At 36.2% G+C, this 288,358-nt stretch overlaps 1 protein-coding gene and 1 non-coding gene across 3 annotated transcripts; both read right to left on the minus strand.

The window, feature by feature from the left end:
- Positions 1 to 96,534: 96,534 nt before the first annotated feature.
- HNF4G (hepatocyte nuclear factor 4 gamma) lies at positions 96,535 to 226,303 on the minus strand. 2 transcript variants are annotated; one of them, XM_045454841.1, is made up of 11 exons: positions 225,986 to 226,303; positions 177,210 to 177,429; positions 122,972 to 123,143; positions 117,103 to 117,197; positions 113,896 to 114,002; positions 112,184 to 112,339; positions 108,804 to 108,891; positions 104,035 to 104,187; positions 103,670 to 103,906; positions 102,497 to 102,619; positions 96,535 to 98,317 (listed from the first exon to the last, which is right to left on the minus strand). In XM_045454841.1, exons 3-11 carry the CDS (start codon positions 123,115 to 123,117, stop codon positions 98,196 to 98,198), a joined length of 1,227 nt encoding a protein of 408 aa, XP_045310797.1. In that variant the 5' UTR covers positions 123,118 to 123,143; positions 177,210 to 177,429; positions 225,986 to 226,303; the 3' UTR covers positions 96,535 to 98,195. The 2 variants fall into 2 exon arrangements, with proteins under 2 accessions (XP_045310797.1, XP_045310796.1); XM_045454840.1 differs by lacking the exons at positions 177,210 to 177,429; positions 225,986 to 226,303 and adding an exon at positions 126,053 to 126,237.
- A 25,465-nt stretch (positions 226,304 to 251,768) lies between these two features.
- On the minus strand, positions 251,769 to 251,908 carry LOC123587140. Its single transcript, XR_006707186.1, has one exon. It is a non-coding gene; the product is annotated as a U4 spliceosomal RNA (small nuclear RNA).
- Positions 251,909 to 288,358: the final 36,450 nt, after the last annotated feature.

Raw genomic sequence — 288,358 nt, forward strand, 5'->3', positions numbered from 1 at the left:
CTGCATGTGAACTAGTGCCCCTGCCAATAGCCATATAAGTGATCTTGGAGGCAGATTCTCTAGTTCTAGTCAAGTATCCAGAAGTTGCAGCCTTGGTTGACAGGTCCACTGTAGTCCCATGAGATACCATGAACTAGAACTGCCAGCTAAACTGAACCCAAATTCTCAACCCTCAGAAACTGTCCAAGATTAAAAAAAAAAAAAAGTTCAGATTTTCTAGCAAATCCACAAAATGAGTCCTTGTTTTGCAAATGTAAACCAGCGATCACAAAGAAACAAGAACAAAAATGAAAACCAAAAAAAAGACAAAGAAAGAGGAGAGGGGGGAGAGAAAAATAGAGGAGCTGCAATTCTAAGGATTTCTCTCTTTTGGTGAACATGTAGGTGATCATGTAGAACATAGAGACCTGTTTATTTTCTAAATATCCCAACTGCATGCAGAGGCAAACCATTATTTATCTTGAAAGTGTATGGATGTGTTTTTATCAGATCCTTAGACACCAAAAAAGTTCTAGAACACTTGTCCTCTTTACATTGGAGGAAGGAATGGATCAGGTTAGATAAAACTGAACCTAGATAGCACTACTAATGTCTTAGAAGTGGCATTAGTTTTAACTATTTTAACTAATTTAAAACAAAACATGCAGAATAACTGATTTTGGATTCTTATGTGCTATTGAGGCAACTAGACATAACCACACATGTAATTTAAAAACCAGGGTTTCCTTTGAAATGTTTAGGTATTATATATGCGGGATATTGTCTATTGTTCCTTGACCTCCATTCCCTTTCCTTTTTACGTATTTTCCAATGCCACAGGGGCAAAGGAGCCAAAAGCTACATAGCCCAGATTCCCTTACCACTAGGGTTCCACCATATAGGTGCACAGGCACATATTTGTAAAACACAAATGAGACAAAAGGTATTGTATTAGTTTTTATTGTTGTATAACAAATTACCAAAAAATTGAGCAGCATAAAACAACATAAATTTATTATCTCACAGTTTCCATGGGTACTGATTAGGATATAGATTAGCTGAGTCCTCTCACAGTGTTGAAGTGGGATATAATCAGGGTGTCAAAGGGAGATACCCTCTTATCTGAAGCTCACTGTACATTGGCCAAATTTAGTTCCTTGAGGTTTTAATACTGAAGCCCTTGCTTCCGTGCCAGCTATCAACTAAGGGCTGTTGTTAGCTCCTAGAGGCTTTCTGCTATGCCACGCTCTCCACAACAATTTACAACATGGCTGTTTATACCTTCAAGTACAACAACAGGGCAGCACTTCTGTGAATCCCTCTGACATTTTTTAAGAGCTCACCTGATTAGGTTAGGCCCACCCAGGATAATCTTCCTTTGATTAACTAACTCAAAGTTAACTCACTGGGGGTCTTAATTACATCTGTAAATCTATTTGGCCATATAACATAACATAATCAGAAGATATTCTATCATATTTAAAAGTCTCACTCACACTCAAGAGGTGGGGATTACAAGGATTATACAACATGGGGCTGGAATCTTGGGAACCATCTTAGAATTCTGTCTACTATAGCCAACTTCTTGTTTTTTTCTTCTGGCAAGGACAGTCATGGTGACATGAATGTTTAGAGAAAGTTGTGGTAGTCCATCTCAGTATTCCTGTGTCTAGCCACCAGTTTTGTGAATGTTAAAAGGCATTTTATCAGCAATAGTAATAGCAGCAGGAAAAATGCTCTAACTTCTGGAATTTAGTGGATGTGTTAAACTCTTTTTTTTTAAGTTTACTTATTTATTTTGAGAGAGAGAGAGAGAGAGAGAGAGAGAGCATGAGTGGGGGAAGGGCAGAGAGAGAAGGAGAGAAAATCCCAAGCAGGTTCCGCACTGTCAGCACAGAGCCTGATGTGGGACTCAGATCCCACAAACTTTGAGATCATGACCTGAGCCAAAGTCAAGAGTTGGATGCTTAACCAACTGAGCCACCCAGGTGCCTGGGATGTGTTACACTCTTAAACACATGTAGCTGCACTCTGACTGCCATTATACCACTCCATCCAGAGATCTTGTAAGACATGAATGTCAATATTAAATCTTTACTTAAAATACTGTAATGTTTCTGAATTCTGCCCCAGAATTCAGTGGTAATATATTATTAACACTGCCAACTTTCCTGGAAAGAAGCTGGTCATGGAGAAGAAAGTAATAAGGAAAAAAGGAAGCTTTAGACTAGGGGAGGAGGAAAGAATAGCCCTTCCTTTGTCAGGCTTGGAGATGATTAAAAGCATTCCTGGTGCTTGAAGGAAGCTGGAATTTATTGAATAGAAGCAGATTAGAAATAGGAATGGTAAGGATGAATGACCATGAGCCTAAATCTGTGGGTTACGAGAACAGCCAGGACTAGAAGATGGTTACTTAAAATTGCAATTCGTTTTCCTGGCCCTCACATTCTCAGAAAAAAAAACCTTGCTACATGTTATACTCTGGTTTCAGACAAATGGTAGAAAATTCAAACAATTATTTGAGAACATTTTTTAAAAGAAAGTAGTGAGAAAAAAGCAATATTTCCTGTAAGGCCAGAGCAGTGGTAATACAGCAGCCTAAGCCCTGCCACAGGTCCATGACTGCAGAGGTCTGATCAACAGCAGGGAAAAAAGAGGCCACTGTCCCCAGGAGACTCAGAACCTCAGCAAGAGGCATGCTGAGATACAGGCTGATGGAGGTTACACACAGTATTCTCTCTGGATAAATCAGAGACCCTAATAAATTAGAAATCAAGACAAAGAGGACTGAGGAAATACCACCACAATTTATTGAAATTTAGTCACATTTGGGGGACACTATGTGAACTCTGAAAAACGTTGACTCCTTTGAGTTGGACTCAAAACATAGTATTGTTGATCATTTTGTTTTTATCTGACATAACTCAGAAAACAAATTTATCTAATATGTTGTGATCCATTTGGTATTTAACTATATCATGTTACCTCCATTGACCCTGTGGAGCTATAACTGCAAAATATAAAGTCAAATATTGTGGGGAGAATCCTAGTACCCATTATAGCCTGCCTATATACTCATCATGAGTGTGGGCATAGCCAATTACATGAGGGAGTATCATTCTTATGATTATGTTGCATTATACTGGAAAAGGGATTTTGGCAGGGGCAATGAAGGTGTATAATTGGTTGATATAATCAATTGGGAGTCTGTCTTTAGTGGGCCTTATTTAATGAGATTAGCTCTTAAAATCCAGGCTAAAAGGTGGAGGCAAGAGAAATCAGAGAGATTTGAAGCATGATAAGGATTTAACTTGAGGGAAATTCTCTACTGCTGGCCTTGAAGATGGAGAGTACTCTGGAAATGAAAGCAAGTGGCCTCAGGGGGCCAAAAGAAGTACGTAGCTAATGAGCCACAAGGGACTGGATACCTCAGTCCTAAAACCACAGGAATTCACTTGTGCCAATATTGTGAATAAGTCTGGCAGGGAACCCAGAACCTCAGACAAAACCGTAGCCCTAGCAAACATCTCAGTTGGCAGTTTTGTGACAACCTGAGCAAAGAACGCAGCTATGCCATTCCTGGACTTCTGACCGATAGTACTGTGAGATAGTAAAGGATTTTTTGCTGTAAACCACTAAATTTTTGGCAATTTGTTACATAGCAATAGAAAACAAATACAATTAGTGTTATTAGTTAATTAAATGGCATTATTTAAATTTTTTTAAATGTTTATTCATTTATTTTTTAGAGAGAGAGTGAAAGAGAGAACGGGGGAGGGACAGAGAAAGAGGGAGAGAGAGAATCCCAAGTGGTCTCCTCGTACCAGCATAGAGCCCAGTGCGGAGCTCTATTCCACTACTGTGAGATCATCATGTAAGCTGAAATCAAGAGTCGGATGTTCAACCAATTGAACCAGCCAGATTCCCCAACGAAATTGCATTCTTAAAAAGCAGCCATTTGGGGCGCCTGGGTGGCGCAGTCGGTTAAGCGTCCGACTTCAGCCAGGTCACGATCTCGCGGTCCGTGAGTTCGAGCCCCGTGTCGGGCTCTGGGCTGATGGCTCAGAGCCTGGAGCCTGTTTCCGATTCTGTGTCTCCCTCTCTCTCTGCCCCTCCCCCGTTCATGCTCTGTCTCTCTCTGTCCCAAAAATAAAAAAATAAACGTTGAAAAAAAAAATTAAAAAAAAAAAAAAAAAAGCAGCCATTGATGGTGGTGTGGGAGACATATTGAGCTGCATCTGGGAGCCCCATTTCAACAGAGAATAAAGTAACTGTATGACGTTAAAAAATAAGTGTTCTTTGTGCTGAGGAAAATGCCGACTACCTAATGAGACTGAGAGTTTGGGAAAAGAAACAAAACATAGTTGGAGTGCCGGGGGTGGCTCAGTGGGTTGGGCAGCCGACTTTGGCTCAGGTCATGACCTCGAGGTCCATGAGTTTGAGCCCCTCGTAGGGCTCTGTGCTGACAGTTCAGAGCCTGGAGCCTGCTTCAAATTCTGTGTCCCCTCTCTTTCTGCCCTTCCCCACTCATGCTCTGTCTCACTCTATCTCTCAAAAATAAATGTTAAAAAGAAATTAAAAAAAAAGAAAAAGAAAAGAAAAAGAAACAAAGCAGAACTTGCATTAGCACTGGATTGCCACAACTCCCCAAAGAAGGAAGAGAAGTATATACCTCTAACAAGAGAAATATACTAAAATTTTCTGCAGCATCTACCTGCAAATCTATACACTCTAAAATAAAGTCAGCCAGTAATGCACACCCAGACAAATGCACAGTTCTCAGAATCAGCACCTACATTGTGACAGTGACCTTTTAGGAAATAAACTGCATCACTACAAGGACCCATGGCTGTTAAGTATATTCAACTCTCAAGGGTATCAATGACACACAGATATCTCTAGATGACTGAGGAAAATATGTTTCACAAAAGATAAGTATTGAATAAACATCCAAAATACATGATGTCACAGAAAACTGATTATTCAGAAAACAGATGAATTTGAGTCCATGTCTCAGAGAAATTCAAGATACTTTATAAAATAATAATGGTGAGCTGTTTTCTCAAATGGTTAAGTAAAAGACAAGACAGTCTTTGAAAATTAAAGTTGTTAACTTGTAAACTTTTAAGAAACCAAGTATATGGGCTTAATGAGAAAAACAATGCCAAAAAACAAAATCAATAAATTATAAATTAAGGAAATATTCAGAATATAGAAAAAATAAAAGGAAATACTTGTAGAAAGTATTCGGGGGTGGGAGGAAGAGTGTGAACTCCAGGAGGTCTACCATTCTAAGAGTTTCAGAATTTAAGAGCCTTAAAAATAGGGAAAAAGAATCAATATGACAGAAAAAAGAAAAATTCTTAAACCAAAAAAAAAAAAAAAAAAAATCCTAAAGTGTATAAAGAAATAAATGTTCCAAATACAAATAGAAGTTGACATTTATTAACTGTAGTTGAAGACTTTATTAGCCCAATTCTTTCAGATAGGAGTATATTTGGAGGACAAAGTAAATATTTTAATTAACAAAATATTAGGAGAAAATGCTTACACAATCTGAGGAAGTACAAAAGGCCTTCTTAAGTAACACCTAAAAGACAGAAACCAACACAAAGAATATTAATGAATTTTATTTTATGACATTTTAAATGCCCATACACTGAACAATACAACTAAAAGTTTATGAAAAATAAATGTATTGTTTATTGGAAAAATTATTACTCTCCAGAATTTGCAATGAATTTCTATCAATGAGGAAAGACAACAATAAGACATAGAAAATTTGGGCACTTGGGTGGCTCAGTCAGTTAAGTGTCTGACTTTAGCTCAGGTCATGATCTCACAGTTCATGAGTTTGAGCCCCACTTCGGGCTCTGTGCTGACAGCTCAGAGCCTGGAGCCTGCTTTACATTCTGTGTTTCCCTCTCTCTCTCTCTGCCTCACCCTGCTCATGCTCTGTCTCTCTTTCTCTTTCTCTCTCTCTCTCTCTCTCAAAAATAAATAAACATTAAAAATAGATAAATAAGACATAGAAAATTTATTGAAAAGCCTGTAATGACCAATAAATATTTTATTTTTTTTAATTTATTTATATTGAGAGAGAGAGAGAGCATGAGCAGGGGAGGGGCAGAGAGAGAGAGAGACGGAGACAGAGCGAATCCCAAGCAGGCTCCATGCTCTCAGCGCAGAGCCCAATGCAGGGCTCCATCTCAGGAAACTAACTGTGAGGTCATGACCTACGCCAAAACCAAGAGTTGGATGCTTAACTCACTGGGCCGCCAGGCACCATAATGGTCAATAAATATTTTAAAAGCCTGTAAATCACTTCATTAAGTAGCAAGTTCATTATTAAAGTAATAAATTTTTGGGTTTTTTTCCCATTAGATTAGGAAGAACTAAAAATATACATATATTTATAATACCCAGCGTTAACATGAGTGTGAGGAAACATATTTTCATATGTAGTTGACAGACACTAAACTGATAGAGCTTCTTGGAAGGCTATTGGCCCACATGTACAGATCAACCTATAGATAGTCCTCTGTTTAACATTTATTGAGCACCTACATACTAGTTATTGAACACGTGTAGGCACTGAGAATATAGCAGAATAAAACATGAAAGGTGTCTGTCTTCATGGAGCTTATATTCTTACACACACCACACTGTATTTTGAAAACTTTGTATTTTCCTGATGCCTCCACATCCCCACAACCAAGTTGTGTGAGCACCCCACCCAGGTGACTTGGTGCACCAGTGTGATAAGGCTGGCCCCTGTCAAGTCTTCCTTCTTGCCCCCACCCCTGACAATGACCTGGTGACGTTTAAACACACCAGTGAAATCCCCTCATGCCTTTTCTGTGTACTCTACCCTGACTCTTACAAAGACACTTGCCCGTGGATCTGCGATCTCTCAGCTCCCCACCTGCTTGGTTAAGCCCACTTCCTGGAGCACCTCCTACCTGGCCTCCTGAACAGCAGGCTGTGCCTCTCTATTCTAGGACTTGTGAGTATAATGAATCTCTTTCACTTTGGTACTTCTCCGTGGTGTTATTTCATGTTCACGCCAGACTGATCATCAAAAAATAACATTTAAAAAAAATTTTTAATGGTCATTTACTTTGAGAGAGAGACAGACAGAGTGTGAGCGGGGGAGAGGCAGAGAGGGAAGGAGACATGGAATGTGAAGCAGGCTCCAGGCTCTGAGCTGTCAGCACAGAGCCCAACACAGGGCTCCAACCCATGAACCGATGAACCCATGAACCCACAAATCGCAAGATAATGACCTGAGCTGAAGTCTGATGTTCAACCGAAATAACATTCTTATGTAATATAGTAATATAATTCCTTACAATTCCTATGCTTCAGTAGAGTAATCAAAAGTATTTATAAAGAAGAATCTATAAGGATGTCCACTACAGATTTGTTTATAATAATGCAAAACTGGAATTCAATAGAGTCCATCAGTATAAGGAATAGCTAATCTAATTATGATTTGTCTATATTGCAGATAATAAGCTCCTGTCAGAAAGAATGAGGCAGAGCTATGAATATTGGCAGGGAAAGATCTCCAAATGATGACGAAAAAGGCAATTTGCAGAATAATAAATGTAAATGACTGCATGTACTTTTCCACAGATATTCTTTTGCATTTCTCTTTCAATCTCTATCTTCCTGTCCCTATATATTTGCTTTCTTACATTTGTATATTCTACATCCATAGGAAAAGTATATATTAAGTAACCAATACGTTAATAATGGTTACTTTGGAGGCAATGAATGAAATCTGAGATGATGAAAAAGAACTTAATAGTTTTATTATATAAATTTTGTTTAAATTTTAAAAGAAAAATGTCTACCAATTACCCTGCAAATAAAAGCAAATTACCAAGGCATACATTCTCCCTACCTACCACAGCAGCATTCAATGGAGAAAACTGCCAAGACCAGATGAGTAGCCAGCAAGCAGGTCCCCAGTTCCCACTTATTCTTATGCAGCACATAGAGCTCCATTAAGGTTGCTCATCAGACTCCAGGTGAGGTGCCTTAATAACTTGGGCTATGTGACTTTTTAGTTGCAGGAACAGGCAAACCTCAGCCCTCACCTGGTCACTCAGGGGATACAATAGAAATATGATCTGGTAGAATCCTCATCCCAGGTCTAGCCTGAAAGCTAATTGATTGCAATTTGGGCCAGTAGTCACTGGCCCTTCCATGATCTAATTAAGGGTTGGGGTCCACGACTTGCTGTTGCAGCTAATTGTCTAGCAAGCTGGTGGCAGAATTCACCATATCCGCATTCTTGCTTACGGAAGCAACGGCTCCTTCCACGGCATAATTAAGAGGCAGGGGTCCAAATCTTGAGGTTAGTTAAGTTTGGTTGCCTTAAGCACTGAGATGTGACCTATTTCTATGGAGTTTTGTAGGAGGTCATATTCTTTTTTGAAAGCTAATCTGCATAAAATTAATCTTGGACAATTGCATTACTTTTTACATATATCACTTGAGTAATTAATCTATTATGAAAATGTGATTTAGAGGTGAGACCATAATAATTACCTATTGAATTTAGAGACAGTAAGGCCAATAATGAGTTATTAATATATTATGAAAATGTGATTTAGAGGCAAGATAGTACTAATTACCTATTGAATTTAGAGATAGTAAGGCCAATGGTGATTTGGAAGAAGGTGGTGGTATAACAGATAAAAGACTGATGTCAAAGGAAGAAAAAAATGGATAAGGAATGTACAAAACTATTTGCAAAATATGACTTTGAAGGAGGGGTAGAAGCAGACAATTAACTGCAAGGTGTTTGAGTGGATAAGAACAGATCCAGAAAGACAGTTTAAATTGTGTGTAATGAGGGTGTGGGAGAGGCCGCAGGCCACATGAGTGGGAGTAAAATGGGAAGGGACCAGAGTCATGCAAGGGAGAGAATGATGGATGAATCGTGACAGTCCACGGACACGAGTGTAGCTGGAAGAACTGTCTCTGGTAGGAGAATGAGTCCTTTCTCCACTGTAGCAGGAGGGAAGGGAGAAAGAATGGTGCAGAGACCTGAATTGTAGATTTTTATGATGAGAAGTTGAGGGAGGTCCTACCGGACAGCTTCCATTTCATCGGAAAAGTTGAAAGAAATGCTTTTTTTTTAATTCTGAAAATCAAAGGAAGAACACAGACTTTGAAAACAGAAGATATTTGAAACAGTTGTTGTGGAGAAAAGAAAACTGAATGAATGAGGATGAAGAGTTGGGTTCTCCCAGCAGAGTTCCTCATGAAAACAAGTGGCAACAATTTACACTATTGGGTTAGTTCCCCAATGGTGTTAGATAGGCTGCATGCAGATGTGGAAAAGGCAGGTATTTGGAATGATTTAAAATTGGGAATTTATGAGTTTAGCATGAGGGGAAAACCATGAGCAAATGCTATCCATAGGGTTCAGTACATACAAAACATTCAATAAATTTTATCTGGTAAGGCAATCAATGGATTAAAGCTTTCCAAAATGATCTAAAAACCAGTGTGGTTGGAGTACAAGCTAGAAAGTTAGAAAAGAGGCTCTCTGGAGTTTAATTTCAGGATTAGAGTTGTTTCAAGTGAGAGCAAAGTAGAGTTTAGTCATCAGATAGGTAGCAAAAGTAGTGTAGGACAGAAAGTTATCGAAGGTGAGGTGGATACTCAGTACTCTTAGAATTTAACCATGGCACATATAGGTACAGGAGGTCCAGCTTTTGGATGTGACTATTTCCTATTGTCGTAGGTCTTGGGAATTGGTGACAGAAGATAGCAATTGACAGGAAAATGAAGAGATTGTTATAGTCTTGGTATTCTGGGATTACTTATTTGTTTGGGGGCATCAGATGTGAGGGGCAGGGTTTCATCTTGCATGCTCATGGTTTTTATTCTGATGATCTCTACTTAAATTTGGTTTCCTTCTCAGGAACATTTGATCCTTCTCAGAACATTTGCTCAAAAAGTGCCGTGCCATTTTGAATTCTCTCGCGCCAGAATATCACCTCCATTTCATTACTCAGTTATAGCTTACTGTGGGCAAGAAGTAGTTTTGTCCATGAAGAGATACATATAGCCAGTTCTGCCCTCAAAGAACTTTCAGCCTAGCTAGACACCTTATATCACATTCTTACAAGTAGCATGACTTTATTAGTGTCAAAAAATAATGTTAATAATCCATTTCTTCTGAATTCTCAAGGCATTCGATGTGTACTTCCCTTACTAAATTCATGTGTGGTGTCATAGTTTTATTTCAAGGGGGTCTACTTCTCAACTTCTCTATTGTAGAATAAGGTAATTATAGATGTGACCATACGTTTTCATATTTATCTATTTAAATTTAATGAAGTGCTAGATGAAGGTATGGCTTTATGAGGTATCAGTCTATGTTTGACAAAGAAGGGCCATACGGGGAAAAAATGTTTTAAATTTAAAAGAGTTTTTGAGACACAATGGGCTAGATTATTCTGCCAAAAATTTATAGCTGAGTAGACAGAACAAAATTCAGTGTGCCTTTGAGGTCTATAAGACTCTTGTCTCTAAGGACACAGTCTAGGCAAACCATAAAGTTTTGATGGACATCTTTAAAGACGGGAAGTAATTGCATGGATTGACAGCATTTGTTCTGGACTTGGAGATAACAACAGTAAAAATAGACAAAAAAATAGAGCTTCTTCATTGCTCTACAAAATTCTGGAGGAAAAGCAAGTAGCAATGACAAAATTTATTTTTTAGTGTCACATTTATTGTAATTTTAATGGAACCCAAGAACTGACTTGCTTAAAAGGTAAACTCTGACTACATCATCTAATCTTGACAACACTAAAGCCATTTGTTTCCATTCAGGCTGAGAAAAAGTCAAATTGTTTGTCTACAAAATAAACAAGTGCCAACCAATTCCATGACCATCATTCATTCCCGTTTGTTGTGATCGGTCCATTCGTGTGTTCAGCACACTCATCTCAGCAGGCTCAGACTCCCAAATCTATATTTAATTTAAGCATTGCACCATCACACAGAAATCCTTCAACAACCTCATTGCCATTTAAAGGGAAAAGGAAAAAGCTACTCTTTACCAGAAGCACTTTATTGATCAAAATAAATGATAATATTTCCAAATATATAATTTTTAATTATCTTTGACAAAAAAATCTAATCCCTTTTCTTTCATTCTTCATCTTAACAGAATTAGGAAAAGTTTGCCTTTTGATTAGTCTTCATGAAGAAAATACAAGAAAAATTATTGCACAAGATGTGAGAATGAATCATAGACTTAGTTAAATATTTGAATTTATATTTTAAACCTGAATCAAAAAGTCTTCCCATTTTTCAAGTGGTCCTTTTACCTATTGTTTATTTCTCTTTTTTTTTTAATGTTTATTTATTTTGAAAGAGAGAGAGGACATGGGTAGAAGAGGGGCAGAGAAAGAGGGAAACAGAGGATCCAAAAGTGGGCTCTGTGCTGACAGCAGAGAGCCTGGTGTGAAGCTCGAATTCATGAACCATGAGATCATGACCTGAGCTGAAATCAAGAGTCTTATGCTTAACTGACTGAGCCACACAGGCGCCCCATTGTCTATTGCTGAGTTTTATTTCCTGGCAGAAAAGACAATATAATTCAGATATTTGGAAAGATTTTAAACGAAGATCTACTAACGGAGGTATAACTGGGTTTAAGAGAACAAAGAACTGTGAAAGCCAGTCTAGTGGGAGCAGAGTTATTGAAGCCCAGTGGAAATTGGAGACACAGAGGAGCTGCTCGAGAGATACTATAGCCTTAGAGTCACAGAAGGACATGGTGACTGCCAGTAACTGCAGCCCAGAGCAGGAGGGAGCAGATAAAAAATACACTGGGGGCACCTGGGTGGCTCAGTCATTTAAGCATCCAACTCTTGATTTCGGCTCAGGTCATGATCTTGTGGTTTGTGAGTTCAAGCCCCACATCGGGCTCCACACTGACAGTGCAGAGCCTGCTTGAAATTCTCTCTCTCTCCTCCCCCCCCCCCCCCGCCCCTCCCTTGCTTGCTCACTCTCTTTCTCTCTCTCAAACTAAATAAATAAGCTTTAAAAAAATACACTGCTCCCCATCACCTCTCCTATTCATTTCCTCCTGGCACTTCATATTAGCTAAAAAAAAATAAAATAAAATAATTTAAAAAAACGAACTCAATAAGTAAGGGAGACTGGGTGAATGAAAAGAAGTGTCATAACCCAGGGAACAAAGTCAGAAAGGATGAAGATGGCATCTAGGGATTCCTAGAGGACAGACAGAGAATGACCAGGACAATATCACCCCACAATGAGTGGGAGTTTTGATGTATCATGAAGCAGATGATAGCTGTTCAAATGCTGATTCTGTCACCTAGTAGTTTTATAGATTTGTGGAATCCACTTCCCTCCTCTGACCCCCAGTTTTCTTTCATAAGGATATCTGCAAAACGATTGAATTGTTGAACAAAGAATTTTTAATTTCGCTTACTGTTAGATTTTAGAGGTGGATGAATAGTATAAATAAGGAAACTAAACACTCTACATCTGGGGTTAAAAACTAAGACAATAAAACTAACTAAAATGGTCTGGAGATTAAATTAGTTGAAATAAGCACAACTTTGTCAGAGAACAGGGGACAAGACACTATAAATTTTTATGAACACACTACTGCAGCATCCCAGGAAAGGGGGGAAAATAAGCCTATGGAGCATAAACAAAAACTGGGCAATTGTGTAATAAGTTATATAATAGAGAGTTGAAAGTGTTTTGGGGACACACTTCAAGCATGTGGAATTATGATAAGCCCTAAATTGCATTGAAAAGGTAAAAGAAGTTTAGGTCTTAATCTCCATTCAAGAAGTTCATAGTCTAGTTGGGGAAAAAAAAAAAAAAAACATTAGAAGTAAATAACAATAAGTTTATTATTTGTAATTTGAGATAGTAATAGAAAGATTATCAAAAGTAATAGAAAGACTATACAAAATAATCTCTTCAATGAATTAGAGTAACTGTTAGGACAGTTTATATGAGCACAGCTGGTAGGTAAGCAGGGAAGAGAACATTCTAGCACATGTAGTATTACAAGTGCAAGTGATGGGCAGAGGTACCACCATAAGTAGAGTTCTTGCTAAGAAGAATAATTTGTTTACAAAAGAGGTTGAGGCGAGGCTGGACAGAATATGTGGGAAGGAATGCACAATCAAATTATTCAGGACTATAGGGGCACCTGGGTGACTGAGTTGGTTGGGTGTCCAACTTCGGCTCAGTTCACGGTCTCACAGTTGGTGAGTCTGAGCCCCGCGTCAGGCTCTGTGCTGACAGCTCAGAGCCTGGAGCCTGTTTCGGATTCTGTGTCTCCCTCTTTCTCTGCCCCTCCTCTGCTAGTGCTCTGTCTCTCTCTGTCTCTCAAAACTAGATAAAAATATTTTTTTTTAATATTCAGGACTATAACAACAAAGCAAGTCATCTTGCTTTTGTCTGGTAGAAAATTAGGACCTATGGAATTTTTGGAAGTGGATATAATTTGCTCATTTATTTAGTGATGATAAAAAAAAAGATGGAGTCGAGAGAAGAAAACTTAACAGGGAGACAAATTGAGAGACCACTGCAGTTGGTTCAGAATCAACAAGAGTAGCAGTGGGAAGAGAAACCTGAGCTATTTTAAAGGAAAATAAACACTAATTTAATGCACCCACTAGGAAAGAAGAGGAAAAAGGAGTTAAAGATGATTCTAAGGCTTTTGAGTTGGAAAGATCATGATAGTGCTCTTCAGATGCCAGCTTTGGAGTGGCATTTTAGAAGTAAACAGAAATTCAGTCTTAAATAAAGATTGGTATTCAGAGATAGGTGTGCATGAAATTTAGAAATGTAGGCTCAGAGTTTAAGAAAGAAGTAGTGTGTAAAGGTAAATGATGTGGACAGACACCAGAGACATGCTATTTGAAACAAGCTGACAAGTTGGGAACCAAGGAAGTATAGAGATGAATAAGGTAGTTTACAGTCAATGCAGGGCAAACCTAAATATGTCTTTTTTTTTTTTAATTTTTTTTCAACGTTTATTTATTTTGGGGACAGAGAGAGACAGTGCATGAACGGGGGAGGGTCAGAGAGAGGGAGACACAGAATCGGAAACAGGCTCCAGGCTCTGAGCCATCAGCCCAGAGCCCGACGCGGGGCTCGAACTCACGGACCGCGAGATCGTGACCTGGCTGAAGTCGGACGCTTAACCGACTGCGCCACCCAGGCGCCCCCAAACCTAAATATGTCTTATTTGAATATCAGAAAGCAATGCTCCAAACAAACTTGTACAAAGTTTATCATGGAAGTCTGATAAGATCTCTACTAGATCTTTACTGATAGAAGTCTGATAAGATCTCTACTGATCTCTATTAGAACACAAACTCTACCTGAGAAGATAACAGATGATGACTATAGCATCTATAATTTTGCAATGTTAGAGTAATGTGCATTCTAGCCATGGAATTTGGAGCTCCTAATGAAAACATGATTATTTACCAAATTTAAGCAAACAATATAAGGCTTCCCATGTGAGGCAGATGAACTAATATTATAACCATAGTTGTTAAATATACAATTGAAATAAATGTATTTATTTCCAAAGCAAAGCTATATTTTTATAAATATAACATGGATAGCAATGGCACTATTATCCCTTGATATGTTAAGTCGAACCATGTGAAAATATGAAGACCCCAACTAGTCAAACATTGCCAATTTTGTATTTTTGCCTATAATTTATATTCATATATTTAATGGATTTCTAAATTTTAAATTTTAAGTTAAAAATATTATTACAAGCCAAGTAAAAATTTCCCAGTTTTACTTTCTTTGCTGTACCAGTATTCTTTTTTTTAACTGTGTTTAAACCTAAAAAAATCCCCATAAATAAATTATATTTGATTTGTAAGCATATGAAAAGAATCATGACTATTCTAATATAGATCAAAAAATGAAGATTTAATAATTATTTTTAAACTTAGACGAAATACACAATTTAACACATAGTAAAAATAAAGAGATACAACTTTGTTCACTTAATATTGTGTCCACACTGATCCTGTTAACAAGATAATTACCAGACTCTATTATATTTTGTATTCTGTAGACGGACACAAAGGAGTTTATGTAAATATATTTAATTACTAAACAAAGGATACAAAAATTACTTCTAAAATATCGATCTATTTTTAAAGTAGATTGGACAGTTCAGCATCAGCACATTGTGAATCTCAGTACAAACTGGATTTTCTTCTTTCAGGGCAGACGTTATCATAATGTACTTGCTAAATGCATGCATTTGATATAAGAAAATTATGGTAATGTGACATTCCTACTACATGATGGAATATTCTTTTAGATAGTGAAACATATTAATAACACACATGATAGAGTTCTTTTTGGGTCTTGACATTTAGAACCAAATTTTTCAAAGATTGTCCTTATTATGTATGTATACAGTAAGTATAAACCACACCACCCATAAAAACAAACGCCTGTTAGCCTTTGCTTCAATAGTTCTGCACAAGTCAACAGGTGATCACAATTTTTCAGTTCCATTGAAAACAAAGTCTTTAAAGAAAACTAAATGAAAACATTTCTTGAGAAATTATTTGCACTGACACGACCTTTTGAGATAAGCCTGCGATAAAAGTTATTTGGGATAAATAGAAAGGTAAAGGGTTACTCAAAACACAATGCAATGCTTTCTCCTGCTACAAATGTGCAACATAACATTTACTAGGAATCTGTGTGTATGTGTGTGTGTGTGTCTATAGTCACGAATATTTTTTTGCCTTTATATGCACACTTAGCTATTATATATATGCAAGTACGTATATTTGCATATATATATATATATACATATATATATATATATGTATACCTTGTGAGTAAAGTTAAATAGTATACTAAGTAAAAGTTCCTGTGTTACCAGTCTGATCTCTTTGAGGTTGTTATGAATTCTATGAATTCATTCCCCACAAATAAGCCTGTCTGCACATACATGCAGTGTTTGGCACATCATTTCAGGACCAATACACCCCTGGACTCTAATTACAGAAAACTGCAGTTTCTGCCTTCAACCCTATGACTTAGCAACCTTGTTACCTTTGTAGATATGTCTTAGTTGGCATTGTTACTCTTTAAAATAAAACATATGGGATGCCAGGGTGGCTCAGTTGGTTAAGCGTCTGACTTCAATTCAGGTCATGATCTTCCGGTTCCTGAGATGGACCCTGGCAACCGGCTCTGTGCTGACAGCACATGTTTCTCTCTCTCTCCCTCTCTGTCCCTCCCCCACTCATGCACTGTCACGCACTCTCCCTGTATCCCTCGAAAATAAGCAATTTTTTAATTTAAAAAATTACAAAATTTTCAAAATAAATAAAAAATAAAGTGTAAAATTGCCTCATGCAAATAATTTTTATGTATGCATTAATATTTATTACAGATTGCCAAAAGACAACTATAGTACAATAACACAGAAGCCCGATTTGGCCATCAGACTGCCTGGGTATACAGATCTCACCTCTCCCAGTATTGGATTCATTGGTAGGTCATTTGACTTTTCCGGGCTTCAGTTACCTTATCTTCCAACCATGAATAAAAACAATTACAAAATATCTTAAGCATGTTAAAGTACCCACAAAACACTCGAAAGCGGGCCTCGCACTTGAAAACATCAGTCACGGGGAGCTATTAGTATTCTCAAAGTCTATCTCTTAAAGTATTGATATAAATGCTGCTCTGTGCCTTCTTTGGCCATCTTCTGAACTGTCCTGTTTCATCTTTTATTGCATACCCTTCCTCTAATTAATAGGTTAATAAAATTCCCACTTGTAGTGGTGGAGAAGAAATGGGGTGGGTTTGTTTGCTTGATTTGCTCTGCTTTGCCAAGTATCATCCCTCCACGAAATGGACTGCATGAACTGAGTACAATCATGACAGTAATTGGCTTATTCAACTACAAAATGTGGCAAGGTGAATTAGAAGCATGTGTACTATTACAGATTATTTCGCCTATCCAAAAAAGTATATTTTATAATAAAAAAAGGTAACACTCTCAGTTGTAAAACTGTGACACTCAAGTTTTCTTTCATCTGCTTCTAGAATGTAACAAATCATCAGAAATTTTAATAATGCCTGATGCCAACATTTGATGAAAGCTTGAAATTGGCTATTGGCTTTTGATAATTGGCTTAGTAATACAAGAAATTAGATAAATGCTACATTTAATCTGGTTGGAGATTCCACATGATTAATCAGCACAATACAGAGCACGACGATTCTGAAGCCAAACAATTTGGCTTAAATACTATACATCTCAGAGCATAGTACAAAAATCAATCTATAAACTGCTTTCCATTTTCATTGAAGAATAATTTTGGTAACACAGTGGTTTAATAGCTCAGCACCACGAATATTTGCCCAGAGAGTGTTATAAAAAGGGAACTAGGGGCGCCTGAGTGGCTCAGTTGGTTGGGCATCCGACTTTGCCTCCGGTCATGATCTCGCGGTCTGTGGGTTCCACCCCACGTCGGGCTCTGCGCTGGCAGCTCGGAGCCTGGAGCCTGTTTCAGATTCTGAGTCTCCCTCTCTCTCTGCCCCTCCTCTGCTCATGCTCTCTCTCTCTCTCTCTCTCTGTCAAAAATAAATAAACATTAAAAAAAAAATTTAAAGGGGCACCTGGGTGGCTCAGTCAGTTGAGCGCCCGACTTCGGCTCAGGTCACGATCTCACAGTTCGTGAGTTCGAGCCCCACGTCAGGCTCTGTGCTGACAGCTCAGAGCCTGGAGCCTGCTTCGGATTCTGCGTCTCCCTCTCTCTCTGCCCCTTCCCTGCTCATTCTCTGTCTCTCAAAAATGAATAAACATTAAAAAAAAATTTTTTTTTAATTTTAAAGGGAACGAGACTGGAAAATCAGGGCACCACAACCCTAGATAAAGATATCTAGGCAATGTTTTTATTTTCCTAAATCTCAGTTTAGTGCCTTGTACTATAAAATGATATAATTTGACTAGATTTGGATAGCAAATAGGGTATAACATCTATCTTAACCAATTAATGATAACTCTCTGGAGTCCTGTGCTAAGACTCATTTTTAGACTCTATTTTTATTTGGCCATAGAGAGAAGGAGGCCATGGATGAGGTAGTGGTCGCCCACATGTCCTATTTTTACTACTGAAGAATTGTATAAATAAGATCCTTTGTAGCTCTAAAAAAAATGCATGAATTCCTTATGGTTACATTAAAATTGTTTGTAATAATACTTTCTGGGCCATCTGTTTTTGAAAATAAATTTTAACTATGGCATTCAACTGGAATGTATTTGACCTGATGGAGAAATTAGTACAATTCTGTGTGTAAACAGAAATCTTTCTTTTTACACAAAAATCCAAATTATCCAATAGACTTGTTTTATATCACATGAAAAATGTTTCATGCTTGGAAAATTGTTTGCTCCACACAATTGGTATCTGATTCATCCTAAATAGCAGAGCATAAATTAATGTGGATTTTGGACAGACTATAAATGCTGCTGGTCCAGTAGCTTCTTGAGTTACTTAACTTTGTGTTCCTCCCTAGGGACAGACGCATAAATGATGTACAGTAAATATGGACAAAATCATACTGTTCAACTGTATCCAATCAGTATAGCATTCAGTTCAAACATTTATTGAGTATTCACTTTTTCTAGTATCAAGCAGTGTTAGGTGTTCCTATAAGAGGTTTGTTTTTTTTGTTTTGTTTTGTTTGTTGTTTTTTCTCTTCTTCTTCCAGGTCGTGATCTTGCAGTTGGTGAGTCTGAGCCCTGCATTGGACTCTCCACTGACAGTGCGGAGCTTGCTTGGGATTCTCTCTCTCTCTCTCTCTCTCTCTCTCTCTCTCTCTGCCCTCCCCCATTTGTGCTGTCTCTGTCTCTTAAAATAATATATTTTTAAGTTTGTTTTCTTCAATCCGTTATTCATTCCTTAAGGTCTTCTTTATTATCAAAAACTTGTTTATGAAATTTCTTGCCATGGTTATGATCTATAGTTTCTGGCCTCCTGGACTCCAGTTAGACTGGCATCCTATTATCTGTGCAGGGCACAGCTTGAATTCCTCAGGAAGTAGGCTTGGAGATAAAGGTTCCTGTGCAAGAGGGTTATCCCTGAACGCCAAAGGGATCAGCCCCTGTGCAAGGGGAGGTGATCAAGCAGCACTGGGCAAAGGCCTGACCTGTGAAACACTCTCCGCAGAGGTCTCACCCAGTTCTGTGGAAAGTTCTGGAGTTGGGTTGAACGTCAATAGTTGCCCCAAACTGAAACTAAGAGTACCCACCCCTCCTTGGTTTTCATTAGGCAGGAGTCTCCTCAGAAAAGGAATGTGACCTTGGGCCTCAAGCTCCTGTTCAGCACAAGGAATCTACTTGGGGCAGGCAGCTGAAGCCTGTCTCCCCCAGCATTTGCAGCAGAGCAGGAAGTAAGTCCTTCCTTTCTGGAGGGGGTTTGCATCATGCGTCAGTGTTTGTCACAGTGCTCTGGTTCTCTCTTACGACAGTAGAATTGTCTAAGCACAAGAAAGCATAGTCACGAAGACCATCAAACCATTTGGCCATCGTTTCTGAGAATTCTGGGAGGACTATCAACCGTCAGTTGGCGTAACAATCAATTTGCAAGGCTTGGTGCGGACTGTGGCTTGCACTGGGCTGCATCGCCAAGGTGCGGGGAGCACGGGGGTTAAATTCAGCCTTTGTCCAACTTAGCAAGACTTGTGACAGACTGTCTGCCCAGAGGAAGGAATGGTCTTTTGGCAATCTGTGTGCCATAGGGTCAACATATCCAGCTTTCACAGAAGTGCTGTGTGTTGTAGTTAGGGCTCAGTCTTTATTGCTATTCTCACTTGCATAAAAACACTGTGGGGGTGCCTGTGTGGCTCAGTCGGTTGAGCGTCTGACTTTGGTTCAGGTCATGATCTGGCAGTCTGTGAGTTCGAGCCCCATGTCGGGCTCTGTGCTGACAGCTGGGAGCCTGAAGCCTGCTTTGAATTCTGTGTTTCCCTCTCTCTTTGCCCCTCCCCCACTCGTGCTTGCTCTCTTTCTCTCTCTCTGTCAAAAAATAAATTAAAACATTTTTAAAAATTAAAATAAATAAACACAGTGAACACATATATAGTCTTATTCCTTTTCTTTTCCCTTTCAGATGTTAACAGTGACTATGTTGGCAGTGGTAAAAGAATTACACTTCTGCACTATCAGCCTAATTGGTTGCACATTGTCAAGAATCACTATTTAAGAGGCACCTGGGTGGCTCAGTTGATGAAGTGTCCCACTTTGGCCTCAGCTCATGATCTCGCGGTTCGTGGGTTCCAGCCCTGAGTCGGGCTCTGTGCTGACAGCTCAGAACCTGGAGCCTGATTCAGATTCTGTCTCCCTCTCTCTCTGCCCTCCCCCACGTGCACACTCTCTCTCTCTTTGTCAAAGATAAATAAACATTAAAAAAAATTAATAAAAAATTTTTAGAAAAAAATCACTATTTAACATGCATATACATCACATGACACCTATCTTATTTACACCATTTCACAAAACAAGGCTAGAAGAAACGTGGCAATAGAAAATTAATTTTATTAATCAACTTAAGCATTCTGAATTACTGTTTGGTAATGAGAACACCTGAAAATGTCCGGTACTAATTCCCACAGGAGTAGGAATTCATAAAATACCATTTTTTGGGAAAAATATTAAGGGGTTTCTTTTTATTTGTATTAAAATGTCAACATTTTCATGAATCTGCTTTTCTGTTTGAATTACTGCTGGGTGTAAAAATAAAAATAATAATTAAGGAATAACGATAACAAAATAATTCCCAGAATTTTTAAAGTTTACATCTGTGTTCTCATTTGTTTACATATATGAAATTATATACAGAGACAACCCATTTCCACTGTTCTTCAACTCAAATCAAAGAGTATTTAGGTAACAGTGCCACCTATTGCTATAAAGTTAAAGTAACCCTATTTGTTTTCATGCCCTTAGTATTTGATGCTACAATCCTTATTTTTTCTGCTTCTGTCTGTTATCGTAAGTTTTCATTTTCATTTTAAAGTAATGGATGATATCAAGTAATTCAAATATATTAATGCTTTCAGGAAAAGTACATTTTAAAAAGAGAGGTTTACTTGAAGGTTTAAATAGACCACGGGTCAATAATCAGTATAAAAATAAAATAATTTAGGCTTGATTTTTTTTCTATCTTTGAAAACCAGCATCCAAAAAATGTATGGCAGAAATTTGTATGTTTAATTATTTTATATCAGTATCAAGCATAAATATTAGGTCTTTGATTTCATCTGTGACAAAATATACTAAAATATATTTAAAATAGATCACTGGAAAAAGAAAATACAATTTCTTTTGTTGTGATAAAAATTGTGAAATTCTTTTCAAAAAATTGTTCATAGCACTAATTTGGATTTATGTAAAAATATGTAAATTGTAATCATTTGCACATTCTATTTCATTGTTTCTATTTTGTAATAAGAATTCAAAATTTACTACACATACACATTCATACAATTAATATCAGTTGCCTATTTTCAAAAACATGCATATGAATATCTTTTTAATGTAACTAAATTTTTAATATGTTTAAAAATAAAATGTTTATTTGCTAGTTCCTTTAGCTATATTGTGATGCTTTCTGTTTCTTCATTATTGTATGTTAAAAGCAACTGCATAGGGCTGCATAAATTTTAAGACTGTCCAAGAATGTAAAAGGAAGTTCTTGAATTTTCCAGCAGCAAAGTCATCAATGAAGTTAAATTTTTTAGAAAGCAGAATTTTCTCTTTATCTCCCCAAATGGATTGTGGTCTAAAGTGGTATTTATAGAGTCTGGAATTTAAAGATACTTTAGATGAGCAAAAGAACAGATGATTTTTAAGACATGCTTCTTGGTCCTTAGGGAAGATATCATAAATCATGTATTTCTAAAACCTAATTATATAGATTATATGGTTTTCAAAATTACAATTACTGTAGTTTGTATATAATCTTTGTAACTTAGATGTAAAAATTATTCCAATCTTTCAATTATATCTTTTAATTTTTATATTGAATTACATTGAACTGTTTTGTTCATTGTATATGTTTATATGACAAATGGTAATATTCTTGGATCATCTCAAATTGTGCCATTTAAATTCAAAATAAACTTTATGAATGCCATGGACAGTCTGAGTCTGATGAAATATTGAATTAGTTTAGTATCACTGACTGTTTGTATAGCTGTGTATATGTTTAGAAGACATTCGAGTTTAGAGAAAATATGGCCAGTTACATATTTAGGAGAGTAGGAAATATCTTTTTTTCTAGATTCTAAATAATTTGTGCTGTGTCTCAAAATGTAATAAAGCGTCTTATAGACCAGGAATTTTGTTCACAAAAGCTAGCATAGTTCTTGGTACATAGTAGGTGTTAAACACCTATCTATCCAAGGTTAAAAGAATGAGTACAATTACTGTGTGGCCTTGGAAGGATCAAAAGCATTTTTTTTTTCTCAATTTCATCTCCTCTGTGTATAACTGCTCTTCTTATTTGATGTAATTAATTATTTTAAACACAGTTCCTTTCAAGTATAGATTGTTTTCAGAAATATGTTAACCTTACAAGACAACATATATTTTGAGGTCAAAAAAAATTGTGGGAGAGATCTATTTTTTCAAATATCTTTTATACAATATAAAAAAAAACTTTAAAAATTGTTCATTAATGTCTTCAGAAATCTTTTAAAATTCTTTATCTTTGAAATAATTACTTATTATATTTCAACTGGAAAAATAAAGACAACATATAATAGAAAAGTTAGATGAGGGGAACAGTGGAAATATACCAACCAATTATTTTGAAATATCCTAACCGTCTCTGTATAAAGCAGGGCACGAGACACTGCTTATAGAAAACATCTATTATTGTCCATAAAAGTAAAGAACGCTGATAATATACATCAAAACCAAAAAGAACATGCTTGCTTGAGAAAAATAAATATACATCAATGTATATAGACAGAACGTGATAATTCTTGGAGTCTAAATGGTTTGGCCTATTTTGTGCTGTCGGAATTAAAACAAGTATTTTGTATAAAGATCTTCAAGGTGTTGAATTTAAATCTGGGGGTCATGTTTCTTTATATAAGAGTATCATTAAAGTATAATTCAATCTGGAATAAGAATGAGGAGGGGTAGGTAATTAGGTCTAATGTTTAATTACTTGCCTTAGCTTCCCCACATAATTTTCTAAGAATGCAAACGAGGAATGTGAAGATAAGATGGCTATACCCCAATAGCGAACATCATCATTGCTTTTATGCCTCAGCTTGACTAGATCATTGCTTTAAATGAGCATCACAAAACCGATGGAGCTGTAGTCTCCGCATTCCCCTCTCCTCGTAATCATTTTCAATTTATTTTTTTCTTGCATGTCATCATTTTAATGTAAATCTTTCTTTTTCTTTTCAATAAAATGAAATGATTAAGTAATTCTGCCTTTTGCATGATTAAAGATGATGGATAAGCTTGGGTGGATAAATATTAAGGCTCCTAACAGAATCTGTGCACCTCACATGTCAGAACCCTTCTAGCTTCCTCACTGTTAATGACAGGAAAAATTAGCATGTCTGTGGATAGCCTAAGAAGAACCAGAGATAAGGAAACTGTATCATCTTTTCTTAGTAAAATTTAAATCACTTTCTTCCCTTTTTTTTTCCTGTAATTAAGCCCCAGCATAAAGAGTAGAATTAAATTACATATACGTCCTAAGCACAATGCAGGTTCATATAAAACTAAAAAAACTACAAAGTCAGTAGTTTTAATAATTATTTAGTAAGTAAACAGTATTAAAAAAAATACCAGATAGAGAGGAAATATTAATGCAAGGATATTTAGAGAATCATTAATGACATAAAAGCCAGATTGCTATAAAAGCACTACTTTAGTCATTTTGTCATAATGATTTAAGGAGTAACCACAAATAAAATTGGTGATAATTACCACTTTATTTTTCATAACTCCTTTATCTTTCATCTTTTCATAGTTTACTCAAACACGTGTCAGAAAGAAGCTGTTACAAGAGAGCACATATATTGTCATTGCTTCTAGATGTAAGAACTGAAATGATGCTAAAAATTAGTTTGGGGGAGGGGCCTCAAGATTCAGATTATTTTTTAATTTAATGCTAAAAATCAAGCTTATTGTTTAATTTTTACATTTTTAAGAGCTCATCCATATTTTCCTCAATCAGTCTTAGTTTTGCAAAATGAAAACCACTGTTTTCTAAGCAGAGGCCTGTGACAACAGTAAAACACCCCCTTCATTAGCTTTGCCAACCGGGACCACACAACAACATTTCCTGCCCTAAGTTTTGTAGACATCTGTATCATGGTAGCCGTGTGTTCCTTTTTTGACAGAAGAAATTACTATTCTCTGATTTTTTTTTTAGTGCGTTCTGGATGGCAAAATTTGGGGGCACAAAATGCTAATTTCTAGCCTAACACCATGACAGCAATCACAGCCATCACAAGGATGGAATAAAGAGAGCAATCTAACATCCAGGGGTATGAGTTTCTCATCAGTGGCTGGCAGACTGCCGTGAAGGCTTACAGTAATCCCATTGGACAGCCCTGGTTGATGAAGCCTGGGAACAGGCAGCCACAATGTAGGGAGTTCACAATTGCAAGCATTTGTCCATAATTTAAAGCTATACGAGAAGTGGAGAGTATTCATCTGAACAACAAGCTGTAATTTTACTGGAGTAACATTTACACAGTTTTTAACCCATTAACTTCTTCTTTCCTTATGCACACTGACTTCCTTGTTTTAGAAAATACCTCTGTAAAAGGCAACATGCAAACACCTAACACAAGCTTATCTGTTAAGCTGTGAAAACCTGCCATAAGAATAAAAGCTTTTTGTTTGGAAACAGCATCAGCGAATGACATTTCTAAATCTCAAACTTGGCAGTTTTTTGATAGTTTCCTCTTATGCGGTGCTTTTAGTACTTGAAATTCATTTTTACCATATCACAAGCCTATCTAGGCTGGTATTTAGCTTTTTTCCCCCATTTTCATGTGTTCTGGGTCTGACCAGGTATTACTTCAGCCTGTGATGTTACCAAATGTAATAATTCAAATAACTCTAATTTTACCATTCCCAAGGAACTGTGTGTGTGTGTGTGTGTATGTGTGTGTGCACGTGCATGTGTATGGGGGAGGGTTTCCCCGGCTACCTTATGGAAATATATAAACCTTCTCAATTTACACTTCATTTGCTTCTCTTACTACCTTAGAAATTGGTCATCATTTCAAGAAAAAAACAATGTGGGAGTGTTTTATATATCAAAAAAACAGAATGATAGTTATTAAAAGTACAAAGCACGTCTTAAAAAATTTTTTTAATCTCTATTTATTCTTGAGAGAGAGAGAGAGAGAGAGAGAGAGCAGGAGAGGAACAGAGAGGGAGACAGAATCCAAAGCAGACTGCAGTCTCTGAGCTGTCTGCACAGAGCCTGACACGGGGCTCAAACCCATCAATAGGGAGTTCATGACCTGAGCTGAAGTCGGATGCTTAACTGACTGAGTCACCTAGGCACCCCAAAAGCACTTCTCCTTTTAAGAACACCAATGGTTAGATTATCTAACAGGTCATTTTAAATAGAAGGGTTTGCCATCATCTAAAGCTCAGAATTGGAGAGTTAGTGCTGCTTTCTGCCCTTTATATAAAATCTACTTTTTTTTTGTCCCTTCTTCCCTTCATACATTGCCACAGTGCATGTGAATGCATACATGTTACCACCAGACCACATCTTTCTTGTTATCCTAGCCAAGAACCAACCAACAAACAAACAAACAAATTAAAGGCATTTATATATCATGATATTATCTTGAATATCCACCCTCACCCAGTGTTTGAAGAAAATCTATTCATATGACTACTTCCTTCCACCATTGGTCCTAACCCCCATCTTACTCTTTCCATTTAAAATCACAGGGAAGTCCAATGATAACTATTAATAGAATCTTTTACACTTTGGTTTTCTGGTCTCAATTACTTTCTTTCTCAAAAATTCATTGCCTATTAATCCAATCGTTGTAAGGACAGCAGAGCTCCCATTTGAAAATCAGATCATCATCTACTGTATTGAAGTAGTAATAAATAGGAAGAAAGAACATCAGCAAATTGTTTAAAAATTAAATATATTATTTGGGCAAAGATCACATTCTCTGCCATCTATTGTTGCAATAGACAAGCTCAAAAAGACACAAGGTACACTGGCATTAAACCACAGCATGCCTGGCATGTATAGATCTCTCCCTTACTCTGGAGCCAGCTTGCTCTTTTTATGAAGCTGTCACAGATACATTGTGGTTATTACACCAAAATGTCTGTGATATACGAAGACACAGTTTTCTTATTCATATCTGGTCTAGAATTCTCAAGAATAGCCAAGTATTAATGCCAGATGGCTCCAAATGTGGCCTTTCTAATTACTCAGCTATTCTCAAATTACTCTTTGGGATTCAGGCTCAAGACTATATTTCTTCAAAATCTGCTTATTAAAGATCATCAATAAATAGTTGTACATTATCAAGTTAAATTCAGATTCCTTATCCTTGCACTCAAGGCCCCAACCTCTCTTTCTACAATTTAAATTTTTTTTATTGTAAAATAAAACCCAGATCTGGAAAACCACACATGCAAAAATAGTATTGCTTGGTGAAATATTATAAGGCAAACACTCTTGTGATCCCACTCAGATCAAAATAGAACATTCTCTGCCACCCCAGAAACACCTCTACATGCTTCAGCCCAATGGGAGCCCACTCTCTTTACATTTGTTTATAGTTTCATCACCTAAGTGTGTGTGCAGCCCTAGTCACTATGATACAGTCTTGCCAAAATTTTAACTTGATATCTCTCAAGTTTAAAAACGAATCTTTACATTCCCCTACTCTACCCTTCTTTTCTATACAATTTTTCAAGTGGAGAGCATGTGACCAATGGTATCTTTTCTTAAAACATATATATTTTTAAAGTTTATTTATTTATTTTGAGAGAGAGTGAGAGAGAATGCAAGCAAACGAGAGGCAGAGAGAGGCAGGCTCTGCACTGTCAGCGTGGAGCCCGATGGGGGGCTCAAACCCACAACAGTGAGATCATGACCTGAGTTGAAATTACGAGTTGGAGGCTTCAGGAAACAAAAATAATATAAAAACAGGGAGGGGGACAAAACAGAAGAGACTCATAAATATGGAGAACAAACTGAAGGTTACTGGAGGGGTTCTGGGAGGGGGGATGGGTAAATGGGTAAGGGCATTAAGGAATCTACCCCTGAAATCATTGTTTCACTAAATGCTAACTAATTTGGATGTAAATTTAAAAAAAATTTAAAAAAATTAAAAAAAAAAAGGAGGCTGGAGATAGCTTTGACTTCCAAAGATGGACCAAAGGTGAATATTGAAAATTACAAATCAGTGGCCTTAACAATGACCATAGGCAAAAATCCTCAAATGAGATACAAAAAGGTGTCTTGTAGGGCACCTCGGTGGCTCAGTCAGTTAAGCATCCAACTTTGGCTCAGGTTGTGATCTCTCGGTTCATGAGTTGGAACCCCGCCTTGAGCTCTGTGCTGACAGCTCAAAGCCTGGAGCCTGCTTTGGATTCTGTCTGCCTCTCTCTGCCCCTCCCATGCTCATGCTCTGTGTGTGTCTCTCTCTCTCAAAAATAAATAAACATTAAAAAAAAAAAAGAGTTGGAGGCTTAACCAACTGAGCCACCCAGGTGTCCTCATGACTGTTAATATCTTAAAGAACCTACAAACACGTGACCTGAGTTTTTGAGTCTAGATGTTCTGATTGAGTTCTCATGGTGCAATGTCACATTTTCTTCTGTCCTTCAGATTTCCTGAAAACTGGCCACTGTGTGCAAAGACTCTGTTGGTCTCAGGATTGATTCTTTTGATGCTGTACTCTTTCATCAAGAGACACAAAATGTCTTTCCTTTTTGTGATGTTTGCAACTGAAATACAAAATACTTAGACCCATTAATTCATTAAGGATTGCAAACCAGTGATATTCTAATTTATTATTTTGTATTCGCTAATTAGGTGGAATAATTTCAAAAGGAGGCTCTACAAGACAGAATTAATCTACACCTGGCCTTGGAAAGCTGTCTTTTTATTTCCAGGCATGCCTAGATGTCTGGCTTTGACTCTTGACCAAAATAACTGCATTGGAATTTATGATGTTTTGTTTAAAACCCCAAACTCCTCTGGTGATCCCTCCCCAACCCTAAGGCCAGTTTATTTACTGAGAGTTTTCTACTGGCATAACTTGTTAGATAACCTGAGTGGTTATGTAACCAGAGGCATATGAAAGACCTCTTGGAAGCTTCTGCCTTGAGCTCTTTTGAGGCCAAAATTCATTGCTCAGATCTTGGTGGTTAAATCAAAACATGAAATGTATCTGTCTATGAATAAGAACCATGGAGAGCTTGCACCTGAATGTCTCTTGGATCTCCAATGCCTACCTACATTCTCTTTCTTCTGATGTATCACCCTCTTTGACTTTAGATAATACCCTTAAATGAGAACATTCTGCTCAGTCTTATGACTCCTTTCAATATCCAAAGCTAAGAAATATTTTCAAAGACAACTCCCCTCACCCACTAACTTTTTGTCCAATGGTTTTAATTCATATGGAAAGGTAGGATAATGTTGATTTCTTTCCTCTGATTTAACAAGTTTTCAAGGTAATGAATTGGTTCCCTATTATCTTCGCAGGTAAGCAATTAAGTTTTGTTTTGTTTTGTTTTGTTTTGTTTTGTTTTGAAGTGAGCTTCACACACAGCTCAGAGTCCAACCCCAGGCTTAAACTCATCACCTTGAGATCAAGACCTGAGCTGAGATCAAGAGTCCAACACTTGGGGCGCCTGGGTGGCGCAGTCGGTAAAGCGTCCGACTTCAGCCAGGTCACGATCTCGCGGTCCGGGAGTTCGAGCCCCGCGTCAGGCTCTGGGCTGATGGCTCAGAGCCTGGAGCCTGTTTCCGATTCTGTGTCTCCCTCTCTCTCTGCCCCTCCCCCGTTCATGCTCTGTCTCTCTCTGTCCCAAAAATAAATAAACGTTGAAAAAAAAAAAAAATTAAAAAAAAAAAAAAAAAAAAAGAGTCCAACACTTAACAGACTGAGCCACCCAAGCACCCTCCAATTAAGTTTTTTGGTATATTTTTTAAACTTGTTTGTTTAAACATATTTAACAATCTTAGATCAATTTCAATGTTTACCCTTTTATTTTTTTATTTATATTTTTCCTGAGCTTTTAACTACCTTCATTTTATTGAGAATGCAGTCAACAGTAAATTTTGAATACCGATTTCAGTTATTTTCAACTATTCACATGGACACTGGAAACATCTATTCAGAGCTACACTTTACAAACACAAATCCCTGTGATGCCAAGACACTTCTCATGGAATGTAATGAAATTATGATGGCAAATGGAGGTAAGATGCTTCAGTCTCTCCAACTGCAGTCATGAGTTTATCTCAACACATCATGCTTTGCATTCCTCCCAAATTCTTCTGGTTCTGGTTGTGGACACAATTGAAAAGGCTGCCGCCTTCACTGGCCTACGCTTCCCAATACAGCCTGTCATCCTGAAAGCATGGCCTTACATCTGGAGAGCAAGAGTGTCACCAAGGCTAGCTAGGGTGGGTTTGGGGATAGTACTGAGGCCAGGAAGTGAGGGCCACATCATCAGTGCAGGGCCCCCAGCTCTCAGAACCACCCTCAGAGCTCTGCAGCACCTGCAGCTTAGATACGTCCCTAGAGCTCCTGATTCAATCATCCAGGGTGTCAGTGGTCTCCCTTCTACAAGTTCAAATTCTCCCATCTGTCCCAGTAATCTTTGATAACTGTCATGCTTCCTGGTATATCAAGAAACTCTAGAGTTATCTTCTACCCTTCCCCTCTGTCCCAGTGTGGTATCATCCATTATTCCAACAGCACAATCTATATCCTGATGATGCTCATTACTACTGGGCCAGTCATTGTCTATCAGCCTTTTCAGTGAACAGAACTAATAAATAAATATTTTAAAATACTTTAAGAGTTTATACTTATATTCTGAATTCAAAGTGAGTCCTATAGGGCGCTTAATCTCTTCTATGTATATCTTCTTCAGATTGGATACACAATGAACTCTAATGGATATTTGAGGAGGTTTATTTTAAACGTCGGTAAATTACAAATGTTTGGAATATAGAGAAATCACAAAGATTAGGACAATAACCCAGAGCTTGTCACAGGTGAGCTGTTACCAAAACCTTATGTACAAATGAATGGGAATGAGAGTATTGTCTCTGGAACTTAGAAGGATAGACAATTATGTAGAGTCAAGTTATCTTGTTAGCAAACATGACCATGGTCATTGGACTCAGCCAGTTCAAGAAAAACTTACAGGGAGGATGCCAAGATTATTACTCAGATCACTCTCTTCCCTCCTCCTGATTCATGTTATACATATTGTTTCATAATCTGTTTTTTTATACTTTCTCTGTTTGTCAATAACTATTCAACAAAGGCAGTATTTCAATTGATGAAAGGTATTCTGTTACATGCATATGCCACAAAATAATGTATTCAACTAGTAAATATTTAATCTCTTCTTCTGTTAACTTTCTGCTATTATAAAAAAGTTTTTACGGAAATTGATGTGATTGTTTGCATAAGCTTGTATCTGTATCTTGGGTAAATTTGTAGAAATGCAATTGATATTCCAAACAGTATACACATTTTAAGCATTTGGGAGATATTTTGTGAAATTGTTGTCTAGAAATATAGTGCCATCTTGCACTTCCTCTAACAATATTTTTTTTTCACACTCCTCATTAAACATGTGGGCTCTAATGTAAGATTTCCTGGCATCAAAACCTGACTCCACCACTTATTAGCTGTATGAGGCAAGTTACTTAACCAGTCGCAGCCTCATTGTTCTATAAATAGAGATGGTAGTTATCTTCTTAGAGGTTTGTTAGAAAGAGTAAACAAGACGTTGAATGATTAAAACAGTGCCTGTCATATAGAAAGCAGTCAATAAATGTCAGTAGGCATTCTAACTCTAAAAGTACATCTTTGCCAATTTGATAAGCACAAAAGTTACTTATTATTATTTTAACCTGAATTTCTCTAATAATCAACTTGAATATTTTTTTCTTTTCTTATAGATGATTTATGTTTATTCTTTATGAATTATTTACTTATACTTTTTACACATTATTTTTATTTTGGTGGCATTTATTTTAAACATTAAGAAAGGGATCTATATATTAGAGATAGTTTGGATGTTATATATGTTTCAAATTATTCTCAGGTTGTCACTTGGGTTTCAATTCTACATTATAGGTAATTGATTCTATAACTTTAAAAAAATAATTTCTGACTATTGTCATGCTTAGAAAGGCCTCTACAGCCCTCAAATTGCATAAAGCAGCTTTATTCCACCAAGAAACAGACTCTTATCTATAGGGAACAAACTGATAGGGGAGGTGGGTGGGGGGATGGGTAAACAGGTGCTGGAGATTCAGGAGGGCACTTGATGTGACAAGCATGTCACATCATTATTGTTCTCTATACCTATGTTGTTGTTCTCTATACCTATCTTTTAATGCATTTGCAAATTATTTAGGCATAATTTGTGAAATAGAGAATCGAAACATCATTTATCCAAATGACTAACACTTACACTAATAATTTTTTGTGTACAACATATGATCTTATCCCTGATTGGAACCGTATCTTTATTTTATGTGAAATTGTTCTTATAAACACAGGTATAACTCAGGACTTTATATTATTGCACTCCTATGCCTATACTTTCTTATACATGTGAGTACATGATAATGTAAATATTCCTTTATAGCTTTTATTTTTAATAATTCAATTGAATATTTTGTAAAACAGTCTATTTTATTTTTTTATGTTTTTTTAAATGTTTATTCATTTTTGAGAGAGAGAGGAAGAGAGAGAGACAGAGCATGAGTGGGGAAGGGGCAGAGAGAGAGAGGGAGACACAGAATCTGAAGCAGGCTTCAGGCTCTGAGGTGTCAGCATGGACCCCAATGCGGGGCTCTAACTCACAAATGATGAGATCATGACTTGAGCTGAAGTTAGATGTTTAACTGATTGAGCTACCCAGGCATCCTTTTTTTTCAATTTTCAATGCCCCCTACCAAAATTTGTCCACATGGATATATACTGGCATTATATTAAGGATCACCATCTTTCTTCCCATTTTAAAAGGCAATTTTGTCAAATGTAGTCTGCAGGTTATATCCATTCCCATTACATTTTAACATTTCTCAACATGTTAAAGAAACATGTTCTAATCTGGAACCAACATGGATTTGTCTTCTGTAATTTCTTCTCTGCATCTCCCTGAATTTGATTCGCTACTAGGCAATGTAACATTTATTCAATGAATTTACAACTTCCCTTTGTATCAAGAAAACCTATTCCGTTGGTATGTAGGTAAGAGCCATTCTCCACACCAAACGAATGGGTAGCATACCCTGTATCATTTTTATCCTAGAATCTAAGAAGCAATTGACATATCACTGAGAGTACATGTAGCAATGAAACATTTGTCTCCACTAAGAAATTGAAGGAGTAAAGTTTATATCACAAGGTGGTATTATAAGCTGTGATAGGAAAACAGTGATGAGATTATTATTTTTTATACACTAATTGAGCATTCATGAATTGTCTCAATGTCAGAAACAGATAGATATAGCTATATATGAAATTCTTTATAGTATCCTTACCAGCACCAAAGCTTCATAGCAGCATGTAATATGTGCCTGAGATGTGCTAAGAAGTCGACATGCATCACCTTATTTAAACTCTGCCTGTGAGGTTTAAACTTCCATTGTACAAATGCTGCAGCTGACACTTAGGAGTTTATAAACTTACCCAAGTACACAAAGCTTAAATTTGGTACATCCAAGACCAGAAGTCAGAGTTGCTCACTCTTACACACTACCAAAAGGGCAGGAAAAAAAAAAAAAAAAAAAAAAGGAGCTGTTTTATGGGTTCCATTGTTTTGGATGCCAATAGACAGAGATTCTTCTTCCCAAATCCAGAGTCCCCTGAGGCACCTTATGTTCTCACTGGGGGGGACTGGGTCCCAATTCTCTCCCAGCCATCCAGCTTTCCTTTTGCAGCACCTGGCCCAGGTTCAATCTCTCTCTCTTTCCTTTTCCCTGAATTCCCATTTTTCATTCATGTAACTTTTTGAGAGAATAAGTGATTCATCTAATTGAACTTCATATACAGGACAAAGCAAGACAAGTTGAATGTGTTCATTTTTCACTTTGGGGAAAAAAATAAGCTTTTAGTCAAATCAACTTAAGAAACAGCTTGAATTGCAAGATAATACTGCTCCTGTAAGTAATTGCTTATGTGCTTGTCCTATTCATAGTGGAAGAGCTATGATTTATGAACATTTTTATTTAAAGTATAATCTTGGATTTATTCCAAATAATTGTCATCTTTGAAATGTTGTCAACCTGGCTAGCCACGGGGATGCCAGAATTAAAGTATGTATCAGCTCACCACATGGTCCGCCCATTGGGCTCAAGTACATTTTTATCCGCCTCTCTTTTATCGCATATTTCCTTACTTCACATTTATATTTAATCCATTGACTTCTGTGATTTCTTTTATACTAGAGAGCATGTAAAACACAGAAGAAAATGAGTAGACATATTCACTTAGCAGGAGCTTTCTCCCTGGATTTTCTCTCTCTCTCTTTCTGGCTGAAACTCCATTAGGAAAAAGTGCCCCTGGTATTAATCTAAGATGATTAGCTGTGAAGTGGAACACAAAAGCGAGCCTGGGGTGGAGCCATCTGAGGGTGGGAAGATACTTTAGAGCCAAAGGATCAAGAAGGACATGAGTTTAAGAAGCAAACTTTCAAATAATAGTAGGCACAGGAAATAATGTTAGCTACAGCTGCAAACCAAATGGGAAAATGCATCCACCAGTGTAGAGATGCTGGCCTTGCATAAACTGTTCACAGAGCCCTGAGAGCAATGTGGGCGTATTTCAGTTACATTGTTTTTCCCTCTTTCCCTCTCTCTTTATTTCTTAAAATTTCAAGCACTTGACCTTTTTTCCTACATTCCTTCCGCATCTTTCTCCTGTAACTTGCCTAATTTGCCGCTGATGTGTTAGAGGCAGCACTGCTTACCATGCATATCATACACTCTCCCAAATTGTACATCACATACTCCCTTTGCAATTACATTGGGCCATGAAACTAGTTCCAGCCAATACTAACTTATCAGAAGTGACCTGTTTCACTTGTAGGCCAAGCAGTTAAGAGCTAGTGCTCCATGTTCTGGGGGAGAGGGTAACATGCAGGGAACCCTGGGTCACCTGATGAAGCAGTACCTCCACTGACTGGCATCAGACCTCCCATGAAAAATTATTAAAAGTTAGTTGTATGTTAAACTATCGAGATTCTGAGGACAATTTGTTCCTGCAGCATAATCTAGTTTATACATTAAGCTTTATTTTATTTTATTTTATTTTATTTTATTTTATTTTATTTTATTTTATTTGTGTGGGTGGATACTGTTATTTATTTACTCAACAAACACATACAGGGATGAGCAAGAAATCACAGCTGTCACAGAGCTATCACTCTAGTGGAGCTAAAATGCAATGCAGTATAATAAGGCAGACTGTATGTTTCCAAAGATGACCACAGAGATATTTCTTAATTTTTTCTTAATATTTATTTATTTATTTTAATTTTTTATTTGGGTTTAGTTGACACACAACATTAAGCTACATTTTAAACTAATGTGTACATTGGTATTTATTTTCAGCACGCGAATGAGAGAGAATACACAAGCCATATTTTAAGACACTAGGATTTTACTTCTGACCATTCTGTATTCCTTCAGACAATATGTATAGAGTTTCTACAGTATTTTAATCATTGTTTCAGATATGCCCTGGGAATAGTAAATAAGACAAATCCCTGTTCTCAGAAAAAGGGGTAAGATAAAAATAAGATAATTTAGCTAAGTAATTCAAAAATGAACAAGTGTTGTTAAAGGCAATATTAATATAATGTGAGAGAGCTGGCTAGGAGACTATTCAATTGAATAGTTATGGAAGGCCTCTTTTTTTTAGAAATAAAGGAGTTAGCCCAAACATTTCAGATTGAGTTCCTTGGGTATAAATGATCTTAACGCATTAAGAAAGAAATCCAAGGTGATTACAGTATTAAAACACAGTGAACATGAAGAGAGTAGTACTACCTAAGGCAAGAGTCCTTGCAATTATTTGTTAAATTCTGTGGGAAAGTACTGGAGAAATTTAAGTAGGAAAACATACTAATCGTGTTCACATTTCTATAAGTTGATTCTGGGCATGGTGCAGAAAATGGACATATTTTTAAGGCAGAACTGGTCAGACTCACTAATAAATTAGATGTGCAAGGTGAAGAAATAAAGAAATCAATAATAGCTCCAGATCCATGGCGATGCTATTTGCTAAGATGAAGGAAGCTGGGAGAAGTACTTGCTTCCAGATGGGATTTATGATGCCAATTACACATCCAAGTGGAGTTGTTTAATAGGAAATCAGATGTAAAATACAGAGCACGATGGAAAAGTTAGAGTAAGATAAAATTTGGAAATATTCTTTGCAAAGTTAACTTAACTGGATTTGGTTAAGATCACTTAGGGAGAAAGCTTCAACAGAGAAGAAAAGTCACCTGAGTATAGAATCCTGGAATATTCTAGTATTTGGTAATTCAGAGTCTTAATTCCTCAATCGCTTACTCCCCCACAAAGCAGACTCCTCAAAGTTGCTAAAAGCTTTGCCTTGAGGGGATCCAAAGGTGCGATTTTAGTGAAAATTTCAGGTATGGTAGTAAGCTATTGGGAGAAATAAAATCCGTAGGAGAGCACTCTTGAAAAATCTATAAATCACGCTGTTTAGGTGGTAGCTTACTCTGTCTGCAGCTCAGACTTAGTTATGAAATAGTCACCTAACTCAGAAAATCCTCATCGTATGGCTCTACATAGGGAAAGTAAGGGCAAACTACTTCCTTTCATACACATTGGGAATACAATCATAAACTTGAAATAAATTATCGCCCTGCCACAAATCTTGATTGGGTTTCCATGAATAGCCCACTAGTGAAATATTCACTTGGCTAGTCAAGGAAGTGATAAGGGGGCCACAGAAATGAGTAATTGTTCCAAGAATGATCTAACTTAGTTTGTTATATGGTTTGGAGACATCACTCAAATTTGTTTTGAAGCAAGTGCTTTGAAATGACCACCAGCAGAAGTTCCATTTGCCATCTTTGTGGCCTATTTTCCGAGGCAAACCACAACCATTGCTTACCAGGTAGCTCAGGTATAGTTTTTATTGGTAACAAAGGAGATATCAGGGACAGAGGCAAAAGATGTCTCAATGAAATAATGGTGTTCAGCTCTTGAAAAACCACTGGTGAATTCCAGAATGCCAGCCTTAGGTCTTTCTGTAGCACTGTAAACACTGTATCCTGACAAACTAGAGAAAGGTGTTAAATAAAATGCTTGTATCACAGTCTTCATTAGCAATCTCATGAAGGATCTTAATAAGAAAGAATTGTTTGGGAAGGAAAAAAATTGCTTGCTCAATTTATTTTGGTAATTTCTTGCATATAACTATTCCATTTCTTATAAATATACTTAGCAAAAGTAGACTAACAGAATGGGTATGGATCGGTTTAATTCATCATGAGTGATCTTAGTGCCACAGATTAAGTGTCGTTTACACTGGATTGCTGTATAATATGTAGTTGCTGTTATCAATTTGAGAAGGAATAAAAACAAAGGGAAAATAGGGAAAGTGAAAAAATATAAGGGGCGCCTGGGTGGCTCAGTCAGTTAGGCGTCTGACTTTGGCTCGGGTCATGGTCTTGCAGTTCATGGGTTCGAGCCCAGTGTCGGGCTCTGTGCTGACGGCTCAGAGCCTGGAGCCTGCTTTGGATTCTGTGTCTCCCTCTCTCCCTGCCATTTGTTCACTCACACTCTGACCCTTTCTCAAAAATAAATAAACATTAAAAAAAATTTTTTTTAAAGAAAAAATATAAAGGGAGAAATGAATCCTCACCTTGGAGGAAACCTTGGCTCCAGGCATCCAGCAGTCCTCAGATTCATATGAAACTTTGGACCCTGCTACTCACTGTCCCATCTCTGAAGCTTCTCCCATCCCAACACATGCCTAATTTACTTAATTAACTTTCCATGAGATCTACCCTTCCCTGGGGGTCTCCATTGACTTTTGCATTTCCAGCATGAATTAAGCCAGTTAAGAACTGGGTGACTTTGAGTGTACCAAAGTTTATATCCATTGCCAATGGAACTTCTGAGAAGCCAAGAGAATGCCTGGTTTCAGCCTGATGAATATGGTATATCCAGTCATCTGGTCTTGCATTTATATTCACATATTTTTTTAAGTGAGCTCTAGGCCCAACGTGGGGCTTGAATTCACAACCCTGAGATCAAGAGTCACATGCTCTACCAACTGAGCCAGCCAGGCACCCCTAGAATTTTGTTTAATTTTGCCTGAACTTTCAAATATCAAGCACCCTCAGAGAATCATCCAATGAATTTATTAATTTATTAAAAATTTATTGAGCACTTAGGCTATCCCAGAGATCCCCTTATGATATGTTGGATATAAAGCAGTGAACAAGATAGACGTGTTCTATGCCTGCAGACAAGATGTGGTCTTGCATGGAAGCAGGCATTTTATAAAAAATTTCAATGAAATTTGATGACTGTTATGTACACAATGATTCTGGAGCTCATTGTAACTACCATCAAGAGCATCAAACAAATCATGTCCTGTTTTAACCTGCAAAAGACAGGTAGGAAAACGAATCCCAGACCCTCTCTTGAATTCTGATTCACACTGGCATAAATTCCTGACTCTCAAATAAATTAGAACAATTAAATTCTTTGTCCTCAAAGCAATCTACTGAGGCATTCTCCTGACATAACACTCGCACTTTGTTTCCCATCCATGTAAATCCTGAATACATAATGTCAGACACAGTAGAAATATCATAGAATATGGACTGCCCATTAAATCAGAGACAGCAATGCAATCTCAAGTCAAAGGCTAATCTACACTTTGTCAAGAAAGATTCTTGAGTCACATTTGAGACCAGAAGAAAAAGGACCAATAAAAGTATGAGTGATGTGAACATAAGAAGAATAACTCTATTTGCCAGCCCTGTGCTAGATGGAGCACATCCTTTTGGACTAGACTGAGAACACCTCCATAAAAGAATTTCTTGAGGGCTAGACAGGGTCCTACTCATTTTTGCACTTATTTAGGGGTTTAATCATTGTAAATGAGAGGGCAATTCTAGATAGCCTCCCACCACTGGGAATTATCACTAGGAAAATTCTTTGTAATTTAATTCTATCCCACATTTTTTTGTTTAATGGAAGAAGGTTTGCTGGGAATTTTCCTGGAATATGACCTATGGCTCCATACCTCATTACCAGGTGATGGAACTGCATCTTTCTAACTCATATGATGTCTCTCACATTCATATGTTGATGCTATGATTTTCTAAATTCATAGTCCACCCAGAAAAGATGCAAGTGCCAAATGCAGAAAAAGGAAGCTGTATCAATTTGGCAAGGTATGACATAGATGCAATAAAAGGGGAAATCTTTTCTTCTACTTTTTTTTTTTTTACTGTATTTATCCAATAATTCAAGTACTTATGGGATAAAAAAATTCATAGAGAGAAAAAAGAAAAATTATGCATTTGTACTCTAATAAACCATGTGCAACCTCTTATAAAACCTCCAAGTTCTGATAGTTTTCTCTCCATTAAAAACATTTTGTTGGTATGAATGTATAATAATTGAATTTTTAACCTGCACAAAATCACAAATTACTGAGATGTTGGTTCTAATAAGATTTTCTTTGTTTCTTAAGGAAAAAGCGTTTTCACAGTTTTCTTTTTACCAGCACATTTCTTGGGTCTTTCTCCCCCAGTGCACTGTTTGTTCTGAGCAACTTGTCATTTCGCATGCTTATTTGGCACTTCCCTAAGTGCTTATAAAAAGCCTTTCAAATAATCATTCAGCCAGATTAAAATTTTAGAAGAGAATGCAATCAGTAGTTTTGGTGGGGATAGGGTGGGCAACATTAAAAGAAAATTGTTAATGTTGTCTATACCATTTACATCGATTCATGGTGAAAAATGTTTCTTAGTTTATTGCCTCCATCTGAACAGCAAGTCTACGTAGAAAATCTGATCAAAGCACACTCTTTAATAATGCATCATGTCTCGCTATTGACATTCTTAAGTTGTGTTGACTTTTACAACACTGGTAATGGTAGGAGAAGCCTAACATTAATAAGTAGACTGATATTTAAAATATATATGCTCCACCTGAGTATTTGGAAAGTCATTTGAATGCTGTCTTAGGTCAAATATATTGTCAGGAAAAAAATCTCTCCCAATGGCTGATGGAATAAACGTAGATAAATGTAGACTAGTGTTTGTCTCTATGCATTTTCTTCTCATCTAGTAGGAACACACTGCTGTGTTGCACTTTAGCTATTGGGTACCCAGTGGATTGGTCATGAAGCGGCTGATTTGTGAGTGGTGAGTTTTCTGATTTCAACACTAGCAAAGGTGTTCCAAGAGTGTTGTCTCCTCAGTCGGTATTCTAATAACCTTTCAGCACTGAATTGAGATAAAGCAATGGACGCTACTAATAGAATTTGCTGCAGGGAGGCCCGTGGTGAATTGCTGACTTCACCATGAACTCTAGTGGTACAGGACACTAAACCAAAGCTCTAGTGAAGGAAAAAAAAAGTGAATAGAACATAAAGAGGACATACAATTTTTAAAGATTATGCTGAATATTCAGAGAGTGTATAAAACATTATGTGATCTAACACATAACAATTTTGTTCATTACACCTGGTGTCCTCTCAGGTTAAAATGCCACTATGGCAACGCACATAAACCGCTATAACAATGCACATGTTTTTATGCTGCTTTGCGGTACTTAAGATGGTATTATACATTATAATAAACAAAATACAGGAATGTCACAGTTGGCTAAATTCCTATCAATTAGGAACTTAATTTTTACACACATTTAATACTTATCTCATTTCAGACTTTGCTATACTGAGAAATTTTCTTTTAAAGAAAAATGGTTTATACAGTTCACTTCCTGCCATAATCAAGGTCTTTCTAACCTGATATCTGAAGGTTATGCTTCAGTGAATAATTCAGTAGGTTAGTGAAACTCTGGCAGCAAAGAAAGTGCTAATCTTAGATGGAAGCTGTGAGGGATATTAAGAAACAATTGCAAAAAGTGACATATTTAATAGAGAAAGATTACGCTGTGCTACATCTATTTAATTTGAATTGATAAATTTTGCCAGTATTTTATGAGATGCAGACTAGAAATTATATGAAACTTCAGAGTGTCACTTCAGTCTAGGAGAGAGAATAAAGACCTTAAAAAAGGTTTTATTGTGATTTGGAAGACTTCTGTACCACTGAAGAGAATTTTGAAGAAACTGAAAATGAATTCCCTGTCGGACTTCATTAATTTGAATTAAAAAATAAAGGAATATAGAAGGTGATTTACCAAAAGATACACAAGGTATGGAACTAAAAAGAAATCGTGTCATGTGAGTCCTTGAAATCAGGGAATTCCTTCTGGACTGTGACTGAATGGGACTGGCTTCCTTCTCCATTTTTCAAGGGAAATTTAGTTGATCTGCCTGAGACAAGTCTGAAATTATGAATAATTGCAAGTGTGAAAATGATAGTGGGCAGTTTGTGGCCTTAATCACTAAATAGATCCGCGTATGAACCCATCTCTGACATTTATAATTATCTTTTGGCAATGTGTTCACTTGACACAATTTTTTGAAAAGGAAGCATAAATTCTTCTAATGCTTAATCTAGAAGTACTTAATTTAGGAAATTTAGAATGGAAAATTTATTAACAAATTAATTTGAACAGTATTTATGTGTGGGGGAAGATATCTAGTATAAAAGAGCTCAGGATCTCTACTCGGAATATATTCCATGAAAAGTAGGGGAATAATCTTGGGATTATAATCAAATAATCTTGGGAGAAAGACATACTCTATCTTCTTCTTGGCTAGCCACAATATAATTTAACATGTTAAAAAATCTGAAATGTCCTGCAGGAAAACAAATAAATTTTTTTAAAATATATATTAACGGGGCGCCTGGGTGGCGCAGTCGGTTGAGCGTCCGACTTCAGCCAGGTCACGATCTCGTGGTCCGGGAGTTCGAGCCCCGCGTCGGGCTCTGGGCTGATGGCTCAGAGCCTGGAGCCTGTTTCCGATTCTGTGTCTCCCTCTCTGTCTCTGCCCCTCCCCCGTTCATGCTCTGTCTCTCTCTGTCCCAAAAATAAATAAACGTTGAAAAAAAAATTAAAAAAAAAAAAAAATATATATATATATTAACAAAGTCACATTGCTTAAACTTAACATTTCCCTAATTTATTTGACTTCCGTTCTCCATCCTGTTCTATAAAATACCTATGAACATTCTGCAAAAATATATTTTTGTAAATAACTCCTTATATTGTTGAAATTCTCCAAAATCCAGATGTTTAATTCACAACCGTCAGTGTGATGGTATTTGGAGGTGAGACCTTTAGAGACTAATTGGGTTTTAAACGAGATCTTGAGAATGGACCCCCTCATGATGGAATTAGTGCCTTTATGAGAAGAGGAAGAGACACCAGACCTCCCTCTCTCCTTGCACATGGACCCAGGAAAGACCAGGTGAGGGCACAGCAGGAAGGTGGCCATCTGCAAGCCAGGAAGAAGGCTCTCACCGCTACCCCGTTCTGCTGGTAGCCTGATCTTGAACCTCCAGGCTCCAGGACCATGAGGAAATATATGTCTCTCGTTTAGGCCACCCAGACTATGGCATGTTGTCATAACATCCAAAACAGACAAAGACAATTGCTTTATGATTTCTCATTTTATATCCTGTTTTACACTTATCATATCCTTGGACCACCAAAGTTTCTTCTCTCCTTAACCTACACAGGGACATACATCTCAATTTTTTATAAGGTAGGGACTTTTAATTTTTTTTTTTAACATTTATTTATTTTTGAGAGACAGAGCATGAGCAGCGGAGGGGCAGAGAGAGAGAGAAGGAGACACAGAATCTGAAGCAGGCTGCAGGCTCTGAGCAAGCTGTCAGCACAGAGCCTGATGCAGGGCTCGAACCCACAAACTATGAGATCATGACCCAAGCTGAAGTCGGATGCTCAACCAACTGAGCCACCCAGGTGCCCCAAGGTAGAGACTTTTAAAAGTGCAAAGGACAATGGTCTTGACATTTGTCTTCATATGCAGGTTTTGCTGCTATGGATCATTGAACCATTTCCATACTCAACCTTAGCCTTCTCACCTAAAATTGAGTACGGTAATTCTGCAGTGCTAAAGTGATGTGAAGATTATGCAAGTCACCTTGTATACAAATTTAGAACTGCTTCTGTAGTCAGGAGACGATTAGTGTGTGACAGGACATTTACATAAAATCTAAATATCAGACCAACCAACTCAACTGTTACTAGTATGCATGTGTGTGCTGTGTTAATACCCCAGCAACTTTGTGGCACTGCGATATATAGTAGCCTTAGGAAAGTCTGCTGGTTTTCTGATCCCTTTTCTTCCTAGCCTTCTGGCATTTGGAGGGAGGTAACCTTGCCTATTTAGTTACTGTGAAGGACGCTCACATCCTGCAGACTTTACTCTGTCAGGATACTCCCGCCAGCTCCTGGTTGTTAGCCTGCTGTCTGTGGGCTAAATATGCCCAAGTGGCCCACATGAAACAGGCTGGACATACTGGTGAAATCAATATTTAACACCCCCTGTTATTCTTTAAGTAATGACTCTTAAGAGGTGGGTATAAATCCCCCAGCTCGCTTGCCATTGGGTGGGATAATTCTGAGGTAAGTGCATTTCTGAGTTTCCTTGGGAGAATAAACTTGCTTCTTTATTTTCCTTCTAGTGTTTACTTCACACTCCAAATAAGCTATTGGCGCTTGCAGCTTTGTCTCAAAGTCTGCTTCCAGTAATACCCCGCCGAAAACCACTGCACCTCTGTAGAGTGAGTAGGAGGAAGCTCTGTTAGTTGTGATGTACCCACACATAAACAGCTTCCTCAGGGATGCTAATGTTTTGATCAACCTACTCTGAAGTCTGAGCTTGTGACTGCAATTGTTATGAGTTCCAGTTGACTTCATTGTCTTTTCCTATAAGTTCGAACACTTATCTTCTGGGACCAATATGAAAACTACCAAAATCAAAAATGAACTAGCTGAGAACTGAATGTACTCTATATGCAATAGAAGCACTAAGTGTAATGTAATTGACCCTGAGGAGTCTGAAATCATCTCATACCCCTGAATTCCACACTGGGAGAGTCCAAAGTCCTTCATGTATTTCCTGAAATTCCTAGGGGAAAAAATGTAACTTTCCATAATCACCTGTGTCTCCGGGACCATACTTCTATGCCAGCCTCTTTAATTCTTATTCACACAAATTAGCACTCAGTGTGGTGACTTCACTGAGACTTTACTGAAGAGGTGGGAAGGGAGAAATAGTTTATACTGTAACATGAAAGAGAGCCATTTCTCTCCCATAGAGCACTGCACAACCCATTGTCAATACATTACCTGGTGACTCTATTCTCTGTGCTATAAAAAAATTTTTTTGAGAGACAGAGAGGGCACAATGAGTGAGAGACAGAGAGACAGAGGGAGAGAGAGGTAGGGAGTAAAATATTTTTTACACTGTAACAGATTTTACCCTGGCTTTAGCTAAAGCCATCCCTGAAGCATACTGTCTCTCATGCCCCAATCTCTCTTCCTTTCTCCTCTCTTTATATCCCCTCTTTGAGAACCAAATTATTTGGTGCCTAGACCTTCAGAGTTTCACTACCTTCCCTAAAGTCACTACAAGATACTTTCCTCTCTAAGAATTCTGGTGCTACTTCTTTACATCTATATTGTTTACTTTACATATATAAAGTTTATATTTACTAAATTAGCAACAGTCAAAATAATGGGTTTTTGTAATTATCTCTTCTCACTATGCCAAAGTTAATAACTATGGCTAAATTAGTGTTCAACACAACTTTAGAAGATAAACAGGTAAATATTATTTATTAGTTATACATTCACTGTATCTGTATTAGAAGCAACATAACTAAAATATCAAACTTAAGGTTTCAAATAAATCCTTGTGTAGGAAGAAACTACTTTTAAAAATTCTAATTCAAATTAAAATTGATCTAAAAATATTATAAAGAAGTCAGTAATACTTGTGACATGGCAAACTTACATAACAAGAATTACAAAGGTAGCGTTTGACTGAATGAATGAAATTTTTGAAATATTTCCCTGAGGTAATGGTGATATATTTAACAAGCAATGGCTGGGGCAATGTTCGTCATAATTCGGGTTCTAATTTATTTATTTTGAAGTTTTATATATTAAAAGAAATATTTGTTAGCCCCAATTTTCCTGTCAAATTTATTTTACCAGAGCTGATACACTAACTTCAATTAGTTACGACTCTGCACTTCAACCAACTGTTCAAAGTTTAATACTTACCTTATTAGTGAAAGTTACATTGCCTTAGTTATTTTTCTTACTTAATATGTCATACACACCCATGCATAGATACACAGACACAAGATGACAGATGGATAGCTAGAGAGATGTAGGGCAGGGAAGAGAGAGAGAGAGATACTTTCAACTCTTTTAATGCATTTTCTACCTTCAAAATGTCATCTTCTACCCTTTTCTAGAGTCAGCTTCTGTAGTTTACTGTGGATCTGAAATAAAGAGAATAAATGCCAGGCTAAGTATGACCCCAAAAATGTTTTCTTTTTATTTATTCCATAGTTCTTTAATCAAGATTCTTTTTTTTTATTTTTTTTTTTTTAATGTTTATTTATTTTTGAGACAGAGAGAGACAGAGCATGAGCAGGGAAGGGGCAGAGAGAGAGGGAGACACAGAATGTGAAGCAGGCTCCAGGCTCTGAGCTGTCAGCACAGAGCTCGACACAGGGCTCAAACTCACGAACTCTGAGATCATGACCTGAGCTGAAGTCGGACGCTTAACTGACTGAGCCACCCAGGCGCCCCAAGATTCTTATTCCCTAGTCCCCAAACATCAGAAACCATGACTAAAAATGACCTTCTTGTTGCTCTACTAATCTTTCATTATTTAACACTTTTTGGATATTTATTCAGTTATGTTTAGATTGGTTCAAAAATTTGGAACAGGAGAGGGTGGAGGTCACAGCAACCTCCAGAATGCCTCTCAACAATACCATTCACCCACCAAATAACGCATGCAACATTATGCTAAGATCCACATAAATGAAAACCAAATGGATTTTGTTTTACAACAAAAACAAATTTTATTTTTTACTTGCCCATCTTCAGAGTGAATGCCGTAAAGTACCCACATTTATATTAAACGTTAAAATGTTTATCTGATGTGAACCAAATAATCCACAGCCTAATTTCAGACTCTGCCATCAGTGCAACTTATTTTGGAGACTAAAATAATTAGGCAAAATCTTCTCCATCTATATTTTGTCTTCTACCTGTCTTTGAATAAGATGTTATACTTTCTTCCAAAGTAGTGTCAGTATATTGACTTAATTTTATCCTCACAACAAGTGGGAGGTTAGGGAACTGCCCCGGATTTATCAATTAAGTAATAGATGAGAAAAGCACGTGCCCTTAAGAATGGCAAACAAGTTTATTTAAGTTTCCATCCCAGTCCTTCCCATTTAAGTCCCCCATCACCTGGTTGGCCATGAACAAAATGTTCTATGAGGAAGTAGCAGCTAGGGAAGCAGTCATTCAACTGTAGACCTCAACCACTCAACCATTTTCCTAAAGCAAGTGTGCTTTCACCTTTGCACCAGGTAAAACGCTCAGTCACACATCTCCCCAATCACTGCCGTTGATAGAAAAACAAACCAGAGAACAACCCATCAGCTTGTGTCCAAAACATGTGATTCAGTGGCTCTGTTTAGACACGACACAGAAAGAACATTTGTCTTGTAAGATACCAGCCATTCTACTTCTGCCCTAAATCCTATAATTTTCACTTACCTTCTATTTCATTTCCTCTCCATCCATCCATCTCCTCACTTCTGCCTTCGAGCGCACCCAGGACATTTACTATTAAAGAAAAAAAGTTCAACACTGGTGCTTCCAATTCGTATGTATTTTATTTTTTCTCCAATTGGGTTTTCAAAAACTTAACTTTCCACCAACTGTCTCCAGATAAACCTTAAATGATACATATTATAAATACTTGAATATATATAACATTTGAAGTACATTAAATAGCACTCAGTGGAAAATACTTCTTTCTGCCAACAACTGCCCAGCCTCCTTTCCCAGAGGCAATCACTTTTATCAGGGTACACTTCCAGAGGTAGTCTAAATGTGTTTAACCATAGATGTTTATATCCTGATTTTTTTATACAATCAATTACATACAATGAGCAACATTCCATGAGTTGTTTTTTTTTTCACCTGACACAAATTTTCTTGAAGGCTGCAGCATTATCCATACATATGAAAAGATCTAGACTTGTTTTTGATGTTTCTTTTATCTGTTTGTTTATTTGCTTTAATAGCTGCTCAGTCATTGGATAGGAGTACTATAATTTATTACCTGTTGATGAGTGCTTAGGTGTCTTAAAATTTTCAGTAATACTGCAAAGGCTATATAGTCTATAGATGTCATTGCTCAAGGGAGCAAGTATATATGCAGGATAAATTTCGAGGCATAAAATTGCTTATTTAAAAACAAAACAACCTCTTTTTAATCTTTTCTTCAAACGTATTGTTTTTTTTTAATTTTTTAATTTTTTTAAGTTTATTTATTTATTTTGAGAGAGAGACAGTGTGAGGGAGGGACAGAGAGCAAGGGAGTAAGAATCTCAAGCAGGCTCCACATTGTCAGCACAGAACCCAATGTGGGACTTGAACCCACGAACCATGAGATCATGACCTGAGCCAAAGTTAAGAGTCAGATGCATAACTGACTGAGCCACCCAGGCGCCCCTCTCACAATGTATTATCGAATTATTCTCTGCTTTAGTCAAAATAAACAACTCACTAATCTTCACTACCCTCTGGTTTGCCTGACTTTCTACTGACATTCATTTTGTGCCCTTTTCTTTAATTGCCCTGACCTCTATTTGCACAAACTCAGGTTATCTTCTTTTTAGTTAACCAGAACTCTCCTCCTTCGTGAACCATTCGCCAATTCTTCGTTCCTTGAGAACACACCCTTGTTTCTTAAAACCTCCAAAACTCTTGCTTAAAATGAGCTCTTATGACACTTACTGGTCTCAATTTTATAAAATAGTTATTTGTATTAATATTACAGTTCCCACCTGCTTTCTTAGAGAGAAGCCCATACTTTGTTTGTTTGTTTGTTTGTTCCTTAGCTGCACTTAGCACAGACCTGTATATTTGGTAGACTCAATAAATGTTTGTAGAATGAATATCCATATTACTAAATAAATGAATGAAAATGAATGAATGAGTAAATGAAAGAAATCTAAGTTTTTCAGAGAATCACATTTAATTCAGTCTGAGAAGGCTAAGTGCATCCTTCTAGACTTTTCAGTTTGTATTCACTTGATAATGTTTATCTTCAAAGCCTCTGTTAAATGAATGAAGTCTTAGGGTACTCCACGTACCAAAACCTGAGACATAAATTTTGATTTCTTCAAGGTAGTATTATCCATCTACATTTGACATGTAAATAAAGTTGTCATTAGGAAAATGTTATTCTACTATGGTCATCTGCAGGGACTCTAGATATAAATTCCTAGGTAGTATTTGTAAACAAATGCATTGTTCCTGAAGAAATGTCTCTTTGGTTCATCACCGCTTGAGGAAGTTTTACCTTCTTTGCATCCCCTCTACTGGGATTTGGGGGAAAAAACCTGGGGCTCCATATAAAGCAAACTACAGGGCTTCTGATTAGGTCTGTGAGAATCATACAATTGAGAAAACCGTGATTATAAGGCACTGCTAACCTCATTTGCCATCCCCACTGTACAAATAACAGAATGTGGGATCTTAAGAGATAAAGCTCTGTGCTTCCTCACAGGCAGCGCATGGAAACCATTTTCTTGTTTCCAACTCAAAGGATCAGGTCAATTGTGCAATATTATAAGTATTAGGAGGGTTTCAAAAAAGCTTTAGACATTCTCAAATTTTGTAGGAAAAAAACTATTTAAAATGCAGTTTATAGGATATTGCAGTATAGAAAAAAGGCCAAAGAATTATAAGTCACAACAAAGGAGACTTGTCCTGATTCTACTTCTCTCTCACGTTGTCCAGGTCCTTCTCCTCTCTGTCCTCCATCTTCTCAATGAATAAATAATGATTTAGACTAGAAAATGTGAAGGTCCATTTAAGTCCTAATGATCTATTTAGGAGTGGGAGCTCCACAGATAGAAAACCTGCCTCCCAGACACAGTTCCACTATTTCGTGTTAAGTGAGTCTTGGCAAGTTATTTAAGTCTGTGAGCTTCTGTTGCCTTATTTTTTTTTTATTTGGAGCTAATGATGCCTACTTTACACAGTTATTTTGGGTTCAAATAAAACAAAATGAAAAATAGTTTTAAATCTACCTATTCAAATTGTAGCTATTATAGAAGTATTCTTATTGCTTTCTCTTTTTTTAAGTGTTTGTTTATTTATTTATTTTGAGAGAGTGTATGCAAGTGGGGTAGGGGCAGAGAAAGAGAGAGAGAGAATCCCAAGCAGGCCCCGTGCTGTCAGCACAGAGCCTGACGTGGGGCTCAGTCTCACAAACTGTGAAATCATGACCTGAGCCCAAATCAAGAGTCAGGTGCTTAACCGACTGAGCCACCGAGGGCCTCTGTTATTTTTTTCTTAATTTTGAATAGAGACCATTCTCATTGTTAGCACACTGTTGTTTTTTAGGTAGCATGTGTGGTGAATAAGCATGATGGGTCTTTTCAATGATGATTGTTTTCCATACCCTCAGCTCTATTTCATGTATAAGGCTTAAAACTTTGGAAAAGTCACATTGTCTTTTATCTACAAGCTTTCAATACTTCCGGGAAACAAACAACAACAACAACAAAAAAAACAAAACAGAGAAAGGAATAAATGATAATATAAAAGTGCCAAATGCCATGCAAGAAAATTTGAAAATAAGTCAACTAATGCCAAGAAATGCTAAAACATTTCCAGATTCCATAGTCGCTGCCATCATCATCACCATCATCATCACCATTGTCATCATCATCAGTAACATTTTACATTTGAGTTCCAGACCCTTTTCTAAGAATTTTGCATGCATTAACTCAATATTAAATTGAGTTAATATTTTAATATTAAAATCAGGTATGTATCATTTTAATTTTAAAGGTGAAATTATGAGGAGTAGTTTATTTGGTCAAAGTCACATTAGTAGTAATGTTGTTGTCATGTTAGTAATGTTGTCAGGTTAGTAATGTTGTTGAGTAATGTTTTCATTTCAGTTCACATAGTCCAGTTCATAATCTGAGACAATGAATGTAAACTAGCTCTTGATTCTCTGAATAACAAAACCATAACTCAATAGTAAGAATTACTCCAGATTCACAGAAATTCAGTATTGAAACTTTCTTGTTACTCCTATGTTTTCAAATATTACATGAAAGAATAAAGAGAGAGAGAGAGAGAGAGAGTGTGTGTGTGTGCATTTGCATGTGTGTATTGTGTGTGTGTGTGTGTGTGTGTGTGTGTGTGTGTGTGTGATGGGAGGTCAGCATGGAGCAGAAAAAACATTGGGAAAAATGACTTGAACTTCATGATGATTTTTGTCCCTTTAAGATATGTTAAAACACTATTCTTTTGAATTTATCATTTCTGAGGAAGATGAATACTGATATTAGTTGCAGTTTGGGGGCCATTGTCAATAACAATGGTGGTTTCTGTACCAAAACAGTATTAGTACATAATATTAGTGCATAAAAGATATTTCTAAGCATCAAAAATATAAATAGTATGCATTATCCAGTTATTTTCTTTGTTTTTTTCTTTGATTATTTGCATGTCTTAAAAAGACTGCCAATAAATATGGGGTGGGGGGTGGGAATGGTGAAGAAATGCTCAGTATTAAGCCCATGTGCCTACTCTCAAACAGTAATAGTATGTTATTACTTATTACTTTTTATTTCTTTATACAAGTGTGAAGATTGACACCATTTGTCTTTTTGATGATTTATTTTATTTGGTTATATGATGTAACATTTTCACAATCAGTAACATTTGTCTCTATTCCAATTAAGAATTAAATGAAAAGCCTAAACCCATCAAACATTATTATTGCCCTAATGCTACCAACTGGAAGCAATTTGAAATTTTGAGAAACTAACTTGCCTTAAATGCTTTAGGCTTAAAAAGCTTTTAGGATCTAAGGGCAATTATATCATTGATTTTAACAACATGGATTGGTCAAAGACTCAAATTGGTAAAGGTTGTGTTTCACTGAGCATGATTTATTTACTTTCCATATCACAAAATTCTATTTTATTTTTAAAAATGACAGGCTGCTTGACATATGGCTGGCTAAAGTTACTGTGAGCATGGTAACCTAGAATTAAAGGACCATCCACACAGATAACCACAGAGAATGAGAGAAAACTATTTCTTCAAACCTCAAAGGCACTGAGTTCATTTACATATGATCAAATGTACTAAATGAGCTTAAACAATTTACCAAAAGCAAAGTAATCATGTTTCCTTTGCTCTTGTGTGTTTGCTCTTACAAGACTTTGGTAGAGGTGCTGTCATTCACAAATGAACCTTTGTGTGCGTATGTCACAAAAGATAAGAAGTGCTATTGTCAGAGAGATCCTTGAACTTTAGGATTTTGTTTCCTAGGAAGAGAGTAAGAGATCCTGTCTTCCAAGGGTTAGTTACTGTGCTTGGTAACTCAGAGCTTCACATTAAACTAGCTCTGGAAATCTTGCCATCCCTAGATTTAAGGCAGTTATAAGTCTTTTGTTTTAAATCTAGCTTGTTCTTAAGTAAGGAAGAGCACCCTTCTGCCTTCTGCCTGAAGAGTTTAAAGTCCCAGTTTCCCGGAAAGCACTTGAACACGATTCACAGGAAACATTCTGTTCTCTAGCAAAATAAGAAAGAAGGAGGAAATAAAATGCTTAGAGATCTAATAGGCAATTAGCAAATAGTCAAACAAGCATCCACATGAAAGAGAGCAACAAAAGGAGTCCTCTTAAAAGTGGATACTTCTTTTATTTCTTCCTTTTTAAAATAAAATTCTTAACTATGTATGTTTATTGGGTATGCATATATGACATAAATTGCATTGTATAAAATTCTAATATAAATTTAGGTATATGTATATGTCTGTATACATATAACTATTTATATACAGCTAGATGGATATGGGTATCCAAATGGTAGATGTAGAGATAAAGAAAGAGAGAGAGAGGAAAGAGAAGAAAGAAGAAAGCAGAGAGAAGAAAAAAAGTAGAGAAAATAGACAGATCTTTATGACTTAGGGATCTTGCAGGATCTGATAACCACTTAATTTGCTTCGATATCCTTTGCTTCCTAGTAGTCATAGAGCTAAGTGGAGCATTCTTACCTGATTCAGAAAAAAGGAAAATCTCCTACCTCTTGTCTAACCCCTCCAATTAAATCCCTACCAACAACCTATGCTTAGTCTCACAGCATCTGTAATAATGCTAGAGATTACATTTAACTCTACTCTGGAATTGAGAATATTCATCCAATTGTATTTTCTCATAGATAAAGGAAATTACAAAAATTAAGTCAATTCAATCAGTTGTCTATATTTTAGAATCTATAATAAAACACAAAAACCAAAAAAAAAAAAAAGAAAGAAAGAAATGTGGACTGATAATAAAAATAATATTCAGGAAAAATACAGACTGACATTAGAGTATTATGAAACAGCAACCAATTAAGGGGTGCATGTTCAATTGGGAAGATGAACATTTTTTCATAGAGCATCATAAATGCTCAAGTTGTCCTAAACCTAAAAAAATATATAATTTTATCTCCACCTAGTGGATACTGACGGTAAAGCAGGTATAACGAGTAAAAGCTAAGAAATTCCCACCGTATAATAGCAAAGCAGGTTTGCCATAAAAATCTTGGACATGAACCCCAAATTGGCTTATGATGTCCTGAGAAATTCTAAGGAATGCTAGTATACTAGTGTGTTTTATTTTTTTAAATCTAGGACCATATTATTTTCTCTCTAGATGTTAGAAAATGGTCCCTGCTTATGGGCAAGGTGTCTTCGCTGAACATGAAACCAACTTTATGTTTGTACATTTGAAGTGTGTATTGTAGCTGGTCTTATATAGGAAAACATGAACTCTAAATGGAATTGGGATTGTTTTGTTTGATTTGGTGGATACTTGAGTGGGTATTGCCTCAAATTTTTTGCCTAAAGAAAACAGGGAAGTTGATGATAACATTGAAAGCTGAAGGTAATTCCAGGTGAAATAAAAAATAAAAGATAAAAAGAGAACCTTAGATCATATTAAGGATCTTCTTATTTGCCATTATTTTGATGCTAATAAAGGCAAAGCTGAACACTCAGCCATACTTATTTAGTACCAAAGATTTAAGTGGGGTTATTTGATGTAACTTAATTTCTTAAGAAAAAGAAGGAGGAGGAGGAGGGAAAAACTAGTATTTTTTAACCAACAAAAGAATTTTTACTCTAAGAGCAAAGGAAAAATTTTATTTTGGCTTTCTCCTTTAAGTGTTCAAGGGAATGTTATAAATATTTAAAAGCTGTGATTTACGGCTATAAGATCTAGAAGTACTGGACTGAGGTAATCTGCACCATGTAATACATTTAGCACAATAATGTTCATCACAAAGATAGATATCTGGGGTATGTGTTGGGGGGAGAGGGTAAAATGCACTTCCTGGAAAGCCAAAGAATAGATAGCATTAAAATACCATGATTTCCAAACACAAAAAATGCATACCTAAAATAAATCACTGCTAGAAAATCAAGTTCATTGGTAGTTTTTTAAAAATTGTTGGACCCAAACTAAGGAAGTCTTAAAAAATCAATCAAAAATTTTGTTTGAAAAATATGAAGAAAGAAAAAAGAAAAGAAGGAATTCTTTAGCATTGAACAGTGAAAAATATGGGAACCTATAGCTTCTTGATGGTAGATAAGGATGAAGACTAATAATTGATAGACTAGATATCTACACATGTAGAAAGGTATATTAATACTAGAAAATTTATTCAATAATAATAAGTTATACCATTAAAAGCTGTAATTACAAGTGAAAAGTAAAATAAAATAGCAGCAGAAAAATAAATAAAATTCCAGAATATTCCATCAACTGATAGGTTGAGATTTATCTTGTTTGTGCTTTGTTTATTTCTTTGTGTTTCTCTTTGGTTTTGTTTTTAACTTCCCAAACCTCTTATATATGATTTATTCCATTCTTTCCATTTAGAAATTTTGTGACAAATTAGTTGTTATTTTACAGATCAGGTTGTCTAAACTACACTTCCAATTGATAGTTTCAAATATAATTTAAATAAAATTTCCTGTCCAATTTTGTTTTCCCTTTGATTGAAAGCTAATTTATAGCCCTACAACACACCATCCTGTTTTTTTTGTTTTTTTGTTTGTTTGTTTGTTTTTTATTTCTCACAATCCTTTCCTGGCTTTGTATTTGGAAAAAGTTTTGGATGATGTTTTCATAATGGTAGCACATTTCATTTTCTGTTACTTAATTTTACTATTTTCAAAATTGGTATTAAAAACAATTTTCTAATTTAATGACAAATTTTTTTAAAGCTTGAAAATGTTACTGAAGGTTCCTATTTTAAATTAAAACATTGTAATTGGCAAATTATCCAAAGATCAGAAAACTGAATTATGTGTATGTCTTTTGTATAATTTTTCAGGCCTATGTCATGGTAGGAGAGAAAACAAATCGAGTCACATAGTTGCTTCCAATATGTAGTAAGAGCAATGAAACTTTTTTCTGTATATCCCTGCAAATGTTTTTGAAATGTTTCCTAGGCCTTCTCATTTCTTGTGAAACTAAATATAGATACTATGCCTGCTGTTGTCCTTCTGCTAAAGATTTAAATTTAAGAAATAATAAATGCCTGTCTAGACAACCCTAAAATTGTTTTAGTTACTGATGTATGGATGACTGATAAATGTCATCTTTTCTGCCTGCAGTGCATTTTGAATCTACTCTACTGACATTTGTCTATAGCTGACCTGTGTCTGCATTTTAGATTTACATGAAACATTTAGGTTTTACAACTATAAACTTTCAATTTCATTATTCCTACTCTACATCCAATACAATAAAACAATTAGATCCTCTGCCATGTTTCTTCTTCCTCACATGGATATTTTTAATTAAACCAGCAGGGAAGATTGTAATCAAACGAAACGCAATGGAATTTACTTCATCCCTTACCTAGTGAAACAATTATTAAATTCCCTAGCTTCATATTTCTCATACCGATAAAATTAAATCTGCAGCTCTGCTAGGAAGGGCAGGGGAAAAAAAAAAAGGCAGTTCCAAGTAATCAAAGCCTATAGGTCTTCAGTACAATAATGCAAAATATATAACTCTGTTGTCTGGGAAATTGTTAGCTTACTCCTGTAGATATCGTTATCAGTTTTCCTCATTTTCACTTTATTGGGAAGTGTTCCTATATTTTACACATAATAACGGAACAGTAGCCCTTAGAAATGCGGTTATAAGACCTAATTAGGTTATTTCTGAACAATGTTTTTATAGAATAATGGCTTACCTTGAGATGACCCATGATTCTACTGAAAGAAATAGCTTTCTTTGCTTATGCAATAGTATAAACAAAAAATTATCAAGAACATGAATGTGAAGAAGAGTTTTTCTGGCTGTATGTTTTTGAGTCTTTTTTAGACATCTCATTAGTCTGATACACTGTGACATGTGACATTCCTACTTCTCACCCTTTACACTGTTTAAAATGCTTGGACAAGTTTAAAAAAATTTTATAAGAAACAATCATCCTTACCTTCTAAGCATATAGAGTAAACAATTTACATAATTCCTAGCCAATAAAGAAACAAAGACTGAACAGCTATGGAAGTGATAACGTCAGTGATATGAGCAATGATTCCTGACAGCCTTCCAACTGATTTAGGTTTGCATCAGACATTTAACTGGCAATGGCCAGTGAAGATGTTCTTCCTATGCACATGTTTCGTTTACAGCACATATCTCGAATGTATCAGTATTTGTCTCTATCACTTGACTGTGAGACTAAGAACAGAAAACATAACATTTATCACCATCAAATACTTCACTCATGGTAAGCACTCAATGAACGTTAAATGAATTAACGAACTAATTAATATTAAAAGAATGAATAAGGACTGTGATAGTTGAAATGTTGATATTGTAACCGAATCCAAACTCCATCCCCTTTCACATTAAAATATCAAAAATACTTGTTAACTTTCTGCAGGATCCTATAAAGGAACCTGAAAGTCATAAATGATATTAAGCAGCTGATGAATGCCCGAAGACCCTGAAAACAAAAGCAGGAAAACCTTCTAAGTGGCTAGTATATTTGGATGAAATGAGAAGAAGAAAAAATAACAATGAAGATGGGCATAATTTTACAATATTTTGATTATGAATTGAAGCTTTAAACTATGTTAATGAAGGAACTTAATGAAAATTATGCTGCAATCCTAACTTCATGACTCTCCTTTATGATTTATTTTGTGTGGATTCAAAAACGAATCCATTTTCTGTGAGGAATGCAGACTCTAATTTATGAAATGATTTATATGGGCAGATGCAGACAATGTTGGCTGAAACTGGTATTTGGTCAGGCATCCAGGAAATGGAGTTTTATCTGTGGTAAATGTGACTAGAGTCAATGCAAATTTTTCAGACAATATAATTAGTAAGATGATAATGATTTTTGAAAGCAATTTACAAAGATAAATTATGCTATCTTGTACTGTTTGGGATATGGATATAGGAAATCAAGAATAGAGTACAAAAAAAAAAGCAAAAGGAAATCTTCACAAGAAAAAAAAAAAGGAATATTCCCCAAAGGGGAAATGATAAACGAAATAAAACAAAATGTAGGTGAATCCATTATTATTCTCCTCAAAGGGATTATAACCGTCTTTATTAATTTCCTTAGTTATTATTTTTCATCAATTTCTTACTTAAGCTCTACTAGTTAACATAAATGGAAAGTGGGGAGGGGGGAAAGAGATTCCTTGCAAACTGAATAGCTAATTCATAAATGAGAAGATAGATTCAATAAATCTACCCCGAATGCACTACAGAGAGATGAAAACAAAAAATTTGAACACGACTTTGAAATATCAAGGCCAGAATGTAAAGATACTAGAAATATCTAACGGATGTTGTAAGTTTAACTTTTGATATGGTGGAGTAAGTTTTCAGTGAACCCACCTTCCAACACCTATTTATTGTTATAAATTCTGGGCAGAATACCATAAAACAACTACCTTCTGGGTTTAAAGAGTGAAGAGAAGCAAGCCTGTCTTGCATGAGACCAGAGGATTGGAAATAGAATCTCTCAAGGGATGGTTTCTGACCTTGTGGCTTCGGCCTGACGGCAGGATGAGATTGCAGCATGGCACAGCTCCTAGAGAAAATCTGCCATCTTTCCGGCCTCTGGAAAAGGAAGACAGGACAACCAGAGAAGCCAGAAGGCAAGGGAAGAATTTGCACAAAAGAGATCCAGAAAAAGGAAACCCAGTTCCATCAATAAAATCGATGCCAGTTCTGAACACTGGACCCAGCCTGTAAGAAGTCTATAAACCTCTTAGCTAATGAAGACTCTCAAAGTGAGCTGCCCACAGCAGTTGGAACAGAATTTGCTGGAGTCGAACCACATTAGATGACAGAACAAAAGAGTCATATTTTTTGGAGGAAGCTAACAGAATCCAAAGACTCCACAACCTAATATTCAAAATGCATATAATACCATTGCAAATTGCTCAGTACACAAAGAACTCAGGAACTATGGTTTATTCCAAAGACAGAAGATCATCAACAGCAGCAACTGTGAGACGGTACAGATGCTGGTATGAGATAAGGGTTTTAAAGCAGCTAATATAACTCTGCTCAATGAGATGAAGGCAAATATTTTTGTCATTGAAGACAAGATAGTAAACTTTCAGCCACAAATAGGGAGTATAAAAACAAGAATTGTAGATTGAACTGCGCCCCCTCCCCCACCCCTGCCAAAAGCATGTCGGAGTCCTAACCACTGGTACCTGTGAATGTGACCTCATTTGGAAATAGGACTTTTGAAGATGTAATCAGTTAAGATGCAGTCATAAGGGATTGATGTGGGCTTTAAATCCAATCAGTAGCGTCTTAATAAGAAAAGACTCAAACGCAGAAGAGACTGAGGGGAGAATGCCACAGGAAGATGCACACAGAGATTCAAGTGAGGCTACCACAAGGAAGGGAACACTAAGAACTGCCAGCAATCACTGACGGAACGTGGACCTGCTAACATCTTGACTTCAGACTTCAGAGCTGGGAGAGAGTAAACTTCTATTGTTTGAAATCACCCAGTTTGTGGTAATTGATGTGCAGCTGCCTGAGGAAACAGAAACAATCATCAAATGGAAATTTTAAAACTGTCATATATATATTATATATATATATAATATATATATAATTTTACATATACATAATTTTACAATTCACTACATGGGCATAATAGCAGAATAGGGATGACAGAGCAAATAGTAACTTTGCAACAAAGTGATGGAAGGTATCCAACCAGAAGAATATATGGGGATGTGCAAGAGAAGTGAAACTTGTAGAAATGAACGTTGAAAGGCATAAGACAATGTAGACCAAGTGAGTAAATTTCACTCTGCCAACGTATATGACTTTGAAAGAAATTGCAAGAATTATCAATTTAAGAGGAAATGTGAGAATTTACTTATAAGTTTATAAACTTTTTTTATTGGGACGAAGAAACCAATGGTCAAAAGATTTTATTTTATATTGGTTTATATGGAAATGAAGGTATGGGAAAGGTACTTAACAAAAGATGTTGGGGATGACCCATTCTGAATGACAGTGAGGTCTCCGTTATAGGTGTCCCGATGGATGACTGAAGTAGTTGAGAGAATATAAGGATTCTGGAATATGGGGAAAAGCATTAATAACAGAGGCATTAACATAGATATTAAAATCACAGAGGTTATTGAGAGGGCTTTGATTGGAGGAAATAAAACAAGCCTTGTTCTATAATTTCAGAATAAACTCATTTAAATAATATTTATTGAGCTCCTACTTGGTCACTGAACAGTCACTGTGTTCAATAAAGCAAAAGTAAGTAGCTGGTCTGTTTTTCAAAAAGCTCATAATAAAGTAGTAAATTGGGAGAGTGTCCCAGGGATTAAGAGTATGTGGTTCTGAGGGAATGTGTTAAACAGAGGGCAAAAATGTTAACAAAGTTGAGTTGCTGAGATGTGGTGCAGCCAAAGTTCCAAAAATGAGAGTGTGAAGTAAAGGGTGCTCCTACTTCAAGAGGGTCCTGAAGAAACAAAGGCTACAGTATCGAAGGGAAGTGGTAGAGAACTACAATTCACAAGAAGAGATAAAAAGATGCCAGAAATAATTATGTAATTTCAGAGGAGTCAGAAGAATTGGCAGCAGTATGTTAAAGAATCCATAGGGTAGAAGGGAGAATGGTCGTGAGCAATTGGTTAAAGGTTGACTTTGCAAAGGATAAGACTGAGCTGAATAGAATTAAGAGAAGTAGGGAATAGATTTTTAAATTAATAAGTCAGTTCCCCAATGGGGTATAAATGTGGATAAATGGATGAAAGGAATTTCATGGCACAAAAACAGACACATAGACCAATGGAATAGAATAGAAACCCCAGAACTAGACCCACAAACGTATGGCCAACTCATCTTTGACAAAGCAGGAGAGAACATCCAATGGAAAAAAGACAGTCTCTTTAACAAATGGTGCTGGGAGAACTGGACAGCAACACGCAGAAGGTTGAAACTAGACCACTTTCTCACACCACTCACAAAAATAAACTCAAAATGGATAAAGGACCTGAATGTGAGACAGGAAACCATCAAAACCTTAGAGGAGAAAGCAGGAAAAGACCTCTCTGACCTCAGCTGTAGCAATCTCTTACTCGACACATCCCCAAAGGCAAGGGAATTAAAAGCAAAAGTGAATTACTGGGACCTTATGAAGATAAAAAGCTTCTGCACAGCAAAGGAAAACAACCAACAAAACTAAAAGGCAACCAACGGAATGGGAAAAGATATTTGCAAATGACATATCGGACAAAGGGCTAGTATTCAAAATCTATAAAGAGCTCACCAAACTCCACACCCGAAAAACAAATAACCCAGTGAAGAAATGGGCAGAAAACATGAATAGACACTTCTCTAAAGAAGACATCCGGATGGCCAACAGGCACATGAAAAAATGCTCAACATCGCTCCTCATCAGGGAAATACAAATCAAAACCACACTCAGATATCACCTCACGCCAGTCAGAGTGGCCAAAATGAACAAATCAGGAGACTCTAGATGCTGGCGAGGATGTGGAGAAACAGGAACCCTCTTGCACTGTTGGTGGGAATGCAAATTGGTGCAGCCACTCTGGAAAGCAGTGTGGATGTTCCTCAGAAAATTAAAAATAGACCTACCCTATGACCCAGCAATAGCACTGCTAGGAATCTATCCAAGGGATCCAGGAGTACTGATGCATAGGGGCACTTGTACCCCAATGTTTATAGCAGCACTCTCAACAATAGCCAAATTATGGAAAGAGCCTAAATGTCCATCAACTGATGAATGGATAAAGAAATTGTGGTTTATATACACAATGGAATACTACGTGGCAATGAGAAAAAATGAAATATGGCCCTTTGTAGCAACATGGATGGAACCGGAGAGTGTGATGCTAAGTGAAATAAGCCATACAGAGAAAGACAGATACCATATGGTTTCACTCTTATGTGGATCCTGAGAAACTTAACAGAAACCCATGGGGGAGGGGAAGAAAAAAAAAAAAAAAAGAGGTTAGAGTGGGAGAGAGCCAAAGCATAAGAGACTGTTAAAAACTGAGAACAAACTGAGGGTTGATGGGGGGTGGGAGGGAGGGGAGGGTGGGTGATGGGTATTGAGGAGGGCACCTTTTGGGATGAGCACTGGGTGTTGTATGGAAACCAATTTGACAATAAATTTCATATATTAAAAAAAAAAAAAAAAGGAATTTCACTGTAGGTGAATGTGCACGTGACTGTGTACATGTACATGCTTGCGGGCGTAAGTGTGCATGTGCATGCAGTGCAAGTATGGATAGTGAGAAAAAGTGAGGTTAAGAAATATAAAGGCGGGGCACCTGGGTGGCTCAGACGGTTGGGCATCCGACTTCGGCTCAGGTCATGATATCACGGTTCCTGAGTTCGGGCCCTGCGTTGGGCTCTGTGCTAACAGCTCAGAGCCTGGGGCCTGCTTCCACTTCTCTGTCTCCCTCTCTCTCTGCCCCTCCCCACATGCACTCTGTCTCTCTCTGCCTCTCAAAAATAAAGAAAACTAATAAAAAAAAATTGTAAAAAATAAAAAAGAAATATAAAGGCTGGAAAGTTAGTGTAGGAAGTATACTTTTTTTCTAAAACTTGCTTTAATTTAATGAAATCTGGTTGGAGTTGAATAGAAAAGAACAAGATATTTTCCCAAAGATTACTAACAATGGTGTAATGTTGGTATATGAGTGCAGATAGTCTTAAAAGTACTTCAATTTTAAGATTTTATTTTCAACAATCAGCTGATTATACCCACCTAGTTATTTAAAGTCAATGCTTTTTATTTGTGACAGTGCCCTGGACTAACATCATAACTAACATAACAATACCTCATTGTTTTTTATAAACACAATATCTGACTTAAATAAACTTTGTCTCTGCGTTCAGCAAGTACAAATTTACAAGTATAATTTGGCAGGTCCAAATTTACATGCCATTGAGACTTGAAAGCAGGTGTGCATGGAGCAGAACGTAGAAGGAAAGAATAAAAAGAATGTTCTAATTTAGCAAGCAATCACTGTCAGCACCATTTTTTTTTTCTGTAACAAGAAGAACAAAAGTACGTCATTATATTTAAGCATAACACAACTGTTAACAGCTCTTATTGTTGTTGTCGGTTTTAAGTCGAGGACTAGTTCATCCAAAATCAAAAAGATACCATTTGTTACCATTCTGCAGAGGGTGCTGTTTACCTGGCTTCCCAGGTGGCACCAGTCACTGGAATGGGGACAGTCATTTGATCTATTCAGTCTTAATATCTAAACTGGTTCCTCATATAAACAGAAACTTTAAAAAAAAAAATTTAATAATGCATAGTCATCTAAAAACTGAAAAACATATTGAAAGAAATTAATTAAAACATCATTTCAAGGAGCACCTGGGTGGCTCAGTCAGTTAAGCGATTGATTCTTGGTTTCAGCTCAGGTTATGATCTCACGGTTCGTGAGTTCAAGCCCCACGTAGGGCCCTGCATTGGCAGTGCAGAACCTGCTTAGGATTCTCTCTCTACCTCTCTTTCTGCCTCTCCCCCACTTGCTTTCTCTCTCTCTCAAAAATAAATAAAGGGGTTTTTTTTTTATTTAAGATAAAAAAAACCATTATTTCAGAATGAGCAGTACTACAATACCTTCTCATATTTTGGAACATTTAACAGTTTCTACCTTACCACATATAATTTGCTGCCCAATTATTTTTCATTTTATATTATATTGAAAAACATTTAACTATGTTTCTAACTTGTTTTAAATAATTGCTTCAAATATATAAATATCCCATTACCATCTCTGGAAGGTATTTTTCCTTTTTCTTTTTTTTCAAAACACGTCCTTAATGAAAAGTTCATCGAAACACAAAATGCTCTCAAAATATAAGTCAATTTGAGCATAAATATAGAAAGCAATTTTGATACACACAACACACATACAGATATATATGAATTGTGGAATTGATCCGGTATTCTGGTGTTATCTGCTAAGTCTTTCCCACAAAAATTGATAAAACCATCAGTCGGTTATGTCCCTGGAGAATGTCTCTGTTCTGATTCATTCTAGATCCTCAAATTCTGTTATTCTGGCTTTCAGTCACCTAACTAACTGATTTCTGTCTGTCTCCTCTGTAGCCATAGCAGTAAGATAAATTTGCAAAGGATTCTTTTCGAAGTTTATAAATGTTCAAGAGTAATTTCGATAATAAAACATTTGTTATAAACAGGATTTCCCAATGTCTGGCCCTGTCTGTTTCTACTTCCTACTGTAGGTGTCTCAGATGTGCCACATGACCAGAGTGCATGTGGCAGGTGACCAGCCTTCCTCTCGGTGCTGATGTGGTGACAGAATTCCCTCGTCCTCCATGCCACTTGGTAGTTTGGAAACAGCTTCTATTACTGGTGCTGTTTAAAAACCTTTTTTTCCAAATGTGGAAATTCCGTAGTTATATTTTGCCTAGCACCTCCAACATTCCACCTTATGGCTATGATTCTATAAAATAGTCCAAATATTACTTAGGGGGTTGTTTTGTAGGTATTTATCCCAGTGAATATGCAAATTCAACTCATCTTCTTTACAGTGCATAGCACAAGTATAAGTACAGTTTTCTCCCCCACAACCATCCAGAAAGAACGAGAGGCAGTTGCATATGAACTGAGCACTTAGTCTCCTTTGCAGATATTTAGTTCACTATGAAAAGATGACAAACTTTTTTATCGATTTGGCCTGCAGAGGAAAAGTTATTGCTTATTTAGAGGATACTTATCCAGTACTAAAGGACAAAAGTGATAAAAAGATATACAGAGTGAAAGAGAAATATGTATGAACTTTTCTTTCTGATTTCTTTTTGTTGGTTTGAGTTTCAATATTTGCTTGGTTTTATTATTTTTTTTTTAATTTTTAATGTTTATTTTTGAGAAAGAGAGACAGAGAGCACAAGCAGGGGAGAGGCAGAGAGAGACGGAGACACAGAATCCGAAGCACATTCCAGGCTCCGAGCTGTCAGCACAGAGCCCAATGCGGGGCTGGAAACTCATGAGCCAGGAGATCATGACCTGAGCGAAGTTCTATGTTCAACCAACTGAGCTACGTAGGCGTCCCTGCTTAGTTTTATTATAATGTCGGTGATTACTTAAAACAGTGGGATATTCTTTCATTGCTTCTCCTGATTCTGCAGTGATCAGGGCTAGTCAAAGACATAGGGGCACCCTAAGAAGGCTAATAACCTGATACTCCTTCAGATAAATATTGTCAGATGACTGTTTACCATTTTTTAAATAAGGAAGATGCTGGGATCTATAGGAAGGAGAATGGAAAAAGAACTGCTTATGGCAATACCATAATGCCTTGAAGAATTCATCTCCAAACTCCAAGCCAAATTTGCATTTTCCACTTAGCAGAAGACTGGAAATTCCTGAGAGAAGAATTTAGTTTGACAGCTGGGGACGGGGAGCCAAAGTTCACCCTAAGTATTCCATCTTCCACTATGTACATAACTTCCCATGAAGAGAGTTCAAGGAAGTACAATTTTCTTCATCCTCTTATGTTTCTGGTGGAGTTTGCATGGCTAGAGAACATTGAGCAATTTCCATACTGTCCTGACCCTTAAACCAGTTCTTGTAATTTCAGCATCAATCCTAGTTGTCTGAGTTTTTTGACAGATATTAGTTCTACATCTTATAAGCATTATAGATATAATGACTTTTTAAAAATTTTCTTTCCTTACTCAATATACAAATGGGCATTAAAAAACATTAGAGACATATGAATAGTGCCAATCATATGCCAAAGAGTTAAGCTTATATTCACCAAAGAGTTCTGTCTCCTTCTCTCTCCCTCTCTTCTGTCTCCTTCTCCCTTTCTCTCTCTCCCTCTCTTCTCTGTCTCCTTCTCCCTTTCTCTCTCTCCCTCTCTTCTCTGTCTCCTTCTCCCTTTCTCTCTCTCTCTGTCTCTTCTACTCTCTCTTTCTCTATCTCTATCTCATTTTTCTTTCAGCAATTCTCTTTTTTTTTTTTTCCTTACACAAAGCCCCATGTCGGAACTTCTTTCCCTAGTCTCATGTCACACATTAATCCTTTTAGTAAGATTTGTCCCTGTCTTACCTACTCTCTTGAAACTTACCTTTTGGTGCCACCTTCTTTCGGAATAATAGTTATGGATCTGATGAATTATGACATAATGGGATGCAGGTAAGTTCCTTAATAATTTGTTTGTATTATTGAATTAATTGATATAAATTTTCGACCAGGTCCACAATGAGCTGTTGTTTGTTTTTTTTCCTAATGGGTAGACCATTTCAAATCCCTTAAGTACATCAGGTTGAATACAAATACTTCTTCAGGTAATTATTTATCTAGAAACTGAGATCAAACACCTGTCAAACATCTCTGTATAAAGCTGGGTAGACTATGATTAAGAGTCACTTATGAATACCATTTACAGACTTTGTGCTCCGGGGAGGTCAGGAAGGCTCTCTAAGCTCAATATCCTCAGAAGGGATATCACAGAAGGGTTTGAGAGAAAAATTAAAAAAAAAAAAAAAAAGTACATGAAGTATTAAGTATAGCACTGAGAAATAAAAGACTTGTAATAAATATTCTCTACGATTGTTACTTGTCTCAAGTCATCATGAAAATAATCAGGATCTTGTTTTAATGGCTTAATTTAATATATTCTGTATTCAAATGTTACAGAATGCAGAAATAGCAGAGTTTAAAATGACATAATCTTTAAAGTATTTTCAGTCCCTAGGGAATAATGATTCTATGATTCATACAACTATGAATTACTTTTTTGAATAAGTGTCCAGTCAAATACAACCCTAAATATAATATTACTAATGTATTTTCTTAGTTATCCTTTTTTTCTTTGTAGATGTCTAACAGCAAACTGATGAAACTCAAAAGCAATGAGATTCTAGTGTCAATTTCCTTAGTTTTCCTTGAGTATCCAATAAAATAAATGTGGGGGTACCTGTTTATTGATGTTGAGAAAGTGAAACTAAAATCACCATTGAAACAAATGGAGGCTGATGATTCCCCCATCACTTTAGATGACATCATTGTTAAAGATTATTTCTTTGGGGATGTGTTTGCTGTCGAGTCCTATTGACATCAGTGAGGATGCCTTCATTATCCGGTTGCCCTGACTGGATGTTCATGCAGTGAAACTTAGAAAATGTTTCTGCCAGTACACGGCAACAATTTGATGATTTTAATGTTCTTGCTCTTTCAGAACTCAGATTTCTTTTTTTTTCTAAATGGCCAAAGGCAGTAATGCCAGACAGGCTGTCCGATTATTTGGTTTAAAAATCAAACTAAACTCCTAAGTCCAGTTATCATCTTTTTGACAGATTTTGAAACAGAGCACCAGAGCTACACTACAAACTGTCAAAAAAAAAGTTGTGTTTCAATTCTATAGCTTCCCCAAGGCCTGGTTACCATTTGGTATTCTTAACTTACTTATTGAATTTTCACTCAAGTAGTCTGGGTTTCTGAGAATTGTCAAGCTGTTCTATTAGAAAGAAAAGCTCATTTGTAGAATGGCAGTGTAAACACGGCTGAACTAGAATTATGTCAATTCACTAATTTTTAACTCTCGTAGGAACTATCTGTCATATTTGAACATGATTGTCACTTGGCTCAGAGTGATCAATTTCTAGACCTTGGTACAATGAAGACAGATAAAAGACGGTTGGGGTTCAATTTTATGCCAAATTTACATATTTTGTTTCAAATTAATATGTATATTACAAAATGGGTTTACACAGTATATGAATAGAATGTAGCCCTTTCTAAACAGAGGAACCTTTTGGAATACATTTTTCCCCCTCAAAAAATAAATGAGTGGGGCACCTGGGTGGCTCAGTCGGTTAGGCGTCTGACGTAGGCTCAGGCGTCTGACTTCGGGCTCTGTACTGACAAACTGGAGCCTACTTCTTATTCTGTGTGTGTCTATCTCTCTCTGCCCCTCCCTTGCTCACACTCTGTCTGTCTCTCTCTCTTTCTAAAAAATAAACATTCAAAAAATTTTTAAATAAATAAATGACAGTAGCAATTTTGCTTTACACATTCCTGACATATTTCGTTTTCATGGCATTATTTATACTTTTCTTATATGCCTTCCAAAATGGAAACATTATGGAAATACCAACTACTAATGGCCCTAAATATTCAAGTAATTTACAGATTATGAATAATCTAGATACAAGTGAAAACAAGAAAGCCAAGATTCCATGTATGTGGCTAAACGTTTGCTTAAAAATGAGTCAGGTTGTTTTTGTTTTTTTTTTTTTAAGGAAACAAGTAATCAGGTAGATTTTTAGATTTTCATTTTGGAAAAAATACATAACATAATCTTCTCATTTTACAGATATGAGAAAACTGCACCAAAGAAGGTAAAGAACTTACTCATAGTCATATCTGTAGCATCACAGTGGAAGCTGCTCAGATCCCCAGTTCTGAATGAACTCATGCTACCAGCATATAGTCATTTTTTCATTCCAACTTGGTTCACCTGCACCAATGTATACGACAATGAGAATAACTGAAACAAGTTCTGATAACCATTCACCCATCACGACTTTTCCAAGACTTTCCTTTCATTGTGAAACTTCTTGCAACAGATAGAAAGGCAGTTTAAGGGAGGGTGCTGAGTGGCTCAGTCAGTTAGGTGTCAGACTCTTGATTTCAGCTCAGGTCATGACCTCATGGTTTGTGGATCAAGCTCTGCACTGGGCTCTGTGTGGACAGTGTCCAGAACCTGCTTGGGATTCTCTCTCTCTCCCCCTCTTTCTGTCACCCCTGCTTGCTTACTCTCTCTCTCTCTCTCTCAAAATAAATAAATACATTAAACAAATAATAAGGCAATTTAAGACAGGCCTACAATCTGAAACTTGGTTCTCTCTGAGATGGAAAGTTTACAGAGAAACAAATTAATGCTCCAGTATATTTTTTCTTTTAATTAAATTTGGTGATAATTGAGGTGGGAAAGATAAAACTGAAAACACAAATATTTTGTACTTTACGAATGGGAAGTTGGATTTTGGTGGACATAAATTCTTCATCTTTACCTCAAAGAGCAGCTTCACAGCATTACTATTTTCATATATTTGCATATGTCTACAAAAGCATGTCTATAAAAATATGCAGAGAAAATAAAGAGGACAATAAAATTAATCATAGTGAGTTTCATCTTTGTTCTATATGTAATTCATTTCTCATAGCATTTGTGTTGGTGTTGGTAATTCTTGACTTCAAAGTTGGGTTTGTTTTTTATTTAAAGATCATGAGTTCAATACCCATAATATGCTCTTCTCAAGTATTTAGATGTATATCCAAAAACCCACAACTTCAAACTATGTTCCCTAACAGTAAAATGAAGTAATAGAAAAAAAAAACAATTGTGTGAAGTGCTGTGTGGATATCATATTAATATTTCCCATCATTTTTATTCAGGTGCATGAATGATGTACTATGCAGCTTGCTTGATAGTGATAATATGACTACTCTAATTAAAACGTGTCTGTCCAAATAAACATTATGGAACATATAGCAATTTTAAAAGCAAATTGAATGAGATGATTTTCTTTTATACCATTTCTAACGTGTATTTTATTATTTGAATTAAAAAAAAAAGCTTTTGCTCTATTGCAATGATTTGGCATGAATCGTCACAGTAGTAACCCTTTATGGAATTCTCCAGAACCTCTTTGACTAGTTTTGGCCATTCTGTCAGGAAAGGGACGGAAGGCACAAGACAGAGCAGGGGAAGAGTATTTGTTTGATATTTCATTCTGAGGCCAGCCAGCAGGCTAATTTGCAATTTGCAGAGTCTATAGTTCAACACTTCCCATCTGCTAGATACATATAGGAATATGAACTATAATGCATATATCCTAATTCCAGAAATTGGGAAGTAAAACTAATTGTTTTTAGTTTGTCTTTCTTAAAAGATAGCAATAAAATACAGCAGTATCATGGTGTTCTGCATGGTTTAAACCTATAAGAAAATCAGTTTTTATCAGTTTCCCCTCATTTGGCATTATCTTGCCATCAGATTATTGAAGGATGTCATGACACTATTAAATAATTTAATTTTGTTTGCTACATAAAGTAAATATTCAAAATACCTAGTAACTCAAACTGATAATATGCACTGTAAGATATGCTTTCTCCTTTATAGTAGCTGTCTGTCTCACTTTCTCTGTCTCCCGCTCTCTTTTAATTTATGTATTTTTAAATTTTAATGTTTATTTATTTTTGAGAGAGACAGACCAGCACGAGCAGGGGAGGAGCAGAGAGAAAAGGAGACACAGAATCTGAAGCAGGCTCCAGGTTCCCAGCTGTCAGCACAGAGCCCGACACGGGGCTCAAACTTAGGAACTGTGAGATCATGACCTGAGCCAAAGTCGGATGCTTAACCAACTGAGGCACCCAGGCACCCCTCCCTCTCTCTCTTTAGATCAGCAGCATATGTACTGTTTTACAGAGTAAACTTTACTTTTCATCATAACTTGGCAGAGTCTGTAACTTTTAATTATTTAAACTCCTATTCTTTGGAGAGAAACTTCACTTTTGCAAATGACTATGTGAAGAATTATATAATTCTATTATTCTTTTATTATTAATTTTAGCAGGGTATTGCTTTGCCCTGCTTTCCTGAATAGGTTATGGCAGAGCCTGAAATGTGCTCATTTGCATGGGTGACCACAGCAGTTCCTATTTATTTCACTTGAAAAGACAAAATACATTTTGACGCTGTGCAAAATATTAAGCCAACACAAGCAGAAGCTTATCTATCTGGTTTGAAAAATGAAAAGCAAAGGCAAAATTGGGAAAATCTCTACAGAGTCACGTGATGATATAAGGTAGGCATGAGTCTGAGAGAGTCTCCAATATGGTGCAGGCAAGTTTTGTATCCTTAGAGGAAAATAGCTGGGATATAGATGGATTCTTTTGCATTGACAGATGTTATGTTCAGGCAGTAGCCAGGGCTACAAGACACTTAACAGTGAATTCCCAAAACACAGGAACTGTGCTTGAGGGGATGATTGACAAGCAAGGCAAGAGCACGAGACTAGAAAAAGCAAGATGGCTACCAGGCAGGATTCTGAACATGTGCAGTAACAAATAAAAAGTTGTCAGGGTAAAAGAGTTTGTGCAAAGCTGTATTTGTCATGGGATTTTGTGGCATTTAATAGAATTTCTTCTATGTGGATTGGATAAGGGTAGCTGAGGGTGTAACAGCTAGCTGGGATGGTTTGTCATATATTGAGTAGGAACAAAAGCTTTTCACATTTTTAAATCCCAAAGTCATTTAATCATTTAGCCTCAATCCTTGTGTGTTCATCCTTGTCTTGTTCTTTTAATTTATTTTATTATTTTATTTTATTTATTATTTTATTTTTTTAAGTTTTAGAGAGAGACAGAGTGAGTGGGGGAGAGGGGCAGAGGGAGAGTGAAAGAATCATTTTTAAAAATTTTTTTTCATTTTTCTCAAGTTTACCTATTTTGAGAGAGAGAGGGAGAGAGAGAGAGAGAGCATGCACACACAAGCAAGGGAGGGGCAGAGAGAAGGAGAGACAGAATCCCAAGAAAGCTTCGCACCATTAGGGCAGAACCCAATGTGGGGTCTGAACTCACGAACTGTGAGATCATGACCTGAGCCGAAATCAAGAGTTGGATGTTTACCTGACTGCACCACCCAGATGCTCCCAATGAGAGAATCTTAAGAAGGCTCCATACTCAGGGAAGAACCCAATGCAGGGCTCAATTCCACAACCCTGGGATCATGACCTGAGCTGGAATCAAGAGTCAGATGTTCAACCCACTGAACCACTCAAGTGCCCTTCCTTGTCTGGTTCTAGATCTTAGCATGATGTAATATATAATTTTAGAATACTTTAATATTAGAACATGATAATATTAAAAAGAAAAGAATAAACTAAGCCCAAGCGGAAGTAACCACGATCAGAGCAGAAATAAATAAAATAGAGACCAGAAAAATTCATTTTATAAGGCCAGCACTACCCTTATACAAAAGCCAGACAAGGAACCACAAGAAAGTACAAGCAAATATCTCTAATGAATACAGGTACAAAACTCCTCAACAAAATACTACCAAACAGAATTCAATGGCATAGTAAAATGAACATGCACCATGATCAAATGGACTTATCAAGTAGGATTTATCCCTAGGATCCAAGAACAGTTCAACATATAAACATCAATGAATGGGAGACACCACATTAATAAGATGAAGGATAAAAATCACATGATCACATCAATAGATGCAGAAAATGCATTTGACAATATTCAACATTTTTTCATGTTAAAAATTCTCAATGCATTAGGTATAAAAGGACTATAGTAATATATATTCTCAATATAATAAAGACCATATATAATAAGCCACAGCTCACACCATGCTAAGATTAGGAATAAGACAAGGATGCTCACTCTTGTCACTTCTGTTCAACATAGTATTCAAAGTCTATTTAGGCTTCCTAAATTAGAAAGGAAGGAAGGAAGGAAGGAAGGAAGGAAGGAAGGAAGGAAGGAAAGAAAGAAAGAAAGAAAGAAAGAAAGAAAGAAGAAAGGAGGGAGAGAGGAAGGAAGGGAGGAAGGAAGGAAGGGGGAGAAAGGAAGAGGGAGGAGGGAAGGGAGGGAGGGAGGGAGGGAGGAAGCAAGGAAGGAAGGAAGAGGAAGAAAGGAAGAGAGAGGGAGAGAGGGAGGGAGGGAGGGAGGGAGGAAGGAAGGAAGGAAGGAAGGAAGGAAAAAAGGAAGGAAGGAAAAAAGGAAGGAAGGAAAAAAGGAAGGAAGGAAAGAAAGAAGAATGGAAGGAAGGGAGGGAGGGAGGGAGGGAGGGGGGAAGGGAAGAAGGAAGAAAAGGCATCCTAGTTGGAAAGTGAGAAGTAAAATTGTCTGTGTTTGCATATGACCTTATCTTGTATATAGTTAACCTGAAAAGACTCCACCAAAAAACTGTTGGGACTCATAAATTAATTCAGTAAACTTGCAGGACATAAACAATACTACAAATCTATAAAAATCAAAGCAAAATGGTACTGGCATAAAAATAGACATGTAGACCAATATAACAGAGTCAGAGTTCAGATATTTACAGTCCAAAAATTTTGACAATGTTGCTAAAAACATAATAGGGTAAAGATAATCTCTTCAATAAGTGGTGTTTGAAAAACTGGATATCCACATGCAAAAGGAAACTGGATCCCTATCTTACACCATTCACCTAGGGAAGGAAAGAAACTTCTGGACTTTGGTCTTGGCAATGATTTCTTAGAAATGACACCAAAACACAGGCAACAAAATAAAAAAATGAACAAGTAGGATTACATCAAACTAGAAAGCTTTTACATAGCAAAGGAAACAATCAACAAAATGAAAAGGCAACTTATGGAATGGGAGAAAATACTTACAAACCACATATCTGATAAGGGGTTAATATCCAAAACATATAAGGAACTTATATAACACAAGAGCAAAACACCAAATAATTTGATTTAAAAATAGGCAAAGGACCTGAGTAGATCTTTTCCCAAAAAAGATATGCAAATGACCAACAGGTACATGAACAGATTCTCAATTATCACTAATAATTAGGAAATGCACATCAAAACTATAATGAAATGCCATCTCACAACCACTAGGATGGCTTTTATCAAAAAGACAACAGGTAACAAGTGCTGGTGAGAATGTGGGAAAAAGGCAACTCGTGTATTTAAATAGTGGCAATGTAGAATGGTGAAGCCACTATGGAAAATAGCACTGACATTTCTCTAAAAATTAAAATACTAGGTATATATCCCAAGGAAATGAAATCAGTGCTTTGAAAAGATATCCCCACCCCCATGTTCGTTGTAGCATTATTCACAATAACCAAAATATATAAAACTAAAACAACTTAAGTTTCCATTGATGATGAGTAGACAAAAAAGATATGAAATATATACACAATAAAATATATTATGGACTATTATTCAGCCACGAAAAAGAAGGAAGTCCTGTCCTTGGAACAACATGGGTGAATCTAGAGTCATGGATGAATCACATTATGCTAAGTAAAATTAGCTAGACAGAGAAAGACAAATAGTGTATCATCTCACTTGTATGTGGAACCTAAAAAAAAAAAAAAAAAAAGGAACTTATAAAAACAGAGAATAGAATGGAATAGAATGGTGGTTACCAGGGGCTGGTGGTGTTAGTCAAAGAGTTCAAGTCTTCAGTTATAAAATGAATAAGCTCTGGAGTTCTATCGTACAACATCATGACTATAGTTAATGATAATGTGTGGTATACTTGGAATTTGCTGAGAGAGTAGACCTTAAACCATCTCATTACACACACACACACACACACACACACACACACACACGGTTAAGTATGTGATGGTTGTGTTATTTAATCTATAGTCAAATCATCCCATTGTTTACTTTAAATAGATAAAATTTTATTTGTCAATTATAGCCCAATAAAACTGAAAAATAAAGAAAACTCTATCTGAGTAACATTACATTCCAAAGCAACAAGAGAATACAGGAGACCAGAGATTTTGTAAAGTCATAAACCAATAAATGACCGTGGGGCTTCAGAGTAAAAGAAAAATGATCTTTCTAGATACTTTTGAATAGCAAAGATTGGGATACATTTTATCACCAAATAAAAGCTTTTTAGCTAGTTGATATCTTTGGAATATCTTACATAACAGAAAGAGTCAATTAAAATTATTATCTACTGAAACATCTCTTGGTTAGCCAATTGATGACACACTGAATCTAAAAATTTTCACCATATACACCCTGCCAACAAAATAACAACAACAACAAAAAATTATTCTAACTTCCAAGTTAGCTTACCATTTCTTCTTCTTGGTTTTCTGCTTCCATCCACAAGTTTTAGTTAAGTTCTCAATAAGTTAATAATTTTAGTACATTTACTCCTCTATAGAAATGCAGCCACTAAAAGAAAAATTTTTGTTTGCTTTATTTTGTTTTTGGTAGTTTGGAAACATCTATGAGATATATATAGGGATTCAGTTACTAGATTCAGTCACTAGTCACTAGTCATTAGATGGTAAGCTAATACATCGAAGCTAACTCCAAGTTCCATTAAAAATATACCTAACTCTGAAGAACGTGGTATATTAGGATGGAAGAGTTGCTTCTATGACTAATTTAAAATTCTCTTTACTTACTTCCCAAAGAATATTTTAAAGTCCTAACTATTTATATAACATTTCTTTTTAGTGCTTCCCATGGTAGTTCTTCAAGGGATGTCTAATTAAAGTCTTAATGATCATAAACTGAAAGAAATCCTTACAATGGAAAATTCAAATTAAACAGAGTAACACTCATGCCTTAAGACGTGAGCTAACATAGGGGTGCCTGGATGGCTCAGTCCGTTGAGCATCTGGCTTTGGCTCAGGTCAGGATCTCGTGGTTTGTGAGTTTGAGACCCAGTCAGGCTCTGTGCTGACAGCTCAGATCCTGGAGCCTAGAGCCTGTTTCAGATTCTGCGTCTCCCTCTCTCTGCCCCTTTCCCACTCATGCTCTGTCTCTCTTTGTCTCTCAAAAATGAATAAACATTTTTTTAAAAATTAAAAAAAAAAAAGACTTGCGCTAACAACTGAGATGTTTTTCTCTGTTTCTTAGGTTTGAATTGTTGCCACTCTTAGTTGTTTTCATTGATGTAGTCATTAATTTATCTGTTTTTGAAGGAAAAATAACACTGTGGCAAAGTCATTGAACCCAGCTGATAGACCATTCCATACTGTGAATGCATATCTCCTCAAGTACCTGAACAAATATTGTATGAAGTAGAATTGAAAATAATTTTCTCATTTGTAGTTTTCTACTGTCTTTTCTTATTGGGCATTTTAACATTAATTTCGTGCTTCCCTTTTCTTTGCCCAGGACTTCTCTGTCTCTCTCTGTCTGTCTCTCATAAAATAATCACAATTACCATTTATACATTGACAGAACCGAATTCACTTAAATATCTACCTGTTATTATATTGTATCCATCTGAGTCCTTAAGCCTTTTTTTTTTCTGGTAGGATCAATTGTCATACTTAAGGTATTTTCTCTGCAAATTGTTGGAAATAAAATTTTAAGTCTACCTTTAACCCATTGTTATAATTCGCTCTACTTAATTGTTACTCTACAGTTTAAATCAAAGATTTTTATTGATATTTCTAAATTTCCTTTCATCACCTAAATTATGTACAAAATTTGGGGTTGTGGTCACATAGTATGGGCCCATCACTTTCATGGGGCTTTAAAAGTTTTTAGTTGGTTGATCTTTTATCAATATCTTATATAACAGGCAGGGACAACTAACAAAATTATAAACTGAAATGGCCTTTGATTAGCCATATGATCACATACTGAATCTAGTAATTTTCATCATACACACTTACCCAAAAAAAACCCCCACAAATTATTATTGTAACATACACATTGTCTCTGTTTCCTCCTATTGATGTTTTTCCTTTAAAAAGTGGAAAACCACAGGTTAGTATGCAGCAAATATTGCTATCAATGATAGTGAGTTCTTAAGAAATTACTGAGGATATGGATAATGAAGAAAATAAATAAAAGGAAACAGAAATATTTACTTAATTTTGCTAAGAACTTTTTAATGATTTATATACTACCATAAAAGTTCATTTTGGGGGTCCATGTATGAGCTATTAATGGTTGCCACATTTTAAAAATATATGACAATCTCATGGACGATGTTATTTCTTCCATTGGAACTCAAACCATTAAATCCATTATCCATTTTTGTTTCCTTGTCAATGCAATCGGCCTCTTTGCTTTGCCCCTATTAATGCCACATTGAAAAATTGAATCTGTTCCTTAAGTTAGTCTCTAACCTCTTTTATTATTTGAAAGAGAGTTTAGTGCTTGGGAACTTGCTCAGGGAAATAGAATTCCCTTCCTAAAATTTTCCACAGCACAAACATCAGTATTGCAAGCATGTTCACCAGTGAGCCCCTGGCCTGCTTTTGAAGAATTGCTGAACAAAATGACTGAGGTCAATATGGGGCCTCTCAGAGGCTCAACTAACTCATATGTTACAGGTGACAATGATCCCCTCAGACTAAGAGAAAAGCCACTTCTTTCCAAAGTCCATTGTATGTGGGGGTATAGTAATGGCAGGGGGCAGGTGGAGATTGTTTGTCTGGTTTATGTGCTTTCTGGACCTAAAGAGAAAAAGCCTTAATAAATTCAATGCCAGTTTCAGATACCTTAAAAGCACATTCCTTTTCTAGTCCAAGCTCGATTCTGGGTTTTTGTATTATTTTATGACTTGACAAAATTATTGATGATTATTAAATATACTTTATATATATATATTGGATTAGCTAGAATAATTTGAGTGCTCAGCATTGAACATGTACTGTGCATGAGGTCATCTAAAACCCAAATCAAGGTTTTTTTCCTCAGATGTATGGGGAAAAAGATAAGACTAGCAAATTTCAGCCATCTGAGCTGCCCTGAATTCTGATACCTGCCTTCTGGCCTCCTCAACTCAGTGAGACCATTTTCGTCTTCTTCAGAGTTCTCTCCCTACATCATGGTCTACAGGGGTTGGCTGATTTCTCCACGCAAAGAGCCGAGGTAATTGTAGGAATTACATGACTTTTTTTCTTTCTAAGGCATCACAAGCCAGCACTTTCAGCTCTTCAATGTCTAAAAACAGCAGTTGCATTTACTTTGTCCATTGTCTTTTTATTTTATTTATTTCTTTTGTATTTTTTTTACAGTTAGGAGAACAAATCCATTCTCAATGACTTCCTCAGGACATGGAACACATATAAAAAAAAAGTGCACAAATCGTAAACACATAGACTAATTTCAATAAAAGAAACATCCATGTATATAACACTCAGATTAAAAATAAAACATCACCAATAGCCCAAAGCCTTCTGCATGTCCCTTTTCAACCACTATAACCACTCTTCTGACTTCTAATAGCATTTACTCGACATTATGTTTTTGTGATTAACTGTGTTGTTGCATGTGGTTCACTTATCTTATTGTTGCAGAGTATTGCAGTCTGTTCCATATACATACCACAATTGGGCAATCTCTAGTTCGAAGCTATTACTGGTGGTGCTATTACCATTCTTGAAGAGCTTGTTTTAAGAACATATGCACATACCCTGTTAGGTATCTACCTAGAAATTAAGTTGTTGGGACATAAGGCATTTGTTCATTTAACAGAAGTATATACTGAAAAATAATTGTCTCTCTCCTTTTTTTCATTCTTTTCCTTCCCCTCTTACTTCTCTTTTGAGTGGTACTGCATTGATATATAGTAGTATGGGAATAATTGAAGTCTTAACACTTTTGGGTCTTCCAATCTTCATGTTGGTGTCTCTTTCCTTTCTACTTTTTCTCACAAATATGTTTAGTACTGATTATATAGGTCTTGCATATTTTTTATTTTTTTCTTAATTAAACTTGGGTATTCCTGTAAATGGAATGTTTTATTTCCCAAATGTTACTTGATATTATACAGGAATTTTTTTGTTTATTTTTATACTGATATCTGATGACATTTATTTTTAGTTCTAGTAATTTCAGCAATTTCTATGTATGCAATCAAGACATCTGTAAATAATGACTGTCTTCTTTCTTTGTAGTCTTTATGTCATTTTTTTCTCTTTCTTACTTTAATGCATTGGATTTAACTTCCAGTACAATTTTGAATATAAGTGGCAAGAGAGGATATTTTTGACTAGATCCTCAAGAGGAAAACAATGGGTATTTTATTATAGTTTTCAGATTTGAGGAAGTTCCACTCTATTTTTCTGAGAGTTTTGAAATTAATTGTACCAGTTTTTCTCTGTATCTCTTGAGATTATCAGATGAGTTTCCTCCTTTATTCTGTTAATGTGCTGAATTACATTTATTAAATGGTAAAACAACCATTCCTTCCTGGAATAAACTGCTCTTCATCATGATATATTACCTTTTGATATATTGCGGGAGTTTATATGATATCATTTTGTCAAGGATTTTTGCATCTGTGCTCATGAAAACTATATGTCTGTCAGCTTTTTTTTTTTCTTTTTTCTTTCTTTCTTTCTTTTTTTTTTTTTTTTTTTTACTTAAACGGTCCTTTTCAAAATTAGGTCTCAGGATTATTCTGCCTTCATAAGGAAGCTGGGAAGCATTTTGTTATTATTCATTTTCTTAAAGTTTTGCACAAAGTCAGTCATATTTCTACTTTAAATGCTTAACAGAATTTGCCACTGAAGCCATCTGGGCCTGGGAGAAGTCTTCACATTAAGAATTCAATCGTTAAGAATTCAATCGTTTTGATAAATATATGGTTACTTAAATCTTATAGTTCTTATGACTATTACATATATTTTTAAAAGAAACATTCATTTCTTATAAATTTTTTATGTTACCATAAAATGTTAATGCTTTTTGCATATTTTAATGTATGAAGAACTTATATTGATAACTATTTGTTCTTTCCTTATGTTGGTAATTGGTGCTTTCTCTCTTTTTTTTTTTTTGTTGATTATCCTCTAGGGGTTTATCAATTTCATAAATTTTTTCAAGAATAACTTTTTACATATATTATTTTTCTTGAATATTTGTCTCCTCTTATTTCATTTATTTTTCTTCTTCCAATATTTGTTATTTTTTCTAATAATTTTGGGTTTATCTTATGTTTCTAGCTTCTTAAAGAGCAAGTGTACATCTTTGATGTTTCTCAACATTTGTTTTATAAAACAAGTATGAAAACTATACATTTTCTTCTAAGCACTGTTTTAGCTACATTCCACAAGTTTGGACATGTTAAGCTTTATCAAATTTCAGCAGAAATGTTTTCTAATTTTCCTTGTGATTTCTTCTTTGACCCAAGGGTTACAGAAGCATGCTGCTTAACTTTAAATATTTGTGACTTCCCAGATATGCTAATTTTATTGGTTTCTAATTTAATTTTGTTAGAGTCAGAAATCATATTCTATATGATTTCAGAAATTTGAAAATTATCAAGACATATTTATGGTACCACATATTTTTTATCTTTGTGAATGGTCCATCTGGTTTGGAAGAGTGCCTAATCTGGTTATTAGGTGTAATACATCTCAATTAAATAAAATTGGATCATAATTTTGTTTATATCTTCTATATCCTCACTCATTTTTGTCTATTTCTCATTTTGTCTCTATAAATTACTAAAAGATGAGTCTGAAACTTCTCCAACTTTGGCTGTGAATTTGTCCATTTCCCTCTTTGGTTATCAATTTATTTCTAGTTTTTAGCTCTATTATTACATAATGCAGAGTTATGATCATTACATTCTTAATGAATTGAGTCTGTTAATATTACAAAATGTCCCTTATATTAACATATTCAATAATTTTGTTATTGAATTGTTTAAGAATATTTCCATCTTTGGGGCCCCTGGGTGACTCAGTTGTTTGAGTACCCCATTCTTGATTTTAGCTCACATCATGATCTCACAGTTTGTGAGATTGAGCCCCACATCCAGCTCAGCACTGACAGCGTGGAATCTGCTTAAGATTCTTTCCCTTTCTCTCTCTGTCTCTGTCTCCCTCTTTGCCTGTCCCCTGCTCTCTCTCTCTCTCTCAAAATAAACAAACATTTTTTAAGAAAGAATATTTCTGCCCTTTATTTTTAGTACATCTGTGGCTTTATAAACAATATTTAGCTGAATCTTGCTCTATATCCAGTCTGAGTATCTCTGACTTTAAATGTTTAGTTAATTTATATTTAAGGCTATTATTGATGGGGTTGTGTTTAAGTTTACCGTCTTGTATTTGTTTCTTTATTTATCCCTATGTTCTTTTCCTCTCTTTTTCTCATTTCTGCTTTACTATAAGTCAATTTAGCATTTTTAAGGATTCCATTTTCATCTCTATCATTTTACTTATAGCTCTTTGTAGCACTTTCTTTTGGTTGCTCTAGGGATAAAAAGTACTGGCTGTGTACAATTCCTCTGAAGTTGAATGTCTGTCTTTCAGTTAGTTAATGCAACAAATATTTGTCCATGTAAGCTACCTTCTCTGTAACTCTACTAGAACAATGATGAATAAATTAGACATGGTTTGTTGCCTCATATAGCTTACATTCTAAATGGGAGAGGGGGGAAAGCAGGGAAGACAAATGAACAAATAATAAAATAATTGTTCATGGAGATACATTTTTGGAAGCACTCATTATTCTGATGATAGGGAAGATAACTCAGAGGACAGAGTCAAGGAGAATCTCTCTGAAGAGGTGACATAGGGGCACCTGGGTGGCTGAGGTGGTTGAGTGTCTGACTATTGATTTCGACTCAGGTCATGATCACAGTTTGTGAGATGGAGTCCTGTGTAGGGCTCTGTGCTGAGAGTGTGGAGACTGCTTGGAATTCTCTCTCTCCCTCTCTCTCTGCTCCTCCCCCACTTGCTCTCTCTAGCTCTCTCTCAAAATGAATAAATAAATATTTTAAAAAATTGAAGAGGTGACTCAGAGCTGACACAGGAACTATTAATAATATGTTAACCATGTGAAGAGTATTCTGAATAAAGAAAACAGCATGGTCCAAAGCCCTAAATATCACTAATCAAGTGTCCAAGTTTATAATTTGTTGAGGTGTTTTTCTGTGCCAAAAACGACTCTTTCTAAAGCTATTTTAAACAAACCAAAATATCTCACTTGCATGAATTACAATTACATTTATTAAAATGTAACTGTAAAAAATACAACTGTAACTAATTGTCTTCCTTTTTATACTTATTGCTACTGAAATTTCATGACTTTTTAGCTGCTCAAATGCACAAGTTGAAGAAATAATTTTGCAATTTTTCAGGTGGTTTCCTAGGAGGCTGTTCTTTGTATCTGACCTTATCTGGAAGTCAGGAGACAGACTGTCTTGGCCCCAGAGTGAATTGCTGTGAATACTTGGCCAGATCTCAAAATCCACTCTGAGCTTTCTGTAATTATGGAAAATTCTCAGCCTATAGGAATTAACTTAGAGTGATTCTCATTTATAGCTCTCTTGCAATTGCACCTGTGTAATTATTTATGGCACATAGGGCACCAAGAGCACAGACTATGTCACTCAGACTGTCTGGATCTTAAAGATTGCCACATAAAATTTGAACCCTTGGGGTGTGTACTTGGGGTCATTCTGGCTACCTGGTTCAGGTGCACCATTAATTCCTGGATGAGAATTAACCACTTCCTTGCATGTCTATCATTTCCTTTTCAGCCAGGAGATTCTTATATAATAGAAATATGTATTAAAGTAGATATTATGTATCCCTTTTAAATTATTGTTCATAAAGTCAAAAAGCATTTTGTTATACAATATACAAGCAATTGTTCAATAATTATGTTTCAACTCGTGTTTATAAAATGTTGGTCAGTAAGTTCTTGGCTAGTTTATGTAATTCCTTATTGCAATGCTTTACCACAGAATGAAAATAGCATTGTCATATTAGAGTACCATATAAAAAAAGGAATATGCAATATGATTAAGAACTCCTTGTATATATTCAAGCTATGATAAATACTAGATTACGTGGATCACTTTTAACCTGAGAATTTATTTAACTGGTTAAAAAAATGGATTTATTGGAGCTCCTGAGTGGCTCAGCTAGTTAAGTGTCCTTCTAATGATTTTGGTTCAGGTCATAATCTCATGGTTCATGTGCTGATGGAGTGGAGCTTGCTTGAGACTTTCTCTCTCTCCCTCTCTCTCTTCCTCTCTCTCTGCCCCTCCCCAACTCTCGCACACACTCTCTTTCTCTAAATAAATAAATAAATAAATTAGTATTTTTTAAAAAAGGATTTATTCAGTTAAGCTCTTGAAATTCACATTACAGCATTATTAAGATGATTTATCATAAATAGTATGAAAAATAACTTCATCATTTTCCAAGACGATATTTTAAAGTGAAATTTCTCCAAAATATGTTCTAAGAACTACGGGAAGGGATATGTAGATGCTAAAATATACTTAAGAAAATATGTAATACTTGCATTGGATCATGATTTTGAACTAATCATTACAATATTCATAATCAGAAATCATTGATTTTTTTTTAATCTGAGCTCTCAGACCTTGTGTACACCTTAATAATACTTGCTAGTATTATTTTTTACTGTTTACTAAGCCTCAGATCCCATGATAAGCACATTTCATAAACTTTCTCAATTCATCCTGATCATAGCCTACCTGATGTTAATAGTACAATTACTCTTTTGTTGGTATTTGTCTTGTTTTATTTTGTTTAAAGACGAGTAAATTGATACTCAGAAAGAACTTGCAAATAATTTTACAGATATTACACACTAGAATCTAGGCTAAGCCTAAATTCTCCTTCATCTCTATGGTAGACTGCATCCTAACACTTACTGCTTTCTCTGCTATAAGTATTAATAACTTGTCAATCTTCCTCACTAAATTTCAAACGTCTTGAGAACAGAAATGTATTCCCTTCATTTTTGTTATTCTGACTAAATTCAGCTTAGTAAATTAATTCATTTCCTGAACCCAGTATGTCCAAAATAAATATTTGTGAGATATTAAAATGCTTATATGAAAATTCCCTTTAATCTTATTTTTATTCAAGAATTATCATGATATGTTTTATTGTAAAAGTATTTCCTGTACATTGATAAAGATCTATTGCAATTCCATAGCATAAACACTTTAATTATGCTGCAGAAATACTGTCATGTTGGGTGTCTTGTGATGCTGTTAGAGGTCATTTCAGATTTTCCTTTTTTAGACCAAGCAATCCAACTCTAGATTAAGATCAGTGTTTTTCTAAACACACACCACTACATGTTTTGATTTGTGTTTCTGATCTTATTTATCTGCCAGATAACTGCTCATTAGATCCTTACATTTATATTTAAATTGAATTATTATACAGTGCAAGGGCACCAATGACTTATAAATAAAATAATCAATAATATAACCTAATTTCATTTCTCTCCTTTACTGTCATTATCTTACGGTGAATGGGCTTTACATGTTTTTCCTAAGTTATCAGTGTGTTAACTCCACATCATTCTGTAGCTTTAAAAAAAAAAATAAACAGGCAATATTGTAACTATCTACTAACCTTCCTATACCACTAATGTCTAGTATAAGCAGGTAAATGGCTTGTGTAAATTACAATTTAGACTGAATGAGCACAAACTCCCAATGTATTATTTAAAAAAAACCTTTTGTGTTTTGGGGCACCTGGGTGACTCAGTTAAGTGTCTGACTTCAGCTCGGATCATGATCTCACGGTTTGTGAGTTCAAGCCCCACACTGAGCTCTTTGCAGACAGCTTGGAGCCTGGGGCCTGCTTCAGATTCTGTGTCTGCCCCTCCCAGGCTCATGATCAGCCTCTCAATAATAAACGTTAAAAAAAAAAAAAAAAAAAAAAAACTTTTGTGTCTTGATGCTGTTTTTTGTCCTATAAAATAAGTTTTGTGAGGCAAAAGTTCTTTTTAACAAAGTTTTTGTTATAAAATATGAAAAATAAGTTGTTGAAATCTGTGCTAAAAACATATCTGGGTGAATATTAGGGGAGGAGCCAAGATGGCAGAACAGCATGGAAGTTTTTTGTGTGTCTCGTGTGCATGAAATACAGCCAGACCAACACTAAACCATCCTACACACTTAGAAAACTGACTGGAGGATTAACACAACAATCTGCACAACGTGAACCACAGAATTCAGCATGTATGTGGCGCAGAGAACTGAACTTGGGGAGCAAGAAGCCGCGAAAGGTAGAGAACCGCTTTTGAGGGTGGAGAGAGGACAGAGACTGGGGGGGGGGGAGAATATGGGAAAAGCACCCCTCCCCAAAAGCAGCTGGAGAGAAAGTGGAAAATTGGGAACAGCCACAGGGACTAAACTAAAAAGGGAGAAAGGAGAAAGGAGAGAGTTTAAATTCCATTAAGACTGTAAACAAAGGGAGAACAAAGGCTGCAACTCCGCAGCTCCATACCTGGTGGTGCTCTGGTGGGAAGGGCGAATCCTCAGGAGCAGAGTGGGGTCCGGGAGGTTCTCGGGCCACACGGGGAAAAGCGGTTCCACTGCTGGAAGGACATTTGGTTGAGACTGTTGAAGCCACCAGGTCCCAGCAGACCGCAGAAAACAGTCACATTCGCTGGTGCTGGGACGAGATTGTTAAGGGTGAAGCCTGGTGCCAGATGTGTGTTGTGATTTTCCATAATCCCTGAAATGCTGCTGCTACACTGTCTCGCGAACTTTTTCTGGGGCAGCTGGCACCTGGCTGCAGTCTCAGGGCACTGGCAGCAGCAGGCTCCAGCAAGTGTTCCTGGGTGCAGCTGACATTTGGCCATTGCTCAGTGAGACCCTCCCACACAGGGGCGGAACAGGTCAAAGTCGCAGTCCTTCGGAAGTAAGGAGCCAGGGAAAACAGCCGCATCGGAGACAAAACTTGGGAGAGAGGTATTGCCTGGGGCCTGGTCACGGAGAGTGAAAAACCGGGGAGTGGAGGAGAGCTGAAGACAGAGGACGGGTGCACGATTGCTGATCCGGAAGAACAGATTGGGAAGCTGGCTGGCGCCATTTTCAACAATCCTGCGCATGCGCAAACGCACCTGCGAGCCCCGCAACAATCCACCCAAGTAGGCTAGCAGCGCCATCTAGTGGAGAGCGGAGTTTTACTACACTGAGCTCTGCCCAACTGGGCCAACTTCCCTCTTCAAGAACACAAGTCTCACTGCCTGCTTAATTTATGGACTATAAAGAGCTACATAGACTGACTTCTGGGGAAAACAGAGTAATTTCAGTCCTATGTCAATCTGTTAGTAGGTTCATCTATTCAACTTCTTTCTTTCTTTTTTTTTTTTTTTTGTTTTCTCTTTTGGGCTTCTTTTCTTTTTCTTGAATAAAGAGAAAAAATTCATTTTTATTTTCAATTTTTGTTAAAAATATTTTTATTTAATTCTTACTACTATCTTTTTACTCTTGTGTAAATTTTTTCAAATTCTATTTTACTTTCATCATTTTATTCTAGTCTACTTCAGTGTATTCACCTTTTCAAAATTTCAAACAATTTCTTTATTTTTTCTTTCTTTTTCTTTTTTTCTCTTTTTCGTTTCTTTTCTTTTTCTTGAATGCAGAAAGAGAAAAAATTCATTTTTACTTTCAATTTCTTAAAAATATTTTTATTTAATTTTTTACTATATTTTTGTTTTATGTAAATTTTTTCAAATTCTATTTTACTTTCATCATTTTATTTTATTATACTACAGTGTATTCCCTTTTTCAAATTTTCAAGCGATTTCCTTTTATTCTTTCCTTTTTTAATATTTTTTCTTTTTTAATTCTTTTCTTTTTTCTTGAATGCAGAAAAAGAAAAAATTCATATTTATTTTTAATTTTTATTAAAAATATTTTCCTTTAGTTTTTTTCTACTATATTCTTTACTTTTGTGTATATTTTTTCAAATTATATATTTACCCCCATCATCTCATTTTCGTCTACTTCCGTGTATTAATTTTATCAAATTCTCAAACGATTTCCTTTTTTTTCTCCCCCCCCCCACCCTTTTTCTTCTCTAATCTGTCAAGCCACTTTCAACACCCAGACCAAAACACACCTAGGATCTAGCATCATCTATTTGATTTCTGTGTGTGTGTGTGTGTGTGTGTGTTTTAATTTTTACTTTTAATAATTTTAACTTTTAATATTTTTTAATTTCAATTTTTCTACCTCATTAATTCCTTTTCTCCCTTCAAAATGACACAACGAAGGAATTAACCCCAAAAGAAAGAGCACAAAGAACCAACAGCCAGGGATTTAACCAACACAGATAAAAGCAAGATGTCTGAACCAGAATTTAGAATTACGATAATAAGAATACTAGCTGGAGTGAAAAGTAGATTAGAATTCCTTTCTGCAGAGATAAAAGAAGAAATGCCCAAATGAAATTAAAAATGCTATAACTGAGCTGGAATCACGGATGGATGCAGCGGCAGCAAGGATGGATGAGGCAGAACAGGGAATCAGCAATATAGAGGACAAACTTATAGAGAATAATAAAGAAGAAAAAAAGAGGGAGATTAAGGCAAAAGAGCACAATTTAAGAATTAGAGAAATCAGTGACTCATTAAAAAGGAACAACATCAGAATCATAAGGGTCCCAGAAGAAGAAGAGAGAGAAATAAGAGTAGAGGGGTTATGTGAGCAAATCATGGCAGAAAACTTTCCTAACCTGGGGAAAGACACAGACATCAAAATCCAGGAAGCATAGAAGACCCCCATCAGATTCAGCAAAAACTGACCATCAACAAGGCATATCATAGTCAAATTCACAAAACACTCAGGCAAGGAGAGAATCATGAAAGCAGCAAGGGAAAAAAAGTCCCTAACATACAAGGGAAGACAGATCAGGTTTGCAGCAGACCTATCCACAGAAACTTGGCAGGCCAGAAAGGAGTGGCAGGATATACTCAGTGTGCTGAATCAGAAAAATATGCAGCCAAGAATTCTTCATCCAGCAAGGCTGTCGTTCAAAATAGAAGGAGAGAGAAAAAGTTTCCCAGACAAACAAAAATTAAAGGAGTTTGTAACCACTAAACGAGCACTGCACGAAATTTTAAGGGGGATTCTCTGAGGGGAGAAAATATGAAAATATATATATACATACATATATATAAATACCCAAAGCAACAAAGATTAGAAAGGACCAGAGAACACCACCAGAAACTCCAACTCTACAAGCATCATAATGGCAATAAATTCATATCTTTCAGTACTCACTCTAAACATCAATGGACTCAATGCTCCAATCAAAAGACATAGGGTAACAGAATGGATAAGAAAACAAGATCCATCTATATGCTGTTTACAAGAGACCCGCTTTAGACCAAAAGATACCTTCAGACTGAAAATAAGGGGATGGAGAACCATCTATCATGCTAATGGTCAACAAAAGAAAGCCAGAGTAGCCATACTTATATTAGACAATCTAGACTTTAAAATAAAGACTGTATCAAGAGATGCAGAAGGGCATTATACCATAATCAAGGGGTCTATCCACCAAGAAGACCTAACAATTGTAAACATTTATGTGCCAAAGGTAGAGCACAAAAAATATATAAATCAATGAATCACCAACATAAAGAAACTCATCAATAGTAATACCATAATAGTAGGAGACTTCAACACCCCACCCACAGCAGTGGACAGATCATCTAATCAAAAAGCAACAAGGAAACAATGGCTTTGAATGACACACTGGACCAGATGGACTTAACAGATATATTCAGAACATTTCATCCTAAAGCAGCAGAATACATTCTTCTCCAGTGCACATGGAATGTTCTCCAGAATAGACCATATGCTGGGACACAAATCAGCCCTAAGTAAGTACAAAAAGATATAGATCATACCGTGAATGTTTTCAGACCATAATGCCGTGAAACTCGAAATCAACCACAAGAAAAAATTTGGAAAGAAAACAAATACTTGGAGACTGAAGAACATCCTACTAAAGAATGAATGGGCTAACCAAGAAGTTAAAGAGGAAATTAAAAAGTATATGGAAGTCAATGAAAATGATAGCACCACAACCCAAAACCTCTGGGACACAGCAAAGGCGGTCATAAGAGGAAAGTATATAGCAATCCAGGCCTTCCTAAAGAAGAGAGAAAGATCTCAGATACACAACCTAATGTTATGCCTTAAGGAGCTGGAAAAGAACAGCAAATAAAATGCAAAATCGGCACAAGACAGGAAATAATAAAGATTAGAGCAGAAATTAATGCTATCAAAACCAAAAAACCAGTAGAACAGATCAATGAAACCAGAAGCTGGTTCTTTGAAAGAGTTAACAAAATTGATAAAGCACTAGCCAGTTTGATCAAAAAGAAAAAGGAAAGGACCCAAATAAATAAAGCCAAGAATGAAAGAGGAGAGATCACAATCAACGCAACAGAAATAAAACCAATAGTAAGAAAATATCATGAGCAATTATATGCCAATAAAATGGGCAATCTGGAAGAAATGGACAAATTCCTAGAAACATATACACCACCAAAACTGAAACAGGAGGAAATATAAAATTTGATTAGACCCATAACCAGTAAGGAAATAGAATTAGTAATCAAAAATCTGCCAAGAAACAAGAGTCCAGGGCCAGATGGCTTTCCAGGGGAATTCTACCAAGCATTTAAGGAAGAGTTAACACCTATTCTCTTGAAGCTGTTCCAAAAAATAGAAATGGAAGGAAAACTTCCAAACTCTTTCTGTGAAGCCAGCATTATCTTGATTCCAAAACCAGAGACCCCACTAAAAAGGAGACCTACAGATGAATTTCCCTGATGAACATGGATGCAAAAATCCTCAACAAGATATTATCCAACTGGATCCAACAATATATTAAAAAAATTATTCACCATGACCAAGTGGGATTTATACCTGCAATGCAGGGCTGGTTCAGTATCCACAAAGCAATCAATGTGATTCATCACATCAATAAAAGACAGGACAAGAACCACATGATCCTCTCAATAGATGTAGAGAAAGCATTTGACAAAATACGCGTCATTTCTTGATAAAAACCCTCAAGAAGTAGGGACAGAAGGATCATACCTCAAGATCATAAGAGCCATATATGAAAGATCCAATGTTAATATCATCCTCAATGGGGAAAAACTAACAGCTTTCCCCCCAAGGTCAGGAGCAAGACAGAGATGTCCACTCTCGCCACTGTTATTCAATATAGTATTGGAAGTCTTAGCCTCAGCAATCAGACAACACAAAGAAATAAAAGGCATCCAAATCGGCCAGGAGGAGGTCAAACTTTCACTTTGCGCAGATGACATGATACTCTATATGGAAAACCCAAAAGATTCCACCAAAAAATGGCTAAAATTGATTCATGAATTCAGCAAAGTTGCAGGATATAATATCAATGCACAGAAATCAGTTGCATTCCTATACACCAACAATGAACAACAGAAAGAGAAATGAAAGAATTGATCCCGTTTACAGTTGCACCAAAAACCATAAAATACCTAGGAATAAATCTAACCAAAGAGGAGAAAAATCTATACACTGAAAAATATAGAAAGCTTATGAAAGAAATTGAAGAAGACACAAAGAAATGGAAAAAGATTCCATGCTCCTGGATAGGAAGAACAAATATTGTTAAAATGTCGATATTAACCAAAGCAATCTACATATTCAGTGCAATCCCTATCAAAGTAACACCAGCATTCTTCACAGAACTAGAACAAATAATCCTAAAATTTGTATGGAAGCATAAGAGACCCTGAATAGACAAAGCATTCTTGAAAAAGAAAACCAAAGCAGGAGGCATCATAATCCCAGACTTCAAGCTATACTACAAAGCTGTAATCATCATGACAGTATGGTACTGGTACAAGAACAGACACTCAGATCAATGAAATAGAATAGAGAACCCAGAAATGGACCCACAAATGTATGGCCAACTAATCTTTGACAAAGCAGGAAAGAATATCCAATGGAATAAAGACAGTCTCTTCAGCAAGTGGTGCTGAGAAAACTGGACAGCGACATGCAGAAGAACGAACCTGGATCACTTTCTTACACCATACACAAAAATAAACTCAAAATGGATGAAAGACCTCACTGTAAGACAGGAAGCCATCAAAATCCTTGAGGAGAAAGCAGGCAAAAACTTCTTTGATCTTGGCCGCAGCAACTTCTTACTTAACACGTCTCTGGAGGCAAGGGAAACAAAAGCAAAAATGAAGTCCTGGGACCTCATCAAAATAAAAAGCTTCTGCACAGTGAAGGAAACTATCAGCAAAACTAAAAGCAACTGACAGGATGGGAGAAGATATCTGCAAATGACACATCATATAAAGTGTTAGTATCCAAAATCAATAAAGAACTTATCAAACTCGACACCCAAAAAACAAATAATCCAGTGAAGCAATGGGCAAAAGACATGAATAGACACTTCTCCAAAGAAGACACCCAGATGGCCAACCGACACATGAAAACATGCTCAACATCACTCATCATCAGGGAGATACAAATGAAAACCACCATGAGATACCACCTCACACCTGTCAGAATGGCTAACATGAACAACTCAGGCAACCACAGATGTTAGCGAGGATGCGGAGAAAGAGGATCTCTTTTGCATTGTTGGTGGGAAAGCAAGCTGGTGCAGCCACTCTGGAAAACAGTATGGAGTTTCCTCAAAAAACTAAAAATAGAACTACCCTATGACCCAGCAATTGCACTACTAGGCATTTATCCAAGGTATACAGGTGTACTGTTTCAAAGGGACACATGCACTCCCATGTTTATAGCAGCACTATCAACAATATCCAAAGCATGGAAAGAGCCCAAGTGTCCCTCGATGGACGAATGGATAAAGAAGATGTGGTATATATATATATATATAATGGAGTATTACTCAGCAATCAAAAACAATGAAATCTTGCCATTTGCAACTACGTGGGTGGAACTGGAGGATATTATGCTAACTGACTTTAGCCAGTCAGAGAAAGACAAAAATCATATGACTTCACTCATATGAGTATTTTAAAGGACAAAACAGATGAACATAAGGAAAGGGAAACAAAAATAATATAAAAACAGGGAAGGGGACAAAACAGAAGAGACTCATAAATAGGGAGAACAAACTGAGTGTTACTGGAGGGGTTGTGGGAGGGGGGATGGGCTAAATGGGTAAGGGGCACTAAGGAATCTACTCCTGAAATCATTTTTGCACTATATGCTAACTAATTTGGATGTAAATTTTAAAAGATTAAAAAAACATATCTGAGAAAAGATCACAAAATACTACAGACAAGGATTAAATGATAATGTTGCACTGATAAAAATAATTTGATGGTTTTTTTACTATTTTTATTTTTACAAATTAATATGATAAACTGTCTTGTAGAAATAGTTACCATTATCTAAAAATAATCCATTGAATAAGAGGTAAATATGCTATTTTTATCTTCAGTTCATTTCCTTTTTCAGCTTTACTAACAAGAATTCATAGTTGTGACTATTCTCTTGTCTAATTTAGACATCACTATTGATCACCTATTAATTGCTGGGAATTCTGTTGAATCTTTGTAATTCAAAATGTACCCAACTGGTACCGGCTCTTCTGGGGTTCATTCTAACTGACAATAAGCAATAATTAAAGCATTGAAATAAATGGTAAAATAGCAGTATAAACAACAAATAATAAAACATGTAAGGAAGTCCTTCATTTTACCTGAGAAAGTTTTAAACATGCTCACAGAAGGGTGAAGGTGATATATTAATGACATTTTACAAGACCCATGGGAACATGCCAAGAGAGGAAAAAGAAGAAGAGAAGAAGAAGAAGGAGAAGAAGAAGACCCTAGCAGAAAAATAAATACCCTGTGAAAAAGGCAAAGCTGGAAGTTTGTCATCTGGGACTCCTCTTTTACAAAATCTGTAAGTATAATAACTTTTTCTAATGGAATCTCTGGTCTGGCAAGCCGTTTCATTTTCATGTCTATTTCCATACATGTATAACTCTACTTCATCAACATCCTTGCCTTAATCGGTGCCTTAATTTATCTGAAGATAAATTAAACTTTCAGAAATGCCTCAGAGTTTTCAGCATTTCAGTGTAACCCTTTTCATTAGGTTATTTTTTTGTAAATTTGACTTCTGATGATAGTGTAATCGATGCTTCATAAATCTGATTTTCACCAATTTTTTTGGTGATATGGTAAGCCATATGGTTGATTAATTTCATTTTACAGTTACCTACATTAGCATATAAGTATAAATGAATTCTATAGGTTGTTTTAGGTGGGTTACCTAGGAATCAGACTCTGAAGTTAGCATGTAGCATACTCAGCAGGGAAGACTTTAAGGGTGCATATCCAAGAGGGAAGATGGAAGCCAACTTTGGCAGAAGTTAAACTATGATGCACATTCGGTGGAGATAGTTCTGCCATTAAGGCTTGATGTTCAAATGTTAACCCAGTAATTCATTTTTGGAACAAAAAGCCCACTTGAGTATGTTATGTTATCCTTTCATTATAGCACTAAATTTAATTTTCCAGTATTTTGTCTAGACATTTTGCAGTTGTATTCATAAAAATTATTGGCTGGTGGGGCACCTGGGTGGCTCAGTCGGTGAAGCCTCCAACTTTTGCTGAGGTCATGATCTCACATCTTGTGAGTTTGAGCCCCACGTCGGGCTCTGTGCTGACAGCTCAGAGCCTGGAGCCTGCTTCGGATTCTATGTCTCCTTCTCTCTCTGCCCTTTCTCCCGCTTGTGCTCTCTCTCTCTCTCTCTCTCTCTCTCTCTCTCAAAAATAAATAAACATTAAAAATAATATTTTAAAAAAGTTGTTGGCTTGTACATTTCTTTGTACTTGCTCCATTTTCTTTAATCAAAATTTCATCTAATTTATTTATCACTTCAGAGCACTAGTAGCTGGATTTATTACAAATTATATAATTTTTCTATTTCTTAAGTTATATGTTTTTACTTTCTTATTTATATATTATTTTCTACAGCATTATGTTTATTTCTTGCTGTTTTTGTAATTAAAAAAATGTTTTTAAGTTTATTTATTTTGAAGGAGAGAGAGAGGGAGCAATGCACAAGTGGGGGAGGGACAGAGAGAGAGGGAAAGAGAGACTCCCAAGCAGGCTCCACACTGACAGCACAGAGCCAGGCATGGAGCTCAATCTCATGAACTTTGAAATCATGACCTGGATCGAAATTAAGAGTGGGATGCTTAATTGACTGAGATACCCAGAGCCCCTGTAGTTTTTAAATAATACAGTTAGTATATTTTGTTTTTGTGAACTTTATTGAGATATACTTTATATACAGTAAAATACACACATTTAAATGTTAAGCATACAAATATGACCATCACCAAAATAGATATGCAAAGGTATCATTCCCCACCTCCCACCCACAAATTCCCTCCTGCCTCTTTGAAATCAGATTCAAGCCTTGGCAATAATTGATTTGCAGTCTCTCACAACAGACTAGTTTCCTTTTTTTTTTTTTTTTTTTAATTGACAGTGTATACTTTTGTGTCAAAAAACTTCACAGGTCCTTATTTGACACATATTTTCTTTCCTTTTTTATGTTTATTTATTTATTTTTAGTGGTGGGTGAGAGGCAGAGAGAGAGAGGGAGAGAGAGAAACCCAGGCAGGCTCCATGCTCAGTGGGGAGCCTGACACAGGGTTTGATCCCATACCTCTGGGATCCCCTGGGGTCATGAGTTGAGCTGAAAACAGGAGTCTGATGCTTAACTGACTGTGCCACCCAGGTGCCCCTTGACACAAATTTTCATTTCTTTTGGCTCCTACTGGCAATTGTGTGTTTAACCCCCGTTAAGAACATGAACATTCTTTTCAAAGCAACTACACCATCGGACATACCAAATATCAAGTTTGGAAGTTCTATTGTGTCTGCTTCCAAATGATAGTCATATATATTAGTATATATTTGGTAGCATATATTTGGTACCAAACTTGGTACTCTCATCCTAATCCAAAATCCAGACATCTCTTCTTACTTCCTTTTAAGGATGACGTTTCTGCTCCAACTTGACTCATTTCCATTTAGCAGAGGGATCTGTTCCAAAAAATCAAATTGGATCATGTTCCACTCTACTTAAAACCATTTGGTGAATCACACGGATATAGTTAAACTAAAACCTAAAATACCATGGTCCATTAGGAACCCTGTCATCTGCTTCCTGTCACCTTCATACCCTCAGGTTTTGGCCCTAACTGTTTTGTTCACTGAGCTTTACTTACAGTCTTCTTTAAGTTTTTTACTGAGAGCTCTTTCCTGATCTAGAAGTAAATTCATCTAGGAAACTCTCAGAACATCTAGTTCTTGGACTAGAAAGTAATCATTGGTTATCTTTAATTATTTGTATGATTATGGCTTAATGTTTTTCTGCCTCAAAATTCCATTAGAAACTTGAGAGCTCCAATGTCTATAAATTTTTGCCAAAGTGTAGAGGTTTAATATATACATATTGGATAATGCATAAATGTCACTTACCGGATTGCTTTGTAAAGATTTATGTACTAAAGAATTATGTAATGAATTATGTAATAAAAACAGATGAATTTGTATTCTAATCTAATCTAAAAGTAATTATATGGTACTAGGTGATGTTTTTAACTTATAAAAGTTGATGAGATATCTGAGTTTTTTCATATATCTCTCATATTTTTAGTTATGTTTCCTTGATAATTTTTCTTTTTTCTTTTTATTAATTTTTTTTTGACAGAGAGAGAGACAGAACATGAGTGGGAGAGGAGCATAGACAGAAAGAGGGAGACACAGAATCCGAAGCAGGCTCCAGGCTTTGAGCTGTCAGCATAGAGCCCGATGCAGGGCTTGAGTTCAGGAACCGCAAGATCATGACCTGAGCTGAAGTCAGATGCTTAACCAACTGAACCACCCAGGTACCCCGATAATTTCTTTTTTAAAAAAACTACTTGTTCACCAGACTGCTCAATTTTCCTTATTATTTTTTTTAAATAGTGTATTTTATGAATCTTATTTTTGTTCTATTAATGGTTATCTATAAATTAATTTTTAATTGCATTTATTTTATGAAATATCAAGAGGAAATACACACACACACATATAGTTGTACCTTGTTATTTGCAACCTATGTAAAATTAGAGTCCTGGTATAGTTTCTTCTTCCCTCTCACCTGTCCCTGGACCCTCTTCGAAGCACTTAGTTTTTGTCTTATAGGGCAAACTTTGCATTTTCTAAATGATTATTTTTCCAGATAAGGGATCAAACTGGATACAAGATAGAGCACTGGCTACTTTTGAAAGATGGTCACAGCGGGAAAGGTTACAGATTTCTTCAGTAACTGCTAATTTTGAGAGTTTCTGTGTCTGAGTAGGTGGATAGAATTGTCTTTGTCCTTCATCCTATCCAATTGCATCCTATCCACCCAAGGCACTACCTCTACTTAGATAAGTCTATGTATATCAAAACCTCAGTTATCTGTGTCTATAAGGAGACTCTCGGGGGGTTGGCAGGTGGGGGGAAACATGGTAGGGAGGAAGTTCACTACTGAATTGAGTACCTTCTTTCACGAGATTAATTATTAGAGTACTCTGAAGTCAGGATCTATCTCTTCTGTAACTGAATCCAACTCTTTTAATTTGGAAATTGTTGTGGCCCCGACCCTCCTTCACTGATCAAGCCATCTGCCTCAAGGGAAATCAGGTGAATTACATAGTGAGTCTTCCACAGTGGGTCACTGCTGTAGCTCCTTACGTCCTTTGATTTGACATTCATTGACTATCACATACTCTTATCTTGGTCTTAGCCTCTTGTGTTACAACTTTGGTATTTGTTTTAAAAAAGAGAAAGAGAGGTTGAGTGCACGCACAAGCTGGGGAGGGTCCGAGGAAGCAGGGAAGAAGCAGAGAGAGAGAGAGAGAGAGAGAGAGAGAGATTGAATCCTAAGCAGGCTCCATGCTCAGCACGGAGCCCAATGGAGGGCTTGCTCCCAAGACCCTGGGATCATGACCTGAGCTGCAACCAAGAGTCACACACTCAACCAACTGAGCCACCCTGGTGGCCCTGAAGATATAGAGGGCTCTATTTGTGGAATTTCATATCACTTTTACAGCAGCACCATTATACTCATGGTTAATCACGGACAAGTCTGCATTTCTTTTACTCTGATGTCATCTGCCTTATATTTTGCAGAAAAAAAATTTTTACTTTAGTTTAAAATTTAAGATTTAATTTCAGGAGATGTATAGATGGTTCCTATTTTTTAAAAAGTCTTTCTCTGGGCAGTTAGTGAAATCTTGGAGGGAAGGAAGTGACATAAAAAGATCAGCTCAAATGCCCAGGTTGAAATGGATGTCAAATTGCACTTGACTATAGAGTAAAATAAACCTTATTACTAATACATGCAATGTTTTATCTTTATTCTAGGTTGCAATCTTCCTGTGGCCTAGAGCAAGAATTCTTCTTTCTCTATTAAATTAGAGTATATTTCTTGTATTCTCCACAAAGATATAAAAATTACATGCTTTCATATTTTAAAACATGGTAGGCAATTAAATATGAACACAGGACAACGGCAATTAAAACATCTAGGTTAAAAATGTATTGCCAGAGTATATGGATACAACGTTTAAGCCAAGCTAGCTCATTTATTTTAATCACTATCACAAAACTTTAAAGAATAACTACATCATAAAGCTCAAATGTGAGGATTCTCCCTTCAATCAGTAGCCAATTCTATGATTATTTGGAGATGTGCTAATTAATTTTGCTCTGGCCTCTAAAGACCAGTATTAGTGAACTATATATGAATTTAATTAAATGTCCATATAAAATATATTATCCATATCTCTAAAAGTACAAAACCATTTTAAACAATAATGAAGCACCCTACTTCAGTTTTTTTTCTCAATTTTTATTTAGAAAGTTCAGTGAAACAACATATCACAGTTTAGAAATATCTTAATCTCACTATAATTTACACTTAAAAATTTAGTAAGTTTTGATTTTCAACAATAAAATTTATAAAAATAATTTTACATTTATAAAATGAATCATTATTTCACAATAAATTATTCATATTTACCACCTGAAAAAGTTTTGTGCTATATAAAAGCAATAAGTTTCATTATCAATATTTTGAAAATATGCTGAAAACTTCAGTTCCTCTTTGTCCAGCATTTTTGGCAGTTAAGTATACAAAAATATTATATTAAAAATTCCCTGACCATAGTTATTAAAACAAAATCGTTAGCAATAATTTCTAAAACGAAGCTGTTTAGTAAATATATGCAGATAAGTTAAAGGGTTCACTAAAAATGAATTTTTTTAATATCTACTAAAAGAACAGCACAACAAGTAAAACAGAAACCTACAAAAGTATTTGTTATTTATAAAGATCAAAAGCATTCTTATACATGAAATTGAGACGCTAGAGTAAATTTCCAAAAAATAAGAGTGAAGTAAACTTTCCTCTTCCCTCACTCACTCTCAAAGATATATTTTACAGTTTTCAGGTACCAGCTACTGAAGGAATTTTGATTTTATTAAATCCATTATAGCTTCCAATTAACCATTTTTCTACACTGACTTAATAAGTTAGTTAATATTAACAGAACCTTTTTTATTCGTAGGGTAAATGGGGGGTTATGAAATCTTAGAAATTTTGAGAGATTCTGTAAAAATCAGTTAATTTAGTCTCTTACAAGTTGGGACACTATTTTTTGTATCACTCATAATTACTCAGTGATATTTCCTTGCTTCTGTGTGCGTGTGTGTGTGTGTGTGTGTGTGTGTGATAGAGTGAGAGAGATCACTATTTCTTGAGGTGGCCCATCATGCATTGTTTTCAAATACACTTCAGCTTTAGATGATATCAAATAGGGCTCCAATGAACTGTACTCCTCAGTCCACTGGATTTTTGAAAATCCGCTGAGCCAGTGATTTGCATTTGTGTTTTCATCATAACCTATCTGGTATGTCTTTTATTTCCTTTAATTTGTTTTAAGGTTTTGTTTTGTGGTTTTGTCTTGTTTTTTTGTTTTTTGTTTTGGGGGGAAGACATTAAAGCTACAACAGTGGTTTCTTATTCATGCTGCAGCAAATTTACACTCATTGATTACATGTAAATATGTGTTACAGGTAACAAGATGGGCAGGATTCAGTCATCACATCAACTGCATATATTTAAAAACCATAGTAAGAAGCTCACATTTTTCATTCCACACCAGATTTATTCTCCTTAGAGTGAAGCAGATCTGGGCGTCAAGGTGGCTGTCCTGCTCTTCAGGTTTACAAACTTCAGTTATGTACTTCAACCCTCCAAGCAATAGGTTTCTTCATTTATAAGTGAAAGACAATAATACCTCTCTTACGGGGTTGCTGTGAGGATTAAGTGAGACACTGTGTGTGTGACAATGGCCATTTTGTCTCCCAATATCAGCCTCCCCGAGTGGTGCCGTTTTAGTTGGCACAAGGCTTATCACCTAAAGACTGCTTTGCAGGGTCCCTGGGAACTAGAGGCAGGCATATGCTAAAATTCAAGTCAATGGATGACTACCAGATTGTTTTAGGAGAGAGAAGGCAGGGTTTCTCTTGGTCCAGCCACTGTGTTAAGGGTTTCCTTTTTTACCATTTATCCTGTATCTTGATTGGTAAAACAAACATGTTTTATGTTAAAATACATCTTCAAATATAGGCAGGATTACAAGGAATAGCCAGTCAGCCTCGGAATGACTATAATTTTCTAAGCTTAAGATAGAGGTGTATTTAACTGTGGGCCAAAAAGATGCTTCTTAGCCACTGGATATCCACAAGTGATTCTTCAAATAAATATTTCCTATTTTATAGCAACTGCTTTATTTTTCTAACTTGCAAGTTTGAAATTGATAAAAAAAAAATGGTTCATTTTACACTGATCTGGAATTGCTGATCTACCTACCATTCTTAGTCACAAAAGAACACTCAGTTCTGCATCACATCACAATGAAGCAATTATTTACAGATTTAAATTAATATCGAGACAACAAATGAAAGTAGTACATAAGATTCAACTGGTTCCAGAGCAGTGCAAGGGAAGTTGGAAAAATATACTATACAAACATATTGAAACTCAGATATACATTATTTGCATCTGAAAGTTTTAAACAATAGCAACAACAAACAAAATGAGCATATAAACAAGAAAAGAGGATACCATCTTACAACAGCACCATGAAGAAGGCTTGGCTAAGAGTTTGCCAAAAGTACTATCCTGAGTTATTTTAAGACCGACAAGTTTTCACATTTACGCAGTGCCATTCGGGAGTAAACATATTCTCACAATTGCTTTTGTTTGGAGAGAGGCTGGTGTGAAATCACTGAAGCTTGGTTTGCGGCTATTTTGTACTGTTCTTGTCCAGAGCCTTGTGGTGGGGAAGGGAGTGGGGTCTCAGGAGTTGCTAAAAAAGAATCAGAGAATTGTATGTAATGGTGACAGTCACCCTGGCCCGGCCTAGTAAGCCCTGCATGACACCCATATGCATTATTCCATTTTGGAGATATTATCATATATATGAAGATCATATATAAAGTATGATTATCTAATCCGTTATGAGCTCACTGAGGTGCTATTGGAGTTGCACGGCCCTCTTCCCTCCCAGATAGCATCCAAACGGAATAGAGATGCTTAAACTTCTTCATAGTCACTCAACAGTCACGTACTGTCTTTCTTAATAGCATTTATGAGCATTTGACTCTCTCACAAACCCAGCAGAAAAAAAGTTAATGAAGAGTATGAACAGAATGCCAGGTTGTTGTTTTTTTTCAAATCTTTGAAAACAACTGTACAATTTTTACAATGAAAAATGCACATAAAATATATTTGGTTTGGATTCCACTGACTCAAACATAATAGACGACATACAAAGTTAAGACATTTTGCAAGTGCTTTGAAACCTATATCGGAATTAAAAACATCTGAAAAATACTGGCATTTTGCTTCAAAATTATTCTATTACAGTTGAGCTCACCCATCCCTTCCTCATCAAAGAGCAAGCCCAAGTAATTGAAAAAAGAAGTTACAGTGTGAATACTTCATTGTCTAGAATAGTATTTCCTCCTATTGCAAACTTTTACTATATTATAAAATAATCTGGGAGCTAGCTTAGATTTTTAATTTTTTTAAACTTGAAATATTTTAATATTCACATTGATTTTAATTCCATATTTAACAGAACGAATAGAAAATGTTTGATAATCAGCCTGAGGCACTGCAAACTGTATAGACTTTTTTTTCAAAATAGCTTTTAAAAATTGATACAAAAATAAGAACACTTCCTTTTTGCCTGATCTTTCACATATTGACTTTATATCATTAAATATGGTTGGAAACAACATATTTACATACAGTTTAATTAACAAAAGAATAACCATATTTGCTTTAAAATTTTTTTTCTGGATATTTGGGATGAATCTAAGACTGCCAGGACCTGCTCTAAAAGGCCAGGAAAATACACATGAACTTAAATTTATTTGGTGTGTATGTGTAATGTTTTGTTTTGCATAAAATATAAACTCTTCCAAATAGGTGCTAACAGAGGAAATTTTTCCTTTACAAATGGATTCTCATAAATATTGTGTTGAAAGAGGTAAAATAAAAATGAGAAATGTGATGTGATTTTAAATAGATTAGGGTCAGCAAATATGCTTTTAAAAGTACTAGAAAACTAACATTTAAAAAGTACAAGATTCAACCACCAGCAGAATTGTTAAACGTTCTTGCCAGCCAATGCCTATAATGTTTAATATGTTGTTAAAGTGTTTTGTTTTCTGGGTTTATGAATAACTAATCCCTAAGAGAGATGACGTTGGACTTGCCCTGTCTACTCTTGACTATGAAAGGAACATGGTAACATTTGCTTTGCAAGGATGGTCCCAAATTGATGTCTTTCAAACACATTTCAAGTTCTGTTTCCATAATATGAGTTATGTTTTAACAATTTTATTTCTGCCTTTATCATGTAGTCAAAGAACTTTGTGTTTCGGACACTATTTACACATAGGTTTACCAGGGGCTGTATCTAAAAGGCAACAGGGTTAATACCCATTTCTGTGGCCTCCACTTTCCCTACACCACTAGGTAGCAGTCAGGTGGTACTTACTAAATTGTCACATTTGTTTGAACATTTCCATGAAACCACACTGTAATTAGTTGCTGAGGGCTACTATAAATTCAGTAGGTAATATAGACACACATAATAATTATATCACAATAACTCAAGGAATCTCAGTGAGTTAGCTGGTTTAGTGTTAAGAGGAGATAGATCAAAGGAGATAGATCAAAGGTAAATGTGGGAATACTAAGTATAAACTCAGAAACAATCCTAGGTATTTTGTCAAATACAGATTTTTATCTCTGGAGTAGCTTCTGAAAAATAGAATTTTTGTGTAATTTTTGTTAAATCTGCAATATTATCATATTAACTTTGCTACTAACCCCTACTATTTATGTAATCATTTTAGTTCCAAAGTGTTTTCCCAGTGGCCCTCACTTTGCACAAATCTGACATGCATGGATTTCAGTTATTACAGCTTGGATAAATAGCACCAGTCTGGCAAAAACATGGCTCAAATTTCATTTAGCCTGGTAACTCACAATTAACTGTGAGTAACTGCATAAATACAAACTTCACTGCTAACTCTTCGGTCTACATGAATCACCTCAGTAACAGATGTGTATTGTGATCAGTAACCAATCACATCACATCTTTAAGTCTGTCTGGGATGTCACTGAACATATTTTATTCAGTTCATGTACTGACAACTAAGTGTGTAGTTGTGTTGCCTCCTCATCTCCTAGTGATAAATTCTCATGACATTTTGCAAAAAAATGGACAATTAAAACAGAATTGGCAAAAAATAAATAAAAGAAAAGAAGCAAAAAGTGACAATGCAGGAAGTGAATGGAACACGGATGGAGCTGCAGAAGAAATAGTTCCCCTGGGAATGCAGACACTGCTGCTCTTTGAGTCTCTAAATCTGCATTCTGTGAAATCTTGCTGTTTGCAATAACGTGGATGGAGCTAGAGTGTGTTATGCTAAGTGAAATAAGCCAATCAGAGAAAGACAAATACCATATGATTTCATTCATATGTGGAGTTTACGAAACAAAACAGATGAACATATAACATGGGAAGGTGGGGGGAAGAGAAGAGAGGGAAACAAATCACAGGAGACTCTTAATGATAGAGAACAAACTGAGGGTTGATGGGGGGGGGTGGGGAGATGGCTAGAAGGGTGATGGGTACTAAAAAGGGCACTTGTGATGAGCACTGGGTTTTGTGTGTAAGTGAGGAATTACTGAATTCTACTCCTGAAACCAATACTGCACTGTATGTTAACTGAAGTTTAAATTAAAACAATAAAAATAAATCTGCATTCTGGGTCTTAGTGAAGGTAAAGTGATGGACATTAGTGAAAAAAACTTCATATTAAATAATTTCTCAGAGATATTTCAGACATGGAAATTGCGAAGGGTAAAATCTTGGAAGCTGATCCAAACTTCCCAAAAGAGTAAAATTCATCAAGGCATAGAAAAGATGCTCATTTCCACTTGCAATTTAGAACAGAGGAAAGCAGGACGCACTGTTGAAACTATACTTCATAATTTTTCATAATTTTTTTACAGATTTTTAAAAAATGTTTTTTTATTTATTCTGAGAGAGAAAGAGGGGACACAAAAGGGGAGGGGCAGAGAGAGAGGGAGAGGGAAAATCCCAAGCAGGCTTCACGCTGTCAGCACAGAGCCTGACGTGGGGCTCAAGAGTCAGACGCTTAACCAACTGAGCCATCCAGGCACTCCTTCTTGATAATTTTTTAACAAACAAACAAATAAAAACATGTGAATTCTCATTGTATCTAATGCTTACATTACAGTGTCTTAAATAGATATTAGGATTATTGTTATTATTCAGCTTCACTATAGAGTTACAACCTGTAGTTAGGAGAGTTCTTAATGTTTCAGCAAACACTTTTATTTATTCATTTTTAAATGTTTATTTTAAGATAGAGAGAGAAAGGGAGAAAGCATGAGCACTCACACACACACACACACACACACACACGTGAGAACAGGGTAGGGACAGAGAGAGAGAGGGAGAGAGAGGATCCCAAGCAGGCTCCGTGCTGTCAGTGCAGAGTCCAACATGGGGCTTGATCTCACAAACCATGAGATCGTGACCTGAGCTGAAACCAAGAGTCTGATGCTTAACCAACTGAGCCACCCAGCCACCCCGGCAAACATTTTTAAAGGTCACAATCAACTATAATTTTCCTATTGATTATTAAGATTTCCTTGCACGCTTCCGGCTTGCACAGTCCTTTTCACAGCCCTGCACTACCAGGCCAAACCAGGACTGCCTGTACATTCTGTTTTATGCACTCACATCCAATTTTAGGGAGCAAACCCATGATCCCTAGGAGAACAAGGACTTGCTGAATATCACAATCTCCCACAGTGGAGTCCTACAGAGGAAACTGCACCTAAATTTTTCTATTGCTGGGTACTGATAGATTCTTTCCCCAAATTCCACTTTTTCTTAATTAAGTTTAAAAAATATTATGGTTGGCAAAATACTTACAGATCTGGTCTGTATGAACCAGTGTTGACATGGGACCTAAAAGTATAGTTTGTCCAGTTAATGGATCTTGAGACAAATGTGGGTGCACCGGATGATGGAGATGGCTGGCGTCATTGGAAGCACCTACAGAAGATAAAAAGATGCTTGCGTTAGTGACATTTAATCAGCGACAGCAAGTTTACCTTGCAACACACGCTTTGATTGACAGCTGGAATATTGCTATTTTTGCAAAGTGCTTTTTGGGATTTCAAAAATAAATTAATAGAACTGCTGCCATATTAAGGACAATGTCAGCTTTCACTGTGCATTGGCTAGATTAATGTTGTATCATGTTATGTTGTATATTAATAATGGACCTTGTGTGCTGTTTCCTGGAATCATTAGGTTTGCTGCCTGTTGTTAAGGCAATTCCAAGAATCACTTACCTCAAGTTTATAGTATTTGGGATCACACTAATAGCATAAACAACTTTTATTTCAGAAAGATGTCATTAGAAACACATTAAGCACCAGAAAACTAAAACTAAAATAAAATAAAATAAAGTGATTTTACAAGGAAATTTAATTTAGATCAGAACACAAAATAAATGATTTCTTAACTTATTCCTGACATTTATTGCAGCAATGAAATCTCATTTTTCCCTTCTCATTGTGTTATGTCAATTAATTATTTCAGGAGCAAAGTGTTTAGTTTTAAGGTATTTACTAGAAATATTTTTAGGTTCTGTTGCCATGCTGGTATCCTTGAGCTTTTAAAGGAGTCATGGCATAGAAAAATATAATACACCCCTAGGAGTCCTAAAAATAAAAAATCCATTTCTATTCACCATATTTGAAAGGATAGACTGAGGCAAGAAGAACTGCGTGGGACAAAGATGGCAGAGACTAGTAAGAATGAGGATTTCAATATGTTCAAGTATTTTTGTCTCCATCAAATGGGTTTTGCAGACTTTCTAAATGTTAAAAAAAAAAAAAAATGAATCCACTATGTCACAGACAAAAAATAAATATATTCTGCTCCAGAAACCAATACTACCTATGTATGCTAACTAAGTTGAATTCAAATAAATAAAATAAAATAAAAAAACTTGGAGGAAGATAAATAAACAAACAAACAAGTCAACCTACTACAGACTGCAATGCTAATAAATAATAAATTCTTATATGTACTCACCACCCAGTAACATTTCCTGAAGTAAGTTGTCAATTTTAACCATCCCAAAAAGTTTAACGAATTGTATTTGCTCAATCATTTGCCAGGTGATGCTCTGCAGCGTGGGCAGGAGCAAGAGCAGCTCTCCAAACCTCCCCCGGGAGTCATATTGCCTGTCATTGATGTAGTCCTCCAAACTGAGCTGCACTTGGAACCGCATGTTCTTAATCTTTACCGGGTCGCTTAGCCCTTTTGCATCTAAGAAAGGAAGAAAAGGGGCAATCTAAGAGATCGCATCTTGCTAGAGTGTGAGAGAAAACATTCCAATATTAAATAATGGTTAATTTTCATTTTAATTGTTGTTTAATGGAAATCTGAAAACAAACCTGGATCAAAAAATACAATTGCCTTCAAACAAGCATATTCATTGTCATCAATCTGAATTTCTTGAAATGGTCGTACCAACTCGTCTAGAACCCGGTTGGCCACGCGGCTGATCTCAATTTCACTGCTGTTGCGGTGAATTACGTAGTTGTTTCCTAGGAGGAAAAAAAAAAAAAAAAAGATCAGCACACCCCAACAAAAGATTGTCAGATATGATTTAAGTTTTCACAAATAAATATTTTAAACGTTTCTTCCCTTGAAGGAATAGGAATAGTACTTTCTTTCAGTAGTGGATTGGAAGAATAAATATTGTTAAAATGTCAATACTGCAAAGCTCTCTACACATTCAATGCAATCCCAATCAAATTGCACCAGCATTCTTCTCGAAGCTAGAACAAGCAATCCTAAAATTTGTATGGAACCACAAAAGACCCCGAATAGCCAAAGTAATTTTGAAGAAGAAGACCAAAGCTGGAGGCATCACAATCCCAGACTTTAGCCTCTACTACAAAGCTGTCATCATCAAGACAGCATGGTATTGGCACAAAAACAGACACATAGACCAATGGAATAGAATAGAAATCCCAGAATTAGACCCACAAAAGTATGGCCAACTAATCTTTGACAAAGCAGGAAGGAATATCCAATGGAAAAAAAGACAGTCTCCTTAACAAATGGTGCTGGGAGAACTGGACAGCAACATGCAGAAGGATGAAACTAGACCACTTTCTTACAACATTCACAAAAATAAACTCAAAATGGATAAAGGACCTGAATGCGAGACAGGAAATCATCAAAACCCTAGAGAAGAAAGCAGGAAAAAAACCTCTCTGACCTCAGCCACAGCAATTTCTTACTTGACACATCCCCAAAGGCAAGGGAAATAAAAGCAAAAATGAACTATTGGGACCTCATCAAGATGAAAAGCTTCTGCACTGCCAAGGAAACAATGAAGAAAACTAAAAGGCAACCGACGGAATGGGGAAAGATATTTGCAAATGACATATCAGGCAAAGGGCCAGTATCCAAAATCTATAAAGAACCCACAAAACTCCACACACAAAAAAACAAATAATCCAGTGAAGAAATGGGCAGAAGACATGAATAGACACTTCTCTAAAGAAGACATCCAGATGGCCAACAGGCACATGAGAAGATGCTCAACGTCGCTCCTCATCAGGGAAATACAAATCAAAACCACACTCAGATATCACCTCACACCAGTCAGAGTGGCCAAAATGAACAAATCAGGAGACTATAGATGCTGGAGAGGATGTGGAGAACCGGGAACCCTCTTGCACCGTTGGTGGGAATGCAAACTGGTGCAGCCGCTCTGGAAAACAGTGTGGAGGTTCCTCAAAAAATTAAAAATAGATCTACCCTAGGACCCAGCAATAGCACTGCTAGGAATTTACCCAGGGGATACAGGAGTGCTGATGCATAGGGGCACTTGTACCCCAATGTTTATAACAGCACTTTCAACAACAGCCAAATTATGGAAAGAGCCTAAATATCCATCGACTGATGAATGGGTAAAGAAATTGTGGTTTATATACACAATGGAATACTACGTGGCAATGAGAAAGAATGAAATATGGCCTTTTGTAGCAACGTGGATGGAACTGGAGAGTGTTATGCTGAGTGAAATAAGCCATACAAAGAAAGACAGATACCATATGTTTTCACTCTTATATGGATCCTGAGAAATTTAACAGAAGACCATGGGGGAGGGGAAGAAAAAAAAAAAAAAGGTTAGAGAGGGAGGGAGCCAAAACATAAGAGACTCTTAAAAACTGAGAACAATCTGAGGGTTGATGGGGGGTGGGAGGGAGGGGATGGTGGGTGATGGGTATTGAGGAGGGCACCTGTTGGGATGAGCACTGGGTGTTGTATGGAAACCAGTTTGACAATAAATTTCATATTAAAAAAAAAAGAAAGAAAAACTTAAGAACACGTCAAGGATAAATGACATTGATAATATGATCACATGCATTTTAACAGACTCAGTCACTAGTGATAACACAAAAGTGCAGACTAATAACAAGCTAATAATTGACAGGAGAGAAACAAAATATAATGATTACCCTTCCACTATGTCAGTTATCTATTAGTGTCTTAATCATTAATGAGCGTAACACAAAACCTAAAGAAACTTTCTTGCTTACAGTGGATAAAAAGAGGACTCCTTTAGTGGTCTAGGTATATGTCGGTGTAACAACTTTTGAAACACAACTTTAACAGGCCTAAGTAGATGAATTCAAGAAAGTTCAGAAATTGAACAGAGACTAGACTCCCTAATCCCTAAGGACGCTCCAATTTAGAACGTCTCTGGCTGTAAGTGACAAATAGTATAGCTTTGAAAATATTAGAAACTAGAAGTTATTAGAGCTCCTAAGATAACAGCTAAATTGTTATTTTCTGATTTTATAAGAAGTCAATATTCTGAATTCTTTCATTGCAGGCAAAGACAATCTTCAGTGTAACAACATGTAAAAAGATCTAAAGAAATATAGTCTTGCTCTTATGAAAAGTTAGTTTACCTAATTATTCAGGGTAAAACAATTTAGAAATAGGTAGCAAATACATTTGAGTTTTTAAGTATACTGTATTCAATCTATAATGAGAGCAGTATTATAGCAGTCTTATAAATGCAGGAGAGTGTTTAATAGAATCTAAGAGCATTGTCTCTGCAGTCACATTATGTGGTTTAGAATCCTGGCTCTATCCCTTACTAGCTTTGTGACCTTAAGTTAACTTTCTCTGCCTGCATTTCCTCACCTGCAGAATAAAAGTACGTACCTATCCCTTAGGGTTATCATGAGGATTAAATGAGATAGCATGTATTTATATGTAAAGCACTTAGAGAATGCATCTTGCATAGTAAGTCCTCAATAGATATTAGCTATATCTATTATATTAGCTATATCATATTATATGTGAAAAATATATCATATTATATTTATTCCTATTTTGGGTTAAAATATCTAACACAAAGACATAATGAGCAATCTAGTCATCATTTCACACAGTTAGAGAGAAGTGGAGATAATAATCATTACAGCCATCTCAACTCTCTCAACAGGAAAACTAATTTTAAAAGGTAAGTAAGGTGGGTGGATGGAAGCAATTGCTTAAGGAAGACAAAAGCTTTCCCTTGTGTCTTCTTCCCCCATTCAACCTGCCATCCTACTTTGTCTCTTCCAGCACTACTACTTAACTATCAGGATTTTCAGACATAGTCACCAAATAATTTTTTTTTTTAATTTTTTATAAATTTTTTTTTCAACGTTTATTTATTTTTTGGGGGACAGAGAGAGACAGAGCATGAACGGGGGAGGGGCAGACAGAGAGGGAGACACAGAATCGGAAACAGGCTCCAGGCTCTGAGCCATCAGCCCAGAGCTTGACGCGGGGCTCGAACTCACGGACCGCGAGATCGTGACCTGGCTGAAGTCGGACGCTTAACCGACTGCGCCACCCAGGCGCCCCACCAAATAATTTTTTTAACTGGGGATTTTGCATCATATCATAGGCAATGAGATCATAGGAAATAGACATGTTCCTTGGAAGTGTATAAAACAAGTTATAAGTATTAAGCAGCCACTGAAGGAGTTGGAAACAAAACTGAGACTCCAATAAAGTGGTCACATAAATCACCAGTTATTTGTCCTGATAGGATTTAAAGATACTTCATTATTATGTTTATTGAGCAACATTTCTCTTTTATTTTTAAATCTTTTCCCTCCAGTTTCATTGAGAAATAATTGACATACATCACTGTATAAGTTTAAGAAGGACAGCATGACGGTTTGATTTACATATATTGTGAGATGATTACCATGGTAGGTTCAATTAATGTCCATCTTCTCATGGATACAATGAAAACAGAAGGAAAAAAATCCCCTTGTAATGAAAATGCTTAGAATTTACACTCTTAACAATGTCCACACATATTATACTGCAAGTGTTAGCTCTAGTCATCATGTTGTACATCATATCCATAGTATTTATTTGACTTGTAACTGGAAGTTTGTACCTTTTTTAAAAAAAATTTTTTTTTAATGTTTTATTTATTTTTGAGACAGAGAGAGACAGAACATGAACGGCGGAGGGGCAGAGAGAGAGGGAGACACAGAATCGGAAGCAGGCTGCAGGCTCCAAGCTCTGAGCCATCAGCCCAGAGCCCAACGCGGGGCTCGAACTTACGGACCACGAGATCATGACCTGAGCTGAAGTCGGACGCTTAACTGACTGAGCCACCCAGGCGCCCCAAGGAAGTTTGTACCTTTTGACCACCATCTCCAACTTATATTTTTAAAAATTTTTAATGTTTATTTATTTATGAGAGAGAGAGTCAAAGTGTGAGAGAGGAAGGGGAAGAGAGAGAGGGAGACACAAAATCTGAAGCCGACTCCAGGCTCTGAGCTGTCAGCATAGACCCCCATGTGGGGCTTGAACTCTCAGACCACAAGATCATGACCTGAGCCAAAGTCAGATGCTTACCAACTGACCCAACCAGGTGCCCCTCTCCAACTCTTATTTTTAAATGTTAATGTACCCGAAACATCTCAATGCCCTCTGAACTTCGCTGCAATGAAGTCAAGGAAACATAGGGTCTTGAATGAGGATATAATTAATTAAATCCAATTTGTGAAATGAGAGTACCATTTGACAGTGTCTTGAATGCTTGCTACATACAGAATAGATCCTGTGTAAAGATGAAGCATGCATAATTTCTTCTTATATTAAAAAAAAAAAAAAAAAAACTTACCCAAAAGCAAAATATCTTTATACACCATGGATCTCTTTGTCGCTCCAAGCAGTAAATGTTCCCCTGCGTGAGCTCTCAACAGTGCCACCTTAATGAAAAATTTCAAGTTTAACAATTAATTATAAAATATAATGATTAAAAGATGGTATAATATGTATCTGATTAATTCAGTGCTCTTTAAGCCTGGGACCTTTTTTTTTGGTTTTAATAAACCATAATATTCATAGATGCTTGCCATCATTAAGCCTTCTATTTTTCTATTTCAGCATGTGAATAGAGTTTTACTTTTCATAATTTCTAAAGCTTAGAAGTTAATACAAACAAACAAAATAGATCTGGAGTGAAATAGAATCAAACAGAGTTCAAATGCTGCCTGGTCATACCTGTTGAATCTTAGATAAGTTAACCAGTATGTTTGGGACTCAATTGTTTTCATCTGTCAAATGGAGGTAGTGATAAAAATCTCAAAGGTAGTCATGAGGACCAAATAAGAAAACATACGTAAAAAACACTCTGTTATTACACATAATAGGCTGAATAAACAAAAGCATAGCAAGGACTTGTGGCAAACTAAGAAGAGGATGGATAACCTCATTGCTGACACTTTGTAGACTGAAGCTAATTGCACTAAGCTTTCAACTGAGCTTTATGCATATGCTCAACTGTCTACTTGCCATCACCTCTAGGAAGACTAGGAAGCATTCCAAATATAAAACATCAAAGTAATGTTTCTCCAATATCTTCATCATCTTACTAAATGGTCTGCTCATCTAAAATGCTTGTTCACGTCAGAATCCAAAGCCCATTTTGATTCCTTTCTAGTTGTACAGCAAATCTGGGTACTGCTTCTCCATAGCTACCACCCCAGCCCGAGCCTTTGCCATTCTTCATCTTGCCTGCCACAATGCACTCCACAGAGCTAATAGGTTGATTCTTGCTTCCCTTCTGGTTCCTCCATCCTAAATCCTTCTTGACAGAGCTTCCCAGATAACTTTTGCGAAACAATAGTCACTTACTATCATCCCTCTCCTGAAAACTCCTCACTGGTTTCTAATTGCCTTTACAATAAAACCCAAAGTCATTAACAATGGCCTCCCAGGTAACAGCACAATGGTTTGTCCTCCCCCACTCTTTCCCCTCCCCCCTACCCTTCCCCCCCCCCCCTTCTCTGATCTCAGCTTATGATATCCCTTGTTCTCTTGTTCTCTTTTCTCTGCACTCATTATTTCAACTTGCCTCAGAGCCTTTGAACATGCTGTTCCTATCCCTGGAATGTCTTGTCCTCAGATGTTGGTATGTTTGGTCCCTTGTCATTCAGGTCTCAAGAAAAGTCACTGATCCCCAATTTTAAGTACGTCTTGCCATTCCAACACAGTCATTCTACAACTCACCCCATTCCATTTTATAGAACTTATCCCCACCTAGAATTAACTTACTCATAATCTGTATCTTTTTTATTGTCTGTCTCTCCCAAATAGAGTGCACACTTTATGAGACTCATGATGAGTCTGTATTTTTACTGCCAGATCGTCACAGAACCTAAAATGGAACCGTAGTCCCAATAAATATTCGTTTGATGAATTTTCTGAGTGAATTTAACTGATCTAGGATCAGTTTTAAAAATTGTTAAGTGGAGATAATAACATTTATGTCAGAGGTCCTGAGGGGATTCAATAAAATAATGTAATATTTAATGCAACTGAAAGCTACTTCTCTAATGCCTTAACCACACTGGACATTTGCCCGTCCAAGGCTAGTAATGTTATATTGTTAGTTTTCAAGCGTCATTTAGCAAATAAAAACCATTTTTGACAGGTTACTAGATTTTAATTTTCCAATTTTTAAATCATTGCCTTCACACATAAGTCAGCAACTTTTAAAGAGGAGTGATAATAAAAATATAAAACTGATAAATAACGTAACCTACTTATATGGCTTGGGGTGAGACACGTATGTTTTAGCAATTTAGCATTATTCACTCTGAAATAACCTTCTGAGCTTAGCTATCTTTATGACATGTCAATAACCATGACTCATACCAGGAAGGCAGTTACAGAACATTTTAAGAATGATTTCAGATTTCATAGTACTTTTTTATTTTTTTATTTTTTGGTCACCAGGATTTCACCTGTCCTAGAAATATAACTTCTGACTTCCTATGATCACTTTTTGTTCTGGTTGTATAAATATTTTGCCCTTCTCTGATTTTTAAACAATCAAAATGCACCTTTCCCTTTAATTGTTTGTTTTTGTATATCAGTGATAAAGAACATGGCCAGAGGGTGTACAAATATACACTGGGCATAATACATATCATGGTTTACTCAGTGTGGGGAATTAAAAATTTTCAAATTATATGCATCTACAAAACATTATAAACTATTTAAATGGAGGCATTAAAAATGAATCTGAAGCTAATAATCTAATTTTCAGACTAGGAAATTAAAATTCTTAACTATTCATTAAAATGTCTTAATGTATATATGACAACACACCAAAATATATGTATTAGGAAAAATTTATCGTGTCCGAAATACTATTGAAATCTGTAGACTTCAGAGCATGATTCTAGAGATGCTTTTGCCGAACCCATATTTTTATACAGTAAATGCTAGGATAGAATTGACAACATGACAGGCAAAATTTTATGTTAATTGCATAGAGTTCCTACCAAGACACCAACACAACCTGTGAGGTTTCTATCTAGGAGTGGCCTGGTATTTCCATGAAATTTTATATGGCGTCTTCCAAGATACACCAAGACACGAGAGTATACCTTTTCCCTCCCAGACATTTGTCTCACAATGGCAGTTACTTGCTATCCTGTTTTTCTTCTTCACTTAAGCTTTTTCAACTCCAAGAGGGAAGATCAGTGTCTTCCTCAACTTCACCCAACTAATAAATTTGCAAGACCCCTAACACAGAAGTTAAACAGTTGTGCCTCTTTTTTTTTTTTTTTTTTTTTTTTTTAATTTTTTATTTATTTATTTTTTTTTTTCAACGTTTATTTATTTTTGGGACAGAAAGAGACAGAGCATGAATGGGGGAGGCGCAGAGAGAGAGAGGGAGACACAGAATCGGAAACAGGCTCCAGGCTCTGAGCCATCAGCCCAGAGCCTGATGCGGGACTCGAACTCACGGACCGCGAGATCGTGACCTGGCTGAAGTCGGACGCTTAACCGACTGCGCCACCCAGGCGCCCCCAGTTGTGCCTCTTAATAGAACAAGGTGACTGGACAAGAAAGCCAATCTTTCCCTCACAAGATAATTTAACTTGTCAACTATGGTAAACCTATTTTAAATATAATTTAAAAAACACATAAACTGGGCAAAGTTCAAAAATCATTTCTGAAAGCATTCGTAAAATCTTTAACTTATACCTGGTCATCCAGCGGTAACTCACAGAAGGCGGGGATATATTTAGCCCATTCCACCAAGACTAAGAGCTGCTGCTTCATAGATTCGCAGACATCACTGATACTTGCAATTTTCTTAACATTTATGTCAGTGCTTGCTCCAGGGCTTGAGACTGAGATCTGGCATTAAGAAGATTACATTAATTTATCATTTCAAAGAACACCTGAGTACCATTTCCCTTTTTTCTATGATTCCAATAAGTAAACACCTTTGAAGTGGACACTATCATTGCCACAGTATCTTGAAATATATGAAACATTTTAAAATTGAGAAAAAAAAAATACCAACCAGTACAAGTTAAATTGAAAACATTCACTGCACGGTACCATGGCTCTGGGAGCACTAGCTTCTTTTACTGGCAAACCCATAAAATAAGTTACTCAACTTTCAGGGAGTTTCCTAATTCAAAATGACTATACAGGAAGATATGCAGTATTCACCTGAAATACACTCTGAGATTTTGTTTTTAATTAAAAAATGATATTTCCACTAAGAAAGCCCACCTTTAACTTTTAAAAATATCCGAAGAAAACGTTTCCAGTGGATACAGTTTACCAAACTGAGGAGAAAAGATTTAGACGAGAAGCCAGAACTGCAGTAAATAAAAGCCCATCAACATAAAATTAAGAAACCAACTTTTGACTCAGCAACATTGAAAAGCTTAACATGGAATGAAAAAGTTTTCAAACTATATATAATTTTGAACTATATAAAATATAAGTGGCTTCAAAATGCTTTTCTACTAAAGAAAATCTCTTTATAAAAGTCCTTATAAACCTAATTTTTGAATATGTGTCTGTGTGATATACATGTCTTTCTATGTGTATGTTTATTTCCTCACAGCTTCCCTTCAAGCCATTTCATAAATGCTCTATACGACTATAAAGTAATCTTCAAATACTGATGATAATGGTGATGTTAGCCTCATCATACTACTCTCATGCTATTAAAAACGAAAGTAGTTGCACTGACTCGTTATAGGACCTGATTAATAGTTAGCTATTTCATAATTTGCTTTACAATAGAAAAATACCATTAACTTTTCTAATGCAGCAATGCCAAAATAAACTGTCTTCAAAAGGTTTCTTCATCTTAATTTTAAACGATTTATTTTTATGTATATAACTAATGACAGACATTTTTTAAACTTTGGAACTGATATTCTCATTCTAGAAGTTTAAAATAATAAACTCTTTCTCCATTGGCTTCTGAATTCTGGCTCTTCTCTTAAATACTTGTTTCCAAAGCTGATGCCAAGATGAGTTCTTGAGTCCAGAAAACATTTTCAAGGAAGCAAGCTCTGATGATAGGTCTCAACCAAACTCCCAAAAAGCCATAGTAACCAACTTTACAGATTTAATCAGTGAAACAAGACAGTGCCCCCAGAACACTGTGCTCCTCATTCAGAATTTTAAGTCAACCTCATAAGCTAACTTTTATTGAACAATAGTGCACTGAAATGCATTTCGGTTTTTGTTTTTTTTCTGTTTAAAAACAGGAAGTTGTCCAGGGAAAGTCAAAATTAAGTCAACAGTCCACCTAATACTTTCAAAGTAAAACTGCAACTGATTTAAGTAGTGAGCACATGTAAAGGAACGTAGATTATTTTAGAATTATGCCTAAACAGACATTTGATTCCTTTAAACAGGATTGAGTACCGGTGTGCATTGCATACCTGGCGAGACCGAATTTCTGCCTGTGCCAGTGTGTTAATGGAGGGGATGTTGCTGCCATCAAATGTGCTCCTTCTGGTGCTTATTCGATCACGTTCATTTTGCACAGCTAGGGAAGAAAATCACAGTATTCACTGGTCAGTTGTCTTCAGTCCGTGTCAGGACATACAGTTTAAAGATTAAAAAATAGTAATAAAAGGTAAAAATGGATATTTCTTAAAGACTGGGGAAGGGGCTAAGACAGAGGGGGGAAGTGTGACTGAAAATATGTTTCATTCTGTACTGCTTTTAAAAAAGTAGAAAGCCAGGCCTGTCAATAGAGCTCATAAAATACTGCCTTTTGAAACTTCATGGTTGCATGCGTGTCACAAAGTGTTGGGTCAGCCAGTTCAGCCACGCTGTATAACAGGATGACTTTCCATTCTCTCAAAGTTAATAAAACCATAAGATAAGTAGATGAAGAGTATCGCCATAAGATTGACCAAGTCAGAGAGTGTATCCACTGTTAGAAGATATGACTCATAGATTTTGAAACTTCCATATTCGTTTTTTTTTCCTTAAACACTAGCCAAAATGGAAATTAAATTTATTTAGTGAAGGCGAATTTAAGCTTGCAATCTTATAATCTCTTGTGAAACCATGTCCTTGGGACAGTTTACTAACATTAATAAAGCAAAAGTTGCAGCAAGGGGTCTCTCCCGAGAAGAATGAGGTTTTGAACATTCAGCATTTTGGAAAGATGAAGACTTCTTAAGTATTATACAAAAAGCTTCTAAGAGAGAGCCAAATTCCTTATTAAAAACTACATTTTAAACATAAGGAAGAGTGTGGGGCGCCTGGGTGGCGCAGTCGGTTAAGCGTCTGACTTCAGCTCAGGTCACGATCTTTCAGTCTGTGAGTTCGAGCCCCGCGTCAGGCTCTGGGCTGATGGCTCAGAGCCTGGAGCCTGCTTCCGATTCTGTGTCTCCTTCTCTCTCTGCCCCTCCCCCCTTCATGCTCTGTCTCTCTCTGTCTCAAAAATAAATAAACGTTAAAAAAAAATTAAAAAAAAATAAACATAAGGAAGAGTGAACAAGGGAGTATTACCTTGTATACGTGTCATACAAAGAAAAATACAAGTCAAATATCAAAGTTAGTGTTTAAAACTTAGGAGATAAACTTATCTTCTGTTAACCAAAAAGAACAAAAACAAGGCCTATAGTCCTTAAATCTTTTTAGATCAATATGCTACTCTGTATTGCTGGAGAGCTAAGACATTAAACTATTAGAATTTTTTATGCAATTATTCTCCTTAATACTAAAGAGATTCATCAGTTCCTATGCCAAAATCTACTATCTACCCAAACGTACTATTAACCACCAACTCATTAATTTGGAAGAGAATATACTGGACTTTTGCCTTTAAGAGTGAGTGGTGTTTAAGTTAGAGTGAATCATTAATATTTTATTTTAAAATCATATTTACTGGTAGCTTACTCCTTTTTTTCTCCCACAGAAATTGTCATTGATTTGTAGCCCAGACTGACTCATGTGGAAATGCATATGTGGAGATAAAAAATTAAAATGTAAGCTATGATTTCATGAATTTCATTTACATGATCAACCCTTGGAAACATGCCAAAAGAAATTCTGAACATTTGTAATCTTCTTACTGCTATCATTTTTGACATAAAACCATGTTTATATATGTTTCCATCTAACTAACTTTGATATTATGCTATTACTGTAAATAAGAGAAATATATCTACTTTGAAACCCAAAAGCTACTTCCTAGTCTATGTAGGAAAAAAAAAAACAACAAGGCATTATTCTATGAGCAATAGAAGACATGATTTAACTATTTTTGAAAGTAATTTTATTTCAAAGCGTGTCCACTCTTAAAGGAAATACAGGATGGAGACTTGCTTATACTTTTGTAGGAGTAATGCTGGGGTTCATGTAGAAATAGGTGAAGTTGACTGACAGAGTATATAATTAATCCCATAAACTACTGAATATGCCATTAGAAACAAGTCATTTTGTAATGACAAAGTGCTTCTCCCTTAGTTCTGTAAACTTTATTTTGCCTTTTTTTTGAGATTAGCAGTCTGAATGAAACTAATGGAATTTTTTGTCTCTTTAAAATATTGTGACAAAGAAAAAATGAGTTATGTTCAAGATAGGTATACTTCTGTAGTGTATTCACCTGATTTAATTTTTATGGTTTGTAAAATAGTTCTGAAAAATATTTCTTTGTCTATGATAGGCATAAGCCTGTGACAAAACTGAATAAGTATAAAATCTTGCAGAGGCTCATCCCAACAAATCCCCCAGATTTGTTTCTGAATTAACCATATTTAGGGGGCGTGCCTGGATGGCTCAGTCGGTTAAGCATTGGACTCTTGATCTCTGCTCAAGTCTATCTCACAGTTGGTGAGTTCAAGACCCATGTTGGGCTCTGTGCTAAGGGGGGCTGCTTGGGGATTCTCTGTCTTTCCCTCTCCCTCTGCCACTCCCCCATTTGTGCTTGCTCTCGCTGTCTCTCTCTTCTCGAAATAAATAAACATAAAAAATAAATAACCATATTTAGAATGTAGGATAGTATAATTAGATTATTTACTATGTTTGAAATGCAATTAATGCACACTAAAATAGAGTATCTACTCCATATTCTCTGTTCCTCAATAGAATGTAAGCTCCCTGAGAGGAAGGACTCTTTTTTTCTGTTGTGTTCACCGCTGCAGCCTTAACGCCATGAACAATTTTTAGAAAGAAGTGCTCAATAAATATTTCTTAAATAAACAAATGAATGAGCAAAAAGCTCATGTTTAGTCAATGTTGATGAAATGAATAAAGATATTCAGTTGCTATTGACAATAAATATGTGTTTAAAAATACATTTGTAACTTCAACCTATTAATCAATTTTGACATTTATCTTTGGAACGTGGTATTGGAATATTATTTAGATGATAATTTTGTTTCCAGGGATAAGACAGTAATAGAGATAATAGTTTCTAGAATCAGACAGTCATCAGAGACTAGGTGTCAGTGTTCTTGGGTAAATTCTTACACTCAAGGAATTATAGATTCTTCATTTAGGCAATTCAGAACACAGGTGAAAAGGTTATTGTGATTAAATGAAGATGTATATTTTTTAACACTTTTGCTTAAATAATTGTCATTATATATGTTATTACATATATATTATATGTATATATATATTATTACCTTCTTTTTTCATTCCTGCTCTAAAACACTTTCTTAATCGACAATATCTACATTGATTCCTTTTGTCCTTGTCAACAACACATTGCCGACTGAACCTATAACATCAAACAAAGAAAGATTAGCTTGCAGACAACTATTTACTTATTCGAAAAACACACAAATAAACAGATAAATAAAACTTGAATAAGTATGGTCAAGTGTGGCCCAAAAGGAAGAATGTATAAGAACAATTATCTGCGACATTTCCAGTCAGTGATCAGCATGTGCATGGAAATGCCCATCAGCTGATGAACAGATGAATAAAATGTGGAAATAAAGGCCTCACCTCTCATGCAGTCTTTACAGTAAAATAAAACCGAATGATATCTCACTTCTCCCCGGTATACATTACCACTTCAATCATGAGTCATGAAAGCCAAATCTGGTTTAAAAATCTTTGACATGTGAATTCTAATTGCTTATTACTAAATGGTTTCAGTGTAATGGAGAATATATCAGGACTTCATTCCTCTGCTCCTTTCATGCTTTGCTCTCTTTAAATATTTTCCTATTAATTTTAAATGTGCCTCACATGCAATTGAAATTGCTGTAACTGCTCAGTTACATAACCAGAGGCACAGCATTGAGCGTAGTCTCTGTATAATTGGGTACTACATCACACTCACTAAAATGGCTATAATTAGGGGGAAAAAACGAAAAAACAGACAATAACAAGTGTTGATGAAGATGTGGGGAAAACTGGAGCCCTCATACTTTGCTTTTTTTTTTTTAATACATGCTTTTTGTAATATAAAATGATGGAGCTGCTTGGGAAGAAAGTTGGGTAGTTTTTTGAGAAAAGTTAAACGTTAGAGTTACTCTATGACCCAGCAATTACACTCCTGGGTATATACACAAAAGAATGAAAGCATATGTTCACACAAAAACTTGTACATAAATGTCCACACCACCATTATTCACAATAGCCAAAGTGCAGGGACAGACCAAATGCCCATCAGCCGATGAACAGATCAATAAAATGTGGTACACAGACACAATACCTATTATTGTTTGGCAATAAACAGGAATGGAGGACTGATATATGTTACGACACAGATGAACTTTGAAAACACTATGCTAAGAGAAAGAAGTCAGACACAAAGGCTACATATTATACCCAGGCATACCTGAGACAGACTGCTGTTTCATACCACCACAATAAAGCAAGTATCATAATAAAGTGAGTCAAATGAAATTTCTTGCTTTCCCAGTGCATATAAGAGTTATGTTTACACTATACTGTAGTCTGTAAAGTGTGCCACAGCATTGTCTAAAATCTAAAATAGCGATGTAGTACCTTAATTAAAAATACTTTGTTGCTGAGGCGCCTTGGTGGCTCAGTCGGTTAGGCGACTGACTCTTGATTTCAGCCAAGGTTGTGATCTCATGATCTGTGAGATTGAGCCCCGCATCAGGCTCTGCACTGACAGTGTGGAGCCTGCTTGGGACTCTCTCTTTCCCTCTCTCTCTGCCCCTCTCCCACTTGCACTCTCTCTTCCTCTCAAATAAATAAACCTAAAAAAAAAATACTTTATTGATAAACACTGCTAAGCATTATCTGAACTTTCAATGAGTTGTAATCACTGATCACCATAACAAACGTAATAATCATGAAAAAGTTTGAAATATTGTGAAGAATTACCCAAATGCGACACACAGACACAAAGTTGGGAAAATGGTGCCAACAGATTTACTCAACACAGGGTTGCCACAAACCTTCGATTTGTAAAAAACACAATATCTGTGTAGCACAATACAGTGTTAGGTGTGTCTGTAATTTAATTTATATCAAGTGTCCAGAAAAGGCAAATCTATACAAATAGAAAGTGGGTTAGTAGTTGCCTATCATTGGAGGGGAGGGAGTTAGGGAAATGGGGGGAGGGGGTGACTGCTGAAGGGTATATTGTCTCTTTGCATGGTGACAAAAAGTGTTCTAAGTTGGTTGAAGTGATGGTTACACAACTCTGGGAACATACTCAAAACTGTGTTGTACACTTGAAAAAAGAGAAAAATACAGTCTCTGGAATTAGATGTGAGCTTGATTCTCAGGTCCATCATTCACTCTCTTTTTTTTCTTTAAGTTTATTTATTTATTTTGAGAGAGAGACAGAGATAGTGAGTGGAAGAGGGACAGAGAAAGAGGGAGAGAGAATCCCAAGCAGGCTCTGTGTTGTCAGCGTAGAGACCGACTCGGGCCTCGAACTCACAAAGAGTGAGATCATGACCTGAGCTGAACCAAGAGTCGGACGCTCAACCGACTGAACCACCCATGTGCACCCACCATTCGCTCTTGGTAGGACTTGGGGATATTATTTAACATTCCCAAATTAATTTACAGTTGTCCAATAGGAAGGAGCTGCAGTAAAAAGTTGTTGTGAGAAGGTATTTTTAAGGCTTTGGGGCAAATATCAATCATACAGTAAAATAATAATGTTTTCTAATAATAATAACAAAATGATAAAATAATAACAAAATTCTATCATAAAATTGCCCACATGTATTGGTATATTACTGATTATTTGTGGCTGATTATTAATGATGGGAATAAAAGAACTACTTTGTGATCAATAAAAGAAGATATTACTTCTGAAAATGATGGGTAGCTACTTTAAATCGAATGAATATAAAGCCTACTATAAATGAATTGAGTCAGAAGAGAGATATTTTCAGAGTGAGAAGAAAAGAATTGTTCACTTGGGAATGCATGGCTGAGGAGGCTTCAGGAGAGGGAACTGGATTAGCAATAAATACAAGAGGAAAACACACCCAATTAACATTAGTGAAAAAACTGAATAAACATTTTTATTAAACACCTGTACAAGATCCTGGTGTAGAGAGTTTAAAAAAAGGAATATTACCTGTCTCCTCTATTCAGGGAAACTAGAGTCTAACAGAGTATACATACAAATTTGCAAACAGCCATAATAAAACAAAACAAACAAACAAAAAAACCCAAAACAACCATAATGTGAGAAGTATTGAAACAGTAATTTAAAGTGCTTTGGGAGGGGAGTGCCTGAATGGTTCAGTCGGTTAAGCATCTGATTCTTGATCTACCTCAAGTCCTGACCTCAGGGTTGTGAGTTCAAGCCCATATTGGGCTCCATGCTGGACGTGGAGCCTAATTAAAAAACAAAACAAAACAGGGGTGCCTGGGTGGCTCAGTCAGTTAAGCCTCTGACTTCGGCTCAGGTCATGATCTTGCAGTTTGTAAGCATGAGCCCCCCGTTGGGCTCTGTGCTGACAGCTCAGAGCCTGGAGCCTGCTTCAGATTCTGTTTTTCTCTCTCTGCCCCTCCCTTGTTCACACACACTCTCTCTCTCTCTCTCTCTCTCTCTCAAAATAAATAAACATTTACACACACACACACCCATATATATATACAAAACAAAACAAAAACAAAGTGCTTTGGGAAGGAAAGCCCAACTTTAATGTAAGGAAGAGTTAAGAGTGGAAATGAAATTTGCACATCTGAGGAAATGGATAAATTTGAGACCAGCAAAATCTGAGCTTAGGAAACCTTCATGGTCCTACACTTTCATCATTATAATAATAACTATTTTCCAAATGGAAAATCATAGCATTTGCTTAATGCCAAAATATGTAAAGAAGGCTAAGTTGGCAGCAATACTCATGTTGGGAAGGTGTGAGGAGTTAAACTCTATATGTGATGGGAATATTTTTTTAAATTCCAAAAGTTGCTACGGGAACACTCCTTTCTCACTTTTCCCGTCCAATAAGGGAGGGAACCTTGGAAGCCCGTGGTGCTGATGTTCTTTGATTCCTACAAGTCTGTTGGATCACACCATTTTTCATTTGTATGTATTACACCTTTAACAGAACACATGACTCAAAAATATATTGTAATTTTGATTACAATACGTGTAATTTTGTATTTATTTTAGCTGTTAATTTTGTAAAAGCACTCAATATTTAATGTAATCAGAGAAAAACATTTTAATGAAGGAAATTTACTTGGTCTATTTTTTACCTCTAGAGTTTTGAAATATATAAAAGCAAGAGTCATCTAACTATGTATATATTTTTGTTTATCAAGAAGATTTTAACGTAGGGTATTCACATTTTTTAAACCAACTTTAAGCCCTCCTAGAAAAATTACTGGAGAATACTAGTTAGCTATTCAGAGAGTTATTAACTTTTTCCAGATCCCTAGAAATCAGGTTGCACCATATTGTGAGAGAGTTAATTTTTTCCTAAAGGTCTAATTTTTCCTAAAGTAACATAGCTTTTCTATACAAGCTTTTCATCAACAGAGCAAGCATTGATATTTTTCTCTTACCATCAGCCATTCTTTAATAGTTCACATTTAAGAGACCTAATCTGCACTCAAGAACTGTCATTCTTGGGATGCCTGCATGGCTTAGTGGGTTAACCACGGCCGACGTCAGCCCAGGTCATGATCTCACAGTTTGTGAGTTTGAGCCCCACATTAGGCTCTGTGCTGACAGCTCAGAGCCTGGAGCTTGCTTCAGAGTCTGTGTCTCCCTTTCTCTCTCGCCACCCCTCCCCAGTTTGTGCTCTCTCTTTCTCTCTCAAGAATAAATAATAAACATTAAAAAAAAAAAAAAAAGAACTGTCATTCTGAACACTCAAGGTGGAACATCTAACCCTAACTTGTACTATGATGTTAACTAGATATTATTTTTTTAAAGGCCTGCTAGAAATATGTGACATATACAGTACAGTTAAATATGTTTTAGACAAAACATTAAATTCAATGGCAAAATTGTGGCATGACAAATATACTTAAAATTTTGGGACTGAAAATTTAATTTCATTCACTGACATCAACAAACTACCAAAATCATCTGCACTTTTATAATTTTGTTTTAAAAGACTCAGGCTGTGAGATGTTGAAAATAAAATTATTACGCAGAAAAATACACAGATTGGGAATCCATTTAAATATAGATTTAAATATGTCTATTGGTATGTGAACATGTGGTAAAACAATAAAGAAACACAAAGAAAAGCCAAACACCAAATTTCAGACAGTAGTCACCTCTGGGAGAGAGGAGAGAAAGAGAAAGTGATAGGGGAGGTGGGTTCACTAGATGCTTCAACTATATTGATCTAGGTTGGGTGGTAAGTATGTGGGTTTTTTTAATACATTTGTGTCTAAAATGTTTCATAAAAAAGATCCACGCTGTAGGAACACATCCTGCATAGGCACCCACATATCCTCTTTTCTTAATGAATTCTTAAAAAAAATTTTTTTTAATGTTTTGTTTATTTTTCAGACAGAAAGAGAGAGAGACAGAGTAGGAGCAGGGGAGGGGCAGAGAGAGAGGGAGACGCAGAATCCGAAGCAGGCTCCAGGCTCCGAGCTGTCAGCACAGAGCCTGACACGGAGCTCGAACTCACGGACCACGAGATCATGACCTGAGCCGAAGTCGGACGCTTAACCAACTGAGTCACCCAGGCACCCCAAGAATTCTTTTTTTTTTTAAATGTTCATTTATTTTTGTGGGAGAGAGAGAGCATGGGAGCATGCACGTGCATGAGTCGGGGGCGGAGGGGGGGCAGAGAGAGGGAGACAGAGGATCTGAGGCTGGCTCTGTGCTGACAGCAGAGATCCCAATGCAGGGCTGGAATTCATGAACCATGAGATCGTGACGGTGAAATCAAGAGTCAGAAGCTTAACAACTGAGCCACTCAGGTGCCCCCACATATTACTCTTAATGTAGCTTACAGATTTTGTTTGTAGAGTTACAGAAATATGAAAGGACTCATCTTCTTCCCTTACTTCTTGCACACCATTTTGAAACGCCTCTAAAGATAACTTTCTTAAAAGGAGCGTCTCAAGTACCTGCAGGAATAAACGTGACTCTTGCGTATGCTGCGTCTGAAGAAGCCCTTGCACCCATCACAGCTTGATGCTCCATAATGCTTTCCTGTCGCTCTGTCCCCACATATAGCACATAGACAGTTGACACCATTGTCTGTGGTATTCATACTTGTTGTCTCTGGAGCAGAGCTCTCTGTTGAAGAAAAAGCAGAGTAGCCTTCAAGTTAATACTAAGCATTTCTTTGTTTAAATTACCCTACTAATGATTCCCAGGCTCAAAACAGTCCATTCCTTAGCTTCTTGGAGTGCACCAGGGGTCTCCTTTTAACTGCTGACCACTTCTGCCAGTCTCCATTCCAGTTTCCCTTCTCATATTTCTGAACATTAAGCTTTGGGATACCAGAGGTCTCAGTCCCCCCAAATATACTCTTTCCCAAGGAAAGCTCATCCAGTCACATGATGTCAAATATGTGTATGATGAAAAATCCCCAGATTTTATCTCTAGCCTTGATGCCTTCTGTGAGTATCAGTCTGAAATGCCCAAATACCTATTTCACAACTTCACTTTGAAGTTTAATAGGAATTGCAAATTAATGTATCAAAAAGAGAACTCTTTATTTTTTCCCTGAACTTGTTCTTTTTCAGTCTTCCTTATGTAAGTTAATGGTACCCAGTACTTGGGATCAATGACATGGTAGTCTTCATTGGATTCTCTCCTTCATTGTTCGTATCCAATCTAATAGTAAGTCCATGTTTGGAACACATATCAAATCCACGACTTTTCGTCCTTTCACCAAGGCAAGTCGTAAGCGATCGACTATCATCCTTCACTTGAATTACTGCAATAGCCTCTTATCTAATTTTTCTATTTCCACCCTTGCTCCCTCCTCTACTGTTTATTACCCCAAAGTGCTCTTGGAATGAGAAATTCGCCTCCTATTAGCCTTCTGCACCCAACCCTCAGAAACAGAATAAAGTTTATACATCATGTAAAGCCCTGCATGGTAAAGCCCCCTCCTACCTCTCTGATCCCATTACTTGGTACTACTTTTCATCCTGTTCGCTGTTCTCCAACAATGTTGCCTTTTTGACTCCCTTGAAGTCTGTTCCCATCTCAGTCTTTACATTTGCTGTTCCTTCTGCCGCCAAGAAACGTTCTTCCCCAAGGATGTCTGTGAGCTGCTCCAATCTCACACTTTTCTGTGAAATAGTTTCTGAACACCCATCTAAAAGAGTTAGCTCTAATCTGCCCTTCAAGTAGAATCTAGAACCATGCTTATTTTTTTAAATAGCTGCTTCATTTTTTAAAACTATATTACGTATGGGTCTGTTCATTTATCGCCCCTCTTTAATTACAGAATATAAACTTCATGATGTTAGAGAATGCAGATCTGTTGTAGGCACACACCCCCGTCTTCCAGCTCTCAGAACTGTGCCTGGTGTAAAGTGAACATTTAATGCATAGTTTTGAAGGAAAAGACTTAAAAACCTCCATATAAGTGTTTTCATTTAAGTATTTCTTAAATAAATCAACATAAAATTGTATGAAAATATCAACATAGTAACAGCTCATCATATTTTGAATATAACAAAAGGTAAAATTAAAGGTTGTGACATCCGATTATATTCTGTGAAAATACATATATTCTACTTATTGATACTTTTGAGTAGAAAGACATTACCATATATAATTTCACCAAGTTAAGAAAAACCTCAATGGGAATAGGTTTAGGGGTTAATCATGTGACATTACAGAGTTTAAATCTAGGAACTTTTCTTTTGGTAACATAAATAAAAGAGACATTAGGAATATGGCAGCTAGAAGTATCAGGATTGATTATATTCTAGGAAGCTTTTGGAAGTAGGAAAAAATTCAACTCTTGTTTCCAGTATAATGCTATACTTATATTGTTAACAACATTATTCTAAAACAAACAACATATACAACACTTGGAAAAGTCAGTAGTGTTAAATATTTAGGGTAAACCTGCCCTTACTATTTAGTAATCTACAGTCTTTTAAAAAAATCATGATTAATCTGACAAACCCATTATTAAATGTCTCTAATCAAATCTAAACATAAGGAAGAAAAATAGTGACTTCCTAAGATTTGAACCTAAGATTACATGTTCTTTTTAATTCTCTTTGTGCTAAAATTTCAGAATTCCTTTTCTGGTGGTTTAAAAAAAAATCTTCCCACTAATAAACTATTGTTTATTTAAATATAGCAAGAATAGCAGTTGTAAACTTGAGGAGCATAGCAGAACATTACCATATCTGAGTACAAGATACATTCTCAATCCTGAAGTACACACACACACAAACACACACACACACACACACACACACACACACACCCCTTTCAAAGTATACATAATTACCGGATTTTAGTAGTTCTAACAATTACAGCTAATCTTGGACAAGATTTTTACTTGAGTTAAAGTCTAAATACAAAGTCAACAGTAAACTGTTGCATTTATTATTCAAATCCCTGAACTCTAGACAATTCATGCCTTCTTTAAAGTTAAAATGTTACAGTGGATAAATACCAAGGGCTCTGTGAGGCTAAACATTAGCCTGTCAAGTAGTAAGGTTATAATATAAGCCTTTATTTCCTTTCATATTGTGTTCGGTGTTAAAACTTGATAGTCATTTTAAATGCAGTTTCTCATCAGTAGTCACTGAGAACTGAAATGACAGGAGGAGGCAGCCAGTAAAGCCTCCCGCCTTCCGTATGTCATTTTAAATACTGCATAGAAAATGTACTTCACAGCCAATCTGCCAATATTACCTACTGCTGTGATTTACAGTAAATAAAGTAATGCTGAAACTGTTCTTTTTACTCTGACAGGCCCATGACAGAATTCTGAGGTCACTTTATTACACATAGCTTGACTCTTTAAAAGCCTCCACATAAAATAGCCATAGCGTTCTTAATTTAAATTTTGTGATGAAATGCAAAAGCTCAGATTTGTGGTCTTAAAAAAAAAGCTCCGAATTCTTCAGCAATAAAACTCAGAGCTACCTCCTGAGCGGTAGCTCACTTTTAACCCTCCCGTTATACCTACTTTTCTCTATATCTACAAGCAGATGAGAACTCACCGTTTGAATTATATAGAATCTGCATAGTTTCAAACTCCAAGGTTGTATACGTTGGGTCCAAAACTTCACTGTAATTTGCCATATCCATGTCCAGTATTGGTTCCGATACCCTCATCATTGACTTAGGAACACACATACAAGTGGCGCCACAGGCCAGCGTGTGTGATGGCTGTTGGGCTTTCAATCTGTGAGTGATAATCCAAAGTTAACTGTAACTGAGTGACTTATGCGCTGCCGTGGGAGGAGCTGTAAAACTGTAAACTCCTCAGCAGGCCATATTCTGCTCATTTCTTTCTCTTTTATGGCACACGAAAGCAATTCCTTGTGATAATCTTGGAATGCTTCGTGGAATCACCTTATCTGAAGTGCTTAGTGGACTAACATGATTTCCTAAATTGATTCCCAGTAGACAATAAATGATGTCATTAAGTAGTTAAAAATAGAAAAGAGAATCTCTCAGTCTTCAACAATTTATAACAGGATTTATCCCAGGTAAGGGGCTGAAATCACATACCACGGATTCTAAAAGATGGGACTTTACTGTGTCAAGACTATAAGTTAACACTTAACATAAGCTCTTAATTTCAATTTTTCTTACTGTACAATAGAGCTAACTGTGTTTATGTTGTAATTTGAAGTGACAGGGATTTATGATATGCTCAGTAGCAGCCTGGGCATTACCCTAATATGGTTTAACATATCCTCCTTAACTATCTACTTATGAATCTGTGTCCTTTGAATGTTTGTAAACTGCTCAAGGACAGAACTAGTAAAGTTGCTAGTATATTGTGGGCATTCTGTGACTAAGAGCTACATGATTAAGGTATCATTTCTTCTGACTTCTGACAGCTATTACATTCTAAGCCTTACACGGAAATAAACCTATCCTTAACGTGTGCGTCTACACATTCCCATCATCCACCTTCTAATATCTAGCATCCACATGGCACACTATAACTTTTGTAAGCACATGTGACAAGGAGCATTTAGAATTCAGGGAACATTTAGAAGATACTAGCCAATGATTATATTTTACTTCTGAGAATACGTCTATTGATTTTATCTTCCAAGAAAGAATTCCAGCCACATTTACATTATAAACACAGAATCTCATTTCCTACATTTGTTAAAATTCCTGCAAAGTAATATTTCTTATTCAATTTCTTAATACAATAAACCTTGTGAATATTGCATCTTAAAAATTATTATCTTTTCCTCTGGGAAGGCTGGCCTCTTAAACTCGAAACTATGTGAAGCATTTGTTGATGAAAACAACAGAGTCACGTTAGCAACCAAATTCATTAAATCAAACAGCAATCACTGGAATTGTCTACTTGCGTTCATATTCTGTAGCACTCTTAATTGTAAGGATGATATCTGAGGGATACATTTAAGTGACTGAGTCTCTTTAGTAAGAGCTATTGGTAGTTATTCAGTTTTTGGAGAAGTGGACAGCAAGCGAATCCCGTGGTTTTCATTCTCATGAGGCAGTTCCCACTTGTGGTGAAGTAACACAGACATGTTTCCTGTGTCAACCAAAGCAGTGAACTGTGCATAGCCCACCATCTTTCCCATCTATGTAGTAACTAAACAACGATGAGGAATGTCACCCGTGAAAGTGTACCGACAGAAGGAAAAGAAGAAAAGAAAAGGGTAGAGAGTTATTCATATATAAGATTCAAATCACTAAAAGAAATGTGACTACAGCTCAGGAAAACAATACTATCATAATTTATTGTTCTACTCCATCTTGTGCCTAGGGGTGCCGTCGCTATTGGATCAGTGCTATTTCCTCAAAGGGGAAAGGAGCTACACATTCATCTCAGCACAGATCCTCAAGTAGTCACCAGCAATTAATCAGAGCTAGCTTTCAAGATGAAACCTGTTTCTCATCCATGTTATTGTAAATCATTTTCTTCATTTTATAGAGTAAAAACTTGAGAATTTCCAGAAAATATAGCAGATTCAAATAGCAAGCATATCTCCTCAAATGGGCAGTTTGTCTTCCTAATGATATTCAGATGTGGAAACACCCACAGAGTCCAGTCAGCCTCAGTCTAGTAAAGGACAGACTCTCTTTAGGTTTTTTTTTGTTTGTTTGTTTGCTTTTTTTGTTTTGTTATTCTCAAAGAAATCACAAAGTACAGAAGTCTTCTTTTCTTCAGTGCGAGGATTGGTAACTGGATGGCAAATAAAATAATTAAAACAGAATTGTGAAAATGGGTATCCATACTTAATAGCATATTTGACTTGAATATGTAAATTGCTCTTTTCAACACATTTTTACATTTTTAAAATGTTTATTTATTTTGAGAGAGAGAGAAAGAGCGTGCGAACAGAGGAGGGGCAGAGAGAAAGAATCCTAAGCAGGCTGTGAGCTGTCAGTGGAGATAATGTGAGGTCATAAGATCATGACCTGAGCCAAAATCAAGACTTGTACACTTAACTGACTGAGCCACCCAAGCTCCCCTAAATTGCTAGTGTTTTGTTGGAAAACCAAGAGTTTTTGTCTGAATAAGAACCCACTGCTTGTGATTCTTTATTAATTTTTTGTTTGTATAAATCTCTGTCTTTGATGTCTAGTTTTTGTCTTAATGGAGGAAAAAAGTCAAAGCTATATGTAAACACTAAGTGCAGAAGCCTTTTAGAATTTTATACTTTTTCAAAATATTTTATATGTTTTAATCAACTTGCTTTTATACACTTCCAAAGTATTACCCTAGGTTTTTATTGGGGAAAAAAAATCTCTTTTTAATACTCACGTTTCATCAGATTATGCAATGTTTAACTAAAGCATGATGAAATAATAAGCATAAATGATATAACCATGCTATGTAACAAATACAGTTGACCTTTGATAACTATATATAGTTGGTGAGATGGTCAGGGAACATTGCAACACTCTTCACAACAGTCAAGGTGGAGACAATAGAAATGTCCATTACTGGATGGATGGATAAAGAAAGTATGCTATACAATAAAATACCATTCAGCCTCAAAAAGGAATAAAAAAGGATTGATGCATACTACACCAAGGATACACCTTAAGAACATTATGCTAGGTAAAATAAACCAGTCACAGAAAGGCAGGGACTACATGATTACACTAACATAAGAAATCTAGAGTCAAACTCATAGATTCAAAAAAATGAATGGTGGTTGCCAGGGACCAGGGAAGGGAGAAATGGGGAGTTGATAATAAAAGAGTATAAAATTCCAGCTAAGCAAGATGAATAAACTATAGATAATCTGCTGTACAACATTGCGACTGTCAATAACATTGTACACTTAACAATTTGTTAAAAGAGTAGATCTCGGGGCGCCTGGGTGGCGCAGTCGGTTAAGCGTCCGACTTCAGCCAGGTCACGATCTCGCGGTCCGTGAGTTCGAGCCCCGCGTCGGGCTCTGGGCTGATGGCTCAGAGCCTGGAGCCTGTTTCCGATTCTGTGTCTCCCTCTCTCTCTGCCCCTCCCCCGTTCATGCTCTGTCTCTCTCTGTCCCAAAAATAAATAAAATGTTGAAAAAAAAAAAATTAAAAAAAAAAAAAAAAGAGTAGATCTCATGTTAAGTGTTCTTAGTAAAATAAAATAAAACAGATTTATGAAAAAAATCTAAACTACATCATGGGAAAAAGATCAACCTTATTAGTAATTAGAAAAATGTAAGATAAAACAATGCTATTAAAACAAACAAAAAAAAGTGTCTACTACTTAAGGAAGTTAGCCCATCCTAGAAATTAATTAGTGTGTTCCACAAAGGAAGTTGAAAACCTGAGTTAACTCAGGGAGTTGGCTAAATGGAGATTAAAGTTTCTGTCGTATTGATTTTAACATGAGAAAACTTGTTAAGTAATTTCTATTCCTCCTTATGACCTATCCCTTTTCTCTACTTCTAAAATTAATTAGGCTAAATTCAGAATATTTTTATTTGCTTTAAGAAGAATAGGGAAGGACAATCAGATGGATGAGAAAGAAAAGAAAAAAAAGAAAAAGAAGAAAGTGTCACAGAGAAACATTTAGTCATGGTTACTTTTAGAGTTTTAATTATGCATCACAATCTAAGCAAGTATCACATTCTTTAGTATTTTTTGTGTTTTCCACTCGATAGTGATTGTGGAATTTTCATAATTCAGTAAATGTGATTTTGGAAACACATCCATGGCATAATTGAACAAAATAAAACATAATTTAATTGTATAAACTTTAGATACATAAAACAGTTATGGTATTTGTATATTTTCACATTAAAATTCATTTATTTTCAGGAAAAAGACAAATGGACATCACACAGGGAGTCTTTCATTCTTGTTTCCCCAAGCCCTTCTTATGGGTAACATTCATTAAGTCTACATTAGATTAAAAGCTTAAATCGTTATTAAAAAACTATATTAATTTTATGTCTAGGTGACATAGAAACAATTATCCTACATAAATGGGTTTAGTAACCCTATATTCAGCATAAATGTATGAGTACTTTCAAGCTTACTTTTAAAGGTTTAATTGGGGAAAACATCAAATATTCATGCTAATTCCTAAGGCAGTAATTTAGAGTAAGTAGCATACATTTTCTAAAGTAGAAATATATTAACTTAATCTAGGCCTAAAAATATAAATATATATGGTAAACTATGGCCTACTGAAAATCTCTCTTAACAGAGGTCACTTTGTAGTAACGTTCTATAAGCTGAGCAAAATGTTACTGTTCTTTAGTGCGATATCATGGTTTGTAGGCAAAGATGGATCTTCTTAGTCCGAGTCAAGGCAAATACCCCAGACAGAAAGAGAATATTACTTGTAGCTAAAAGGTCGATTTTAAAAAGCACAACTAATGTTCTTGAGAAAGGTTTCTCTCTTAGCAATGGTTTTCTAAACTGACATATGAAATATCGTATTTAAATTTCTTTAGAGCAACATAACGAGATGAAAACTACAGGGTGTTTAAAGGAGTGTTATGCTAAGTGAAATAAGTCACACAGAGAAAGACAGATACCATATGTTTTCACTCTTATGTGGATCCTGAGAAACTTAACAGAAGACCATGGGGCAGGGGAAGGAAAAAAAAAAAAGAGAGAGAGGGAGGGAGCCAAACCATAAAAGACTCTTAAAAACTGAGAAGAAACTGAGGGTTGATGGGGGGTGGGAGGGAGGGGTGGATGGGTGATAGGAATTGAGGAAGGAACCTGCTGGAATGAGCACTGGGTGTTATATGGAAACCAGTTTGACAATAAATTTCATATTAAAAAAAAAAAGAAGACATCAACTCAATTCACTATTGACTCAAGATACTAGTAGAAACATTTCTATCTTATCTGGAAGACTATTAAGCCTGTTAAATTGTTCTATACTTCATATTTGATTTAATCATCCCTTCATAGCATGATTTAAACTAGAACATAGCTAATAAAAATCAAGGTTATTTTCATAAAAGAATTTTCATGAAAATGATTTTGATTTTTATTCGCCTGTGTTCTAGTTTACATTCCATAAAACAATCTTCATGAGAATAATTTGGGATGTTAATATCAACATTAAAACAGTTTATTTTAAAGTCAGAGTTAATAAAATTTGTTCTGTGGTCATATTTCTTTGAGGTTACTTTTCATTACCAAAAATACTATATTAATCCCCAAAGCACATTAGTAGTCCCTCTTGTTTCCATGTTCCACCTTTTCAAGTAGGAAGATTACACAAATGCGATCACAAACGTGAATAACCATCCACATCAGCTCAGTGTGGTTTTCAATGGAAGGACACCATTATTAAACGGAGGATCTGCCCAGGAAAATGACTTATTAAGCTACTTTTCACATCTCAAAAATCACTTCAATAAAAAAATCATTATTTTCCTTGCTGCCACTGTCTTGACCTAACTGTGATTGCTCTTTTGAAATAGAAATTTTGTGTCTTTTCTCTACTTTAGTGACAAAAAACAAGCGTTAAAAAATTAAAACAAACAAAATAGACATTTGAATCTTCAAAGCAAGCATGTTATCACCGACATGCAAAGAAAGAAGTTTGGAATTGACTGTAATGATGGGATTCTGTTTTCAAAGAGCTTCATAAATCCTCTCTTAAAGTCCAGATTATATACCATTTTTATATAAACAAAAGCTTTTTGTCTTTTTTGGCCGTGTTTTTTTTTCTTTCTTCTTAGATCTAGCTGACGACCATGCAATGAGCAGCAGAGCCAAATAACTCATTTAATCAAAGCCACTCCCAACATTAAAAAATGCCTATTATTATTATTTTTTTTTCAACGTTTATTTATTTTTGGGACAGAGAGAGACAGAGCATGAACGGGGGAGGGGCAGAGAGAGAGGGAGACACAGAATCGGAAACAGGCTCCAGGCTCTGAGCCATCAGCCCAGAGCCCGATGCGGGGCTCGAACTCACGGACCGCGAGATCGTGACCTGGCTGAAGTCGGACGCTTAACCGACTGCGCCACCCAGGCGCCCCAATTATTATTATTTTTGAAGCACACTTCTATCTTAAAATTGCCAAAAAAATTTAAAATTTAAACTGAACTTCTATAGATTATGTTTACATATTTTTATAAACCTCTCTTTAATTATCCATGGCTCAATCTGTTGCTTTTTAAAAAATGTTTTATTTATTTTTGAGAGTGAGAGAGAGACAGAACATGAGCAGGGGAAGGGCAGAGAGAGAGAGAGGGAGACAGAATCCAAAGCAGGCTCCAGGCTCTGAGCTGTCAGCACAGAACCCAATGCAGGGCTTGAACTCATAACCATGTGATCATGACCTGAACCCGGAAGATCATGACCTGAGCTGAAGTCGGACGCTTAACCAACTGGGCCACCCAGGCGCCCCAAATTTCTGCTGCTTTTTAATTCATGACTGTAGCCCAAGGAAACAATTGTAAATCCTTATTTTAGATCCATCTTGTATCTGATCAATGAAAATAGCTCACATCACTACTAAAAGATGCCATTTGATAGTAAAATCTAAATACATTGCACAAAGATACACAACACCTTATGAAATAGCTGACTTAGGTTAAAAATATGTTGCTACTCTTTATAATATTAGCAATTACCTCAACTATTCATATTTTTTCCTCTAAACTATTCTCTCAACTGTTCATATTTTCTCACTAAAACATCAGCTTATGATTTAAAAGTAGTTACACAAATAAATGTAAAACCCCAACTAAAGAAGAGTGGAAGCTGTATTAGAATGAAATCAGTTACTGTTAGGATAGACAAAGGGGCACTGCACATCTGAGACCTAAATGTAACCAAGAAAACACTCTCAGTAACAGCGTAGAGGTGATAGGAGAAATCTGCATATATTAAACCTAGCCTCAAGGTCAGTTGCCTTGTGATTCAAAACAGACTCTCCTTTTCAAAAGATAAGGAGCTGATTAGTACTAAATTATTAACTGGAATATAGATTATACTGGCAAGGAAAATAAAAAAAGCCAGGATATAAGGAACGTTAGGATTCGATAGTCACTACTTCTGCATTTCCTTTTTACAATGGGTATTATCATTGTTGCCACTGCAAACTCAGCAAAGTTGGTCAGAATATTTAAGATTGTGGTGGCATTCTGATACCAAAGTTGCTGCATTATGCAAAATGAAGGGAAGGAAGTTATCAGTTTGGGCCAGTACCAATTTCAAATATGTTCTGAAGAGGTATAATGTTAAATAAAAATAGCAGCAGTTTTAGTATGCTGACTGCACAGTTAGACTTGAACGTTTTGAATGAATGTATTGTGATCGTAAACTTTAGCATCTGGGAGCCAAATCTATCCATCCACCCACCCATACACACATACACACATAAGAGTTACTGTTTCTTCATGTAAAAGATGCAGTAACAGACTATCCCCACAGTCATAGAGTCAAGAACTCAACCTTCCTCCTTAAAGCTTTTTTTATCTACATGGAAAAACAACATATCAATGTGATATTTTATGTAGATAAAACTAAACATTTGCATCTCCATTTAGTAAAGGTAGGTATATGATTGACTCATTTGAAATGTTAAATATTTCACTTCCTTTTATATAGATTTCTTTTTGAAAAAGCAATTGTTTTTTTGAAAATACCATAATGAAGTGTTTCTTTTAGAATAAAAATACAGAACAAAATTAAAGTGATATTAATAGCAAACAAATATTAACTTAACTTGAACTACACATCGTAGGTAAGGTCGTGGCTTTTGGCAATGTGTTAAGTTTCAAAGTTAACACAAGTTACTATCACTCTCAAGTAAATAATTTGTAATTGTTTAATATTTAACCTATACATTAGGCTAGTGATTCACAAAATCTGCTGAAAATTAGAATCATCTGGAAAATTTTTAAAGACCTCAAGGCCCGAGTTGCATCATATTCTAATTTAATTAGAATGTCTGGGAGTGGAATCAGGTGTCAGTCTTTTAAGCAATTTGTAGGTGATTCCCATGTGCCACAAAGTCTAAAAGTTCCTGAAGGCATAGACCTTATATTCTTTATTCATTACTGTATCTCCAGGGCCTAGAATATTGTCTGCCACATGGCGAACACTCTCCAAATACTTACTGAATATATGAATAAAATAAAGATGCAAATAATTAACTTTGACACAGGACAGCATTCATATTGAGCATATAAGTACATTTTGTAGGTCAAGCACTTTTGTAATCACTGAGTAATTTTATATGAACCAATAGAGAAAGTCCCTACTCTCATGAAACTTATAATCAAGTAATAATACTAATTATTATTATAATAAATAATAATTACATATTTTTTCATAAAGAGATAATTAAACCATTGTCTTTCCAGTGGATCCACAAAACTGGAATGAAAAATATAATTAGTATTTTATACATTCAGACCTTGAAATGGCTAACTGACTGGTTTGCAGGTAAATATTTTCTTCATAAAGAGATAATTAAACCATTGTCTTTCCAGTGGATCCACAAAACTGGAATGAAAAATATAATTAGTATTTTATACATTTAGACCTTGAAATGGCTAACTTACTGGTTTGCAGGTAAATACAAATAGGTATAAGTAAACCCTCTTATTCAGTGACTCCCCACTGACTGTCTTAATTTACATTGTTGTTTATCCTTAGGTATTTCAGAGGGACAATGCTGCAAAAACTGAATTGGCAAATAGAACCTTTGCTCCTAGGGGAAATGGGGTTAAATTCCTGTGAGCTTCTGGTCACAATTTTATCAACCAATCAATTTGCAACCTCGCTTTATGTGAGTTTCTGTCCAAAGATCACTTATGTAATATATATATATATATATATGTGTGTGTGTGTGTGTGTGTATACATATATATATCCCTTATGTAATATATATATATACACACATATATATCCCTTATGTAATATATATATACACACATATATATCCCTTATGTAATATATATATATATATATATATATATGTATATACATATGTATATATTGTTGATCCAGTAACACTGAACTCACAGCCAAAAGCATTGTAACTCATGCTTGAACAAAGCTCATCTAAAATGTACCTTCGCTGCAAGGCACATCACAGCCTTCTTGCAATTTGTAATACTAGACAGTACTTCAGTAGTACATTTGGGGATCATTTTAAATAGCCAAACCACCAACAAAAAGCACAAACATGAGAAAAGCATGGCATGAAAGATGTGAAAAGGATACTTTTTGGTACAAGAGCGGAAACAAGAAGGCAGAGCATTGTCTTGTATGATCTCAACTGAGAACACGCTTCTGGAGCAATTCAAACTTTTCACCAGTCAGCAGACCCACAAATGACTGCGAATGTACCTTGAGTATTGATATTGAGGTCAGAAATAAATTTTAGCAAGTAGGCTTATCTGCAAGCATGGAACCCACAAATGATGAAGATCCACTATATATACAGATATGCAATTATTACTGAGGTTTTCAATATGCAGCAAAAAGAAAACTATTCATTGGTTGTGTAACATATTAATTATATATTGAAATAAAACTTCCTGAGATTTGCAAAGTCCTTTGTAATCTTTAAATTAAATATTTAAAAAGTTATGTTTCTGTTACTAGTATTTGGGTTTCAAATGTAAAGAAAAATTTTACATATATATATATATATATATATATAGAGAGAGAGAGAGAGAGAGAGAGAGATAGATAGATAGATAAACTTGTTCCCTTTGAGGTTTGTCCATTTTTGTTGATCCAACCTCCTAATGTTTATTTCTTATTTATCTTATTTATTATTTATCTTATTTATTATTTATTTATTTTTCAGAGAGAGAGTGAGATCGTGCACATGTACATGCTGAGGAGGGGCTTAGGGAGAGAGAGAGAATCTTAAGGAGGTCCACACCCAGCGTGGAGCCCATCTTGAAGCTTGATCTCATGATCATGAGATCATGATCTGGGCCAAAATCAAGAGTCACACGTTTAACTGACAGATATCCAGACCCCCTATAAGTCATTTTATTCGATATAAGAAACCGAACAGTAAGTTTTCAATTCGAAGCCCCTAAAATTAAAAACTGTATTTCTAAATTTATAATAAAAAAAAAATCAGCCAGTAATTTCACTGTGATGTTAGGTTATGATAGTAAATGGAAAGTTTGATCAGGCAAGCACTGTTACAGTCGCATTAATTAGGGTAACTTCATTTTTCAGTGATAAATATTCACCATGATAGCAGAAATAATGTTCTTCCTACTGTTCTCCCTTTAGCTGTGGTTAAAAAAGAAAAGAAAAGAAAATGAAAAGAACAACTTAGGTTAGAAATATGGACCTCTGGAAAAGTTTAAGCCATGAATATGTACTATTTAAATACATATTTGTATCAGAATACTAGGAGCAAAAATTGTTTTGCTTAAGTGTTAAGAGCACATCATAATAATTTTTATGGTATTACTACTATATTTTATAGTGATTAAAAATTAATAGAATAATTTCACTAGTATAGTCTCTTTCAAGTAGAAAAAACTATTTAGTAAACTATATACTAAAAAACTATATAGTTAAACTATACAGTATCTGATATATTTTTCACAGAGCTGAAGCTTAAGCAGTTTTGAGGGGACTCTTGAAGAGAAATTAAATTTCTAGAAACACACTGCCAAGGGCCTGACAGGGTCCAAAACGGGCTCATACAACAGATGTGCCTTGAAATTGAAGTTTCATTAGCTTCTCTTGAAATCTAACCCTGACTTACTAAATACAACTGAAAAAGAGGCAACTCCTTTTTTTCTTCCTCATAATACTCATTTTTTTTTTCAGTTTGCTGCTATTTTATTTTGGAGTCTCATGCATTTAAAATTACCATCACTATTTAGAAATATGATTCTAAATTTTTATTGCAATGATTCCTCCATTTTAATTTTTTTTTCAACGTTTATTTATTTTTGGGACAGAGAGAGACAGAGCATGAACGGGGGAGGGGCAGAGAGAGAGGGAGACACAGAATCGGAAACAGGCTCCAGGCTCTGAGCCGTCAGCCCAGAGCCCGATGCGGGGCTCGAACTCACGGGCCGCGAGATGGTGACCTGGCTGAAGTCGGACGCTTAACCGACTGCGCCACCCAGGCGCCCCGATTCCTCCATTTTAAAATATGATTGTAGATCCTCAATTTTTTTTAAGTAAGAGCTACACCCAATGTGGGGCTTGAACTCATGATCCTCAGACCAAGAGTCACATGCTTTACCGACTGAGCCAGACAGGTGTCCCTGCATCTTTAACTTTTTAATTAATCCTTTTCACTCTAGAATGTTTTTCTGTCACATAGAGTAAAACTTTTCCATAATATTATAAGTGGGGACCAAAAACTTCAGTCTGGTACTATGAGGTCAATAAAATTACCCAGGTGAGCCTCGTTGGCTTAGAGGTGACATGTCAGGTGCCTTAATCCAAGTCTTTCCAGGTTTCAGAGGTAGTTTGGACATGATAACATCTGACCATCAAGGCTGAAATATTAATGGAGAAGATTCTGGATATTGTCATTGGTTAGAATGACACCAAGAATACTAGAATGGTCAAAAACATTATCTCCAAACTCTCAATATTATGAAATAGGTCATTGCATATTATATACATATATATAAATATATCATTGCATATTATATACATATATATAAATATACACAAAGACTTTTATATATAAAATGGAACTCATTTACCCACAGAAAACAAAAAGCTTTCTTTTCTGGTTTTCCTAATTTTATCTTGGTGAAATTGTTCTTCTAGTAATAAACACACACACACACACACACACACACACACACACACATTTAACAATGACAGCAAATTCAGCCCACTTTAATCTTACTGATTCAATGACCAAGTCAGATTTATCCTAAATAACACATTTTTCATTTATCCCTACCTATTCATCCCCACAGTCTTCCTAATTCAAGATGGAATCACTTCCTGTGTGAACTATTGTAACAGCCTCCCAATCTTTTCACTTGCTCCTTCCTCTCCCTCGTCCATTTCATTATGTGTATTCTATTCTGTATACAGGCTACTATTCCTAAGATACATATTTTATGTTACTGTTCTGATAAAAAAATGTAATGACTCCAACAACTTAAAAAGCATATGATATGGACATAAATACATAAAGTAGGTTTTCAAGACTACTTATGATACAACCCTAAATGATGAAATATTTCTCAAGACAATCATTTTAATCAGACAGACTGATCTTGTAATTTCTTGAGTCATTGCTCCTTACTGAGGAAGATGAGGTTGAATATGTAATTACAGAATGTTTTGAAATGGTGACTGAAGTTTCCTTTTACTTGTCTCCAAATTTACAGCAATTCTTTCCAGAGTTATAATCTTACCTAGTTATTCATATTCCTTATTGTGCCTAGCACAATACTATGCATATGTGTGGCATAAATTTTTATTTAGTAAATATATTAATAGGAAGTCAACCCACGTGAAACGTGTGTATGCTATAGGTCTTTAAAAGGTGCTCATAACTCTATGTTCAAATTCTAATCTGTGGATTCATGGGAGTGTATAGTTGCAAAACGTTATCAAGCTGTACACTTATGTATCTGTATTATACTTCAATAAAGAGTATAAAAATTAATCTGCGGTAAGATTGTATCTTAAGGAAGTGTTACTATTTCTAGCAGTTTAAGGTAGCCCATATAAAGTATCTTCTATTAAATGTTTTCATTATACAGCACACAGCAGCCCATTAGGAATATTCTTAGAAAAGTAACAGTTATTGACAGTCTCATGAAAATTACAGACAAGCAAATACATAGTTATTTTTTCTGGTCAGTTATAATCAATTAATTTTGTTAATGAAATGTAACCTTTTTACTAAGCTCAATAGTCTAATCAGTATTATGGATTTTAGAGAAGTTTTTAAAAATCCATTGAATCTCTTTCCTGTAAAAAAATCTTCAGGGGTACCTGGGTGGCTCAGTTGGTTAAGCCTCTGACTTTGGGTCAGGTCATGATCTACAGTTTGTGGGCTTGAGCCCCACATCAGGGTCTCTGCTATCAGCACAGAGACTGCTTCGGATTCTCTGCCCCGCCCCCGCCCCTACCCCGCTCATGCCTGCGTGAGCGCTCTCACTCTCTCTCTCAAAAATAAACATTTTACAAAAACATCAATAATTCGCTAATTCCTCATATACTACTAGTTTCTTATATACTGCTATTGTATATACCAGCTTCCCCATTAATGTACTCAAAGAAGATTCACACAATTTTCCACTTCTTCATTTATTGCTCATCACTGGGGTCCAAAATATGAGGATAATTAATTTATTATATATCTAGTAGTGGGATCAATGTGTTTTGCTTATATAATTGAGGGAAGAAGAAAATGAATTTTTTTTTTCGATAGGAAGAAGTGATTGCAGCAATGGGACTTAGGGGCTATTTAGAGAGCCTATCAGAGAATGATGGAGGTATAATGTTCAAATCCTTGATTCTAGAAGGCTGAATTAGCATCTAGGAAAAGCAGAAGGGAGAAGAAATTCATCATCCTGGGTTCAAGGAGGTTACCATTCCTTTGCATCTTTGACAGAAAGCTGGAATTCAAAACAAGTCTTTACAGTTCCAAAGGCTTTCCTTTCTTATGCCCTCTGTTTCATGGTATGCTTCAATTCACCCGTCTACCTATTTAAAGGTAAATAACCAAACTCCTTGAAAGTATTTCCGTTATATAGGCATGGCGTAATTACACATCTATATTAACTTATATGAAATATTACTCCTGAAATAGCACTTCACTAAAGCTTAGGTAATGGCATATTAGGATATATATAGCAGGGATTCCCATGAGTGGTGATTTTCCCTGCCCAGGGAAAATGTGAAGATGTCTGGGGACATTTTTTGGTTATGACAACTGAGGGGAATAGTGATACTGATACCTAGTTGGTATAGGCCAGAGATGCTGCAAAACATCTTACAGTGACAGAGCGATGGCTCAGAGCAAAGAATTACCAGGCCGAATGTCAATAATGCTGAGGTTAGGAAACTTTGACCTACACCTGAGTTATGTGTCCTCACTTAAAATTCAAAAATTTTATTTTATTTTTATTTTATTTTATTTTATTTTATTTTATTTATTATTTTATTTTATTTTATTTTATTTTATTTTATTTTATTTTATTTTATTATTTTCGAGAAAGCCAGAGAGCACAGGGGAGGGGCAGAGGGAGACAGGGAGAGAATCTTAACCAGGTTCCCCCAAATCAAGAGTTGGATGCTTAACTGACTGAGCGACCCAGACACTCCCAAATTCAAAATATTTTAAATGAGAATCAATAAGAATAATGTATTTAAGCATTCTGAAAATTACAAGAATCAGCTGTGATCATATACTTGAGCCTTTTGGAAATTATAAAGGACTGTTTAATCATTTATTTAAATTTATTATTATGAAATAAAAGTTTATATGAATATATTGTGGTATACTCTAAGCTATATAGTCACAGCCTCTTATACATTATCATAATCCCAGTATCTCCATAGTCAGGCAGTACATTAAAAAGTTTGTTTAATAAATGAATTATTGTATTAGCATAACAATTGTAATTCCTGGGCAGAATCTTTTACATAGAAATCTAAAAAAGCACAGCTTTCTTGGTTTTCACTGAAAAAGGACTTTGTTGTCTCCAAAGTTAATTTAATTTTATTTTTTTAGTGTTTATTTTTGAGAGAGAGAAAGCACACACTAGCGGGGGAGGGAAAAAGAGAGAGGGATTCTGGAGACAGAATCCAAAGCAGGCTCTGTGCTATCAGTGCAAAGCCTGATGTGGGGCTCTAACTCACAAACTGTGAGATCATGACCTAAGGTGAAGTTGGATGCTCAACCAACTGAGCCATCCAGACACCCTCAAAGTCAATTATAATAAAGAAGTACTGGGAAGGGAGACATACAACAGCTAGGAGACAGGGAGTGAACTGTAACTTAATAATAGCTGTCCGACAGGCATTTTATTAATTTTTAAAAAATTTTTGTTACTGTTTATTTTTGAAAGGCAGAGACAAACAGAGCACAGGCAGGGGAGGGGCAGAAAGAGGGAGGGAGACACAGAATCTGAACCAGGCTCTAGGCTCTGAGCTGTCAGCACAGAGCCTGACATGGGGCTCGAACCCAACAACTGCGAGATCATGACCCGAACCGATGTCAGATGCTTAAGCAACTGAGCCACCCAGGTGCCCCAGGAGAATGCGTTTTCTCATCTCTAGAAGAGAGTTTCCATCTGGTCTATTTGTTAAAATATTCTGTGTATTCCTACCACTAACATCACCATTGTAGCCTTATAATAACATTGTTTAATATCAATCTGGTTAGTCTCCATTCATTTCTGTCCTTTTTTCAAAATTACTACTTCATTCTGTTTATAATGTTATAATGTTAACTTTAGAATCCTTGGGACAAGTTTTACCCAAACCTGTAAATAAATTCAAAAGCTTCTCAATTCTTTACACATTTTAGATTTCCTACCCCAATACCTGGTAATTCCATTTACTACTTTTTATGTTTTCTTTTAAAGCACATAAGTATCAAATCATCTTAAACTTGACATCTCTGTTCACAATTATTTCCAAACACTATGTATTTTGAAAACATATTACTAAATTTTAATGGAATTAGTTAACGCTTTTTGAACTGGTTTTGAAACTTTATTATAAATAATAGTTTTATAAAATAGATTTGTAAAAAAATGCTTATTTTCCTTGCATCTTTAATTATGAAACTTAGAAGACTGACTTGTAAAAAAAAAAAAACAAAGCAAATTTTACAATGTATGTAAATTAAAATTTAAAAGTTGATCCTTCCCCTTCCCAATTTCACTCCCCAGTTACAGAAGTATTAGAGACAAAGATTTTAATAAAATGGGTAGAAAGGCAAGTAGATGGGCTATAAATAAAAATAGGTAATTATTTCGATAGATAAGCTTTATATAAATAAATAACATGTGTCATGAACACTCACTGACATACACAACATGCACACACACATGTAGAATTTTTTACACACATAAGCTTTTCATATGCTTATAGAAATTTTCAGCCCAATAGAACTGCAATGTTCAACTATTGAGACATGAATATCCACATTGATACATAGAGATCTATGTCATTTTTAATCACTGAATAAAATTACTTTTGCCAAAAGGATATTTCAGTGGTTCCCACCTAAACTTTTGTGTGGATTTGTACCCATCAAAAAAAAAAAAAAAAAAATGGCAGAATTGGAAGGGGAAAATAATCCTTACAAGATTACCTCTTGATATTTTAGAGGAGGAGAAAAGTAGAATTTGGGAAAAGCCAGTGCGTAATAAGAAGCATATTCAGAAAATATTTAGGAACTATACTTAAGTGTTAGTGAGCCAGTTCAATCACGAAATCTACTAAACTTTGAATTAAAAAGGAGGTCAAAGGAAATGATATTCTAGTAATCAAGATATATGCTACCTTGTAGGAATTAAGGGACATGAGAATGAGGTGGCTTGTTAATTATTTTCTCTGATTAGGTTACCTATTTATCCCCATGTACATTTAAATATTAATCAGAGATCCACTTTAGCACAGTGTTATTCAAAAGGATAAAATGAGGGAAGAGTTCAAGTACATGATAAACAGGCACTTAAAATGGAAGATAAGAGTTCCTTGCTTACTAAACCTAGTATTTAATAACTACTAAAGCTGCTTGTAAATTTTATGATAGATTTTATTTTTGCTATCTATAACTTTTATGTCTGCGAAATGAGTATTTGTTTGAACTTTCAAACTCAGAGTCTTATATAAAAATCACTAAATCTACTTTCAGACCTATTTAGCTTGTAGACTATACAGTTTGTGATACACTAGATGTGTATGCTGTGGTAGCAAGAAAGGGTACAACAGTCTATAATATACACCTGATCTTGAATTACTTACATAATCATTTTTAAAAGCATGCTCACATTTTTAGAACGCAGGCACTTCCATTTTCATGAAAAGAGAAATATCATTACTAATTTTAAAAGTACAATTTTACCTCCGAGAATCTCAGACTCTGGGGATATCTTTTCCCAATTAAAAATAAATAATTAAAATGCATCGTGTTAGTTATTACAAACAGGCTGTCAAGGGTCATTCCACTTAAATCATTGAGTAGCAAGCAGAGTTAATTATTCAGAGTCTGTGTATCTACAAAATATTTAAAATGTAACAGAGTTTAATGAATTCATCACATTCTTCTTCAGACGATTTTTAAACTAGCTGAACAAGTGGCAAGAAACCCCAAATATGTTTATTTGCAACTCTTGTATCATGTATTTTTCCCGACTTTTGTATTATGGAGATTAGAGTATAACTCTCTCCAGCATAAGGCACATTTATATTTGTTATGAGTGACTGGACAGTGAAATTGGCTCAATAAGACTGCAAGACAGGGATGACTGGGTGACTCAGTCAGTTAAGCCTCCAACTTCGGCTCAGGTCATGAGCTCATGATTTGTGGGTTCGAGCCCCGCATAGGGCTCTCTGCTGCCCACACAGAGCCTGTGTCCTCAGTCCCCACTCTCTCTGCCTCTACCCCACTTGTGAGTGTGCACGTATGTGGTCTCTCTCTCTCTCAAAAATAAATAAACATTATAAAAAAAGACTGCAAGATAAAACACTGTTCTTATATATTTTGCCTTAACTTTGTCCTTATTTTACTGAATGAATATAATTTCAACACATTGTGGTTTTTGAGTTCCAAATTTCTGAAACCTTTGCACTACTTATCTTGTGCTGGATTACATAAAGAGAGAAGCCAGCTCATGGTAGATCACGGACAGTCCCAAATTCATTTGGAAATTCCAAAGGTGCATTTGGGAGCAAGAAATGCATAGTATAAACGAATCAGAAAGAGTCAGCAAGCATGGAGTCAGCTAAGACCAATGCTTCATTTGCAGTTGAGGGAAACAAAAAGGTTAAGTGACTTGTCATAGGTTCACTAATAAGTTAATGGAAGAATCGGGATTAGAAATCGGTAACTACATCAAATATTTAGCTGGTAAAATCAGTACACCCCAAAACTAACATACTTTCAGAAAATGTCACCCTACAAAAACAGAGACCTCCTTTCTAAACCCTAATAAACTACTAACGAAATCCTCTGAAAAGTAATTTCTCCGTGATAATCATAATGTTAGGAATTGAGTATATTACAGATTCTGATAAAATTTCTATAATCACCTTCATGAGTAAATGGAACTAAAAACATCTACCCTCCTTTGCACTCATGGACCACCAAATATAATAGGTATAATTCAAAATCACAACATTATAGAGCCAGATAGATAAGACTCAAACTAGTTTGCACAATCCATAATTCACTATATCTCAGGGTTACTTATATGTAAGTAATAAGAGATCATTTAAATTTGTTATAAAAATATCAATAACCTAATTAGTCATCAGGAGAACATAAATATACAATTTAGACAAAAGGAAATGCAAATAGAAAACTAATATATGGGGAAATGTCCAAATTTGGTAATAATCAAAGGACATTCACCTTAAAATATAATTTTATACCTAGTAAATAGTGTATTTGGTAAATTACATTATATGCTACAGATAACCAGTATGACTCTTACAATGCTGATAACAATGCAAGCCACCTTCTGCTGAACATGTATATATCAAAAACTATTAAAATGCTTATAAACTTTGACCTAATAATGCCAGTTCTAAGAATCTCTTTTTTGAGATTTGTCAACCAGAACCGCACTGGTATTTTAAAAGCAGAAACACTGTTGTTTAATATAAACAGTAAAGTTATGTTTTGTTTCCTGATCATGTCCAGAATTTTATTAGACTTCAGAATTTGGAGGCAACTTAGGCTCATGTATTCTGAAAATAGTCTACAACGATTCCTAGGTCCTTAGATCACCTGGAACTTTGTGTTTACTGATTTTAAACTAGTTCCTATCCATAGCAAAGGATTATAGTTTGTGATGACATGATTTTCTCATAGGTCCTCATACACTCCCACTGGCACACCCAGAATTGTCAGCACTATGCTGTAATTAACTCCTTTTCTATCCCACTCGAAAATTCACTTCAAAACTCAGGAGAGTAAGACAGTTTTTACAGGCACAGTAATAATTCAGTTCTAACAGGAACAATCCTCAAACTTTGATAAAGTATTGTAAGAAACAAATTACTTTGTGGAAGATTAGTTGACCATACATTTGTGGGTCCATTTCTGAGTTCTCCATTCTGTTCCATTGATTTATGTGTCTGTTTTTGTGTCAGTACCATGCTGTCTTGATGGTTACAGCTTTGTAATATAGCTTGAAGTCTGGAATTGTGATCCCCCCAGCTTTGGTTTTCTTTTTCAACATTACTTTGGCTAGTCAGGGTCTTTTCTGGTTTAATACAACTTTTAGGATTGTTTGTTCTAGCTCTGTGAAGATGCTGGTGTTATTTTGCTAGGGACTGCACTGAATATGTAGTTTGCTTTGGGTAGTATTGACATTTTAACAATATTTGTTCTTCTAATCCATGAGCATGTGATGGTTTTCCATTTCTTGTGTCTTTCTTTCAATTTCTTTCATAAGCTTTCTATAGTTATAGTTTCAGATCTTTTACCTCCTTAGTTAGGTTTATGCCTATGTATCTTATGGTGTTTGGTGCAATTGTAAGTGGGATTGATTCCCTGATTTCTCTTTCTGCAGCTTCATTATTGGTGTATAGAAATACAACCAATTTCTGTACATTGATTTTGTATCAACTGCAACTTTGCTGAATTCATGGATCAGTTCTAGCAGCTTTTTGGTGGAGTCTTTTGGGTTTTCCCTATAGAGTATCATGTCATCTGAGAAGAGTGAAAGTATCACTTCTTCTTTGCCAATCAGTATGCCTTTTAATCTGTTTAGCTGTCTGATTGCTGAGGCTAGGACTTCCAGTCCTATGTTGAACAACAGTGGTGAGAGTGGACATCCCCGTCATGTTCCTGACTTTGGGGGGAAAGCTCTCAGTTTTTCTCCATTGAGTATGATATTAGCTGTGAGTCTTTTGCATATGGGCTTTATGTTGTCGAGGTATGTTCCTTATACCTCTACTTTCTTGAGGGTTTTTATCAAGAAAGGATGAGGATCATCTGGTTCTTATCCTTTCTTTTACATTAATGTGGTGTATCAAGTTGATTGATATACATATGCTGAACCAGTCCTGCAGCCCAGGAATAAATCTCACTTGATCATGGTGAATAATTCTTTTAATATAGTGTTGAATTCAATTTGCTAGTATCTTGTTGAGAATTTTTGCATCCAGGTTCATCAGGGCTATTGGCCTGTAATTCTCCTTTTTAGTGGGATATTTGTGTGGCTTGGGAATCAAGGTAATGCTGGCTTCATAGAAGCCAGCCTGGAAGCTTTCCTCTCATTTCTATTTTTTGGAAGAGCTTGAGAAGAATAGGTGTTAACTCTTAAATATCAGGTAGAATTCCCCTGGGAAGCCATCTGGCCCAGGGCTCTTGTTTGTTGGGAGATTTTTGATAACTGATTTAATTTCTTTGCTGCCTATGGCCCTATTCAAATTTTCTATTTTTTTTTTTCCTGTTTCAGTTTTGGTAGTGTGTTTCTAGGAATTGGTCCATTTCTTACAGATTGCCCAGTTTGTTGGCATATAATTTTTCATAGTATTCTGTTAACAACTGTTTGTATTTCTGTGGTGTTGGTTGTGACCTCTCCTCTTTCATTCATGAGTTTATCTATTTGGGTCCTCTCTCTTTTCTTTTTGATAAGTCTGGCTAGGGGTTTATCAATTTTGTTTACTCTTTTAAAGAACCAGCATTTAGTTTTATTGATCTATCCTACTGTTTCTTTCTTTCTTTCTTTGTATATTGTTTTCTTCTGCTCTAATCATTATTTTCTTTCTTTGGCTGGCATTAGGCTTTATTTGCTACTCCTTTTCTAGCTCCTTTACCTGTGAAGTTAGGTTGTGTATTTGGGACCTTTCATGCTTCTTGCAATAGGCCTGAATTGCAATGTACTTTCCTCTTAGGACTGCCTTTGCTTCATTCCAAAGAGTTTGGGCTGTCCTGTTTTCATTTTCAAAAAAGCAGGAATGAGTATCCAAGGAAAAAAGTCTCTTCAACAAATGGTGCTGAGAGAATGGGAAAGAGACATGCAAAAGAATGAAATGAGACCACTTTCTTACACCATACATGCAAAAAAATTAAAAATGGATGAAATACCTAAATGTGAGATAGGAAACGACCAAACACTAGAGGAGAAAACAGGCAGCAACCTCTCTGATTGCAGCCACAGCAACTTCTTATGAGACATGTCTCTGGAGACAAAATAAAAGCAAAAATGATTAAGACCTCATCAAGATAAAAAGCTTCTGCAAGAAGGAAACAATCAACAAAACTAAAAGGCAACTGATGGAATGAGAGAAGACATTTGCAAATGACATATCGGGTAGAGTTAGTATCCAAAATCTAGAAAGAACTTATCAAACTCAACACCCAAAAAACAAACAATCCAGTGAAGAAATGGGCAGAAGACATGCATAGACACTTTCCCAAAGAAGACATCCAGATGGCTAACAGACCCATGAAAAGATGCTCAACATCACTGATCATCAGGGTAATACAAATCCAAACCACAATGAGATACCACCTCACACCAGTCAGAATGGCTGAAATTAACAACTCATGAAATAACAGGTGTTGGTGAGGATGCGAAAAAAGGGGAACACTTTTGCACTGCTAGTCGGAATGCAAACTGGTGCAGCTATGCTGGAAAACACTATGCAGTGTTCTTAAAAAATTAAAAATAGAACTACCCTATGACCCAGCAATTGTACTACTAGGTATTTATCCAAAGGATACAAAAATGCTGATTCAAACGGGCACATGCACCCAATGTTTATAGCGGTGCTATCAACAATAGCCAAGTTATGGAGAGAGCCCAAATGTCCATCGACTGGTGAATGGATAAAGAAGACATGGTATATGTGTGTGTGAGTGTGTGTGTGTGTGTGTGTGTGTACACACATACATGTATAATGGAATATTACTCAGCAATCAAAAGGAATGAAATCTTGCCATTTGCAACAACATGGATGGAACTAGAGTATATTATGCTAGGCGAAATAAGTCAGAGAAGACAAATATATGATTTCATTCACATGTGGAATTTAAGAAACAAAACAGATGAACATAGGGGAAGGGAAGGAAAAATAAGATAAAAACAGAGACAGGGGCAAACCATAAGAGACTTTTAAATACAGAGAAGAAACTGAGGGTTGCTGGAAGGGAGGTTGGTGGGGGGGATGAGCTAAATGGGTGATGGGCATTAAGAAGGACACTTGTTGGGATGAGCACTGGGTGTTGTATGTAAGTGATGAATGGGCTCTACTTCTGAAACCAATACTACACTGTATGTTAATTAAGTTCAATTTAAATAAATAAATTAAATTAATTTTTTAAAAAGAAACAAATTACTTATAAAACACAATAATTACAATATATCAGTTTGTTATGGCACCATGAATTGAAAACTCGGATCTAGATCAACTGCCACTGCAAGAATATCTTGACAACATTTCTCACTAGGAGTGAAAGCCTTTGTACATTCAGATTTGATTAGCTACGGCTAATAAAAATATTATACAGTATATATTAGATGATTACTTTTTGCCAGGCCTTGTGTTACTTTACATGCCATATCTTATTTAATATTTACATTACCTCTGTACATGACCATCACTTCTGTCTTTATTTTATGAGAAAATTGAAACAGAGTTTAAACAATTTCCCCAAATGAAGTCAGTGACAAAACTAGACACAAATATAGGGCAATCTAATGTCAAAGTCTGTTCTCTTAACCAATGCTTTCATTTACCATATGAAAATTCTTCAAGTATTTGATGATTTACCTATGAAGTTTTCTTTATGGAAAATAATCTCCCTCTCCCTCCAGACCCCAAAGTGCTCCTCCTAGTGGCTCCACCACTATTTCTAAGTTATTGTGTGTCTGTCTGGAGAAAGTCTATGCATATAAATACTGTGTATGTTTATGCACTTTTAAAATGCAAATCAGTAATAATATACATTATGTTCTGCAAATGTCTTTTTTGCTTGAGAACATATTCAGGAAATGCTTTTGTATCATCATCTATAGTGCAAACACTTGTCCAGTGCACAATTAGGTTGTCCCCAGGGGTTTCCTAATATAGATAATGTTATCATGAACAACTACAAACAACTTTCCTAACATGTGTTTTTGTAGAGACAGGTATAGCCTTTTTTTTTTTTTAAGAGATAAGATCAAATTGCTTCAAAGTGATTGTAATAATTTACACATACACCAACACTATACGGTAACAGAATACCTGTTTTCTCACAACCTCATTAATACTAATATGAGCAGACACTCTTAGTTTTGCTAAACTGAATAGGAGAAATATTATGGTGTTGTTTAGACTTGTATTTCTTTAATTATTTGTATAGACCAGACATTTTACATACATACATACACAGGTATACATAAATTTTATAAATAAATATGTGTATACATATGTAGTAAATATATACTTTATACATGTATGTTTATTTATAATTCAATGTTTTGATAACATCCAAAATGTGGTACTATCATCACTAATTCCAGAACATATCACACCCCAAAAAACTCATACTCATCAGCCCCTGGGAACAACTAATTATGCTTTTTTTTCTCTTTTTTATTTCCCCATTCTGGACACTTCACATGAATGGAATTGTGCAATATTTGTGCCTGTGTGTGTGTGTGTGTGTGTGTGTCTTCCTGCTTTCACTTAGCACGTTTTCATGGTACATCTATGTTGTAGTATATATCAGTACTTCATTCCTTTTATGGTTTAACAATACTTTATTTAGGGGCACCTGAATGTCTCAGTTGAGTGTCTGGCACTTGATTTCAGCTCAGTTCATGATCTCAAGGTCATGAGATCGAGCCCCTGCATCAGGTTCTGTGCTGAGAGTACAGCCTGCCTGGGATTCTGTTCCTCTATCTCCCTCTGTCCCTCCCTTGTATGTGCTCTCTTTCAAAAATAAAATAAATGAGATGAAATGAAATGATGAAATGAAAAAATAATACTCTATTTAATGGATATTCCTTATTTTTGTTTATTCATCCATTTGTTGATAAAAATTTGAATTGTTTCCACTTTTTGTCTACTAAGAATAATGTTGCTATGAACATCGACATACAAGTTTTGTATATGAATATATATTTTAAATTCTCTTGGGTACATTACTTGGGAATGGAGTTGCTGTGTCATATGGTAACTACATGTTTAACTTTGAGAACTGCCAAACGTTATCCCAGAGCAGCTGCAAGTTTTTACATTCATCCAGTAACATGTATGAGGTTTCAATTCTTCCACATTCTTGCCACCATTTGTTATTGTCTGTCTTTTTCATGACAGCCATCATAATAGGTATGAAGTCTCTCTCATTATTGTTCTAAATTGCATTTCCCTAATGACTAATGATGATGAGTATCTTTTCATATTCTTATTGGCTATTTATATATATGATGGTCTTTGCAAAAACACTTATTCAAATCCTTTGCCCATCTGTAATTGGCTTTTTATGATATACTGCAACATATGAGTTCTTATATTCTGAATACCAAAACCGTTATCACATATATGATTTGCAAATACTATCTCCCACTCTGTGGGTTACCTTTTCACTTTCTTAATAGTGGCCTTTGAAGCACAAAGGATTTTAATTTTGGTGAAGTCCAATTTATTTTTTGTTGGGGGTAGTTGTTTTATTTTTCTTTTCTTTTGTTGACGCTTTTAGTATCATATCTAAGAATTCACTGCCTAATCCAAGATCATGATGATGTAAAGCTGTTCTCCTCTGAAATTTTTATAGTTTTGGCTCTTATATTTAGGCCTTTGATCATTTTAAGTTAATTTTTAAATATAGTATAAGCAGGGTTTCAACTTCGTTCTTCTGCATATAAATTTCCAAATGTCGCAACACTATTTGTTGAAGAGACAATTCTTTTCAAACTAAATGGTCTTGGTGTCCTTGTCAAAATCAATTGACTGAAATTTTTTGGGTTTTTATCTGGACTCTCAAATTTTCACTGATCCACATATCTATTTTTATGCCAATATCAACAGTCTTGTTTTTTTCTTCTTTTAACATTTTTTAACTCAAGTATAATTAACATAGTGCTATATTAATTTCAGGTGTACAACATAATGATTCAACACTCTATACAATTCTCAGTGCTCATCAAGATAATACCCTTAATTCCCTTTATCTATTTCACCTACCTACCTCCTCTCTGGCAACCACTAATTTTCTCTGTATTTAAGAGTCAGTTTTCTTTTTTCTTTCTTTCTTTCTTTTTTTTTTTTTTTTTTTTTTTGGTCTCTTTTTTGTTTGTTCATTTGTTTTGTACTGTAAATTCCAGACAGGAGTGAAACTGCATGGTATTTGCCTTTCTTTGACGGACTTATTTCACTTAGCATTATACCCTCTAAGTCCACCTGCAAGATTGCATTCTTTTATATGGCTGAGTAATATTCTATTGTATATATGTATCACATCTTCTCTATCCATTACTGTAGATTTGTAGTAAGTTTTGAAGTCAGAAAGTGTGGGTCCTTCTATGTCCCTTTTTTCAAGATCGTTTGGTCTATTCTAGGTCCCTTGCATTTCCACATGAACTTTAGAATCAGCTTGTCTAATTCTGCCAAAACAAACAAACAGAAAACTTGGAATGTGTGTGTTACAATTGCATTGAATCAGTAGATCAATTTGATCCATCTTAACAATATTAAGTCTTCTAATCCATGAACATGGTATATATTTCCACTTATTTAGGCCTTCAGTTTCTTGTAATAATGTTTTAGAGTTTTTAATGCACAAATCTTACATTCCTTTGTTAAATTTATTCTTTATATTTTATTCTTTTTAATCCTATGTTAATAGAACAGTTTTATGATTTCGTTTTTGGTTTGTTCAGTGCTGGTATATAAAAACACAACTTATTTTTTTTTCTATATTGATCTTGTGTCCTGTAACCCTATTTAACTTAAATTTGCTCTAAAAGCTTTTTGGGGATTCCTTCGGATTGTCTACACACAACATCATGCTTTGCAAATTCAGATAGTTTTACTTCTTCCTTTTCAGTCTGGATGCATCTCAATACTTTTTCTTGCCTAGTTGCCCTGGCTAGAACCTCTAATAAAATGTTATGTAGAAGTTTCAGAAACATACATCCTTGTCTTCCTGATACTTAGAGAAAATCTTTCAGTCCTTAAGCATTAAATATGATGATAGATGTGGTCTTTTCATAAATGCACTTTATCAGGTTGAGGAACTTCACTTGTATTTCTAGATAATTAAGTGCCCCTATCAAGAAAGGGTGTTGGATTTTGTCAAATGCTTTTTCTATGTCTACTGAGATGATTATGTGTTTTTTGTCCTTTACCATTTCATATGCATTGATTGTATGTGTGTTGATTTTTGTATGTTGAATTACCATTGCATTTCTGAGATAAATCAGACTTGGTTATGATTTATAATCCTTTCTTATTTTGCTCTATTTGGTTTGCTAGTATTTTGTTGAAGATTTTTGTATCCATTTGTAGAATTATTGGTCTGTAATTTTCTTGTGATGTCTTTGTTTAGCTTTGGTACAGGGTAATATACTGAACTCAGAATATATTTAGAAGTGTTTGCTCCTCTTCAGCTTTTGGAAGTGTTTTCAAAGGATTTGAGTTAATTCTTTAGGTCGCTTGTCAGAATTCATCATTAAAGCCATCTGGTTATGGGCTTTTCTTTGTAAAAAGTTTTTGACTACTGATTTTTTTTTTTTTACTTAATGTAAGTCTATTCAGATCTGCTATTTCTTCTTGACTCAGTTTCTATACTTTGTACCTTTCTAGGGATTTATACATTTCATCTAGATTATTAAATTTGTTGGCATACAATTGCTTATAGTGTAGTTTCCTTGTTTTTTCTCTCTTATTTGTTAACTTGACACAGAAGATCCAAAAGATGAATATGGCTTTTGAATAGCATACTCTAAAATAAATAATCATAATTGGTAAAATATAATTCTCTCAGAGAAATTTGATTTATATACAATGTTGTTTGAATAAGAGTATATATACATCCTTTGCATTAAGCATGGTTTTTCTAAGAGTTATGTATTGATAGTCTGATTTAAGTAATTACGTAATGAATTTAAGGAACTTATGTGGTTCCCAAATGTCTTCATGTGTGCTTCCAGTATAAATACTTTACATTTCATTTAAAAAATTCAGTGAGGTCTTTATTAACATGTATACTTATAATATTATAATATACATTTTAGAGTATCTGTACTTTTTTTGAAAATTTTTTGACTGAAAACAAAGACAGCAAGCCAATATTAAATGCAATTAAGTTTAGTTTCTAAATTGATTTGGCATATCAGAGCATAATCTTCTTTAAAAAAATAATTTCTGGAGCACTTGTGGGGTTCAGTCAGTTAAGCGTCTGACTTCTTGATTTCTGCTCAGGTCAGGATTCATGTTTTGTGCAATCCAGCCCTGCGTCAGGCTCTGCACTGATAGCTTAAAATTCTCTCTCTCTCTCTTTCTCTCCTCTCTCTCTCTCTCTCTCTCTCTCTCTCTCCATCCATCCCTCCCTCCTCCACTTGTGCTTACTCTTTCTCAAAATAAATAAATTAACATTTAAAAAGAATAAAAGAATAATTTCTAAAGAATCCTATGAATAAATTCAAACAGAGGAACAAAAGGTAGAAACATGGAAGTATTTGGAGAGAGCCTTTCAGTTCTGTAATGAAAACAAAAATATCTAGGACAGATCAGTGAGCAACCAGAAGGAAAATATATGTGATAATAGGAATTAAGATGAAATAAAGATTTTCTGCCCTGAATTTATAATGATGTGTTCCTCTTTAATAGCTATAGGAAACAATGCTATCTTTGCCTCAGTGATATGTATTAGTTATATTATTTACTGAGATTTACACCTCTTTTAATTTTTCTATTATGTCCAGCAGTTAGGACTTCCTTCTATAACGAATCAGATGTGATGTCCTCTGCCTTTGTTAACTTTTTTAGTGAAATATGTTTTAGTGACACACAAACACACAAAGCATTTCTTTCTGCCAATAGAACAGATTTTGTTTTAAAACAGCTCTTGTATGTACCTCAGGAACTTTGGATAGCTTTAATGTATATTTAAATACAAATACACAGCTCTGATTCTCAGTCATTAAACCTTCTCATCTACACAGCATTTATATACCCAATCAAACCCAGTCAAATCTAGTGGTGAGCAAGCAAAGGGCTGTGGACTCAATTTAACAAGGCTATTTTAATGAGAGGTTATTGGAACTGAGGACATGTACTTTTTTAAAAATGTTTTTAACATTTATTTATTTATTGAGAGACAGAGCATAAGCAGGGGAGGGGCAGAGAGAGAGAGGGAGTCATAGAATCCAAAGCAGGCTCCAGCCTCTGAGCTGTCAGAGCACAGAGTCCGATGTGGGGTCCTAACTCACGAACTGTGAGATCATGACCTGAGCCGAAGTTGGACGCTTAACCGACCAAGCCACTCAGGCGCCCCAATGGACATGTACTTTCTACAACAAAATTTGTACTTGATTGATATGATAACAGGTCAAAATCTGGTAGACACTGCTTGTGATTTTCTCTGCAATTCTCATAGTCACAAAATATTATGCTGATTATCTGAGACAAGCAAACTTTTTCTATACTTATTTTCAGGTCATTTACACCTGCAGCAATGATATATTTGATGTTGCTCTGTTGTAGTATAATTTCCACATGACACTGTTCCTATGTTTCCTGTATCTTTTCTCCACTTCTCTGATTGCAGTAACATTAAGTCCTGTTGATTTTTGTGAAACGAAAGCCAAATGTTATAGGAACTCTTTCATGACAACCAGTTAAATGTTTTTGAAACTTGCAGGGGAAGTTCCCCCTCTTTATAAAGTAAATGGTAATAGCAGGATTCTCTGAGAATAAATTTCCTCCTAACATTAAGCGATGGAAAATTCTGGTGCAGGCTGCCCAAAATAATTAGGAAGCTAAGAGAATCTATAGTAAAAGTGAACTTTTTTGTGACTGGCTAATAGTTGAAGGCTGCAGGGAGCATAAATAAAATCATCTCAAGTGTCGTGAAGGTAAAGTAACATCCACAAAGTTGAAAATAAATTAGGATTTTAAGATACATTCAGGAAGCTTCTAGAACCCTGCCAGTGTCAAGTAGAGTTCATGACACAAAGCAAAAGAATAAAGGCTAATAGTTAAGTTATTAGAATAATATTTTTAAAAATAACTACCTTTAAGAAGTACATTTTAGGGGCGCCTGGGTGGCGCAGTTGGTTAAGCGTCCGACTTCAGCCAGGTCACGATCTCGCGGTCCGTGAGTTCGAGCCCCGCATCAGGCTCTGGGCTGATGGCTCAGAGCCCCGCGTCAGGCTCTGGGCTGATGGCTCAGAGCCTGGAGCCTGTTTCCGATTCTGTGTCTCCCTCTCTCTCTGCCCCTACCCCCGTTCATGCTCTGTCTCTCTCTGTCCCAAAAAAATAAATAAACGTTGAAAAAAAAAAAAAAAGAAGTACATTTTATTGTAAATTTAGTTTTATCTTGTGAATGATTTTCCATACTTTCCACATTTTCTGCATTGTCACTTATGATATTAATATTGGATATAAATATAAAATTATTTTTGAAGAAGTAACAGATTTTACATGTTAGTTTTGATATTATGTTCGTTTTCCCATGGGTATTTTGTATGTTTGTAAATTATAAATTATTAATAAGTACATATTTATAAGTATAAATACAAGAGTTCACAAAATTCAAATGTTTTGTTGAGGAGGTATGGGATATGCAATTGATAAATAAAAAGGGTAAAGAAGGAAATATAAAAATATTGAAAATGTTCTATTTCTTTTTTTAAAGATAATTTTTTTTAAGTTTTACTTATTTATTTTGAGAGAGAGAGAGAGAGAGAGGGAAAGAGGTAGGGATGGAGAGAGAGACAGAATCCCAAGTAGGCTCCAGGCTGTCAGCGCAGAGCATGACAGGGGCTAGAACTCATGAACCAGGAGATCATGACCTGAGCCAAATCCAAGAGTCAGATGCTTAACCGACTAAGCCACCCAGGCGTCCCGATAATGTTCTATTTCTTAAGTAGGGAAGTTGTTATCCCAAGCCTATTTTAGTATTATTCTTTATACTATATATGCAATACATTTGTATATATTAATTATTTTATTGTGAAAAATGTGAAGTGCTCTGTCTTTATGTAAGTTATACTTGCTTTATATGAATTCCAAAGTGACAGCATGCTCAGGGACCTGCCAGCTTCTGAGCATGGTGAATTCTGAGGTCTACACTAATATTAATGGTTAGTACCACAAAGTCCTCTTTAACAATAACTTCCTATTCTTAACAACTGTAATAAAAGTGGTAATAGTGAATGCCACAACATGGGGATATTACAAATGGAGATCAGAGACATGACAATTATATTAGAGTTTTCCATATGACTTTGTGTGATATGAAATACTATTGTTGATTTCAAGGAAGAAGAAGATGAGAGGGGTAGGAGGACACAGTTTAATCTTTAAATCTTAAAAATATAATCTCTGTGACTCGCACAAGCATGAGTAAAATGAGCACAAATCCATTTTGCCCCCAAATCACTGCCTTTTCTCCCTCTTCTATGATACTCAACTCAGTCTGTCTTCAATTTTTGTTATTTGATGACATATACTAGCTTACTATTGGATCACAATTATTCACTGACGGGGACCCAACTTCATGAAAATATGTAGTTTCCTCACCACCAAAACAATTACCTTGTGCACACCCGGCGGGGCATAATTTACAATCAGTTTAAATAGAAATGGCTATTGTCACCTTAAGGTAGATGTTTATTGTTAAACTAAAACATCTTTCTATGATTTTGCGTTTGAGCGCATGCTTATTTCTACATATGCTAAGTTAATGACATCATCTCAAATTTGGCCTTTTCAATGACTACATTTTACCATCATTTGTTTACTCAAAAAAAAAAAAAAGTTAAAGACCACTTTTTATGTGCTAGGCACTAATCTAGGCAATCATTTCAAGGATTAATAAGTTATAGTACCTGCACTTGATAAAACCATTTCTAAATACACATGATTCATGATATTTGAATGTACAGTCTTTATTTATTATATTCAATAAAAACAAATTCAATCTCCAGTCAGTAGCAGTATTCTCAATGGTCACAAATTTAAAGCCCAATTTATGCAACTATAATAAAAACCCTATTAGTGTTTGTCTCATTATTTTAGACAATAAAAATGACTTAAATTTTCACTTATCACCACATGATTTCTCCTTAGTCTCCTTCCACACTGTCAGCCGCGCGCGCGTGTGTGTGTGTGTGTGTGTGTGTGTGTGTGTGTGTGTGCACGCGCGCGCATGCGCGCATGTGTGCTAGAAGGACAGGGAACGCTTTTTCCTCACTACCTGCAAAAATACTGTCTGACTTTATTGTATCATTTATTTCATGCTGTTAACTTACTAAATACATGTTCACAGCCTCATTGCACTCTGGTTTTTGCATAAAGGTTCAATGTTTGATACAACTCAGACTTGCCCACATTTTTTTTTCAATAAAGTATGGACTCAATGAATTTTCATGAATGAACTCAAAGCTTATAATCATTTGGTTAGTAACCCTACTAAACATTGTAACTTAATTATCAATGGGATGCTGCTCAGAAGACTCACCTTGAAAAAATATTAATATAGTGAGGGTGGTCATTCTATTATTTGGCATTGATGTCTATGTCTGCAAGCTTGCTTGAAGTAGGAAATGTAGCAACAGAGGAAATAAGAGAATACATCCTCCTAGTAACTTGGGACAAATGTTTAAATTTCTTTTGGAAATGAATCATAATAAAAACATAATCAGGCTTAAAGAAATTAGTAGCAAAGAGCTGATTTTTGCTCAAATAAACTCTTAAAATTTTTATATGTTTCCGTTTATTTTTAACAATATAAATATAGACAGATATACATGTTTTCACATATATTTTAATATTTTATTGTTCATACATATATAAATATTATGCACATCTGTGGATGTGTATATATATGTATGTGTACATATGTATATATGTGTGTATATATATACATATACATATATATGTATATATATGTGTGTGTGTGTGTATATATATATATATATATATATATATATATATATATATTTAATCATCTCCCAACTCTCTTCCGTCACACATCTCTTGCAGACAGTAAGTCTGCAGGCTGCCACCTGTTTTTTGTGTCAAACCAATCCTGTTCAGAGAATTGCCCGTCCTTCCTCTGCTATATCCAAAAAAGAACAGGCAGAGACTGCTCAAAATGGGTATTCATCCTCTCACTTTTTCTCAAGAGAAATGAGCCTCATTGCTTACCAATCAAAGCCATACAATGTCTTTCTGGCCTTCCTCATTTGGTTACCGTGGGGAAGAAGAAGCCACTCTGTGAGATCAGCTGGGATGGACAGAAAAGCAGTGAACTTCAGTGCAACTCAGAACAAATCACATAACCTCTTATGGTCTTTGGTTCTTCTCTATGAAATGAGGATGAGGCTCATCTCAGAAAATTGTTTTGAAAAATAAATGAAATAAATTATGTGAAAGCTTCATGCCATCTAAGAAGTAGTCTGGTAAAGTCAGTTATCATTAGGTGACAGGAAGATATATATGTAAAATGTTGCACAATATACAGGATTACTAGAAAGCTCCAATTTAGTGATAGAACGTGCATTTTATCTGAAAATACTCTCTGCTTTAAACAGCTTTTCTGTTCTCCTTTTAATCTTTCATTATGTATCTACTGCAGGGACTATAAAAGAATCTTCTTTGCCTTACATGTTTCTAGCTGGAAGAACAGTTTCACAAGAAATAAATATTTAACCAAATAGAATGGTATCTAATCTCAGATAATAGTTAGGGTGGTTCATACTATCAAGGCTGAAAGACTTTAGAAAGAAAAGAAACAAGTGGGTGGAAACCATAGGGACAGATTATAGGGAAGGTGGCACTTTAGCTAGACCTTGAAACATTGAAATAATTTTACGAACAGTATTCCAAGCCAGAAATGGAGAATGAAAATAGGTATAGACAACTCCTTTTAAAAGCATTTGCATTCAGTATGCAAGGAAAGAACGAAACAAGGTCATAACAATATATGTTGGCACAAAGCAGTGGACAAGAAAATCAGCAAACTGCTTGGAAAGGAAATCATTGAAACGGGAGTGACGCGTATGGCTACAATGGCCTCATTTTCCAAAGATGCTTGCTGGTTTTCAGCTTTGCTCTTCCTGTGCTTTCTCTTGCCCACAGTAGTCTGTGTGGAAGTAGCTGGCTTCCTCTGCTTTTAAATCTTCATAATGAATGTAAACCTTTGTCTTCTAACAGATTTATATTCCCAATCTCATTAAGAATTACAGTGATCTTAGAAGTATGTTTCCATGTTCCTTAAATTTCTATAATTAGAAAAAATTTCCTAAAAGAGGCTATGGTTTTCACGTACCATTATTCACTGCATGTTTTCTTGATTTTCACCAAGATCTATTGGTATTACATTTAAAACAGTCATAAAATTAAATTCTTTAGCAAAAATTATATTCCAGTTTTATGTCATAACCATTACAGATAACTAATATGTGCTTGTGCTAAAACTCTACATCATCACATTTATTCTTCCAACAGCCCTTTGGGTAGTTACTATTAATATTATTATTGTCATTTCATTTTATAGAAGAAGCTATTTTTATGAAGACTAAATTACTTTCCTCAAGTCACAGAAGCTCATAAATGGTGGAGATGACATTGAAAAGTCCATACTCTTCAGATATAATCATATGAATTTTGAGGAACGGATGGCACAAAAAGTTTCTCGGATTTCCAAACTATAAGGGATGCTGCAAGAACTCCAGCCCTAATTCACAAAGTGTATAGTGGTCCTGAGTGGACCAATGTAGAAAGCCAGGGGGAAAGGGAGGGAGAAACTCATGTTATTAAGCACGGACCTTTTTCTGTTGAGTATATTTATATGTATACAGGTGGTTTCAGGAAGCTGTAGGTAGGCAGTCCATCTTCAAATTGCTCCGATTACTCGACACAAATCTCTGTTTTTTATGATCTAAGTTACGAACATTAAAAATTTTATGGTTCACAAAATCACAAAAGAAAATCTAAGAAGAGAATAATTGTTTAAAAAGCATTTGCAAATTTTTTTCAGAACACTGACTCTACTACATCAGTGCAAGTGAATTAAATATATGTATCTGACCTGGTAAATAATTTTTATTAATAAAAGCTGTTTCCTCCATTATTAAATAAACGGTCTTCAAATACTTAAAACTTTTTAAATTTGAAAATGTGTTAGTTAATGGCCCAATTCCAGGCTTCAAATTGGCCAGCCTGTCTAGTGCTCAGTTGGGAACATATGTATATAAGCATTTATGACAGTGTGTAGACAATGCATCAGAAATAAGAATGACAAAAGGTATGATCATAATATGGTAGAAAAAGTCACATTTCCAATATAAGATAATAAGAAAAATCATTCTAAAAGAAGGTATGGTCAGTATACACTGAGACCTTTCAATATATATGAGACCTTAGAAATCACAAGCAAGTCAGACAAGAAGAAAAGAGGTCTTTACAAGGTGTCAAATAATAAATAATTTACAAAGCAATTTAGAAACCTCAGCAGTCACCACTTACAAGGCTGTGGTAGGGAACGGAGTCTATATTTGTAGGGAAGAGCAGAATCAATACAAGGAGTAAGCTGTCAGTTTTTTCTATAGTGTCAATATCTCAGACTGGCTGCTTTCACTGGTGCTCCTGTGGAAACAATTTCCAAAAGTATACTATTGAGTGACATGCTGCATGGATTAAATGATTTACTTTAATCCCCTAACTGTATGTTGAAAGACCAATAGCCCAAAAGGAATACTAGAAAGCCTGAGGACAAAGCAACATATAATAACAGTGTGATTTTGGAATGGTTTATTCTTAAGAAAGCCCTAGTGCCACAGCAAGTTCCATCCAGAACAACAAGTAAAAATGAGAAGTGGCCACAATAGACTTATAATGTCTGGCTACCAGGAGGATCATTCACAATATTGAGAGATCTGATTAACTAGATTTATTGGTCAACTTTCCCGTTTGTAAGTCATCAGGTAGAACGGTGATTTCATCTTGGAACAGCAATGAGCAGTCTTAACTCCTTTTTAGTCTGTATTTACGTGACAAAGATCAAGTAACAATTTTTGAAGTGTGTCTTATAAAACTAAAACATGATCTTAGCAGTAAATAATTAGGCATAAGAAGTACTTATCTCATTAAATCAGAAGGTGATAAAATTAAATGGACCATAAGCATAGAGCAAGAGGGAGGTTCAGAGCGACGTGAGGTGGAAAACCCTCCATGTCTAGCCAAGGAGGTAGGTTTTAAAAAGTTGGCTCTCTAACCCCAATGATATGTGACTTTGACCTTTTAAATGAGAAGATGAGTTCAATGCACTTCTAGTTCCTTTCGGCACTAACAGTTCTATTATTATAAACATCAATTATTGTTCAGGTTCATCATTTGTAAGCTACTGAGGTGCGTGGAAAGGTGCCAAATAGAAAATTAAGATGCAAACATAAGAATACGTTTCTTTTTTCCGCCATTTAGAAGGTGGAAGAAATGCAGAAGCTGTTGTTCATGCAGCAGTAGGAGGTAAATAAATGCTTGGGCTTCACCATATAGAAGTTTCTCTAATGGCCTGTGTTGTTTTCCTGGAACTCAGCCACCTTTGATGTTGGAGATAGTTTGATCCATGACGGCAGCTCCCTGACTCCAAAGTTAGCTGTGAACCTGAAAGCTAATAGCCTTCCTTCCTGAATTTTGTTTCTCTAGCCTTTCCAATTGTGTTGTGAGCACTTTGTTTTTTCAATTTAATCCCTTCCTGCTTCAAATTCCTAAAGTGATTTCTGCTTTTCTGACCAAATCATGCATGAGACACTGTCTTTTTATATTTTTAATAGACCAAAAACATCACAACACATGTTTTCCACTTAAAGTTTGAGGATAGAGAGTGAGAAAGGATATCAAAGACACTGAGATAAAATCTACCAGGAATGGCTGATCCATACTGTCCCCATTTAAATCTCAGTTTTATCTGTAAAATGAAGAATTTGGTATATTAATCTTTAAGATCCGTAATGCTTAAAAGTTCTGAGATTGCATGATTCTAAGCTTGTGGTTTAGAATGTCCAGATGTTCACTTTGGTCAAATTATATATAACAGAAGCAATTTCTGAACTCCCTATTAAGGGGCCCTTAATGGTAAAGAATACCATTGTGCTAGGGTCTGAGGACATAAAGATAGAAAACACAGTTTCTGCTCTCAACGAGTCTTAACCTATTTGTAGAGAGAACTGTTAAGAATAATTAGCATGAATAACTGGGCAATCACATTATTCTAACTCTAGTTGCTTCTGACATTCAGAGGACGATTCATAATTGAAGATGACAAGGATCAATGATATCAGGTCTAAGCGAGGCCTTACAAAATGAGCAAATTTTGCTTGGTGAAAAAAAGAGACTTTGTGGTAAAGCAAAGCAAGTGATGGATATTTTAAAGAGTGTGTAAGAAATGTCACTGGACTTTTAGAGTAGGACCGTATTATGGAGGTTTAGAGAGAACTAGGCAGAAATTTTCAGACTTGTTTCCATGAATGATCAGAAGGCATTAAAGGTTTTTTGGGCAAATATGTATATAAATCAAAAGATAAAATAATGACCAAATATACATCTATCATGGAAGTCTTAAATGTGGCAAGTCCTGGAGCCAAGAACAGGATATATATGTATAAAATATTATAATATATTATATATACATTTTATTATTGAGTACATTATCTTATATTATACTATTATATATTTTTATATATTGTATATTATATATATTATAATATATAAAAAGAATGGCTGATCCATACATACGATTACATGTGAAATAACAGCCCGTCTGTGAGTTGGCAAATGGAGTCTGCCCCAAGATAAACATGAAGGAAATTAAAGATTTTGAAAATAAGTTTTAAACCATTGACATCATTCAGAAAAGAGTGAGTAAACAAACAAATGGGTTATTAGTTTTATCATACTTTAAATTGTTGAGATGTTAAGTGAGATTTTTAAATTACTCAGTTTTTGAATTGGCTTTTGTAGAGTGAATTTTGAAAATCAACATTGAAATTTTAAGCCTAGAAACGGTTTTAAAATTTTGTTTGTTATTTGCTTGAAGTTGGCCAGGTTCCATCTATAAAGATACAGACTGATTTTGCAAATGAAACATTAGCAAATTGTTTAAGTGTATTTTGTCTTCTCTCTCAAGACTTAGCTCACTTCTTTGCAGATAATACACATTCAACATGCATATGATCAATGAAGGAAAAAAGGAAAGCCAAATCTGGTTAATTAAATCCAGTTATTAAAATATATCAAAATTACTGTCAATGTTCAAAAAGAAGTTATGCTGGGGTCCCTTCAAGAGAGACAATGAAAGTTATACTTGAAGACAGGTGGAGAGCTTAAGGGGAAATATTTTGGCAAAGGCTGGTCTTTAAGAAAAATGCACACAGGAAGAACAATCGGGTTCATTTATAAATGCAGGGCCAAGAAGTCCAATGTGATTGTCAAGAAACAATAGTTGGAAATTCAGAATCCAGTTAAGGTGGGGGCTGCTCATTCATTCATCCATTCACTCAAGACTGGTGAGACATATGTAAGACAAGGCCCTGTAAAATCACTTAGGATTCGTATCTGATTTTTTGGACCTAATGAATAATAGGCTGCTGGAGCCAACTTCTATGGGGCCAACAGCTGTGACAATCTTCAGGTTCTGTGTGTAGGTAGCATGACCTAACTCCATGCCCATCAAATGCCATATCCCAAAATAATTAACCATTTCCTGTTAAAAGTATTTAACAAACTGGGGTGGTCTGAACTTGCTGTTATTCAGAATCCTTGCTCATTTGTACCTACTTAAAGATCAGGGACAATCAAGATACAATCATAGGAAGGGAAGTCAAAAGAAAAAATATGGGGAAACTATAGAAATAAAGTTTAAATTATGTTGCCTTGATAGGTTTCAGAATCAAAACTAACTTTTGAAAGCCAGGTTTATCTTAAATACTAATGCTTGTAATAAATAAAACATGTATCTCTAAAACTGGATGCTACAAATTTGATTGCTAGCAGTGTCTGGGAGAGAAAATATTGGGAAAAGTAAAAGGTATATATATACATATATATATATATATTTATTATATATATACATATATATAATATATATATATATTTATTATATATATATATGTATATATATTTTACCAGCTCAAAACCTTAATTAAGACTTTCTATGACAAAGACGTAATGTGGCTTCTTGTTCTGCAGTCTTAGATTTTACATAGAATTTCAAATGGAAATTTTAAAAATTTCAGTACAACCACTTTTACACAATCAGTGTCTAAGAGCTTGGGCACTACATTCCAAAATATCAGCGTTTAAATTTAGGCTGTCCACTTACTTGCTATATAACTGGACAATTTTCTCTTAGATTTAGTTATACAATATCCAAAAAATGTGATAAAGATGTTCCCTATTCCGTTAAGTTTTTTGTGGGGTCTCAAAAAGATTACGTGAAAAGTTCTTAGCACAGTGCCTTGCATTCATTCATTTATTCATTCATTCATTTCTTCAACAAGTGTTTACTGAATTCATTCTATGTCCCATATTCTGTGCCAGGCTTTTGAGCAAATAAGGCTGACATAGTTATTGCTCAAATGAAACTTATAGTCTATTGAGGAAGACAGATATTCAAAAGATAGTACAAGGTGATTAACTGTAATCATAAGTGTGATGAAGGAAAATTTAAGTGTTATGAAAATATGTAACTGGAGAGGGAGCATACCCAGTCTGAAGTGACCCTGAGGACCAGCAAATGCTTTCCTGAGAAAGTAACATTTAATCTGGAACCTGAAGGAGGAGCAGCCGAGCAAAGAAGTGGACCAAGAGAATTCCAGAAAAAGCCCTGAGATGAGTGGATGCTTTGTATACTGGAGCATTTCAGGCTCAGGACTCAGAGGTATGTTTCCATAATTGTGATAATATGCATTATATATTTGTATATCCTGCTCTTTTCACTTATCATTACCTGAGAGCATTTTCTGATATAACAATTGTAAATACTTGTGCACCCAACACAGCAGCACCCAAATACATAAAACAATTAATAATAAACAAAAAAGGAACTAATCAATAATAATACAATAATACAATAATAAAATAGACTTTATTTAAAAATTTTTTTAATGTTTGTTTATTTTTTTTATTTTTTTTAATTTTTTTTAAAAAAATTTTTTTTTTTTCAACGTTTATTTATTTTTGGGACAGAGAGAGACAGAGCATGAACGGGGGAGGGGCAGAGAGAGAGGGAGACACAGAATCGGAAACAGGCTCCAGGCTCTGAGCCATCAGCCCAGAGCCCGACGCGGGGCTCGAACTCACGGACCGCGAGATCGTGACCTGGCTGAAGTCGGACGCTTAACCGACTGCGCCACCCAGGCGCCCCGTAATGTTTGTTTATTTTTGAGAGAGAGGGAGACAGAGCACAAGCCGGGGAGGGGCAGAGAGAGAGGGAGACACAGAACCTGAAGCAGGTTCCAGGCTCTGAGCTGCCAGCACAGAGCCCTATGTGGAGCTCGAACTCACGAACCCTACCTGAGATCATGACCTGAGATGAAGTCGGATGTTTAACCGACTGAGCCACCCAGGCGCCCCAATAGTAGGAGATTTTAACATCCCACTTACAAAAATGACAGATCATCTAAACAAAATCAACAAGGAAACAGTGGCTTTAAATGATGAACTGAAACAGAAGGATATATTTGGAACATTTCATCCTAAAACAGTAGAATACACATTCTTTTCAAGTGCACATGGAACATTCTCCAGAACTCATCACATATTAGCCCACAAAAGGAGCCTCAAAAAATTAAAAAAAACTGAAGTCATACCATGCATCGTTTCTGACCGCAGTGCTATGAAACTAGAAGTCAACAACAAGAAAAAATCTGGAAAGACCACACATACATGGAGGTTAAATAACATGCTACTAAACAATGAATGGGTCAGCCAGGAAATCAAAGAAGCAATAAAAAAGTACATGTAAACAAATGAAAATGAAAATACAATGGTCCAAAACTTATGCGATGCAGCAAAAGCATTTGCAAGAGGGAAGTTTATAGCCATACAGGTCTATCTCAAGAAGCAAGAAAAATCTTAAATAAACAACCTAACCTTACACCTAAAGGAGCCACAAAAAGAACAACAACCAAAACCTAAAACTAGCAGAAGGAAAGAAATGATAAAGTTTAGAACAGAAATAAATGATGTAGAAATTTAAAAAAAAAAAAAACATACACACAATAAAACAGATCAATGAAACCAGGAGCTGGCTCTTTGAAAAAAAATCAATAAAATTGATAAACTTCTAGCAAGACTTACCAAGAAAAAAAAGAGAAAGGACTCAAATAAATAAAATCACAAATGAGGGAGGAGAAATAACAACCAATACCACAGATTACAAAGAATTATAAGAAAATATTATGAAAAACTATATGCCAACAAATTGGACAACCTGGAAGAAATGGATACATTCCTAGAAACATATAAATAACCAAGATCCTAACAGGAAGAAACTGAAAATTTTAACAGACCAATAACCAGTGAAGAAATTCAATCAGTAATCAGAAAACTCCTAACAAACAAAAGTTCAGGACCAGACGGCTTCACAGGCAAATCATACCAAACATTTAAAGAAGAGTTAACACCTATTCTTCTCAAACTATTCCAAAAAAATAGAAAGGAAGGGAAACTTCCAAATTTATTCAGTAAGGCCAGCATTACCCTGATACCAAGATGAGATGAACATACCACTAAAAAAAGAGAACTATAGGCCAATATCCTAGATGAGCACAGGTGCAAAAACCTCAACAAAATACTAGCAAACAGACTCCACACATTAAAAGAATCATTCACCACGATCAAGTGGGATTTATTCCTGGCTTGCTAGGGTGGCTCAATATTCGCAAATCAATCACCATGATTTATCACTGTAAGAGAAAGAATAAGAACCATATAATCATCTCCATAGAAGCAAAAAAAAAGCATTTGACAAAGTTCAACATCCATTCATGAGAAAAACCCTCAACAAAGTAGGTTTAGAGGTTTTGAGAGAGGGAGCATATATGCATGCACAAGCGGAACAGACAGAGAGGGAGAGAAAGAATCCCAAGCAGCTCTGTGCTGTCAGCGCAGAGCCCAGTGCAGGGCTTGAACTCACGAGGAGATCATGACCTGACTGAAATAAGAGTCAGATGCTTCACCAACTAAGCCACCCAGGTGCCCCAACTTTATTTTTGAATCTTTAATAATATCTATAATAATACTACTACTGCTGCTATTACTACTACTACAACTACGAATACTAGGGTAGATATAATCCAATGAGGTATTTCATATGAAAGGGTCATCTGTATAGAAAGTTGTGTTACCTTGGTTATTCTTTTATCAATGCGGTTAGTTACTATTGATCAAGCGTAGTGACATAGGGATAATAGTTCTAAGCAACTATAACTAATAATATGCAATAAGATCTTAGCCTGTTTAATCCTGTAATAGACGTTATTGTGATAAGTTTTCAAGGGAAAAGATAATATTTAAACAAGGTAGATAATATTTGTCAAACTTTTTCAAATGCTTTTTTTTTTTTTTTTGGTTCTATTGAGATGTTTTTTGGTTCTATTGAGATGATTATGTGGTTCTTATTCTTTCTCTTACAGTGATGAATCACGGTGATTCATTTGCAAATATTGAGCTATTGCAAATTGAGTTTAAAAATATTATCTACTTTGTTTATATATTATCTTTTTCCTTAGATTTAAAGAGAGTAGACTTATCACTGAATAAACCCAACTTTCGATCAATGATACTGAACTTCAATGAAAAGCTGCACAGACTGTACACATTTTTAGGGAGGAAAAAAACAGATGAGCAACCTGAACAATATACACTGTGAGGCCACTTGGTGAGATGCAGGGGGCAGTGTAACAAAGGCTGAGGAAAGGAGTCAGGACTGTAGCAGTCTGTGCAGGGAGGGGCCCTGCTCCAGTGGGAATTTCCCTGGGCAGAATACGTGGATTATTCTTCTTTATTAATGAGAGAGCATCTCTGCCTACTTTGTTAATGGGACTGTTAAAAAGAAAAGGTACTGAGTGGTGCAGGGAGCTCTAAACCATGAAAACCACTTAAAGAATTTCATTTGTGCTGGAAAGAAAATGTGAACTGCACTTGGCTGATTTATTAAAATAAAATTAGGAAAAATTTTATTCAAACTATTTGAAACAGATGAATGAATATTTTAATAAATCAATACTTTTTTAGAAATATAATCAATTTTATACTTAAGTTTAGTAAAATGTAAGATGATAAACAATAGGGATTTCCTCATAATTGAAACACTATCATCTTATCATAAACACAGCATTTCAAACTTTATTTTGTGTGTGTGTGTTAAGTTCATAGGTCATTGAGTTCAGATCCCCCAGTCACCACTGAATACTCTGTTATTTAGTCATAAACAGAATAAAGGATTAGATTAAAACTTTAACTAGAATATGGAAACTTAATTGGGGATTACTTCAAATAGGAAACAATAGTGTGAATCTGATATAAACACTGTCACTATTATATAGAGAATGAAAATATGAGTGCTTAAAATTTTGTTTGGATAGTCTAAAATTAAAACTGTTTTTGATGAGAATAAGTAAATGTGATCACCAGCAGATCAACGTTTAAAAGAATACAAACTCGTCAGCTTTCTGGCATTCTGGGGTATTTAGTGAGTACCAAAGGTGCTGAAGAAAAGCAACAAAAAGAAAAACAAGCTCTAATTAGAAATTATCTCCTTTAGATGAACCGAAGGAGGTTGCATTAAAACCCACCTAAATTTCCAGATGAGATTTTTTCTTCTAGGCAACTGGCCAATCCATCTGCCTCTGCTTAACTGCAGTAAAACTGTGAAATGTTCTTCAATGTCCTTCTGGTTCTGGAAGGTATTTACATTATACTGCAAAGCATCAGGTAGGGGACACTGGAGTTAAGAGCAAAAGATTTTACCTTTGAAGATGACCTACTTCCAATTTTATCATTGAGGACATTGTCATATTGCTCTTGACAGTCAAGCTTACACTATGATGATTTTATTCCAGCCTATATAGAAAGGCTATCTGACCATTTCCAATAGGATTCACTAAATTTTGGTGAACATAGATACAGGTAAATGGATTGCATTCATGTTAGGGAAGGCAGACACACATGCATGCTCAGTCCAGAGGTATACATAAGCGGTCATCACATACTTTTTTGTTGTTCTGGCATTATTTGGTTTTCATTTCTTTATTTTTTGTGTAAATTTCAAAAAGTTAAAACTTTCATAAGACATTCGAGTGTACTTCTTTATTTTTTTTATTTTTTATTGAAACACAATTTGGTAATATTGATCTTAAATTTCCCTGTGGACACTCTCCAGGAAGCCCATTAAGGCTCTGACCCCTCCTGGTGACACACGTGCTCTCCAGGGAGTGCGTTATCATCCCATCATTATCTTTTATTCATCCTGATACTCTTGCTAGCCCCTACAGGAATTAGAGACAGCGACTTTTCAAATACATAATAACCATGATAGAATGAAGACCAGGTGAGTGCCTCATAAAAAAAGATACTAAAATACTTCACTAAAATTCCAAAGAATGAGAGTTTTTCCTTGGCTTGTTAAGGCTATTCATTAGAGATGGCCATAGAGTTGGACCTTGAAAAAAGTAGAACTGGTAAAAATGGGGTAAATGGGCATTTCATGAAAAGGCTGGAGTATAAAGCAGTGGTAATTTGTGTGTCTGATTCTAGCACAGGGATTAGAAAGGCAGAAATGGATAATAAAACGTCAAAGGTGGAAGGAATTCCAGATGTAATCTAGTCCAGGAGCTTTTCAAATCTTTACTTATGGAAGTATCTTCTAAACAAATATCAAGCGTGCAACCAATAGGTAAAATATCAAAGACAGACTTGTGTGGGAAACTAAAGCACTTCAGATCTGTTAGACTTGGCAGAGCACTGTTTGAAAACTAACAACCTAATTCTATTCTCTGAGGAGAAAATGAGACCCAGAGAAATGACGCTACTCACTCAAGGTCATTATTAGAATTGGAGACCAAGAGTCCTTTACTTACTCTCCTTACTCTGCTATCTATGTATAGCACTACGGATTGGCTAAGCAATTTTCAGGCAAGGTTCGAGAAATAAGGTAAAATGTTAATCAGATACCATACTTCAATATGAAGAAAAATAACAGTGGTGAACCGTTTCTTAACCTCCAGCTGAATTTTGTTTTATTTTAAATGTGATCTTTATTGTTCACTCTTAATTTCCCTGATGAACAAATTTTTTTTTAATGTAAAACTGAAAATCCCCTAGAAGACCTGTAGCTGGACATTAAAGCTCAGTCATATTGTAGGATTCTGCCAGAGCTTCCAGCTTTGCTCTCTTGGCCACTTCCAACATGGGCGATCAATATGTGTCCTGCTCAAAGAAATGAAGGTTATTTTGCCCAAGTTCAGATTTAATTCACTGCACATTACATATTTTCTAGTTTACCTATTAAGGCTTTGTGTTATTAATTCTTGATAAGCTTCTAAAATATTTTGATTGGGGTGCCTGGGTGGCTCAATTGATTAAGCGTCCAACTCAGCTCAGATCATGATCCCACGGTTCGCGGGTTCGCACCTTGCACTGGGCTCTGTGCTGACAGCTCAGAGCCTGGAGCCTGCTTCGGATTCTGTCTCCCTCTCTCTCTGCCCCTCCCCTGTTCATGCTCTGTCTCTCTCTGTCTCAAAAATAAATAAAATATTTTTAAAAATTGGAAAAACAATAAAAAATAAAATTATTTTGATGAATAAAATGAGTCCCTTATATATAACATAAATAAGTCAAATATGAGCTATAAGGCAAGTAAGCATGCATTCAATAAAAATTACATTGTTCTTAAATTGCACAGAATTTGTTTTCAATAAGAAAATTCTTACCCAAACACCAAAAAATATTTAAACATCAGGGATTCAAAAAATACATTTTTAAAATTCTTTCAGCTTATGGTAAAATGCTCCTTCACGTCCACATCCATTACATTTGTTATATTCCCTCTTGTTATCCGGTTTCTAATAAACAAAACATTCATTCAGCAAATAATACTTATACACAGCATAACAATTTCTTTACACAATACACACACACACACACACACACACACACACACACACACCAAAAAACATTAAAAACAAGTGACAGAACCTCATTAATGACATAGCCTGGTATTATTTTCCAGACTGACTTTATGTCTTATTATTTACTGTGACATGATAAGCATATGATATGCTCTAAAGACAGTCTCTGAAAGTTCAAATCCCAGCTCTACCCCTTATTAATTATGTGACCTCAGGGAAATGTACCTAAATTCCTTTTGCCTCAATTTCCTTATGTGTAAAAATGAAATAATATCTCATATGTAACTGAGGAAAAAGTATGTTAATACAGTGAATCGCTTAGTATTGTAACTGACATTTGTAAAATACTCAGTGGGTTATTATTAGTCCTAAACGATAAACAAATGAAAGATTCATAAATTTCTTTTTTCAAAGGTAGAAGAAAATCCAGATAGTCTATATGGATTATAAAACTAAACAAAAAAACACGTAGATTTCAAAATTCTTAAGATATGCAAGAAAGAAAAAGTTTAACTTGCAGGAAATACAGTGCCACCACCCACCCCCACCCCCACCCCCAGCTTTTTTAGTGTGTATGTCAGCAGCTGTTAAAGGCAATAATTTCTATTTCTTTAAGTAAAACAATCATTTGCCTTCATTCATGAGCAAAATGAGGAGAATATCTAAGAAGCCAATCTATCTCTTAAAAAGGGTTGGAGCTTGGGCAGGGCAATTCAGAGAGTTGCATTTGAAAGGCGGGTACTGTGCTTAACAGATAGGAGGGGTCAGTTCTGAGCCAGGCATTTTAGGAGGCCCTTTTCTCATTTAATCCTAACCAGATTTTACACTGAGATGTGTTACTGTCCCGGTTTTATAAATGAGAAAACTGACACTCAAAACGGTTCAGGAACTTGAGCAGGGACACGCACCACTGACAAGGACAAGATTCTAACCTAAATGTACCTGATACCAAATGCATTTTCAGGGGTCACCGTCTCATGTGGGGACTCCAGAGTCTGAACAAGCCACTTTATTTAGTTTTTAGAGTGGGCTCATTAGCTACTCTGTTCCCACACTCAACATCTAGCTCTTACCTTGCTATAAATTTTACCATCTTTACGGAAAGAAAAATATTTGTTATAAAATCCACTCTATAAGAGTTTGGATTTTGGAATCTAAACAAGTTTTAGAACCTTAGAAATTCCTGTGGGAATATTACTAGAGCTCTCATATCCAGGAATTCCCTTATAAGGTCTTTATCCTCTATCCCCAGAATCATTTGAATTTCAAGATCATTTGAATTTATGTAAGGTCATGAATCATGAGAATTTGTTTCAGTAATTTTTATAATGGTGCAAATAGTAATACAAAGAAATTCTTTGGGTTAGTAGAATAATAAGAAATACAAAGAAATTCTAAGGGTTAGCAGAATAACAAACCCTAGATTTTGGTTTTATTTGACTTGGACATAAATCCTATTTAGAATATTTATACACTTAGAAAAATAGGTATTTCTCTTCTGATTAGATACCCTTTGCCCTTACACTCCAAATTTGGTCACCAGAAACCAACTGTTCTTCAACTTCTATACATATAAAGAAACTTGAAGGATTTAATTCTAAATATACCGGATTCAGCTGATAATACTTCTCATTCTCCATAGTGTGATTTTAATAAATATTTTAATGCTAAAAGTCCATGATTTAAAAAATTAACTTAAGAATCCTTTCAAAATTTAACGGTAGGCTTTGGCCACAGGGAACACATGCACATATCAAGTCAAATAGTTTCCTTTTTCGTTTTAGGATAATCTAAAAACACAAAATATTTAAGATACTTGAAGCTAAACTGGCAAATGCCTCTATTTTACCTGACCAAGTCTAGGAGAGGTGCAATCAGTAAAATTGATTTATTTACCCACCACTAGAATGGTGAGGGACTTACCTGGTTGGCAAATTTGGAAAGACTAAGTGGGATGCAGAGCTCTCTCTAGACCCTGTTTCTGCCTGCAAGTTCCCACAGAAGGTTACACAGAAAGGAATTCTCGAAAAAATGACATGAATAAATTACATGAATACATATAAATTACATGAATACACTACAGTAGATGCAAGAACAAAATAAAAACAATTTTTAAAATATTGTGTTTCATTACACAGCATTTCCTCACAAATGCTCAACCACATAACCCTGTTAATTTTGCCAGCATGTTCAGCCTAACAAGTGTAAAAAGCAACATAAGTGAGCCTGACGTTAAAGTTGATAACAGTACATATACTCAAACTCAGAAGTTCAACTAATTGCATTGGAAATTGAAAGTAAATTAGAAAGTCGTAAGCAAATTGCCAGTTATAAACACTTAACATATATTTTAGTTCTTTCTCTGTAATAAAAAAAATTTTATTTCTATGGTTTATCGTAAATGAAAAATAAGATGGGGAACTGGGCATTTTCTTCTTGGCACTTTAAAATAAAAACAATAAATAAATAAAGCTTCACTGAAGCTGTAGGTTGCCAGTGCTCATGAAAATAACTGATCCAAGGGCCATTAGTGGCTCATAAAATAAGAAAGCTCAATAAAATAATCATAACCTCACATGTTTATTTAGTTCTGAGACTTAAGTGATGGACCTTTGTACCTGACCATGCCTAGAGACAGTTTCATTACTCTCTCTCTCTCTCTCTCTCTCTCTCTCTCTCTCTAATTATGTAAACTCACAGACACACATTTATGGGACATCTATAATGCCATCATATCTTTCCTTTAGTAAACAACAAAGCGGTATTATTTAGTTTCCTTTACTAAATAAATCAGCCAAGCAATGGCTTTCTATTTAAATTATAATTAGTTATAATTTGAAGCCTCTAAATTTCCTATGAATGGCAGATAAACCCAAGCCAGAAAGAAAGGTTCAACTAATATGAATATATTATAACCCTCTGTAATTACATTTCTAGGTTTCTGAACTTGTTTTATCATTATCAAATTCATTTTAAGTAGTTTTTAAGGACAGGGAATCCAAAGTTTTCTACAGTACTCACCTTCTTTCTAACTTCCTAACTTACCCATAATATGGAGAATGCTCAAAACTATGTAATCTCTCAAGTGACAGTAGTGTCTTAGACAAATTTAGGGTGAATAAAGCATATGTTTCTTACATGACAAATAAAATGTTTTTACACACTTAAAAAATATCTCTTATTAGTAACAAAAAAAATTAGTAAAGCATTGCCATATCCTTGATTAAAATAGTTGTCCCTGGTCAACTTTCAATTTACAGAAAGCAATGTTTATTTATTTATTTATTTTTAAAGTTTATTTATTTATTTTCAGAGAGAGAGAGAAAGAGAGAGAGAGCAGGAGCAAGGAGGGGCAGAGAGAAAAAATCCCAAGCAGGTTCCATATGGTCAGTGCAGAGCCCCATGTGGGGCTCGAACTCATGAACCTTGAGATCATGAACAGAGCAGAAATAAAAAAGCGGAGGCTCAACAGACTGAGCCACCCAGGCACCCCTCTCTGGTATTTTAGAACAAGGGACTTCTCCTCCTTTCAATATATTCTCTTTAGCTAGAATCTTGATGTCTTCTCTAGATACATTTTTAGTCATGTCTAGGAGCATTCTCTATTGAGTCTCCCTACTTGACCACAGAGATTCTCACCTTCTTCCCATCTTAACAAAAATCTTGTCTTGACTCCACTGTCCTACTGTTTTTCTTTAATCTTACCCCCTCAGTTCTAAGAAATTGTTTGCTATTTGGGCTCCATGTCAACATCACCCACTCACTTTTTTTAACCTCACTCTGCCGCAGTCATGCTAAGAAACTTTTTCTCTACTAGCTGTCACCAGTCGAGGCCACAAATCCTTATCCTGTGATACCTCTTTTACATGGTTTTCTCTCTGGTCTCGCCAATTCCAATCACATTCACTCTTCCTGATGAATTAATCTTTCTAAAGCGTAGTTTGGTTAAATCCTTTTAGTGGGAAGTGTGGTGATAGTGGAAGGCAAAAAGGATTCCCAATGGTTCTTCAGCAGCTACAGAACCAAACTGATTCCTCTTCCTCTGGATAAATTTTATTTCATTTCACTATTCTTTTCACCTCTGATTTAACAAAACTGTTAAAGTCACTATTCTTCCACAAAACATTTACATGCCTGCCTCAAATTTTAGTATTCCCTTTGTCTAAAACAGCATTTTTCAAACATTTTTAACCATGACCTAAAGTGAGACATAAAATTGTGAGCAAGTATACACACAATTAAACATATGTATGTCAGTATCACATATAAATCCAAAAAATTTCTTGACATAATGATACTCTGTAACTTTTTACATGTAAATCATGATCCACTGAACTTACTTCTTTACCCAGGAATAAAGAGCAACCCACAGTTTGAACACCCTGATGTAGATTATCTACATCCCTAACCTTTTTCTAAATTTGATTCAATTATGTACTTCATTATGCCATCATTCATTTCATTCAAAAGAACAAGTAATAGGGGTTCCTGGGTGGCTCAGTTGGTTAAGTGTCCGACTTCGGCCTAGATCGTGATCTCACGGTTCGTGGGTTCAAGCCCCGCATTGGGCTCTGTGCTGTTGGCTCAGAGCCTGCAGCCTGCTTTGGATTCTGTGCCTCCCTCTCTCTCTGCCTGCCCCCCCCCCCAACTCACGCTCTGTCTCTCTCTCCTTCAAAAATAAACGTTAAAAACAAAATTTAAAAGAATAAGTAATAATGCCCTGTTGGAAGTCATGCATTTCTGTCAGCACTGGGAATAAAATATAAGCAAACAAATCCCTGCCCTCATGGAGTTTGTAGAGTCCATCCCAAAAGACAATGATCATCCATGCTCCTCTCTTCTTAAAATATTTACCTAATTTATCCATTTCATAGCTATATCATGCTACTCTACATTTCTTCATCATTTTAATCTAAATCCTATCTCCACAAATAAACTATAATTTCCTTCAAGAGAGGAATCCCTTTTTTCCCTTTTTTTTTTAAAGTAGGCTTCAGGCCCAGTGTGGAGCCCAATATGGGGTTCTAACTCATAACCCCGAGATCAGAACCTAAGCCAAGAATAAGAGTCAGATGCTTAACTGACTGAGCTACCCAGGCCACTTAAGAAAGGAATCTTAATTACACATATTTGCACTCTGTACCTTCATTTAGTAGGGGGAACAATGGGGTAAAGTAAGAACACAATGAGTTCTAGCCTTAGTGCACCACTTACCAGCTTTGCAACGGTGGGCCAGTCACTCAACTTCTCTCAAGTTCAGTTTCTTCATCTGTAAAATGAGGGGGTTGGGCTAGGTCAGTGGTTTTCAAATTCTACTGCAAAAAGTTTTCAGGATTCAGTGCAGGTTCCAAAGCATGAGAAGAAGGGTCTTCACTCAAAAAAGGGACATCAGGGCTTGGATCCCCTTCTCCTTCCTCAATTGCAGCTTACAATTCTGTTTGGAAAAAAGACAGGTCTCAGTGTTAAAAACGTTTTAATTATTAAATCTCCAGACTTTGCAATCGTGTGCTCTACCTTCTCTGCCACACAAGCTGAGGTGGGGGAAGAAGAACAAGGTAGGAGGAAATGAGGTAGGAAAGAGGCAGGAAAGAAGACAAAATACTTCTAATAGAGTTTATACACTACTGGGTTTCAAAAATTGCTAGGAACAGTATATATGTTACTTTATTTTTTCTATTAAAAACTTCACAAGATAGGAATTATTAGGCTCATTTTACACATGAGAAAAATGAAGCTCAGGAAGGTTGGATAACTTGATCAGGTACTATAATTAAGAAGCAGTGAGGCCAAAATATTCTCTTTCCATTATCCCAAGCTACCCTTAAAAGAATCTAACAAGGACATTACATATGCCCTTTATTTTTATTTTTTGTTTTTATTTTTTTGCTTTTCCTATATTTCACCTTAATCCTCACAACTTTGAGGAATATAGTTCTGCATTATTCTTATTTTGCCAGTTAGGAAACCAAGGTTCTAAGAAATGAAAGTGATCTGCCCAATGGTAAAATAATTCAATGGGAGCAAGCATGGAGCACAATACCCGAATTCATATTCTGGGCTCTTTCCATACACCAAATTTTCTCCTTTAAAAGAAAGAAAGAAAAATAAGGAAACAGGAAGAGGGAAGGAGGCAGAATGGATGGCACAAGTGGAGAATTATAACAATTCCACTGCTTACTTAAGAGGGCTAGTGAGTTAAATGAGATAATGAAAATGAGATCATGGAAAGCACCTTGAAAAACCTGAAATAATCAATATCAGCCATTATTATTAATTATTCAAACAGTGTGCACTGACATTGACATTTTATGTTTTTGTAAAATTCCATGTGGTAATTGCAAATATAAAAGAGCTATATAATGAATTAATTGCTTAGATATACTACAGAAACTCCTATAAAACAAGGACGATCTGACACTCTTGAGATTATGATACAACAGTTGGTTATATATGCCTGCTTTCTTTTCATGATATACAATCCCTACCAGCAGCAGAATAATTCAAATTTTCAATTTTTCTTGAATTTCATCACAAACTCAATCAAAAGCATGGAAGTCAGTATTTTAATATCCTTGTACCATGTGAAAAATAATAGCATGCTCTACTACCTGAACTCTTAGAACATTTTTTATTTTGATTGTCTTCCCATTATACTGAGAGATTGTCAGGACCTTATCAGGAAGATCATCCAAACAAACTAGAACATTATTAAGGCTCCAGCAGAGCAGTAACTCACTGAATGTATGAGTGATTAAAAGCCATACAGTTGTGACAAGGACCATAAGGAGATCAGACAAAAGAGTTACATGTCTTTTAAAAAGACCAGAATGATTTAACCCTTTGTATCTTTTACCAGCATTAAAGCTGCAGCATTATTTGATCAATATTAAAGGCTTATGTGACTGAATTCCTTATGGCAAATCACTTCCAAAGGTCAAAACCGAGAAACTGGATTAACGAACAATTACAACATAATTATTGCCTTGCCATGGTGCCAGCGTTCCAAAAAAATGATATTTAACATAACAATATATCCTGACATTAGTAAATACTACAACTTTTGGAATCTGTCATTGACTATAGTTAAACTTCTTTAGATTCACTGAGGTATTTGGGCTTAGAAACATATTCCCATTTCATTTAACATTCACAAAACTATTATTAAATGCTTCCTATCTGCCAAACGTTGCACTGTTCACTGGAAAGAAGGCATAAACTGAGAATAGATGCTCCTTGGAGGAATGAGCAATCTAGCATGAGAGAGAAACAGCTAAGTTAATTTTTACAATGGGATGTCACTGAAAAAATGCCTCTGCCATGTTGTTAAATGAAGTAAACTGACCTTTAAAACCAAACAGTACCAAAACATTAACTGCATTCTCTTAAGCAGAGGAGAACAGTGATTATTAGACTTTATTTTCTGCTTTCTGGTTTTTGGAAGAATTTTTTTTGTACACTTATAATCAAAAGTAAAGGGTTAAAGAGAGAAATTCTTTAACGAATGTCTGGGGAGAATGCTGTAAAAATCCCAGAAGAAGACCACTGACTGAGAGTAAGGCAAACCCTGGGAGCAAAAGTGACTTCTGAACTGTCTCTGGATAGTCAATGACAGTGTAGAAGACAGTGTAGAAGACAGTGGATGATAGCTGTAGTACTGAGAGAATCATCTAGAAGAAGAAAAAGTTTTAAAGTCAGCTTTCCATACAGTTCGAGTGATGGATGAGGGAGAAGTGTGGGAAACTGAATGCTCCTCAGGAGAGAAAAATAAGGAGACCAAGCTGTCAAGGGCTTTAGATGCCAACCTAACGACATCTGGATTTTATCCTGTAGTCAATGGGAAGCCAGGGCTCTAGCAGTTGGGGCCTCTAAACCTGGGACACTCTCAGATTTCTCTTTTCTAAGATGTTTCTGACTCCAAATATCTGTGAGGTAAAACTCTTGGTTGAGGATGAAAACTCCTAATGGAATAAAAATTGAGTCAGTAGGTTTGAAAGGTCCATTGAGTTGGAACTGACAGGACCTGTCCACCAAGTGCAGAGAGGGGTGAGAAGAAAGAAAAACCAACGGATAACTCAGAGAGAGCAGGATTAGGGCAAATGAAGAGTTAATGAAATCACTGGTGCATACTGAGGATTATTCACTGGACAGTTTGAACACAGGTCTTCTATCCAAGAGAAAGACTGAGGTCCTTTCTCCTCTGATTTTCATCACCGTTACAGTAAAGTAACTAATTATATATCACTAGCAAGTAAGTAATGCTTTTAATCTTTTTTTAATGTTTATTTATGTATTTATTTATGAAAGAAAGAGACAGAGCGAGTGAGAGAGAGAGAGGGAGCAGGGAGAGGCAGAGAGGGAGAGAGAGAGGATCCCAAACAGGCCCACACTGTCAACATGGAGCCTGATGTGGGCCTGGAACTCATGGACCAAGAGATCATGACCTGAGCTGAAATCAAGAGTCGAATGCTTCACCAACTGAGCCACCCCAGCACCCCATGTTTTTAATGTTATAAGTGAAATTCTTTAAAAACAAAACAAAACAAAAACAAAAAAGCTTGGGTGCCTGGATGGCTCAGTTGATTAAGGGTCGGACTTCGGCTCAGGTCATGATCTCATGGTTCCTGGGTTCGAGCCCCACTTTCAGGCTCTGTGCTGACAGTTCAGTAGTCTACTTTGGATTCCGTGTCTCCCCCTCTCTTTGCCCCTCCCCTGCTCGTGCTCTGTCTCTCTCTGTCTATCAAAAATGAGTAAGCATTAAAAAAAATTAAAGAAACAATTTTCTTAAATAAAAATGTTTTTAAAAAGTTTGAAGTTTCTAATAATGGCCAAACAAAAAATCATACACATCAAGAATACTCATACTTATATTCATATACTTTCCTTCTGATATAAACTGGGTTATTGTCCCCATCATTCAGTTTCTCTCACTAGGTTTAGACATCCACATCCTGTGCTAAGTAATTTTACAGTGCCTGCACTGTGGGTGGAATATACTTCCCTATCGCAGTAATGTTGAGCTTGGCCACGAAATTGCTTTGACTAATAGAATGTCAGTGGACATGATGTAACAGAAGCTTTAATTGTTTGCATGGCTTGACTTGCTCTCTTGTGTACCTGTGATCTGTCACAAAAAGAATATGCCACTCTATCTACTGCTCCTTCAACTGCACCTCATACCTGAAATGTAGTCAGAAGCCTGAAGTACAGCCTAATCCTAAGGAGCCTCGCTTAGATCAGCCCTATTACACCCTTGAGAGTATGAAAATAAATAAAATAACAGTAAGACACTAAGCATTTTATGGCTTGTTGTTGTTGTTGTTATGCAGCATTACTGTAGCAACAGCTGACTACAACAGGTTTTCCCTTACCTCAGAGTAAAGGAAACAGAGGTGTGTGTTTTTTCCCTTAAGACTATGGTTTGCTATACAAGCATAATGTACTTGGTGGGTTTTTTTTTTTTTAATTTTTTAATGCTTATTTATTTTTTTGATAGGGAGAGACAGCACGAACAAGGGAGGGGCAAAGACAGGAGACACAGAATCCAAAGCAGGTTCCAGGCTCCGAACTGTCAGCACGGAGCCCGACGTGGGACTCCAACCCACGAACCGCGAGATCATGACCTGAGTGAAAGTCAGAGGCCTAACCGACTGAGCCACCCAGATGCCCCAAGGCATAATATATTTGCAAAATGTATATATAATGCTTTGGTGCAGAAGACCTCAAAGTTGAAGATGGTATCGATAGATGACTCTATAAATCAAGGTTTTCAACTCTGCAAATTTATCAGTAAAGTTACAGTATATCAATGGAAATTCATGCATGATTTGTAGTGAATATTAATAAGCTCATTCTAAACAAAAGAATAAGAATATCCAAGACAATCTTGAAGACACTATTTTATTTGCTTTTATGCATGTATATTTAAAAATATTAAAATAAATAATGGAAATAATTATAGAACTAAAAAGAGATCTTAGAGATTAAACATATATTAACCAAAATGCAAAATGCATCAGAAGCCTAAAAAGTAAACAATAAAAATACTTTTTACATAAAAAATAAACGCAAAAGGAGAATGAAAATATGAAATAAAAGTCAGGAGACAAAACTAATCTGGGAGGTCCAACAAAATAAGAAAATGAAACAAAAATAAGAAAATGAAAACAAAGAAATAGGAAAGAAAAAAATCATTTAAAAAAACAAACCAACACTAGAAAATGTCCCCAAACTAAAGCAAAATATAAGATTTCAAAATTGAACAGGACTATGGGGATGTCAAGACAAAGAATGAAAAAAGGCCCACACTCATATCCTTTTGAAATTTTGTAACACAGTGCATCCTAAGATTTTCACAAAAACATGCAGAGCCTCACAAGGGAAGTTTTGGAGTGGGGGAGAAAATCTGAGACAACCTAAGACTTTGAGCATTAAAAAAAAAATGAGGATAAAGTAACAGCAAATTTAGAGGAGAAAACAGAAAGAAACCGAATTTGAAATTTCAAGGTTAAAAACAAACTTGTCTGAAAAAAATCAAAGCCCAGACATAAAGCAGATGTAAATTTGGAATAATTTCAAGCAATTGAGTTAAATATTAAACAGAAAGAACGAGACTCCATTTGAACACATAACAATTTTTCCCAAGCATTTCCTAGGTTTCTAGGGGTGAACCTATATCCCCGTAGAAGAGCACACTGCACATTAGACATGCTTCTGGACTGTCCATATTGTTTACCCGTTTCCAACTTTTAGAGGCAATAGATTAAAAAAAAAGGAAGACTTGGTGATGGTTATAGAAAAAATATAAATATAAGTAAGCTTGACAACATAAAAGTTTAGCTGACCAAAAGTAAGCCACAGGAGAAAGGAAGAGTTGAGGAAATTAGCAGAAGTAATAACAACTTGTCTTAAAAAATTAAAAGTATAGACTTGTTAAAAAAAAAAGAGAACTCTTAACAACATTATTTCAAGTGATAAAAGTAATCAGTAAAAGAACAAAATGAAAAATAAAAATGTTCAATATTGAAAGGAAGGGCAAGCAAAGATGGGTAAGTTAAGGGGGACAGATCCTCAACTATCAGAGCAGGAGTCGATGATTCTGCTTTAAAGTTGACAAACGTGTGATCACCATTTATAGAGTAGCATTGCAACAGGAAAGAATTAAAAAACAACAGTTATGAGTTGCCTGAGAATTTGATGAGAGTGAAGGAATGACAAGGTAAAGAGAGTACTTTTTATTATAACCATCCTGTAACATGGGATTGTGATTAATTAAAAAAAAAGATTTTTAAAAGAATGACTCAGAATTCACGTCCCATAATACTACTAGCTGCATACTTATAATAGCAACAAATAATAATAAACCTTCACCTTAAAAATTAAGAACCTAAAATAGAATGAGAAAAAGCCATCACCAGGCTAATGAATTAATTCAAATGCCCAAATTTAATATATTTAATGCAGAATGTTAAACATATTTAGAAAATAAACAGTTTTTGCATATTTATTATCATTCAGTACTTATGATATTTACACGTAGCATGGACCATTTTACCTGTATTCTCTTTTTTATTTTCTAGAAATAGGGGAGAAGAAATAAGCATTTATTAAACACCTACCAGTGAAGTGTTTAAATATGTCTCTGTTCTCAGGACTAAAATTTGGTATAATTTTACCACCATATCAACTCTAAAGCAATAGCACTAAGAGATTTATCTGAGGTTAGTAAATGATGGAGTAAGGAGTATTCTGGATCCAAAACTACTTCTATTATATTAGACTACTATAATCATTTTAGTGATCATTAATCCTACCGATGATCATTTTAGTCTACTAAATTATAATATCAAAATACTAATCTTAAAATACACACACAATTGTACTGTTTACCTAGATCTTCCTTAGTTTCTGTGGTAAGCAGAGTAATGGCCTTCCAAAAATGTCCTCGGAAGCTCTAAATATGTTACTTTACATGGCAAGTGACTTTGAAGATGTGATGAAGATGAGACTCTTAAAACAGGGTGAGAATCCTGACTAAGCCAGGTGGGCCCAATGGAATCACAAGGGTATGTTAAAAAGATGGAACGAGGAGTCAGAAGAATCAGAAAAGGAGTTGTGGTGACAGAAACAGACGTTAGAATGGGATTGTTAGCTTTGAAGGTGGAAGATGGAAGAGGGGGCCACGAGCCAAGGAGTGGAGGAAGACTCAAGAAGCTGGAAAAGCAAGGAAACGGATTCTCCACCAGAGTCTCCAGAGGAATGCAGCCCTCCTGACGTCTTAAATTCAGCCCAAAGAGACCCCTTGGAACTTCTTGTGCTGTAAAATAATAACACGTATAATAATAAATGTTATCTCAAGCCACTCAGTTTGTGGTAATTTGTTACAACACACATATGAAGCTAATTAGGAAATAATTTCAGAATCAGAAAGATCTGGGCTTAAGTCTTGCCTCTGCTGTGATGTGGGGCAAGATTCTTGACCTCTATGAATTTCTGTTTCTTTATCTGCATTTTGAAATTATAAATAGCAAGTGTGGTGATCATTCATCTGTGGTTAGAGCTCATTAATGGGTAAATGCTATTATTAAGTGCTAACAATAGAAGAAAAACAAAATTTGTAAGAAAAAAAATGGTTAAGATTGTTTTTTGCTTCCAAACCCCCGAAGTTAGCTAGCCAGTGATTCTTCATAACATATTGGCTACAAGTTGAAATATGAAGGAGGAAAACTCTTCCAATATTGAAACCACTTCATGATTTGAGCTTATTCACTGTACTCCTTTAATATCTAGCCTCTTTGGGGAAGAGGCAATATCCTTGACTGGCTATAAATTTATGAGTGTAGTTGCTTTTATGGCTCTGAATGTAATAGAACTTAAGTAAATACTGATAAGTTCTCTATTCTTCTGAGAAGTTTCCACCCACATAATATTGTCCTATCATTGGAAATCCCCACAGTTTTGATAAGAACGAAGGCAAGAACTCTTTTTTATATGATACTTGTCAATTAGAATCAGGACAGCATTCATCATTTTAGTTGGAAAGGCTATGTGTTTTTTAAAAAACCCACTTGAAGTCTGTATAATGAAATTTTACTTTTATTGTCTTTTGAGCACCTTCAGCTGGTCCTTGGGAGGTTAAGGTTGACTTTCAAGCTTATTTTTTTCAAGTATCCTTTAACATAGTTTGCATTTATAGATTAAATGGTAAACTGAATTAAAGGAAATAGGTATTTTCTGTCACCACAGTCTCCCCACATAAATTGACTATATTTGAAAATCATGTCCATCTTGTCAATATAGGGATAGATACTCCTTCATTAACTAGGCCTGTAGGGAACTATATTAACTCTTTCAAACCACTTAGACACCAGCCATTTGGCAGGAATTCTTTGTGTTCACACTGTATTTAAGGATATTTTTCTCCTCAGATGCAACATCTTAAGCTTTCTGTGTACGTATTGTAACATTGCACCAGTTAATTACTACCCAGGGGGCCTCACAAATAGGCGAATTCTCACTGAAAACCATAATCACTCAAAAAAGTATAAAGTGTGACTAAGAAAAAATGATTTACGACATCATTCCCCCTATTCCATCGTGTATGGTTCTTCACTGGTATGGGCATCCCTTTGAGATATGACCTATGTTATCTGAAAATCCACTCTTTAAGGAAACATTAAAGGTGAGGTGAAGCCTTCAGGAGGTAACTAGGTCTTATGTGCAGGGGTTCTTATGAATGGGATTAGTGTCTTCATAGGAAAAGGCCAGAGGGCGAGCTAGCTCTTTTTCAGCCTTGTGAGGATACAGCAAGAAGTGGGCTGTCTACAACCCGGAAGAGGGCTTTCACCGGAACCCGAGCATGCTGGCACCATGATCCTGGAACTGGACCATGACCCTCCGGAATGGTAAGAAATAAGTGTTTGTTGTTGAAGCCACCCAGTAATTTGTTAGAGCAGCCTAAACTGACTAAGACAGGGGGTATGAATAAACATGCATATGATTCAATGCATAAATGAGCAAACATTTCCTGAACGAACATATGTATGAATTAGTTACTTGATTTTACACAAGGACAGAGCAGAGTTTACTTCTCTTTGCCTACATGAAGCCAAAGTACACAGTTCATTTATAAACACCACTACACAAGCAACATTTTGAAGTGAAGGCTAGAATAAATTATTTCATTATTCAGAATCCTATCACCCAACAAAACAACTATATTTTTCATGTTCCTATTAGTTGCCTGATCATATTTTAAATAGTTTAGCACAGAAAAATCAGACTATTTTTTTCCACATAATGAGAACAATTCAGGCACAAGTTTAAAATTCTGCACATATAATAGGTTTCATAATCTTGACAGGCTACAGTGATCTCTCTTTCCTAAGAACTCATGACACTTTATGAATATCCTAATGACTAGGGACACGACCATATACTGTTATAAGACACACTTGGAATTATTATTTAGCCTGCATTCTGTTCAATTTTATATGTTATTTGCCCAGCTACAATGAAGCTCCGTCCTATTAGGGAATAGGAATTATGTCGCTTTATATAATCCCACCCTGCCTAGAAGAGTGAGACAGACAGATAGATAGATAGATAGACATTTGTTCAATGAATGTCAAACAAATGTAGTCATTATTAGTGAATAAAAAATAAATGAGAAAACTAAAAATGCCTAATATTTTATATTGCTGTATTTTGAATATAATTATAATAGTTTGTTTCATAATCTTGCCTGCCTAAGACAGAAACCATTACTGTCCCTTAAAAATATGTATTTTAAGATAATCAACTTCTTTTCCATTAATATCATACCCATTAAATAGTTAAAAAGTCAGAAAGCCATTAGAAAAATAAAATTGAGCAAGAGTGATTAGCATTATTCTCTTTAGCTTTCACTTTTGATTTAAAAAGCATACGTGAGATTAAAACCGTTCTTAACTTTGACCCAGTTGCAATGCTGAAGCAACATGAACTCTGCCCCCGAATGCCAACCTGTAAGTGGAGGTTATTGCTTTTCCTATGAGGGTGTAAATTCAATTAAACAAATGTACCACATGTACCAGGCATTTAGGAAACGAAGAAAGAAGACACAATTCCTCTGCCTTCAAGGAGCTTATAGGATAGTGGAGACATTTACATAATACATGTATATTTAATTGTCAAAGTCAGAACAAGTTTTTTGTTTTGGGGTTTTTTCTTTCTTTCTTTCTTTTTGTTTTTTTGTTTTGTTTTGTTTTGTTCGTTTGTTTTTTGGTCTCCAGTGGAAATTATGAATTTAAATTTGATTCCTGTTCCCTTTGGGAAAATGACGCCTTTAAAAATGAGTCAGAGTATCTCTTTGTTCTCAGGGTTTCTCTCATTTTGACAACTATTCCTCTGTGATAAGTAAATAAAGTCTAGCCCTTTAAATACAAACAAACACTGGTCTTCTTTGTCTTATTTTCTTCCTTGCTTATTTCTTCTGTTGGGTTATACATTTTCCTCCCATCCTTAATGCAAGACTTGGTCTTTAATTTTATCTTGTTTACCTAAATACACATTAATTCATGCACCTTATGAAAAACAGGACCTCCTAGTATTATTATTACCTCCCAAATTTATATTTCTAATCCTAACCACGTACCAGTGTTAGTCTTAAAACATAACAGTCTTAAAACATAGCAGCTCATTATGTTTTCCTTAAAATTAGCATCATTCTCCAATTTGTCCTCTACTGAAAATGTCTATCACCTCACTCTTGGCAATATATATAACTACACACACACACACACACACACACACACACACGCACGCACACACACACAATTGTAAGTATATATATATAGATTTGTATTTTTTTAAAAGGTATTGCAGGTCTTTCATTCTATATACTGCACCTGTCACAAACTCATTTTGAGAATTCCTTAGGAAGGAAAAGCTCATTTCTGCAGCAGTGACAGCAAGTTTTTATTTTCTTAAAAATTTTAACTAATGATGAATGCTTCCTTACTATGGTCACTCTTCTCACTTAATTAACCATTTCATCTTGAATCCAGCCTCATGCTGATACCAGGCTCCCCTTGAAGCTGCTTAGGGCCCATGAGCTCACCTACAGATGCTCCGCTCAGGCTCTGACTCCATTAGATTTAAGATCTAGATCCTGCCTCTTCATCTCTAGAAAGGAGCCTACTCTACCCTACAGTAATGCTCCCATGAGTAAATATCTTTTTGCTGAACAAGACCTGAGCAGCCACCAACCTACCCTACCTCCACCACTCCTTCACCCCAGATGTTCCACATACCTTCTCAGACATGTTCTCTAGAGCACGCAGCAGAAGATCCACCTAGCATATTCAATGTTATATGTGATGCTCCATGAACGTTTCAGCCTAAGATATTACCTGCCTCCTCAAATAATTCATAGTAAAATCTAAGGGAATGGCTTGAGTCACATAGACCCAGGTTTTAATCCTGGGTCTGCTACTTACCTCATTGTGGACAACTTCAGTTTCTTCATCTAAAGAAAGATTTACCCAGGGTATGGTGAGGGGCAGGCATAAAATATATGGTCCATGGTGGACACCAACTTCCCTTCTATCTTCAGGCCAACACAGCGGGTCATATAAAGCTACCTGATTAATCAAGTCTACCTTATTATGCCAAAAAAGGAGCAGAGAGGTGGGAGTTAATGCACATCCTCATCTTCTCACTTTCTTTTAGATGAACAGACACGTAAGAGATACGGATCTTCATTGTGAAAACTGATGCACATGTATTCTTTTACAACTAGTCTGCAGAATAGTCCATTGCTATTAATATGGAGCCTTGGAATCTGCTCTGAATACTTCGGATACTTGGTAAATGACTAAATTAATTAATCAATAGATCTGTTCTGGATATATCAGACAATTGCTTCATAAATATTTTTAAAAAATTAACTAAAATAGATTATTTATTCTATGTGGCTTTGACATAGAGTGTTAATTTTACCTTCACAATACCAAGAAGAGGTTTTCAGTTACCATCCTGGTAAAAACTGTATTTTTTATACTTTCTAAGGAAATATTGAAGTCAATTCTTTATGCATCACTTTTTAAAGGAATTAGGCCTAAAAAGGCTCAAATAAGATAGAATAGCAAATACAAAACTTGAAATGAAAACTAAGTTATCCAATAAAACACAGAAAGAATTACATTTTTCACAGGACTGTGCTTTCGAGGAAATAGAAAAAAAGATTTTTTTAAAACATCTCATGTATACAAATCAATAAATTCTTATAATATCTCCAGAAATCCAGTCTTGAATTGTGTTATGTATCATACCACTCTCAAACATTTGTAATTTCATTCTTAGTAGATGCTCAATGCATTCAATATTAACTCCACATTTCTATTTCCTCATAATGTTTATGTTGAATTTTGAATGATTCAACTAAGATCTCACACAAAAAATTGAGATCTCCAAAGTGTAGAAAATGCACCTGTTATTAAGCGTCCGACTTCAGCCAGGTCACGATCCCGCGGTCCGTGAGTTCGAGCCCCGCGTCAGGCTCTGGGCTGATGGCTCAGAGCCTGGAGCCTGTTTCCGATTCTGTGTCTCCCTCTCTCTCTGTCCCTCCCCCGTTCATGCTCTGTCTCTCTCTGTCCCAAAAATAAATAAACGTTGAAAAAAAAAAAAAAAGAAAAAAGAAAATGCACCTGTTAGATACATGTGGCTCTGGACAGGTTTGTAAAATTTTGTGTACTTCTGGACAAAGAAGTCCCAGATAAGGAGTGCATTTTATGGTTCCCATAACCACTTAGTCAATAATGTTCACTAGATGGAAAAGTCCATACAACTCATTATAACTAGCTCTGATTTAGAATACCTAATTCCATAGAGCTATAGTTTTTTGAAGATGAGATTAAATAAGTTTGCATACAGAAAATATGCAAACATTGCAACTACTAGTATTTTAAAAGCAGCAAAAGTAACTTATAGAAGAAAGTGTATTAAGAGAGCATCATGGTTATCTTTAAAAATCTTTTTAATATCCTCCCCAAAACTATAAAGGTAATTACCACTTTCATGAGCTTTCCAGTTATTTCACTAATTAAATGACATTGTGGATGTGTCTACAAAATCAAATGTAGAACTGAAATAAATTATCAAGATAAATGTTAGTAAAACATTTTCTTTAGTGACTTGCACATTTCATTTTGCTATACTTTAAGAACAACTATCCAGAAAACTATAGTCCTCCATGTTCATGCAAACAGAAAACACCAGGTTGTAGCAGATGATTTAATTGTTCTCTAGAGTATAAACTACTTGAACATTACTTCCCACACTGACTGTCATTGTTGGAAATGTGTGTAACTAAAGATACCAATATGCTGTGAAATGTAATTTTTAATTATTAATCATCTAGAAGCAATGTTATACAACAAAATAAATAAAATATCTCTAAATAGAGACAGTTGGGAGAGCTATATGAAATATATCACTTAGATTTTAAAAAGTTCATAAATTTTTATGTTCTTAAAAACCACATTCTGTGTCCTCAAATAGCATATAGTAATCTGACATTCATTTTTTAGGAAGTTAATTTCCCAAAAATGTATAGTTAGTGTTTTATTCTGTTGAGGGTTGATATATGTAATTTGAAGATGAATTTTCTTGTTTGGGTTTTGATGAGACAGAAAAATGCATTTATGGGACTGCATTATTTGCACAAAAGGTATGGGTGTGGGAGCAACAGGGAAGGACTGAAGACCTACATATCATTTTTCATGTATGATTGACAATTTTATGTTATTCCCTACAAAATGCTAACGTTTCTAGTGATATGCACATATGCAAGCATTTCTAAGTAGTTTTGATTCTTAATAGCAGCATTTTCTTTTTTTTTTTTTTTTTAATTTTTTTTTTTCAACGTTTTTTATTTATTTTTTTGGGACAGAGAGAGACAGAGCATGAACGGGGGAGGGGCAGAGAGAGAGGGAGACACAGAATCGGAAACAGGCTCCAGGCTCTGAGCCATCAGCCCAGAGCCTGACGCGGGGCTTGAACTCACGGACCGCGAGATCATGACCTGGCTGAAGTCGGACGCTTAACCGACTGCGCCACCCAGGCGCCCCAATAGCAGCATTTTCTTATACCATTCCTTTCATTCAGTGAAAAAGTAGATATCTCATGATGTCACAGACCAAGTTCTCTACTAAGCACTGGGGTTAGAGAGCAGTGAATAAAGAACACAAAGTCCCTGCCTTCGTGGATCTCATTCTTGTGAACAAGAGGGACGCTATAAAATCGATATATCAAAATGTCAGGGACTGCTAAGTACAAGGAAGAGAGATAAAACAAGATGAGAGGATAGCATGAGTGGGGCTACTTTTGATAGGCCGATTTGATAAGAGTCTCTAAGAATTGGACATTTAGGAAAAGAACTAGCAAATAATCAGGGAGAAAAGAGCTTCTGGGGAGAGCACAGCAGCAGCAACACCCAAGCACCAACAATCCCTGTACATTCTGCAAACGTCAGGTAGGCCAGTGCAACTGGAGAACAGGAGGGTAAGTTAGGATGTACTAGCAAACATACTAAAGATTTATCTTACTTGATGTTCAGTACCATCACATGTGATATACATCATTTGCCTCATTTTACAAAACAAAACATAAAACATTAAGATCAGAAATATGGAATAACTAGCCCATGACTGAGGCAGATCAATCACTTAATTCCAGGAGGAACAACACAGACACAGCCTACAGTCCTGGAACAAGGAATCAGGCTGCAGATACTACAACAGGCTGCTGGTGTAGAGAATAGAAAGCTTAAATTCTGGAGGCCTGACATCATTGCTACCCTACTGGATGGTTTTGAGCAATCATTTAATCTCTAAATGTTCCATGTGAACATAAACTCCCTATATAATCATCCATTTCTTCATTAATTGACTCTAAACATATCTATTAAAGGCCCAATATGGAGTAGGCAAAGTGATCAAGGATTATAATGAATAATAACTGAATGTTACTCATATTCAATATTCATGTTCACAGATCCCCCATTCAAGTGGAAAGCACACCTATGGACATATCATTCAAGACAACGTAAGTCCAATAAATAAGTAGAAAATGTGTTATAAAAATACAAAGCCAGGAAAATTGGGGAATGAAGATACATGATCACATTAGGACCTCCTCACCTCTAATGTTTTATTCTGTCAGTCATTGAGTAATAGTCTGTGCATCTTGTGAGGAAACAATATTGCATAAATTCCCATCATAAAACCTAAAAATTTTTTGGCAGACATGAGGCTATACTGGGTTCCCCTCTCTCTCCTTCCTGTAATAATCCCTGTAACTCTAAAATATTTCTCTAATAATAAGTCATATACTCAGAAATCTTCACAAGTCATGAATTTCTTCATTGATAACAACAACAGTGGATGGAAATAATTTAACCTAAGTATATAAGTATTTTAACAATGAAACGTGCATAGGGAAACTATGCATATTCTACTTTCCTTTAACATTAAAAAATTAAATCAGGGGGTGCCTGGGTGGCTCAGTCGGTTGAGCGTCTGACTTGAGCTCAGGTCATGATCTCTCCGTTGACAAGTTTGAGCCCCGCTTCGGGTTGTGTGCTGACAGCTCAGAGCCTGGAGCCTGCTTCAGATTCTGTGTCTCCCTCTCTCTATGCCTCTCCCCTGCTTATGCTCTGTCTCTGTCTCAAAAATAAACATTAAAAAATTTTTTTAATTAAATCAGGTTTTTTACAGTATAATTTTAGAGGCATTAGGTTGAAAGACTCAAACTTACATAACCAGTGACATGTATCTTCAGTAACAACTAGTCTGGATAATTTACATCTGCAAATTTAGCTACTGAGGGTTTGAATAAGCCCAAGAATAAGAAAGGAGCCTGCCCAATGATAAATTATATGCTGAGGCCTACATAACGAAACTATAGATAAGAGACTAAATGTAAGAGCAGGTCAATGAACTGGAGGGCGAATTAAGCTGAACTCAGTACCTCCATCTTGAAGCAGCTTTCTCTATAAAGTAGATGCCATCCCTCTTGAGGAATTAAAATCCTATTTCTCTACCACAGTGCCGGTAAAACAGAGAAAACATGCAGAATTCTAAGAAATTAATAATTCTGAGCCAGAAAATTAAAATTTTTGATAAATTCAAAAGTAAAATGTTGAATTTTAGGTTGGATCTATGACATACACAAACTTACCAATGTTCCCAATGGAAACAAAGAAAAGTCAGTTCCTATAATCTCCACCTTCCTGGAAATGAAATAATATATCATAAAGATGGAAACAATGTTGTTACCATTCTAAAAGAGGGAATCAGTAGAATCAAATATGTTTTAACAGAAATGCCATGTTAAAACGGGCTTATGATTACTTTGTAATTTCTGACTAAGAAATCTTCCATTCAAACATTAAAATTTAATTTGGTCATAGTTAACCCTTTTTACCATGACCAGTAGCCCAAATTTGCACAGAAGAGTGATACAAGAGTCTTGCCCAAGCATGCTTAATAATAGCTTCCCTTGCTACTCTCAAAAGTTTCCTGATTTGGAAGATAAGTTATGGTTGGGAATACTGTCACTTTTCTCAAGCCTTAAAATAGTGTCATGGGGCACCTGGCTGGCTCAGACTGCAGAGCATGAGACTCTGATCTTGACTCTTGATCTCAGGGTTGTGAATTCAAGCCCACATAGAGCATAGTGCTTACATTAAAATAAAAAACAGTGTGATAAATAATAATTAAATTTAATATCAGAGAGAGAAAAGAAAAAAATTAGGATTTACTTCTTTTGAAATAACATTTAATTAGCCATCTCAAATGCTTTTTGTGCCACTGATTCACTCTCTTGTCAACTAAAACTGAATGCTCAATTAAATAACCTGAATCCTACTGGTATTATTCTATTCACTAAAACAGAAAGGACTTCGGAAATATGTCATTCCTGGCAGAAATTAAAACCAAGAAGAATATAAAGTGGTTTACCAATGGTACATATATAGGACTAAAAACTAATAAAAATAAAGACATACATATGTTAGGAAAATGCACTCATAATATAAGTGACACATCTACACACAGAATAAAGTCTAAATTTAATTCACTTGATTTAATCAGTTTTTTTTTAAATGTTAGTTATTGTTTGAGTAATCATAGTAAGCATTATCATTAATGCTAGAAAATTTGGGGCACCTGGGTGGCTCAGTTGGTTAAGTGTATGACTTTTGGTTTCAGCTTAGGTCATGATTTCATGGTTCATGAATTGGAGCACCTCATCGGGCTCCGTGCTGACAGTGTAGAGCCTGCTTGGGATTCTCTCTCTCTTTCTGTCTCTGCCCCTCCCCTGCTCACAACATCTCTCTCAAATAAATAAACCTTAAAAAAAAAAAAAAAACTAGAAAATCAGAGGTTTAATAGTTAGAAAGTCTAGTTTTTAATTATTAAATTTGATATTTGATTATAAACAAAATATATACCTGTTATTGAAAATTTTGTAAAATATACAGAACTATTAAAAAACCTATACTTTTATCATCTGAAGTACCACTTTTAATATAGTCTTACATTAGATATTTACAAAGGTTTGTAAGTGCATGTACATTATATGCACACACATACATATACATGTTATACAGATACATGCATATGCTTCCACATATAGCAAATGTACAATATACATTATTCTCTCTATATAGATTATTCTTTATTTGGAGTTCTTTCAACCTTTTGTTTTTACACAGTATTACACCCTGAGCATTGTCCTATTATCGTTATTATTTGAAAACATTATTTTAATGGCTGGATAGTAAATAAACTGTATTGACTTTGACTATGTCACTAATTATTTTAAAAGAGAAAAAAATCCTAGAAGTGGAATAATTGTCAGATGGTATGAATTATTTTATAGATGTTGACCTATAGTGTCAATGTACTCTTCACAAAAGTGGTCTTGTTTCATCATCCATTAGTGAAGAGCATAGGCTTTGGAACAGAGGTGCCCACAGTGGAATCATGGCTCAACCACTCACCAATCGCATACTTTAGTCTTTAAACTCTTTAAAACTCAGATGCTCATTTGCAAAGTGGTGACAATAAATGCTTTGAGGTTATGTTAGGACCAAAGGATGCTGGATACATATTAAAACTGCATAGATTATTACTGCACCCACTAGTAATGGTATAGTGCCAACACTGGATATTATCTTTTTTGTTCTTTGATAATAATTACTTATAGCATTTAGTATAAAATTTAAAGTAATTTTGAACGTATTTGATTACAGTCTGGCAGAGGCAACTAGCAGTTCCCTTAGATATGTTCCTCCTTTCACAGCAAGAGATAAGTAATGGGCACTTGGAATTGGAGGTCACATTTCTCGGCCACCCTGGCAGCTGGGTATAGCTAAGTTTCCAAGGATGCAATGTGATCGTAAGTGATGCCTGCTACTTACAGGGCTAGGCTTTAAGATACTGTGCATGGGATCTCCATGCTCCCACCTTCCTGAAGCTGAAATACAGATGTGTCTGTGATTTACCTTCTACCAGGCAGAGTAGGACAATGCCCTGGGGCAAGGGTCCTAAAACTACAGAGCTGACTGTTTTGTAAACAAGAGTGTTTTTGGAGCACAGCCAGGCCCATTTGTTTATGCATTGTCTGTGGCCACTTTCACCCTACAACTGCACAGTTGAGTAATTGCAACAGATACCATATGGCCCCCAAATCTTACAATATTTGCTATCTGGCCCTTTACAGAAAAGAACAAAACAAAAACGGTCAACTGCTGTCCTAGGAGACAGCAAAGCAAAAAGAGAGAAACAATCTGAGTCCCCAGATGACCATGTGAAACATAAGTAATCGTTCAACCTAGACCAGAGACTTAGGGATTGTTAAGTGGGAGGGAAATAAACTTCTCTTTTATCTAAGCAACCCTTTTGGGCCATTTACTTCTAGCAGCATAATTTTCATCCTAATACACCAGGAAAGCTGAGTTTTTATGAAGTTATGTTATGTGTGTAATTTTTATTGAAATTTGAGAATTTTTCTTAATTTATGAAGTTTTGGTATGTTAGAGATTTAAACCTATGTCAAAATATTTATGGAAAATAATATCCATATATTGTTTGACTTTCAGGTTAATGATATTTCCATGTAATTTTTAAAATGTTTCTTCCATCAGGGGCGCCTGGGTGGCGCAGTCGGTTAAGCGTCCGACTTCAGCCAGGTCACGATCTCGCGGTCCGTGAGTTCGAGCCCCGCGTCGGGCTCTGGGCTGATGGCTCAGAGCCTGGAGCCTGTTTCGGATTCTGTGTCTCCCTCTCTCTCTGCCCCTCCCCCGTTCATGCTCTGTCTCTCTCTGTCCCAAAAATAAATAAACGTTGAAAAAAAAAATTAAAAAAAAAAATGTTTCTTCCATCAAACTTAACATTACTTCCTCTTAGGGTTTCTCATGTTGTTCTATAGTTATAGTTTTCCTTTTTCCAAGCATAAGTAGATATTTGCCCTTTTTTGGTGTGTTTTTTTTTTATAATCTTTATATTTCATTTATCTTTTTCATTCCAAATGGCACCTAGCAGTACTATTGAATAGTTCCCCCATAGATGTGTTATAATTATTTATATCTCATAACATTTATTCAGATGTATATTATATAACCATATATTATAAATTTATAAACCTTAGGATTTCAGAGTTTTATGTTATTCCGTTTTTCTATTCTTCTTTTCTCAAAGTAGTATCATAAAGCTTTAATTATAGTTTTAGAATTCAATTAATATCTAGTATGTCAAGTCATTCTTATTCATTCATATTTAGTCTTTAACTTTTGGGGGAATGGGGTGCTTTTTAAAAATTCTATTTTGTCAAGGTATAAATATAAAATAAACTATAATTTATTTAATCTATTTGTCACAACTACAGAAAAAGATCAACATGGATGTTCACACTATGGATGAAAAAATCACACTACAACATTACATGTCATATGTTCTCATTTTCAAAAGTAAACCTGCAAATAATCTAATGTCATAGAGTTCTCCATTACAGTGAGGTCAAGACAAGTAATAGTAACAGACAAATATTATTATTTTCACTTTAGATGCTAGCAAATTGGATAATGCAGTTAAGTGTGCTAATTAAAAACATGAGGTCAGTAAATAGTAGAGCCTGAGATTCAGCACCCCTGCTCTCTGTCAAGATTTTCAGTTACAGGGGCGCCTGGGTGGCGCAGTCGGTTAAGCGTCCGACTTCAGCCAGGTCACGATCTCACGGTCCGTGAGTTCGAGCCCCGCGTCAGGCTCTGGGCTGATGGCTCAGAGCCTGGAGCCTGTGTCCGATTCTGTGTCTCCCTCTCTCTCTGCCCCTCCTCCGTTCATGCTCTGTCTCTCTCTGTCCCAAAAAAATAAATAAAAAACGTTGAAAATAGTTAAAAAAAAAAAAAAAAAAAGATTTTCAGTTACAGAGGCCTGAGTATTAATTCTAAACTGGGTCTGGCCGACTCACTGAATGTAGGCATTTTGTTATATATTTTATTCCAAAACACTCTAACAACCGAATTTTTATGTTGTCGTTTTCAAATACTTATATTGAAACTCAGTATGCAATAATGACCTCCTACCCTTCCCAGATACTAAGATATTTATAGATATGAATTTTTGAATTTTATTTTGTTTCCTTTTCTGAATGGAATTGGATCAAATGTGTAGTATTCATGTAAACTAGAATCATTATAATTCTGAGTCTTTCCATGGAGGAATGTCTTCCTATTTATTCATAACTTTTTTTAATGTTTATTTTTGAGAAAGAGAGAGATTGAGCACACGTGCAAGCTGGGAAGGGGCAGAGAGAGGCAGGGTCAGAGGATCTGAAGTGGGCTCCATGCTGACAGCAGAAAGCCCAGTCCAGGGCTTGAACTGAGGTACTGTGAGACCATGACCGGATCTTTATAAAATATATACGTACTTATATCTTATCCAACTTCTATACATTTTTGGATTACAGTTGCCAATGTAATCTTAAAAATATCACTTGATTGTAACTGCACTTGACTCTGTTCAGTTTAGTAATAATAATGAAACAAATATCCACATGCCCAGTACTGAGTTTATGAAGTAGAACATAAACCATGACTTTGAAGGCCCCTGGATACCATTCCATGATTGAACGCCACTCCTAGAGTTAATAATTCCTTACATTACTTTGAGTTTACCACATATCTATAAATTAATAACAATGTACTATTGTTTCTGTTTGGGTCTTTATATAAATGAAAATATTACTATAATGTATTCTTCTTTGATTTTTTTAACTGGACTTGGTGTTTATGAGATTTATTTATGTTGATGGATAGAGGAGTGATTTATTTTCTGTTTTATGATAAATCACCATGTGAACATGCCACAATGCATTTATGCATTCTACTATTGATATACATTTGGGGTGTTTCCAATATTTGCTTTTACAAATAGTACTGCTATAAATATTCTGGTAAATGTTTCCAGGCACACATATAAACACGTGGTTTGTAGACACAAGCCAGTTCATGAATTGTTTGTTATAAGTGCATGATGGGAAAAGTACAGAAATGGAGGGTAAGCAGTTAGAAGCTTTAATGGTAATTGGATTTTGCTATAACACCCAAGATGATCAGTGAATTCATCTCATTTAATGGGGCTTTACCAGTTTGATGGTGTCAAACACAGAGCCTGATGTCAGCACAGAGCCTGATGTGGGGCTCTGTGCTGTCAGCACAGAGCCTGATGTGGGGCTCGAGCTCATGGACTGTGAGATCACGACCTGAGCCGAAGTCGGATGCCTAACCGACTGAGCCACCCAGGTGCCCCTGATCATGTGATATTTTTAAGATTACATTGGCAACTGTAATCCAAAAATGAATAGAATTTGGCTAAGATATAAGTACATATATATTTTATAAATGTCTGCACATTCTTTTCATTTGTAATTAATCCTGTTTTAAAAATATATCATTTAACCTTATAACTAAATTAGAGAAGTAAAATTTGTGTCATTTATTTTTGTGCCTAATTTATTGACAGCAATATAAGCTTCAATTGATTTTTTTTCTTTTAATTTTTTTTAATGTTTATTCATTTTTTGAGAGAGAGAGCGAGCTTGAGCGGGGGAGGGGCAGAGAGAGAAGGAGACACAGAATCTGAAGCAGGCTCCAGGCTCTGAACTGTCAGCACGGAGCCTGATGCGGGGCTTGAACCGTGACTCAGGAGATCATGACCTGAGCTGAAGTCGGAAGCTTAACCTCCTGAGCCACCCAGGGGCCCCCAATTGATTTTTTGTTGTTGTTAAGACAAAATGTACCTTTCAAGAATGTAGTAGTACCAATAAACAAAATAAAGACAAAAGAAGTGATTTCAAAAGATGTTAGTTGAATATACTGTGATGTATAGACACAATGGAGTACTATGTAAAAAAAGAATGAAGTGAAAGAAAATCAAAATGCAAAAAGCATAATAGCCCCATTTGTGAAAGAAAGAAAAATACATTAGTACACATATATCTTCTAATCATGGCAAAAAAAAAAAAAAAAAAATCCCAATACAGTTGGTTACATGGGAAGGGTACAGGGTAGAAGGGAAACAGGAGAGAGTGTGGCTTCTGAAAGGAATCCCTTTTTATATATAGTTTTTATTTTTGAAAGCATAACATACATACTGGAAAAATAAAATTAAATAATTAAGAGCAAGAAGCAGGGGGGTGCAGAAACCTGAAATCAAGATGAAACAAATGTAGTTAAATTGTGTTTCAAATGAATATCATAACCCTACAGGAGGAGAAAGAAAGGAAGGGAGGAGAGAAAGGAGAAAAGGGAATAAAGAAAGGGAGGGAAGGAGGAAAATTTCAGAACTAGGATTCCTTTGTCCTGGATAGTTCAAGAAGCTCGGCCCTGGGGTACACTTAGCAATGGAACTGCTGTTCACCATTAATGCTGATTTTTACCATCAATTCCAAATAGTTGTCTACAGTATTGTGCAATGATACACTGTCATCTACAGCGTGTGCCAGTTCTGGTTGTCCAGTAATACTGACATTGTCATTTATTCCTGGAAATAAGGTGAGATATAACATTCATTGTGGTTTAAATTTGCCTTTCCCTTGTTACAGATTAGTATCAGCACGTTTGTTTACAAATACTTCCTGGCTGTTTTGATTTCTTTTCTATGAAATGACTATCTAACCCTAATCCCCACTTTTCTACTGGTTGTTTGTCTTTTTCATTAATAATACCAACTTTTTATATATTCTAGATTATAAATTCTGTTGGTCATGGGCAACGCAAATATTTTATTCCAGCTTTGGGAACTGTCATTTCACAGCTTCCACAGCGCCTTTCAATAGAGGAAGCCCTTAATCTGAAGGAAGTGAAATTTATCAAACTGTCCAGAATCTTGTGCATCTTTTTAAAAGTAATCCTTTCATAGAAAGAGATCAGAAAGATATTCTATAATGTCCCCTTTAAATTTAATTTATTAATCCAATTGGACTTGATTTTTGTTAAGTAGGAGTGAGGTGGGGTCCAGTTTTATCTTTTCCATACTAACTGCTAATTTTCCCAACACCTTTTGCCAGAGGACCAAGCGTGCTCCAGGGATCTGCAATGCTGGCCAGAACAAGTTTCCATACACGTGTGGGTTGTTTATGAGCTAAGCACTCTGTTCTGGCAATCTATTCCTGAACTAACACACTGTAATAATTACAATAGGTTTAAAACATATCTTGATATCTGATAGGACAAGAGGTGCTCCCCTGTACTACTTTTTCAGAGGTGAATTAGTAATTCTTGTCCCTTTGATCTACCATATGAATGTAAAAATGAGCTAGTCAGTCTTCATGAAAAGTCTTGTTAAGACTTGATAGGAATTGCATTAAATCATACAATAATTTGAGGAAAAGTATCATTTTAAAAATAGTATCTTCTTATCTATAGTGTGATTCTCTCTTTACTTGGATGTATTTCAATGTTTTTGAATACAATTTTATAATTTTCCATGAAAAAAATTGCATTATTTTCATTATTCTTAAGATACCTTATAATTTATGTTGTTATTAAAATAGAACATCTTCCCAAATTAAAATATTAACTAAGTATTAATATATGGAATTGTACTTGAATTTTGTTATTTTGATTTTATAGTTAAAAATGACTAATAATTTGTAGATTTTTTTTCCCTAAATGGGAAATCATGTCATCTACATAACAAATCATACTTCGTTTCTTTCCTCTCAAAGCTTAATAACTCTCTTTCCTTTCTTCCCTCCGTGGTCCCCACCTCACACTATCATTTCTGGAATATCTTATTGGTTATATAGGTCATGCCTATTCATTAGGATAAGAAACTACACAAAGCCATGAATATCAGAAAGCAAGGATCACTGGGGGTCAGCTCAGAGGCTGGCCACTACATGGAACAATATTTTTTAGAATTTCCTTTATCTGTTATTTAAAAAGTAAACTTTTTTGTTGTTGTTGCTTACCAATTCTTTTGTATATCTTTCCCAATTTTTATTTTTCACATTTTATGTATTCTTCAGTTTAACAGTTTTTCTACTAATAATAGAACCTGGATGTCTTTTGTTTTGTCTTCTGCCTAATAACGTCTTTTAACTGGAAATTGTGATTCATTCATGTTTATAATGACCGCTGCTATGTTTAGATTTGTTTCTACCATCTACTACTACCCTTCTGCTTTCAGTTAACTTTTTTTTGGTCTTCATCTTGATCAATGTTCGGTGATTTTGCTATAATATATTAAAGTGTTCTGTTGATTATACTACACTGTATTATTGGCTTGAGATTTGTTTTGCTTTGTGAATATGAAGATCAGTGTCTTTCATCAATTCAAAATCTATTTCAGCCATCATTACTTTGAATATTGTCTCACCCGTATTTTCTCTTTTCCCTCTATCTGGTTCTTCAATTAGGTATATGTGACAATTTTTTTATCCTCCATTGCTCTTTAAGTCTCTTTCATATTTTCTAGCTGTCTCTCTGTTCTATATTCTGTGTAATTTCTTCAGATCTATCTTTTATTTCAGAAAATTCCCATTACAGCTGTATCTCATCTGCTGTATAACCCATAAAGTGAATTTCAAGTACTGTTTGTTCATTTTTTTTATATCTCAAACTACTGTTTGGTTCTTTTTCAAATTTATGCTTGTTTTCAGTCTTTTGTTTTTACTATATTTTAGATAATCTATATTATTTTTAAGCATATTAAATATAACTAATTTGTATTTTATAAATGAAGTTCTAGAAGCTACAATCTTTTTGTATCTGTTTCTGGTGTTTGTTTTTCCAAATAACTTTACCTTTTGTTCTGCCTTATTTAATGCTGATTTTTTGATATGATCTCATGCCCTTTGAAATTTTATCTGTAAGAATTATTTAAGGCTTTGACTTAAAGTGCTTTTCTTTTTGCGGGAATTTGCTTGCTTCTGCAAAGTACTTGGGGAAATTATCAACCTTAAAACTGAAATTTATTTTCAGATGTGAATTTGAATTACATGAAGGTGAAGTTAGGAATTTTTTTCAGGTAAAACTTTCCTTTGCTTACACTGCACCCAGAAGCGAGGCCAAGAAAAGTAATTATTAAGACTCTCTCTTTCAAGAGCATATTCTCTCTCTCTCCCTCTCTCTCTCTCTCACTCACTCTTTCATATCTGTTTTATTTGTTCAATTGAAGTCACAAGAAGGGTTTTCTTCCAGAGATCCTATTTATGCAAAGTGTTTTCCGGTACAATCTAACCAATTTTTGCCAGTCAATGGTATTTTTTGTTAATCAAAAATGTTCTCAAATCCTAAACTGGATGCCATGAGGAACTGCCAAATATCCCAGGAAAAATGTCTGCTTCAGTGCTTGTTAACTTCTCTTGAATTGTGACTTCATGGTGTTCATGGACTCTTAAAATTCCCTTTGCTTTCCCGCAAACTCAGCTGTACAATTAAATAATCTTTTTAAAAAATAGATTTTTCGAAAACTATACTCTGTTGGTATTTTTTTAGTTTTCACTAATGGGAAGATTTCTATAGACACACATCTACCATATTGCCAGAAATTAAAGGGAAAAATGAACATGGGATTTCTGGTTGGAAGAGAGCAATGACATATTATGATTCTAGCCTACTATCTTAAATTCAGACTCAGGAAGGCCCTTATTAGCTTTTCCTCTTCAAAGGTGACAGCACAGAACTACTCTTTAAATCATTACACCTTTATGAAATGTCAAGATCTTCACTAATACTGGAACAGGCCTAACATTGGGCATTACTTGCTTCATTACTGAGAGAAGGTATTATTTTAACCATGGAGAGCAGCAAAAAACCAATAATCCTCCACTATGTTAAATCTAGAGTAAGAGATTCCTATGCTAGAAGGAAAGGGTGATGGTTGGAAATTGAAATGGAAGAGAGGAAGGGACAAAAAAGACTTCCTTTATATTCATATGTCTGTCTGTTGTCTGAAAAAGGAAGGAGAAAAAAACTGGTCTTATATTGAATATTCAGAGCAAGACATAATATACACAGCAGAGAAACACACTTTTGAAAGGTTGTCTAAATTAGATCAGTATCTGCTCTCCGAGGTCTAACATGCACATATTTAATATGTAAAAACATGAATAGACAGGTACAGAGTCCCTATAACCAATGGTGTTCTTCCTCTATTCCCTCTCAGTTAAGAGTACCACCAGCCATTCATTTAGCCAAGCTAGAAACTTAAGAATCATTCTTGAGGTATTTCTCACTCACTTCCCAAATCCACTTCATTACCAAATCCCCTACATTTTGCCCTCAAAATTTTTCTGAAATCAATCTATGTCTTCTCATCCCTTCTACCAGTACCTTCATCCCAGCTCTCATAATATGTTACCTGGACTACTACAATAATCTCTCTGCTGGTCTACCCATATCTACCTTGGCCCCTACCCAACTGCAGCCAGAGTGATATATTCAAAATGTAAATCTGTTCCCTACCTAAAACATCTTTATAGCTTCTCATCACTCTGGGAAAAGACAAAAGCCTTAATATTATCTATAAGATCCATGTTTTGATCTCGGCTAATACTATTCTTCCCAATATTCATTTCTCTCTTTGCACCAACTACATTGTCCTTCTTTCTTTTCTTCATATCCATAGTGCTCTTTCCCGCACCACAAAGCCTTTGTATGAATGAGTTTCTCTACAAGAAATACTCTTACCTTTGTTTTTTTCTTTTCCAAGTTAGTTTTCACTCATTATTTAGATATTAGCTCAATTCCCACTTTCTCAGTGAAACTCTTTCTGCACTTCTTTTTTTTTTTTTTTAATTTTTTTTTTCCAACGTTTATTTATTTTTGGGACAGAGAGAGACAGAGCATGAACGGGGCAGGGGCAGAGAGAGAGGGAGACACAGAATGGGAAGCAGGCTCCAGGCTCTGAGCCATCAGCCCAGAGCCCGACGCGGGGCTCGAACTCACGGACCGCGAGATCGTGACCTGGCTGAAGTCGGACGCTTAACCGACTGCACCACCCAGGCGCCCACTTTCTGCACTTCTTGATTAGATCATATCACCTATTGCCTAGCCTTATAGCACCACATACTTTGCACTCAGTAAGCCTACAGTAATTGCAGTAATTGAATTAATGTCTACCTTTACTCTAGCTGAAAACTCCAAGAATACAAGGATATTATCTAACACACTACTGCCCCGAAGGGGCAGTTCATTTCATTTTTAATTGTAAAATATATCAGAAAAGGAACCATGTATATAATGCACTTGCACAGGTTAAATGTCAATAGTAAATGAAACACTGAATAGCATTACCCAAATAGAGAAAGAGCACTCTGACAGCCTGTGGAAGCCTCATTTGTGCCTCTCTACAATCATATATCCACCTGCCAGGTATATGCCAAAATAAGCATTAACACGAGATTTTGATCATTTTTCCCACTCTTCCCTTAACAGAATAGAATTAATTACATTCATATTTAGGTATTATGTGAAAAGTGTTTAGATTTTCTATATTTTGAAATTATATAAAGGAAATCATACCCAATATATCATTCTCTGGGGCTCCTGGGTGGCTCAGTTGGCTAAGCATCCGACTTCAGCTCAGGTCATGATCTCATGGTTCATGGGTTCAAGCCCTGCGTCGGGCTCTGTGATGACGGTGCAGAGCCTGCTTGGGATTCTCTCTTCCTCCCTCTCTCTCTGTCCCCACCCCCCCCCCACAGTCTCTCCCTCCCTCTCAAAATAAGTAAACAAACTTTAGGTCTTGCTGTACATGGCTCCTCGTACATGTGTGCAAGTGCTTGGCTAGGGTACACAGCTGAGAAGAGAGCTGCTGGCTTAAAGTGCTACACAAACCTTCAGAGGCCATTTAAATTAACAAATTATAATTCTATTTTTTGCTATACATATGCATTTATTGAAGTATTATGTAAATTTTATTTTCTATTTTTTTCTCAATATATCTGCTATTATCTAAATCAAAGCACACACTTTTTAAAATTTGTTTACCTCCTCCATTAATATATTCATTTATTCAACAAATATTAAAGACACTCACCAACTGTTAGGTACTATACCAGATGCCACAATATTCTTATTTTTTTAATAATTATTCCAACAGACAGAATCTGGATACTTGTTAGAAGCTCAACACCACAGCCCACCCACAGGTCTTCAGAAGGTGGAGTTCATTCTGATGTTAAGAACCAGAGTTGAGAGCATGAGTAAAAAAGTACCTACAAAGAGCCAATATGTGGTATGTTGTAATTTGTTGCTAAAACTGTCCTTAAAAAATTACCTATTATTGCTTCACTTCCAATGTAATAGCAGTATCTTTGAACATTGCCCCCAACACTGTGTTTTGTTTTGTTTTGTTTTGTTTTGTTTCCCCAAAAGTAAAGTTACCTATATAACAATATGGGAAAGAACACACAGATTTAAAATGCTTAAATCTGATTTCTGTCTTGCTTTTAAAATAAATCACTCCATTTCTCTCCTACTTCATCATAACCCCCAGGTCTAGAAATGGCTTTACATGATGAAGTTTTAACAGGTGACTATAATACTCCTGAGTCCTAAAATAAACATTAACATAGTTGGATCAGTGGCAGCGAGTTCCATAGTACTTAGCCAATCATTATCACTTCCCAACTACTCTTTTCACTTTACACGCTTTAATCTTCCAATAAATAAGAATTGCAATAATGGAAACATTGTCTGGTCTGCAGTTCAATGATATAATTAAGCTTCACACCGGGCTATAATTTGGGTGTCCCAGAGAGAAGATATTTATTGCCAACACACCTTAACAAATAAAAGCTGCTTAATGACTATGCATGAAAGCCTGTGTTAAAGGAGTTTTTTGTGCTCACTTCCTGGTTCAGAGGTGTAAGAGAGGATATAAAAGAATCATCTAATTTAGAGCAATTTTTTGCCATAATATAAGCAGAAGATAAAATTTATAAGAATAGCTCAAGTTCTTTAAAACTCTTGTTCTCATAACCTTACTTCAATACAAAGCATGTTTACAAAATCGTAGTCACTAACACACAATAAAGCTCAGGATTTGTGTGTGTAGTGTTTGTGTGTGCTACGCTTACCTCAACTAGTTACATGCACCCTATCTTAAACACAGTGCAAGGGGATAGTTTCATGAGGTTCATTAACATAAACAAATACCTACCTGTCAGTTGGTAGTGCGTATTCAGTTCTAACTAAATGTGAGGTGACACACATGAGCAAACTCCATGAAGAGAAGAAGTGAAAGACGTTTACATAGCCAAAGTAGTAATAATAGTTGTATGCCAATCACATCTCAATTAAAAAAATAGTTATCACTATTTTTATTATTCTAAGAAAACCATAACAGTTTAGGAACATATGTATGTGCACTAATAATTATACAGTTACATTTATGATAAATTCATACAGAAAGAAAGGGAATCATCCAAGGTAGATATAACTTGTTAAGTTTTGCCATGAACGAAAGATTTTCTAGATTCAACTTGGTTACTGCTTTCCTAAATTACTTATTCTCTCCCCTTTTGTATGATGAGTGTAATATTCTTATCAATTTACAACATTGAATTATTTGTGCTAGTATTTTAAATTGATTTTAAATGATAAAAAAAAATCAATGTTAGCTAAAATATGCATCTTCTATGATCCAGTAATTCTGTCCTTGGGAATACTGGACAGACTCTGCGCTGACATCACAGAGCTTGCTTGGGATTCTGTCTCCTTCACTCTCTGGCCCTCCCTCTCTCCCTGTATCTCTTAAAAAATAAATAAACACTTTTTTTAAAAAAGAAAAGAATATTACCTCTGCTACTAACTAGTTGAATAATGTCCATCTATAAAATAAGAATGGAATCACTGGGTTGTTCTGAGGACTAAACAAGTTAAAGCAGGTAAGGCATTTAGAACAATGCCTGCCAATAATAAGTGCTCAATAAATATTAGATAATGCAATAGGAAAATTCAAACTTACAGAAGAAATAAAGATTAATTTTATCTGATTTTTTCTAAGTTTAGCATTTAGAGATTTTTCAAACACACAGCGTTATCAAAGTTATATTTACATTCCCATTACTCAGAAATTTAATATTAATTTTATCTAGTATTCAGAGGCATGATTCACACAAATTTCATCTTTGTAGAACTTCAACATGATACAGTCGCTATATGAGCATTACTCTTTTCATATAAACAATGGTACTTGTTTCCACGTGAGCTTCAAAGCTAATTTTAAGAATTGGAACTTAGTGGGTATTCAATCTCTAAAAAAATAGATAAGCTACAGAGGGGACACATTAAACTTTTGGTTAAGGATTCAACACAGCTACTATTGCTTCAGTAAAAGTCTATCATCTGGACCTAGAATATAGACACTGTTCCTTACCCCTCTAAGCAAAAGTGGTAAAACATAAGAAATAGTCACCAGGTGACTCAGTCAGTTAAGCGTGTGATTTCCGCTCAGGTCACGATCTGACCTTATGGTTTGTGAGTTTGAGCTCGCATCCTGCTCTCTGCTGTCAGAGTAGAGTCTGCTTCAGATCCTCTGTTCCCCTCTCTCTCTGTCCCTCCCCACCTTTCAAAAATAAAATAAATATTTAGAAAAAAACAAAAAACAAAAAAGTAGTCACCAAGGAGCTTGTATTGTCACCCCCCCCCTCGATCTTAGCGGTCTGTTCTGAAATTTGTTATTTGGTTCTCTTTCCACTACCTTTAAGGTTCTTTTGCACCTCTACTCTACAAGTGAAATACAGCACTATAATGAATGGATAGGTAATGTCCTCCATCTATCACCGCCACTCCCCAACACACAAAACACACAGACAATCAAAGTAGTGGTTTCCAAGGTCTCCATCACCAACCACAAAGAAGTGAAAGGTGCAGCTCAGAACTGTCCTGACAGGCACTGTGCCTGAGGGCAGACAAGGGACAGCCCTCATCAGCTACAGCAGTGGCACCCGGAAGCATACCGGAAATGCAGATTCTCAGCTCCATCCACACATCAAAATTCTGCTGGTGGGCCCAATAATCTGCATGGTCACAAGGTCTCAGGTGATTCCAATGTCCACTCAACTTTGAGAGAAAAATGATAGCCTTTTCACTTTCATAAGTGTGAGAAAATATTGTCCCATAAATTGATTAAAAAGTCTATGACACGGGCACCTGGGTGGCTTAGGTGCTTGAGTTTCTGATTCTTGATTTCAGCTCAGGTCATGATCTCACAATACGCATGTTTGAGCCCTGCACTGGGCTCTTCACGCACGCGCAAAAGCGCAGTCTCTCTCTCTCTCTCTCAAAAATAAATCAATAAACATTTTTTAAAAAAGTCTTTGACAGGGGCGCCTGGGTGGAGCAGTCGGTTAGGCGTCCGACTTCAGCCAGGTCGCGATCTCGCGGTCCGTGAGTTCAAGCCCCGCGTTGGGCTCTGGGCTGATGGCTCAGAGCCTGGAGCCTGTTTCCGATTCTGTGTCTCCCTCTCTCTCTGCCCCTCCCCCGTTCATGCTCTGTCTCTCTCTGTCCCAAAAATAAATAAACGTTGAAAAAAAAAATTAAAAAAAAAAAAAAAAGTCTTTGACATATCTAATCTAAAAAACCAATTCAAAGTTAGATTGTCACAAAATTAAGTAAAAACTCATCCGAGATGATGAAAGAGTGGTATATAGATTGGATCTTACTGAAGTCATCACTGGATCCACACTCACCAAAACCACGGCCACTAGCCACATGTGGCTGCTGAGCACCTGAACTGTGCCTAGCAGGAACGGACATGTGCTGCAAGCATAAAAACCTCCTAGATGTTGAAAGTTTACTATGAAAAACAATGTAAACTATATAATTAATAATTTTTATGTTTATATTGATTAACACAGAAATGATATATTGGATATACTGGGTTAAGTAAAACGGATTATGGAAATTACTGTCCCTTGTTTCAACCTTCTTGCCATGCGGCTATGTTAAAAATATAAACAAGTACACATGGGGCTTCATGGCATTTCTATTGCAGAGTGCTGCTGTAGGGTCCTAAACCAGCAGTTAGCAATAATCGTATCTTAATCCAAACAAAAATGTATGTCATGAAACAAGTTTTCAAGTTATTAAAGTTTTCAAGTAGATTAAAGAATGTCTCTTTTTTTTTTTTTTCTTTATTAAATATTTAGTATTTCCTTTCTTCTCTTTTCCTCCTGGCCTTTTGTTTTATCCCTTTTTACAATGTCCATTCAAGCTTCTGCTGCTGGGACCTCCCAGCCAGCTGGGCTGACGTGATCATCTGCAAACAATAAGTATGGAAGAAGGCACAAATCAGAGGAAACTCCTGGCACCCTCTCTATGGAGGTGATACCTAAATGAGACGGGAAGGATGAAGATATTCAGGTCATGTTTATGTGTGAGAGGTGGGGGTGAGTTCGGAGGGTGTTTTGCATGAAAAGGGCAAAGTTAGACTTTTTGAGAACTGATTAAAGCTGGATATGGCCAGAGGTAAGAGAGTGGCCATAGGAAGGCAGAATATCAAATGCCTCAGAGGCCACGACATTGTCTGGCCTTTATTCCTGGCACAATGGACAACCAATTGGATCGGTTTTGGCAAGGGGAGGATAGGTTCTTATTTATGTTTTAAGATCACCCTTGCAGGGAACAACATGGAAACTGAGAGAGCGGTTAACAAGACAGCTGGAGTTGCCCAGGTATGCAATTACTGTGGCTTGGATGACACGGCAGCAGAGAGGGGAGAGTAAGTGGAAATTGCGAGGCTCGTTTGGAGGTAATATTGGCAGGTCTCTGACTTGCTAACAAATTAGACTAGGTGTGTAAGGAAAAAACAGAAATTCAGGATAACTCCTGGCTTATGGTTTAAGTGAAAAACTTAGAGGGTTCTTTTTAAAAATATCTACTTCCGGCACCGTAACAGGAAGGATGGAGAGGAATCATGAAGGTGAAAAGAAAGGATATTTCCATTTATTAAGAAACTGCCAAGTACTAGAAAATGGTGCTGGGTGGTGTCTTATATATGTTGTCCAATTTAAGTTTTTCAGGAACCCTCTGAAAGTAGGTAGTAATCCTTTAGATTAGAGACAGGCAAACTAAAGCACAAACAAGTTAAATAACTTGTCAAGGGTCACTCAGTAGCTTAGTCTACTGTCTAATTCCCTCTGTCTTAAATGCTTTACACATACCACCCCATACCAAGACTGATCATTTTCTCTAAATCAGTGAACTACTGTTCCTAAGATATTTATTGCAAGATGGCTAAAGACATAATGCGACCAATCTTCTAAGATTTGAGAACAGACCCATTGGAGTGAGCACACTGCTCCAAACGCCCGTAATTTGCAATTATATTGTTAGTAAAACGAAAGTGTTTGTGAGAATGGATCCTGGAGCTTTTACTGTGAGCTGAGTTGTTAGGATTCTACCTGAGAAACTCTGAAACAATCTGTTTAATGCATAACTTCAAATACAGACACTGCCCTTTGTACCTTAGAGGCCTTGTGAATTGTTTATCTCTCTCAACTAGGGAAGAGAGGACGCAGCCATGGACAGTGTCCCTCAGAACTGGTCTGGCATTTTCCCGCTTTTGCCATCAGCATCAGTGGTGCTCTGCTGTATGTCTCTTTCCCATTAACTCATGAATTACACAGTTTAGCAACCTTGAATCGTTTCATATATTCCTTTGTACATCCAACACTTCTTACTTAAACTCAGCACTTCTAAATTAAGATGAGGTATGCATGTCTTACATACATGAGGCCTTGGACACAGTAGAGAGTGAAATCTGAAAGAAAGACATATTTAAAATGTTTTTCCCAAAATGCAAACACAGTACCTGCCCTATTTTGGAGTTCAGCTTAATTGGGCATAGCTCTTTAACTTCTCATAGTCTCAGGGATGCAAATATACATACCTACAGAATTTCCCTCCACTGCTAATCAAAACATTACCTCATTTACTCAAAGGCCAACATGGGAAATAGAAATATGTACATACAGAGGATATAGAAATATTTAAAAAAAAAACAGACTTATTATTTGTAGTCCAGATTATTCATAGAAGATTCATCCTTCTATGAATTATTCAGTGATTCTAGATGGTATCCACAAGCCACATCAACGTTTACCATTTGTCCCAAACGGACAGACTGGTCAAAAGGGAAGATGCATGAAGGCAATGACAGAGGTATGGATAGGAGGTGAGTTTTAAGAGAGAAGGCCTTCTAGATGTCAACACAAATGGTTTTGGTTTTGGACTGAGCTGATTTAATTTATAGTCTAAAACAAATGTATGCATTTCCATAAGGAAGATTTGAATGTATAAGACTGTGATAAAGCTAACTCACTTTATGGTTACCCTGATGTTATGTGATGAATTGTGCCCCCCCACCCTAACCCCCAAACCTAATCCCCAGTACCTCAAAATACAACTATAGTTAGAGTAGGGTCTTTAAAGAGCAATCAAGGTAAAAGGAGATCATATGGATGAGCCAAAACATAAAACTGGTGTAGTTATAAGAGAAGACTAGGATATAGACACTCACAAAAGTAACACCAAGATACAAGAAGATGGCCATCTGTAAGCTAAGGGGAGAGGACTCAGAAGAAACCAGATCTGCCAACACCTTGATCCTGGACATCTAGGCCCCAAAGCTGCAAGAAAATAAATTTCTGTTTTCAAAACACCCAGCCTGTGGCATTTTGTTATGGCAGCCCCAGCATACTAAAACACTTACGTTAAAAAAAGATTTTATTCATTAGTTTTCTTCAAGTAGAAAAAAAAAATATTTTTGAGATAAGCTCTGGATACTTTCCTTATATCTGGCATACACTATATCAACAAGAGGAACTATGCAGTCTCTCTTTGGTGTATATATTTGTATAAAAATGGATTCATATAATTCATTTATTACATATATATATATATATATATATATATATATATATATATGTCAGTATCCAGGAATAAGTGATTTATATATTACAAGCCAACCTGAATGAGAATTATTTTTGTATTTTGTATTTATTTCTCCAACTATTTTGCTAATTCTTAAACTCTAGGAATTCTATTTATTCCTTATATCACTTAAGCCACTATATGTTTTGCACATAATACTCAAAAACTTGCTTAATTGAATTACAGAGCTTTTAAAATTTTTTTTCTAATGTTTTATTTTTTTTTTGACAGAGAGAGAGAGAGAGAGAGAGAGAGAAACAAAGTATGAGTGGGGGTGGGGCTGAGAGAGAGAGAGGGAGACACAGAATCTGAAGCAGGGTCCAGGTTCTGAGCTGTCAGCACACAGCCTGACGTGGGGCTCGAACTCAGGAGCTGTGAGATCATGACCTGAGCCGAAGTCGGCTGCTTAATGGATTGAGCCACTCAGGTGCCCCAAATTATAACAGTTATTAATGAAGGATACATTTTTATCATAGCTACTGGTTTCAAATATACAAGTTATCAATTCAGTTTCACAAAATGAAATGTCATGTTTCAGACTCATAAGAAAAAATACGTGTGTTGTATAGGTAGAAAATGGCAATGTCATTAAAATTGTTCTAGGCTTAAATAAGAGAAGTATGTTACTCATGCATATTGTTTGTTCTCCATTATAATTTAAGTGTTTCATGCAGTTTGAGGACATATATCAAAAATACTCTCTACTTAGATAACAATTACTTTGCAAGTTGTAGTAAGATTCAACTTTCTGGGAATCAGTGCATAAATAGAAGAAAAATATGACCATTAAAATTCATAAGTCACGTGGTAACAGAAAGTACTTCAATATATACTACATATGCTAGGTATAAATATCTTTATATTTCCTATTTGACATATCTATAACGAAGATAATTTCAGGTAGCAGAATTCTTTGTCCAGAAAGAAGTTTATCAACTAAACTAAGAAAGGAAAATCATCTTTTAAAACACTCTAGGTCTTCTAAATTGTAAGTCTTGCTTCCTAAGAAGTTTCTTTAACAAATAATCAAGACCTAAGAAACTTTTCAACAGGGACCCTTGGGTGGCTTAGTCAGTTGAGCATCCGACTTCAGTTCAGGTCATGATCTTGCGGTTCATGAGTTTAAGCCCCACATCAGGCTTGCTGCTGTCAGCACAAAGCCCACTTCAGATCCTCTGTCCCCATCTCTCTGCTCCTCCCCACCCCACCCCCGATTGCACCCTCAAAAACTAGTTAAAATTCTTAGTCAATACCATAAGCATCATGTTTTATTTCATCAAATAGGTACTATTATAATTGTTATTCTTGATTTAATAAATTAGTTTCAGGGCACCTGGGTGCCTCAGTCGGTTGAGCGTCCGACTTGGGCTCAGGTCATGATCTCACAGCTCGTGATTTCGAGGTCCGCATCGGGCTCTGTGATGATGGCTCAGACCTCGGAGCCTGCTTTGGATTCTGTGTCTCACTCTCTCTCTGCCCCTAACCCACTCACATTCTGTCTCTATCTCTCTCAAGAATAAATAAACATTAAAAAAATTTTTAAATAAATTAGTTTCAATTAAAAGCTAATTTTAATTGAAATTAATTTATTAAATTCAGTGTTTTACAATCTATTCTGTCTCAGACGTCAATCCACCATGCTATTTGTTTATATATGAAGTATCAGATAAGTTACTTTATTTATTTTTTTTTTTAATTTTTTTTTTCAACGTTTATTTATTTTTGGGACAGAGAGAGACAGAGCATGAACGGGGGAGGGGCAGAGAGAGAGGGAGACACAGAATCGGAAACAGGCTCCAGGCTCTGAGCCATCAGCCCAGAGCCCGACGCGGGGCTCAAAGTCACGGACCGCGAGATCGTGACCTGGCTGAAGTCGGACACTTAACCGACTGCGCCACCCAGGCGCCCCCAGATAAGTTACTTTAACTTGATAGATGATCAAATGAGTCCATTGAAATCATTTACATGCATCATATAAATAATGATAATTATTTCCAAAACATAAGGAAAATAAATTAACTTCTTTCATTTAGACTTAAAAGATACTGTGAAAATTGAGATGAGATTAATTGAATAACAACTCTATTAGAAAAAGAAATTGAGCTCTGGTGTTGAATGGCCTTGGTTCACCCCTAACACCCCTGGCTGTGCAGTCTCAACCAGGTATTTACCTCTTTGCCTCAGTTTCCTCATCTGCACAATGGAGATAATAATAGTTTATATCTTATGGTGTTAGTGTAAAGCTTAAATGATTTATGTGAGGCACTTAGTGCCCAGCACACAGAAAGAGTTTAATAAATGTTAACTAGTCCTAGTGATTAATGATGGTAGTAAGTATGTATATACGTGTTTATATTTATATGTATGTATATAAAACCTACAGAAATAGGGATAAATATATAGAAATATTAATTTGATAGAAAGAGGATGCAAACTATGAAGCAATCTCATTATATGCCTTGTGTCTGACTCTATACTGAACTGTTTAAATGCTATCTCATTTAACTTTTTTTTTTCTTTTTTTAGTAGAGCTTGAACTCATGATCCCGAGATCAAGAATCCCATGTTCTACCTATTGAGCCAGTCAGGAGTTCCTCATTTAACTCTAACAACACACTGTGCCCATGAGGAAGGTGGGGCTCTGGTCAGTTGGCTAACATGCCCAAAGCCCTACAGCTTTGAATTAAGTCTAATTGACTCCAAAGCCTGCATAGTCTTTCCAATGCCCCAAACTATCTAAGTAGTATACACTTGATGAGAAGGATTTTTCAAATATGCTTTAAAAGACACTCTGGCATTCCAGGTTAATCTGTGAGAAAACTGCAGTCCCATGCTAAATCTGCATAGACATACTACACAGCACTAGAGCATTTCTTAAAGTGAATTTGGAATGATTACACAAAAGATATACAGGTAATATACAACAATATGTATGGACACATTAAACATAATCAATTTTAATTGACTTTTACATTCTTGGTAAGAGAGTGTTTTGAATATGAATAAATCCCTCACTTGAGAATATGAGTATTTCAGTTACTCTGGCTTACCATCCTGTTATTTCTTTACCATGAAAAGAACCCACAGGAGTTCTTGCAAAAAACGGAGCAAACTTGAAACTTTTGAAACTTGCAAAAAACGGAGCAAATGGGGAAATGCCAAAACTTCCAAGAGAGAAAAGAAAGAAAAATGAAGGAAGGAAGGAAGGAAGGAAGGAAGGAAGGAAGGAAGGAAGGAAGTTAGGGAGAAAGAAAGAGAGAGAAATCCTAAATTGTGAGATTGTTCAGCATGTAATTTTTTTCCTGTTTCTGAAGCTGACAAGTGGTACATGTGATTGGTATGGGAAAAGAAGTCAGGGCCCTGGACAGGACAATGGAGACAGAATATACTCAACCAAAATATACAGGTGATATTTAAAAACTTCCCATTATCTTTGAACTTCCCCAAACTAAAAAAATAATAAAATTAAAAAAATAAAAAACTAGGTCACACTATATGTTTCCTTAGCAAATTAACTAACAAATACATAGTTTTACTTTATTCACCTAGAATCAGTTTACAAATAAAGGAAAATTAAAAGAAAAATCACAGAGTCTAGAAAATCCTCTGAGATTCTGGAATTTTTGTAAAACATTTCTACATTAACTGTGAATTGTCATTTTCAAAGTATAACTATACTCCCCAACCTTTACCAGGGTCTACTATACCCTCTCCCAGAGCTGAGTAGGACACTGCCCTCTGCACCACTGGGAAAGTGTACTCTTGAGCCCTTGCGACCAACCCAAGTGTCATTCTTGCCTCACACATTAAACTCTCACACACACACACACACACACACACACACACACAGACATTAGCTAAAAAGAACTGGCTCAAAATCCAAAAATTTATATTTGACATTGACTACACACACCTCCAAGTCTTTGTCTTCCCATGGCTGTCAGAGGAGTTAAATAAAATAATGTAAGGGAAAACACTATAAACTGTGCATATAAAAGAATTCCATAAACTGCAAAGGTCACATATTAGTATAATTATTGTTATTATACTGGTATTTATTAATATTGGTGCTCACACAAAAAAAAAGACAGTCTAAGTTCCATACATGACATTAAAAAGTGTCTATTTTCAAGCCTCTTCCTATTTTTGTAAAATCACTTTCTACCACCTTCTCCTGCTTTACTATACATTGGAGCCTTATAAAACCATAAAACTAGCTTTATTTTTTTCACTTGCACATTATTTTTTTTATAATTGAATTATCATTTATTTTCTTCATCTCTTGGTCAAATTGTACCCCTTGTACAAAACATAAATTCATGTGGGGAAGAATACTTTAAACATATCTGATAAAGGACTTGTAGCTATAAAATATATAGAACTCTTACAACTTGATAATAAGAAGACAACTCAAATTTTAAAAGGTGTAGGGAGATGCATAGGTATTGAACAAAACTTCATCAAAGTACATGCACATACATAAGCTCATGAAAAGATGCTCAGATACATTCATCATTAGGAAAATGCAAATTGAAACCACAATGAGATCTCATTGCATATCTTTTAGAATGTCTAAAATTATAAGACTGGGCATACCAAGTGTTGGCAAGAATGCAAAGAAACTAGAACTGCTGGTGGGAACATAAACTGGTACAATTACTCAGGAAACCAGTTTGACAGTCTCTTCTATATGATCCATCCATTATACTTCATTCATTCATTCATTCATTTATTTTAATGTTATTTATTCTTGAGAGAGAGAGAGAGAGAGAGAGAGAGCGCGCGCACGAGTGGGGGAGGGGCAGAGTGAGAGAGAGACACAGAATCTGAGCTGTCAGCACAGAGCCCAATGCGGGGCTGGAACTCACGTACTGTTAGAGCAGGACCTGAGCCGAAGTCGGATGCTTAACCGACTGAACCACCCAGGCGCCCCTAGCCATTATACTTCTAAGTAATTACAGTTGACCTTTGAACAACAGAGGTTAGGGACACTGAACCCCCCCCCCCCACACACACACACACAAATGCAGTTGAAACTCCACATATGACTTTTCACTTCCCCAAACCTTAACTACTAACAGCCTACTGTTAACTGGAAGCCTTACAAATAGCATAAACAGTCGATTAACACACAGTTTGTATGTTATATGTATTATATACTGCATTCTTACAATACAGTAAGCTAGAAAAAAGAAAATGTTATTGAGAAAATCATAAGGAAGAGAAAATATATTCAAAGTACCACATATAAGTGGGTCTGTGCAGTTCAAACCCATGTTTTCAAGGGTCAACTGTATACAAAATAAAGGGAAGGATATGTTCACACAACAACTTTGTTCAGGAATGTTCATAACAGCTTTACTTGCAAAAGCCAAAACTGAAACAGAAATGAAACAATTCAAATGGTCATCAACAGGTCAATATAAACAATGCTATTTAGCAAACAAATAAACAAGAATTGAGAGATGCAACAGAATGAATGAATCTTAAAAGAATTATGCTGAGTTAAAGAAGTCAGACACAAAAGAATACTGTGTGATCCCATGGATATAAAATTCTAGAAAACGCAAACTAATTTGCAAGGGCAGAAAGTAGATCAGTAGTTATCTGAGGTAGGAGCGGGAGGTAGGGTTTATAAAGGACCCTGAAAAAACCTTTCAGGTGTTGGCTACATTCACTACCTTTATTGTGATTGCTTCACTGGTATATACATATGTCTAAGCTTTTTAAATTGTTCACTTTAAATATATGCAGCTTATTATATGTCAATTGTACCTCATATATCTGGTTTTTTTAAAGGAATAAATAAGCTGATACATACAACATGACAGAATCTCAAAATTATTATGCTAAATGAAAAAAAGCAGGACACAAAAGGCTATACACTACTACACTATTTTACTTTTTTATTATTTTTAATTTTTTTTATTTGAGGTGGGGGGGCGCGAGTGGCAGAGGGAGAGAGAGAGAGAATCTTAAGCACACTCCATACTCAGTGTAGAGCCCAACCCAGGGCTCAATCCCATGACCCTGGGACCATGACCTGAGTAGAAATCAAGAGTTGGACACTCAACTGACTGGGCCACCCAGGTGCCCCTACACTATTCTATTTATATATTATTCTGGAAAAGGCAACACTGGAGATAGAAATTACATCATTGGTTGCTGTGGAGAGATGGAAGGGGCTGTCTGCTAAACGGCATGAGGGAATTTGGGGTAAAGTGGGTACAGAAATGTTCTATATTGCATTGTGGTAGTGATTGCACGATTGCATACATCGGTCAAAACTCACTGAAAAGGATGGATTTTACTCAATGGAAGTTCTATCTCAATATAATTATCTCGATGTAATTATATCTCAATATCAATAGATTATATCCCTCTTAACTTAAAGATAAAGGATTACTATGTCATCTCTTGTGCAACCTACTCCAGGAAAAGTTAGTGGGCTTTCTGGTAGGTTTCTGTAATCCTTCTCCGGTACTCTATATTTGCACTTATCACAGGAAGAGTGTTTTTATTCATATCCCCAACCAGACATGAAAAACTTAGGAGAGAATCATTTCCAGTCATTGCTTAATCCCCAGTAGAGAATATAGTGCTGGAAAATCAGGTTTCTAACAAAAATATTAATTCTATTCTTGGTATTTCAACTTCCTCCTCCCTTACAGTTATTTCATTCAGTGAGCACATACTCATTAAGCTTTAGCTAAATGCCCAACTAAAGAAGTGGGCAAGAGCAATACGGTTCCTGCCCTCAGAGGCCCAACAATTGGTCTGGAAGAACGATCATCAAACATCCAAACACGATGTGTGATAAAGTTGGTAAGCATCACGTCACGGAGGGAGCAAGATCCAAGGAAGTCGATGTATTGGATCAGGAGTCAAGAAAGATTTTGAAGGTGTTTTTTTAAGCACCGACCTACAAGATAAGTGGAAGTTGGCTAAAATGCTGAGGGAAAAATGATGGTGATGGTGGCTAAGAGTGCCAAAGAATAGAAGCAGCACCCTGAAGGCACAGAGCATGGTACATTTGAGGAACTAAGACATCTATTCCAGCCGAAGGAAAGTAAGGGATCTCAAGAAAAGAGAAGTGAAGTTTTAATTGCAAATCATGGACCAAGTCACATAGCACTTCATGCTAAGGGCATTAAGAAGTTAACAGATTGTTTTAAATGAAGGGAAACACGGGGTGTCGGAGTGGCTCAGTCACTTGAGCTTCCGACTTCAACTTCGGATCAGGTCATGATCTCACAGTTAGTGACTGAGCCCCGCATCAGGCTCTGTGCTGACAGCTCAGAGCCTGGAGCCTGCTTTGGATTCTGTGTCTCCCTCTCTCTCTGCCTCTCCTCTGCTTGTTTCTCTCTCTCTCTCTCTCTCTCTCTCTCTCTCTCTCAAAACTGAATGAATGTTAAAAGAATTTTAAATGAAAGGAAAACACAAAACAAAATAAAACAATGATCCAATCGGTATTCTCTACATCTGTCTAACTGCTACTTGGGAAACTGACTGGAGGCTGGTAAGACTAGGAAGGGAAAATGGTTGCTGCAAAAATTCAGGTTAGAAATAATCATTATTTTGCTGAAAATTAGCCTAACGTAGGGAGACAGTCCTCTCCGTAAGTACCTAACAATCTGACTCAAATGCTTTCAGTCAATTTTAAGGGAAAAAAAAAAAAAAAAAAGAGGGTGAACTTTAATAACCCAACCTACTTACATACTTTTGATGGCCCTTCAATGCCTAGAGGACAGAGCCCAACTCTTTGGCACCCAGTCACAATCTGGCCTGTGTGCCTTCTTCACGTCATCCCTGCCATACCACCTGCTCCAACTGTAATCTCCTCTGTCCCAAACACCTTTCTGATTCTTCCCTACTCAACAACTTCTAACCAGAGAATCATTAACTCCTCTCCAGGTTAGTCAGGCTAAATGTATCCTTTATGTTTCCATTTTCCATGGTACTTCTACCCATTATACTAATGGAATAGTTGTCACCTTACATTATTGATGATTCTATGTATTTGTCTTCCAGGCAGATTATTTGTGTTTGAGGGCAGGGACACTACTTTATTTATATTTGTATTCCAGGCACCTAGTATGGTGTGTATAACTTAATGCCTGCTAAATTAACATATATCAACTTCATGTGCAACCTATAGCCACGATGTCTGAAACAAGAAAATGCAAAACAAACAAACAAATAGTGGGACAGATGTCATAATCTTAAGTATGCTAAGAGCATGAGAAAAACACAATACAGTATGTGAGCCTAGAGGAACAATACTCAAAGATTCAAAATATTAAAAATTACTAAGTTACTGGGCCCAGATGATGTGATTAGCTAATACTTTTAAATGAGATGAGGACATGGGGCGCCTGGGTGGCTCAGTCGGTTGAGCGTCCGACTTCGGCTCAGGTCATGACCTCACAGTTTGTGAGTTCGAGCCCTGCATCAGGCTCTGTGCTAACCGCTTGCTCTGAGCCTGGAGACTGCTTCAGATTCTGTGTCTCCTTCTCTCTCTGCCCCTCCCCTGCTCACGCTTTGTCTCACTCTGTTTCTCAAAAATAAATCAATGTAAAAAATTTTTTTAAAAATCTTAAAAAAAAATAAATGAGATGAGGACACAATGCCTAGATGCTTATGTTGACTTTTTGCTATCATATATAACTGTGATTTTGCTATACTGAAATAGAGTATAGAGAAAGTATCAAACTTTCAAAAAATGAAATGCTTGGTATAAATAATACAAGCATTAATACCCATATACTTTGAGAGTAACGACTATTCTCATGTTACAACTTTTTAAACTCAGGCACGGAAACATTAAGTAACTTACTCAGGGATACAAAGCTGGCAGAGAGCAAAACAGATTTGCACACAGATCTTAATGATACAAACTCCATGCTCTAATCACTGAACATACTCAGGGCAATCCCTGTACCCTGTTTAGCTAAAAGCACCATGAAGTCAGGAACTATGTCTATCTTATTCATCATTGTATCTCTGAGGCCTATTAGAGGGCTTACCCAGGTCTCTAGGGCTCTATAAACTCTTGAAGACATACGTAATTTGTTTGTGTATGCAAATAGAATTTCTCTAGAGAGAAGGTCAATAAAAACAGGTGACACTTATTAACAACTTACTGTAAATCAAGTAGTGTTTTAGATGCATTATCTCATTCTATGAAAACAACAGCAGCAACACAGAATACATAGTGGGTACTTAATGTAAGCCAAATCATTATTCTAAATGTTTTCATGTATTAACATATATAATCAGTATACCAATTCTATAAGATAGGTATTATAATCCCATACACTTCAAAAATGAAAAAAGATGGACTTGCCCACGCCCCCTCCTCCCTACTTCCCTATTAGTAAATGGTAGGGCAGGGATAAAAACCTCTCTACATGAAACAAAGCCTTCTTTCTTGGCTTATATGTCGTGAGTTGGTCATCCTCAAAGACCTTCATGTCCATCAAAATGTTAAGAAAAATCACAAAAAAAGAAAAAGACAATGAAGTCCTTATGCATTTTTCAGAAAACCATCTTGATAAAACCAATGGTTTTCATGGCAACACAACATCAGAGGCTATGAGCTAATTCTCCCATGCAGAGATCATACTGTGCCATTATGTATTAAATATAAGTTAAGAAGTATAGGCAATAGGGCAGATCTGTTCTTGAAGGTGTATCCATAATGAATGGGCACGACAGTATTGAGTTACAAAGGCACTTAGTTTCATAAGCACATCTGTATACATACAGCTCCCAATACATCAGGAGCAGGGTTTCTGTGAGCCCTTACAGACGTGTGACTCAGAAAAGTACCTTCCCTAGGTAACACTCAGATGAAAGCAAAGGAACATAGTTTGGCCTGCAGGGTGGGATCAAGGTTTCAGTGCTCACGTCCCCTTCAGTTGGTTATCCCTGTGCAGTGAGCAACCCGATGACCCCGTAGAGCAGCCATTGTTACTCTCATGGCCTAGAGCCATGGGGGCTGGATTTGAATCCCCAGTTTTATCACCTGGACATGTGTAACTTTAGTGGAGTTTTTAAATGTCTCTGTGCTTCATTTTTCCCATTTGAAAATGGGGACAATATTAGTATGAACTACAGAAATTTGTTTAAAGAATATACGAGAAAGAAAAAAAATGCATATAAATAACTTATAACAGTTTATAGCACATACTAAGAATTCAGTATTAGCTAAATATGTATATTACACATACATATAAATATATATTATATATATTCTTGATATTCCTAAACAAGTTGTCCAGCTGTAAGAGTAAGCCATTTTTGAAACACTCCTTGTGTCTGTGTATGAGCTGATCAATATTAGCAGGTGACAGTTCCTATGTGGAGAGTGAACAGAACGGATTCTACCTGAAGGTATCATTGCACATCTGGTTATTTTGTTTGCATCTACAGCTTAAGGATCTAAAGCTATGATATCTCGTCTAAAATTGAGCTTTCATTTCCAGGAGTGTGAAACCTCTTTTTTTAAATTTTTTTTTTTTTTCAACGTTTATTTATTTTTGGGACAGAGAGAGACAGAGCATGAACGGGGGAGGGGCAGAGAGAGAGGGAGACACAGAATTGGAAACAGGCTCCAGGCTCTGAGCCATCAGCCCAGAGCCCGACGCGGGGCTCGAACTCACGGACCGCGAGATCGTGACCTGGCTGAAGTCGGACGCTTAACCGACTGCGCCACCCAGGCGCCCCAGGAGTGTGAAACCTCTTTAACGAAGGTGGCAAACATGTAAGTCAAGAGCCAAAAATCCCAACAGCAACTACAAGGCACACCAGAGCCACATGTTTGTGACCCAGGAATTCTCACTTACCATGTATCAGCATCTCTAGCCATTTAGTAAATGGAAAGATAGTAGCAAATGCAGTGGTATCATTTACAAACTCAAAATGAGATGGTATTTTGAAATGCAGTCAAGTCCTTTTCTACTTTCTTATATTTTTGAAACAAAATTCTCAAGCTCTCCAAGTCAGATGTTCCAAGACTGGTTTATATAATTTCCAAATTATAAAACTCCAACAAGGAGAAATCAATTTTTCTATCAGATTGGCAACATTTTAAACACACCAATATTATCCAGTGTTGGCAAGAGCATAGCAAATACGCTGTGGGTACTTAAGAAGTTTCCTTGAATATCTATTGAATTTGAAGTGAACATCCCCCTAGAGCCAGCAATTCTCTTCTCAGAATAAATCTTCTGCAGTACCCTTGCAAAGATAATGTACACAGACATTCACTGCATCACTATTTGTAAGATCAAGGTTTCAGTCCTCACTTCCCCCTTAGCTGGTCACCTCTGCGCAGTGAACAACCCTACAACCAAGTGAATATTCTGTGATATGGTGACTGGCTACACTGGGTAGATACATTAAGAAAAGAAGAATCTTCATATATTGACAGAGAAATATTTGATAAATATTAACTGAAAAATAAACTTCAAAACACTGGTATGATATTGATATGAGCCATTAGCCAATCTTTTGCAATAATGAAGGAAAAATTCCTGTGGTCACACACATGAAGGGACACAAACCCAACTATCAATGGCAGTTACACATATGAAGCGGAATAGGGAAGGGGGTTCACTTTATACTTTACTATAATATTCATGTTGCTTTATAAGCAAGTACTATTTTCAGAATTCACAGAAATAACAAAAAATTTCAAAGAAATGGGGCACTCAAAACCAAAATTATTTGCATGAGGGTATTAAAAAAAAAAGCTTAGCAATCCCCCCAAAATTTGCACTGTCCCATATGCCTAGATAACAACTACAGAGTAAAAGGCTTAAAAGATCTTAATAGACCCATATAGTACTTTAAGCATTGTACTACCCTCCTAAAGCATGTTGAGAAAAATTACATATTTGTAGGCCCATAAATGGAGCTTAGGAGAAATGGAAAGAGAACAATGGCTCTCAATTTCCATTCCAGTTTTTTTTTTTTTTTTTTTTAAAGTAATCTTTACACCCAATGAGGGGATGGAACTCAGGACCCTCAAGACCAAGAGTCACATGCTCCACCAACAGAGCCAGCCAAGAACCCCTCTTCTCCACTTTGAAAAGAGAAAACTGAGTAGTTTAGCAACACTCACACCTCTGTCTCCTCTTCCTCCAGGGAGGAGCCAACCCTACTGGGCCACTGACTTCAACACACAATAATATATCAGGTGGCTTGATGATGTGTCCACAAAAGAGGAAAAACAGAGAAAGGTGTGGTGAGAGGGTGGGAACTGCGGGACTATTATGTAAAAGTAGGGATAGCAGGAGAGGAAGAATATTTTAATGAGGAGTAAATGTTTGTGAAGAGGGAGAAGATACAGATAAAATGGATGGAAAAGTGGGAAAAGGAACAGAACAAAACCAGGAAATGTTGCTATCTATGAGGTGGTAAGCTTTCAGGACAACCCTTTAGGTTTAGAGCTTCTGTATTCTGTGCTCTCCAGCACTTGTTGTCAAATGAAAGTTTACTGAAGACTGCAGGTTGGAGAGGGGTCCTTGGACTTTTTTGAGCAAGCCTTAGTAACAGGCTCATCAGGTATGAAGCACATACTATATTCAATTCAAAGATCACATCACGTGCTGGCTTATTCTCCTTAGACACGGAAACACTCAAATGGCGCAGTGTTCAAACAAGCTTGCAAGGGATCTCTGCCCAAAGGAAGCAAAATTGGTTTAGACAGAATTTTATATATTCATGTACATATATAGTTATACCTGTCTATAGTTGTAGATAAATATTAACTACAACTATTGATATATATTACAGATAACTATAACTATAGATCTATAGATTATCTATAGTTATATCTATAGATCTATAGATTATCTATAGTTGTATCTATAGATCTATAGATTATCTATAGTTATATCTATAGTTATAGATACAACTATATATGTATGTTTCCCATATAATCTCCCAGCAGCCTCACCGGAAGATGCCCACTCCCAAAACGTCTCTATGGGAGAACTGAGTGAGACTGGAGCAAGGCGTTGGGATGATGCTCCAGGACCAAGCACCTCCCCACAAACCTCAGGGGCCCGTAGATATCCATTTGCCCTGGCCTTGCCCCAGGCCAAGGTGGGGGGGGGGGGAACAAAAACAAAACTCCACCGAAGCCCCCGGAGACCTGGCAACCATGTGACCCGCCGACGACACCAAAGCTTTGTCTCCCAAACAAATCCAACTTTTCTTTTACTTTTTCTGGGTGAGCGGCTTGCGCGTACCCCCACCGCCCCTCCTGCAACCCTTTCTTCTTCCCTCCACCGCAGGCTGGGGGAGGCCTCGAGGTATCTCCTTTCATCCCTGCCTGGCGTAGGAATCCCAAGACTCAGCCGCTCGCGGGCGGGCGAGCGCCCCTCCTTCAGCAGCCCGAGGGGCCCCGAGACTCCTCCCGCCCGACACCGGCCGGGGGCGGTGGACTCGGGCTCGGCCCCCCGGCGCGCGCGGCGCGGGCAGAGAAACTTACCTGCGCGGAGGCGCTCCCGGAGCTCCCAGGTCGCAGTCAGCTGCGCCGCAGCCGCCGCATCTCCCGGCGGCACGTTCCCCCCACCCACCCCAGCAGCGGCGTCCCGTGCCGCACTTTTCCGAGCCTGGGAAGTTGGCTGAAAGCGCGGAGGTGGGAGGTGGGGGTGGGGCTGGGGGGAGCTGGGAGAGGAGGCTTAAGGATTTTGTGGTTTGTTTGTTTGTTTGTTTGTCTTGATCTCTAGCAAAGACTTTTGACCGTATGCTGAAGGATATTAGTTTTGCTCAATGGCGACAAGGCAGCGGCCTGACTCTCACCGAACGATCGATTTACTAAACAAACTGAAACGTGGGTGGGGATGTTAAACAGTAACCAGCAGCCTCAATGAAAACTGAAAGCGGCGAGGCCGCCACCGCCTCGGCGCGCGCATTTCCCTGTTCCCAAGGCCCCTGGGTGACCGGCGGGCGGGCCAGCAAGCCCCGAACCCCGGCCTCCCGTTGACCGTAGTGGCTCACCGGGGCCTCCCCGAGGCCGCCCGGAGGTAACTGCCACACGCCACATGCCTAAATTCCCACCATCAGGGTGAGGCCCTCCAACGCTTGACCGTTTGGAGTCCTCGCCAGCCTCCGCGCCCGGCCCGCACCGCGGGCACCGTCCTCTCCCGGTCACGCCTAGTCTAGGGCGGTGTCAACCTTGAGGCAGTGCGTTTGGACCGACGTTGGTGGAGAAAGCCTGCTGACCCCAGAATGCAGATATAATTCTGAGCCAATGAGGTCCAGAAAAAGGCCGGAAGTATTATTGAAGGGAACTGAATAGGTTCCTAGGGACAGCACTGCGGCCACACCACTAGGGGAAGCCGCAACCATTTCATTAATCTGCACCTTGGCCGCTGGGGTTAACTTCTGCCCGGATGGTTGTGGCCACCTTGCTCAGCAAGAGTTATGGGAAGAGGTGGGAGACTAGTTTCCCCTTCCCCTGCCTACCCAGCCACCTGTGGATTCAGTCATTAAGTACCTCTTTACATATGCATCTGATGGAAAGCTTTCTTTCTCCCTCTCAAACCCTAGGCGCCTTCTCAAGCTTTAGACTTCACGAAATGATGCTCAGACCCTTTCGGCACTTGCTGGTCATCTGGGTCAGGCTTTTGTTCACTAGGCAATATAGCCCAAAAGCTGTGGCTTTAAAAAACATCTTAACAATTTAACTTGGTGGTTTCGGGAATGAATGACTTCAGGTCAAACAAGTAATTATCCTCATGAGATAAATAGTTACTTAATCCGTAAGGTTTTTCTTTTCCGACCAGGGGGGTGGCGGTTATTTTAAGACTGCAATAACAATGCCAAGGAGATCAAAGAACTAGGTATTTTTTTCTTTTTCTTTTTAGATCGGGCTTACAAAACTTTCTCAGTTTCCTCCTTCTGAATCTCTTGCTCAAAGGCTCTTTTAAAAACAAGTAGTTGGTTGTTTTAGAAATCAGAACAAAGGAGAGAAATCATATACTATTTTCTTTAAATCGACCCTCTTGAGCAAAACACATTCTTTGGGTCCTTGTTGCCCACGCGGTGTGCAAACCGAGTCACCAAAGCGGCCTCTGTCCACGTGGGCTCCAGGAAACCGTCCAGAGACAGTTGAGGCAGAAGGGTAACAATTAACGGCTTATGCTTGTTACACAAGTCTTTCATAGGTGTGCTGTTTAAAGATCACCTGTGGACATTCTCCTTAAAACTATTCCCAGATCCTTAGTGAATACTGTCATATCATATGTGAAAATATAAATATAGTTCCCACAAAACGCTAACAGTCTGAAGACAAATTCTCCGTCCCCATTCACGGAAGCTTTAATGCTTACCTGACATCCCATCCATTATTCCCAGCAGAGAAGCCACATTTTAGTTCAAGAGTCTCCGTTTACGTCACTACTAACAATCTGTGATGTGAATGGGTTCGGTTTGGGGTGATCAATTCATCATCGATGTGTAGTAGATTCACTGATCTACCAGGAAATGATCATCACCATGTTCTGTGTTCACAGTTATTTTGACACAACATGTAGAAACTTTGCCAGAGAATTTTGTCACAAGGATTTTGACTAGCGGTGAGAGAAATGACAGTGCAATTAAAGAAGCATAAACTCTGTTAAGACTTAGTTATTATTTAAAGGAAGCACTGCATTTGTTTAATCTAGAAAAATCTCCAAGAGTTTCTGTAGCACGGCCAAACCTCCCTCGCCCACTGCAAGAAGGGGGTGGCTTCAGATGACTAAACAAACAAACAAACAAACAAAAAAGGACCTTAAGCGCTAAAGGAAGGTAGGAGAAGTTGGCTCAGCAGTCTTTACTAGAACAGCCAATGCCAACTGACAAAACTTCAGAGCATCACTTATATTGTCCCTGAAACTAATTTACTACAAGTTTTCATGGCATGGGTTTATGATGCTGAAAATGAAAAATGTGTTCTACAGAGAGTTGTCCCTGATGCATTGAGGAGGGTGTGGGAGGAACACAATGATAAAGAAGAGATAAGGATAAATGTTAAGGGAAGGGTTCTCAGAAGACAAAGTTCTGTTTCAATGTTTAGCGTTTAGAAGGAGACTATACACATGTGTATTTGTCACATCTACTCTTTCAACCTAAAACTAAGCAGAAAATGTAGAGTCAACACCCCTTTACTTCACTTTCCTGTTAAATGTCTCATTTAGCCTGTTCTTTTTCCGCTTGGAACATCTTTTTTAGACCGTTGTCTTGTTTTGTTTTGTTTCTTTTTCCCAGCGGCACCTGATCATCTTGATAAGAGTTCCGGTTTTTTCCCACGAGCGGTTCTGATACTATTAATTAAAGCAGAAGCCACGGGCAGAGCTCTCAGGAGGTGGGGAGAGTGCCGGCAGGCGCGGGGAACCTCGAGCGGAAAAGTGCTCCAGATTTCAGCACTCAGAGACCCCATTTCGGAGGGCAGCTCCACTCCCCTCGCCCTGCACATAACACTATCACAGGACCCAAACGGGAACTGCCCTCTTCCTCTCCACCTCTGCTGACCTGGTTAAGCACCAGCCCCTCCACGATCGCAGTCACACCCACACTGCAGCCGGCCATCGCACGCACGGGCGCAATCAGTGGGGATTACCAACCACCCTCACGCGCGTTTGCACCCAGGATATTAAAAAAAAGAAAAAGAAAAAAGAAAGAAAAGGAGAAATCAAAAACTCATACAATTCTCCACCTGCTGGTCCTTTCTGGATTTGGGCAAAGCCCAGTGACCCCTTCCAAGGTCCTCGTAATGTAAAGGACCGCGGGCGGGATGTGGCCACCGGGGACTCAGGTGAAATTAAAGACTCTGGAGCGGCGCTAAACGCGTCCCCAACAAAACCGTTGGAGTTGTGTTTGACCCTGCGGGCGAAAGCACCGGTAAAGCAGCCTACGCCAGAATTTCAAAAACTCCCTGGAGGCCACTGAATGTTTTATGCATCAGAAGAGAAGGCCGGGATTCCGGTCACTGGGACTGGGAGCGGGGGGAAGGGCTCTGTCAGCAAGGTCGGGGGTGGGGGTGGAGGCGGGGACAGCCCTGAAGCCAGCGAGGCCTCGGGTGCAGGGCCGCTCGCTGCCCGCGTCCTTTTTAGGGAAAGAACAGCCTTTTTGCTCCCTAGAGCAGCCCAAAGCGAGGGCACAGATCGCCGGAGCTGTAGAGCTGCAGGCTCCCGCCCCCAGGAAGGGGAATGTTGAGCCATTTCATCTCCTCCGACCCTGCACAGTTAGCCTCCAGCTAGGTCTGCGCCTTGGGCCTAGAGCGGTAGGGGATTGTGACTTCGATTCCGGGCTTTGGTACCCTCGTCAGCTATCTGATTTGCCAGACTTTTCATGGAACACCCACCTTTAATGCCTTGAATTTAACGTGGTAAAACAAAACCAGTAGAACAGGCAGACTGAATACGGAGGAGGGATTCATGAGCATCTGTCCAGCATCTGTCCAGCAGCACCAACACCAACACCGTGCAGATAGATCCTAAAAAGCAACTTCCAGAACCTTGCCTGGCCCTTTTGGGGGAGTCAGGTGCTTAAAAACAGTTGGGAAAAGGCATGGCCTCCAGGGCCAGGCACCCTGCTTGGTCACACACTGATCCAGATAAAAATTAGTCTTTATTTTATGCTCAAGTCACAGACCAGGAGCACCCGGAGTAAGCCCTTGTAAGTAAGGCCACAGGAGTGTCTCCAGACTACCTCACCTGTGAACATAAATAACGCCAACATTTCAGATATATAATGTCTAAATTGAAACTGCACTGCTTGTGTTACTAATTTGGCTGAGACACTATGAAAATCCAACCTTAAATGATTCTCAGCATCAACCTTCCAAACGTTTTTCCCCTGCCAAAATAAAAAGCAAACTGCTAGGCTGGATCTCTTTTCCCCACCCCCTCTCTTTGTAGATTTCCTACTGAAGTATTGATTGCCAAGGTCTCTGCAAGATTTGCAAACTTTTACAGTCATTTATGGTGCATGCAATAAAAAAGAAGTGATATGAGCATGCTAGTTCAAGGTGTAATGCAAAGATGTATTTGGTGCCCTTGGCAACTATCTGTGGGACTTGTTTGTCTTTGCAGAACACGCCCTTCTCTGCAATGAACCCCTCTGTAACAAAGATTGGCCCTTTACATTTCCAAGGCCTTGACCCCTCAGTGGAAAGGCACACGTGTTCAAACCAGAAAATTTGATTATTTCAACTTCATTTTAAACCAGGGGAAAAAAATTCTAATCAAAACTGTGGGGCAAAAAGAAAAAGAATTTTTTTAACGTTCCCTACATCCCTACTATCTCCTATCATAAAGGAAAAAAAAATCAATTACCAAGTTATAACATAATCTCTAACTGCCCATTGCAAAACAGGGATCCACGGATCCTTCCACTGAGAGAAAATAAAAGGATTGAGATCATACAGAGACAACACACTCTTTTAGGTTGTATGTGCCCAAAGGAGGGGAAAAAAATCTCAAACATTGTACATGAGAATACATGTCTAGTTACGTATAGATTTGTTGTTATATTTTAGTTTTATAGTTTTTCAGTAAAGAAAACAAACATGCAAGAGGGCTGTTTTACTCTAACTGTAGATAGAAGCTTTATACCCCTTTACAGGTTTTACCAGTTCTTTTTTTTTTTAAGACTATGTGTAGGAGATGAGTGGGAAAAGTAAAAAAGAGTCTAATTTCTAAAATTTCGTACTTTGAACCAAATCGGTTTTCTCATCTAGTGCTGCAAATAAGAATAGCAGACACATAGCTTCTGAAAGGTATTCAGAATCCTATACCTGCCATCTAGTGGGCATAAAAGAAAATGCTGATTGAAGACATCCTTTAAAGTCTCCTCTAGCTGTTTTCTTATTTGTAAACAAAACAAGTCTAAGAAATGAACAAGAAAATTTAAAGCTGAAGGAAAGGAAATAAATAATTGTATTATATTGGGGACTTTGTAACATAATCATTCAATTGAACTCCATTTTCTTTTGTTTTTAGTAATCATTAAGGTTACTGAGCTTTGCTAAGATAATCATTTTATTATTATACTCGTTTTTCTTCTGCATATCCTCTTCACATAGATTTTATGTTGTTTTCTTTTGGATAATTCTCACTATCAGTTTTGGTTTCAGTTGATATTTAAATTTTTAAAAAAATTGAAAAGGAAGCTAATATCTTTCCTATTTGGATTCTTAACATCTTCCATTTTGCAAGACAATAAGAGAAAAGAAAGGAAGGAAAGAAAACAAATAGAGAAGATAAAGTTAATTGTATTTATACACTTGCTTTTGATGCCTTGTTACAAGTATTATACTTCTCTAAAAACTGAGTTCACAAAATATCAAAAACAGGACAGGTTAATATCTATTTGGTTATGGCAACTTATATTTTCTTGAGGTTCGCACTATAAAATATTGAAAAAAAACATTTTACATTGAAAGTTTTTGACAAGTAAGTTTATCGAAAAAAAAAAAAGAAAGTTTGCTGAATAGAATAGTCATTAAAAGATCATCATCATATTTTAATGATAGCTGACTTGTGTGTGTGTGTGCTTACATTGTGCCAGGCACAGTTTTATGGGCTTTCAGTCAGTTAACACTTGAGTGCTTACAACAACCTTAGAAGATTTGTATTGTTAACACAATTTTATAGGTGAGAAAGCTGAGGATCAGAATTATAAAGCTGGTAAGTGCAGAGCTGATCTGGTTCCAGAGTCAAGGCTGGCATCTTTCAGGTCATACTGCCTCCCATAGAGAAAAGTGGCAAGAAGAGACCATCGAAGTTCATGTTATGGGATACAGTGGATATGAAATACATCCAAAAGAAACATTTGTTTGAATGCTAAAATTTGGTCTGCAGAATATTGGACATCCAAATGAAAAGAAAAAAAAATTACCACTCACAAACATCAAGTACTAAAAAAACATATTGTTGTGAGTAAATAACATATTCATTCACCTCATCTGTTGAGTATAATTTTTGACAGATATGCAAACCTTTTCTGTAGATTTGTCCTATAGTTTATGTCCACAGGTTCCTTAATTTCAAGTAATGAAGTTACCAATGCTAAGCAAAACAGTGCATGAAAAGCCCTCCAACATACTGCCAAAGATTTATCCCTGAATTTAACTGGCGTTGTCAGCTCAATTATCTTCCTTCCTTACCTCATGCTAATTTCAAATTTAATTTCCTAAACAAAACGTATATACATTCCAAACATACTTTATCTTTTTTCTAATTACGCAAAATATTCTCCTCTTTTCAGGGCAGCTACTTTATAAATATGACTTAGTTCAGGAGTCAAGAATCTTAAATCATCACAATTAATGTATTCAAATTCTCTGCATATGGCTGTGACATGAGAACGAGGTTGGTATATTGGTCATTTTAGAAACTGTAGATGAATGATTAGTCTTTGATCCAAGGTGTGTCCTGCTTTGGTTTGTTTGTTTTAATCCCTAAGATTTGAAATATTAATTATTAAGTAGCACTGTATTACCTACGTATGAATTAAAAGTAGCGAATGTTTTCAAAAGCTGATAGCAGCTGGCTTGGGATTCCTGCCATGGTTTAATAACTCACAAATGAAGTCACCAGTTCTGCCTTCCTGATCTCTTGCATACCTCCAATCAAGATCAGACAACAAATAAAAGCTGGAGACTACAGCAGTCAGGCCCTTTGTATTTCTCCTGTGTATCCATGTAGATCTAAGTGCCCCTTCCCCTTCCCAGGAATAAATACTGATATTGTCACAGGAAGAAGAGATTCAGCTCTCGTTTAAGGTTAATCCCATCACCTGTGTTCTTGATCCCACCCCTTCCTGTCTATGCCTGGCCTGTTCTATCAATTACTTCTTTTTCTTGTATCTTCAAACTCTGTCTCTCCAGTGGCTTCTTCCCCGAGGGCTATAAATATGTTTGTCTTACCAACAAACTAAAAAGTATGACAAAAAGAAAAGGAAGGAAGGAAGGAGAGAGAGAGAGAGAGAGAGGAAGGAAGGGAAGGAAGGAAGGAAGGAAGGAAAGAAAGAAAGAAAGCAAGAAAGAAAGAAAGAAAGGAAGAGAGAGAAAGAAAGAAAAAGGGAGAAAGAAAGAAAGAAAGAAAGAAAGAAAGAAAGAAAGAAAGAAAGGAAGAAAGAAAAAGAAAGAAAAACAGAATTTGCTTTCTGATGAGCATTCACTCATTGTTATGCACATTGCCTTTTCTGTAAATGAATCTTTTCCTGTAGCCCCCTATCAAGCTCCCTCCAACAGTCTATCAGTTTTCCCCTCTGCACTACCTCAGTTTCCTTATATATATACCATACTTGTCTTAATTCTTCATCCCTTGAAGTTAATTTTTACATGTCTTTAATCTTGAAAACAGGTTTTGTGACTATTAGCAAATAAATTTGGCTTTCCCTATTAGAACTTTTTATTCTTCTATTATTATGTAATATGTATTTGAGGTTCCTTTTACATTTCCTTTCAATAAAATTTGAAGGTAGTAGTAGTTGCTTGCCCTTTGGCTGCCAAAGCCTTACCTCAGAAAGCACTTCATGCTCTAAATTTCTTCATCTTAGTCCATATAGATAAGCCATTGGTGGACTATGAGAAACAAATTCATAATTACTGATAGTTTAATGATTTATTTCTTCCAAGACCATCTGCATTTTAATAGTACCAGACAAAGATTTTAATTTTTTGTTAACGTTTATTTATTATTGAAAGACAAAGAGAGTCAGAGCATGAGCAGGGGAGGGGCAGAGGAAGAGGGAGACACAGAATCTGAAGCAGGCTCAGGGCTCTGAGCTGTCAGCGCAGAGCCAGATGCGGGGCTGGAACTCACAAACCACAAGATCATAACCTGAGCTGAAGTTGGACACTTAACCGGCTGAGCCACCCAGGCGCCCCACCAGGCAAAGATTTTAAATCGAGGAACTAAACCTTGAATGGTGGAATTTCAGGCATCATCAAGAGTCAGGGCAGTGGGATTTCCCTTAAATTTAACCACATTTCTGTCTATCTCCTTCTCGTATGCATAAGGTTATCAATGTTCCAATTTACACATTGCAGACATGGTAAATTAAAAAAAAAAAAAGGAACCAGTGAATTTTTGTGGGGCTGCTTGTCAAGTTTTGCAGATGCATTTGTGATTCTCTAAAAATACTACCCCTACTATTACTATGTTTCCACAATTACTAATAATAGCAATAATCATTAATTAAAAATTGGGCAGAAAGAGAGGGAGAGAGAATCCCAAGCAGGTTCTATGCTGGCAGCGTGGAGCCTGACAAGGAGCTCAGACCCACAAACCCTAAGATCATGACTTGAGCCAAAATCAAGAGTGGGACCCTTAACCAACTGAGCCACCCAGGCACCCCCGTTTTATATATATATATATATATATATATATATATATATATATGTACATACATATATGTGTGTGTATATATGTATATAAATATTTATTTATTTATTTATTTATTATTTGTGCCTTCACTCACCTTTAACCATACCCCAAATCTCATTGGCCTACGTTTCCTGAATTCCAACTTTGTATTTCTATCTGCTTGGAATCTTCATCCGATTGTACCCTTACCATCACCTCAAATAAACTCACTGAAATATCCTCTCCCCACAAAATTCCTATTTCTGAGAAAGTTGCCACCCTTTTCCTTAGCATGTTTGCATGACGCCTCAGAGTAATCTCCCTAATCCTTGTTCTTCATGGCCATTTGCTCACAAACTTCTGGTGTTTTTCTTTACAAAAGCTTTTGTGTCTCTTTTTCCCCTTCCATTAAATCAATGGAGTCATACATTAACCGGTTTCTTTGCCTTTAGTTTCTGCCTTTCCCAAGCCAACCAACATGCTGTAAATGTATTTTTTTTTTCCTACAACAAAATTTACTTTGTTTATTAAGCTTTGTGTGTCCAATATTTTAAATGATATCTGAATAACTGAAAAGAACTATTAAAACTTCTAACGGGAGCACACATGGATGTTCACATCTGGTCCCAACTTTTTCTACAGCTTTTCCCCCTATATTAATTATATTAGGGTAGGCTGGGTGGCAGCAACACAAAAGGCCAAAATCTCAGTGGCATAATTACAAAAAAAAAAAAAAAAAGTAGTATACTTTCCATGTAAAGGCTGCTTCAGCGAAGGTGTGCTCTAAAAAAAACGACAATTATCAGTACTACTCAGAACTTGTGGCTCTCCATTTCAGCAAGATACCTCCATATTCACTACAGAATGAACTAGGAGAGACTGGAGAATCACTAAGGAGCTTTTCACTGCCTCAGCCTCAGACAGATACACATCCCTTTGTCCAGAAATAGCTACATGGCCCCACCTAACAGTGAATAACAAGGAATTGTAATTGTTGTGTGCGATGAAAAGAAAAAGATGAAATGGAACTTAGTAAACTCATGGTATTTGTCACTTCTTAAAAATAAAGCTTGGAACCATCCATCCCTTTGTATTGGTTGTCTCACTCTCCTGGAATATTTATTCCAATTCTCTTTTAAGGCATAACAATAAAAGCTCTGTACATTCGGGGGGAAGAAAATGTTCCAATCACCATAATTCAAAGAGTTTTCTATTTTTCTCGAATTCTTATAGAAACATTTTTTTTCCTCTGTCATTCTTTTGGTGCTATGATAGCTATTGGTGATACCTTCTGAATATTTCTTATTCTGTTTTCTGCACTTCCTGTATGTCCATAGGTAGGTAGGACCATGTAACTAGTCGTGAGCAGAAGCAGTGCCACTTGTGGGCTGATGCATTTAATTGATGCTAGGACATCCTTAAGAGCTTTCTTTCTCACTCATGATCCAGATAGTGGATCTTCCATCAGCCTGGGTTGCAAAAGGGAGTACAGTGCAGAATACAATCTGCAGCTGCTCCACTGGGGATATTTGTATAAGTGAGAGAAAAATCCTTGTTTTTAAGCTGAGATCTGTAGGTTTGTTTGTTAATGCAGTATAATCTGCCAATTTTAACTGAAACAAGTTGGTACCGTGGTAGGATGCTGCGTTACAGAGAAACTAAGACTGTAAAATATGTGGCAGTAGTTAAAGGGCTGGGCATACATTTATGGTGAGCAAACTGGTTTCAGAAACTGGGATCCATGAAGTGTGTCCGTGAAGCATTTTGTAAACTAGATTGTATTGACTTGGAAGTCAGATTATATGCCTAGTTAACTTGAGTGCTAGGAAACACGATCAGAAAGTAGTAGTTAGGTACAATGCCTGTTGCTGTTGAATATGTTTGACTATTAAAAGAAAAAAGATGACTAAAAGGTAATTTTTCTGACTTATAAGAAGAACTGAAAGAGAATAAAAATGCTTAGGGACATGTAAATTTGGAAGATTCAAATATTTCTTAACTCCATAGAGTAAAAGATAAACTAGTATACCTATCACCAGGCAGGTGAGGAGGACACCATATTGGTTGGTGGATGGAATAGAGATAATCACTGGCACAAAATGGCTGAACAACTGCTCAAGACTTCACAAGAGGTGACCTGGAAAAAGTTTCCAGTGTAGGGGAATGTTATGTAACAGATGATCATGATTCAGGTATCCATAAAAATATGAAGGGAACAATGCCTAAAAGGACAGCCGAGGTCACTTATTTCTGTTCAGTTGTAGTCACATCATGCAGAAGAATGATGAGGGAGTGAGGGCTTTTAACCAGCAGTTAGAAATTAAGTATGAAAGTCAAAGAGCTTACAAAAAGACCCTTATTACCTGTAGTAGAAATACAGTTACAACTGAGGGAAGGCTGAAGACTTAACTGGCAGAATTATAGGACATCAAACACATTTGAATGCACAGCCATGGCAAGTCTGTTACATAAAGGTCAGGACACTATAGGGAAAAAAACCTTGAATCTTGAAACATGATACTTGGAACACACAGCACAACTAGCTGGATGGCCTTAAGGCCATGTAAACCCCCAGGACCCTTTGGGGTTACAGAAGTGGCCCAGGCTTCTCTAGCAAGAGCTTGAAGATGCTGGAGAAAACTTTCCCAATCAAGAGAAAAAATGTTTTCCTTCTAGTTTAGAAGCTTCCCACATTTCCTTTCTGTATGCCAGGTTGGTAACTAGAATTAAATTCCGGTAAAACCCACACACCAGCTTATCTAACCAGAGGTGTGAGAGCAGACCCATTACCAGAAGATATATGGGTCATGTCACATGCCGCATGACTCGGAGGCAGCCAGCTTCATAGAACTGTGTATCAGCCTTCCAAAGGCACAACTGAAGCACCATGTAAGAAGAAACAGCTGCAAGCGTGGAGTGCCATCCTTCAAGATAGGAGTATTTATCAAATCAGAGAACTCTACATGGTCTTATGTCTACACGTGGAAAGATGCCTGTGTCCAGGAATCAGGAAATGAGAGCAAAAGTGGCTTCTATATCATTCCAATGACCCACTGAGAAATACAGTGTTTCCTATCCCCACAACTCTGGTATCTGTAGGTTTGGAAGTTCTAGTACCTAAAGAGGTATACTCTTGAAGAGGACATAGCAAGGTTCCTCTCGAACTACAAGTCATGGCTGCTATCAGAGCAGCTGGGATTCCTTGTTTCCAGGGGCCAGCAGAAAAAGGAATCATCCTACTGGACAAATCCGGATTATCAGGAGAAGGTAAGGCTGCTTTTCCACCTGTAAATACCAAGGTGGTAGCTAAAGGTGAGGGTTATTAGAATGGAGGGTGGAGGAGGGAGAGGTAGCTTACCAGTTCTGTCCCCAGGATCAAATGCAACAACAGGAGTGTAGTTCATCTCACTAAACTCCCTCTCCTGAAGTTCCATTCAGGAAAAGGGGTCCCTAGGAAGCATGAGGAGCTGTACCTCGAACCTGTGTGAGAAGTGTATCTGTATGACACAGGTTGAAGATTGTGGTGTCCATGAGATTATGCCTTACAGACCTCTGACTACATGGATCTTGATTGAACACACGCTCCACTTTGATATCTGTTTCCATGTTTACCTTTGTATCACTCTTCCCATGTGTTCTCACAGTTGGTGACTGAGTTACCAGGGATACTAAGGTAGCCCATTTCTAGGAGATAAAGAATTACTCTGACAGCTGACTTTGGCTATAGAAACTCCTAAAAGCCTAGGTTGAGCATTTTTTTTTTTTTTTTTTTTGACAGCACAGCCATCTAGGATGCTTATACCCAACACTTCTTTCCTTTCTCCTTCATTCAGGGTCAGATTTACATTTCATTCTGATATCTCTCCTCCCCTTCTCTGGATCTATCCCCATTCTCTTTCATAGGCGTTACCCCTTACAAAATAATTATGTGTTTATTTGCAACTTGGCATCTGTTCCTTGGAGAGCCTGAAGGAACACACTATTCATAGGGGTCCCACTATTGGTACTGGGGTGAGGTTACTCTGTCTTTTATGCACAGGTGTCTAGATCAGGAAGAACTACATCCAGGTCTGCTATAAAGACTATCACACATCACCCCCAACTTTAAAAACTGAGGCATCACCCAAAGAATATAGACTTTGAGCCTGATGCTCTGTTGGATGGGAATTTTGTTTTATTTCCCTTGGTTAGAGGGTGAGTATGTTTTGACTACATAAATGAGAATGAGTCAAATATTTGATTCTCAGATTATGGGTTGTGGTCATCATAAAAGCTTTTCACTATTTCTGAATCTAAGCTTCCAGGGATATGTTAGATAGCATTCCTGAGGCTTTTATAATTGTGTGGGACCAATTAACCACATCTAGCTAGTGAGTTCTACGTAAGTGATAGCAACTTGCATAAATTTAGGACAGGATATTTAATCGCCAGATATATTTTTCCCTCTAAAATGGTGGCAGCAGCATCCCTTCAGCCTGGGTTCTGAAGCAAGGACATCATAGAAGACATCACCCAGGTGATACACACACACACACACACACACACACACACACACACACACACCCCACAGTATCCTGCATGGGCAAGATATAAACCTTTGGTGTTTTAAGTTATTACAAGTTTATTATTTGAACATAATTCAGCCTAGAGTTTCTCCAACTAAGTGTGTGCCAGAATTACCTGGAAGATTTGTTAAAGCACAGATTTTGGGACCTCACCTTTTGAGTTTCTGACTTAGATCTGGGGTTGTACCAAGAATCTGCATTTCTAAGAGATTCTCAGGTGATGTTGCTGCTGCTGCTCCAATGACCACACTTGAGAACCTGTTCTAATCAATCCTGATCCTGATGTGTACAAGTATTAACCTTAACATTATTTTTCAGCCTATGTAACCATGAGCATGAAGCTGTTTAAGGACGAGCATAATGGGGGTCACTTTTCTGCACAATGGAGATTCTATTCAACCTCTAAACAATTGGAAAATTGCTTTCCCCATCGATGGAAATGGGAGGTAATCCCATATGTACTCTACAGTGTGGGCAGTATACTGAGTCAGCAGTCAAGGCATATTCAGTGAAAGACAGAAGACTTTGGGACCATGCAAATATAAAAGAAAGCATTAGTAGTTGTATTGGTCAGCATTCAGAGAACAGAATCTACTCTAGTCAGTTTAAGTGGGAACTGATTTAGTACACAGTACTGAATAGCTTATGAAAATGTTAAGAAGGATGAAGAAACAAATTACAGGCACTGTTTCTGTCCTGTTCACTACTGTATCTCTACTTCCTACAAGTGCCTCATACTTAATGCATATATTTGATTGAATAATGTCAGGAATTCATAACTTTTATCACAGCCTCTTATCACCCTGCTCATTGTGCCTCATTATTAGCAAACGTGTAGATTAAAGTTGGGTATAACTGAAAACTGTTTAACATGACATTATTTGATAGAAATTTTACATATATTTACTCTTCATCTGTATGGTTATAGGTAAGATATGGACTCTGCTTAGTGTTCAGGTAAAATTTCTGAAGAGGTCACTCTAGAGATGCCATGGATCATTTTATAGAAGCAATCAATTCCTAGCTTTTAGTGAAGCCACCTTTCAGAGGGTCACCAAACAAGCCTTGTTTTAAATTTGGTGGGTTTTGCTGAATTGTATGTTTCAAATAAATTAATTCCACCATATCCTATTATACCTCAATAAACTTGATTCAAAAGGGAAAACACATACAAAGATCCTGAAAATTAGGTGGAAGTAAAGAACGAACCAAATACCGGAAAAAGAGATTTACTTACATCTAACAAAAATGGTATTTTAATGAATTGTTTTCTGTTGTGGAAACTGAGTCCGTGTAGCCTAATCTATTTCTACCTTCTGTACATCTTACTCATCATATGACTTACATGTTTTTCTTACAGAAAAACAAAGTTGAATTGAAGCTTATATTCAGGAGTGAGACAACTACTTTTGTCGCTGAATATTAATTTTTTTAAATGTAGCAACCAGGTAGTTGAAATCTGAATAATTTGGAAGGAGATAGTTAAAAGAAAGATCATTGTTATAAGGTCTTTTTTTGAGTAGTCTTAGAACAATAATATGGGAAAGCATACATTTTCTCAATCCTCTCTATTTATGTGAGTTAAACCTGTTCATGCAAATGTCACATGCTACCAAGCACTGTTCTTATATATAAGGCAGTATTCAGTACACATAATGTTAGCTCCTTCCATTCTCTGTTAACATCCGTAGAGCATAAATTGGTAATTGTGTGGTAACTATGCAATTAACTCATGACACCACTGTACCTTTTCATTAGCGTCACCAAGAGTGGTATTACCCTCTCAGTGACCTCAGAGTAAGTGATAACATCCTTAGCTGTTAAAGTAAAAAAAGAGAATTAAGAGAATTTAGTGTTGTGAAGGGTGATGGAGTGACAGCCTTGGAGACTGGAGCCCTTTTTATCTATCTCAGCACAAATAGTGAAAATGCAAACCTCTCTAAGCAGCCTCATTAGTACATCTCACCTCTTTTCTCTAAGAACAGAGGATTTCTTACTTATTCTTTTACTTGCTAAGACGACTTGCAGAGTTACCTATTGAGTTCACAATTTTTTTTTCATGAAGGTTAATGGCTGTGAGAGCCCTCCCAGTGGCACTGGTTCATTTGTCCTGCTTCCAGACGGAAGCACTAACGAATACGCTGGCTATGTCTGTTCTTAAAGCATGACTTTGGAAATCCTTATCATTAATTCTCATTTATTAAGTGTCTACTTGAGGTGTTAACAAAAACTACTAAACATTAAATTACCTTTACATTAAAAAAGAAAAAGAAAAAAAGGGGTGTCTGGCTGGCTTAGTAGGTAGAGCGTGTGACTGTTAATCTTAGGGTTGTGAACTTGAGCCCCATGTTGGGCACGAAGATTAGGTAAAAAATTACTTTTACAAAAAGTTCATTCAACATTGGTCGGGTTTTTGCTTTATAGGTTCATGTCCTTATTGAAAATCAAATTGAAAACCGATTACATATTCAATAGTGTAGCCTTTCTTGAACTATGGGACAATGGAGAAGGGAACTTATACTAGAGAGGGGTTGTATATCTTAGCGATTAAAAACAAGGGCTTAGGAATCAAATTCAGCTGGATTTGGGTCCAGATGTCCACATTACTGTTTAATGAGAGCATATAAAAAAAAACCCAAAATATTAGGAAATGCTTCCCTGAGTTATTTGGATATGAAAGAGATTAGAGTGATCTAGGCATAGGGAAAAACATTCTAGAAAGAAAGACTGAGAAACTTGCACATGAAAAGGCCCTATCATGAGACAGAGAGAGCCTAGTATACCTATGAGTTCTAAATATGTGTATGGTGTGTGTGTGTGTGTGTGTGTGTGTGTGTGTGTGTGTTGTGTGAATGTGAAGAGGGGGAAGTGAGGAATGCAAAGTATAATCGAAGGATTTTAATAAAATATGCGCTTTTGAAAAATCACACCAACTGCAGTACAAATACCAGATAGGGCGAGAATCTATGTGGGTATCAGTTAAAAGGCTATTGCAAGATTTCAGGCAAGAAATGAAAGCAGTTTTTACTAGGGTCTGGCAGTGGGGATAGAAAGATGGATACAGATTCAAGACCTATTTAGGAGACAAAGCTAATGGGACTTGGATATTGGGAAGTGGGGAGAGGGAATAGCATAGAGGTCGCCAAGGTTTTGGCTTGCAGGACTAGATAGTTTTTTATTCACATGGAGGATGCTAAAGAAAACCAGGTTTGTGTGAGAAGACCTGAGATTGATCAAGGTGACCTTCAGATGTCTAAGAGTAGATTATGAGTCCATAGCACCTGTGTCTACCCTCTGAGTAACTTACAACTACTCTTGTGTCTTCCCATATTTTCCACAGTGAAGCCAGAACCATCTTATAAAATCCCAAATTTGATTACCACACTTTTCCTCCTGCTTAAAACTCTTAAATTACTTCTCACTGCACTTAAGATTTAAAAAAAAAAAAAAAAAAAGTTAACAATCTAAAAAGCCTGTCTGATCTGTTCTCTGCTTCTTGTGTGGGTATTAGATTATGGCACTCTTCCCCTTACTCATTAGACATCCTTTATATTGGGTTTCTTTTAGTTTCTTGAAAGCATTGTGATCTATAGCTGACATGGCTGAACAATCTTGGCTTATTTATCTTCTACCCATCCTTCAGGTATCAGCTCAAACTTCTTCAAGGAAATATTTTCTGCTCTATGTTCTCCTGGCCCTTCTGATTTTGTTTTATAGTGCTTATTATTGTTTGTAGATTTGTAACCGTGAGACTGTTAAACTTCAGAGTCTTTACAGAAGCTTATATAGGATATCACAGTTTATTTGGATGCTGTAGTAGGCAAAATATTGGTCCCCCAAAGACTTCTATGCCCTAACCTGGAAGCTGTGAACATGTTATTTTATATAGCAAAATGGACTGTGTAAATTAAGTCAGTTAAGGGCCTTGAGATGGGGAGATTATCTTGGATTGAATGGACCCTATCTAATCCCATGAGTCCTAAAAATGGATAACCTTTTCTGCTCAGAGAAAGAGGTGTGGTGACAGAAGCAGGTCCAAAGGATGCTACTTTGCTGATGGAGAAAAAGGGACACAAACCAGGAATGTAGGCAGCCTCTAGAGTCTGGAAAAGACAACAAAATAGATTCCCCTCTGGAGCTTCCTTAGAAGAATGTAGCCCTGGTGCACCTCAATTTGGACCCAGTGAGACCTGTGTTGGACTTGTAATCTACTGAATTATAAGAGAGTAAATGTGTGTTGCTTAAGCCAGGAAGTTTGTGGTAATTTGTTACAGTAGGAATAGAAAACTAATACAGATGCAATTGTGAATTACATTTGCAGTACAACTCATTCCAAGTATAGTTCTGGTCCATAGGTTTCTAACTGAAAAATTACATTATTTGATCATGATGCCAAATCTCATGAAAACATATTAGTTTAAATTATCAATACAAAAAATTATCTTTAACTTTATCTTCTTAGTTGAATTCACAGTGGCATTCATAACAACATCAAATATTTCACTTCAGAAAAAATAAACTTTCAAAGCTCTCCGATTCCATAAATTGTATGAAGGAATTATGGTTATTATTAAAATTGGCTTATACAATGATTACCCATAGTTCCAATATAAAAGAGTTGAAATTGATTCAGAATAACATTTTTTTTTTAAATGTTTATTTTTTGAGAGAGAGAGACACACACACAGAGTGCAAGCTGGGGAGGGACAGAGAGAGGGAGACACAGAATCTGAAGCAGGCTCTGGGCTCTGAGCCATTAGCACAGAGCCAGACCTGGGGCTTGAACTCACTCACCATGAGATCATGAGCTGAGCTGAAGTCGGATGCTTAACCGACTGAGCCACCCAGGGACTGAGCCACCCAGGCGCTCCCAGATTTTTGATCCATAAGAAAAGTCATGCATCACAGTGTGACAGGTAAATGTACCTTCTGCAGACACACTCGTTCAGTCTTTGTCTTCAAGCATAATCTTTTTAACTTAACTGCTGCTTTTTGAAATAGTTGTTAATGCTTTTTGATCAGGTTTGTTTCTTCTGTTTTTTATGTGGTTAGTAATATCGTTATACTCCCACCGTAGATGATAGGGTCAGCAAATATTTTAGACCAGTTATATATTTATCATCAATCGTCCTGAGAAACAAATTTCAGTACTAAATTTTTTGACAAGTATGATTTTTTTGCTTTCTTGTTGCCAAAAGTGTTTATTGTAAAAGGAAACAGTTTATTTTATGACATATTTTATAACATTATTGTTCACCTTCTATCTCACATTTCATGTAGGCCTAACCTATAAGCCCCCTTGTTTCACACTGGCCACAGTGACTCGTGTCCTATGGAACAACTGGCTGGAACATCAAGTGGCCACCAGGGAGAGGAGGGGACAAAAAAGTGAACTGATGGCCCCACCATCACTAAGACCAGAAGAATTAATTGTTCTTAGCCACTTGTGTCCATCTGTGTGTCATACAGAAGTTATACTCAAATCTCCCTGGGCCTCTGTCCCTCAACTATCCTTTAACCACATTCCTGTGACTCTATTTAGGTTGAATTTCTGAGGAGACTTTGTCCTTTGTCTTCTTCAAAACTGAGAAATTTTGTCACAAAACGCCACTTCATTAATATCCATTTCCTCCCACAAAGCATTTCCACCCCCGACGCAAACAGGCCTCTCAACGCTCCCTCTTGCCTACAGTCCTTACAGGCCTGGGCATGTCTGCTTTCACATTTGAAGAGCTTAGGGCCTTGCTCTGGAACTGCTGCTGTCTGCTTTTCTTCAGCTCTCTGTGTTCCTAAATCATTTCCCACAATAATGGAAACTCACAAAAGACAAAGTTTAAAACCTAAAGTAACTGCCACTGATTATCTGTTTTCTTGAAACAAATTTGCTTTGCAAATGTATTAGATGTGACTCTCAGTCCACAAAACCAGTTGTACTGGAAATGGAAATTTATATTTTGATAGCAAACAATGTGTTTTTAAGTTTCCAGTCTCTGTGAGAGAAAATTAGCCTTAGTCAACTCCAGGTGATCTTAGTTAATTCAGGATCCTTCCTCAATCCTTCACCTTCACCTCATCAAAATTCTCAGTAGCTTTCTTAACACCAAACGCTGAACAGTAAAGAGTACCTAGCATCCATCTGTCCCTGCTGGCTTCTCCTAAACTGCCTATGGTCCCCGAAAATTCTTGGTCCTTGACCTACCAGCTGTTGTGTCACTGTTCCTGGGTCCTGACTGCAGGCTTTCTCTAGAATCACTTCTCTTGGCTACTTCCACACTTCTCTCAGGGGCACAAGGTCCATTTGGATCTCACTCTGGGCCATGCCACTCTAAGGCTGCCTCAGACTCATATATGCATAGATACACGACCTTTTCTTCTGCCTCTACTCCCTACTGACCAAGGGAAATTCTGGGTTTCAAATCTTCCTGAAGGGAATCAGATATGGCCAGCCAATACACCCCACCCAAAAAACTTGTGGTCTAAATGGTGCAAAGAGAAATAAGCCACTACCAGGGGCCATGCTTGGGCCTCAAGAAGAACCATACTTCTAAGTCAGAAATCGGGCTAAACTTTACTAGTCTGCATTACAATAAAAACAGCTGCTAACTATCTGTGCGTCTTTATGTTTTAGGAAATTAAATGTTTTCTGTGCTGGAATTCAAGAATAAGGCCAACTGTGTTCTTTTATCACTGTCATATTGTTTTGTGATCTTGTTCCTCTATATTTGGAAACAAAAATGTTATCTTTTTCTTAACTGATTTGAGTTTTTACAGAAGTGATTTACAGACTGAAGAATTATGAGATCTGAATTTGTTTTTATTTTTTAATTAAATAATTTTTTTAATGTTTATTTATTTTGAGAGAGAGAGACAGACATACAAAGCACGAGCAGGGGAGGGGCAGAGAGAGGGAGACACAGAATCTGAAGCAGGCTCCAGGCTCTGAGCTGTCAGCACAGAGCCCGACGCAGGGCTTAAACCCATGAACTGTGAGATCATGACCTGAGCTGAAGTTGGAAGCTCAACTGAGTGAGCCACCCAGGTGCCTCAATTTTTTAATTTGTAAATGTTTACTTATTTCTGAGAGAGAGAGACAGAGAGAGAGATAAAAGAGAGAGAGAGAGAGACAGAGAAAAGGAGAGAGAGAGAATATAAGCAAGGGAAGGGGAGAAAGAGAGAGACAGAATCTGAATTAGGCTCTGGGCTGTGAGCTGTTAACACAGAGGCTGACATGGGGCTCGACCTCGGGAACCATGAGATCATGACCTGAGACGAAGTCGGGTGCTTAACCAACTGAGCCACCCAGGAGCCCCTGTTTGTTTGTTTTTAAGGTTTCTTTGTTTTTGATAATTTCTACACTCAACATGGGGCTCAAACTTATGACCCTAAAATCAAGAGTTGCATGTTCTTCCAACTGAGCCAGCCAGGTGCTCCATGTGACCCAAATTTGAAATCATGAGGTGTAGAAGAGAGCGATGCATGGTAGTTAGTGAGAAATGGATTTGCTTGATTTAGTTATGCCATGTTGGAAGTGTATCCAGTGTATTAGCAAGGCCACAGACATAGGGTATAGCTGTCATGAATACAGAAAACCTATGTCTCCATCTTCCTCTTAGTAAGGGCAGACCAGTTAAAACCACATTACATAGGGCTAGTACCTGGGTTCTAGTCTCCACTACGTACTGCTGCTCTAATATTGGCTCTCTAATAATGGCTCTCCTGCCTTATAACTTTCATGGGCTCTGGTAATAAGTTTAATTGAGAAAAGGACCCTAACACAGATGCTTTCTCAGGGAAATAGATATATTCTTTGTTCTATTTCAGGTAATACAGGCAAGGTAGACTTTGGTCATTTTTTGAAAGAATTCTTTTATTTTCAATTATTTATACGCTGTCATTTTCTCCAAAGAATTGAAGATGAACTCCAGAAGGATCTAAATTGTTGTTCCAGCCTGAATGGTGTAAGAAGAGAAATATCTGGTCCCCCTATATTGAAGATATATTTACAGAAGCCAGCAGAGTTTCCCATCCTTTCCTCTCCTGATTATACACTTCTAGTGGCATAAATTCACCTGTCTATTAAGGAGCCAGGGTTATGACATTAATCCTCTTCTTTTCCAGATCTCTAGGAGGATGGTAAAGATCTGGCATCTGTAACAGTAAATATAAGAATGCATGTTTTGCAGGCATTATGCTTTTTTCCCAAACTACTTTCAAAGTAGTAACAAGACACATCCTATTGAAAGTTCTTGACATTTATTCTGACTCCTTACTGTTCACAAATATTAGCTGAAAGACTGTATGTTCAGAACTATGATCAGTACTGTACAGACTTAAAGAGAAGCAGAAGGCATGCTGTTTTCTTAGAAAAATATAGAACCTAATTGAGACAGCTAAGACATATTTGTAAAAATTTTTTTAAATGTTTATTTATTTCTGAGACAGAGAGAGACAGAGCATGAGTGGAGGAGGGGCAGAGAGAGAGGGAGACACAGAATCTGAAGCAGGCTCCAGGCTCAGAGCTGTCAGCAAACAGCCCGACACGGGGCTCGAACTCACAAACCTTGAGGTCATGACCTGAGCCGAAGTCAGTCGTTCAACTGACTGAGCCACCCCAATAGCTAAGACATATTTGTGAGAAGTGACTAAGGGAGATAAACATCCCATTATTCTGTGATTTCAAATTAATGATCAAATTTCTACTTCGGAGCAGTACAAAAACAAATAAGCAGAGTAGAATCAGTCAAAGGAGAGGCTAGTAAAGGCTAGAATTCCACAGATCACTAAGATTATGAAGGAAGGGTTATAAATTATGCCTAGAATTACGCATAAGACTTGGGGAGACAGCGAAAATTATTCCAGCTCTACAACTAACATAAATATATTTTCCTATGCTCTACCACTGATTGATATGAATCTTAAACTGTTTGAATTCAACATTTTTACATCATCCTGTAAACATTCTATCATTCTCTGATTTTCTTTCTTGGGGCACCTGGGTGGTTCGGTCGGCAAAGTGTCTTTTTTTGGCTCAGGTCATGATCTTGTGGTTCGTGGTTCAAACCCCGCATTGGGCTCTGTGCTGACAGCTTGGCGCCTGGAGCCTGCTTCAGATTCTGCCTCTGTCTCTGTCTCTGTCTCTGTCTCTGCCCCTCCCCCACTCATGCTTTGTTTCTCTCTCAAAAATAAATATTATACCTCACCAATGTTAAAAAAAAAAACGGTATAAAAAACAAGATCATTTCAATTCAGTACAAATACAATTGCAAAACAAAACAAAATTTCTTATAAGTATCTTTTAAAACTATAGCATTAATCAATAAACTTAGGCCATACATATTTCCTATGATCTCTCTGTTCAGAAGAGAAATAGGAAAAATAAGCCACTAAAGGATAAGCTATAGTTCCTGCTTTCCAAGAGTTTGTTGTTATTTCCATCTGCCAAGAAATCCTCCTCTTTTCTGGGTAATATCAGAACATCCCCACACCTAACTCCCACACACACATACAGACATTGGGGCCTACTTCACAGAACCCTACGTGTTCTGATAGGTGACGATGGGTTGCCAGTCAGAGTACTCTACCCTAGCCTATCCCATTCTCCAGCCGAAGAGAGGAACATAACTCAGGCTGGGCTAATGAGAGTTTTGTATCCGCTTGGTCATAGTGTGCAAGAGGTGGGGAAGTGACCCAAACTGGGACAATCCGAGTCTTTCCTTAAATTTCTACAGTAGATGGAAAATAGCTCTTTCCTTTAGAATCATAAACTGGTTAAGATATAAACTCAGACAAGTTACCTACTACTCTGAAATACCTGAGCCAAAAATATATAGAGTCTAGACCAGTGATGGTGGTTGCAGGTGGAGAAAGCTGGAGGAAAAATAAGAGAGAGTGCTAATGCTATTTGAATTCCAAGCTCCAGCCTGTGTTACTGAAATACGCTCTACCCCTGTCTTTCTATGGTTTAGTTATGTAGAGCCAATACATTTACTTCTATATTTAAGCTTTTTGAGTTGGGTTTCTGTCACTTGCAACCAGAAGTTTCATAATACCGAATTCAAGATGTGTGAAAGGATTATAGAATACGAGAATAATACATAACAAAATTCTATAATTAAAATTCAATAAAAGTTCATATGAATAAGGGATATGTGTGGGACAGAACCATAAAAGAAGGAATCATGCAGTACTAAATCCTGTTAAGAATTTTGAATAGAAGATTTTAATGGTAAAATGAAACAGAACTCTTTTTAATGAAAAAGAATTCTGTACTTATGTAAGTACACAAGCAAAGAAATGGAGGCAGAAAGACTATTTAAAATACACATACACATTTCAACTATATACATAATCTTTGGCTGAGAAGTTAGTTCATTTTATCAAATTACCTGAAAATTCATTAATATGAGTCTAATGTGGGATAATAAGTCTTTGAAAAGACATTAGGGCTTTTAGAAGGTTATTGGTCACTGTACTATGGCATATATTAATGTGGTTATTTCAATTCTTCTTAAAATACAATTGAAGGAATGGGTGCTTTGATGAAGTGTCAAGAAGCCAAGAGAAACCATGACAGTCTTGAGGAAGAAAAAGGAAGGAGAACTTGCCCTAATAATTATCAATACTTATCCTAAAGCTACATTGAGACATTGAGACACTGAAAATATTTGTGCAGCCATAGAAAGATAAGCAGACAACTTGGAATTATGTATTGATTTAAGCATATGTATTCTTTTTAAGTTTTTAATAAATAGAATTCCCTAAATTTTTATTTTACCTCATTTAAACTTGGATCTACATGATGTTGTGTCTAATATGGAATGCAGGTAAATGGCATTCCTCTTAGCATGTAGAGCTGTGAGAAACTCTTGCTTCTATAGCAACAACAATAAAACACAGACAAAATTAACAACAACAACAACAACAACAACAACAACAACAACGTCCCATGCAACTAGTAAAGAACATTGAATATAAGGAAAGTGAATTCAATGAATTGAATTCCAGACAAAATAAACTCTCCATATGAAAGCAGAGAGCCATGGTGTCAGCTTCCATTACTGGAAGTGGGCATCTAGTCTAGATAGGAATGGACAGAGGAAGGCCCTGTCATTAAAAGAGAGCAGGATGAGAAGGAATCATCTAGGTCTTAGAAAAAAGGATGGGCTGGAAAGACAAAACAGAATCTGAAAAAAACCCAAATACAAAACAAATAGCACTAACAATTGTCCCCTGCCTCCTCCAATGTAAACGTAAATTTCACCCCTCACAAAAAACAAACAGAAAAGAGGAAGGAAGGAAGGAAGGAAGGAAGGAAGGAAGGAAGGAAGGAAGGAAAAAGAAAAAAAAGAAAAAAAGTGGCTTTGGAAAAAACCAGAATGAAATAACAGAACCACATTCAGTCATGGGTTGTTACATGTGTACCCAAGCCAAGGCTTATTTTATTCTGCTTTTTTCCAAAGCCACTTGGTTCAAAAATATCTGAAACTGCAATCCAGCCTCAAATAATAATATGATTGGGGTCCCTGGGTGGCTTACTTGGTTAAGCAACCGACTTGATTTTGGCTTGGGTTATGATCTTGCAATTGTGAGATGGAGCCCCATATGGGGCCCCTGCTGAGCGTGGAGCCTGCTTAGGATTTCCTCCCTCCCTCTCTCTCTGCTCCTCCCCCACTTCCTTTCTCTCTCTCTCTCTCTTGCTCTCTCTCTGTCTCGCTCTCTCAAAATAAATAAATAAATAAGCTTTAAAATAATGATAATAATAATAACAATAATAATATGATCAAAATGGTAGCAACATGAAAGGTTGGATATTACTCTTATCATGGGCAAAGTCAATTGAATTTAAAGGTATAACCCAACCCCCATTCAACTCAATTTTAGGATGTATCTAAATAATTAACCCTTCACCCTAAATGTCAGGCAGAGAAAAATGCTTGAATTTTCTGAGAAATACATAAAACTAAATAAAAGAAAATTATGTCTTAATCTCCACTGTTCTATACACAATGCCTAGTAACAAAAGTAACAAAAGAGTAAAGAAGCACAAAAATGTGACTTATAAACATGAAAACAATCCCTATTTCACAATGAAAAAAATATTACCAATATTACCCTACTCTTAGACATTTTTCAATAAGAGATATTTATTAAGCAGTAGAATGGGCATTTAGATTAGGAATATCTACTCCAGAATCTTCGCTCTCACCCATTTTTTTTTTTTTAAAGTACACACCACACACAAAAACAAATGCAACCCGTGTTTCTCAGGATAGTAATAAAGGCATAAACCTTTTGATATAGATCATTTATATCAACATTTTGGACAAAAATCTTCCTTTTTTCCCAGTCTCCCTAGAGACTATCAAAAATTGCCAGTGTGTACTATATTTCAAGTCATCATGGTGGGGTATTGGGAAAAGCTTTCAATTAGCAATTATCACGCCTCAATAAACCTCATTGGCTACGGTACTGCCACTCCGCAAAGCTTGGACAAAAATCTTAGGTAGGTGTAGGAAACAAATCTGAAAAATCCCCAAATACAAAACAATATGATTCATATATATGAATCATATATATGATTTCAGTTCTTCCCACACGTATTTGCTTATTTTTTTTGCATCTTCAGAATTTGATACTTCTAAAGAAGAAATCTCAAGAGAAATTAAAAATATTTTGAACTATTTAAAAGTGAAAACACAGATTACCAACATTTGTGGGATGCAGTAAAAGCAGTGCTTAGAGAGAACTTTATAGCATTTAATGAATATGTTAGAAAAATAGATTTAAAGTCATAATCTAACTCTCCATCTTTGAAGCTAGAATAAGAGGGGAATGTTAAATTCACAGTAAGTAGAAGAAAATAAATTATAAGAATTAGAGTAGAAATCAATGAAATTAAAAACAGGAAATCAATAGAGAAAATGAGTAAAAACAAAAGCTTATTCATTGAAAAGATCAATTAAATTGATAATCCCCTAACCAGATTAAGAAGAAAGAGGACATAGATATCGATATCAATATTAATGAAAGAGAAGACATCACTATAGATCCTATGGATATGAAAAAAAATAATAAAGGAATATTATGAATAACTCTATGCCCACAAATTTGTTAACCTAGATGAATGGAACATTTCCTTGAAAAACACAATCTGCCAAAACTGACAAAGGAAATATACAATTTGAATAGGTCTATACCTATTAAAGGAATTGAATCAATAATTAAAGCAGAAAGCATCAGGTCCAGATGTGTTCACTGGTGAATTCTACCACATATTTAAGGAAGAAATTATAAAATTTTTCTATATTCTATTTCATAAGACAGAAGCAGAAGAAATACGTCCTAACTCATTCTCTGAGGCAAGTATTACCCTAAAACCAAAACTGGACAAAGACATTACAAGAAGAGAAAACTACAGACCCAATGTCTCTCATGAACATAGATGCAAAATCCTCAACAAAATATTAGTAAATTCAACGCATTAATGCAAAAAATAATTATACACCATGACCAAGTAGGATTTATCCAAGGTATGCAAGATTGGTTTTCAACATGAAAAAATCAATAAATGTGGGGGCACCTGGGTGGCTCAGTAGGTTAAGCATCTGACTTTGGCTCAGGTCATGATCTCATGGTTCATGGGTTTGAGCCCCGTGTTGGGACATGTGCTGACAGTTCAGAGCCTGCAGCCTGCTTTGGATTCTGTGTCTTCCTCTCTCTCCCCTCTCCCCTGTTAATGCTCTGTCTCTCTTTGTCTCTCAAAAATAAATAAACATTGAAAAAAATTTTTTTAAAAAGATCAGTAAATGTAATCCATCACATCAACAGGATAAAAATAAATAAATCCCATGATCATATCAACAGATGCAGAAAATGCATCTGACAAAATCCAATAGCCATTCATATTAAATACTGTCAGCAAAGTAGAATAGCAGGAAGCTTCCTCAACTTAATAAAGAATATATACAAAAACCCTACAGCTAACATCATACTTAATGTTGAGAAAATAAAAGTTTCCTGGTATGATCAAGAACAAGACAAGGAAGTCCCTTTATACCACTCCTTTCTAACACTGCAATGTGTTAGATAATGCAATAAGACAAAAAGGGAAATAAAAGGTATGTATATTGGGAAGAAAGACATAAATCTATTTTTGTTTACAGGTAACATCATCATTTATGTAGAAAATCCTAAGGAATTAACAATAACAACAATAATAACAAACTCCAAGAACTAATAAGTATAGCAAAGTTACAGGTAACAAGGTTAATATACAAAAGTCAATCATTTTCATATATTCCAGCAATGAAGAAGTGAGATTTAAAATCAAAATATGGTTGGGGCGCCTGGGTGGCTCAGTCAGTTAAGCGTCCAACTTTGGCTCAAGTCATGATCTTGCGGTTTGTGGGTTTGAGCCCTGTGTCAGGCTCTGTGCTGACAGCTAGCTCAGAGCCTGGAGCCTGTCTTTGGATTCTGTGTCTCCCTCTCTCTCTCTGTTCCTCCCATTCTCTGTCTCTGTCTCTGTCTCTGTCTCTCTCTCTCTCTCAAAAATAAGTAAAACATTAAAATTTTTTTTTTAATTTTAAATCAAAATATGGTGCTATTCACATTAGAACCTAAAAAAAAAAAAAAAAAAAAAGAAAGAAAGAAAGAAAAGAAAAAGAAATGCTTAGGTATTAAGCTAACAGAACATGGACAAGATCCATATGAGGAAAACTACAAAATTCTGATAAAGAGACTACAAAAAACTGAATAAATGGATACACATCCCACATTCATGGATAGGAAGATTCAATATTACAATATGTTGGTTTTTCCTAACTTGAACTATAGACTCAATGCAATCCCAATTAGAATCTTACAGTGTTATTTTGTAGATATCAGCAAACTTATTCTAAAGTGTAGATGGAGAGGAAACAGACCCAGAATAGCCAACAACAATACTGAAAGACAAGACCAAATTTGGAGGACACACAGTAGCAACTTCAAGACTTTAAAACTAAAGAATCAAGACAGTGTGGTATTGGCAAAATAGACAAACAGATCAATGAAACACAATAGAGCACTTAGGAATAGGTACACACATATATAGTCAACCGTTCTTTGACAAAGACACAAAGAAGCAGTGATAGTCTTTTCAACAGTGCTGGATAACCAGAGACTCATATGCAAAAAAAACAAAAATCTAGACACAGACCTTACATCCATCACAAAAGTTAATGCAAAGTGGATCATAGACCTAAATATAAAATGCAAAACTATAAAACTCCTAGAAGAGAACATAAGAGAAAATCTATAGGGCTGCCTTTGGGTATGACAATGACTTTAGATACAATAACAAAGGCACAATTCATGAAAGAAAGAATTGATAAGTTGGACTTCACTGAAATTAAAAATGTTTGCTCTGTGAAAGATATGGTCAAGAGAATGAGAAGATAAGCCACAAATAGGAGAAAATATACACAAAAGACATATTTGATATGTCTATTATCCAAAATATACAATGAATTTTTAAAACTCAACAATAAGAAACAAACAACCCAGTTAAAAAATGAGCCGAAGACACATCACAAAGGAAGATGCACAGATGCATCAAGAAGAAAGATGCTTCATGTCATATGTCATTGGGGAAATGCAAATTAAAACAAGATACCACTGCACATCTATTCGAATGGCCAAAATCAAAAACAGTGAATGGATTAAATTGTGGTATATATCCAGACAATGGGATATATTTCAGCCGTAAAAAGCAATGAACTATCAAGCCATGAAAGACATGGAGGAAGTTTAAATACTTAATACTAAGTGGAAGAAGCTAATCTGAAAAGGCTGCAAGCCATATGGCATTCTGGAAAAGTCAAGCCTTGTGGAGACGGTAAAAAGATCAGCAATTGCCAGTGGTTGAGGGTGGGGGTTGGGAGGATGAAGAGGTGGAGTACAGAGGACTTTATGGCAATGAAAATATTTGGTATGATATTATAATGATGGATACATGTCATTATACCTTTGTCAGAACCATAAAATGTACCATTAAATATACAATACCGAAAGTGAACCCTTAGGTAAACTATAGACTGAATGATTTGGTGTGTGTGTCAATATAAGTTCCTCAGTCCTAATGAATGTACCACTCTGGTGGAGGATGTTGACAAAGGGGGAAGGCAGAGGGTATATGGGAAATCTCTGTACCTTCCTCTTAACTTTTCTGTGACCTAACACACCTCTAAAAAATAAAATCTAAACAAATTAATGTTTCCATATTTTTCTTGGCTTGAGGATGAGAGGAGGACAAATTACACTGAGAAGTCAGACGTTGAGGAAACTAGTCTTGATCATCTTAGCTAAGTTCTACTTCTACTACAATGATTTTAAAAGTCACAGTTTTTTAGTTTTGTGTTTGTTTTTTTTTTTAACTCACCCTTGGAAGCTTTTTTTTCTTGTATTTGTTTTGAGAGAGACAGGGACAGCATGAATGGGGGAGGGGCAGAGAGGCAGGGAGACAGAGAATCCCAAGCGGGCTCCACACTGTCAGCACAGAGCCCCATGTGGGGCTCAAACTCATGAAACCCTGAGCTCATGACCTGAGCTGAAACCAAGAGTCAGAGTTAACCGATGGAGCCACCCAGATGCACCCTAAAAGTCTCAAATTTTAATGAGAACTTGTTCACACTAATATTTCTGGATTGAAATGTTAGAATTGAAAAATAAGTGCTGATGACTGTTTTAATGTTTTCCTTAGTTATCAGAGTGATTGTATTCTAAATTGGTATCCTCACCTCACTATATTGCTTCTATAAGTTTTATTGACTGAAAAACTCACTATTCATAAAATCGGCAATAAAATCATACAGGATAAAGATATTACACATTTGAAAATCAATTCTAAGCAGTTTTCACCTCAGTTATATGTGTAGATGAGCCTCCATATTTAAGTGAACATTACACTAACCTTCATAAGGAATGATGCCATAAAAGCCTAGCAAAACACTGTTACCAATAGAATCATTGTGTTATGCAAATGAACTGATAACTCATCTACTTGCTTTATTGAACAGTCCTTATATTTTAATATATTGAGAATATTGTTGCCTTTTGGGAAAATATACTACATGAATTATTTTTCATAATTTTAAATTTTTCTTTCTTTCCTTTTTTATACAGGTATATAGCAAAACATTCTTTTAATAAATTTACATATTTTTGTCTCTGCCTACAAAACCTCAGTTAGAATATTTATAATTTTTCTTCATTTAATCATGTTCATATTATATTATAAACTTGTTTTTATGTCACTGCTTAGAAACAACTATCTTAAAAACAAAGCCTTTTTTTTAAAACACATATTCAGAATCTTTGAAAATTATGTAAATGATATATAGTATATGAAAGCAATACACAGATAGGCTTTTTTTTTCTGTAATTACCTTTATTTAGAGCTACATGAGGTCTTTCTCTGATTTTTTTATACTTCCATGAAGCTTAACAATGTTAGCATAGGTTTATCTATTACTACACAGATACTTTTTTGTGTTATTTATAAAACTTGGGCTATGCCTTCCATATGATTATGAGGCCTGATACTTAATAGTATATATATACATATTAAGTATAAGCAATATAAGTAATAGTAAAAGTATAGTGTGTGTGTGTGTGTGTGTGTGTATAATAGTATATTGTATTGATTGAAAGATCCTATATATATAAGTAATACATATAGGTATTTATAAAAAGACAATGAAGAAAGTTATCTGACTTTAAGTGCTTAGTCTATGTGGGGATGATGTTTTAGAGAAGCTGTATCTTAACAATGTAACAATGAACTAATTTAGAATAAATAGCAAAGAACAATGATATTAGGATGGGAAAATCTTCACGCTTTGAAGAAAAATATAAAAGCAAATATAAATTTAGAAGTAATTAACATGTTTTAGATTATATTTAGAATCATACAAATACTTAGAATAATTTATTATCTTTAATATAACAATTTTCAAATATTGATGGGAAGATTCAGATGTATTTCCCTAAGAAGCCACCAGATGGCTATGTGGGGCCTTTCTTGATTTTAAAGTTCAGTATTTTGGTTTTTTTTTTTCCTTCTACAAAACCAAAGATTTAAGCAATTCCTTACATAATTTTTATGGAGTTTTGAAATAACTTAAGTGTGATGCTATAATGGATATGAATGCAATTATGTGTGTGTGTTTGTTTCTTCTGATTTTATTATAAGTATCAGACTAATGTGATGAATTTTAAAGAATGTCCAAATCACAAAACTTTGAACGTTTAAATATTAACTCTCTTCTGGTCCAAACTTTTGATTTTATAGGTTAAGAACTTGAGATCTAAGTGATATACATTTCTCCATCTTTGGGCTTTATTTTCACTGGCAAAATCTAAGCACAATATTCAGATAATTAAAATGCAGGATTGGGGAAAGGATATCAGGACTACCCCTAACACTACTCTAAAAATAAAAAATGAGAGGCTTATTTCTTTAAGTTACTCAAGAAACTATATTTATCCAAATGATCAAATTTCACTTTGCTTTCATTGTGTCAATGCATTCATAAGGAAAATTAGGCAAAACAGACTTCGGCTCAGGTCATAATCTCATGGTTTGTGAGTTTGAGCCCCACATCAGGCTCTGTGCTGACAGCTCAGAGCCTGGTGCCTGCTTCGGATTCTGTGTCTCTCTCTCTTTCTGTCCCTTCCTCACTCTCACTCTGTCTCCCTGTCAAAAATAAATGAGCATTAAAAATTTTTTTAAATGAAAATAACTAAACCAAGAGTACCACAACTGTGTCAAGTACTAGTTTTTAACATAATCTATTCTTAGAAAACTTTGTGTAAGGTACATTAATTTAGTACACCTTTATTTTCCAAAAATAACATTCATTTCGATATATTTTTTTCTGAAATATTTCCAAGCCATTTATGTTAGTTTGTTTTGGTTATGGTTTTAAGTATAACTTACATTTTTATATTTAAAATTGTAACCAATAATACTGAAACGATTTAGCATAATCAGCCTTTACTATCATTTTGTGTGGGACAGCATAGTTGTGCATATTCACAATTATGGGATTTTCCTCAGAATGAACAAGTTGCCCTATTCCTCCAAATATGCAACTATTAACCTGGGAATGTTAATATTACCTTGCTACAGTCCCATAGCCAAAAATGGAAGCAGAGATTAAGGAGTTCCTAGGAAAGTCTGGGTAATGCCATTTTAGTGGGGTCAGAATTTATATACAACTCAGACATGTTAAAATGTGGTATGATTTATTTTCTGTATCTGATTTCACCTTGCTCTGAAGTACTCTTTCTCACTGATTAAGGAGAGAAAAACAGAGAAAAGCAAAATCAAACCTTAGTCTGAGTATGCCAATATTTATTCCTGTTGTCAGTGTCTTTTGGATGGACATTTCAAATTTCTTCCGATTTGGAAGGGTCTTTTCTTCCTCTTTTCTGTACGAATATTGTAGGATACAGTGGAGGGCAAACAGTACCTGTCCTGTGAGTTGGGAAAGAAAAGTCTTGTAGTTCAGTCCATGCTGTCTCATGCTGATGTCCTGGTGACTTCATATCACTGGTATCCTGCAATAGGGCCACTCTGGAAGTCATGGTCCACCAGGATTCTCATCATGTCCATATTTCCTCTCTAATCCCTTAAGAACCAATATGTGTGCCACACAGACTATGGGGAACTGGCCCAAGCTTGAAATTTCTACTTTCATCCTGCTTTGGAAGAACCATGATGCTATGATATGCCCTATAACATTGTTTCCACTCAGCTTTTTAAATAGGAAGCCAGGCACAAAAAGGCCTTTACTTTCAATCCCCATCACCTTCTTTGGGCTTTATTATTTCTTATCAGAACATCCTACCTTGTCTTTCAGGGTTTAGCTGAGTGGTTGAGTGAAGGGAAAGTTGATTCTGCACATGATGTCTTCTCTTCCAAATCTTTCCAATCCCATCCCAACACCAAAGGACTGTCCTTTCCCTTTGAATGGCAGGGACTTAGTTTTTACATGGCTCCAGCCTCTCTTCTGTGTCTTTCATAGAAAACCCCTAAGCTCAAACTTTCAAACTTTGCTCTGGCTTTGCAAAGGGGTGTTTTGTGAACTGGAAGTAATATATTCTTTCTTTTTTATTTTTGAAACAAGATTTTATTTTTCAAAAGTTTCATTTATCTGTGAAAGCATACTTAAAAAGCTTGATACTCAAAGTTAAAGAATGGTCTTTGTTTTAAGCTCTGTTCACCTTACTTCTGTAAAATGAGAAATTAAAGAATTAAATTGATAAGGGGATGTGAAAAACAGGAATCTGTAGTGAAAAAAAAACCACATTGATTTCATATCTCAAATATATCATAACAAATAATTCTAAATTTGTACAGAACCACACACACACACACACACAAAATCCAAACAGCAAGAACAATCTTGAGAAAGAAGAACAAAGCAGAGGGATTACAATCAGAGATCTCAAAATATACTACAAAGCTATAGCAATTAAACTAGTGTGGTACTGGCACAGAAAGAGACACATAGATCACTAAAACAGGAAAGAGACCCCAGAAACAAGCCCATGCTATACGGTCAATTAATCTCCAACAGAGGAGGATGAATATACAATGGGGGAAAGACAGTCTCTTCAACAAATGGTGTTGAGAAACTGAACAGCTACATGCAAAAGAATGAAACTGGACCACTTTCTTACTCCATACATAAAAATAAACTCAAGGGAGAGAGCCAAAGCATAAGAGACTGTTAAAAACTGAGAACATGGGGCGCCTGGGTGGCGCAGTCGGTTAAGCGTCCGACTTCAGCCAGGTCACGATCTCGCGGTCCGTGAGTTCGAGCCCCGCGTCAGGCTCTGGGCTGATGGCTCAGAGCCTGGAGCCTGTTTCCGATTCTGTGTCTCCCTCTCTCTCTGCCCCTCCCCCATTCATGCTCTGTCTCTCTCTGTCCCAAAAATAAATAAACGTTGAAAAAAAAAAATTTTAAAAACTGAGAACAAACTGAGGGTTGATGGGGGGTGGGAGGGAGGAGAGGGTGGGTGATGGGTATTGAGGAGGGCACCTTTTGGGATGAGCACTGGGTGTTGTATGGAAACCAATTTGACAATAAATTTCATATAATAAAAAAATAATAATAAAAAAAAAATAAACTCAAAATGAACTAAAGAAAGAGCTAAATGCAAGGGCTAAAGCTATAAATCTTAAAGAAAACATAGGCAGTAATCTCTTAGACATTGGCCTTAGCGACATTCTTCTAGATATGTCTCCTCAGGCAAGAGAAACAAAAGCAAAAATAAGATATTGGGGCTACGCCAAAATAAAAAAGATTTTGCATAGCATAAGAAACCATCAATAAAACTAAGAGGCAACTTACTGAAATGGAGAAGATATTTGCAAACAATATATCCAATAAGGGGTTAATGTAAAAAACTATATATAAAGAACTAAAAACAACTCATCACCAAAAAAAACAAAAACAAAAACAAAAACAAAAACAAAAACTCCACAAATCATCCAATTAATGTCTCAAATATACTGTCACTGTTTCATTACTGACTTAAGTGATAAAAATTCTCATGTTTAGTCACTGTGTTCCTGATATTGCGCCATAATTCTCAGCAATAAACACTGAAGTGGCATAAAATTTGTATTTGATTGCCACTGTATTTTGTGGCTTGCCCATCTGGCAGGCCATGAGAAAATAAAGAATGTCTCATGTAAAAGCTCATTCACTTATTCATTCATATATTCATTTATTCATTCATTGAGTGCCAGAGGACTACGAGAAAGAGGTGCAGAAAAAATAACAATAACAACACAACCCCACTTTTAGCCCAAACATAGTTTCTCTGTACCACAATGCAGCATTTAAAAAAGTCTTCAAGACATGAAAGGGCAACACTGGGGCATCAGTTTGTGGTTAATTTTTTTTTTTCATGGTGCAGTGAACTTGAGAGAATCCTCCGGGAAAGAAATCGGTTCTGTTGCACTTACTACTTTTATAATCAGGAAAAAGAGCGTCATAAAAAGATGATTTTGACCTCACCCTGGCCTAGAGTTTGGCAGCTCTAATTAAAAAGTGAATGTACCCAATGTCTTACAGAATAAAGCCCTTTTATAACAAATAACCTTTTGATGGAGAAACCACACTGTTTGTACACCAAAAAGCAATTTTAAGGCTTATCTTGAGCTAATGCCAGGGTAAATAGAAGCTGAAGCTTCTTGCCCTTTTCTCTTTACCAAGGAATCAAAGCAGATCTATTTCAGCATTCTGCTTTTACAAATATACTACTGTAAATTTTATGCAGTTTGTAAGGACAAAATCCCTTCCAGTGACATTTTGGAGCAAAAATGAAAATTCTGGATCTACGGTTGTGTGGTGACTAGATTTTAACAATCTGTACAGAAGAAGCCTTATTGTGAGGGAAGCCAAATTTAATACTGAAATGGTCCAAAGAGTTGTCAACAGTTCATTTAAGGAAACATTAAGGAAACATCTTACTCTTGAAATTTAATTTTGACCCAGTTTATAAAAGTTGGAAAGCCAGCGTATTTATGTTTTTTGCTAAGGAAGATTTTTTTTTGGAAACCTGAGTTTAACTCCATAACTTAACGTATGGAACTGTGACTACATTAAAGATAGATTTGTTTGTATAGGAATTTCAGACTGGCTGGTTCTTCAAAATCCTCCAGTGAGAAGTTAAAAGAAGGAATTTCAACAATCACCAAAAAAAATCAGTTCTAAAGGTGCAGACTCTATGACCATTGCTCATTTTATTGTGATAATTAAATGCCAAAGAGATGGGCAATTTATAGCTACACTTCTTGTCACAATAAACACTTGCAAACAAATCATCGCCAATGAGTATTTATAGATTAAGCTCAAGAGAGCATAAGCATTTCTTCATATGGTACTTTGTTTAATAGTGTCACATAATATCAACATGCCTGTTATAATTTATAAAACACTTTCATCTTATTTGGTCTTTTAATGTTGTGGGCTGGCTGGCCTTTTAACATTTTTACGCTTACTATCATTTTACAGATAAGTAAGTCTTGAGCACTGAGTACCTTAAAAAAGTTTATGCAAGTTAATGGTGGAAGAACGGGGTTATAGTTGAATGTAAGATTTCTGATTCAAAATTCTTTGCATTGGTAGAAACATATCATTCTTATCTATAAATGTGTCTTCTTTCTTCCCACTCAACATCCACACCACCAAGACATCACATTGGTTTGATGAGGTTAGTTTCTAATGCACCGCTTCCTAGCCCTTAACCACTTCCATTTATTTCCCATTAGTCTTCTCCCCTGTAAGACATCTAGGTAGGAAGAGCAAACTACAAGATAGGACATCTATCTAGAAGACTTCCAGTTTCTGTTCCACATGTAAAGAGCCAGAAGACACCACTCCACCCTAACAATAAGTAAAAAGATGAACAAAATGAAAAATCAACAACTCTTCTTGATCTATGATAGAGTGGAGGACACAGGGCAAACCACTGCTTCCAATATTGGGGAGGCAGACATGTAAACACAGGGAGTAAAAACTTAACCAGAGTAAAGACTCATCTGCAGAAACTGCTTTTTGGACCAATACCAGAGTAAAACAAACAAACAAAAAAACCCAAACTGCCACTAAAAGTTTTTGGAGGCTCAATGTGGACAGCCCTCATAGTTAAAAAAAAGTCTGGAGGGATACAGTTATAAAGGGCTCCCATACTTTTGTCAGTTTTTACTTCAGGAGCCTGACCAGGCTATCACAGTAACCTGAGAAAAATCATCTCATGCTTCCGGCAAGAAGAGAAGAAAAAGAATCATTTTGATATATGCCACAGTTCTTTGTTTTTATCAGAGCCTGCCCTCAGGGGAAACTAGTTAGCCAGAGTCTAACCTGTGAGATATTATCAGTCTAACTGACTCAAGGGAAGGAAAATGTCCAATTCCAGCCTATTCTAGCCATTCTATTCTACATAAGGGAAGGAGAGAAAGCCTGAGAAACTCTTGTGAAATTCACAGCCCAGAGGCACAGACTCTAAAAGACTGGGACTTAATTATAGGACTATAGAACACGTCCCCCCCACACATCACCACCACAGTACTAAAGGCCTATTTGCAGCAGTTCCTTTTACCCAGTATACCATGTGTCTCTACCAAGAAAAAGTTAAAAGTCCTACTAAAAGGCAAAAAGCACAATTTGAAGAAACAGAGCAAGCATCAGAGCCAGACATGACAGGGATGCTGGAATTATTAGACCAGGAATATAAGATAATTGTGATATATATCCTAAGTGCTTGAATGGATAAAGTAGTCAGCATGCAAAAACAGATGAGCAAAATAAGCAGAGAGATGGAAATCCTAAGTACCAAAAAGAAATATTAGAGATCAAAAACATTGTAGCAAAAATAAAGGATGCCTTTGATGAGCTCATTAATGGACTGAACATGGCTAAGGACAGAATTCTGAGCTTGAGGTATCTTGATAGACACCTCCAAAACTGAAAAGCAAAGAGAAGAGAATACTGAAAAAAAAAACACAAAAATAAAAAACAAATAAAAACAAAAAACAGAACAGAATATCCAAGAAATGTGGGACAACCACAAAAGGTGTAACATATACATAATGGGATACCAGAAGAAGAAAGAAAGGAACAGAAGACATATTTGAAACAAAAATGGCTGAGAACGTCCCCAAATCAATGTCAGACACCCAACTACAGATTCAGAAAGCTCAAGAAAAATCAAGCAGAATAAATGCCAAGAAAACTACATGTAGGCATATAATTTTCAAATTATAGAAAATCAAAGATAAGGGAAACTCCTGAAAGAAGCCAGAAGAAGAAATCTTCTTACCTGTGAAGGAACAAAGGTAAGAATTATACCCAACTTCTCCTCAGAAACCATGCAGGCAAAAAGAGCAGAGTGTAGTATTTAAAGCATTAAGAGAAAACAAAACACAAAACAAAACACCACCAACCTAGAATGTGTACCCTGTAAAAGTACCCTTAAAAGATAAAGGAAATTAAAGATTTTCTCAGAGCAAAATTTGAATTTGTTCCAGATAGACCTATTTTGCAAGAAATAGTAAAAAAAAAAAAAAAAGTCTTCAGAGACGAAAAGAAGAAGTCATAAACTCAGATCTAAATAAAGGAAGAGCATCAGAGAAAGAATAGTGAAGATAAAATAAAAACTTTTATTTTTCTTATTCTTAATTGATCTAACAGATTACATACGCTTATGTGCATATCTTATGTATAAATATATATTTATGTTTAGCTTATATATAAGTGAAATGAATGACAGCAATGATAGCAAAAGAGAGGTACAGGGAATTGGGATTATTTTATCATTAAAAGGTATTCACACTTCCAGTGAAGTGACATTATATTATTTGGAAGTAGACTTGGGGTGCCTGGGTAGCTCAGTCAGTTAAGTGTCTGATTTTGGCTCAGGGCATGATCTCATGGTTTGTGGGTTCAAGCCCCATATCAGGCTCTGTGCTCACAGCTCAGAGCCTGGAGCCTGCTTCAGATTCTGCGTCTCCCTCTCTCTCTGTCCCTCCCCCACTCACACTCTGTGTCTGTCTCTCAAAATAAATAAACATTAAAAAAATTAAAAAAAAATAAACACTAAAAAAATCGAAAGTGAGCTTGGATTAGTTGTAAATATATATTTCAAAGTCAAAGGAATTCAATAAAAAGCATTAAAAATAGCATAACATGGGGCACCTGGGTGGCGCAGTCGGTTAAGCGTCCGACTTCAGCCAGGTCACGATCTCACGGTCCGTGAGTTCGAGCCCCGCGTCAGGCTCTGGGCTGATGGCTCAGAGGCTCAGAGCCTGGAGCCTGTTTCCGATTCTGTGTCTCCCTCTCTCTCTGCCCCTCCCCCGTTCATGCTCTCTCTCTGTCCCAAAAATAAATAAACGTTGAAAAACAAAAACAAACAAAAAAAAAATTAAAAAAAATAGCATAACATATGTTAAGAGAAAAAATGGAATCATAAAATGCTCCATTAAAACCACAAAAGGCAAAAAAGAGTGGAAGTCAAAAATAGGAATAAAGAACAGACAACAAATAAAAACAGTAACAAATATGATAAATATTAATCCAACTATATTAATAGTTTGAATGTTAATATACTAAATGGACCAGTTAAAAGACAGAAATGGTCAGAATGGATAAAAAAAACAAAACTCAATTACATTTTTCTTATAAGAAACCCTCTTTAAATATAAAGATACCTACAGAATAAAAGTAAATGGATGGAGAAAAATATACCATGCTAACACTAATCAAAAGAAAGCAACAGTAGGTATATTAATTTTAGACAGAGCAAGCTTCAAAGCAAGGTAAGTTACCAGGGATCAAGAAGGGCATTATATAATGATAAAAAGGTCAATTTTCCAAGAAGACAAAACAATCCTTAATTTAAATGCTCAAAGCAACAGAACATCAGAATATGCGCGGGAAAAACTGATAAAACAGCAGAAAGAAATACATGAATCCACTATCACAACTGGAGACTTCAACACTCCTCTATCAAAAACAGAGAGGGGTGCCTGGGTGGCTCAGTCGGTTGGACGTCCGACTTCGGCTCAGGTCATGATCTCATGGTTTGTGAGTTTGAGCCCCACATCAGGCTCTGTGCTGACAGCTCAGAGCCAGGAGCCTGCTTTGGATTCTGGGTCTCCCTCTCTCTCTGCCCCTCCTCCACTCAGGTACCCCCCCCCCCCAAAAAAATGAATAAACATTTTTTTTAAATTAAAAAAAAATGGATAGAGCTGGCAGGCAGAAAATCAGTAAGGACAGAGTTGAACTCAATAACCTACCATCAGTGAGGTGGGTATAACTGACATCAGCAGATTACTTGAATCAACAACAGGACAATATGAATTGTTCTCAAGCTCACAAGGACTACTTACTTACAACAGATTCTGGGTCATAAAACACATTTTACCAAATTTGAAAGAACAGAAATCATACCATGTCTGTTGTCAGACCACAATGGAATTAAACTAGAAACTAATAACAGAAAGATAACTGGAAAATCCAAATAGATGGAGTTGAATCAGTTCACTCTTAAATAACACATGTGTCAGAGAACAAATCTCGAGAGGAATTCTTTAAAAACTTCAACTGTATGAAAATGAAAATACAACTTACCAAAATTTGTGAGTTGTAGTGTAAATGGTACTTAGAGGGAATTTTGTAGTATAAAAAGACATATACATTAGAAAATTTTTGAAAATCTAAAATCAATAATCTAACTCTCCAACTTGCAAACTAGGAAAAGAAGAACAAATTAAATCTAAAGTAAGCAGAAGAAAAGAAAGAATAAGAATTAGAGCATAAATCAAGGAAATTGAAGACATAAAAGAGAAAATCAAAGAAAACAAAAGCTGGTTCTTTGAAAATAATAAAATTGAGAAGTCTTGAAAAGGCTTTTTGACAGCTAAAAGAGAGAGAAAACATCAATTACTAATATCAGAAATTAAAGAGGTATGGGCGCCTGGGTGGCTCAATCAGCTGAGTGTCTGCTGAGTGTTTGGCTTTGGCTCAGGTCATGATCTTGTGGTTCCTGAGGCTGAGCCCTGCATTGGGCTTGCTGCTGTCAGCACAGAGCCTGGTTCAGATCCTTTATCTCTCTCTCTCTCTACCCCTCTCCTGCTCACTCTCTCTCTATCAAAAATAAATAAACATTTACAAAAAAAGAAAAAATTACAGAGGTAACATCGCTACAGATCACATAGACATTAAAAGGATAATAAAGGAATATTATGAATAACTCTATGCCCAAAAATTTGATAACCTATAGATAAAAAGAGCTAAGTTTTGAAAGACAATTTGCCAAAACTTATATAAGACACAGATAATCTGAAAATGCCTATACTCATTAAAGAAATTGAATCAGTAATTAATAACCTTCCAAAACAGAGAGTACAAAGCCCAAATATACTCACTGGTGAAATCTATCAAACATTTAAGGAAGAAATCATACCAATTATCTACAGTCTCCTTCAGAAGATAACAGAAGGAATACTTGCTTACTTATTCTATGAGGCCAACCAGCATTGTGCTAATGCCAAAACCAAAGATATTCCAAGGAAATGTACCCAGTTTTGCTCACATTGAATCTTTGCACTAATGAAATGACTGGTAGGTAGTAGCTCCTCAATAAATTACAGCTGAATAAAAAGACAGAAAAAAGGAAAGAAGGAAAGAAAAAGAAAGAAGGAAAGAAAGAAAGAAAATAAAGAAAGAAAGAGAAAGAAGAAAGAAAGAAAGAAAGAAAGAAAGAAAGAAAGAAAGAAAGAAAGAAAGAAAGAAAGGAAGGAAGGAAGGAAGGAAGGAAGGAAGAGAAGGAAGTGGGAGGAGAGAGGTGCTTTGGCTCTTTGGGGTCTTTGTGGTTCTATACAAATTTCACTAGTATTTGTTCTAGTTATGTGACAAATGCTTTTGGTATTTTTATAGGGATTGCACTGAATCTATAAATTGTTTTGGGTAGTATGGACACTTTGACAATGTTAATTTTTCCAATCCACGAGCATGGGATATTTTCTATTTGTGTCATCTTCAGTTTCTTTCATCAGTGTTTTGTAGTTTTCAAAGTACAGGTCTTTCACCTCCTTGGTTACAGTTGCATTTTTAAACCATGTCACCAGGTGATTTTGAAACACACTGATATATTTTTTTTAACTTTGTAATTTAACTTTATTTTTTTTATTTTTTTAACATTTACATCCAAATTAGTTAGTGTATAGTGAAGCAATGATTTCAGGAGTAGATTCCTTAGTGCCCCTTACCCATTTAGCCGATCCACCCTCCCACAACCCCTCCAGCAACCCAGTTTGTTCTCCATACTTATGAGTCTCTTCTGTTTTGTCCCCCTCCCTGTTTTTATATTATTTTTGTTTCCCTTCCCTTATGTTTATCTGTTTTGTCTCTTGAAGTCCTCATACAAGTGAAGTCATATGATTTTTGTCTTTCTCTGACCCACTAATTTTACTTAGCATAATACCCTTCAGTTCCATCCACGGAGTTGCAAATGGCAAGATTTCATTATTTTTGATTGCCAAGTAATACTCCATTGTATATGTGTACCTCATTTTATTTATCCATTCATCCATCAATGGACATTTGGACTCTTTCCATACTTTGGCTATTGTTAATAGTGCTGCTATAAACATGGAGGTGCATGTGTCCCTTCGAACCAGCACACCTGTATCCTGTGGATAAATGCCTAGTAGTGCAATTGCTGGGTCGTAGGATAGTTCTATTTTTAGTTTTTGAGGAACCTCCATACTGTTTTCCAGAGTGGCTGCACCAGCTTGCATTCCCACCAACAATGCAAAAGAGATCCTCTTTCTCCACATCCTCGCCAATATCTGTGGTTGCTTGAGTTGTTCATGTTAGGCATTCTGACAGGTGTAAGGTGGTATCTCATGGTGGTTTTGATTCGTATTTCCCTAATGATGAGTGATGTTGAGCATTTTTTCATGTGTTGGTTGGCCATCTGGATGTCTTCTTTGGAGAAGTGTCTATTCATGTCTTTTGCCCATTGTTTCACTGGATTATTTGTTTTTTGGGTGTTGAGTTTGATAAGTTCTTTGTAGATTTCAGATACTAACCCTTTATCTGATATGTCATTTGCAAATATCTTCTTCCATTCTGTCGGTTGCCTTTTGGTTTTGCTGATTGTTTCCTTCGCTGTGCAGAAGCCTTTTATTTTGATGAGGTTCCAGTAGTTCCATTTTTGCTTTTGTTTCCCTTGCCTCCAGAGACGTGTTGAGTAAGAAGTTGCTGCAGCTGAGGTCAAAGAGATTTTTGTCTGCTTTCTCCTCGAGGATTTTGATGGCTTCCTGTCTTACATTGAGGTCTTTCATCCATGTTGAGTTTATTTTTGTGTGTGGTGTAAGAAAGTGGTCCAGGTTCATTCTTCTGCATGTTGCTGTCCAGTTTTCCCAGCACCACTTGCTGAAGAGACTGTCTTTATTCCATTGGATGTTCTTTCCTGCTTTGTCAAAGATTAATTGGCCATACATTTGTGGGTCCATTTCTGGGTTCTTTATTCTATTCCATTGATCTGAGTGTCTGTTCTTGTGCCAGTACCACACTGTCTTGATGATTACAGCTTTGTAGTATAGCTTGAAGTCTGGGACTGTGATGCCTCCTGCTTTGGTTTTCTTTTTCAAGATTGCTTTGGCTATTCGGGGTCTCTTATGCTTCCATACAAATTTTAGGATTATTTGTTCTAGCTCTGTGAAGAATGCTGGTGTTACTTTGATAGGGATTGCATTGAATATGTAGATTGCTTTGGTTAATATCGACATTTTAACAATATTTGTTCTTCCCATCCAGGAGCATGGAATCTTTTTCCATTTCTTTGTGTCTTCTTCAATTTCTTTCGTAAGCTTTCTATAGTTTTCAGTGTATAGATTTTTAACCTCCTTGGTTAGATTTATCCCTAGGTATTTTATGGTTTTTTGTGCAACTATAAATGGGATCGATTCCTTAATTTCTCTTTCTGTCGTGAAACACACTGATATTTAAGAACCATATTCAGGGGCGCCTGGGTGGCTTAGTCGGTTAAGCATCCGACTTCAGCTGAGGTCATGATCTCACAGTCTGTGAGTTCGAGCCCCGCATCGGGCTCTGTGCTGACAGCTCAGAGCCTGGAGCCTGTTTCAGATTCTGTGTCTCCCTCTCTCTCTGCCCCTCCCCTGTTCATGCTCTGTCTCTCTGTGTCTCAAAAATAAATAAACGTTAAAAAAAATTTAAAAAGAACTATATTCATAATCCAAGCGGAATATTCTATGTTCTTGGCCATTTGGATCCATCCATCTTCTCTTCTCTGCCCTATCCTCTATTTCCCTTCATGTAAGTCAAACCAAAATTTCTTGCCATCTCCTGAGTTCACCAAGTTTTCTCTCCCCCTTGACTGTTTCTTTGTACATGCAGTTCAGTCTGCCTGAAACGCCTTTAGGGCTGCACAGATTTCTTTCAGTTAAGTACGTATTTCAGGCTTTCCTTAGTACCCAGCACATGCCAAAGGAGACACAATAGAAACATAACTACTGAGTGTTAATTGTTTTCCTCACTATGCAGACTTCATAGATATTTTTATTTTTGAGATTAAGTGAGTTGTGGAACTTGTATCCAACAGTGTTGCATTTAATTATACACTTTAATGTATACATGTCACTTCAGACATGAAATATTTTATATAAGGAATATTTAATATAAGGTAATTTATTCTTTTTTTAAATAAAGTTTAGTTTTGAGAGTACGTGCATGCATGAGTGGGGGTGGGGCAGAGAGAAAAGGAGAGAGAAACAAAGAGAGAGAACGAATCCTAAGCAGGCTCTGCACTGTCTACACAGAGTCAGACACAAGGCTTGAATCCACAAACCCTTGAGATCATGACCCGAGTCAAAAATCAAGAGTCTACGCTCAACCGACTAAGCTACCCAGGCACCCTGAGAATTTAGTCTTTATTCTTTTAAAAAAAATTTTGCTAATGTTTATTTATTTTTGAGAGAGACAGCCAGAGCATGAGCAGGGGAGACGCAGAGAGAGAGGGAGACACAGAATCCAAAACAGGCTCCAGGCTCTGAGCTGTCAGCACAGAGTCCAACACAGGGCTCGAACTCACAAGCTGTGAGATCATGACCTGAGCTGAAGTCAGATGCTTAACCGACTGAGCCACCCATGTGCCCTTATTTTTTATTCTTTAATTCAACAATTCTGAATTGAGTGCTTTGCTTTACAAATGAGTGCTTTAGAAATAAGTGCTTTGCTTCTGATATAAAAAAAATTGCTGAGTACTATACTTAGAGAATAGTCAATAATGTTTATACTGGGGATACTAATTATTAAGAGCCATTTACTTATATTAAATTTCTTCTTTTTATGAAATTAGGAAATTGTTCAATACATTTAAGAAAGATATACAATTCATGTTGTTTAATTAATAATAAATGCTGAAATTCTACTGTCAGATTTTTCAGATCTGTTTTATGTGTGTAAGGGTCTTACCAACTCAATCACCTAAATAGTCCCTGATGGTGTCTGTTAGACTTCTAAAAGACCAGCATGGGCTGGACATATTTGGTAATCAATATATACTTTTTATTGATTGCTTGATTGATTAGGGTCCCTGAGCATTCAAAGGTAGGTTGAAAATATTTTTTAAATGTTAGCTGGATCAAGAGAATAACCCAAATATACTATTCTGCTTCAACCTTTTTAAATGCATGTGTAACGTGTAGTCATGCCCCAAATGATTTGAACCAAAATCTACATTAAGAATATACCAGTAAAGAAGCAAACAATCACCACCCATAGCACACCCATGTATCCTTGGTATTACTGTAGGGTCAATTCTCATTTGTGTGCTTTAGTCTTCTTTCCAGTTGGCCACATTTGTCAGATCATATTTTGCTTCTGTGATTTATCTGCTTTGATTTCCAACTTGTTTTAGACTTTGACTTTCTGCCTCATTTCCATATAGGGCCTTTCTCCCCTATACTGGATAAGAAGCAGTTAACTCTGAAACCTCATGGAACCTACACCAGCCTCCTACCTCTTTCATTGCCCACCATGAGCTTCCTCATCTCTCTGCCTCGTACATGATCAAGAAGAGAGATTAGGGAATGTAGAGTTTGGGTGTTAACCAGGATACCCCTTAAACATACTTTATTTATAGTAGTCACTTAGCGGTATAATTATTATATTTAAATAGCAATAACAGCAAAATCAAAACAAAGAAAAATAACCCAAATTACCTATTTACAGCATACTATTTGTTTGACACACTGTGTGCTTACAATTAATTTTTGTGCATTTCCCAATTTCACCTTCACAACCATATATCTCATATATCTCCATTCCCTCAAGAAGTGTCTGAGGTATAGAAAACTTAAGTAATTTTCCCAAGCTCTCAAGTGTCAGTGACAGCTTTGGATCTGGATTCATTAACTGTAGCATGCATTGAAAGTTCTGCTAGCACCAAGTGAATCAATTTTCTGTGTATTTATTTATTCTATTAATTATTTAATCAGTAGCAAGCCCTGAGGATATAAAATGCAAAAAAAAAAAAAAAAAAAAAGCCAAAAAGCAAAGCTTTCCAAAAAAATACAAGTTGTGATGTAGATATACATGTAAACAAACAAATTTAATGTGGGTGATAAAGACTAACGGAAGTAACTGGAGGATCTTAGAATATGCTGTGGGAATATGGAGAGGAAAGGCTTGAACCTTTTTCTCAGGACGAGGATCTAGGTGATTACATCAAACATTCCAGAAGAAGTTGAAGCTTCAGCTAAGCTTAAGGTTGAGGATGAGATTGTCAGGTGATGCCTGTTGTCAAAGATGATGCATACACAGAAGGACATTTCAACCTCAAACTTAGAGATTGGGATTAATTTGCGGGCACCTGGGAGGTTCAGTTGGTTAACCGTTCAACTTTGGCTCAGGTCATGATCTCATGGTTTGTGAATTTGAGCCCCACGCTTGGCTCTGTGCTAACAGCTTGGAGTCAGGAGCCTGCTTCAGATTTTGTGTCTCCCTCTCTCTCTGAACGTGAAAGATCATTTTGCATTTAGTATATTAATGCTAACATTCCTCTAAGAACAATTTTGTGTTTATTAAAAGAGACTGGTTCTACCAACAGCAAATTTTGGAATAGAGAAAACTTTTCACAATGCAAAGGATTATTCTAAACATATCAGAGTTTCAAAATAATGAAATTTTGTTTTATAATATATTTAAATATGTTATATTTTAAAAAATAGGGATCGGAGAAAATTCTCAAGCATGATGCCAATAAAAATAATAAAAGAATTAAGATGCAGATGAGACTTTATGACAAAGTTTAATTGGAAAAGTTTTAACTTGAAACCAGTTTTACAAAATAAAACACATTTACAGTAGAATACTATAGTAATATGTAAAACTGTAGGAACTTACATACTAATTTTAAGCATATATTGCTGATAATTAACCTTAAAAGGGAACACACCAGTATACCGATATAGAAACCTGCCTTGATTAATTTTACATATAAAACTATCTTTCAATTGGGATACAGTGAGATTTTACATGGAATACAGACTTTGGTCTTAAGAGATTACAATCTCATAGTTCAAAAAAATCATTAGGGTACATAATTAACAACATCAACAATAAAATTAGGCAAATATTTATACCTATAAAGATGAGATCATTTAGCATTAATGCTTATGAAAGCTATTATAGAAGAGATAGTATGTATTCTAGGCCTTGAAGATTTGGTGGCATTTGGGTAAGTATAAAGAAGGGGAGAAACAATTGTACACAAAGATTTTAAACATCAGCAAACATATGAGTTCAGGCTGCCTCAACTAATACTTTCACTCTCTGCAGACATTGCTAATAGGGTCAAGCATTCTTCCTCTCTAAACACAGAGTAGTCTCTGCAATCCTCAACATAGCCAATACAAATCAATCATGATTGGTATAAGGGGTGAAGCCAATTTTCACTGATAGGAAAATATGTGCAAAAGTTAAATAAGGAAATATAATTTGTAATAAGGGAAATTGGTAACAAAAATAGAGCAGCTTAGTTAAAACAAAGTTTTTATAATAATATTAAGGGGTAGGAGGATACATAGGCATCCCAAATGGCAATAAGATTTTCCATTTTTTATATTATACAGGCATACCTCAGAGAGATTATGGCTTCCATCGTAGACCACCACAATAAAGTGAATATCCCAAAGCAAGTCAAATGAATTTTTTGGTTTCTCCATGCATATATAAAAGTTATGTTTACACTAAAAATTATGTATACGTTATACTAAGGTGTGCAATAGCAGTATGTCTAACAAAAAGAATGTACATACCTTAATTAAAAATATTTTATTGCTAAAATATGCTAACCATGATCTAAGCTTCCATAAGTCATAATCACTGATCACAGATCACTGTACCAAATATAATAATAATGCAAAAGTTTGAAATATTGTGTGAATTACCAAAATGTGAGCAAATGCTGTTGGAGAAATGGCGCTGATAGACCTATTCTATGTGAAGTTGCCACAAACCTTCAATTTTGTCAATTATGTAATTACCTGTTGAAGCACAATAAAGTGAGACACAATTCTATAAGCTACACGTGTATTTATATTTTTGTATTGTCAATATATTCCTATTTTTTCTCTAATTACCTCAATATTTGATACAATATTGCTGGCATTCTTATTACTTTTAAAACCTAATAATATTTCTATAGTCTCCACTCAGTTTTCTTTATTGGATATTCAAGATAAATACTCACAAGTTTAGCGAACATTTATTGAGTGTCCACCATGTGTTGAACACAGGTGCCCATAGACTAGACATATAGCCATGCTATATCTGTCCTCATGAAGCTAATGATGTAACATACAACAGAATTAACTAAATCATTAAATTCTGAGAAGGTTTATAACAGAGAAAGTACCAGGTATTTTGCTCTTACTCAAACTTTGTAAGATAGTTTTATCCTGACATTTATTTATTCCTTTGTTTATTTATGATTCCGAAGAGTTTTTTTAAATCTCCACAATTTTCCTGTTTTTTTTACTCATTTTTTGACATTCTTCTAGTCCCCAAAAATATAATCACATGATCATGTTGAGAGTAAACACATAGTATTGATCTTTATGATAGTTCTTAAGATTTTGAAACTAACAGCTTCCTGTTCTTGTTTAAAAAATACTAGCATGCTCTATTCCAATTGTATTCTCTTAATAGGGTGATAATTCCAGCATTTATGCACTACAGTCTTGCTCAGATTGACTGGAAAATTATCTTACATATCAAAATCAGAACCTTGCAACCATAGACTGATGTATGGGAGTAGTTTAGGAAACAATAATAAGATAGCAAGTGACCTAACCACACAAAACATTCATGTTTCTTTGAAAAAGAAAACAAACAAAAAACAGTACGACAATAATATTGGCTTTTCCCATTCTACTTCATGAATTACCAGTGGTTACAGGATAAAATTTTGGGCATTTCTGAATTTAGAAAAAAAAATTCACGTCTAAGAAATTAATGTGAGATTGGGGGATACTATCATTTGCATCCATATTTTAGAATCTTGGTTTTATTTTTATGTATTAGTAGGCAAACAGGAAACACCTTCAGAAATATGAATGTAAGTGAAATCTACAAGTAAACATAGGTAGCAAGCGTTTTAGTACCCTACACATCTTTATATGAAATTGCATTTCAGAATATATTGAATATAAAAAAAAAACTTGATTCCTTATTATCATGATGAGACAAGAATAGAAAATGGCAGGGACTACAGGCAATTTATTTTCATGACAAGCCTGCAATCATGAAGAATTGTAAACATAAACCATTCTCATTGCCATTTCAAGACTGTAATCTTGTCCTCCAAAGATGTCACACCTGGGCTTCAGTTGTTTTAAATGACTCATTTCATATTTCTAGATATTCTTGACCAGTCTAGTTATCAGATCCTGCCATTTCTAAAATAAATGTATATTATTCTTATCTACTCTATTGAATAAAATTATGCTAACACAGAATGCTAGGTTTGGATATTTATGAACGAACCATCAAAGCAACTGGATAAGAATTAAAGTGATTTTGTTAAAAGTATACTTTTTGAGTTCACATTTTGATGTGAATATAAATAAGTAAATTCTAGAGAAGACATTACTAAATATGCTTCTTAAAAAACAAATTATACATTAGAGATGTTCATGTGTGTGTGTGTGTGTGTGTGTGTGTGTGTGTGTATATGTGTGTGCCTGTATCATAATTACAGCTCGTATGACCTCAAGTGCCGAAATTATATTTGTTGACAAGCAAATATAAGGTCAAATAAGTATTAAGAAAAGGATATCAAAAAACCCCACATCACAGACTCAAAAAATTTTGTAATTCAAAACAAAAACAAATACATATTCATTATCACCTGTATTCTACAAGAATTATAGAAAAATCTTCAATTTTAAGGTAAAGTATCATCTTGGATTTCAGTAAACCTACTTTTATGATATACGGTCTAAACATACTGACCTTGATCTAATAACATATATTTTTGTTGTGCTATGTTCTTTGAGAAATATAATTTTAATCGTATATTGAGATAAATACTGCTATATGCCTACCCATTTCTAGATTACATTTATTATTATAATTTAGTAAGGATGATTAATGAATGAACTGTGATTTCATTTATTTCTGCTCAGTTAATTTACTTGTTCTCTTATTATCAATTTAAATACTTCTAAGTTAAGACAGATGCTCTGTCAAATAAAAAAATATTTATTGGATTCCAATGTAGATTGAGAAGAATTACAAAAAAGTATACTTTTAGATAACTTAGAGAATAACACTTGAAATTCTTTAGCTAGTTTGTAACCATTTTTTGAAACCCAGACTACTTTCAAAATCTACTGCAAAGATAGAGATGTTCTACCTAGAAAAATCCATATTTGAATACCTAACCAAATTTTTCATAGAATTTCATGGGGTTCAGAGATCTTTCAAAATTTAAGATATATCCTGGTTACAAAATCCTACAAAAAATGATGTTGCACTAACTGTAAAGCTATGGATAAGTTAACTAAACTCACCATGCCTCAGTTTCTTCATCTGTATGTTCTGGAAAAGTTTAGTACTTATCTTTTGGGATTGTTTTAAGGATTAAGTAAATTAATATATATTAAGTTTAACAGTTGGCTCAAAAAAGTACTGTATTCATGTTTCCTTTTGTTGTGGTTATTGTAAAATATTTTAGGTAGGCCAGAAGGAAAGGTAAGCCTCGATTTTTGTAAACCTGATTTTATGGATATATTAAATTTAGACTAGGTTTTGAGATAATTTTGGATTGGTGTTTTCAAAAACTGTGAATGTACCTTCAAAAGTAGAAAAATTATGTGGCATGAATCACTTAAATACATTAAAAAGCAGAAGACTCTGTTAATGGAAGCCAGGGGGCAGCCAGCAGATTATATGAGAGGTCCTCATCTTTTGATACCATGGTTAGTAAGTTTGATTGGATAAGTCAAAGAGGATCTATGTTTCTATCACATACCTTCCTATCTTCAACCCCCTTTATTTTTACCTTGTACAAGTCAAACATGGTAACAAGGAGAAACAGTATTTACATACAAACATAGTTAAAATTAAATGGCAAGGAAAAATTAATATTTCCAAAACAGCATCTCGTGGGAAATTTTGCAAAAATGTTATGACATTACACAGAAGAAGGAATGGTGGGTTAAAGAAAGAAAAATAATAAATAAAATATCAAAAATAGAAAAATGGGGCCCCCGAGTGGCTCAGTCGGTTAAGCATCTGACTCTTGATCTTCGCTCAGGACATTATGTCAAGGTCCAGTAGATCGAGCCTTACATTGGGTTCTACACTGACAGCGCAGAGCCTGCTTGGGATTCTCTTTCTCCCTTTCTCTCTCCCTTCCTTTGCTCACTCTCTCAAGATAAATAAATATAATTAATTAATTAATTTAAAAAATAGAAAAATGATTTGGTCTTAAAGGTGGAAATATGTAAAGAGTAAAGTAGTATGAAGGCACTCTCACATGCTAAGGGAATGCATTGCATTCCTAGGAATTTCATTGTCATGTGGTAACATTATGAAAAACATTCAGTCTAGTTCTCTTTTTCCTTCGAGGTGACTTTCATCTTGGTAAACAAGAGGTGTTTTTGTCCATCTATCTGGTGGAGGTAGGAGGAAATGGAAGAGAGTTATACTTCGCTACAGAAGGCATGAAGTTATGTTCATTTTTTGATATGCAAAATAGAATTCTCTAGCTAGACTACATCCTAGAAAGATAACTTCTCATAGTTCCTGTAATCTTCCACCCCCATTTAGCATTATTTAGGGAAGACAGAAGGAAGCAGCTCCTAAGAGTTGCCCCACATGTGTTTATTTCTTGGGGGAGAGTGAACTCTTCCTAGGATTATTTTAATGATCAGAACAGCGTATGACTTAGGTTGGCCTTTTATTTTCTCCCTGCTAGCAAGTGAGTAGAATCATAGGAAAAAAAAGCCCAATTACTTAAAGACTAAATAAAAGCTATTACATTAATTTCCTGCATATTTGAATATTTATGTGAGTTAAACCTTTTGCTCAATATATTTATATGCTTAATCTTAGCATTCACCCTCTGCTGTGCTCCAGTGCTCCAGTGTCTCTAGAAGGGGGTTTTTACACATGTCTGGCGCCCTGGTGTTTGTGTCTGGCTCCTGTGGTTTTCACAGCTGTTGCCGAGGGGACACCCCTTGATTGCCTGCTCATGGGGGCTTGCATTCTTGGGTCCCATGGGACTATGGAAATTGGAGAGAGAGTTTTTGGCATGTTACCACCCCCAGGCACTGCACAGACAGTGGGCTGAGGCACCCTCCCCAGTCTTTCTGTGAAGGAAGCCACTTTGTCCTGGAACTTTGGCCTGACAGGCGGGCCTTAGGTTTGGCACACATTTAGTCGCCTACGGAGCTGCTCTCACGGAATATAGACTATGGATGCCATCTTGGTGCTCTCCCTCTGCCTTGTTCCAGTTCACCCGTATCACTAAAAAAAAAGTCTATACGCTAGTTTGGAGCCGCAATTTCTGTAACTGCTGCTCAGGGGACGCCTCTAGATCACCAGGCTCTGGGGGTCAGTAGGGCTTATGCTTATAGTCCCATAGGACTGTATGTATGTGTACACTTTTAAACGCTGATGCTGCTTCCAGTCAGCCAGAATTTAGGTGCTACATCCTCCCCTGTGGGACACTGATCAGTCTTGGCACATCCTCAACTACTAGGAGTTATTAAAAATGTAATATGTTGCTTGCATAAGCACAGAAGTTTGTGAGACAACCAGGAACTGAGGCAGGGTTGAAAGACAAGTTTCATCTCCTACATGAGGCCACTCCTTCAATAGTAAGAGACAGATTGGTTATTTCATCTACTGTAAAGGAGCCAACATAGAGAGTCAAGCAAAATGAAGAAACAGAGGAATACATTCTAAATGAAAGAACAAGATAAAACCTCAGGAAAAAAAAACCTTAATAAAATGAAGATAAGTAATGTACCTAATAAAGAGTTCAAAGTCATGGTCATAAAGAACTGGAGAGAAGAATGGATGAACACGGTGAAAACTTCTTAATATAAGACAGTACCAAATAGAGGTCACAGAGCTGAAGAAAATGATAATTGAACTGGAAATGAAAGTTGAACACTAGAGCGGTCCAACCTAAGACTAGATGAAACAAAAGAAAGAATCAGTCAGCTCGAAGACAGAGCAATGGAATTCAACCTGTCAGAGTAGCAAAAAAGAATAAAAAGAACAAATGATGTGCCTAAGGTTTTGCCCTCCAGGATATTTATCACAGTATTATTATTTTTTTTAAATATTAATTAAGGAATGTCAAAGAATAAATGTTTAATGATACATCTTAAGCACATTAACGAAGGCTTTATTTAAAGGGATGGGGTACCACTGTGATAAGTATAGGGACTACTACAATGCAATTTTGCAATGGAGGAGAGAGTCTGGGTTCAACTCTAAATACTGCATAGGCAAATTGGAACTTATAGCCAAGAAGCAGGGTGGAGTTCAGTGGGCAGAAAATTGCTAAGAGAGGGGTGCTTGGGTGGCTCAGTCAGTTGAGTGTCTGACTTCTGCCCAGGTCACAATCTTACAGTTATTGAGTTGGAGCCCCGCATTAGGCTCACTGCTGTCAGTGCAAAGCCCATTTCGTATCGTCTGTCTCCCTCTCTCTCTGCCCCTCCCCTTCTCTCTCTCTCTCTCTCTCTCTTTCTCTCTCTCAAAAATTAATAAACACTTTAAAAAAGGAAAAGAACTAAGAGAAAACATCAGTGGTAAGAGGTATTCTGGCTTACCCAGAAGACAGACCAGTATAATCAGACATCACTTGGGGATCATGAAAGATGAGGAACCCAATCAGATATTGATGGTGGGGGGATTCCTGCTAACTTAAGTTAGTAGAATTCTTACTAAAAATGGATTTTACAAGAAAATGCACAGATGAACCTAGGAGAGGGTTCACAAGCCTGACTAAAATTTGGTCAAAGAATCTTGGCTGACATCTATATTCATATATATTACAATTATGAAGTCACTACATTATGTTCCACTTCCAGCACAATGAAATGAAACTGAAGTTCTAAAGGATCAATACCTCTGTCAAAAGAATTTTCTCATAGTAAAATATGCTTAAGTAACAAGCAAGAAATAATAATAAATATCCTCAGTTGTTTTAATTTCAACTCTATTTCAGTTGTATTAATTATTTTCCTGTAGTCACCACAAACTGAGGACAAAGAATAATACCATGTTCTGTGGTTTTGTTTTATCCAGATCTTCTACTTCAGGAAACAATGAAATTTTCTCTTAGTATTCATAATGTGCTTTACCTTAGAATTCTCTAGGTAAAATCTGGAAAATTCTCTGTAGCAAACAATAAAGTCAAAGCATTTTAAACATATGGAATTTTTCACAAAAAATACTAGAGTAAATGTCGTTCAGGTTATTGGGGGAGAGGGAGAGAAAACCTTTGAGGTAAAGTATAGATTGTAAATAGAATGACTGCATATTAACCTCCCCGATCCTTAAGCAATAATTATACTGGAGAAAATTCCGATTTTGTGAGTGTATGAAAATAAAATAAAGACTGATGATTTGGATTTGGGAAGAATTCCAGAAATGACTGAAGGCTGTTCACACATTCTGTTTAATGGCACTGCTTTTCACACAGTAGGTACTTAAAAAATGTTTTTTGAATAAATCAATTATCCTTTAAAACACCTGGAACCAGTTAACCTAATTCATTTACCTGGAATACAGAATGCATTTTTCCAGAGCTGAAGATTTGTCTGCAGCACATTTGAATAATACAGCTGTTTCATTTCCTCCATTTCATTTCCCTTCACCTTCAATCTTGGCTTTCCTGTAAATGCCTTCAACTGTGCTGAAAAGTTCACCACTGACTACCTGCTGCCAGTGTACGGGTCTGAGTGGTGGTCCAGGCCCAGACCAACTGCCCCTGGGCATTTCCCTTACGTAGCTTGAACATTCAGTTCTGGAGTTTGGATTTTAAAATACCTGCCAACAATATGCTGGCAGTACAATGAATCTTTGGATTTTTCATTCTTTTTTATTGGAGTCATTTTTTTATACACTAGTTATATTTTAAGAGTTTGCACTCTTTTCAAAATGTTTCCTAAATGAAATTACTTTATTTGACACAACTTGGAAGAAGGAACACAATGGCAGGATGGTTATAATATTTTTACTTTAGCTCCTGTTGTTTCTAAGGAAGAACTCCTAATTTAGTTGTTTATGTGTGAATTATCATACTGAAATTTTAATTAGGATGTCTCCACACAAGAATGTGTCTTTTTTCACCTCCTCCATTTATTAGTTACAGACAGTTTACAGTTTAGGGATTAAAAAAAAACCCTAATTCTGAATCCTGGCACTTTTCTATAAAAGCTGTGGCTTGGACAAGTTAACAGATCTCTCCAAGTTTTTGTTTCCTTATCTTTATAATGAGAATTATATGATAAAATGAGGCATTGTGCCCAGCATACCTTGAATATCTATAAAGACTAGTTTTACTTTGACTTCTCCTTCCAACTGACAGAACCCAGGTTACTCTTTGTGGTTCTCACAAATTATTCTATCATCTCTATAGTTCAGCAGATCCACTGTCACAGACCATTTCCCAGTGAACAGAATCAGAGGCAAGGATGCCAGTGGTGATGCTTTATTGGAGGAGAGTACAAAACCAGAAAAGCAAGAGTGAGTACAAGGGGAGTGAGGCAAGGAAAGATGTGAAGCCATGTGAAGCACATTACTGTGCTCACTACTATCTCATGATGGGCTGGGAAGAGTCACAATGTCACTCAGCATGCAGGACTTTCCTGGATGGGCTATACAGACAATACTCTCTCAGAGTAATTCATGGTAGGTGGGTTAAAGGGGGGAGTTTATCTGCATGGCTCCATTAACTCTTGCTTTCCCACTGGTCAAAGTTCAACTTATGAGTAGCTCATGCTCTTACCTCACTCTGGGATGAGCCATTTGGAGGCTTCATGAAATCCAGATCAAATGACTTGTAGTGTAATGTCTCCTAGTTCAGAAGTGTTAACAGAGGCTGGTTGACTGGGTAACAGGTGACTCTGAAGAGCAGAGGGTCCAGCCCCCCAGTAGCAAAAATGTATTGATGCCAGGTAGGCCCAAGACTATCTCTTAAAAATATTCACATGAATCATAAGAATCACTCAATTAAAATTTACCCTGTGAGTATTCTATTCATAAAACTTTAATTTTTAAAAAAAATTTTTTAATTTTGTTTTGAGAGAGAGAGTGTGTGTGAGTGGGGTAGGGGCAGGGGGGGGTGGGGAGAGAGAGAATCCCTCCACACTGTCAGCACAGAGCCCGATGTGAGGCTCGAACTCATAAACTGTGAGATCATGACCTGAGCCGAAATCAAGAGTTGGACACTTAACCGACTGAGCCAACCTGGGGCCCCATTTTCTCTGATTTTAAACTGGATGCAAAACTCAAGAGAGATTCAAGGTCATCTGTTTAACTTGTCATAACAGCTTCCACCTGAAAGGCAAGGAAGGTATATACCTTCATTCCTTTTCACTATTGCCTTCCTCATGGGATAGTTCCACTTCACCTCCACAATCCCTACATAGAGTGCTCAGTTACTGCAAAGTCAATTTTCCTTTTCCTCCATTATTAAAAGGAGAAATCAATCACCTGCAGATGTACTTTAGCATGTGAAAATAACTGTGGGCAGGTCCGACTGTGAGTAGACTTGGCTGAGTGTGCCAACAGCACAGGTTGTCACTTTCTGGTTTGTAGGTTTTGCATATTCACAGTGACATTGTTACATACTTCCTGAGACTGAGGGAGACATGCCTTTGTCTGTCAACTGCAAGCCCTTCAGTGATGATTTCCTCCTACTGTGTGTTGTAGAATTTTTTTTGTTTGTTTTTCTTCAGAAAAGACAAGAGGAATTAATGTGTTTGCTTCTTTTATTTTTTACAAAGCTTAAAGAATGTCATTTCAAAAATGGGTAGCAAATAGTATTAGTCAAAAATAATAGTTATCGTGACAGAAAGGGAATAAAGTGGGTTTTGGGGACTGAAAGAGAGATTCAAAATCTGGTTCTACAACTAATTAACTATTTAATTGTGAATACACTTAATCTTTCTGAACTTCTGGCTTTTCATCTGTAAATGAGAGTAATATCTCCCTTACAGATTGTTATGCACAAAATTAAAAGGTTTATAAATTGTTTAGCACATGGTAAGCTCTTTCCAAATGATACTTAATATTAGAACCAGAAATCTTTGAGTTATTTTATGTAACTCTCATTTTCCAGTTAGGAAACTGAAATCTGGCAAAGCTAGATGACCATCCCCAAACTGTATGATTACTTAATGACAAAGACTGTTGTATAATGCACTTCTCTTAACAAAATCTAATGTCCTTTTGATTCTAAAACAATGCCACTTTCATTATGAGTACTACCAAGATCAAATTTCTGACTTGGAGAAGGATTGCATTTCTCATTGTGATAAGAGCATATTTTGGTAATCTTATTTTATATTAGGTATTTATATAAGAATCTTCTTTTGTCTAGAACAAAATTCTGTACAAAAGCAAATGCATTAGCAAAGCATAACTTATTTAAGGACCATATAACTAGTTCAAAACAACTTGATTTCCCTAGTGTATACTCTGAACTTCAGCAATCAAGGATAGTCTATTTAAATTGTGATTTAACAGTACTTAGTTGATATATTATTTAATGTATTGCATTGTGTGCCTGCACAATTTCATCATTATACTGAAAAAGCCAATCTACTGAATAAGTGCTATGGTTTCAGCTACTCCTTTAGTATTAAAATGCAGTTTTCTCATTATTCGTATCTACTTCATTTTATATCATGATAATTTTGAAATAAAATGCCATCTCTTATTTTCCTGCATATAAATGTGTGTTTATATCATGTCCAAAGTAATCAAGATGAAATGGCGCTTAGTATAGAAGTCCTTTCACAATCAGAAGAAATGGTTTTGTAGAATGAAGGCCCAAGCTGAAACCATAGTACTACATGTGATGGCTTAATGGCTTTCTTAAAAATATTTCTGACAGAGTCAATTTTGTTAAAAACAACCCTGCAAAATTAACTTCACTTTTGAAAAAAAAAAAAAGAGCAATGGTCCGAAGGTACAAAACTCATGGTAGATAAAATTTTTGGCTTCATATTTCTGTGAGGTGGTAAAGTATTTAAAATCAAATTATGATAGTCATTGGTGTGTTTGGGATGTCAGGATCTTCTTACACTAATTGGCCACTGTAACTTTGAGTGAGTCACTTAAACTTTCTGAGACTATAGTTCCTTTCTCACCAATCATAATCAGTAATTGCTGCCCAAGAGTGAGATATTTAAATTTCTGCCATCCTTGGAAGAAAGTTGTGTCAAATTCATTTTCATTTCTGGGCCCTGCTCCATCACTTACGTTCTCTTTGCCTAATGACTTCAAAATTGCTATTTGCCCCTTTCACCAATTCATCAAACCATGACCCTAGTCTCACCACCAACGCTCCACTAATCATAACTCTCTTTTCCACGGAAACCTAATTTTCTTGAAAGAGTTTTCTCACTTTTGATGTAATCATATTCGAGAGCAAAGAACATTAGTAGAACTAAATCTTGGTTAGTGTGTCTGGAGTAGAAGCACAGACCGATAAAGTGAAGTGAAAAGCGTAATCAGAGGGATTTCCAGATTCTGGTAGAGCATGGAAGTGGCTTAAAAGTCATCACTATGTTGTAACACCAAGTAAAAACTGAAAAAACTGAAAAACGAACAACTCTTCTTAGGTCTGTCAGAGAAGTGAGGTCACAGGACAAACTGCTGCCCTCATAATTAGAGAGACTAGTTAATACAGAGAAGCACAACTTACCAGAACAGAAACTTTCTGGGCAAGAACCTCCACAAGAACCAATGCTGGGGTAGGAAACTGTGAACTGTAATTTTACAAATTGCTGGAGGCTCAGAGTGGACTAGTTTGAGAGTTAAAAACTCAAGTGGTGAGCAGTCATAAGGTGCTCCCCTACTTATGTGGGTTTGACCTTCAGGAATTTAACCAGATTCTCACAGTGAGTATCAGAGAAGAATGTCCTACTTCTTTTTTTTTTTAATTTTTTTTAATGTTTATTTCTGAGACAGAGACAGAGCATGAGTGGGGGAGGGGCAGAGAGAGAGGGAGACACAGAATCAGAAGCAGGCTCCAGGCTCTGAGCTGTCAGCACAGAGCCCGACGTGGGGCTCGAACTCACAAACTGTGAAATCAGTCGCTCAACCGACTGAGCCGAAGTCAGTCGCTCAACCGACTGAGCCACCCAGGTGCCCCAGTAATGTCCTACTTCTTGATATGTATGTTAGTTACATAGATGTACACATCTGTCAAATTTCAAGATTTGTATGCTTTATTATTAGTATACTATGCATTATTTTAATTAAAAAAATAAGAATATAGAAGATTTAATTAATATAGATAAAAATCTTGGGCTAATGTGTATTTATAATACAATATCCAGCAACTGTAGAATACGCAGTTTTTAAAAGTCAACTTAGAAAATGTCCCCCAATTATCCTTACCTTTTGATATTCACTGCCCTTGTGCAGTTCCTTCCATATGTAATAAAGCTATCATATGTAACCAATAAAATATTATGGAAAAAACAGAGTATGATTTTCAAGGCTAGGTCATAATAACATTGGGGCTTCTCTCTCTTTCTCTCTCTCTCTCAATCTCTCTCTCTGTTAGATAATTTGTTCTGGAGGAAGCCAGCTGCTGCTTTGAAAGGACACCCAAGGAGTCCTATAGAGAGGTTCATGAGGCAAGGCAATGAGGTCTCCTGTCAATGGTCAGCATTACCTTGCCAGGCATATGAGTGAGCTTTGCAAGTAGTTCTTCAGCTTTCCTAGTCTGGATTACCATAACCCCAACCAACATTTTGTTTGTAACTGTTAGTGACAAATGAAATTTCTTGCAGATTTTTGCAACAAAACATATTTAACTTTAAAGGTCTAAAACCAATCCTTATTCTTACTCCTTCTAATTAATACAAAGAGTGTAGTATGCTTTAACTCTAATCAACCTGTCCAAAGTTATATTATGGTCTTGTCCAGCATTTTAGTTCTGTCTTATTAAATTTTAATCCAACAACTTAGACTATAATATTATTTTAGATTATATTATTTTATATAGCCAATGTTTATTTAGATTCACACACATATTTACATTAACCCCTTCTTGCATCTAATTCCTTATGATGGTTGGCAAATGGTAATTTTATATTTCTATCATTCCTTCTACATTTATGAGATGACATTCTCCTGCAACGAAGAACATTCACTATTTATTCATTCCTTTATTCATTCAGCATTCATTCATTCATTTATATCAATGTTGACTCATGGATTCTTAATTTGTTCAATATATTATTTCCCAATATCATATTTATTTTGATGTGTAAATTATCCCAAATTTGGCCAGTGGCAGCCCCTTCAAGATGACCTCTATGACTTTTACAGGTGTCCCTATCATTCTTTGGTTCCGTCTTTAATGTAGTTACCTAACATCTTTACTTACTCTTATTTTTGCAGAAAAGATGTTTCTGGATCATGTTATTTTTTTTTTCCTTTTCTTGTCCCAGTTATGAAATTGACCAAAAAGTCCTGATTCATTTGAGTCTAACTGACTTTTAATGCTTTCTTTGATTTATACTAAGATCCCAAGTATATTTGTGTTTGTTTCTTGGTCTTTTGCTATTTGGCTACTTTCCACAATTACTACACTGACCTAAAGATAATATGTGTATAATTAGTTTTTTTTTCCATAAATATTAATAAAGTGCTATCATGTGCTAGGCATTGCTGAAGAAACAAGGGATACAACAATGGGATGGAGAGATAATATTCCATCAAGAAACATATTTTATTTGTAGAAAAAAGAGGAAAAAAACCATAAAATATAGGTATAGCAGATGGTGATAACTTTACCTTACAACGACAGCTCTTTATCCTTATTCTCATTCCTGAACTACCTAGGCTACTTCTGAACCCATCCCATTCTATACAGATTTTAGAATTAGTTTTTAAGCTCCATAATATTTTGAAGAAATATCTTTAGAGTTTCTGTGACTGCATACATTAATTTGTAGAGAACTGGCAATATGATGCTATCAAGCTTTCATTTCCATGTCAAGGAAGACAACTAGATTATGTAAAGGAAGCATTGTTGGGGTGCCTGGGTGGCTCAGCTGATTGGGCGTCTGACTCTTGATTTCAGCTCAGGTCGTATTCTCACAATTCATGAGATCAAACACTATATTTGGCTCTGCACTGACAGCGTGGAGCCTGCGTGGGATTCTCTCTGTGCCTCTCTCTTTCTCTCTCTCAAAATCAATAAACAAACATTAAAAAAATAATAAAAGAAACATTTTTTCAAACCTCATTTGAACTATTTTATAAAATATTGTTTTGCTGAAAGCCTCTTGTGCTATAATCCATAGCTTTCTAAAATATGAATACATATACAGTCATTTTCTCACACACATACAAAAATTTGCCTTGCACAATGATTGCAGAAAAGTATGACTGAGCATATGGTGAAATAATGAAGCAGGTTTCCCCCTTTTGTACTGTTGGTGGGAATACAAACTGGTTCAGTTACTCTGGAAAACAGTATGGAAATCCCTCAAAAAATTCAAAATAGAACAGCCTATAACCCAGCAATTTCACGACTAGGTATTTATCCAAAGGATACAAAAATGCTGATTCAAAGGGG

The sequence above is a fragment of the Leopardus geoffroyi genome, chromosome C3, assembly GCF_018350155.1.
Source record: "Leopardus geoffroyi isolate Oge1 chromosome C3, O.geoffroyi_Oge1_pat1.0, whole genome shotgun sequence".
In the NCBI taxonomy this organism is placed as follows: domain Eukaryota; kingdom Metazoa; phylum Chordata; class Mammalia; order Carnivora; family Felidae; genus Leopardus; species Leopardus geoffroyi.

Bases quoted from the DNA above. Each gene is read 5' to 3' on its own strand.
- HNF4G (XM_045454840.1), bottom strand. From the start codon at position 126,188: ATGTGTGTTCCTAAGTCAATGATGAGGGTATCGGAACCAATACTGGAC. The intron at 114,003-117,102 runs GTAATAATATAT...TTTCTTCCCTAG, and splicing joins AGCAGGAATGAAAAAAGAAG to CTGTGCAAAATGAACGTGAT. The intron at 102,620-103,669 runs GTGAGTACATAT...TATCTTCTGTAG, and splicing joins TCAGGAAATGTTACTGGGTG to GTGCTTCCAATGACGCCAGC.